Source organism: Rhinopithecus roxellana, chromosome 10 (assembly GCF_007565055.1).
Source record: "Rhinopithecus roxellana isolate Shanxi Qingling chromosome 10, ASM756505v1, whole genome shotgun sequence".
Lineage (NCBI taxonomy): Eukaryota > Metazoa > Chordata > Mammalia > Primates > Cercopithecidae > Rhinopithecus > Rhinopithecus roxellana.
This window is the reverse complement of record NC_044558.1, coordinates 5,946,519-6,185,185: the sequence shown is the minus strand read 5'-3', so window position 1 is coordinate 6,185,185 and position 238,667 is coordinate 5,946,519. Positions and strand designations below refer to the sequence as shown.

Below are 238,667 nucleotides of genomic sequence, written 5' to 3'. Positions count from 1 at the left end.
TTCTTCTTTCTTTCCCTTATCAATATTATTTTTTTGAGACAGGTTGGAGTACAGTGGCATGATCTCAAATCACTGCAAACTCCGCCTCCCTGGCTCAAGTGATCCTCCCACGTCAGCCTCCAGAGTAGTTGGGACTACAGGTATCCGCCACCACACCTGGCTAATTTTTGCATTTTTTTTTTAGAGACAGGTTTTCACCATGTTGCCCAGGCTGGTCTCAAAATCCTGGACTCAAGCAACCCACCCTTCTCAGCCTCCCAAAGTGTTGGGATTACAGGCGTGAGCCACCACACTCTGACTTTTCTTTCTCTTTCTTTCTTTCTTTCTTTCTTTCTTTCTTCTGGCTCTACGGGGCGGGCGGGCGGGGGAGGAGGGAGGAGTCGGGGGCGGGGGACGGAAGGAAGGCCGGCCGTCGGGCCTGCTTCTTGGGTCTCAATTTCCCCTTTCTTTCGCGAGGGCTCTTTTCTTTCTTTCCCCTCGTTCTTTTTCTGTTCTTTCTTTCTTTTTTTCTTTTCTTTCTTTTCTCTTTCCCCTTTCTTTATTTCTTTCTTTCTTTCGGCTTTCTTTTCTTTCTTTCTTTCTTTCTATTTCCTTCCTTCCTTCCTTCCTTCTTCCTTCCTTCCTTCCTTCCTTCCTTCCTTCTTTCTTTTTTTCTCTTTCTTTCCTTTATTTCCCTCCCTCCCTTTCTCTCTCTGTTTCTCCCTTCCCTTCCCTTCCCTTCTCTTCCCTTCCCCTCCGCTCCCCTCCCCTTCCCTTTTTTTGATGGAGTCTTGCTCCGTTGCCCAGGCTGGAAGTGCAATGGCATGATATCAGTGATTTAACATAGAAATGTATTTCTCTCTCATGAAATCTGTCCATCATTGTTATGATACTCCATGGTATCAAGGACCCAAGATCTTTTTTTTTTTTTTTTTTTTTTTTCAGACAGTCTCACTGTTACCCAGGCTGGAGTGCAGTAGCACGATCTCAGCTCACTGCCACCTGCGCCTCTCGAGCTCAAGGGATCCTTCTACCTCAGCTTCCTGAGTAGCTGGGACTCTGGGTGTGTGTCACCATGCCCAGCTAATTTTTTGTATTTTCTGTAGAGACAGGGTTTCACTATGTTGGGGTATTTTTTGACCAGTTCAGGCTGGTCTCAAACTCTTGGACTCAAGCAATCTGCCCCCTTGGGCTCCCAAAGTGCTGTGATTACAGGTGTGAGACACCGGACCTACCCCCAGGATCATTTTACCTTGTTTCCTTACCATGGGTAGTTTCTATTCCTAAGGTCATATCATGGTCCAGAAGAGCTTCAGGAAATCCAAGACCATTACATAACATTCCATTCAAATGAAAAGAAAAAGGAGTGAAGAAGAGCGTGCCCCTCCCTTTCGGGACATTTCTGGAAATTAAATCTCTGCTTACCTCCACTGGCCTCACTGAGCTGCAGAAGCCCCTAGGAAATGTAGTTTTCATTCCAAGTGACCACATGCCATATGGAGGAGTCCTGTTACTCAGGAAGAAGGGGAAACCAGGGGTCTCTACGACAAAGGCATTTATCTGCCCTCATCTTAACTTTCTGTCAGTAGCATTTGGCCACTATCCCTGGAAACTTTTTTTCTTTTTTAGATATGGCCTCACTCTGTTACCCAGGTTAGAGTGCAGTGACCTGATCATGGCTCACTGCAGCCTTGAACTCCTGGACTCAAGTGATCCTCCCACCTCAGCCTTCTGAATAGCTGGGGACACAGGCTTGCACCACCACGCCTGGCTAATTTTAAAATTTTTTATAGAGACAGGGGTCTCACTATGTTACCCAGGCCAGTCTCAAACTCCTGGGCTCAAGCAATCCTCCTGCCCTGACCTCCTAAAGTGCTGGGATTACAGGCATGAGCCACTGTGCCCAGCTGCTGCTGCTGCTTTTTTTTTTTTTTTCCAGAGACAAGATCTTGCTCGGTTGCCCAAGCTGGAGTGCAGTGGTGTGATCATAGCTCACTGCAGCCTAGAATTCCTGGCCTCAAGCAATCCTACTACCTTAGCCGCCTGAGTAGCTGGGACTACAGGTGCATGCCATCACACCCAGCTAATTTATTTTATTTTAGTTTTTAGAGATGGAGGTCTCACTGTGTTGCCCAGGCTGGTCTCGAACTCTTGTACTCAAGTGATCCTTCTGCCTTGTTTTCCCAAAGTGCTGGGATACAGGCATGAACCACTTTGCCCAGCCACCCTGACTACAGCACTTTTCAGATTACAAAGCACTTTCAAATACAATGTCTTGCTTGCTATTTACAGCTACACTGTGATACTGTAGACATCCTCTTCACAGATGCAGACATAGAGGCTCAGAGAAATCACTAACTCACAGTCGCAGATCTTGTGCTATACTTCAACTTGGAAGTCCTGGCTCCTCTGCAGTGCCCATGAAAAGAGGTGGACAGCAGGTGATGAATGTATAGGGTTTGCCTAAGGCCAGGTAGGAGAGTTGGAAGGTGTCCCTGAAGGCCCCAGAGAGCACCAGCATTAAGCAATCCCTTTTTGGTGCAACAATTACCCTCCCTCCCTCCCTCCCTCCTTCCCTTCCTGCCTTCCTGCCTTCCTACCTTTCCTCTCTCTCTTTTTGTCTTTTTTTTTTTTTAAGACAGGATCTCATTCTGTCGCCCAGGCTGGAGTGAAGTGGCCCGATCTTGGCTCACTGCAGCCTCTGCCTCCCAGGCTCAAGCAGTCCTCCCACCTCAAGCTCCAGAGTAGCTGGGACCACAGGCACACGTCACCACAGCCAGCTAATTTTTTGGTATTTTTTTGTAGAAACAGGGTTTTGCCATGTTGCCCAGGCTAGTAAAATAGTTATATTTCTATAGGGGTGATGTGGGGTGCAGGAAATTGTGGAGAATAGAGGGAAGTAAAAATGAGACAACCACCACGAGAGGGAAATGTGCTTGCCAGCTGGTGCCATAGCAATCCCAGCTGAGAAGTAATCAGGGAGTAATCAGATGTTCAGATCAAGAGTCTGCTGAGTGTCTTGTGACTGTATAAATGCTTTCTTGGAATCAAAGGGATCTGCTTCTCTTTGCCGTCTCCCTCCCTCATAGGTCAAGCTGAGAAGTTTTGAAATTTGGCATGATTCTCTTATTCGGCTTTTCCTCGTCAGTAACTACTTGGCTGACTTCTTTCCAATTTCTTTCTCTAAATCCACACCAATCCTGCACAGACCCTTTGCGGCTGGTGTACGGCAATATTATGCTGCAGTTGCCAGGGACAGACAGATTTCTGATTTTAAGCCGTTTAAGGGTTTGCACCATCTTAACAGCAAGCAAAGGTGAGTGACTTTTACGTAACTTGCTCAAGTTTACACAATCGGAGAGTAGAAGTTGCGACTCAAACCCAGCCTGTGACTTCTTAGACCACATGCTGTCTGCCAGCATTAGTTCTGGAAAATGAAGAGCCCCCAGGAAAGACCATCCTGTCCATCACATCCCTGTGCCCCTTTCATCTTGACTGATCCACCCTAGCACTGGCCCTGGAGACACATTAAAGCGCGCCTCGGATGCCTGCTCCTGGGAAGGCCTCGAGCCGCTCCCGGCTTATAATCGGCCCACTTGCTCTGTCTCTTCATCTCGCTGGGTCTTGATTCCTGGCTGGAGTCCCTGCCTTTGATATTTGCTTTTGCTCTCCCTGGTTTGGCATCTCATCACATTCCCCTTGTGGCCTCCATTTTTCGTGAGTCCCCTGCTTTGCTCCCTCCTCTGGGTTTGTGTCCTCCCTGGGGCCTCCAGTAGGAATTCTAGGAATGCCTCGTGTCCCAACAGGCCTCATTCATCCCATAAACATGTACTAAGCACCTAGGGTGTGTTGGGCACTGTTCTGTCTGCTGGGGATGCAGCAGTGAATAAAATCAAAGTCCCTGCCCTTAAGGAGCTTATATTCTAGTGGGGGGAGTCACGCAACAACTTAAGAGTTGTGTCGGGTCTCCTATGCTATTTCTCCCCCTCCCAGCCGTACCCAGACTACTCTTGGATCTGATCTCTGTGATAGAGGCAAGGCCACACACACAGTAGATCAACAGAGGGAGTGTGAGATGCAGAAGTGAGAGGGGGCAAAACCTCCTGAGACAAGGTCACTGCTGTTGTGTGAAACAAAATGCTAGAGAAGGCCGGGTGCAATTGCTGACGTCTGTAATCCCAGAACTTTGGAAGGCTGAGGCAGGAGGATTGCTTGAGTCCAGGGGTTTGAGACCAGCCTGGGCAACATAACAAGACCCCTTTGCTATAACAAAACAACACTACAGAGAAAGAGGGCGGACCTGGCTGAGGGAGCAGCCCCAGCCTGTGTTCACTGGGACCGTGGAAAGAGCCACATGCACAGGCGCTCACTTGTGAACAGCACCTACTTTCTGGTTTCAGCGCGTGGTCCCCGGAAGAGTGGCAGTGTATTCTGGGAGCTCACAGCACGTGCAAACTTCACCCCACGCACTCCAGTCCTTCCCAGTCAAAATCTGCAGGGGGTTCCTGAAGTTTGAGAAGCAACAGAGCTAGACTTTTTGACCAGGTACAGATTGATCACCCCAAGGCCATGGTCAATCTATAATAATTCCTCTCCCATGGAGATGGAGTAGGGATATGAGTTGGATACAGATGCTTCCTTCTGTGGAAAGGTATGTATTTGAGCAGCATATTCATCACTGTTTGTAAAAATTAGTGACTTTTCTCTTTACAAACAAAACACCAATAAAAATGAATGGAAGAAAATTAAATTTGAAAGAGGTGCTTCCTTTTGACTTGTAATATTTTTTAACTGTCAAAATTTCAACAAATAAATCGCTTTCTATACTTTTGTATTAGTTTATAAACTAAGTCACTGTCAGTTGAATTTTTAATGCCTGAGGGAAGCTTTTATGCATGGAGAGGAAAGTTATTCGTGAATTTTACTTGTTTTTCCAGTTTATCGAAGGTGTACATTTTATTGTTGTTTTCATTTTTATTTGTTTTACTTTATGTTGGGGGGACAGAGTCTCGCTCTGTCACCCAAACTGGAGCACGATGGTATAATCATGGCTCATTGCAGCCTTCAACTCCTGGTCCCATGTGATACTCCTGCCTCGGCCTCCCCAAATGGTGGAACCGCAAGCATGAGCCACTGCACCCAAAGTTGTACATTTTCAAGATTAGTTTTGTTAACTTAAGTTCAACTCATACAGTCTATTACTTTGCTCATAAATCTAGTATTTTTATGTTACTTTGCTCATAAATCTAGTATTTCTATCACTTGTTTTTTGATTAATGCCTGATTAGCTTATAAATTCTCTAAACATTAAATATTACTTACAAGCTTGATTAATTAAATTAGCTTAGGCTGTTTAAACTATATTAATATTAATATTCAAACATCTAACAAGGCAGATTTACAAATCTAACAAAATCTTAGACACTAAGCATTTAACACTAATAATTTAAACGCTATTCACAAAACATAGCCTCAATTTATAGACCCAATTAGATTTATTTAAGCATTTAACCACCAAACTTAATCTACCTAAATACTAAACTAATATCACAAGTTTAATGTCACATGCTTTTACGCTTTTTCAACACTTTAAAAAGCAGATTTTAAAATTCTATGCTTTAAAGTTGTTAGTGGTTAATTTTATGTTATGTGAATTTTACCTCAACTAAAAAGCAGATAAAACCTAGATCATCCCAATGTTTGCAGTAGTTACTAACATACTCCCCCTGAAGCTATCACAACAGTATTAATCTATGTTCATGTCCATTGTCTTCTTTATATTTATTTTTAAATATAAAAATTTCCCTCCGGCCGGGTGCAGTGGCTCACGCCTGTAATCCCAGCACTTTGGGAGGCCGAGACGGGAGGATCACGAGGTCAGGAGATTGAGACCATCCTGGCTAACATGGTGAAACCCCGTCTCTACTAAAAACACAAAAAACTAGCCGGGCGTGGTGGTGGGCGCCTGTAGTCCCAGCTACTCGGGAGGCTGAGGCAGGAGAATGGTGTAAACCCGGGAGGCGGAGCTTGCAGTGAGCTGAGATCTGGCCACTGCACTCCAGCCTGGGCGACAGAGCGAGACTCCGTCTCAAAAAAAAAAAAAAAAAAAAAAAAAAAAAATTGCCTCCATCCACAGAAAGAAAGCAGAATTAGCCTCATAGTTGGGCTGAAATGGCTCCGCTGAAGATTTAGGTCTGAAGACAGTTACAGATCAGGGTATGAGTTCCAGATTTGGAGCGGCCATGATGTTCCGGCACGGAGAGTTGCTTGGAGCCTGGGCACTGGGTCTGGGAGTGGGGCCTGGATGTGCCTCCTACAATCATTTCTCCCAGGCTGGCAATGATCAGTGTGGGTGGCTTTCTTTGGTCAAATTTTGCCTGCGGCACTTACAAGAGTCATAGAACTCTCACTGTTTTTGTTTTGTTTTGTTTTTTGTTTTTAAATAACTCAGTGCATCTTTCATCCCTGAGTGTCCTTTAAATCTCATTGCCTGATATAAATACATAAGTACAAGAAATTCATAGCTTAATTATTAACCAAAACTTGGGTATGGTATGCACATGGTTTGAAAAGTGGACACTTCAGAACAATTGGCTTTGGCAAAACAATAACAATAACAACAACAACAACAACAAAACAGTGGACGTTTTCAGGAACTCACATATACTTCTTTTAGTATAACCCGTATCCAATACCATTATGGACTCAGGCTTTTCAGTAGATTTTTGTTTTCTTTTTGATAATCAGATGATCACAGTTTTGCCTTTTTTTTTTCTTTTCTTCTTTCTTTTCTTTTCTCTTTAGAGACAGTGTCGCTGTAGCCTTGGACACCTGGGCTCAAGGGATCCTTCCACTTCGGCCTCCCAGGTAGCTGGGATTACAGGTATGCACCACCACACCCAGCTAATTTTTTCATTTTTTGTAGATATGGGGTCTCGTTATGTTGTCCAGGCTGGCCTTGAATTCCTGGCCTCCAGTGAGTCTCTTGCCTCAGCCTCCCATAGTGTGGGGATCACAGGCGTGAGCCACCGTGCCTGGCTGGCTTTGACTTTTTATGCTGTGTCCTTTTTCCTTTTAACACTACCTCAAACATTTTTGTTTTTTAACTTACATACTTCTAGCAAAGTCTACTTAGGCCGACTATGATTTTTCTTGCACCAAGGTATGGAATCAGCTATTCCCCAAGGAGCCCTGTTTCTCTGAGTGGCAAATGTTGTTAGGTGAATGTTATGTCTGGGTGCTCATGGTGCGAATCACATTATCCACATGAGAACCAAAGGCAGGCGTCTGTTTCTAGTGCGCTCCAGTGGGAGCTGGAAAATGAGTTCGTGCTGATGAGTCCAATTCAACTCCAAGTCTAAGTCCTTTAAAAAAATACATCCTGTTATAAAAGGTTTTCATTTTTTTCTCCCCTTTTAACTTCCAGCTTATTCTTCTTTTATAAAAACAACTATATATATATATATATAGAGAGAGAGATTTTTACCTCCTTCCCCCATATGTGTATTTCAATTAAAACATTAATGAACTTTTTAATGTCATAAATGGATGTATATCTACTTAGATCCCAGACACCCTGGCGGGGGCTTCAAATGTACCATCTTCACTTTTATACTCCTTGTGTGTCTTATCAATCATCATCCTCTGGTCATTTTATTGACAGTCACACAATTTCATTTCACCCAACTCTACTGTATTCACGAGGCTTTGATTTCAATTTCAAAGCATCGGCGTGGGCTCCCTGCTCTCCGGGAGCAATCGCTGCCTTCTGACTTTTCCCTGTGTTTGGTACTGGAGATTGGGGGTGTCATTTTCTCATTGTTTCTCCCTGTTATCTTCAGGGTTCCTCTCAGATGGTCTCTGCGATCTGCTCTTCAGAGAGCTTCTGGAGGAAATATAATTAACATGCATCTAACAAAGTTAACCTTTTTTTTTTTTTTTGAGACGGAGTCTCGCTCTGTCGCCCGGGCTGGAGTGCAGTGGCCAGATCTCAGCTCATTGCAAGCTCCGCCTCCCGGGTTCACGCCATTCTCCTGCCTCAGCCTCCCGAGTAGCTGGGACTACAGGCGCCCGCCACCTCGCCCAGCTAGTTTTTTGTATTTTTTAGTAGAGACGGGGGTTTCACCGTGTTAGCCAGGATGGTCTCGATCTCCCGACCTCGTGATCCGCCCGTCTCTGCCTCCCAAAGTGCTGGGATTACAGGCTTGAGCCACCACGTCCGGCCACACATGTGTTTTCATAAATAAGCAGATTTCTTTTTCACAGTGCATACAATAGAGAAAAGCAGAGAACTCTATCTCCATCAGTTTGTCCCCAAAGCCCAAGCCCCTCTCCTTGTCACCCATCACACCCTCATCTTCAAGTGCTCAGCCTTTCTTGTCCTGACCCAGCTCCCACCTTTGCCACACCCCACCTCCTCCACCATGCTGCCCTGGCGTAACCAGCAAACATCCCATATCCTCACCCCTTCTGAAGAGGACACACCCTAAGAGGCCCCCGTGATCTTGGGCTGCTGGTGCTCACACTTCTGTGTAATGCCCTCTCTTTGAGTACATGTGCACCTGTCACTTGCTTCTAATGAACAGAATATGCAGCGGGGTTGGACGTCACGCTGTGATGGAGTGATATTATATGAGACTGTCTTGTGAACAGGCTTGTTTTGGAGACTTTTTGCTGGCTCAGTGAAACGAGCAGCACGTTGGAAAGGCCCACGTGGCTGAGAACTGAGGTCAGCTTCCAGCAGACAGCCAGCGAGGAATCAGGAAACAAACTCTGCTGCACCCTGAGTGAGCTAGAAGCAGATTCTTCTAGTGGAGCTTCCAGATGGCGATGTGGCCAACCCCCTGATTACAGTCTCCTGCAATCCTGAGCAGACAGCCCAGCTAAACCATGCTGAGACTGACTCACAGACCCTGTGAGATACTAAGTGTGTGTTGTTTTGAGCCTCTAAATCTGTAGTAATTTGTTCTGCAGCCATAGATAAATGCAATCATACCCCAGCACACACTGTGTCTTCCGTAGCCCTCCTACAGTGGTGGCTGTCATGTTCCCGATGCCACAGCTTAAAAGCTGGGCAGTAAGGTCATTGTCTTCCTTGCTTTCCATTTCCCTTAGGCTTTTTCTGAGTCTCAGCCGTACAGCTATGACACCCTCTTCCCCTCCTGAAAGCTTCTGTCATCCACCGACCTGCAGGTCCCTCCTTGTTCAAAGATCTCTGCATCAGTCTCACCATTTCCTCCTCACCTGTGTGCTGCTGTCATCCTAGGTCAATTCAGCCCTGGTTTGGGTGAAATCGTCAACAGTCCAACTGGACTCTCAGCTTCTTGCCTTCCTCCTCCCTAAAGATCACCTCTACTATCACTAAGCCACCCACTTCCACAGTCACAGTTTGGGCTTTGGCACTATTGGAAGTTGAGACTTTCCACTTCCAAATCACTGATTATTCACTCTCCCCTTCTCTGACTGCTGCTCCTTTCCCCACGGCTGGCCTGTGTGGGTACTCCCACTGCACCTGTTCACCATCATCAGCACCTCTGATCTGTGGCTGTCGCTACTTATCCCCGCACCATCAGCTGTCTCCCTCCCTTCCTTCCTCCTTTATCATGCTTAGAGTCCACTCTCTAACAGTCTTGGTCAAGCCCTCATCTTGATCCGTTGTTTTTTTTTTTTTATCCTATCTGGCAAAATCCCAACTGTGTATGGACCCAACTATCTATTACCGTGCCTGCTCTCAGGCAGCCTCTGGGAAAGTCACACGACAGCGCAAATCAGTTCTACATCAATTCATGACTACTATGTCCAGAGGGCCCTCACTACACTGGGAAGCCCTGATAACTGTCTGATGAACTTACTCTCCCACAGCGATTATTTCAAACCCCTGTCGATCTCCCCAAGCCCCTGGCCCTTCTTTCAAACCTCCACTTGCCGATGACCTTGTCTCTTTCTTGTTTACTTTGAGACAAGGTCTTGCTCTGTGGTCTAGGCCGGAGTGCAGTGGTGCAATCTCGGCTCACTGCAACCTCTGCCTCCCAGACTCAAGTGTTCCTTACATCTTGGCCTCCCAGATGCTAGGACCACAGGCATGCACCACCACACTCAACAAAGTTTAAAATTTTGTGTAGAGACAAGGTCTTACTGTATTGCCCAGGCTGGTCTCAAACTCCTGGGCTCAAGCAATCCTCCCTCTTCTGTCTCCCAAAGTGCTGGGATTATGGGTGTGAACCAATGCGCCTGACTTGTCTCTTCCTTTCTCTTTCTTTCGTTTTTACATGGAAATAGAAGCGACCAAATGCAAATTCCCATCTAGAACCTATAAATCCACCTGTATCTGCTCTCATCCTATACTTCTTTTTTTTTTTTTTTTTTTTTTTTGAGACGGAGTCTCGCTCTGTTGCCCGGGCTGGAGTGCAGTGGTCGGATCTCAGCTCACTGCAAGCTCTGCCTCCCGGGTTTACGCCATTCTCCTGCCTCAGCCTCCCGAGTAGCTGGGACTACAGGCGCCCGCCACCTCGCCCGGCTAGTTTTTTGTATTTTTTAGTAGAGACGAGGTTTCACCGTGTTAGCCAGGATGGTCTCGATCTCCTGACCTCGTGATCCACCCGTCTCGGCCTCCCAAAGTGCTGGGATTACAGGCTTGAGCCACCGCGCCCGGCCTCATCCTATACTTCTTTTCCCTCTGAAATAGCCTTTGCCATATTATCACTGTAGAGAAATCTGGGATGGCTGACTCCATCTTGCTGCTGGCCTCACAGGCTGGCTGTCTTTGCTGATTCCTGGGCATGGGCCAAGCTACCTTTGTAGAAAATTTCGTTCATAACTTAAATGATAATAGCCCCAAAACTAAATTGCCCTTGTAACACTAACGAAAGGCCGTTGCATTAGGAGGACGAGAGGGGTTTGAATTCTACTGAGGTGTAAGCAATAGTGAAACGATTCCCAGTCATTATTGCAGACGTCACAAGATGTGGAATTTCCCCAATTACTCCTGTAAACAGCATCACTATTGTAGAATCTGGTTGACCTTTTTTTTTTTTTTTTTTTTTTTTTGAGATGGAGTCTCGCTCTGTCGCCCAGGCTGGAGTGCAGTGGCGCAATCTCGGCTCACTGCAAGCTCCGCCTCCCGGGTTTACGCCATTCTCCTGCCTCAGCCTCCCGAGTAGCTGGGACTACAGGCGCCCGCCATCTCGCCCGGCTAGTTTTTGTATTTTTTAGTAGAGACGGGGTTTCACCGTGTAGGCCAGGCTGGTCTCGATCTCCTGACCTCGTGATCTGCCCGTCTCGGTCTCCCAAAGTGCTGGGATTACAGGCTTGAGCCACCGCGCCCGGCCGAATCTGGTTGACCTTTTGAGATGTTTTTCTGGGTTTTGCATTTCTGATGATCAGTGGCTCTGCCTGGACTCGCCAACCTGTCCTGTCCCCACTGCTCCCCTCAAGGAACCAACTCAGCAGAAGAGAACAACTTTCACTCCCTGTGATTTCATCTCTGACCCAACCAATCGGCACTCCCCACTCCCTGTCCCCCGACCCACCAAACCATCCTTGAGAAACCCTTGTCTCTGAATTTTCAGGGAGGCTGATTGAGGAACAAAACTCTGGTCTTCTGTTAAGACAGCTCTGCATGAATTAAATTCTTTCAAATCCAGGCACAGTACCTCACGCCTGTAATCCTAGCACTTTGGGAGGCTGAGGCAGGTGGATCACCTGAGGTCAGGAGTTCAAGACTAGCCTGGCCAACATGGTGAAACCCCGTCTCTACTAAAAATACAAAAATTAGCCGGGCGTGGTGGTGGGTGCCAGTAATCCCAGCTACTTGGGAGGCTGAGGCAGGAGAATCTCTTGAACCTGGGAGGCAGAGGCTGCAGTGAGCCAAGACTGCACCACTGCACTCCAGCCTAGGTGACAGAGCAAGACTCCATCTAAAAAAAAAAAAAATTCTCTATTGCAATTCCCCTGTCTTGATAAATTGGCTCTATCCAGGCCGTGGGCAAAATAAACCTGTCGCGTGGTTATACCTCCTGTTGCGATGCAAGTGCTGTCATATTTTCTGCCTTAGCCAAATCCCTACCCTTACACTGTGAATTCTATGAACTCATCTGTGGACCTCCCCAAAAGCTTCTAAGTATATTTTTTTGTCTCATTTCTTTTTTTTTCCTCCTTCTGAAATTCCAATTATCCATACATTAGACATTTTCTTTCTTTCTTTTTTTTTTTTCTTGAGACGGAGTCTCGCTCTGTTGCCCAGGCTGGAGTACAGTGGCTGGATCTCAGCTCACTGCAAGCTCCGCCTCCTGGGTTTACGCCATTCTCCTGTCTCAGCCTCCTGAGTAGCTGGGACTATAGGCGCCCACCACCTCGCCCGGCTAGTTTTTTGTATTTTTAGTAGAGACGGGGTTTCACCGTGTTAGCCAGGATGGTCTCGATCTCCTGACCTCATGATCTGCTCGTCTCGGCCTCCCAAAGCACTGGGATTACAGGCTTGAGCCACCGCACCCGGCCACATTAGACGTTTTCATATTGTTCCGCAGGTCTCTGAGGCTCGGTTATCTCTTTTTCTTTCCAATGTTCCATTGATCTCTCTTCAAGTTCATTTGCTCTTTCCACTGAGATGGTGGAATGGTCATTAAGCACATCCAGTTAATTTTTTGTTTTTCTTTGGAGATGGGGTCTTGCTATGTTGCCCAGGCTGGTCTCAAACTTGTAGGCTCATGTGATCCCCCCACCTCAGCTTCCTGATTAACTAGGATTACAGGTGCACTGCACTGAACACAGCCAGTGAATTTTTTATTCTATGTATTTTTGTTCTAAAATTTCCATTTTTAAAAAATATTTTGTAATTTTTGGCTGTGGCTTCCTATCTGTTCATTATGTGTGTGTTTTTCTTTATATTCTTCAGCATAATGATAGTAGTTGCCTTAAAATCCTTGTCTGATAACTCCAACATCCACGTTACCTTGAGATTAGCCTCTGTTGTTTGCTTTAACCTTGAGAAGGGGTCATGTTTTCCTGGTTCTTTGTATGCCTAGTAATTTTGGATCATATCCTGAGTATTTTGAAGGTTATGTTGAGGAGACTCTAGGTTCTGTTTAATTCCTCAGAAAAAGGCTAATCTTTTTCCTTTAGCAGACAATTCACTTGGTTAAATTCAAATTGCAAACTTGGTTTTATCTTCAGTGGGCAGGAGCTTCCGTCTTAGTTTAGTATTTTCTGTTTTGTTTTGTTTTTTAAATGGAGTTTCGCTCTTGTTGCCCAGGCTGGAGTGCAATGATACGATCTTGGCTCACCACAACCTCCACCTCCTGGGTTCAAGCGATTCTTTGATCCTCCTGCCTCAGCCTCCTAAGTAGCTGTGATTACAGGCGTGCGCCACCACGCCCGGCTAATTTTGTGCTTTTCGTAGAGACGGGGTTTCTCCATGTTGGTCAGGCTGATCTTGAACTCCCGACCTCAGGCAATCTGCCCACCTCGGCCTCCCAAAGTGCTGGCATTACAGGTGTGAACCACCGTGACCAGCCTCAGTTTAGTTTTTTTATCTTTAGCTAGGCTGCCTGTAGGTTTCCCTGTTCATGTGAGGTTCAGCAGGAATCAGAGACTTAGGCAGAGTTTATATACAGAATTCTGGGTTTCTCTTCTCTGGCTTTCTCCTTTCCAAGTCTCACCCCTCACTCTTTGATAACTGATTACTCTGGGCTCCACTCTCTGGTTCCTCTCACTGGAAAGCCAGTGGGCTTCTATTGGAATTTTAGCTGTAAACCAAAAATAAAATTCTAAGCCCCCAGTCAACTGAATGCCCCCTGCCACCTCAGCTGAGGGCATTCCAAAGTAAACCTGAAAAACCGGTTTGGGTGGTGATAGGAATAGGTGTTAGGACATGTCTCATTACGCCCTCTTGCCTTTGGAATTCAGGCACAACTGACCAGCATTAATATCAAAACAGAGATCTTAAGACTGACAAAAAGACTCTGTAGCAATAAGATACCAAATTCCAGTCAGACTCTAGTATAGCATCACATGACATAGCAGGCTCTGAAATAAATTATAGCATTTTCCCCCAAAACATATTTCTTTGACATATTTAAAAATGGGTGCAGTGGCTCAAGCCTGTAATCCCAGCACTTTGGGAGGCCGAGACGGGTGGATCACAAGGTCAGGAGATCAAGACCATCCTGGCTAACATGGTGAAACTCCATCTCTACTAAAAAATACAAAAAACTAGCCGGGCGAGGTGGCGGGCGCCTGTAGTCCCAGCTACTCGGGAGGCTGAGGCAGGAGAATGGTGTGAACCCGGGAGGCGGAGCTTGCAATGAGCTGAGATCCGGCCACTGCACTCCAGCCCGGGCGACAGAGTGAGACGCTGTCTCAAAAAAAAAAAAATAAATAAATAAATAAATAAATAAATAAATGGCCCTGCAAAGCTATCTCTTGTGGAGGAAATCTACATTCTGTAGAGAATCCTCCCTTTATTTCCAGGTCTTTTCCTGACCCAGGAGAGAATTAACTACAAGTTTGGTGCCTTTCTGGATCTGATAAGAGACATTTACCATCTATTCTCTGTGATGCAATAAGAACCTTGCCAGCCTGAACAATATGGTAAAACCCCATCTCTACAAAAAACTCCAAAATTAGCAGGGTGTGGTGGCACACGACTGTAGTCCCAGCTACTTGGGAGGCTGAGGTGAGAGGATTGCTTGAGCTCAGGAGTTGCAGTGAGCCAAGGTCATATGACCGCATTCCAGAGTGGGTGACAGAGCAAGATTCTGTCTCAGAAGAAAAAAGCCAGGCACAGTGGCTCACGTCTGTAATCCCAGCACTTAGGGAGGCCAAGGCGAGTGGATTGCTTGAGCCTAGGAGTTTGAGACCAGCTTGGGCAACATGGCGATACCCTGTCTCTACAAAAAAAAACAAAAAATTAGTTGGGTATGGTGGTGCGCATCTGTAGCCCCAGGAGGCTGAGGTGGGAGGATCACCTGAGCCTGGGAGGTTGAGGCTGCAGCGAGCCAGGATTGCACCACTGCACTCCAGCCTGAGTGACAGAGTGAGACCCTGTCTGAAAAAAAAAAAATGAATAAAAGAACCTTTGTCCTTAACAACCCCTTAAGCCAGACACTCCCTTCTATTGATTCCAGTTCTTTAGATAATAACTCAATCAATTGCCAATCAGAAAATCTTTGAATTATTTGAATCCACCTATGACCTGTAAGCTCCCCTCCCCCTCTTCAAGTTGTCCCACCTTTCCAGACCAAACCAATGTGTACCTCACATGTATTGACTGATGTCTTATTGTTATGGGTGGCTGGGCATGAGCGAGGCAGGAGGGGGCTCCCCCACCCACTAGGAATGTCAGATGATGATTTGGCAACGATCACATTGCCTCTCTAAAAGGGATAAATGGCAGCTGGCCCCAGGGAGAGGCCGTTTCCTGATGATCCACACCTGTTGCACTACAGCATTTCCTGATGGTCCACACCTGTTGCACTACAGCGTATCCTGATGGTCCACACCTGTTGCACTACAGCGTTTCCTGATGGTCCACACCTGTTGCACTACGCGTTTCCTGATGGTCCACACCTGTTGCACAACAGCGTTTCCTGATGGTCCACACCTGTTGCACTACAGCGTTAACTGAAGGCAGGCGCCAGGGAGCAGCAGCTTCCTGGGCATGCGCATCAACAGACAAAATGGCGGAGTATGACTTTCCGGGGGCACTCCACTGGAAAAGCAGAGAAAGCCTCAGAGGGGTAAGCATACAACTTTCTAAACACACTGTGTGTGCTCACTTCCCAAGAGTAAGGGGACACCGTGCATATGGGCAGCCCACTCTAAGGGAAGCATCATGGGACAGGGGCCAGCCTATAAAGTCGTAGGATCAAGGTTAAACACTGCACTTGACCTCCGTGCCTGCTTGGGTCTCTTCCAAGTGCACTCTTCTTTCCTTTCTTTCCTGTTCTAAAGCCTTTTATTTTTTTTTATTTTTTCATTTCATTTTATTTTATTTTTTTGAGACGGAGTCTCGCTGTGTCGCCCAGGCTGGAGTGCAGTGGCCGGATCTCAGCTCACTGCAAGCTCCGCCTCCCGGGTTTACGCCATTCTCCTGCCTCAGCCTCCTGGTAGCTGGGACTACAGGCGCCTGCCACCGCGCCCGGCTACTTTTTTGTATTTTTAGTAGAGACGGGGTTTCACCATGTTAGCCAGGATGATCTCGATCTCCTGACCTCGTGATCCGCCCGTCTTGGCCTCCCAAAGTGCTGGGATTACAGGCTTGAGCCACCACGCCCGGCCTAAAGCCTTTTAAATAAACTTCCACTCCTGCTCTGAAGCTTGCCTCAGTCTCTTTTTCTGCCTTATGCCCCTCAGTCGAATTCTTTCTTCTGAGGAGGCAAGAATTGAGATTGTTGCAGACCCGTACAGACTCGCGGCTGGTAACTCGGCTACCTTCCACCGGTAACATCATGCCTCCCTGAAACGTGTAAAACCAAGCTGTAACCCAGCCACCTTGGGCATGTGTTCCTCAGGACATCTTGACATTGTACCTTGGGCCTTAGTCACTCATATTTGGCTCAGAGTAAACCTCTTTAAATATTTTACGGAGTTTGACTCTTTTCGTTGACATAGCCATCCTATGCTGTTGCTGTGACAGTGGCCAACACAGGGAAAATCCACAAAACGTGGACCCAGGTGCTTCTTGCGCATATTGAATCCCCTCCAAAACCTACCTACTTGGGCTTACTCTCCAGAGCCCTTAGGTAGGTAGGTTTTCTGTTTGTTTGTTTGTTTGTTTGTTTATATATTTTGTCCGGAATGTATAGATGTTATCTGCGGAGGATGGGTCAGCTAGGCGCCAATTTCTCCATACCAGAAATAGGACTCTGCCCATGAGTTTTAAATGGGCTCAAGTCTCCCATAAAATTCCCCAACCTGCCCTTGATTTACAGTCTCCTTCAGCAACCTGCCCTATGTGTCTTCCCATCCACAGCCAATTTTCTTGAAAGAATTGTTTTACCATCTTTATTCCATAGTCCCTACTCCCTTCTCAGTGCCTCCAACACAGTCTCTGCCTCATCATAACAAATAAATCGCTTTTGCGAAGTTCCTCAGTGACCTTCAACGTACTAAATCTGATGGACACTTATTAGCTCTAATCTTCCTTGAATTCAGCATCTTTTCCTTTACATCTAGTCCTCTTCCACTGTTTCCTATCTCAGTTAATCATTCCACCAACCATCCTCTCAGACTGGCCAGAACATAATGAGTCTTTTTTTTTTCTTTTTTCTTTTCTTTTCTTTTTTTAACACGGTTTTGCTCTGTTGCAAAGGCTGGAGTGCAGTGGCATGATCACAGCTCACTACAGCCTTGAACTCCTGTGCTCCAGTGATCCTCCCACCTCCATCTCCCAAGTAGCTGGGACCACAGGTGCACACCACGACTGGCTAATTTTTGTATTTTTTGTAGAGATGGGGGTCTCGTTATGTTGCCTAGGCTGGTTGCAAACTCTTGTCCTCAAGCCATCCTCCCATTTTGGGCTCCCAAAGTGCTAGGATTACAGATATGAACCGCTGCATCTGGCCAATGTGTCTTTCTTTACACCTTCTCTTCCCTTATTCCTTATGTTCATTGCTGATGTAAATTTCACCTTTTAACTCTCTCTGAAGTCTATCCATATTACTCCTTTTTCATCACCACCAACCTAGACCAAGCTGACTTCCTCTTGTGCCGAGATCACTGCTAAAGTATCCTTTATCCTTTCTGACTCCTGCCGCTCTCATTTGTTCTCTACCCTATGGCCAGAGTGATAGTCCCAAAATGCAAATCTAATCATGTCAGTCTCTTATTTAAAACACTTCACTGATGACTTACTTATTTTAGGACACATATACATGCTCACATTTTTTACCTGGCCTGCCATCGGCTGAGGCTTATCTAATTCTTTGTTTTTAGCTTGCACTGTGATCCCTATAACTTCGGCTGCAGACATATTAACATTTTCTGTGCGGTGGAAAGTCAATGCTTTTAATAGGTCAGACCTTTTACAGGTGGTTTTGGTCTGTAGGGCAGCATTTAAAGTGATTTTAAACCATGGAATTGCCCTCGATAAACACATAGGAATATTCTAAGATCAGTAAGAAAGTTGATACAAATGTAGCTGATATGGCTATTACTGTTACATTTATTGATTCCAACCAACCATGCAAATTCCTCAGTTGTTGCCGACCTGTTCAGATCGATGGGGTACATGTCCACGTGTGAGCACGTGTGCGCATGCACATGCACACAGGCATTTGTAGATACTTCCCATGTGTTTCTGAACACTGTACATCAGGTGGATGAACGCCAACAGCTTTAGCTATACCTGAAGACCTTTTGCAGGGGCATTCTGCTTTTCCTGGCCTCTGTATTTGCTGTCTGATTTCACAGTGTTGTCTGTGCATTTCTGTCTTTACAGAGTACATGCTGACCACCAGCAATCTCAGACATAGAATCTGCTCTTCTTCAGCCCACGACCTTGTAAAACCTAGGTGGCTCCAGACACCCTCCTACTCCAGAAGTGCATGCTTCCTGTAGGCAGTGACCCATCTCAGGTCACACACACACACACACACACACATGCACACACCCACCCACAGAATTACCGGCACTCATTACGCTCAATGCTTTTGATCAATCTTTCTGTTTTTTACACTTGGGAACTTGGATCCAGCCCACTCTCACCCCCACAAGACATCTGAGGATAGCCAGGAGTCTGAAGGCCCCAATTTGAAAAACACACAGCCTGGTCTGGTCCTATGCCTGTTTTTATAAATAAAGTTTTGGCCGGGCACGGTGGCTCAAGCCTGTAATCCCAGCACTTTGGGAGGCCGAGACGGGTGGATCACGATGTCAGGAGATCGAGATCATCCTGGCTAACACGGTGAAACCCCGTCTCTACTAAAAATACAAAAACTAGCCGGGCGAGGTGGCGGGCGCCTGTAGTCCCAGCTACTCGGGAGGCTGAAGCAGGAGAATGGCGTGAACCTGGGAGGCGGAGCTTGCAGTGAGCTGAGATCTGGCCACTGCACTCCAGTCCGGGCAACAGAGCGAGACTCCGCCTCAAAAAAATAAATAAATAAATAAATAAATAAATAAATAAAGTTTTATTGGAACACCATCATGCTCATTTCTTTTTTTTTTTCTTTTTTTTTTGAGACGGAGTCTGGCTCTGTGGCCCAGGCTGGAGTGCAGTGGCCGGATCTCGGCTCACTGCAAGCTCCACCTCCCGGGTTTACGCCATTCTCCTGCCTCAGCCTCCCGAGTAGCTGGGACTACAGGCGCCCGCCACCTCGCCCGGCTAGTTTTTTGTATTTTTTAGTAGAGATGGGGTTTCACCGTGTTAGCCAGGATGGTCTCGATCTCCTGACCTCGTGATCCTCCCGTCTCGGCCTCCCAAAGTGCTGGGATTACAGGCTTGAGCCACCGCGCCCGGCCTATGCTCATTTCTTTATGTATTTTTTATGACTGCTGTCCTGCTTCAATGGCAGAGCTGAGCAGTTGGGACAGAGACTGTATACCCTACAAAACTGAAAATGTTTACTATCTGGCTCTTTACAGACAAAGTTTGCTGGCCTCTTCTAATCTGTGTTTTCCAATTGTCTGAGCAACAATCAGTAACAAAGTAGAGTTGCCAGATTTAGCAGTTAAAAACACAGAATAGTTCAATTTGAATTTCAGATAAACAACACATACTTTTTTTAAAAAAAGAATAAATATGTCTCAACAATCACATGGCAGCCCTATAGAACAAAGACTTACACAAGACCCCTGTGGTCCTCTCAGTCCTGCCGCCTGCCTCATTTTGAGCCTTGGAGGAGAAACAAGGTGAAGAAAGGAGGGGTCCTTGGAATGATGTGCACCCTTGAGAAGAGGGCATTTGGAATGGAAGCGGAAGAACAGTCTTTGGTCACTTTTCCCTGCCTCACCTTGACAACTGTGGGAGCTCTAGGGTTTGAGATCCTCTTGGTACCTGGTAGGTGTCAGTGACGAGTAACCACCCTACAAATTACACAAGTAAATGTGGTCAAGGAGGTGAGGTAGGGAAGGAACTGTTTAATCACTCTGGCATGTGCTTCTTTAAAATAGCAGCTCCAGTGTGCATTTCACTGATGGTTCATAAGTTTTCTCCTTGTCTAGTTTCTTGCCCTGTTTTTTTTAAAAAAATTATTACTTTTTTTCTCTTTTTCTTAAAAAAAAGTACAAAAAGTGGAAACAAGGGCTCACTATGTTGCCCAGGCTGGGCTTAAACTCCTGAGCTCAAATGATCTCCCGCCTGGGCCTCCCAAAGTGCTGGGATTACAGGTGTGAGCCACTGAGCCCAGGCAATGTCCTGATTTTTTTTTTTTTCTTTAAAAGTAGTTTATTTGATTCTGATTACAAAATACAGGTGAGGAGCACAGACAGCGCCTGTAACCCCTTGGTGGCACATCTTCCCAGTCTATGCTTCTATAAATCCCCTTTGCACAACAGCAAGCTCATGCTGTCCCCAGGTGCTTGCACAGTCTAACAGCTGCAGAGTTATATGACCAGGTGGAAAGTTAAACAGACGCTCCACTCACAAGGCAGGGCCCCTCCAATCAGTCTTCCGGCTCCCTTTTGCTAATAGTAACTGGTTGCTCTTTCTATTGGTCATAGATACATTACGCCTGCACAATTCTCCGAGTGCTTTCAAGTAACCTCAGAAGGCAGTGACTAAGACCCTTTCCTTGCTCCCAGCTTCCTATGTCCCAGGCTGCCTGTGGCACCTGGACTGCTGCTGCCCCTGGGTCCTGCACATTCCAGGATGACGATGGAGTAAGGGCAGGCCAGGCCAAGCATGAGGAATGAACAGTCTTTGTTGGGCTCAGACCGAGAGTCTGTGGGCCTTGAGGACCTCTGCGTATTTGTCAGTTTTCTTCTCTACGTTCTTCTCGGCCTGTTTTCCTCCCCCATGAGCTGTTTCTTCTTCCAGTAGTGGACCTTGGCCTTCTCCTTCCTCTTCTCCTCCAGGGTGGCTGTCACTGCCTGGTACTTCCAGCCAACCTCATGAGCCAGGCACCCCAGATAGGCAAACTTTCTTGTAGGTTTCAGACGTACGACCTTCAGGGCAGCAGGAACCACCATCTGGCTTTTCTTGTCGCAGGGCAGTGGGATGCCATCACACACCTTGAGGCGGTCCAGGGCGGCCTGGCTTCGCTTGGTCTTGTGGAGCAGCATGCCTCTCACCGCCCACCAGAAGATGCCTTGGGGACCCGGAAGGGGTAGGGGCCTTGGGCAAGGTTTGTGTTCTCCGCTTGTGGAGGAAAGCCAGGTGCTTCAACATGCAACATGTTTCTGTAGAAACTGCCAGAAATGTTGATGCCCTCACAGCGTAGGACTACCACCTTCCGGCCCAGCAGTACCTGCTTAGCCACGATGGCCGCCAGGCGGCCCAGGAGATGGCCTCGACCATTGAGCACCAGGACCTGCACCTCCGCCATCTTCCATCTTCCGCAGTCGCCTGGGGAGGCTTTTTTTTTTTTTTTTTTTTTTTTTTTTTTTTTTTTTTTTTTTTTTTTTTTTTGAGACGGAGTCTCGCTCTGTTGCCAGGCTGGAGTGCAGTGGCGCGATCTCTGCTCACTACAACTTTTGCCTCCCAGGTTCAAGTAAGTCTCCTGCCTCAGCCTCTGAGTAGCTGGGATTACAGGTGTTCACCACTACGCCTGGCTAAGTTTTTTGTATTTTTAGTAGAGACAGGGTTTCACCATGTTTGCCAGACCGGTCTCAAACTCTTGACCTCAGGTGATCCGCCCACCTGGGCCTCATAAAAGTGCTGAGATTACAGGTGTGAGCCACTGTGCCCAGGTGATTTTTTTTTTTTTTTTTTTGAGACGGAGTTTCACTCGTTTCCCAGGCTGGAGTGCAGTGGCGTGATCTCAGCTCACTGCAACCTCCGTTTCCCGGGTTCAAGTGATTCTCCTGCCTCAGCCTCCCGAGTAGCTGGGATTACAGGTGCCCGCCACCACGCCTGGTTAATTTTTGTATTTTTAGTAGAGACAGAGTTTCACCACGTTGGCCAGGCTGATCTCGAGCTCCTGACCTCAGATGAACCACCCGCCTCGGCCTCCCAAAGTGCTGGGATTTACAGGCGTGAGCCACCACGCCAGGCCCAGGCAATTTTTATAGATGTGGAAACTACTATTCTGTACTGGTAGACATGAGAGTGGAACTCTTTTTTTTTAGATGAAGTCTCGTCCTGTTGCCCAGGCTGGAGTGCAGTGGCACGATCTTGGCTCACTGCAACCTCCGCCTCCTGGGTTCAAGCGATTCTCCTGTCTCAGCCTCCCTAGTAGCTGGGATTACAGGCCTGACTGAGGCCTGGCTGATTTTTGTATTTTTAGTAGAGACGGGGTTTCGCCAGGCTGGTCTCGAACTCCTGACTTCAGGTGATTCACCCACCTCAGCCTCCCAAAGTGCTGGGATTACAGGCGTGAGCCACTACGCCCGGCCGAGAGTGGAACTTTTCATACATTCTACCTCTCATTGTACCCTCACATCATCTCCATGTCAGAGGGGTGGTGGATGTCTCTTCAGGTGAAGATTCCTCCGAAGTAACTTTGTGCATACAGAGCCAGACACACCTGTCTGAATCCTGAATCCTCCATTCAGACAGGTGTGTCTGGATGGAGCAGTAGTTAACTGTGCAGGCCCTCCAACCAGACAATCTGGGGTTATATCCTAGCTTAGTCATTTACTGGTGAAATGGCCTGGGAGAAATTACCTAACTTGTCTCAGCCTCAGTTTCCTCATCTGTTAAAGTGTCGGGATGATGATGCTACTACCTACCTCATGGTGTTGTGAGGATCAATGTGTTGGAACATGTAAAGTACTTAGAACTGTGCCTGGCACATAAACACTTGGTACATATTGGCTGTTAGCTGTTTTGCAAATCACTGGAAACCTATGGCCGAATGTGAAGTGTTCGCAGAACCCCGCTCCAGCAGCGTGCGCTCTTGCCACTAGGTGTCGCAATTCAGCAGGCACAGTCCCGAAACTTGACTTGGGGTGGTTGGCTGGGACTTTAATTTTAGCCTATTGTCATTTTTGATTTGATTTGGTGATTTCAAGGGGATAAACTGACATGCTATCTTTTGAAGTCCCTGGGGATTCAGAAATTCCAGCAGAGTTGCTGACATTCAGGCCTGGAAGGAGCTGTTTGGAGTCCTGCTTTTGTTCACAGTTCAAGTGGCATATAATTTATCATCCACACCAGGATATTTTGAGAGTGAAAGGGGGACTATTAGAAACTATGCCAGGACAAGAAGAGTAAGTAGAATGTGCCCCCGAAACCTGCATACAATCACCCTACCTATATCTAACCTGATGTATGGTACTCCTCAGCATGTTTTGGGATCTTCTCCAGGAGGGAAACTCGATGGCATTCCCTCAGAAGCCTGGTGACTTCATGCATTTGTAAGTCCCTTCCCCAAGAAGGTGGTGCCTCATTGTCAGGTTTACTTGCGTTTAGTCCTCGTTGGACACGATCAGTGTGTCTGCTTCACAGACCACTAGTCACCTTTGTGTCCTTTATGCTGAATAATCCCATCTCCTCCACAGCTTTTCTTCAGCGCTGCCTTCCAGCTGTCAGCCCCTCAGAGGCACTGAGGCATTCATCTCGGAATGTGGTGAAGGAGAGTGAGCAGGGAAGCCATTTTCTGGGCTATTGCTGAGGGAATTCGTTTAAGATTTCATCCATCTCTAAGACTTCAGAATCCCATTATTTCAGATTTGTTTTAATTACTTAATTAATTTGAGACAGAGTCTCACTCTGTCACCCAGGCTGGAGAGCAGTGGTGTAATCATGGTTCCCTGCAGCCTTGACCTCCTGGGCTCAGCCTCCCGAGTAGCAGCTGGGACTACAGGCATGTGCCACCACGCCCATGCACGCCTGGCTAATTTTTGTATTTTCAGTAGAGATGGGGTTTTGCCATGTTGTCCAGGCTGGTCTTGAACTCCTGGGCTTGAGTGATCCACCTCCTTGGCCTCCTGAAGTACTGGGATGATAGGTGTGAGCCACTGTGCTCCGCCTCTCTTTTTTTAAAGGGCAAGAGGACTTTGGGAGGCCAAGGTGGGAGGATTGCTTGAGGCCAGGAGTTCAAAACTAGCTTGAGCAACATAGTGAGGCCTCTGTCTCTACAAAACAAAACAAAACAAAACAAAAACAAAACAAAACAAACAAAAAACCCAATTAGTTGGATATGGTGGCATGCACCTGTGGTCCCAGCTATTTAGGAGTCTGAGGTAGGAGGGTCCTTGAGTCCAGGAGTTTGAGGCTGCAGTGAGCCATGATGGCACGACTGCCCTCCAGCTTGGATGGCAGAGCAAGTCCCTGTCTCAAAAACAACAAAACAAAACAAAACCCGAAAAGGGCAGGAGGAAGCTAGCATTTATTGAGCAGTCACTACACATCACATGTTGTGCTTTCACTCCATCATCTTGGTCAGCCCATCAACCTTGTGGAACTGGTATTTTTTTTTTTTTTTTCAGACAGTCTTGCACTGTTGGCCAGGCTGTGAGTGCAGTGGCACGATCTTGGCTCATTGCAACCTCCGTCTCCCAGGCTCAAGCAAGTCTCCTGCCTCAGCCCTCCGAGTAGCTGGGATTACAGGCATGTGCCACCATGACTGGCTAATTTTTGTATTTTTAGTAGACACAGGGTTTCACCATATTGACCAGGCTGGTCTCAAACTCCTGACCTCAGGTGATCCACCCGCCTTGGCCTCCCAAAGTACTGGGATTACAGGTGTGAGCCACCATGACCGCCCCTGTAATTGGTATTCTTATGCCCCATTCCACAGGTGAAGGAACAGGCCTGAAGAGGTCCCAGCCCATAAAAGCAGAGCCAGGATTCAGACAGGTGTGTCTAGCTCACAAGTCCTGCGACTGCTTCCTCACCAGGCTGTATCCGATGGTCTACCAGTGAGTTGGCTCGCTGGCAGACAATCCTAGTACATCTCTTTCCCTCTCTGAGACCCAGTTTCCTTTTCTGGAGCCTGGGCAGAGTTGGGTACATGTACTAAGGGGCTGCCACAGTGACTGGAAAGATTGGGGCTGGTGGGGGTTCCTTGGGAAGACTTTATTAGGGGCATTGAAGGCGGCTTTGGATGAAGCCAAATGTGGAAGGAGAATATTTTCCTTGCGGGGAAAGGGAGATCAGGAGATGGGTTATGGGTTTAGTCTAATAGACAAAAACAAGATTGCGTGTGCATGAGGGAAGGGGCCCAGAAGATGAGTGGAAACTTCCAGTCTAATTAGCAGAAAGCAAAGGCAACTCTTGTGATTATAGCCAGGTTTTAAAAATTTGTCCCCTATCAAGCTTAGTGCAATGGTAGGGCATGTGGGAAGTACAGCATACAGTTTCTTTAAAATTTTTAAAATTTTCACTTTTAAAGACGGGGTCTCCCTCTGCTGCCCATGCTGGAGTACAGTGGCATGATCCTAGTTTACTGCAGCCTCCAACTCCTGAGCCTCAGCCGCCGGGGTAGCTGGGACTACAGGGGTGTGCCACCACACCCGGTTAGTTAAAACTTTTTCTTTTTTTTTTTTTTGAGATGGGGTTTCCTTATGTTGCTCAGGCTGTTCTTGAATTCCTGAGTTCCTGAGTGCCTGAGCTCTAGCAATCCTTCCGCCTGGGCCTACCAAGGACCTGGGACTCCCAAAGTCCTGGGATTACAGGCCTGAGCCAGGGCACCTGGCCTAGAAGTTTTTGATGACAGTAATGATGAGAAGAGATGGCGTTTTAGTGCTCTCTGGAAACAAGTTTACGCCTTCTAGCTTTAAGAATCTGGGCCTAGGCCGGGCGCGGTGGCTCAAGCCTGTAATCCCAGCACTTTGGTAGGCCAAGATCGGTGGATCACGAGGTCAGGAGATCGAGACCATCCTGGCTAACAGTGAAACCCTGTCTCTACTAAAAAATACAAAAAACTAGCCGGGCGAGGTGGTGGGCGCCTGTGGTCTCAGCTACTGGGGAGGCTGAGGCAGGAGAATGGCGCGAACCCGGGAGATGGAGCTTGCAGTGAGCTGAGATCGGGTCACTGCACTCCAGCCTGGGCGACTCCGTCTCAAAAAAAAAAAAAAAAAAAAAAAAAAAAAAAATCCAGGCCTATAATCCCAGCACTTCGTGAGGCAGAGGCAGGAGGATGGCTTGAGCCCAGGAGTTTGAGACCAGCTTGGGCCCAGGGAGACCCCCGTCTGCACAAAAAAAAAAAAAACAAACCAAAAACTTAGCCGGACGTGGTGGTGCGCGACCACAGTCCCAAGTACTCTGGAGGCTGAGGCGGGATCACTTGAGCCCAGAAGTCGAGGCTGCAGTGAGCCGTGATCGCACCGCAGCACTCCTGCCTGGGCAACAGAGTGAGACCTTGTCTCAAGAAAAAACAAAACAAAACCAAAAAAACAAAAAACATATAAAATCCAGGCCTGAAAAAGCGCCGGGCCAGACATGCCTACCTGCAGTTTCTCCTGCCTCAGCGCACCCCTCCCGCACACCGTGCCCTGTACCCGCCCTTGGCGGCCGCCAGCTCCTGGGGAGGCACGGCTCTTTCTGCAAGAGGTGTCTCCGGCAGGCGCTGTCAGCATCTCATCCAGCCCGCCCGAAACACCCGGGAAGGGGTTCGTAGGTGTGGGGGTGGGGTGGGGAGGCCAGGCAGCCTGGCGCGAGGGAGAGAGCTGAGGCCTGGGCCAGGACGGCCCTTGGGTGCCGTGTGGGCGCAGAGCCCAGGAGAGCGCACTGCCAGGCCCAGACCTTCCCGCCTCTACCCTGGGAAGAGGCCCGTTCGCCGCAGGGGGAAGGCGTGATCACAGCACCTCGGAGGAGCGGCCGGTCGGGGCGTGCGGGTGGCGGGGCGGGGAGGGAGTCTTCCGGAACCCCCGGAGGGCACCCGCGCCTCCCGGGCCCTGTGCCCCGTCCCCGGGCTCCCCCTCCTTTAACGCAGGGGACCCAGCCTGGGGCGGTGCAGGGCACTGGCGCTGGCGCCCCCCTCAGCCCTGCGCTCCTTCTCCGCCCCGCCCTCCCCGCCCTCCCCGCCCCCGGGCAGCCCCGCCCCGCCCTCCCCGCCCCGCCCCCGGGCGGCCCCGCCCCGCCCCGCAGACTCGCCATTCCCGGGCAGGCCCCGCCCCCCGTTTCCGCTGGCGGCGGCGGCGGGGCCGGAGCGCGAGCCGTGCGGGGACCCTCAAGTCCTGCGGGCGCGGTGAGTGCGGCCCGGGCGGCGGGCGGCGAGGCGGGTCTCGTGAGCCTGCGGAGTTGCGCGGCCTCGAGACGGCGCCGGGCGGGCTGGGCACCCCCGGGCCGGGTCCCGAGAAGGCGGAGCGGCCGGGGGCGCCCACGGGAGGCGGTGTGGGCAGGGCGGCGGTGGGACGAGAGGACGAGGAACAGAGTGGGCGCCGTGCGGGAAGCGGGCGGGGAAGGGGAGGATGGGTGCGGGGCCCGGGCACCGAGCGAAGTGGGGGTCCTCCAGGGGGTGGCTCCAAGGAAGACCGTTTCAGAAAGGGAGCCCCCGGGGCTGGCGAGGGTTTCCGACTGTGCGACCCAGTGCACCGCTTGGAACAGTCCATACAAGGACCCCAGAGAGGGCCAGAGGCCTTCGGGCAGGGCTGGGATATAGCCTGCAGTCCCCCGGCACCCGCGACCACTCCCTGGGCCACTACTGGAAGATCAGCGCTCCGAGTGACAGGACTCTGGCACACCCCGAAGTTGGAGATCTAGCCCATCTGTGCATTCAAGTTTGGGACGTGAAAAAACTTTCTTGTGGTTTTAAAAAAAACATCCAAACAAGAAACTGGCTTGTTGTTGTAAGAGCAATATTTGTACTTGTACATCTTGGACCTGGAGTCTTGGATCTCCTCCCTCTTTGAAAAATATACGGGTCACTTCTTCATCTTCCCCCAAATGCCTGTATTGTCTAGGGAAGCTTGGGGTAGTATGGGATCCCCTGAGCTACCTTTCCCTCGCATCACCAAAACGAGGGTAAGAAGGCAGGGGCTTACCACTCTTGGTTCAGAGACCCAGTCTCTATGCGCGCGTGCCCTTCTGACCTGCAGCTGTCCTTTTCCCTGGGGTAACTCAGGTATTTCTTCCTCCAGGAAGCTTTCCTGGACTAGTGGAGAAAACCGAAGACTCATGCGAGGATCCCTATATATACCTGCCAGCTCCCTTCTCTTTATTGAAAATAGCCACAGAGAATGTTGAATATATGCTTTGCTATAGAGATACACAGCTAGCTTGCCATCATAAGTAATGGGGAGGCGAGGAGAGGGATTATGGATAATTTCAAACAATGGCCTGAATAAAATCATTTATATTTAGCTAAGGAATGCAGCCAGAGAGGCAGACAATTACACCAGCTTCCTACCCTTGGCGCTCGGTCCTGGCATGGCTGATGCAGCTGGGCTGTGGGTTGGAAGGAGAGGATTGGGGTAGATAAAACTTGAAGTGTAATTCAGTTCCACTCTCACTCACTGAAGACCCCCTGTGTGCAAGTTCCTGAACAGGTGAGAGTAGGATTTTTGTTTTTGGTCTGGTTTAATCAGATTTTAATATTGTGGCAGGGTTCTTTGAACCTATGAACAGATATTTAATATTAATAACAACTAGTGTTGATAAAGTAATTTACAGTTGGCCAAGTGTTTCTATGCACATTACATTAGCTGTATATAATTTTATTTAATTCATACATAATCTTGTAAAGTTTGTTACTTTTTTTTGAGACAGAGTCTCACTCTGTTGCCCAGGCTGGAGTGCAGTGGCAGGATCTCAGCTCACTGCAAACTCCGCTGCCCTGGTTCAAGCGATTTTCCTGCCCCAGCCTGCCGAGTAGCTGAGATTCCAGGCGCGTGCCACTACGCCTTCTAATATTTGTATTTTTAGTAGAGACAGGGTTTCGCCATGTTGGCCAGGCTGGTCTCGAATTCCTGACCTCAAGTGATCCACCTGCCTTGGCCTCCCAAAGTGCTGGGGTTATAGGCGTGAGCCACCACACTGGGCGAGGTTTGTAACTTTTAATTGCCGTCTTATAGGTTAGGAATATGATGCTCAGAGAGAATAAATATCTAAGGTCACAAAACTCATTAAGTGAAAGAAGCAAAACTTGAACCCTGGCTTCTGACCTTCCTGCCTTGTGCCTTCTATTCTGCTGTCTGCCTCTGCCCTTCTTCTTTTTTTTTTTTTTGAGACAGGGTTTTGCTTTTGTTGCTCAGGCTGGAGTGCGATGGCACTATCTCGGCTACTGCAACCTCTGCCTCCTGGGTTCAAGCGATTCTCCTGCCTCAGCCTCCCGAGTAGCCGGGATTACAGGCACCCACCACCACACCTGGCTAATTTTTGTATTTTTTGTAGAGAGAGAGTTTCACCATGTTGGCCAGGCTGGTCTCAAACTCGTGACCTCAGGTGATCTGCCTGCCTTGGCCTCCCAAAGTGCTGGGATTACAGGCGTGAGCCACTGCATTCAGCCACTTCTATTTTTTTCACTTTGTTGCCTGGGCTGGAGTGCAGGGATGCAATCAGCTCACTGCAGCCTCCAACTCCTGGACTCAAGTGATCCTCCCGCCTTAGCCTCTCGAGTAGCTGGGACTATAGGTGCAGTCCCCTTGCCCAGATAATTAATTTTTTATTTTTTATGGTAAAGATGGGGTTGTGCCATGTTGCCCAGGCTGGTCTCTAGTCTTGAATTCCTGGCCTCAAGCAGTCCTCCTACCTTGGCCTCCCAAAGTGTTGGGATTACAGGCGTGAGCCACGACGCCCAGCCCCTTTCCTCTATGTTGAGCCTTGTCTTCACCTGGCACCACTTATTTGTGCAACCTTGGACAATTTACCTCCTCTTTCCAACTCTCCGTTTTGGTGGGATATTGGATTAGAAATATTCTAGAGTCTCTTCCAGCATCAGATAATTAACAGTGTAAGATACTAGCAGCCACTCAACCAATTAGGAAGTGAGCTTTATGTAAAAAAATTTAAAATTGTGGTAAAAAACACTGAATGTAAAATCCTTTTTTTTTTTTTTTGAGACGGAGTCTTGCTCTGTTGCTCAGGCTGGAGTGCAGTGGCGTAATCTTGGCTCACTGCAACCTCCGCCTCCTGGGTTCAAGCAGTTCTCTCCCTCAGCCTCCCGAATAGCTGGGATTACAGGCGCCCGCCACCACCCTTGGCTAAATTTTATATATATTTTAGTAGAGATGGGGTTTCACCATGTTGGCCAGGGTGGTCTTGAACTCCTGACCTCGTGATCCACCCGCCTCGGCCTCCCAAAGTGCTGGGATTACAGGCATGAGCCACCGCACCCAGCAAATGTAAAATCTTAAGTGTACATTTTAACCATTTTTAAGTCTACAGTTCAGTAGCATTAAGTATATTTACATTGTTGTGCAACAGAGCTCTAGAAATTAGCTTGTAAAACTGAAGCTTTAATATTCATGAAACAACTGTTTTCCCCTCCTCCCAGCCTCTGGCAGCCACTATTCTGTCTGTTTAGTGTGCTTTATTAAGCTCCTTCTGTGTGCTTCGTAAATGCTGACCTTGAGGAATTAATCTGCAGAGTTGTGGAGAAGCAGCCCAGCTTAGGTGGGAAGCCCTGGGGTGGCTGGAGGGAGTGCCCCTTTGTCACAAGCCTGTAACCCCAGGGCCAGCCAGCACTGTTAAGTGAATGAGTGAGTGGGTTGGGCCTTGGGAGGTGCCCTTACCTCCTTTAGCGTCAGCTCCCTGCTTGCAAAATGAGGATAACAATACCAAGTACTCAGGATGTTGGGAAGGAGCCATGAGCTGATGTATGTGAGGCACATAGCTCAGGGCCTCATACACAGCAGGTGTGCAGTAAACGGTGGCTGTTATTTATAACTTTGTGGAGGAGACTGAACTAATATGCTTGGAACAAGAGAGGACAAGACTTCTTTTCTTCTACTATGAGGGCCCAGCCTGCAGTGGTTGTCATCCTCACTGACTAAGAGGGAGTGGATCTAATCCAGGTGCATTCGCCTGGCATTCAGCATCTTGCCTGTCTAGCCTTATTACCACTCTTCTCCCTCCGGGAACCCTTGGTTCTAGCCAGACTAATCTCCCAGGCATGCTTTGCGCATTCCTTCTTGGCGCCTTAGTTCATCCTCTTCCACCTTTCTGGATAGTTCTTCCATTCTCCTCTTTCAAGACCCTTCTCATGTCTGAGCTCCTTTCAAGACCCTGGCATGCCATCCCAAATGAGCCTGTTTTTCCTGGGAACTCCTATGGCATTTTCTATCTTCATTTTGTTCCTGGCCTTTATAGATTTCCTTGGGTGGTTCTCTGGTGAACTCCACAAACAGTGTATGCGTCACATGTATAAGAGTCTGTGCTGGGCTGGATACTGTGCCTCACATCTGTGATCCCAGTACTTTGGCAAGCTGATGCAGGAAGATCACTTGAGGCCCGGGATTTGAGACCATCCTGGGTAACATAGTGAGGCCTCTGTATCTAAAAAATTATACATATAATGTATATATATATTAGCCAGGTGTGGTGGTACACACTTGTGGACCTATGGACCTATGGTCCCAGCTAGAGGTGGAAGGATCGCTTGAGTTCAGGAGTTCGAGGCTTCAGTGAGCCATGATTGTGTCACTGCACTCCAGGCTGGGTAACAGAGCAAGAATTTTGTCTCTTAAAAAAAAAAAAGTCTGTGCTAAGTTCTGATGCTGCAAAAATAAACAAGATGAACATCCTTATCTTCATGGGGCTTGTTAGCCAGTAAAGAGTTGAGAAATGGGTTCAAAAGATGACAGTTCAAAGGACAAGGTGAATGGCTTCTGAGAGCAGAATGTTATGTGAGCTGAAACAGTTCGGTCACCTTGATTGAGGAGCACCATTTCATGCAGAAGGTGGTGGTGGACATGAACCCGGGAGGGGAGCTTGCATTTCAACAGAAGGAATAAGGATCAGCCTGGGGCTAGGCCCTGAGAAAGTTGGGGTGTGTGAATGGCGCAGGCGGGCCAGGCGTGGGATGTGTGCAGGGAAGCCATGGAGGAGAGGTTGGGCAGGTAGACAACAGCTGTATTGTGGGCGGCCTCAGATCACCAGCCAAGAACTTTATCTGTCCATTCATTCTTCCAAGAGAACTTGAGTGCCCACCATGTGCCAGCATTAAACTGGTGCTGTGGAGACAGCCATCAACCTTGGGAGGCCCTGGGAAGTTTGCAGGTTTTGAGCAAGGGTAACAGAAGCAGGACTGGGCTTAAGGAGGGTGAATCTGGGGTCTGTGAAGAGGGGACGTCATGGTAGGGAGAGTGGCTGGGCACCTGTGAGGAATGGTGAGGAGGCATTGAACTTGAGACATTTTGGAAGTAAGATCAGGATCATTTGTAACTTGATTGGGTGGGGAAGTGAGGAAAGGATGAAGGTGAAGGGGAATTGAAGCTGATTCTGTGCTGGGTGATTGTGAAAATGCAATGCCATTTGCTGTTTCCAGTAGGTATTGTTTCGTCAACTAGATTGCAAGCCCCTTCAGGGCATGGATTCTCACTCCCTCTGATGTTCTCCTTGGCCCTGAATTCACTGCTGTGAGGCACAGAACAGAGTAGGCACGGTGGACCCCTCACATCTCAAGAAATGAATCTTGCACTTTCTACCATCCCAAATTTGTATCCACAGCAATATTTGTTCATGGGCCTGGCTTTCTCCGGAGTCATGTTTCTGCAGAGTCAAATGTTTCCTGCATATATCCTCACACCCCAAGTTAACTGCCCTTTCAGTTTCTGCTGCAGTTTTATTTCTCACTTGGTGGCCATTTTCCACCAAGTTTTTATTGCTCCGTAAGAGTAACTTTGAATGTGGTAGAGATGAAAACAACAAGGTGGCCCGTTCCTTCATATTGACCTCATAGCATATGTGATGCAAACACATCTCAGTAAGTTTACACACTTTTACGTATCTTGAAACTTTGGGTTACTTGTGAGTGGCCAAAATTGTAATGTTAAATCCTTGGATGACAAAGGTCTACCCCAGGGATGCCAAATACATGGTGGGGATTCTGTTACTTCTGTAACTGCCCGTGGCAGACATCACTAATCAATTGCAGCTGTCTTTTCTGCTGGGCCAGGGCTTGGGTTCTGATCGTAATGCCTTGGGTACCCACCAGCAACTGAGTGGCATTAGCATACTGCCTTCCTGTTTGCCATTTCTGGCCTTCTCCATTTGTTGAGTGAGCAGTTTCTTGGTGAGGGATTGCTGCCCCAAAGAGTGGTCCTTGATGGACAGAATTCACCCTACAGTGGCTTCTTACCAAAGTGATGACCTAATTTTTTGCCTTCCTGCAGGAATATCCTGGAACCTTCTTTTATTTGTCAGCAGCCAAGGTGTTTGCAGGAAGTTCAGAGGGAACAGGTCAGTGTTGGTTCGGGTCCATTGTGGGGTAGGGCCTCTGTTATAAACTCCATCTGAAGTCAAGGTCTTTCTTGCTCTTTAACTGTGGGTTGGGGAGGATAGAAGAGGATGCTGACATTTTCTAGTTGTCCTGCCCTGACTCCTGGCTTTGCTTTTCTAAGCTCCTTAAATTGGGCTTTGGGGGCCAGGCAAGAATTATCTCCTCCCCACTGTTTCTGATTGGTGGCTGATGGTACTCTTAGATTCTTTCTTGGCCACCCCATTTGTGTGCAGGAAGCCTAGGGAGAGGCCTGTAACTTCCTGCTTCCTGTCTCCTTCCAGCAGGCTTGGGAGCCAGGGTGGAGGGGCCTCCCACCACAGGCCAGAAGAGAAGCTGCAGGAGTCCTGGCCAATCCTCAGTGCCTCCATTTTGCTATGCCCACCGCCCTCCACCAGGACCCTTACGGGGCCCTCTTCTCTGCTCCTCCAGGCCCCTGAGGGTCTTGCTGATGGTTTATTCATTGTTCTAGCACTTGTGCATCGAGGCTTCCCCTGTGCCAGGCTACAGACCAGGCAGCCAGACAGTGGGGGTAGATGGTGCTGATTCAGGTTCCCTTGGGGTGCTGTTTACTGACCTGGGCCTTTTATATTTATGTGTGTTTGCTCCTGCGGCTTCTCCCTGCTGGTGATACGTAAAATCTTACCTTCCCTGAACCCAATGGTGTAGTCAGTGGAGCAGGGAGAGGGGGCGGAATGGTGCTGGCTGGTGGCTCATCTTGCCAAACATTCTCTTGTCTGTGGGTTCCAGCAGGGGTTATTTGGTGCCCCAAGAGTGGCCAGGAACCTCTTCTCATCCTGCCATGCCTTCACGTTATACTTAGGATGCTGGTACTCACATTTGTCATCATAATCAGACTCAGTTTTAGACCCTTTACAAATATCCACAACCAATTTAACTTAATCAGATGAAGTTATAATTTGAATCTCATTTAACTTTCACAAAGGCCCCGCGGGGTAGCTGTCATGTCCTCTTTTATCAGCGGCAGCAGGTAAGGCCCACACATAGTGTTACCGGGAGCAGGGGCTCCAGCCCAGATTCTATGACTCTGCAGCGCCTGCCTTTTCTAATGCAGACCTGTGACTGTTCTGAGTTCTTCACTGACGCTGGGAATCCGCTCCAGGTCCCTCCCTGAGCCTGCTTGCAGCAGGAATGCCTGAGCTCCCATTTTAAGTCCTCCTCCCGCCTCCCTGGGGCCCGTGTGGGTGTCTGCTTTCATTCTCGCAGCTCTGGGATTTGAGGCACCACCTATCACTGGATGGTGCAGTGCAGCCAGGCACATGGGCTTGGGTGGAGGAAAATTAGAATGGTGAAGGTCAGGTAGCAGCCGTCCAGGTGCAGTGGCCCACGCCTGGAATCCCTGCACTTTGGGAGGCTGAGGCAGGAATTCAAGACCAGACTGGGCAATATAGTGAAACTCTGTCTCTATTAAAAAAGACTGGGCAGCAGAGAAGGAAGGACTTAAGGACAAGGGAATGACCATCTTGCTGTGCAGCATGTGCCCCACATCCTGTGGGGCCTGTTCCTGGTGGGCCCTGCCAGATAGAACTTGGTGAGGGGCTCCCCAGGAGGCCTGTATGGCCTTGGGGAGACACAGATAGCCCCTGACATCAGCAGCTGTGTCTATCCAGATGACTGTCTTTCTTCCGTGCATCTGCGTTGAAACCCAAGTGGGGGAGACGTGAGCAGAGGCCTTGGCAGACAGGACGTTGATCCTCTCAGATGGCTGTGGCCTAGGGAGCTTTGGTTTTGCCATTTCTTCTCATGCTCTGGAGCCATGCTCTGGGATGTTGACCAGTCCTGGGGTGGGAGGTTCTTATTCTGGCCCCTGCTCCTCCCTCTTAACTGCTGTGCGAACTTGGGCAAGTTGATTGCTTTCTTCAGGCCGGTTTCCTCACCCACAAAGTGGCAGGCTGGGTGACCCATTGCCAGGGTTCTTTCTGGCTCTGCTGGAGGTGGTTTCTGAGGTGGTATGAGTTGGGATGCCTGGGTTTTGGCTTCCAGTCCTGGGCCTGCCTTCTGCCTCTGACTAGTGCCTTCTCGGCCTCTGACCTGGAGGTGGATGGAGGAGGAAAGAGTGAAGTTAATGAATAAACTGGAGATCTGACTCCTGATAGGAGCCTGACTGGGGGTGGAGGTTGTTTGTGGAGATGGTCCCCTTCCCTGTGAGTGGCAAGTGGCGGGGTCCTACTGCCTGACTTCTGTCCTGTGCTGAGGGCTCTGCTGTTGCTTTGGTTTTAACTCTCTTTTCCGTGCCCCTGCCTGAGGCAGTGAGGAGTAAGCCTCCAATCCTGGACTCCAGCCCTGCATGTTAATCATTTCAACTTCAATCATAGCCACAGCATAATGAAATGAGAGTATCTGCCTGGAGCAGGTTAGCTTTCAAACCCTCTCCTTGCTCTCAAACCAAGAGCATAACCAGAATTTCAGCCTGAACCAGGAGGGTGCTCTTCAGAATGGAAAGGAGACAGAAGAACCCCTTTGCTGGCATCTGGAGTTGGGAGCATGATCCTCTCTGCATTTCAGCCCAATACTTTGGAGCCAAATGTAGATTTTTTTTGGCCTATTGTTTAGTATTATCTGTGCTTTGATTTAGCACACCCCTTCCGCCCTCTGTTTTCTCTCAGGCTCCCTTACGGTGGATGGCTGGAAATTGATGATACTTTGAATATTCACTCACTTTCTGAGAGTCTTGTGACCATTTCTACTCTCAATGGTCATCATTTTTAGAACATCTGATCTTGTGATAGGAACAGGAAAGAATGGGGTAGAGAGCAGTCCAAGGGGTCTGAAGAGTCAGGAAGCTCAGTAAGTGCCCCCTAAAATCCCCCCACCTGCTGGGGAGGCTTTGCTGTTGTTGCAGGAAGGCTGGAGGGTCTTGTGGCCTTTGGGGTACAGGATCTTGGTGAGGCCTTGGCCTTGGCCTTAGTAGCTTAGGGTTGCTGCTAACTCTTACAGCACGTTTGTGCAAATTTGAAAAATGGCCCTTCTTCAGGTTACAAGCAAAAATTAAAGTGAATACATTATTGTGTAGCCGGAACAAAGTCCAGCTGTGTCTGAGGCAACCACCTTGAGCCCTGGTGGGCAGTGACCCTGGCTGTGTGCACACTTGCGGGCACACCGCCTCCAATCATGGGGTGCACATGTTCCTGGGAACACACACAGTCTGGTCCCTCCCCTTGCAATGTGGGGAATGTGTCAGGTTCAGAGTCAGGGAGAGGGCCTCTGAGGACAGTGAACAGGTGAGGGAAGTGAGCTGGGGTGGGAGGGATTCTCAGAGCCAGACTGAAACACGGTGCAGCCATGCACGTGTGTGTGTGTTAGTGACTGTGTGCACACTTGCCTTACATGTGTGCTGGGTATACTTGCGTGGGTTTATGTGGTAGGGCACTCTGCATTGTTTTGGCAGTTAGTGGAGTGGCCCACGTGTGCACTCTCAACAGATCAGAATAGGCTCACATCTGTAGGCCCAGCACTTTCGGAGGCCAAGGTGGGAGCATTGCTTGAGACCAGCCTGGACAACATAGTGAGATCTCATCTCTAATAAGAATAGAAAAAAAATTAGTCAGGTGTGGTAGTCGGTGTGTGCCTATAGTCCCAGCTACTTGGGAGGCTGAGGCAGAAGGATTGCTTGAGCCCAGAAAGTTGAGGCTGTAAGTCATGATCGCACCACTGCACTCTGGGCTAGGTGACAGAGTGAGACTCTGTCTCAAGAAAAAAAGGGGCTGGGCATGGTGGCTCACACCCGTAATCCCAGCGCTTTGGGAAGCCAAGGCAGGCAAATCATGAGGTCAAGAGTTCGAGATCAGCCTGGCCAACATGGTGAAACTCCATTTCTACTAAAAATACAAAAATTAGCCAGGCTTGGTGGTATGCACCTGTAATAGCAGATACTCGGGAGGCTGAGGCAGGAGAATTGCTTGAACCTGGGAGGCGGAGGTTACAGTGAGCCAAAATCGGCCACTGCACTCCAGCCTGGGCAACACAGCAAGACTCCATCTTGGGGGAAAAAAAATGTCAGTATATACCTGTGATGTGAGTGCCTTCCCGTTAGAAGGCAGGGTAAAATGTGGACACAGTACCTGGAAACCCTGCTGGCAGCCTCTCCTCTGGCCACCTGCCAGTGTGGAGATTGAGGCTTAGGGGCCCGAAGCTCTCTTACAAGCCCTGAGGGCAGTGGTGCCAGGGACAGTAGGAGCAGATCCTGCCTCAGCAAGTCCCCAGCCCCCTCTCAGGGCCAGGCTCTACAGGAGGGCTCAGAGGGGCAGGGGGTCCAGCTGAGTTTGAATGCACTGTGTCTTTCCGGGTGTGTGAACATGCAGAATGACATGTTTTGTTTTAGAAAAAATGAGGTAGAGGTCTGGGCTTGCAATTTTCTACTTGTCTTAATCCTGGGAGATTCTAAACAGCTTTGTTTAAAAACTGGACATACGGATTGCAAAGACCTAAGTGAGGAAGAGCCATTGGGTCCCCCAGGAAAGCAATTAGGTTTGAAGCCAGAGTTTGGATTTGTTTGACCATTTTGAGTGCTGTCTGCAGCATGTGGGACTTGGAGGCGCTTACAGCGTCACCCATAGTGTGAGTCACTCCAAATTAGTAGCCATTTCAAACTGGCTTCCACTGACTTGCTGCTGGGGATGGGTGGGGCTGGGGGGGAAGCTCCAGGCTTGGCTGTCACCCGTCATCCAGGCTGTGGCTGGCAGAGAGGGGAGGGGGCTGGAACAGCCTGTCTTGGCTCTGCCTGCCCCCACTGTTGGCCAGAGAAGCTAGAGCTGGTGGTGACCTGTGTCTGTGAAGGTCTCCTGGATGGAGTACTTCGTGCCCGCAGTGCAGGGAGAACACTGGAAACCATGCAGTTCAGGGCAGGGTTGGTGGAACTTTTTCTTGGCATCGATGGAGAAACTCAGAGGGCATCAGCCTGGGCCTTGAGGGAGGGCTGGGATTTAGGGAGGGAAGGGAAGGGTCTCTGAGGGCTTGTGGTGCTGGCCAGGAGCTTGGTTGGGGTGGGATCAGGTGTGGCCTGCAGGAGAGGGTGAGCTGTTCCCTCTGGGGCACCTGGCATGCTGCTCGGAGCAGCTCAGGCGCAGGAGGCTGGCGGTGAGAGCCAGTGTTGGTCTTTGAACAGTGGAATGACAGGATGAAAAGGGGCATTATAGGCCGGGCGCGGTGGCTCATGCCTGTAATCCCAGCACTTTGGGAAGCTGAGCGGCAGATCACGAGGTCAGGAGATTGAGACCATCCTGGCTAGCACAGTGAAACCCCGTCTGTACTCAAAATACAAAAAATTAGCCAGGTGTGGTGGCGGGTGCCTGTAGTCCCAGCTATTCGGGGCGGCTGAGGCAGGAGAATGGGATGAACCTGGGAGGTGGAGCTTGCAGTGAGCCGAGATCGCGCCACTGCACTCCAGCCTGGGCAACAGAGCGAGACTCCTTCTCAAAAAAAAAAAGAAAAGGGACATTATAGGGAAAATTAGATTGTAGCAGAATTCAAGGTTTTTTTTTTTTTTTTTTTTTTTTTTTTTTTTTTGAGACGGAGTCTTGCTCTGTCACCCAGGCTGCAGTGCAGTGGCGCAATCTCAGCTCACTGCAACCTCTGACTCCCTGGTTCAAGTGATTCTCCTGCCTCAGCCTCCTGAGTAGCTGGGATTACAGGCACGTGCCACCGTGCCCAGCTAATTTTTGTATTTTTTTTTTTTTTTTTGAGACGGAGTCTCGCTCTGTCGCCCAGGCTGGAGTGACGTGGCACAGTCTCGGCTCACTGCAAGCTCTGCCTCCCGGGTTCACGCCATTCTCCTGCCTCAGCCTCCCCAGCAGCTGGGACTACAGGTACCCGCCACCACACCCAGCTAATTTTTTTTGTATTTTTTGTATTTTTAGTAGAGATGGGGTTTTACCATGTTGGCCAGGATGGTCTTGATCTCCTGACCTTGTGATCCACCCGCCTTGGCTTCCCAAAGTGCTGGGATTACAGGTGTGAGCCATTGCGCCTGGTCTCAAGGTGAATTTTTTTTTAAAAAGCATCCTTTTGGCTGGGTGTGGTAGCTCATGCCTGTAATCCCAGCACTCTGGGGGACCGAGGTGGGAGGATCAGTTGAGCTCAGGAGTTTGAGACCAGCTTGGGCAACATAGCAAGACCCTGACTCTATAAAAGATTAAAAAGCGTAGCCAGGCATGCGCACCTGTGGTCCCAGCCACTCGGGAGGCTGAGGTGGGAGGGTTCAGGAGGTTGAGGCTACAGTGAGCTGGGATCACACCCCTGTACTCCAGCCTGGACAACAGAGTGAGATCCTGTCTCAAAATAAATAAACAAATAAATAAAATAAAAAAGCATCCTTTTTTGTTGCCAAATAATAACTCATTATAATATCCAAACATTACATAAATTATAGAAAAGGAAAATCTCCCCTAATCCTACGTGTCTGAGATAATCACTGTTCATACTTTGGTTTGTATTATTTCCAGATATTTCTGTGATAGGCTAGCATCCAGCCCTCTACCTATTTATCTTCTATATTTCCATAAACAGAATTGAATTCAACTTACTGTTTTGCCCCTTGTTTAGGCATCTTTTCACATCGGTGCATTCAGAACAACCTCATTCTTTTCCATAGTTGCACAGATTTGGCGAAGGGATTTTGTTCCATTCATTACTGAGATCTATGCTGCATAGACCACCCCAGAATATAGTGGATTAACACAAACACCGTTTTCTTTGCTTCTAGTTCTATGGGTTAGCCTTTTGGGCTGGCCTCTGCGGTCTTGCCTGGGCTTATTAATGCGGTAGCAGTCAGCTGGTGGCTCTGTAGACCCTGGACAGTCCAGCGGAGCTTCACTCATGTATCTGGTGATTGGTGCTGGCTGTCAGCTGGGCTTCTCCCGTGCTGCGTGGTTTCTCACTGTCAAGGAAACTAGCCTTTCGGGTGAAAACAGTCTACAAGACCTCTTACCGTCTAGGCCCTGAAACCTCACACACACAATGTCTGTTGATTGCTGGTAAAAGCAAGTCATGGGACCAGCAGAACTCCGGGGTGGGCAGACTCTACCTCTTGGTGGGAAGGCTGGCCATGGCACAAGTAAGATATATGTGTTCCAGGCGGGAGGATGTAGACATGCGATCCTTCCCTGTGCCCAGAACCATGAGGAATAGACCCCACAGATCTTTGGAAGATAGTGCAAACCCCTTCTCCTCCCAGCTCACTGTTCATCCCCAGACGGGTCATCCAGAGAAACTGGCAGACACTTGATCTTCATGCTGGGCGTCCTTTGAAGTAGAGTCAGTGTGTTGCGTGTGTGCACACGGCTAGCGCTGGCAGAGGTTTGGGCTTTGTAGTAGACAAACTGTCTCCTGCCCTATGGCTCTGAGAGCTGCAGAAGTCAAACCTTCCTGCCCTCTGCAAGCTGCCAAGAGCTTGTCTTCTTGGTACTCCCTGCTAATTTTCATGGCACCTGTGAGAAATGTGTCGGTGAGCGACAGGCCTTTAACGAAGCTCGTCCGGTCTTCCAGGCGCAGGTCTCTGCTGTGATTTTATTCATTCGTTGGCCCAACAGCCCTGCTCCAGGCTTCCTCCCCATCCCTTCATAACCGCGGATGTGAAATGCGAGGGCCCAGACCTACGTGGTGCACAGACGTCACTTTTCCTTCTCAGGCAACTCACAATGGACTCGACGCTGACTTCCCACAGGTGTTCGTGTTTCTATGTCGTTTTCTCATCACCTGCCTTAGTGGCTGTTCCCTTCCTGTGAAATGTTACCAGTGGCAGGGAGGCAGGAGGAGGCAGGGGAAGAGCCAGCGATGGGTCATTAACGAATCCTCAAACCCCAGCTTAGAGGATGCTGCAGTGGAGCTGCTGGTGGAAAAGTTCTCCCCAGCGCCAATCGTTCATCAAACTTACCTCTCCCCGGAGATCTGAGGCTGGACCTGATGAAATGCACTTTCCCGTGCAGCAGTGTTCTTTTGCCTGTCAACTGCTGGGTGGTTTTTGCATTCATCAAATAAAACAAAGGCAGAGTGGGCTTTCGTGTTTGAAATCCCCTTGGTGTTTTATTGTCTCCCTGCTCCCCCTTGGCAGCTTTTAGTAAAGACATGTTTTGTAGCTGAAAAGGTTCACTGTGAAAGCGTCCTGCACCCCCACAACTCAGCCTCTGGGCTGGCCTCCTCAGCTGTGCTGTGGGAAAGGAGCTGCTGAAGACTGTGTTGGAGGAGGGAGCACGGCCTGGCACCGCGGCACCCTTGGGAGCTCCCCAATGCCTCTGGGTGACTGGGGGGTGCCAGCATGGTGCTCCTGTTGCAGGGTTAATGAACTGATCAGCTCACAGGTTTCATATTAATCAGTGCTCAGTGTTGACAAAAACATGCAATGCTGACTCTGCAAACCTTTGAGAAATCTGGCATCACGGACAAGAAAAGAAACCTCAGCAACTGCTTTTGGCCAAAGAATTGGAAAAAACTGGATAGCGCTCCTCAGCCTGCTCCAACTGAGGGCTTGCTAGCTTGAGGCCTGTAGCAGGTAAATTCCCCAGAAGCAGAGACCTGCGAGGCCCTCACTGACTCCTTACTTCTCTGCTCAGGTCCCCACTCCACCCCTCCGTTACTTGTTCTCCATGGCTGTGAGGATGGATTCAAACTCCCGCATGCTCAAGTCATACTGTCGGTGAACCATTAAGTCGTTATTGGGCGCTTTGATTCCTCAAGGGTCTGAGGTATCTTTTGGCCCAGGTGCTCTGTGTGCTAGAGCTTTAGCCAAGTGTAAAGTTAGGTCAGTCCCCAGCTCTTTCTGCTCATGGCTACGCATGTCTATTTCTGTTTTACCCAGGTCCCTCGTAGTTCCCGAGAGCCCAGTCCTGCAGGACCTATGACACCAGGAGTGGGCTCTGAAGGCAGCAAGCCAAGTAGGAAGGGGTAAGATTGCTACAGATACAGCCAGAGTCCCCTGTGGAGGACCCAGAGGAGATGCCTGCCTTGACTCCGCAGGGAGCTGGCACTGCTGTATGGCCACACCTAATCTGACATAAAAAGTGACGCTACCCACGTTCATCATCCGCCTTACCCACTGGTTATCCAAACGGATCTCAGTTGTTCGGAACCTTGAATGTCCCTGTAAGGATAAGGATGCTCCTTCCCTGAGGATGCTCAGTGGACTCCCTGGGCTCTGAGGATTGTTCTGCAGGAGCACAGTTGCAACATCTTTGGAACAGGTGTGTGGCTTTCCCAGAGAGGCCATAGTCGACTGGCTGAGAGGGAGGTTAGAAATGAGTAGGCAGGGCCGGGCGCGGTGGCTCACACCTGTAATCCCAGCACTTTGGGAGGCTGAGGCGGGTGGATCACGAGGTCAGGAGATCGAGACCATCCTGGCTACACAGGTGAAACCCCGTCTCTACTAAAAATATAAAACATTAGCCAGGCATAGTGGCGGGTGCCTGTAGTCCCAGCTACCCAGGAGGCTGAGGCAGGAGAATGGCATGAACCTGGGAGGCAGAGCTTGCAGTGAGCCGAGACCGCACCACTGCACTCCAGCCTGGGTGACAGAGCAAGACTCCGTCTCAAAAAAAAAAAAAAAAAAAAAAAGAAAGAAATGAGTAGGCAGGCCTCCCTGCCACCATGCCCAGGACTGGGGGAACTGGCGAGTGCTTTGAGCCTGCCCTTGGCCTGGACGCTGCAGGCTGAGCCTCTTGCTGCAAGGAGCTCCCATTGTGATGTTCAGATTGAACCTGGAACGTGGAAGACATTCAGAGTCCTGGAGTTGACCTGAATCGTACACATTATGTTCTCTGGGAATACTTTTGGGGCCGCTGGCCTTTGGGATGCTGACACTAATTGCAGGACACACTTAGGCCAAGAAGGGAAGCCACGGAACTGCCCCCAGTTCTGGGAGATGGGCTGGCAGTCTGGTTTCCTGGGCCCACCTTGCAGCTGGCTTTGGTTGTGCTGTGCCCATCAGCCGAAGTAGATGGACTTGAACCTGTCTTTGGGGGCCAGGTGTTGGGGGCAGTAGGGGTCTTGAGTGTGAGCCCCCATCCTGATTCTGGGGCAAGGGAGAAGGTGAATTTGACCACAGGGAGAAAATTGGAGAGGCAGGGTCTGGTCTCCACCTCACCCATAAAAGCTAGTGAGTCTCTGAGCACCCTCAGGGCAGTGGGGAGGGCATCAGCTGCCGTTCCTGACTCTGCTGCAGAATGTAGATGGGGGCTGGAGGCTGCGTCATGCCACCCCCAACCCAGTCACGAGTTTCTCTTGCAGGGAACAGAGTGATCTAATGGAGCCCTCATTAGAAGAGTGCCTGACACAGAGCAGGCCTTAACAGATATTTATGGATGGGAGACAGGAAGGGGATAGTGAGTTACAGCTATGGAAAGAAAGTCAACTGGGCCAATCACAGTTTGAGGGATTGATGGAAAGACCCCATGCTACCTTAAAATGCCTCTTCACTAGCTTGACCAGCCGGCGGAACCCCTGCCATTAGATATGTGTTCTTTTGGAGGCTCTTTGGTTTTCAAGAGTCTTCTCTTGATTTGCTTTGTTTTGTTGTTAATTTGTATTTATTTATTTATTTTTAGAGACAGGGTCTCGCTCTGTCCTGCACACTGGAGTGCAGTAGCACGATAATAGCTCACTGCAGCCTCCAACTCCTCGGCTCAAGCAATCCTCCTGCCACAGCCCCCTGAGTCGTTGGGACCACAGGTGTGCACCACCATGACTGACTAATTATTATTTATTTGTAGAGATGGGGTCATACTATGTTGCCCAGGCTGGTCTTGAACTTCTGGCCTTAAGGGATTCTTCTGCTTCTGCCTCCCAAAGTGTTGGGATTACAGGCATGAGTGAGCCACCACGCCCAGCCCAGGAGTCTTCTCTTAAAATGCCACAGCCTCTTGGAGAGGCATCCTGTTTCTAGTGGTGGCAGAAGATCAGCGTGGCCTTTTGGAGATGAAATCTAAGAGGTCAGGTCAAGCCACCCCCAGATTCCTGCTTTCTTTCCGTACCTTCCCAACATTGTCTCTAGAGGAGTCACTCCCAAACCTTTTCTTTCTGTGGAAACTGCAGCAGAATAGAAGACTCCAGGGACCTCCCCACACCTCTCCAAGAAAATTATTGCCGAGCAGTCCTCATAGGCATGCATAGGATGATGGCGTGGCTTTAAAGAAACACCTAAGAGAATATCTGTTGTTTTGGGTGGTTGTTTTAAATCAATTATCTTGTTGTTGTTGTTGTTTTGAGATGGAGTTCTACCCTTGCTGCCCAGGCTGGAGTGCGGTGGTGCAATCTCGGCTCACCGCAACCTCCGCTCCTGGGTTCAAGTGATTCTCCTGCCTCAGCCTCCTGAGTAGCTGGGATTACAGGTGGCTGCCCCACACCCAGCTAATTTTGTAGTTTTAGCAGAGACGAGTTTTCTCCATGTTGGTCAGGCTGGTCTCGAGCTCCTGACCTCAGGTGATCCGCCAGCCTCAGCCTCCTAAAGTACTGGGATTACAGGTGTGAGCCACCACACCCGGCAAAAATCAATAATCTTTGATACATTCTTGATTTGAGTCAGGAACTAAATCATGGATACTGCCACATCCTAAACCCAGTGCTGTAGGGACTGGTCTGTGCACCCTGGTATTTCTGAGACCTTGCAGCTGCCTCCACCTCCTGATTCCCCATGACTCTAGGGTCTGCGCTGCCTGCTAGACAACTGACTTACTGGCATGGGACTTCTGCAGCCTCACTGGCATTCTTAGAGACGGGCATTTCTAACGTCTCTCCTAAGTATCTCTTGTACATTGTCTCTTTATTCCTCCTGAAGAGCAGAGGCCTTGGTTTTCCATTCACCTGTGCTTTCCCTGTTTTCTCATTGCCTGGTACCTGGTGGACACACAAATATTTTTTGAATGAATTAATGAATACTGCACTTGTGATCTAAGAGATGTGTCCCTAATCTCGTCCATTTCCCCAGAACACTTAGAACACTTGCTTGCTTTAAAACCACCCATCTTCATATGGCACGGGTTTTAAACATCTCAGAAGAGGCAGTGAGGATCTTTTTTTTTGTTGAGACGGGGTCTTGCTCTGTTGCCCAGGCTGGAGTTCAGTGGCGGGATCTCAGTTCACTGCAAGCTCCGCCTCCCGGGTTCACGCCATTCTCCTGCCTCAGCCTCCCGAGTAGCTGGGACTATAGGCGCCCACCACCACACTGGGCTAATTTTTTGTATTTTTATTAGAGACAGGGTTTCACTGTGTTAGCCAGGATGGTCTCGATCTCCTGACCTTGTGATCTGCCCGCCTTGGCCTCCCAAAGTGCTGGGATTACAGAGGATCTTTCTTAAGTCAGGAGCTCCTTTGTTAAAGTGTCCATGGCTCTGGGAGGGGAGTTATGCTGCCTTTCCCAAAGGAGGTGGCGAGGGAAGAGGAGGCCACTGCTCAGAATTTCACGGCAGAGGATACCGAGGCTGTCTTTCCTTGGGTGTCTGGGCAGTTGAGCAGAGGAGGCTGGAGCCAGGCTTTCTGGGTTGTGACCCAGATTCTGTCGTTTCTCTCCCCCTCCCATGCCTGCTCCCGTCTTCGTCAGCTCGACCCAGGGTCACCTCAGAGCTCCCAGCAGAGTCTGTGGGCAGCTTTGGAGGAAAACATGCACCCAAAATGGCCAAATCCGTGAGGACTTGAGAGAGGCACGTGTGTGGCTATTTTGGGTTTGGTGGGCTGAGCTCAGATCTCTCTGGCATTCCTGGCCACTGGCTTCTGAGAATTGACCAGAATGGAAGGATGATAAAAAGCGAGGCTCCAGGAGCAGCGCAGGAATTTGCTCATTCTTAATCTCTGGGAGGAGGTGCTCACCCCAGAACCCACAAGGAGGATGGGGCTGAGGGAAGGGACTATGGCGGGGAGGGGGCAGGGGAAGAAAGGGAAAGTTCAAGACAATTTCCTCTTCCTCTTCTGTGGCTTCCTGGAGGAGGGGTGGCAAGTACAGTGCTGGCCCAGGGCCAATCTGATAAGGGAGCAGGACTTAGAGCCCAGAGGAATGGCCCCCCACTCCCCCACCCAAATCCATGCCTCTGGGGGAGTTGCCTGGTAACTGCGATGGTGCGTCAGCCTCTCTGCCTCTCTGAATGTCTCTTTCAATTTCTCTGTCCTTCTTCCACATCAGGCTAGGGACAGCTCTGGCCTCAAATGCTTGGGGAGTCCTCATCTCTTTCTCCCTTCCCCAGAGTCAGGCAGAGAAGCCCCTTTCACTCAGTGCACATGAGGGAGATGTGTTAGCACCTCCTCCGTGGAAGTTCAGGAGCTCACTGATGCCAGGATCTGTCTTTGCCCCTGAGGAGCTAGTGTGAACATGTGGAGACCTGCATGTGTACATGTGTACCGATGCAGGACGTCGGCCAAAACGGTGTAGAGTGCCGGAGTGCAGCCGTAAGTGACAGGCAGAGCGGGTCAGTGGGAAGAGCTGCCCACTGGGAGTCAGGGCCCCCAGCCGGCCTGGGGCAAGTCATGTCGTTTCTTGGTGCCTCAGATTTTTTCCATCTGTCAAGTGAAGGTTTTATGATCCCTGAAGTGGCTTAAGAATTACCTGATTCCAGGAGTTGTGGGGAGACGAACCTTAAAGATGGGTAGAATGTTTTCGTTGCCTCTGTCTTTGTTCCAAATGGGGTCCACCCTTGGACCCATCTCAGCTGGGTTGTTCCCATGAAGAGGGGGCAGGCTGAGGGCTCAGGTGTTACACTTGGATCCCAGACCTCGCTTCTGTTCTCTGGACCCTCCTGTTAGGAAAACTGCCAAATTTGCCTTTAGGTTCAGAAAATCAATTGCACCTGTCTAGAACAAGATGTGTCTAGAACAAGGTGGTTCATCCTTGGCGTGCAAGTGAGGGCTGAGTGACTACATGAGACCCACAGAGCCTGCTGGGGACTGACATCTGCTCCCATCCAGCCTTGTTCTCTACTTAGAGTCACTTTGTCCGTATTGTTTCTGTAATGCCAAATTGCTTGTAGCTCTTTCTTCCTTTCCCAATCATGAAGTTTCATTTTTCATTGTTCTCAGGGTGATCTACCTTGCTTGAAATGCTTCCTGGGTATGGCATTGTTTTCTCTCTCTCTCTCACTCTTTTTTTTTTTTTTTTGCGGGGGGAATGGAGTCTCACTCTGTTGCCCAGCCTGGAGTGCAGTGGAGTAATCCCACCTCACTGCAACCTCAGCCTCCTGGGTTCAAGTGATTCTCATACCTCAACCTCCTGAGTAGCTATGTGACTACAGGTGTGCATCACCACGCCCGGCTAATTTTTGTGTTTTTAGTAAAGATGGGGTTTCACCATGTTGGCCAGGCTAGTCTCGAACTCCTGACCTCAGGTGATCCACCTGCCTTGGCCCTCCAAAGTGCTGGGATTACATGATGTCTGGCCTGTTTTATCTCTTAACTGCATTGTTTTAGCAAATTTGAAAATTTGCTCAACTGTTGTTTAAGTATTTTTCTGTCTCCACTTCTCTCGCCTTTCTTTCTGGTACCCCAGTTATATGAATATTTGACTGTTTGATATGGTCCTATAGGTTGCTGATGTTGTGATTTTTTTCAGTATTTTTTCCTTCTGTGCTTCATTTTGAATAGTTTCTATTGCTATGTCTTCAAGTGCACTGATCTTCTGCAGTGGGTAATCTCATGTTAGATAATTCCTGCTAGTGTATTTTTCATTTCTTTTCTTTTTTTTTTTTTTGAGACAGAGTCTCGCTCTGCCACCCAGGCTGGAGTGTAGTGGCCAGATCTCAGCTCACTGCAAGCTCCACCTCCTGGGTTTACGCCATTCTCGTGCCTCAGCCTCCCGAGTAGCTGGGACTACAGGCGCCCGCCACCTCGCCCGGCTAGTTTTTTGTATTTTTAGCAGAGACGGGGTTTCACCGTGTTAGCCAGGATGGTCTCGATCTCCTGACCTCGTGATCCGCCCGTCTCGGCCTCCCAAAGTGCTGGGATTACAGGCTTGAGCCACCGCGCCCGGCCTGTATTTTTCATTTCTGACGTTGTGTTTTCCATCTCTAGACATTCCATTTGAGTGTTTGTTGTATCTCTGTCTCATCATGTTGATGTTTTCCTCTGCATTCTTGAGCTTTGGAGCGTACTTATAATACTTGTTTTTTTCGTCTTTGTCTACCAGTTTCATCATCTCTGTCATTTTTGGGTTTGTTCTATTGATTGATTTTTCTGTTTATGATTTTTCTCCTCCATGTTTTTCTGCTTCTTTGAATGTCTACTAATTTTTAATTGGATGCCACATCCTATAATTGTAATGTTGATGGGTATTAGGTTTTGTTATATTTCCTTGAATAGTGTTGGGCTTTATTCTGGCATTCATTGAAATTACTTGGGCTCAGGTTCATACATTTGGGGTTTGCTGTTAAGCTCTGTTAGGGTAGATGCAGACCAGCCTTTTGTCTAGGGCTCATTTAGCCTCACTGCTGAGGCAACACCCTTCTGAGGATTCTACCGAATATGCTGTGTTTTGAGGTCTGTCCACTCTTGCCGGTGGGAATGTGAACTCTTTCTGGCCCTGTGTGTGCTCCGCAGATTGTTGGGCCTGTTGCTTTCCAGGGGTTCTTTTCTCAGTCTTGTGGATTTCACCCCACTGGGGTGCAGATCAGCCAGAGAGTCCGGGTACTCTTCTGCACGTCTCCCCGCACTCTCTCTGTGCTGTCCTCTCCTCTCTGGTATTCTGCCCTAAGAACTCGAATTCCTATCTCCTCAACTTGGTGAGACCTCTGGACTCCGTTTGGATTCCTGCTGTCTGAACTGCTGCCTGGAAGCTGCCTGCAGGAGATAAGCTGGACGATCAAAGGACTTGCCTGTTTTCTTCCATTCTTCTGTCAGGAATTGCAGTCCTGTGTTGCCTGTTGTCCAATGTCTGAAGTAGTTTCGTGTGTTCTGTCCAATTTTTTGGTTGTTTTAGGTAGGAGGGTAAGTCCAGACCCTGTGGCTTCACCAGGGCTCTCCCAGGGAGTCTTGCATTATTATTATTATTATTATTATTATTATTATTATTTGGAGTCTCGCTCTGTCACCCAGGCTGGAGTGCAGTGGTGCGATCTCGGCTCACTGCAAGCTCCGCCTCCTGGGTTCACGCCATTCTCCTGCCTCAGCCTCCCGAGTAGCTGGGACTACAGGCGCCCGCCATCTCGCCCGGCTAGTTTTTTGTATTTTTTTTTTTTAGTAGAGACGGGGTTTCACCGTGTTAGCCAGGATGGTCTCGATCTCCTGACCTCGTGATCCACCCGTCTCGGCCTCCCAAAGTGCTGGGATTACAGGCTTGAGCCACCGCGCCCGGCCGAGTCCTGCATTATTTTAAGACTCACCCCAGGCATCACCTGCACCTGCATCCTTCTGCACTGGGATGGGTGCCTCTAGGAGACACTCCTACAAGAACCCATAAGCAGCATGTTCTTTTCCCCTTCCTTAATGTATCTTGTTTTGTTGTTGTCTCTCTAAGTTGGCTGTGTCTTTGAGTGCAAAGATGACATGGCGTCTTTCTCATCACCCCTTGTACCTAGCTCAGTTCTAGGTGGCCCATGTTTGTTGATTGAACAAATAAATGAGAATAAATGGAAGACAATATAAGTGAACCATGCTTCATGGTTACTAAGAAGAACATTACCATCCTGGATGTGGAGCTTGGCTCCCTGGAGCTCAGATCACATCTTGTGGCATTGGGTTTACTTCATTCTGCTTGGGGCATTGGCAAGTCTGAAGTCATCTGGAGGAGGGTGACTGGGAGAGTGGAAACTGCACTCCATAGGAATTGGATGAAGGATTTTGGAATGTTCATTTTGTTGGGAAATTGTCTTTTATGGAGTGCTATTGAAGGTGGGCATAATAACAGTTTTCCAACATGTGTGGGAGTGAGTACTAAACCTAGGACCCTTGGTGAAGGATTCTAGGCTATTAGATTTGGGTCTAGGTCCAGGAAGAACTTTCTAAAAATTGAACCATCCAGCAGAGAAATGGGTGCCTTGAAGATAGTGAGCTCCTCATTGCTGGGATTTAAGCCAAACCCATGTCTGTTGCTTAGGGATGCTGTGTTTGGAGTTGTAAAGTTAACCATGATGTTGCATGAGATGATCTCTTAGATGCCACTCTGCACAATTTCGAATCTTGCTCTGAGCCCCATGATTCATCCTCTGGCAGCCTCCCATCCCCAGCCTACATATACATCCAGAAAACACACCTGGAATGTGCTCCTTACTACTGTTTTATGAAACAAGCACCCCCTCTTTCCTGCCTAAAGTGGGTTTCTTCTCGGGCCTCGCGGACTGGCTGCCGCCACCCCTGGGCAGTGTCTGTGCTCATCTCCATCCTTCTGACTTCGGCCTGACTGGCACCCCATTGATCTGGGCCAGCCCCTTCTGTCAGTACCTTGTCTCACTGTCTCCTGTGTCTGGAGACACAGTGCCTTTGAGACAGAGGATGGCTCTGGTTAGCCCATTGTTCTGCCTGCTCCCTGGTGGCTGGGAGGCTCCCAGTGAAGGCTGCAGCCCTTCCAGTGCTCAGGAATATGGCTCTGAATGGATACTGTCACCCTTGGCCTGTTTGTCTGCTCCTTTCTCTGGGTCTCATGTCTCTTCCCCTAGGGTTTTTCTTTTCCTTGGACTGGAAGCTCCTGAGGAGGTATCACCCCACTGGGTTGAGGATGGTTTGCTGCACATTGTAGAGGCTCAGTTAGTAGTGATGCTGGCAGAATTCTTGAGAGAGTCTTTCATGCACCTGCTCTTTACCCCTGCTTTTTTTTTTTTTGAGCTGGGACCTCATTCTGTTGCCCAGGCTGGACTACAGTAGTGTGATCATGACTCACTGCAACTTCTGACTCCTGGGTTCAAGAGATCCTTCTGCCTCAGCCTCCTAAGTAGCTGGGACTGCAAGCCTAGGGTGCCATCATGCCCTGCCAGTATTTTTTTATTTTTTTGTAGAGGTGGAGTCTTGCTATTTTGCCCAGACTGGTCTCGAACTCCTGGCCTGAAGTGATTCTCTTGCCTTGGCTCCCAAAGTGCTGGGGTTACAGGTATAAGCTGCTTAGCCTGGCCAAGGAGGAATTTTTTTTTTTTTGAGACGGAGTCTCGCTCTGTCTCCCAGGCTGGAGTGCAGTGATGCGATCTCGGCTCACTGCAAGCTCCACCTCCCGGGTTCACGCCATTCTCGTGCCTCAGCCTCCCAAGTAGCTGGGACTATAGGCGCCCGCCACCACGCCCGGCTCATTTTGTGTTTTTGTATTTTTAGTAGAGACAGGGTTTCACCGTGTTAGCCAGCATGGTCTCGATCTCCTGACCTCGTGATCTGCCCGCCTTGGCCTCCCACAGTGCTGGGATTACAGGCATGAGCACTGCGCCCGGCCTCCTAAAGTGCTGGGATTACAGGCATGAGCCACCGTGCCCGGCCCCAAGGAGGAATGTTTTTTGAGAGCTGCTGCACAGCATGGTGACTACAGTAACTAATAACATGTTGCATATTCCAAAATTGGATCTGGAACAGAGGTCACTTAACCCATATTCGTGGTCTGAGTGAGTGAGCTCCCGAGGACATCCCAGTGTCCAGGTGGCCAGGACAGTGTTCCCCCCAACCTGCCCATTTTTTGAATGAGGAAGATGAGTTCACGAGGTGAAGCCATGTGCTCCAGGCCACTTGCTGTGAGGTGGGAGAGCCTATCTAGAAACCTACATGTTCTGCGTCCTAGTTTCCAGCTGGTTCCATTGGGGGGTGTCAAGACAGTAATAAAAGCAATGATATAATCACAGTCAGCATTGACCAAGTACGTTCTGTCGTGATGTACAGAGTTTTGTCCTACTTCTTAAAATGCACTCACTGAAAAGAGATTTCCTGAGCCTGTTCTCCATTCCCCTTGGCTGCCGTCACCAGTTCCTGCCTCAGAATACACTTGCCCTCGATGTGACTATGATGAAAATGTATTTACTATTTTTTGTCGGCCTTATCCATGGTAGCTGTTGTCTGCATGCTGTTTTAGGTCAACTAATATTTTACTGAGGATTTTTATGTTGGTTATCTTTCCATCCTCGCGTGCTTATCTGTGTGGGATTTGCTCACTTACGCTTTTGCTGAACACTGATTGAGCACTTATGGTGTGCAGGCAGGCTCTAGGAACCAGAGACTCAGTGGTGAATCGGACTGGATGTGCCCACCTGGGGACCTCAAACCTGACAGCTGGCTTCCCAAGGCAGGAGCTGCGTCTCTGTGACTCTCTCTGTGGTTTCCTCTCCGCACTCAGGGCCCCTAAACTGGGACTGCAAGTTGGCCTGGGGGATGCTGCTGGGAGAAATCGTTTTGGGGGTCTTTGTTTCTGTAGGGCTGCCCACCATGCCATGCATGAACATGTATTCCTAGACACTGCTCCTGTTTTCTGTTGGCCGTGATCTTGAGAAGCAACTGGGATGAGGCAGCCACCAGCCTCAAAGGACTGGCACCTGGAGAGTGGGAAAGTGGGCTGAGGGCTTGTGTTTCTGGTCCCAGCCTCTGCTTGGTTCATGTTAAGTGTCCTAAGCCTCATCCCACAAATATTTGAAGGGCTCCTCTGGCCAAGCACTGCTCCAGGCGCTGGGGCTGCAGGAGCGAGGAAAAATCCCTGCCCTCAAGAGCTCATATGTTGGTGGAGGAGACAGACAATGAAAACTGGTGTATATCAGGAGGTGGCAAATGCCATGGAGGACAGTAAAGTGGGCGGGACGGGAGGATGAGGCGGGGTCAGGACGCCATGAAGGCCTTACCGAGGAGGTGGCATTTAAGGAGAGACTGGAAGACGGGGAGGGAGTGAACCTGTGAACATCTTGTGGGGGTGCCTCCTGGGGCAGCAGGAGCAGGAGGTGGGAGCACTTGAGGCCTGTTCAAGGCTGGTACAGCTGAAGGGGAGTGAGCAAGGGGAAGGTCATGGGATTTGAATTATCTAGGGCCATCTTAGGGGCTTTAGCTCTTATGGCAGGAGAGATGGATGCCATGGAGGGCTTTGAGCAAAGGAGTGGGAGAGCTGGCATATATTTCAAAAGGATTGCTGTGGCTGCTAGGAAGAGAATCAGCTAAGAGACAGTAGCAGTACTAATAACTGTTTGTTTTTTTTTCAATTGTTGTTGTTTTAAGGTAGGGTCTCACTCTGTCACCCAGGCTGGAGTCCAGTGGCATCATCATGGCTCACTGAAGCCTAAACTCTTGGGTTCAAAAGATCCTCCCACCTCAGCCTCCTGAATAGCTGGGACTATAGGCATGTACCACCACGCCTGGTTAATTTTTGTATTTTTTGTAGAAATGGGGGTCTTGCTATGTTGCCCAGGTTGGTTTCGAACTCCTGGGCTCAAGCGTTCCTCCTGCCTCGGCCTCCCAAAGTGCTGGGATTATAGGCGTGAGCCATCGCGTCTGGCCTCTTAAACTGTTAGCTACCAAGTGCTTATCGTGTGCCTGGCTCAGTGCAGACTCTTTTTGTGGACACCTCATTTAATCTTCCCGGCAACTTTGTCTCCAATTTACTTAGCAAGAAGTTCAGAGAAAGTAACCATTTTGTCCAAGGATACAGAGCTAAAAGGTGGTGCAGCCAGCTGTCAGCTTAGGTCAGTCAGGTTCCAAAGGTTGTGCCCTGGACTCTTGTCCATATTTCCAGAGCAAAAGGACCGGTCATTTAGGACAACAGTGGACAGGCGTGTGGGGGTGATGGGCAGGGGGACCCTGTGCCTGTTCTTTGGCTGCTCTCAGGCTTTCAGCTGGTCACCCTGGAAGAGGGATGAGGGGCAGGCCCTCTCCTTTCACTCACTTGTGTGGTGGAAGGAAAAGCAAATTGTTTCCAGATGAGGGGAGGCTGCCTGGGGAGTGGAATTTGCGTCCCGTCTGCGCAAGGCAGCCTCTCAGGGCCTACAGGACCCTGTGTCTTTGTGTTCAGACAAGCCCTGCTGTGTAGAGGCCTGAGCTTTCTGCTGCCGACTGGGGCTCAGCGCCCCGAGGCAGGCAGATGGAGGAGTGCTGCAGATGTGCCGTCTTCTCCCAGGGGAGAGAACCTCCTTCTGTTTCCGAGTGAAGTCTGGGCCAAAATGCCCCGTATTTTACCTATCCCTTTCCTTCCAAGTAGTTCAGATCACTTTCAGAACGTCACTTCCATAATCCTTATATTTATCGCTCCCTGAGGAAGTAAGGTTTTTTTTCCTTGTTTTTTTTTTTTTTTTTTTTTTAAAGCTACAGGCTGGAAAAATTGGGGTCAGAGAGTGAGGCTGGGGTGGAGTAAGGCAGGGAACCCAGGAGCCCAGGCATTTGTGCAGCTTGCCTTGAGAGAGACAGGGAGGGAAGAGGCAAGCTGAGTGGGAAACAGGGGCTTCTGAATTTGGGGTGGTTCCTTTTCTGTTAACCACATGCTTTGGTGTCTGAATCCTGGTGGGGTGAGGGTCCCTGCCCTACCTAGTAGTTGTCTCAAGGAGTGAACATGCCCCTGGGGGCCTAGGACCTGCTTTGCAATTTAATTTTTGTATTTTTTGTAGAAATGGGGGCCCAGGTTGGTTTCGAACTCCTGGGCTCAAGCATTCCTCCTGCCTCAGCCTCCCAAAGTGCTGGGATTACAGGCACACACACACACACGCTTACGGACACGCTCATGTTCTCAGGTGTGCTTGGTCACATCCACACTCATCACCGCCTCCCTTACCCTCCCGTACTCATTCATATGTGCAGTGCACACACTCAGATGCCCGCTCACCCCTCACCCACTCCATCCTTACCCCATGTGCACCTACACATAGCATGCACACTTGCTCTTGCACACACACACACACACATGCCTGCCCATGCTGTGGCTCTCACACACACGTTTGTATGTTTGCTTAGTTCACCTGTGCATATACCCACCTATCCCCACAGGGAGGTGTGTGGGGGACACATGTCAGAGACGGGCACCAACAGCTGGCAGCTGACTTGGCATGGGAGTTTCTGACAGTGGTGGGGTCCCCACAATAATGGCTTTTAGCCTACCACGCCCTGTTCCTCAGTTTACCCCTCTTGTATAATGAAGAAGAGAGAGAGCTTAGAGAGACTGAGGCCATAGGAGACACAGGTGGTTCAGTGTTCTGAGATCTGCAGACTGAGAGGCATTATGCCTGTAAAATGTAAAGTTAACAAAGGCAGAAACTGGTGGTGGGAAGTGGAGGAAGTTCTTAAAAAGAAAGATGGGACTGGGCCTGGCGGCTCACGCCTGTAATCGCAGTGCTTTGGGAGGCTGAGACAGAAGGATCACTTGAGCCCAGAAATTTGAGTTCACCCTCAGCAACATAATGAGACCCCCGTCTCTGCAAAAAATCAAAACATTAACCACACGGGGTGGCACGTACCTGTAGTCCCAGCTGCTTGGGAGGTTGAGGTGGGAGGATTACCTGAGCCCGGGAGTTCGAGTCTGCAGTGAGCCGTGATGGGGCCACTGCACTCCAGCCTGGGCAACAGAGTGAGACCCTGTCTCAAAAAACCAAAATGAAGCAGAACAACAAGAGTAAAAGAGGTTGCCCCTCCCTGGGCGCTCTGGCCATATAGCGCCGGGCTGGAGCTGGCTTCTCAAGCTCAGGCTGACTGTCTTCCCCGACCTTGAATATGTACCATCAGCAAAACCAAGACCTTGGCTGCAGAGCCCTTGGGGCCCTGGGGATGGAGGGTGCATTGTTCAGTAGGGTGGAAAAGGACCATTTTGGGAAGGAAAGGCCCCCTCCTGGCTGCTCAGATCCCAGCGGGTTTCCAGCCACAGAAGCAAAGCAAACAGGCCCCTGACTTTGTTTCTATTTCAGAAGCCCTGCCGCCACCACCACCATTGCTGCCGCTGCAGAGCACGAAATCATCACGGGGCTGTGGAAATCCAATTAGACTTGAGCCGCCGGCGGCCCCCTCCATGGGGAGTGGGGGAGGGAGGCTGTATCTAGAAAGCTGCCTCCATAAATTTGAGTTAGAGTGGTGGAGGGGCCAGATTGTTACTCATCCTTGACGGTTTCTTCTGACCTCGAAATCCAGCGAGTGAAAATCTGCATGAAAACCTGAGGTCTGCCAGGCGGCACTGCAGGGGGTGGGAGTGGCCTGGAGGCTGAGATGAGATCCCCAGCCTGTTTGGCTGCCCGATGGGTTGACTCAGGGCCTTTGTTCCCAGTCTTTGGGCCTGGGATCTTTCTGAGCCTTAAATCTCTGGGTTTACACAGGCTGGGGTGAGGAGAGAGGGACCGAGCACAGCAGATCCCCAGTCCAGCTCCTGTATCCCTGTGCCCGTCATCTGGGGCCCATGCATGCCTCTTGTTAGGTCTGGCCTTCCCTTTCTGTTTGGGGCACCGGCTTCGTGGTGGCCTATTCCCTGTAGGACTGCCAAGCTGCTGTAAGGACCTTTAGGTCACACCCAGAGACAGCGTTTTGCTTCAGTGTCCTCATTCTTCAGGCTCAGATTGGCTGTATTTTATTTATTTATAAATTACCTTGTTCCAGAAAAGGTGATCAAAACAAATCCAGATACCTGGTGATGTCACTAGCGCTACCTGGGCATGAATTCATTTTTTCCTGGCTTGAGTTTCAAATGTCAACTGGGACTCTTGTCTCTGGCCAGGCCCCCAAACCTTTGCACATATTCCTGCTACCTGGACCAACCTCGTGCTGTTTATCCTTTCAACTCTATTACGAAACCCAGTAAGAAACTCCCTAAAACCTCAGTACCTGATCCTCACGCCTCTGGATACTCCTTGTGGACTCAGTTTAGATATCACCTCCCTCCATTAACTAAGTGTTCCCCTCTGGGCTGAGTGCCTTTCTTGTGTAACCCCATAGCACCTGTGCTCACCCCTGTGCTGAACGTATTGAGAGGAGTAAGACACAGTCTCTCCTCAAGAGTCTGTGGCATAGACAGTGAGTCATCGGATGCTACGATGCAGTGTGATAAGTGTGCCACAGGGCAGTGCAATGGATCACATAGTAGGTACTCTGTGAAAATGTGTTGGTCTTGCAAATCTGAAAAAGCTCTTTTCTGCATTCACACTTCGCGGATATTTTGGCTTGGTATAGGATCTCAGCTAGGTTCTAGTCCCCCACCTGCAACTCTGTGCAAAGCATTGCTTAATTTTCTTTTACATTCCAGGGTTACTGTCAAGAAGTCTAATGCCATTCCAATTGTATTCCTTTGAAGGTAGCATGGCTTATCTCTCTGGAGTCTCTGGTGTCCTGTGGAAAAGTCTGTCTCAAGTGTTCTGCTGTGTCACATATGACGTGATTTAGTGTGACTCGACTTTCATCCGCTGTGGATCCTTTCGATCTTGAAACACACACTGTTTAGTTCAGAGAAATTTTCTTGAGTCACTTCACCGATGGTCTCCTTCCTCCGTGTTCTCCTTCCTTTTGGAACTCCTAGAATTTAGATATTAAATCTCCTGGATGGGTCTTACAATTTTATTTTCTTTCCTATCCCCCCCTCCTTTGCTTTCCTGGAGATTTCTTCCACTTTACCTCCCTGCCTTCTGTCGGGATTTTATTTTAGTTAGCAGGTTTTTCATTTCAAGAAATTTTGTTTTCTGAGTATTTTTCTTTTGTAGCACCCTTTTGGTTTTGGTTTCATGGGTACAATGTCATTATCTTATTTCTCTAAGGATATTAATGATAGTTTCATTTTGGAAGGAAGGATTCTTTATTTTTTTCTTATTTTTTTTTGAGACAGAGTCTTGCTCTGTCTCCCAGGCTGGAGTGCAGTGGCGCGATCTCGGCTCACTGCAAGCTCCGCCTCCCGGGTTCACGCCATTCTCCTGCCTCAGCCTCCGGAGTAGCTGGGACTACAGGCGCCCACCACCACGCCTGGCTAATTTTTTGCATTTTTAGTAGAGACGGGGTTTCACCGTGTTAGCCAGGATGTTCTCGATCTCCTGACCTCGTGATCTGCCCGCCTCGGCCTCCCAAAGTGCTGGGATTACAGGCGTGAGCCACCGCGCCCGGCCACGAAACTACAGTTTTAAAGAGACCAGAGGAGTTGATGATAGCAACACAATCTTAGAGACTGTAGGTAAAGGGACACATGTTAACTGGCTTGTGAAAGCTGAATCCTAAAGCATGGGCAGTCCTATGAGCACCCCAGAACCCCCAAAAGACTCAGCAATCTGCAGCACCAGGAGGGGCTGAAAACAGGAGGTCAGGTTAAATGTCTGCTTAAGAATCAGTCCCACTCCTCAGATCTCTGCCCCCGCTTCCCTTAGTGTCGCTCCTCCACCTCAGCACAAGACCAGGGAGTGGGCTTTTTCTGTGGAGAGGGTAAAGCAGGAGGTCCTTAGTCTGTGGACTGAGGAAACCAGGCACAGGGAAGATAGGGTGTTAGGTTTAAGTACAGAGGCCAAGACCTTGTGCTCTTCCTCCATAGGCTCCTGGGCACAGGAATTCCATTTTAGATCTCCCTGGTAGACTAGAAGGTTCTGCTCTAGGAAATATTAACAGCTCAATAAAAAATACCTAGGATACTAATTTACTAATTTTTTTAAAGAGACAGGGTCTCTTGAAGTCACCACGCTGGCCAAAAGTCTTTTTTCTCTTGATTTAGTGGGATATGGGGCACAGTGGATGTAAGTGTACCGGTTCTCTTGGAGATCTTTGAGTAGGACATAGATGGTGCATTTAACTTGCCTTCATCTGTTGTTTTTTTTTTTTTTTGAGACGGAGTCTCGCTCTGTCACCCAGGTTGGACTGCAGTGACCGGATCTCAGCTCACTGCAAGCTCCGCCTCCTGGGTTTATGACATTCTCCTGCCTCAGCCTCCTGAGTAGCCGGGACTACAGGTGCCCGCCACCTCGCCCGGCTAGTTTTTTGTATTTTTTAGTAGAGACGAGGTTTCACCGTGTTAGCCAGGATGGTCTCGATCTCCTGACCACGTGATCCACCAATCTCGGCCTCCCAAAGTTCTGGGATTACAGGCTTGAGCCACTGTGCCCAGTGGATTCATCTGTTGATTTTAACAGTCCAGTGGGTGTTTTTTTTAGTCTTGTGGGAAAGGAGCAAAAGTCCGTTTCATTATGTCTGTTTGTTGCAGGATCCTTTGTGCCTAGAGCTATGCTGGTTACATAGGAGGTCCTCAGTCGTTGCTGGCTGAATGAGTGAACACATGAATGAATTGCAAACAGACTTGGAAACAGAAATGCAAACACAAGCACAGTTCACCCAGGTTCAGACTGTTCTGATGTGCCAGTCATTTACTGTAACTCTGGACATGTTACATATGCAAGTATTTAGCATTGTTTCTGGCTAGTGGTGGGGACACTGTTGACTTTTTCTTTATCCTGGTTTATCTTCTGTGGCTGCAGTGAACATGTGTTGATTCTCCAATTTTTAACCAGGAATTAAACGAACAAAAATAAAAAAGCATCCAGTTTAGAAAGGAAGCGGCAACACGGGCACAATCTACAGCTTTTTAAAAAAAATTTATTTTATTTTATTTTTTTTTGAGACGGAGTCTTGCTCTGTCGCCCGGGCTGGAGTGCAGTGGCCGGATCTCAGCTCACTGCAAGCTCCGCCTCCCGGGTTCACGCCATTCTCCTGCCTCAGCCTCCCATGTAGCTGGGACTACAGCCGCCCGCCACCTGGCCTGGCTAGTTTTTTGTATTTTTTAGTAGAGACGGGGTTTCACCGTGTTAGCCAGGATGGTCACGATTTCCTGACCTCGTGATCCGCCCGTCTCTGCCTCCCAAAGTGCTGGGATTACAGGCTTGAGCCACCGCGCCCGGCCAGTCTACAGCTTTTACAACCTTCTACAGGTCACTCTGTCGCCGTAGACCGTGGTTCTTGTTCTGTACAACAAGTGGTTGGACTGGCTGCATCTAAGGTTTCATCCAGGTGCATGTCCTGGGATTCTGCTGTTGTTCTCTCTCATTTGTGGCACAACAGTGTAAGTCTCCTGTGGAAAAGAACTGCTGTGCCTTCACTTTCCTGGGCCTAGAATATCTTTCTTCTGCTCCTCCTCTGAATTCTTGTACCACTTCAGAACATAGTCCAGATCCTCATAACACTCCTCAGCTGCTCCAGGAGATGTCAGTCCCCTTTCGCCAGCCTCCTTGGGTATTTTTGGTTCATAGTTGGATATAGAGGAAGGAGGATAGAACTTGAGGCCCGATAGTGCCAGGTTTGAATTTTAAGTCTGATACTTGTTCACTGCATGACCTTGGAAAACTTGCCTACTATCTCTGAGCTTCTATCTAAAAGAAATTTATAATAAAACTCACCTGATGAGGTTTATGCGAGGATTAAATGAGATATGTATTTAAAACTTCTCTCCCTTAACGTGTGACACAAAATAGATACTAACACAAAAAAATGATAAGAATGATCAGTGTTTATGTGCATTACCTGTTTTTTTTTTTTTTGAGACAGAGTCTCGCCCTGCCGCCCAGGCTGGAGTACAGTGGCCGGATCTCAGCTCACTGCAAGCTCTGCCTCCCGGGTTTACACCATTCTCCTGCCTCAGCCTCCCGAGTAGCTGGGACTACAGGCGCCCGCCACCTTGCCCGGCTAGTTTTTTGTATTTTTTAGTAGAGACGGGGTTTCACCGTGTTCGCCAGGATGGTCTCCATCTCCTGACCTCGTGATCCTCCCGTCTCGGCCTCCCAAAGTGCTGGGATTACAGGCTTGAGCCACCGTGCCCGGCCTTTTTTTTTTTTTTTTTTTGAGACAGAGACAGTCTCACTCTGCTGCCCAGGCTGGAGTGCAGTGGTGTGATCTCGGCTTACTGCAGCCTCCGCTTCCTGGGTTCAAGTGATTCTTGTGCCTCAGCCTCCTGAGTAGCTGGAATTACAGGTGTAATTTTACACTTGGCTAATTCTTGTATTTTTGATAGTGACGAGGTTTCACCATGTTGACCAGGCTGGTGTCGAACTTCTGACCTCAGGTGATACACCTGCCTTGGCCTCCCAAGGTGCTGGGATTACCGGCTTGAGCCGCTGTGCTTGGCTGCATTACATTTTTACTCACATTGATTATTTTTATCTCACCATGAGGAGACTGAGCTGTAAAGAGGTAACTTGCCCAAGGTTACAAATTGAGGACAAGCCGCCTTTACATTTTCTTTTTTTGTTTTGTTTTGTTTTTGAGACTGTGTCTCTCTCTGTCGCCCAAGCTGGAGTGCAGTGGTGCGAACTCGGCTCACTGCAAGCTCCGCCTCCCGGGTTCACGCCATTCTCCTGCCTCAGCCTCCCGAGTAGCTGGGACTACGGGCACATGCCACCACGACCGGCTATTTTGTTGTATTTTTTAGTAGAGACGGGGTTTCACTGTGTTAGCCAGGATGGTCTTGATCTCCTGGCCTTGTGATCTGCCTGCCTCGGCCTCCCAAAGTGCTGGGATTACAGGCGTGAGCCACCGCTCCTGGCCTACATTTTCTTTAGGTGTTTTGTGTTTGTATTTAGTCCGTGAATATTCATTGTCTAGGAATTTATGCGTTTCTTCTAGGTTTTTCAATTTATTGGCATCTAGTGGCTCTTAGTAATCTCTAAAGAGCCTCTGAATTTCTGTGGTATCAATTGTAATGTTTCATTTTTATCTCTGATTTTATTTATTTGGGTTCTCTTTTTTTTTCTTAGTCTGGCTAAAAGTTTGTCAATTTTGTTCTTTTCTAGAATTATATCTCTTTTTATTTAAAAAGTTTTTGTTTTTATTTTTATGTTCCGCAGAATCAGATTTTATCTTTAAAACAACTGATTTTGTTTCATTGATCTTTTATATATATATATTTTTTGCTCTCAATCTCATTTATTTCTGCTTTTTTTTTTTTGAGACAGGGTCTTACTCTGTCACCCAGGCTGGAGGGCATTGAGTGGTATGACCATAGCTCACCGCAGTCTCGACCTCTTGGACTCAAGTGATCCTCCCATTTCAGACTCCCCAGTAGCTGGGGCTATAGGCACATGCCACTACACCCAGCTAATTTTTAAATTTTTTGTAGAGATAAGGTTTAGCTGTGTTGCCTAGGTTGGTCTTGAACTCCTGGCTCCTACGATCCTCCTGCCGTGGCCTCCTAAAGTGTGGATATTATAGGAATAAGCTATTGTGCCCACCCTGTTTCCAGAAATTCTTAAATTTCCCTGTTAACTTCTATGTCGACCCAATGGTCGTTCAGGAGCTATTCCATGAATATTTATTGAGAGCTAACTCTATGTCAGGTCATAGTGCTGGGAATACGCAGTGAGAAAAATGAAGTTCCCGTCCTCATAAGCTTACATTCTAATGTAAGAGCCCATCAAGGGAGTATGTGTCTGTTGGGTAGCGGGAAGTGTGGTGCAGAAAGGGATGGGGTAAAGGCCTAGGTGAGGCAGGTATGGCACAGGGCATGTGTGGTGGGGAGGGAGAGCGTCTCCAGTCAGTCACATCTGATGGACCCTCCAAGGGACAGAGGGAGCAGTCCTGGTGGATGCTTGGGGAGGCTCATTCCAGGCACTGGGAACACAAGTGCAATTATGTTTGAGTCGTGGGACCCGGCTCTGATCAGGTCCTGAGGCCATGATGAGAAACTGGGCTTGTTTCTTCAACTTGCTATTTCCTGTTGAAGTCAAAAGATGGCCTCTTTTCTTTTCTTTCTTTTCTTTTCTTTTCTTTTTCTTTTTTTCTTTTCTTTTCTTTTCTTCCTTTCCTTTTCTTCCCCTTCCCCTTCCCCTTCCCCTTCCCTTCCCTTTCCTTTCCTTTTTTTTTTTTTTTTTGAGACTGAGTCTCGCTCTGTCGCCCAGGCTGGAGTGCAGTGGCCGGACCTCAGCTCACTGCAAGCTCCGCCTCCCAGGTTCACGCCATTCTCCTGCCTCAGCCTCCCGAGTAGCTGGGACTACAGGCGCCGCCACCTCGCCCGGCTAATTTTTTTTGTATTTTTAGTAGAGACGGGGTTTCACCGTGTTAGCCAGGATGGTCTCGATCTCCTGACCTTGTGATCCGCCCGTCTCGGCCTCCCAAAGTGTTGGGATTACAGGCATGAGCCACCGCGCCCGGCCAAAAGATGGCCTCTTTCTTATTTTGTGTCCTGTACTATATTGGATAAATAAAGTGATGGGCACTTTGTTAGGTGATCAACAGATATTTTTTGGTTGATGAACTCTTCCATCTTCTATCTTCTTAGGTCGCCTGGTGTGGGGTGGTACTAGGTGTATCAGATGGTTCTCAGTCCCCTTCCCACATTCTCCAGTGACACAGACCTGGTCTGTGAACCCCAGGAGACCCTCGGGATGTGCCAGTTTGACAGTGCCAGGTGCAATGCATGCCCTGCCCTTCACTCTGCCCTGCAGCTTCAGTGTCCTTTTACTCCTTTATTGGGCCTTGCGCCCTCCCTCTTTGAGGCTTTGCAAATGTGGCTCCCTCCATGTCCCCAGGTCCAGAGTCAAGTCCTTCTGCAGGGGCTCTGGGCCTGACCCCTGGCCTGGGCGGGTCCCCTTGTCACACGTGCTCACTGGGCAGTAGGTTCTTGCCCTCCCAGCAGCATTTCCCCCCGTTTATAATTGTGTACTCACTTGTGTGATCCTCAGACCCCGACTGTCATCCTCAGTGGGTCATAAACCCCACGAAGGCAGGGGCCCTGACTGTTACTCATCCCTTCTCCTCTCCTGCATCTCTGACATCTAGCTCTGTGATCAGCCAATTTCATCTGTAAAGGACCTGACTGTAAACATGTTAGGCGTTGCAGAGCATATGGTCTCTGTTGCAGCTGCTCAACCCTGCCCTTGCAGCACAGAAGTGGCTGCAGACACTCCATAAATGAGTGCGGCTGTGTTCCAAAAAATGTATTTACGGACATTGACATTTAAATTTCATGTCATTTCCACATCATGGAATATTCTGCTTTTGATTTTTTTTCAACCTTATAAAGTGTAGAAACCATTTCTCGCATGCAGGCCATACAAAGACAGGTGGTGGGCTGTATTCAGCCCACAGACTGTAGTTTGCTGACCCCTCATGTAGGGCGGGGCATGGCATATAGCATGTGTTTAGTGAGTGAGTGTTGAGTGAGTGAATGACACCTTAGACACTGGCAGGAGGTGGTAAGTTTGTGGGGTGCTGTCTTTCTTTCATTAACCCCATAATCGCTCTCCTTCATTAGATTCCCTGCAGTCTGGCCAGGCTTGGTGGCTCACATCCAGCACTTTGGGAGGCTGAGGTGGGTGGATTACCTGAGGCCAGGAGTTCAAGACCAGCCTGGCCAATGTGGTGAAACCCCATCTCTACTAAAAATACAAAAATCAGCCAGGTGTGGTGGCAGGCGCCTATAATCCCAGCTACTCCAGAGGCTAAGGCAGGAGAATCACTTGAACCCAGGAAGTGGAGGTTGCAGTGAATTAAGGTTGCACCGTTGCATTCCAGCCTGGGTGACAGAGTGAGACTCCATGTCAAAAAAAAAAAAAAAAAAAAAAAAGATTCCCTGTAATCTGATAACATTAAGGAAGGCCAACAGGTTTGTTTTATTGAGATGTAACTCACATACCATAGAGTTTGTCCATCTGAAGAGGACAGTTCAGTGGTTTTTACCATATTCTCAGCGTGTGACCATCAGCACTGTCAATTTTAGAACCTTTTCATCACCCCCAAAAGAAACTCCATTAGCAGTCACTCCCATGCCCCGCTTCCCCGCCCCCAGTTTTTCTCCCTGCCTTAGCCAACCATTAATGTACCTTTTGTCTCCATGATTTACCTACCCTGGACATTCATATGAATGGAATTATACAATATGTGGCCTTCTGTGACTGACTTCTTCCACTTAGCCTAGGGTTTTCAGGGTTCAACTATGTTGTAGCATGTGTCAGAATTCCATTCCTTTTTAGGGCTCAGTAATATTCCAGCATACGGACAGACCACATTTTGTTTATCTGTACCCATTCGTTGTTGACTGACATTTGAGTTACTACCACCTTTTCTGGCTTACACCTAATGTGGCTGTGAAGTTCATGTACCACGCTTTTGTATGGTCATGTGTTTTTATTTCTCTTGGGCAAATACCTGCGAGTGGAATTGCAGGTGGTCTTAGCTCAGGCTGCTGTATATAATAAAGTCCCACAGACCAGGTGGTTTAATAAACAATAGGCATTTATTTCTCCCAGTTCTGGAGGCTGGGGGGTCCCAGATCATGGTGCCAGCATGGTCAGGTCCTGGTGAAGCCCTCCTCTGGGTTCTAAACTTATATCCTCGTGCAGTGGAAACAGGGCAAGAGAGGTCTCTGAGGTCCCTTTTATTAGGGCACTAATCCCGTTCCTGAAAGCTCCATCTTCATGACCTAATCACCTCCTGAAGGCCCCACCTGCTAATACCATCGCCTTGGGGCCCAGGATTTCAACATGGGAATATTTTGGGTACACAAATATTCAGTCTGTAGCACCGGGTCATATGGTAACTGTATGTGGAACTGTTTAAAGACTTCCAGACTGTTTTCCAAAGCAGCTGTACCATTTTACATTCCTGCTAGCAGTGTGTGAGGACTCCAGTTTCTCCATATCCTTGCAGACAACTCTATTTTTATTTTTTTAACAAACTTTTTTACTGCCTGTCTTTTTGACTGGCTAACTACTTCTTTTTTTTTGTTGTTGTTGTTTTTGAGATGGGGTTTCGCTCTTGTTGCCCAGGCTAGAGTGCAGTGGCGTGATCTCAGCTCACCGCAACCTCCGCCTCCCAGGTTCAAGCGATTCTCCTGCCTCAGCCTCCTGAGTAGCTGCGATTACAGGCATGCGCCACCACGCCCGGCTAATTTTGTATTTTTAGTAGAGACGGAGTTTCTACACGTTGGTCAGGCTGGTCTCGAACCCCCGACCTCAAGTGATCCGCCCGCCTCGGCCTCCCAAAGTGCTGGGATTATAGGCACGAGCTGCTGCGCCTGGCCATTGGCTAACTGCTCCTTAAGCGGACACATTTCTGATTGCAAGACAGTGGGCTGAACTTGATCATTTAGATAAAAGTTTCGCCCTTTTCTTTTGTAAAAGCAATGTGTGTTTATTGAACATTTTGGGAAAACAATTTGATACCTGCTAGTGATGTCCCGTTGCATTTGATCACAGCCTGCCAACCCTTTAACAGGTCTCTCAGACCAAGGCTGCTGCTGCCCCTATAAGCTGCATAGTGGATCAGGATGCAGGCCCTGGGGCTTCAGACTGGGGTTCACAAACAAGTTCTGCTGCTGCTGCCCGGACACTTGACCTTAGCAAGCTGCGAATCCTCTCTGAGCCACCGTTTTCTCATTGGTAAAAGGGATGTGTTTGGGTTCCTACCATGTGATGACAGGCATCGCACTTGCCTTACTAGGTTCTGATGAGGATGAAACATGGCAATGCTTGTGAAGTGCTGAGCGAAATGCACTTCGTGAGCACTTAGAATAAACGATACTAAAAACCGAGGAAGAACCCTCCGTCCTGAGTCATGCAGCTCGGCAGGGCTTGTGACTGTTGTAAGGTAAAGAGAGGCCCTTGGAGGAGGAAGGGTCCCCGTCGGTCACCCTCACACTGGATTCCCGTCATGTGGCCAGCATTTGCTTGGCTGTTTCTGCTGATGAGAACTACCCCCCGCTGCTGCACAGCTCAGGTTTTCAGCCCTGCCTTCCTGGAGCCGTCCTTTGGCCATGCCTCTGCCGTCAGAGCCCGGGAGTGCGCGCCTGCCCTGTGGTCCACATGACAACCCGGGAGTATTTGACAACAGAACCCCTCTGTCTCTTCTCCAGTTCCATCAGCTGTTTCTCAGATAACTTCGTTTCTAGACCCCAGCACCCCTGTGGCCGCCCTTGGACGCATTCTGGCTTGGTTGCTGTTTGTTGTTTCCTGGACTCAGCCTCAGCCCGAGGTGGCTCTGAGGGGTGGAGGGACATCCCCGTTGGGGACAGACACAAACTGAGTGTCAGAAGAGTTGTAAGCCTTTCAGGGTGACAGATCTTCACCTTTACAAGCAGGATGGCTTTAGGAAAGGAAGTAGGCAAGCAGGATAGATAGCCTCATTCTAAATTATGGAAAACGTAAAATTCCAGCTGAGGTCTGTCTAAAGTTCCCCTCCTGTTTTCCAGGCTGTCTTGGGTGGCTACACAGACGGTTCCTTGTCATCCAGGTTTCCTGATGGGTGTTGCAAGGGCGGCCCGTTCTGCTGGAAGGGCTTGCGATGGGAGGATTTCGAGTTTTCCTGCCGTCATTTCCTATCCTGATAGGGCAGAGTCATTGGTACATTTTTTGGACTCTGTTTTATAAGCTGCAGGAGGGAGATTGTGGCGAGTGGATCATTAATAAAAACACTTCAGCGGACACAGAACAAGGGGAGGGGAGAGGGAACGGTTGGACTATTTGCCTGATTTTCGTATCCTAGGGCCTGTCTCTTCTGTTGGTGGGAGAAATCCAAGTGCATTTAGCAGTCCCTCTGCTGCTGCCCGTGGGGTAAAAACCTTGTCATTTTGTAAAGAGGGGCAGCCTGGAAACCCACAGTGGGCCCAGCTCTGCCCCGGGGCAGGCAGCAGGGAGGGAGCACACACATTCTGGGTATCTCCCACTTCCTCAGGCTGAGTTTTGGAAAGGCCATGCCTAATTTCTTTGTTCCAGGCTGATTTGCATAACTTTATTTTTCTGTGGTTAGTTACTCATTCAGAAATTCCCCTGTCCATCTGTTCTTCTGGGAATCCGAGACAGTGGGAACAGCACATCCCAGGATAATTCTGGCCTGATTTAGGGAGTTGGAGCATTGTCCAATGCCCTGAGCAGATCCAGGTCCTGGACCCCTCCAGCAAGAGGAAGCACCATGGGAGGCAGTGGCTGCTGGTCCTGGGACCTGCAGGACTGTTTGCCTGCCTGGCTGTCGCCCTAGGGCTGGGAGGTGAAGGGAAAGGCCTGAAGGTGGAGGAGGCATGTGTGGTAAGAGGCAGTGCAGGGAGGTGGTTAGCGCCCCATGTCAGGTTCCCATCTGGGCCTGCTGCTCTCCAGTTATGTGACATGGAAGCTATTTAAGACCCTTTTCTCGCCTGTGAAGTGGGGATTATCAAGGATCTAGTTTACAAGGTTATTCAAATGTGCAGTTGATATGTGAAGCATCTAGAACCCCCTGGCATATAGAAAATCCTCATCCTCGTTTCCACCACTAACAGGTACATTATCACATTTACCTGATTCCCAAACCGCCACCTCCCCCCCGCCTTTTTTTTTTTGGAAATGGAGTCTCGCTCCGTTGCCTAGGCTGGAGTGCAGTGGCATGATCACGGCTCATGCAACTTCTGTCTCCTGAGTTCAAATGATTCTCCTGCCTTAGCCTCCCGAGTAGCTGGGATTACAGGCACCCACCATCATGCCCAGCTAATTTTTGTATTTTTGTAGAGATGGAATTTCATGATGTTGGCCAAGCTGGTCTCGAACCCCTGACCTCAGGTGATCCAAGCACCTTGGCCTCCCAAGGTATTGGGATTACAGACATGAGCCACCGGGCCCGGCCAGCCCCCTCCCTGCTCTTTTCTTTAATGGAACAGGGATACTTGTTTTATATTTATTGACAAACATGGGGAAATTTTCCTCTCAGCTACACTGCACCTGTAGCCCTTGGGCTCCTTAGCACTCCTTCCCTGTGGCTGTGCCCAGCGGGTCTCTCCCACTCCCAGCCACGGTGTGAACTGGCCTTGTGCTGACTGCCAGGTAGCAGCAGCCTAATTTCTTTGCCTCAGTTTCATCATCTGTGACCTGTGGAAAACATTTACGCCTCCTTTTCTTCCCTCCGGCCCTTCCAGAGCTGTGATGGGGGTCAGATGACTTGCTAAGCCTGGCACGCAGGTTGCAAAGACAGGCAGGACTTCGGTGGACAGTGTGGAAGAGCTGTGGGTGCAGGACCAGGATCACCATGTCCACAGGGACCCTGGAGTGTGGATGGAGTAGGGTGACAATGGAGCTTAGCACCGCCTTTGGGATACGGTCATAGATGCAGCCCCTTGCTGTACCCCCAACAGCGAAGGTAGGGGGATGTTTAGAAAGCCCGCAAATGGGTATTCTCCAAGCTGGTTCCCTGACCCCACACTGGACAAGGTGCTATACTTTCTGTCCTCAGGATGCTTATAAAGTGGCCAAGGGTGGATAAGGTATCAGGAGGAAAGTCTCAGCAGTGTGAATAACCAGCAGTTCCTGCTTTACCTTTGATGCATCAGGTGTTGTGCTAGACATCTATTTATAGGTGAGAAAAACAAGGCTCAGTGGGGGGTTCACTGACTCCCCAAGGTCCTCCAGTCTGGATGCTGGAGAAGGGATTTAAACTCAAATCTGGGTCATTCCAAAGTCCGTTTTCTTTCCATGGGGGAAATGGGTCTGAGCTTCGCCAGGCCTGCTGGGACTCCCAGATCAGCCCCTGCCTTCCAGGAGCTTTGTTGTGAAACGCTCTCGAGCATGTGATGTTTGTGTGTGCTTTTTTCTGCAGGAAGTCTTGGCCTTCTCTCCCTCCCCATCCTCTCAGCCTGTCCTGCCCCTGCCCGGAGGGCTGTGTGCTTCACTGGAGGGTGTCTCTGCTGTGAATGCACCCCTGCTCCTCTCTGCTGACCGATCCTGTGCCCTCCCCTTCTCCCTTCTTTCAGGTCACCTCCTTTGATTTGGGGAGGAGAGTGAGCCATTGGCAGGCGAGAGAAACCTGTGCTGAAAGGTGTGGGTGACGTTGGGCTTTTGCCTCTGTGGGGAGGTGTTGGCTGTTCCCAGGTGAGAATATGGACTGTGGGACAGTGCAATGCCCTGTCACTCAAAGGGCACGAGCCTGGCTGCCAGCCGCCCCGGAGTCTGGTTTTGCTCCAAGTGGGCTGGCTGTGTGACCATGTGCACGTCACTCCGCGTTCTGGGCCTGGGTGCCTCTCTGTAGCACAAGGGGTTTGTACCAGATGAGCCTTGAGGTCTCTTCAGCCCAACAATTCTACGTTTCAGATACCTGGTTGGGAAATTCATTGCCCACTCGTTCCCTCTGCCTTTCCTCTGTTGCCTCTTTAAAATGAAGGTTTACTTTTCAGCTGGTGTTAATTGGAAAGCTTTAATGTATGCTTTGGAATGAATGGGAGGAATTCCAAGGCCGTAACTCCCGGAGCCCTCAAGCGTGGAAAGTTTTTCAGTAAGAACGAGTTCAAACAGGATCTTGGGGGCCTGGGGACAGGACACAACGTTGGCGTGCTCCTTCACCTCAGGGAACACAGCTCGGCTCTTTGGAACCTGGCTGATTAAACCTGGCAGGACCTGGGTGGCAGAAACCCAGCAGGGCCAGAGTCCCTCTGTCTGGGGACCCTTGTGCCACCAGCAGGCACAGTCTTCTGGAGCCTGCTGTCCCTACTCCTGTGCCAGCCCGTCACTGTCTCTTCCCCAGCTGTGCCAGCCCGCACTCTGGCCCTGCCCCAAGTACACGTCATGTCCCTCTGGCACGCCTTCTTTAGCTCAGCCCTTCTCTGTCCTCTCTTCATCTCTCTACCTATTGATGTCACCCCCTTCCTTTTATGCCCAGCGTTTCCTTTCCACTAACCCAGGTTGGGCTAGGGCAGGAGGTTGACCTTGGCACAGGCCTGGGGCAAGGACCACATACAGTGTAAACTGGACTGCAGGGCTGGGAGAGCTGGGAGAGCATTGCCGCAGATCAGTCAGTTCATGCTTACCAAGCCCCCATCACCTGCCCAAGGTGAGGCTGAGCTCTGCTGGTGAATCAAAAAGATGTACACACAACACTTCCCTTGGGGGAGCTGCCCGTAACGGGGTAGACCAGCCCCCAGGAGGGACCCTTATGGAGTGGTGGGTGATAAACTGCCTCTGTAAGTGAGAGAGGCGGCTTGGGCCTTCAGAACTCAGGTGGGAGTCAGTGGGCCTGGGTCCAGCCTGCCACTGGCCACTGGCTCCTTTGCAGGCTGTGGCTCAGTCGTAGGACCTGAGTTTCATCTTGTGGAACAAGAAGGTTGGGGTGGGTCTTCCTGAAGTTCCTTCCAACTCTGCCTAGTTAATAGTCACCATTTATCAAGTGCTTTCTGTGTGTCAGGCGGTGTGAAATGCTTGACAGACCTAATCCCATCTCATTCTCCCAAAGCGAGGCTCTTTTATTTGCCCCCATTTTGCAGATCCCAGGCTTAGAGCTGAGGTTGCAATCCAGTGGCCTCTAGGTCTGATCCAGGCCACAGATGCATTTTGTTTGGGCCCAACTGACACACTGGAGAGATTTTTCAAAATAAGGATGTTGGCTTGGCTTGGCTTTTCTTTCTGTCTTTCTGTCCTCTTGTCCTTGTTCTTTTCTTTTCTTTTCTCTTTTCTTTCTAGGTTCTTGCTCTGTTGCCCAGGCTACAGTACAGTGGGGTGATCACATCTCATTACAGCCTCGACCTCCCAAACTCAAGTGATCCTCCCACTTCAGCCTCCTGAGTAGCTGGGACCACAGGCACGTGCCACCATATCTGGCTAATTAAAATTTTTTTTTTTTTTTTTTTTGGTAGAGACAAGGCCTCACTATGTTGCCCAGGCTGGTCTCAAACTCCTGAGCTCAAGCGATCCTCCTGCCTTGGCTTCCCAAAGTGCCACTGCACCTAGCCAATGTTGGCTTTTTAAAGTTGGAAGATCTGATTACCCAGAGTCTGTGCTGCCCAGTGGCAGCAGTTGACTGGATCTGACTCTCAGGTACCACCTCCATATGGGGCTGTGCTTTCCTGACCCCTCAGTCTTGGCACAGTGCTGGGACATGCCCTGGTACACAGCTAGCTTCATGAATTTATGTTTTCCACCTCGTAGGTACTTGAGTTTGCAAACCTTGACTAAAGGCTGTGAAGTTATGTATACTGTATCAGTCGCGTAGCTACTGTTAGGGGCAGTATTCCAGCTTGAGTCTGTCTGACTTTAAACTGTGAACCATCTTGCTGTTTTTCTGAGTTCTTCCCTCCCCTCCCCTCCTTTCTTCTCTTAAAAAGAGACAGAGACTTGCTCTGTCACCCAGGCTGGTGTGCAGTAGCACAGTCATAGCTCGCTACAGCCTTGATCTGCCGGGCTAGCAGCAGATCAAGTCCTGAGTAGCTAGGACTTCAGGCACACACCCCCATGCCTGGCAAATTAAAATTGTGTGTGTGTGTGTTGTCCAGGCTGGTCTCAAACTGGTCTCCTCCTGTCTTGGCCTCCTGAAGTGCTGGGATTACAGGCGTGAGACACCGCGTCTGGTCCTGAGTTATTTCTAAATCCTAACAGGGATTTTGGATCTTTTATCTGAGCCTGGGAGACCCAGTTCAAGTCCATAGATAAGGAAGTTGGCAAAAACCCCTCTTAACAGAGAGGTTTGAGTCCCTGGTCTGTCTGAATGTGCTCCTGCAGGGAGGTGACGTCCACTTTTAGATATTGCTCATGTTTTAGTCCAGAGAAAAACTGTCCTCTTGCTACACAGGATGTCCTTTCTGAATTAATTAGATGTCATTGTTTTTTTCTCTACCACTTGTTTTCCTACACCTTGGTTTCTATTTACTGGCAGGTTGAAAGCAGGTGACCCTGCCTCCCTGCCCCTAGGAGGGCTGCCAAAATGCCACATAGAGAGCTTGCGTTTTGCCCCAGACACTGGGAGGCGGAAACAGGGATGTCTGTTTGGACAGTGGATGCTTCAGGGTTGGTCAAGGGTCCCTGGGGGACAGGCAGGCAGGATGCTAGGCCTCCCGAACAGGGAGGGGCCCCAGAGGGAGCCCTGGTGAGGCTTGAGGCTTCCTGCATTTCGTGTTGGTCTGTCCAGCTGTTTCCTCCCGATAGAGTGGCTGGACAATGCCGCAGTGACTCAACTCCAGCCTCGTTGACGAACAACAGGAGGTTTGTCCAGGGTCAGCTCAGGAGCGTCGTCTGCGTCCCTCACCTGCATGCAGGCTGCCAGTCGGGAGGAACCTGTTGCCCCTCGAACCGCTCCCCTGCTTGCTGCTGGTGCCCTGTGTCCCAGTTGGATGGGTTCAGGCTGTTTCTTTTTGGTTTCCCCATAGCCCGTCCTTAACCCTTCTTTGTGCGCAGCTGACCTAGAGCTTCTGTGGCTCTGTGCTGACCAGCTGCCCGCCCGCCGCCCCAAGCCTGGCATTGCCAGACCTCCCTAGCCCTTGGCCTGAGGCTCAGTGGGTTTGGCACAGTCCCCAAAGGTTCTGAGTCTCTCTCCAGGCATTCAGGGCCTGGGCAAGCTTCAGATGAGAGAGACAGCTGTATGATTCATTAATCTTCTCCCGTGTGTAGAGGATTAAACAATTTTTTGGTGGGTTTGTTATTATGTATTTTTTTTTTTTTGGAAAAAACTGTTATTTGTTGAGTATTTTCTAAGGCTCCCGTTATGGTTACTAAGAGCTTTGCGTGCATTATCTACCTTAATCCTTGTAGGCAGTCTCTGGGAGAGGGATGATTACCTTCATTTTACAGATAAGTCTGAAGGCCGAGAGGCTAGGGAGCTTGCCCACGGCCTCAGATCCTTCCCACTTCGCATCCTGTGACACATGACTTAGGGAGGGATGAGGATGTGCAGAAGAGTTTAAAAAAATAGTTTGAGAACTGTTGATGGAAGATGAGAGGTTTAAAAGGAGCTGCGCAGGGAGGAGGCAGTGGTGAGCTGGGCTTGGTCCTTTCGCTCCTGGAGTGCCGGAAGCAGGCAGGCCACCAGCTACCTCTGATGTAAGACACAGTGTGGTTGGTGCTAGCAGTGGAGCTGCCAGGGTAGTTTGGAAGCACATTTTCAGCTGGTATATGAGCAACTAATAGAAGACACTTCAAAACAGAAGTGGGAAATCCCTGGCCCACAGGACAGATTTATCTGTCAGCATGACTTAAACTGTCCATGTGGAAAATACTGATATGTAGTGCCATTTATGTCGAGAGTTGCAAAAATGAAACATTGCTTAGAATTATTTTTAGTACAATTATTTGGAAGTTGATATCAAGGGCCTTAGAAACACTCATCCATAATTCTGTTCTTTGGAGTTTATACTAAAGAAGTTATATGTATATTTTTTCATTGCAGCACTATTTATAGTAGCTAAAAACTGGAAACATACTCAATGTCTAACAATAGAAAATTAGTTACATAAATTTTGATACATTCTTTTTTTTTTTTTTTGGACAGAGTTTCACTCTTGTTGCCCAGGCTGGAGTGCAATGGCGCGGTCCCCTGGGTTCAAGCAATTCTCCTGCCTCAGCCTCCCCAGTAGCTGGGATTACAGGCATGCACCACCAACACACCTGGCTAATTTTGGATTTTTAGTAGAGACAGGGTTTCTCTATGTTGGTCAGGCTTGTGTTGAACTCCCAGCCTCAGGTGATCCGCCTGCCTTGGTCTCCCAAAGTGCTGGGATTACAGGTGTGAGCCACTGCGACCAGCCTTATGGGCCACTGTATGGGCTTTTAAAAATTATGTCTTCAAAAATTATGTATAATGACTCAAAATAGGCCAAGTGTGGTGGCTCACATCTGTAAATCCCAGCATTTTGGGAGGCTGAGGCAGGAGGATCGCTTGAACCTAGGAGTTCGAGATCAGCCTGGGCAAGATAGTGAGACCCCTGTCTCTACAAAAAAATTTTTAGTAAATTAGTCAGGTATAGGGGTGTGCCTCTGTGGTTCCAGCTATTTGGGAGGTTGAGGTAGGAGGATTACTTAAGCCTGGGAGGTGGAGGCTGCAGTGAGCTATGATCGTGCCATTGCATGTTAGCCTGGGTGACAGAGTGAGACCCTGTCTCTGAAAAAACACAACAAAATAATGTTAATGAAAAAATGTCAAGCAAATATTGTAAGATATGAAACTACAAATCCTAATTTTTTTGAAAAAGAAGAAAGATTAGAGGAAATACACTAAAAATGCTAATGGTAGTTAGTGATTATAAGTGATTTTTTTTTATGTTGTGTGCTTGCTAACATTTCTCCAGTGAACTACAACAACAAAAACATCAGAAGTGCTTTGGTGTCTCAGAGGGTTGCAGGGTATTTTGCTGTGTGCTCAGCACAGCACCTTTCACTGGAAAACAGTCTCCAGCACTTTCCAGAACAGGGCTTTAAATGTGCTTGGGAGATGGTGCCTCTGCATTGGAGTTCCTTCTTCCTCTCCTCTAACACATTCTTACCCCTGCAGTTTTCTCCCTTAATTGGATGTAAATTTACAACTAAAGAATGATTTTAAAAAATATGTATTGTTTTTACTGGCTGTTTTTCTGAATACTGTGGCGAGAGAGACATTTCATATTTTTCGCTCTATAAGAAGACCCTAATTTAAGTTTCTTTCTTCTCATGCATTTTCATTGATTTTTTTTCTCTGTGGTTCAGATGATCTTTGTCAGATGGAAGAATTTGCTACTCCTGCCTTAAATGGCCTTTGAAAGCCCAATTTAAAATAATACCTTGTTCTTGTGGCCTGCTGGGTGACACCAGGGCAGCCTGGTTTCACCACAGAGGAATGGGAAGGAGGAAAGCTCGCTGTTTTAACACAGTTCTGTGGCTGTCAATACATTTGAAACTGCCCCTCAAGCGAGCCCAGAGAACACTTGTGATCACAACCCAAGAACAACCTGTTTGTCTGTGTTTCATGGACTATGAACCAGGACTCAGCACATCGGCAGGCATTTAAGGGCTCAAAACCTGTTGTTTGGATGGATACTGGCCTTTGTGGCAATATTTCTTCCCAACAGTAGAGGTTTCTGTTGCGTTGGTTGTATTCAAGTGTCTAGCGAAAATGCTCTCCTATGGTGGTTGAGAAAATAAGTTTTGGATGAGAGATCCAGATCCTGGCTGACTAGGGTGGTGACTGCGAACACTTCTCTTGACCTTTTGCAGCTTCGCTTTCCTCCTCTGTCAAATGCATCTAATCGCCAAGACCTCACAGGGATGTTGTGAGGATTAAAGGAGAGTACTTATAAAATGCTTAACATTAAAGTGAAGTTATTTGAAAGAAAGAAAACCTCATCATTTCTAAGGTTTTATTACTATGCCTTTTCCTTTCTTTTTACACATCCTTCTGTCCCTTAGGGTAAAATTTTCAGCATTAAATAAAACATTAAAAAAAAAAAAAGAGGCCGGGCGCGGTGGCTCAAGCCTGTAATCCCAGCACTTTGGGAGGCCGAGACGGGCGGATCACGAGGTCAGGAGTTTGAGACCATCCTGGCTAACACGGTGAAACCCCATCTCTACTGAAAAATACAAAAAACTAGCCGGGCGAGGTGGCTGGCGCCTGTAGTCCCAGCTACTGGGGAGGCTGAGGCAGGAGAATGGCGTAAACCCGGGAGGCGCAGCTTGCAGTGAGCTGAGATCCGGCCACTGCACTCCAGCCCGGGCGACAGAGCAAGACTCCGTCTCAAAAAAAAAAAAAAAAAAAAAAAAAAAGAAATTCCTGAGACTGGGTAATTTGTAAGGAAAGAGATTTGGGCCAGGCATGGTGGCTCACACCTGTAATCTCAACACTTTAGGAGGCGGAGGCAGGAGGATCCCTTGAGCCCAGGAATTTGAGACTAGCCTGGGCAACATAGTGAGTCCCTGTTTCTACAAAAATTAGCTGGGCCTGGTGGGAGGCTGAAGTGTGAGGATTGCTTGAGCATAGGAGGTTGAGGCTGCAGTGAGCTGTGATTGCACCACTGCGCTCTGGCTTGGGCAACTGAGACCCTATCTGAAGCAAACAAGCAAAAACAACAACAAAAACGATTTAATTGACTCATGGTTCTGCAGGGGATACAGGAAGCGTAAAAAATTCATGGGATCTCGCTGTGTTGCCCAGGCTGGACTCGAATTCCTGGATCAAGTGATCCTTCTACCTTTGCCTCCCATGTAACTGGGACTACAGATTTGGTAGCATGTCCAGCTTGTGCTAGACTATACTAAATTTATAAATTTATATAAATATTTTTCTGGCCAGGTGCGGAGGCTCACGACTATAATTCCAGCACTTAGGGAGGCTGAGGTGGGAGGATCACTTGAACCCAGGAGTTGGAGACCAGCCTGAACAACATAGTGAGACCTCTGCATCTTGTCCCGCTGGAAGGTCTTCAGGGCCAGGAACACACGGAGCTGTCTCCTGTGACAACAATGCCTCTGGATACCTTGTAAAGGACCTGCCTGAGGCTGTTTTACTTAACTTTAAAGAAAATTGATTAAAGGAGTATACTCCAAAATAATGGTAAAAGTATAGCATAGTAAATACATAAACCAGTAACATAGTTGTTTATTATTCTTAAGTATTATGTACTGTCCATAATTGTATGTGCTGTGCTAGACATATTTTTAAAAAATTCATGGGGTCTTGCTATGTTGCCCAAGTTAGACTCGAACTCCTGGGCTCAAGTGATCCTTCCACCTCCGCCTTCCTATTAGCTGGGACTACAGGCTTGGTGTCATGCTCACCTTGTGGTAGACTTTATTACATGACTGGCAGTGCAGTGGGCTTGTTTATATCAGTATCACCACAAACACATGAGGAATGTGTGCTGCTGGATTATGACACCTATAATGTCACTAGGCCATAGGAATTTTTCAGCTCCATTGTAATCCTAGGGGACCATTGTCATATGTGTGGTCCGTCATTGGCTGGAACATTGTTATGTGGTGCATGACGGTACTACTGGTATTACAATATTGTTATTTTTGGCAGACAGGGCTTTCCCATTCTTGTCTCTGTTCTCGAGTTGTTTGGGGTGGCAGACTGAGCCAGGAATGTGGTTCAGTGTCCATTATCTCATAGATCCAGGCCCTGACCGCTTTTTCTCCAGTTCCACCTGTAGGATCCCCTCCTTTTGGGCCTGCAAACACAAAATGGCTAATCTCACCTACTTTCTTGGATATTCAAACTCAGTGGGAAAGGAACTTTCAAAACATGGAAGACCTGATTTCAGAGTGTCTTCAAGAGGGCCTTAAACACAAGAGGAGGCTGGGCGTGGTGGTGCAGCTGTAGTCCCAGCTACCCAGGAGGCCAAGGCAGAAGGATTGCTTGAGCCCAGAAGTTCAAGACCAGCCTGGGCAACATAGTGAGAGCCTGTCTCAACCTCTGCCACCACAAAAAACCCACAAAAGGCTGAATTACCTATAGCCTCCCAAGAAATGCCTTCCCGCCTTTATGATGAGTCAGGCATCCCTATACTCTGCACAAGGCTACCTGGGTAACCACTCTGTTCCTCACTAAAAGCAAAGACTGAACACTTTGAGATTCAGCACATGATCACATCACCATCACTATATTTTGGAATTTTTTATTGTGAAATATACACAACATAAAATTTACCATTTCAACCATTTTTAGCTGACATCAACTACATGTACATTATTGTGCAATCATCACACTAACCATTTTCGGAACTTTTTCATCATCCCACACTGAAACTCTGTACTCATTAAACAATAACTTCCCATTCTCCCTTACTTCCAGCCCCTGGTTACCACCATTCATTTTCTGGCTATGAATTTGATTATTCCAGGTACTTCATATACGTGGAATCAGGCAATATCTAACCTTTTATGACTGACTGACTTCACTTAGCATCATGTCCTCAAGATTCATCCATGCTGTAGCCTATGTCAGAATTTCCTCCCTTATTATGGCTGGGTAATATTCCATTGTGTGTATATACCACATTTTGTGTGCCCTTTTACCCAGTTGTGGACATTTGGGTTGTTTCCCGCTTTTGGCTATTGTGCAGCATCATATTTTAAAATAAAGTGCCCATTCTCCTCCTCTGCAGTCACTCCAGTGGCTCCCCAGTGCCTGCACACCCACCCACAGGACTTGGCATAATCCACATGGACGCACATGTTTAGTGATGTGGCTTGTGTTTTCCGAGGTAGTCTTTCTTTGCATTGGATCCATCTATCCATCCCCTTTATGAAGCTGTAAATGCTCAGAGGCTAGGAACTAAGATTAATAATTCCTTCTGCTACCTCCTGAGAGTCTGTTTCAGGAAGTGGTAAAGGATGTTGGTTAGGAGTGTGGGTTGTGAGGTCAGACCACATGGGTTTCCATCCTCATTCCACCACACACAAGCTCGTCATCACATGTGTCCCTTAACTCTTTGGCACTCAGTTCATCCACTTATGAAATAGTGATGGTGGTCGTAACTACCTTGTAGGGCTGTTAAGAAAATTAAATGAGATAATCCATGTATAGGACTTGGCCTAGTGTCTGATACATTGTAAGCCCTTCATTGTTAGCTTAAGCCAAAAAAATTAAGATCTCAGCTTCCTTTCAGCATTTGCCTTTTTAATCTTCCTAATTCCCTTGCTGGGCAGCTGAAGGGTAGGATGAATGGTTCTTGTCCTGCGGAGTGGCATCCCTAGGGCCAGCTCTCCCTCGGGGAAGCAGTGACGGGAACCTGGCAGAGGTAGCGCCCTGTTTATTGTTCATCCGTGACCACCCCCTCCACACCCTCTGCCCATTCGGATGTCGGGTGTACTTGGAGGTGCCCAGGCCCCTGGGTCGTCTGTAATCCCTCCCTGCAGTCTCTCTTGCGTGGATCTCCGATCTGTGGGACGGACTTGGCAACTTGGGAAGGTCTCTGGGCGGTTGTACCGCCTCTTTGGCCCTCACCAGGATAGTGCTGTTGGGCTGGCCAGGGGGTCGCTTCCCTGCTGCTTCCGCTTCCCCCGGTGGCAAGCCCTGCCCCACCACCCTGGGAAACCTGAGCCCTCTTGCCATCAGAGGCAGTGCACTGGCAGGATCTGGCTGGGTGTTTGGCAGCTGCTTGAAGCAGCCTGTGGTTTTGCCCTAAAGCTGATCGAGCTGGTGAAGACAGAAGTTCACCATTTTTTCCCCCTCTATTTAACAACACTTTCCCAAATATTTACTTGATCCTCTCATGTTTCCTTCTTTGCATCAGCTTCTAGCTTCCGCTTGCTGGCCACAGCAAGGCAGGAAGAGGTTTGCTGCTGCTTGGGGCTGATTTTCTGCTCTGGAAAGGCGTCTCCAGGTGTGATGGACAGCAGAGGGCGGGAGCTGGGCAGGTGGCGTCTGGAGGCAGCACCCCAAAGTCAGGTGACTGCATCCAGGTGATAGGGCTTTTCGGGACTGGCCCCGGGGGAGGGTGGCAGAGTGGGCCCTTCCAAGCTCTGTGACCTTGGGCAAGCTCCTGAACCTCTTTCGGCTTCTGCTTCCTCACCAGTGAGATGGGGATAATAATAGTGCCGGCCCACAGAGATGTGCAGAGTCAGGGAGATAACCTGCACAGAGCACTTAGCAGAGTGTCTGGCACACATAAGCATGCTCTAAAAATGTGAGTTACTTCTATTTTTACAGGCAAACTTTATTTTTGCTGTTCCCAGCCTTCTGTTTCTTTGCACATTTTCTTTTTTTGTGGCAACCTTGATTCCTGTAGGATCCCAGTGCCCTTGGATCACACTCCCTTCTTGCCTAGCAGAGCCCACTGTCGGGAAGGGGTCTTACGCTGTAGCCTGCGTCGGGTTTCAAGGGCAGAACCTTCAAGGTCGTCGGGGCCGGTGCTCATGTGGTATTTGTTTTTGCTGAGTGTCTCTTTGCTGTGCCGCGCCTCCTCGCCTCCTTTGACGGGGTGCACACACTCTACCTGCTGAGATAGTCTCCTCCATCTTTGTCATTTTCTCTACTTTTGGGAAAAAGAAATGAAACTGGATGTTTATGGAGCCCTTTACGTGCCAGGAGCTGCTGGGCACAGTCATCTCATTTCATTGTCCCAGCAGTCCTTTGAGGTTGGTGGTATAATTGCAGTTTTCACAGAGGCTGAAACTGAGGCACCGCATGGCTGAGTAAATAGCCAGAGGTCACATGCAAGCGAGCGACAGTGGGACTTGGTTGAGCCTGGACATTCTGAAGCTGCAGCCCACGTTCTCTGCACCAATGGTGGCGTATGGCAGCAGCCAGTTGCACAGGTGCTCACATTGGGATCTCAGCCCCTGCACTTACTGGATGCCTGTGGGCCAGTTACCTACCTTCTCCCAGCCTCATTTTCTTCACCCAAAACTGGGGATAACAGTCACATCTACCTCCTAGGGCTGTTGTGGGTATGAAGTGAGAAAATCCTCTAATGATGAAAGCTTCTGGCCTGACCGTGGCAGGTGTGCGGGGAATGCTGGCTGCGATGTGTGCTGCTAGAGCTTGGCTTCCGGGAGCTTCCATACTCTGGGAACTTGCAAGACAGGTCCTGTCCTCAGACCCCTGTTGGATAGGCCCTCAGGTATTTGTTGTCAGCTACTGTATCCTTCCCAAGGTCCTCTCAATTTTTTAAAAGCATTTTTTTTCTTGTGGTAAATAAATACATACAAAATGTATCATAACCATTTTAAAGTGTGTAATTCAGTGGCATTTAGTACATTCACCGCGTTTGTAAAACCATCACCACTACTTGCTTCCATGGCTTCTTCATCACCCTAAATATGAATCCTGCACCTCTTACCTATGACCCCCCAAACCTCTCACCACTGGCAACCACTGATCTGCTTTCTATCTGTGGGTTTGCCTCTCCTGGACATTCCGTATAAATAGAATCATACAGTATGTGGCCTTCTGTGTCTGGCTTCCTGCACTTAGCACGTTTTCAAGGCTCACGCATGCTGCAGTGTGCATCAGTGCTTCATTCTTTGTAAGGCTGAATACTACTCCGTTATACATATATGCAATGTTTTGTTTTTCTTTTCTTCCGCTGATGGACATTTGGGTTGTTTCCATCTTTGGGCTGTTGTAAATAGAGCTCCTGTGAACATTCATGCACAAGTTTTTGTTTGGACACCTGTTTGCAGTTCTTTTGGGTATACACCTAGGAGTGGAATTGCTGGATCATATGGTAATTCTGTTGTAACATTTTGAGGAGCAGCCAAACTGTTTTCCACAGCGGCTGTACCATTTTACATCCCTGCCGGCAACGCACGAGGGTTCCAATTTCTCCACATCCTTGCCAACACTTGTTATTTTCCGTTATGAAAAAATTGTGGCCATCCTAGGTGTGAAGCGGTGCCGCACTGTGGCTTGATTTGCATTCCCTGATGGACCATGACATGGAGCATTCTCCTTCAGTTCCCGCATTCCTGCTTTCTCCTGATCCGGTTCGAGTCTCTCTCACTGTTCTGTTCACGCTTCTCAACATGTGGCTCCATTTGTCTAGATTCTGTTTAAAACACCAGGCCCCAGGCGGGCCTCCAGCTAGGTTGGGCGCAGCCTGGCGTGGGCGACTCCCACTTTCCTGGTTCCAGATATTCGACTTTTTCTTATTCGGTCTTCTCTGAAAGACACCACCCCTCCCCAGCCCATGAAGCTCCCCAGGCTCAGATTCTTTCATCCCTGGTGGCCCTGGGGCTCTCAGCCTTATCGTCCCCAGCTGCCGCCAGCAACCTGTCAGGTAGGACAGGGTGAGGACAGGCACCACCCTGAGGCTGCCGCAGAACTCCTCCTCATCACCTTTGGGGCCGTCAGGAAGCCGTCAGGCGTCAGGTCCTGCCTTCTCCAGATTGTCCTGAGAGGTGTTGTAAGAGCCTCACTCCGTTGTAAGAACCTCACTCCGCACCAACCTTGCTCCCTTGGAGTATGACTCGAAGGCACCATTTTATGTCTTTTGGGTGGGTTTATGGTTTCAGGCCTATTTCTGACTGGAATCAAAGACTGCCCCTCGGTGAAGGAATTTCAGGCATGAATGAGCAGATGTGTGAGGTATTTTGGGGGCAGAGAGTTTATCCCTATGCTTCAGAAACCCCTCCACCATCTGCCTCCGTGCACAAGGCCCCGCCCATCCTGGAGAAAGAGGGGTCCTCGCCTCCCACTTCAGGGCTCTGTCCCGGGAGGCCTGGTCTGTCTCACCAGGCACTTCCTACAAGTACACAGTTTGGTCATCTGCCAGCAATCTATCTGCCTAAAGTGTTTATTTACTTTAAAATGAGACTCAATTATTATATAATTTTTTTTGGCTGTAAAAAATAAAATAATATAAAAGTATCAGTGAAATGTCTGTGCCCCATTCCTATGCCTCTCTGCCAGCCCCAGGGACCCTCCCAGGGGAAATCACAGGTGGGCCTTGGAATGGATTCAGAATCCTTCCAGGCCTTTCATTCCAATGCAGTCATTTCTTCCCCCACCCTTATCTAAGAGCAGCTCCAAAACAGATAACACCAGCAGGCTGAGAGTATCAAAGAAAACGAGGTCAGATGTGCCCTAAAATGATGCTGCTTGAAGTTGGAGGAGCCGGTGGCTTTTTCTTCCCAGGTAGCTCTGCTCAACTCTGGTGTGCAAACTTGAAAAAAGGGTGACTGGGGAAGGAAACTCGAGTGCAGAGGGTGGAGGTTTCCAAAGAACCAGGTCCTATGAAAATGGATGGATGAGGGGGAGGAGAGGAAATTGGCATTAGCATCACCTCTTGATCACCCACCATGGCACAGGATAAGAGTCAGACAACCACCCGGGCTCAGTTTCTAGCTTGACACTTACTGGCTTTGCATCTTTCGGCAAGGGTGTTATCGAACCTCCCTGGGTCTCAGTTTCTTTGATTATAAACAGGGTCAGTGCTTAGGGCTGTCGTGAGGGACTGGTTCTTGGAACAGCCCCTTAGAAGGTGTGTAATGTAAGGGTTGCCGTCCTGATCTTGCGGGGTGTCAGGCTCCAGGCTGGTGCTCTACTTCCTGTGTCAGCTCAGCACGGTCCCTTGGCCTTCCTCGACAGCCGCTGTGGGCTGTGGCTAGAGCAGAGCTCAGTAGGTCGCATTGCTGAAACTAGGCACCCTACTCCCAGGATGTGGGTGTTTAGTGTGTTTTTACTGTGTGAATGAATAGGTGATGGGTTGAGACTTTCTCCTCTCCCAAGATGAGACTATTATGGGAAAAGTTACACAGTTAAAGGTCATTGGCACTTTAGCAGGAATTAGTGTAATAGATATTTTGACCTGAAAGGAACCCGAGATGATCCTTCATTGTATAAATGGGGAACTTTTGAGGTTCAAGGAAGGAAGAAACTTGCCAGGCATGTCATACAGCCAGTTAGGGGATGGTCAAGGCTGGAACCCAGTTCCCCTGATTCTGTCTGTCCTGCCTCGTATCCACAAGGGTCTGCTTGCCTCTGCTTGAGGCTGCTGCTTTGGGGTGGAAGGTCGCTTGGGTCAGAGGGCCCACAGGCAGATGGGCCTTCTGGAAGGATGGAGGGAAGTTTGAGGACGGTGTCATGGCTGATGGCTGTTTGGGGCCCCCAACTTCCAAGACAGGAGGCGGGAAGCATTTGGGGCCCTGGGATCCAGTTTGGTCAGGCTTGGAGATCCAGCTGCTCTGCTTGTGGATGTGACAGCGAGCTGAGAGCAGGGGCTAGCTCTGCTGGTGGTGGTGGACGTATAGATAGGTGATCACAGTCCAGGGTGGATGAGGGTGATGGCATGCAGTGTGGAAAGGGCAGTGATGTTTGCACGGGCATATCATCCAGGTGTAGAAGGGAGGAAGAAGAAGAATGTGGGGAAAAGCATGGCAAACGCAGGGGCTGGCTAGCTGTGGGGTGGGGGACGGAGGAGTAGAGGAGAGACCACTCAGGGAGGTGCCTGCAGTCAGGGCTGGCGTCTTCTCAGTGCCTAGGCACTGCATTGCTTTAGAGTTGGGGCAGCATTATTAATTGATCGAAAGGGTTTTGCTCTGTCACCCAGGCTAGAGTGCTGTGTCACTATCGGAGCTCACTGCAGCCTCGAACCTCCTGTGCTCAAGCAATCCTCCCACTTTGGCCTCCTGAGTATCTGGTACCACTGATGTACTCCAATTTGATTTGTAAAGATGGGGTCTCACTATGTTGCTCAGGCTGGTCTGGAACTCCTGGCATCAAGTGATCCTCCTGTCTTGGCCTCCCAAAGTGCTGGGATTACAGGAGCGAGCCACTGTGCCTGGCCACCACGTTTTTATTTGTTACAGGGATGAGTGAGGCATACTCCTCCTTCCTTAATCCCTGGGAAGATAGCCAGCAGGCTTTTGGTGTTCTGTGGGCTTTCGACACGTTTTATCCTTCTTACACCCTCTGTTTCCTGCTAGGTTCTGCCTCAACCAGCTCATCATTCAGCCCTGGTCCAGGCCTGCAGGGGTGAGGGGCTGTGGCCCTGAGGCTTGCTTGGTGGCCTTCTGGCTTGTTGCTGTTCTTACTGATGTCGACCACTAGATGGCAGCAGGAAACCTATCAATTTCTCTCCCAGGTTCATCATATTCAAGTCAAGCCCTTCGGTCTGGGTGGATCAGCCATCGCCCCTTGATGGCATGGGGACTCAAATTCCACCTCTGATTCCAGGATGGGTCTGAGGAAAGGCTGGGATGAAGCCGAGGCAGCCCTCTCGGATGTACCGTGTGTTCTACTCTCCTGTGACATTCTTGAGAAGTGGCTGTCTCAGCTCGAGCAGTCCCGGGGTTGGGAGATACCCTTTTAGTAGAGTTCCCTGCCAGTAGGAAAATCTTTGCCGCATGTTGCTGGCTGGGTTTTCAGTATCTTAAAGGGTCCAGAAGTCGAGACGCAGCGTCCCTGAGGAAAGTCCTGTTGCTCCCTGAGGAGTCCCTGGCTTGGTAACCTGTGCAGGGATTGAGAGCACTGTGGTGGTGGGATGCAGTGCTCCTGGCCTGGGAGGGACAACAGCGTGAGAGCAAGGGTGTGCTGCACATCTGCAGTGGCATGCAGTAACAGCAAACATGTAGGAAGCTCTTCGTGAGCCAGGGATGCTCCGATTCCTTTGCTTACATTTATTGGTTTCCTCCTCTTGGAGGGGCAGCACCGAATCCCTCCTAATCAGGTGCAGCTGAGCGGGGGCTTGAATCCAGGCAGGCTGGCTCTGGAGTCCCGGGATAAGTCACGCACCACTCATCATGGGCATTCTTAAGCCTTTGCGGGGGGCTGGACAGTTTGTGTTACAGGTCACGTGGCTCTTCCTCAAATGCCTTGGCTCGTTGGTCTTCCTGACAGCCCCCGTGTCAGGTACTGGGGTATCCTGCTTTCTGCAGATGAGGAAATTGAGGCTCAGAGAAGTGAAGGATGCCTCCAGCATTGCAAAGACGGGACACCAAACCCTGTCATTAGATGCCGAGTCGGGGTGGCTCTCCTTTTGTAGTGAAGTGGGTTTGCATGAGTGGGGTTGGTAGGAGGGAGAGGATCACTCAGATGCCTGAGGTCAGGGCAGCTGTCAGAAAATCTGTTCTGTAAGAGGAACGCATGTGCAGGTGCCTGTGGGGAGCTGAAACGCCTGCCCAGCCAGTAAGTAAACAGGAGCTGGAGGGAGAGAGTGTGCAAGCATGAGGAGGTGGTGACCGCAGCCGTCCCCTCCCACGGAGAGAGTGTGCAAGCACGAGGAGGTGGTGACCGCAGCCGTCCCCTCCCACGGAGAGAGTGTGCAAGCATGAGGAGGTGGCAACCGCAGCCGGCCCCTCCCACAGAGAGAGTGTGCAAGCATGAGGAGGTGGTGACCGCAGCCGGCCCCTCCCACCATAGTGTACCCTCAGCTGGAGGCAGGGCTGGGGGCACATTGGCTGGGGACCCACCCTAAGGCAGGGCTGGAGAAACAGCCCCCACTGTGCCCTGCGGAGCCGCCAGGTGGTCTCAGCTGCCAGAATCCCTGCCCCGTCCCATCCTGCTGTGAAGGCTTTGGGTCTGGAAGGGTGGTGTGTGCTTGTGGTGGGGTCTGAATCCCAGTTGGCCTGTGGAGCTACCACTGCTACTCTGGGATCAACTGAGGCAGGTGACTGCGGCTGGGACCCTCTTTCCAATTGGACCTTCTCAGGGGCAGAACCTTCCAAACTAAGGGGCAGCAGTGGAGGGTTCCTGGGCTCCTTGTCTTCTCTCTGGGATGGGTGTTCTTGAGGCCTTGGGCTTCTGCCCCCATCCCACCCTCTCTGGGGTGTGGACACAGGGCCCATTTGGGCATGTCAGCTTCCCCGGAGCTCCAGCAGACGGGTGGCAGGAGTCCACGGGAAGCTGGGTGCCGGCCCTGCCCACGTTTCCCTGGGCCATGCTCTCCTGGCCCCCCCAGGCCTCAGCACTCTCTCGCTGGAACGCCTAAGTGTCTGTCCCCGGAGCCCAGGCCACTGTCCTGACTCCTCGCGCTTCCCAGAGCCCCGCCTCCTGCTGCCTGCCTCCCATGTGGCTTCACATCCTGCGGGTTTTGCCAGCTGACGCAGTCCCTGTAGATACATACTCTGCTCTGGGCACCCCATGTCCATGCCAGGCCCAGATTTGGGCCCCAAGGGAGTGCTACCCCCTGGGATGCAGTTCAAAGGCTTCAGCTTTCCAGCCAGATGGAGGAGGGCTCTATCCCAGGCTCCAACATCCTGCTTGGCTGGTCTCCCCCACCCCCTGCTCCAGCTGCGTCCTCCCTGTTGTGCTCCTGGCAGTAGGTTTGCTGAGAGGGAAGGGGGGGATTCCTTTCCTCTTGGCCTCTCCTCTCTCTATTACATCAGCCTACAGCCGAATACCCCTGGGGTCTGGTAAGGGAGGGCTTTTTATTAATTTTTTTCCAGGGGAAATAATTCCACCTCTTGTCACATGGATTTCTGCATGCAGCTCTTCAGGGGGCTTGACTTCCTTCCCTCGTCCTATCCCAGGCCCCTTGAAACTCAAGAGAGGGCAGCTTTGTTTCCTTAAATGGGCTCTGACCTCCGAGGAAGGTCATGTGAGGAGCTGGGTGCCTGGGTCCCGCGGTCCCCCTCATGGACTGTGTGACCCCAGGCCCACCCTTTCCTTCCCTGGGCCTCAGGGAACTCCATTCAGCAGCCTAGGACTGCATTTGTCTTCCATGGGTGGTGAGGGGCAATGCCCAGCGGTGCCTGCTCTGGAATGGCGGGCTCTGCCCTTGGGTTTGGTAGCATGATTTTTCCACCCCTGGGCTGGCGCCTCTGCCTGGGGCGGGTGTGGCCGGAGGCCGGTGGCTGGCACACCTGTTAGGGATGAGGCATCTCCTTAGTGCCGAGGAGACAGAGAGCCCTGAGGCGGGCTGGGAAGTGCAGGACCCAGCTGAGAAGGAGAGTGAGCTCAGTCTCCCCGCTGCGGGTCATTCACCGCCTCCCAGAGTCAGTTAGAGGAGGGGCTACTCCAGGGGTGAACTGGTGGGATGGGAAGAGGCCCCGGTGCCCAGCTCGACCCAGTCCTGTCTCCTCGCTGGGCTTTCTCCTCCCGATGCTTTTGTTCTTTTTTTGAGACAGGGCCTCATGCTGTCACCCAGGCAGGAGTGCAGTGGGGCAATCATGTGCAGCCTTCACCTCCTGGGCTCAAGTGATCCTCCTTCCTCAGCCTCCCAAGTATTTGGTGTCTGGGACTATAGGCACGTGCCACCATACCCGCCATACAAAAAAAAAAGGGCTTTTTATTTTATTTTTTGTATTTTGTAGAGATGGGGTTTCGTCATGTTGGCCAGGCTTCTCTCAAAGTCTTGGGCTCAAGTGATCCACCCACTTCGGCCTCCCAAAGTGAGCCACCGCATCCAGGCTCCTTGTCTTGCCCCATCTACCTCCTTCCCTTTGCTTGGCTTTCTTTCCATGCCCTTGTCTGACTGCTGGCCGTAGATTCCAAGCCCTGCAGGCAGGGTGGGTCCTGGACCCTGTTCTCCGCCCCTCAGTCCCTGCTGTGTTCTTCTCGGGGCAGGCGGAAAGCTGTACCCCGCTTTCCAGCTCAGAGCCCAGGGCCACAGGCTGTGGATGCCCTGAGGAGGGTTTCTCTGAGCCTGCTCCCCCACCCTCCCTGCACGCCGTGCCCCAGCCCCTCCCCAGGGCCCACATCTGGCCCAAGTGCTCAGTTTTCTGGGCTGTAAATTGCCTCCCGCTGCCCCTTGGCATCCTCTCAGGTTTCAGCTTCATGGCTCTTTTGCTTTTGGTGGGGGGCGGTGTCCAGGGAAGTCTCAGCTTGTTCTCTCTCTTCCTCTGTCTGAGGCCGTGGAGAGAAATCCTTGGCAGTGTTGTTCTCGATCCTTCCGTCCAAGTGTTGGTGAGCTGTGGTTTTTAGCAGGTGGCTGAGTAGGAACCAGTTCTAATTAGATTTCCCCCTTTTCTGTTCACACCTCCCCCTCCCCCTCGCCCCCTCACCCTGCCAGAGGCCAGCCTACCCCAAGTGACCCCTGCCGTGCAGTGGAGGGGCTTGCAGTCGGCCAGCCTGGGGATGGTGGGATTGGCTGCAGCCTGCACTGCCTTCTGCTCCTCCTTGACCTAGCCGTTGGCCTGGTGCTCAGCCTCAACGGTCCCCTCAACTCCCTGCATCCCCTCAGAGAGCTTTGCTTTGCTTTTCTCTTTCCTCTTTTCTCTTTTCTCTTTTTCTTTTCCTCTTTTTTTGAGACAAGGTCTTGCTCTGTCACCCAGGCTGGGGTGCAGTGGCGTGACTCCCAGGCTCAAGCCATCCTCCCTCCTCAGCCTCCCGAGTAGCTGAGACCACAGGTGTGAGCCACTGTGCCTGACTAATTTTTTTTTTTTGTATTTTTGGTAGAGATGGGGTTTCACCATGCTGTCCAGGCTGGTCTCCAACCCCTGAGCTCCGGTGATCCACCTCTCTCGGCCTCCCATAGTGTTGGGGTTACAGGCAGGAGCCACCGTGCCTGGCCTCAGATAGCTTTTCTGTTTCTTCACAGCGGGTGACTCTCTAGCCCCTGCGGCTGGCCATCAGGGGCTCAGGCCCTTGCCCCCCGAGAAGCATGGCAACCGTCAGCTCCAGCTGGTCCCCGGGCAGATCCACCCTCCCCGCTGCAGAATTTGCTTTGCACCACCGCCTTAACTCGTCCACGCACCTGGGGAAACCTGCTTGCTTAGGCCTAGGAAGGGTGTCTCAGGGCAGCCACCAGGACAGTCGGGTGCAAGTAATCACCAGGTCCTACTCAGAGTGTGGCCCGCGGACATGGGCTGATCTGGAAGGAGCTTAGGTCCTGGAGTGGCAAGTGTGCATTGAGTAACGCTGCAGCAGTTGACCTGGCCCTGACATTTCAGGTGGTTTGGTGTTTCTCAGGGGTAGCTCCAGGGGACCCTTGGAATTGGGTGGTTGGTACCAAGGAAACTTGTAGGGATTTTTAGTCAACACTGAAGGACTTCTCTCATCGAACAAGGTACAGGCCGGTTTGGGTGTTGTTGAAATCTGGAGGAGAGTCATGTGTGGTGTGAAACAGGTCACAGCAGGATCATGCACTGGCCCGGGATGGACAGGAAATAAAAAGCCTGGCGTCGGCCACGGATCAGCTGAGAAGTACTGCCCTCAGTATCCCAAGCCTGCAGAGAAGTCCCTGCAGGGAAGGTCAGAGGGTTTCTTAGGAGCAGCTGAAGGGATTTTTGGATTTGATATGGGATATCGAGGAGGAGTTTGGGGTTCGATGATGAATCCCCAAAGAAAGTTCAGGATTTCTTGGGGGAATTGGAATGAGGAAGATTCGTAGTTTGGTGTGGGAAGTCAAAGGGTAGCTTGGAGTTTGTGGTAGGAGGACTCAGGGATGTTTGGGGTGTGGGGGCCCAGAGGGAAGGCTCTAGGGAGGGCACAGAATACTCTGAGGTTCCTGGAGAAGCCCGAGGGAAGAGTGGGTTCAGGCGTGTAGACCAGGGGAGGTCTGGAGGTGACAGTGGGAGGCTGAGGAGAGATTTGGGGTTTTACTGGCCATGTGGAAGGGCCTTTGGACATGTCTGGGTTAAGGACCAAGGGTGTTTTGGGTTATTGGAGAAGGCTGAAGGGAAGCACGGGGACTGGGTGGGGAAGGGCCGTGGGAAGTGTTGGGATTCATGACAGGGCAGGGAGGGGGAATTTTGGGTTCCGTGCATGGGACCAGAGGGGAGCCATGAGATTCAGTTGATGAGGACCACGGGGCTTTGGGGTTCTCACTTAAGGAGAGGTTTGGGTTTTGCCTTACCCACGGTTAGCTTCCACAGTCCCTGTCGGCTCTCAAATATCCCGTGTCAGGAGGAAGTCTAAAGGAATCTTAACCTGTCCCCTTCAGACCTGCTCCTTGATGCCAGAACCTTTTCCCTCCCTCAGCTTCCCCAACTCTCTCCACACAAAGGCAGCTGTGGCGTGCTGTGGGAGCACACGGGGATCTGAACTCAGGGTGACGCCCACTGGCTTTTCCAGCCCATTCCCCTCGGTCTCCCAGCATGGTGGTGACGGCTCTCTCGCTGGCCTCTGCCAGCTCACCTTCCTCTTGCCCCAGGCCCTGCTCCTCTGAGGCCCACACATCTTTCTAGGGCCAGCAGGAGGCCTGTGTCTTTGAGGAGGCTGTGCATGACCCCGTCACCCAGTGGCCTGTCCCTCATTCCGTGCCCTCATTTGCCCTTGGCTGTGTCTCGGGTGCAGCTGCGCTTGTGTTTTGCCCTGACTTCTCGGTGTGCATGTGTCTCTCCAAGTCCTAGATGGTGGCACCTCAGACGCTGGGCTGCATGGTCTCTGTGTTGTATCTTAGTTGCTGGGGAAATGCAAGGCCACTGGTCTAAAGGCTTTTCTCTGAGTTGGGGCCACCCATCCTTAGTCCCCACCCACCAAGCCTGGCCCAGACCTGTCCTGTGGGCTGCTCTTGCTTTTCCCCTTTGCAGGAACAGCTCCACTTCAGAACAAGTCACCTCCTCCCAATGGCAGCCACCTAAGGCTTGGATGCAAGGACCCCTCCCAAGGTGTCCCTATAGGGTTAGGGTTAATTCTCCTGTGCCAGAAGCTGACTTCCTCTGTCTGGCGCTTTCCCACGTGGCCAGCAGGTGCATAGCAAGGCTTGGTGTCAGGTATATAAGTGCTTTACCATGGCCAGGTGCTCACAGGAACCCTGTGTGACAGGTGCCTTCTACGGAGGAGGAGCCCAAGGCACAGAGAGGTTAAGGAAGATGCCCAGTGTCACACAGACTGAGATTGTCGCCACTCTGCCCGACTGCAGCGGGGGTGACACTGTTGGGTCCAGATGCCCTCCAGAGAGCCCGCTGCCTGCTGTCCTCCCTCACTGCAGCCTTTATTTTATCATGGAGTGTCGCCACCCAGCCACACCACCGGGCTCCCCACTTGGCAACTGAGTTTCCCCTTTTTCTCTGGCTGGGGGCCCCTCCTCTTTTCCTTGGAAACTGAATGGGGCTCACGTTGGCCCCTCTGTGTGGGCCCCCTCCCCTCCTCTCCCCTCCTCCCTTCCCTGAGAAGGGCTGAAACCATTCCCAGGCTGGCCCTAGATGCAGGATGAGGGCTGTGGGATGAAAGGTGATATATAAATGTAAGGCGATGATTATTTATTTGACAGGGACAGCTGCCTGTGGTAAAAAATGTAATCTAGTAATCCTTTTGTGAAAATCGGATCCGAGGCTCAGCAAGCCGCCTGAAACAGCAAAAGGCCGAGTTCCTCCCTCCTCACCCCTGCGCCCTGCTCTTACTCACTCCTGGTGGCCCGCATCCCTGCCCCCAGGTGCCTGCGGCGTGTATCTCCCTGTGTGCGTGCTGCACCTGTGCATACGTGCTCTTGCTTTTGCTTTTTTGGGTTGTTGTTAACATCCTGCATAATCGTAGTACAACTGTCAGAAACCAAGAAGTTAACATTGGAATAGCGTTATTAACGATAGACTTTATTTAGATTTCACTGTTCCCTTGAGCACCTTTTTTCTGCTCCAGGAGCCTCCATTGCATTTAGTTGTCCTGTCTCCTTAGACTCCTCCATCCTGCTACAGTTCCTTAGTTTCTCCGAATCTTTCATGACCCTGACGGTGGTGAGGAGTGCTGCTCAGTCACTCTACAGGACGATTTTCACTCTGGCTTTGTCTAGTGTTTTCTCATGGTTAGACTGAGGTTCTTTGTCTTTGGAGAGACCACCGTGGCCTGGTGCCATGTCCTTCTAGGTGCGTGGCGTCAAGGGGAATGTGATGTCTATGTGTCTTATTACTGGTAATGATGCCCTGTTCACTTGGAGAAGGTGATGTCTGCCAGGTATCTCCAGTATAAAGTGGCCCTTTTTTTCTTTATAATTAATAATATTTATAATTATATTAATTATAATTAATAAACCATTAATGTCTTGAGGGCAGGCACTTTGAAACTGTCCTGGTTTTTTCTCAAACTTTTGCTCACTAATTTTAGCATCTGTCAGTGGTTTTTGCTTGCAACTCTTCTAATTGTGGTGTTTGCCTAATGGTAATTTTCTGTTTCCCTCATTTCTTCTGCATTTATTAATTGGAATTCTCCAAGAAGGAAGAGCTATTTCTTCTGTCCCACTTATTTATTCAATTAGTTATTTTTATCATGACAGACTCATGGATATTCATTTACTTCATTAATAAAAAATATATATAAATGTATGGATGTAGGATATATAATAAATATCAAGATATATATTTTATCCTATAGGTTAGAGTTACCGTAACAGTACAAGAGATATTTATTTTGTTGCTCAATTTGCTCTAGCCTTGGCTGTTGGGAGCTCTAGGGAGCACATTCAGATTGGCTTCTGTGCCCTTTGATGTGTTCCTATCTTTTTTTTTTTTTTTTGAGACGGAGTCTTGCTCTGTCGCCCAGGCTGGAGTGCAGTGGCTGGATCTCAGCTCACTGCAAGCTCCGCCTCCCGGGTTTAGGCCATTCTCCTGCCTCAGCCTCCTGAGTAGCTGGGACTACAGATGCCCGCCCCCTCGCCCGGCTAGTTTTTTGTGGTTTTTTTAGTAGAGACCGGGTTTCACCGTGTTAGCCAGGATGGTCTCGATTTCCTGACCTTGTGATCCGCCCGTCTCGGCCTCCCAAAGTGCTGGGATTACAGGCTTGAGCCACGGTGCCCGGCAATGTGTTCCTGTCTTTTCTTGAGCTCTTCCTTACTTTCCGGAACAAGATACTCCACGTCATGTTATGTTTCTCCTGCCCCAGCCCTGGAATCAATCACTTCTCTAAGGAGCCCTGCTTCTTTTTGCTGGAGCATGGTGTTTAGAAACCAAGATCGAGGTGCTAGGTGTGTTCATTGCTACTGGGGTGTCATTGCTTCTGGGTCCTCTCAGACAACAGAACTAAGAAATACATGCCAACCCAGGCATGGACACATATCTGTATCTCTGTTGTTCTGTTTATTTGTGTTTATATTTACAAAATCATGAGTTTGTGCTGATTTATTTTTGTTTTTTATTTATTTATTTATTTTTGAGACAGAGTCTTGCTCTGTCACCCAGGCTGGAGTGCAGTGGTGTGATCTTGGCTCAGTGCAACCTCTGTCTCCCAGGTTCAGGTGATTCTCCTGCCTCAGCCTCCCTAGTAGCTGGGATTACAGGCACCTGCCACCATGCCTGGCTAATTTTTGTATTTTTAGTAGTGACAAGGTTTCACCATGTTGGCCAGGCTGGTCTCGAGCTCTTGACCTCAAGTGATCTGTCTGCCTTGGCCTCCCAGAGTGCTGCGATTACAGGCGTGAGTCACTGTGGCTGGCCTTGTGCTGATTTTTATTAGTTTTTAATGTGGTAGTTTTGGAACTGAGAGGAACCTGATAAATCAAGTCCATATTCCCCCCTCACAGAGGACAGAGCCACCAAGCAGGTTGAGGATCTGGCTGAGATGGCATTGCCAGTACAGGTGGGTTTGGAGATAGGACTCAGAGCTCTGGATACCCAGTGTAGTGTCTCCTCACTGCAATGGTACCTCTAATTCCAAGGGTGTGTTTTGACAGTAGGCAGATTTACTGGGTTGAGTAGTGTTCCCCTAAAGTTCATGTCTTCCCAGAACCTGTATATGTGATCTTATTTGGAAATAAGGTCTTTGCAGATGAAATCAAGTTAAGGTGGGGGTAACACTGGATTAGGGTGGCCCCTAATCTGATGAGTGGTATCCTTATTTATTTATGTATTTATTTATGAGACGGAGTCTCGCTCTGTTACCCAGGCTGGAGTGCAGTGGTGCGATCGTGGCTCACTGCAACCTCTGCCTCCTGGGTTCAAGTGATTCTCCTTCCTCAGCCTCCCGAGTAGCTGAGATTACAGGCATGCCCCACCGTGCCTGGCTAATTTTTGTATTTTTAGTAAAGATGAGGTTTCACCATGTTGAACAGGCTGGTCTTGAACTCCTTGACCTCCAGTGATTTGCCTGTCTTGGCCCCCCAAAGTGCTGGGATTATAGGTGTGAGCCACTGTGTCTGGCCGATGAATGGCATCGTTATAAGAGGGACACAGAAACACACAGGGAAAGCACCATGTGATGACAGAGACGGAGGCACAGGTTGGAGCGATGTACCTGCCAAGGATTCCCAGCAACGATCAGAAGCTAGAAAGAGTCCAGGAAGGATCCTCCCTGAGAGGCTGCAGAGGGAGCCTCTGCCAGTGCCTCGATTCTGCACTTCTAGCCCCCAGAACCGCAAGACCGTAAATCCCTACTGCTGAAGCCTTCCAGCTTGGGGTACTTCGCGGCAGTGGCTCCAGGAATCACATGGGGTGGTTTCTAGTGGGGGTTGCAGGCGCGGGCAGCTTCTCTCAGGCTCCTGCCTGAAATCATCGTCTCTCACATCTGGGTAGCCCTGGGCTGTGCCCTGAGAAGTGAACACAGAGGCATTGCTAGCATGTCAGCCATGGCCAGGTGCCCCTTCAGCGAGGCTTGTGTTTGGGCAAAATTAGAACCCCAAAAGCTTGTATTTAAATCGTAGCTGCTGCTGATATTTGTCCCTTTTCCCTATTCTCCCAGACCTTTATGTTATGAGGATAATCTGATCGTCTAATTGTGTTTCTTAGCATTTAATTGGACTTCAAATCAGTTGCATTGCTTTGTTTCCTTGTGTAGAGAGCTCAAGGGCACCTCCCAGGAAATGTCCCTCCTTGATTTCACACATCAAGGTCATTCCTAGGGCTCCTTTTTCTTCCCCCCACTCCCCTGTGAGCACTTGGTGCGTGCAGCAGCCCTCGGCGTCCTCTGGTGGATGACACGTTTGTCAACCACTTGGACCATAAGGCCCTCTGGTCAGGACTGCGGCTGCCCTTGCATTCACCTCTAGACTCTTGAGCACATCCACAGCTCTCAGTGCCAGCTCAAGCCTCTCTCCCATTGTGTCCTCCCTGGCTGCCAGTCCACGGTGCTCTTGCTCTTCCTTGGCAGTGTTCTTGTTTGGGAAATGACCTTTCTGGGTGAACTTGGTTTGATGTGCCAGCTTGATGAGGGAGCTCCTCCAGGGGAGGGGTCCTCCCGTCCCTAGCAAGGTTCAACTAGAGTTTGCTGTGGATTTCCTCCTTTTTGATACCTGTGGGCAGAGGAGCACCCACCTCAGTACATCTTGCTGAGTTTGGGGCAGAAGACTCTCAACTGCATGTGGGGAAACTGAGTCCCAGGTGAAGAGAAACCAGCTCGTTGCCCTGCCTTCTGATAGCACATACACGATGAGGGCAGGAGAGCAGGGACCAGGTGTCCAAAGCTTCCCGGCAGTCCTCTCTGCCAGGATCATCCTGTCCTGCTCATTCCTCATTTTTCTGTCCAGATGGCTGGGGGAAGGCATGGCTGGCATCAGCCAAGGTGATGCATGACCACATGGGGCTCAGAGCAGAGAGGGCTCAGACCGTTAGGGGTGTCAGGCTGAGAAATCGGAAATTAAAGGCCTGGCGTGGTGACCAGCAAAACCTCCCTCAGGGCAGGGTTCCGAAGTCACCTGTGGTGGGTTTCATTAGCACGGGCACAGGGGAGGGAAGGCCTCTTGGCAGGCAGAAGAGACAGATGGGCTGCAAGCACTGGCTTGGCCTTGTGAGCGAGCCACGGGGCACTCAGGGCTTGGCGGTGGGCTTCCGCCATTAGGCTCCTGCAGGCACAGGCATGAGGACCCTTTCCCCACTTTGAGGCTATGAACTCCCCCGGCAAGCCCACTCCCCTCCTGGACCTCAGTCTTGTCACCTGTAAAATGAGAAGATTGGGCCAGGGGATCTTTGAGGTCTCTCTGGCCTTGACAGCCTAGATTTATGACCTGTGGCCGTCGGGAGAATGGTGTCTAGGTTTGTGGCCAATGGCAAAGGGGCAGGAGGGCACTGGGATGCAGGGTCGGGGGATGGAGCCCATTGGAGGAGGACAGCTTCCCCTGAGTGTCTCTTGGGGAGCTTAGGGTGGGGAGACTGTGTGCAGATGGTGGTCTCTGAAAAGAGGACTTTTCTTTCTCCATCGTCCCCTGACAGTTTGGTTTTCATTCTGCCCACCCATCTGTCTACCCTCCATCTCTCCTACAAGTATCTGTGGAGCATCTCCTGTGCAGGGAACACAGCAGTGCACGAGACAGACAGGGTCACTGCTTTCATGGAACCGAAGGTCCAATTGATGAAGACAGGCATTAGACAAACAGTTCACACATAATTAATTACTCTTGGAATAAGTTTAAATATCTCTGTGCGCACTGCTCTTCCTCCTTGATCTTACTTTTCTGCTCCCTTCACTCTTCCTCTTTCCTCCCTCCTTATCTTTCTCCACCTGCTTTGTCTCTATGGCCTTTCTCCACCCCTCCAATGCTGAGATTCTGTGCTCTCTAGGCCAGAAATGCAAAAAGCTATAGATCTTGACCTTTCTGCTTGTATGTCTGGGTATTCTCTGGGAGGAGAGTGGCGGTGGATCCCATGGCCTCCTGAAGGGGATGTGGATAGATTGTAAGCTTTGGGGCCATGCTTTTCTGGGTGTGCATTCAGATTGTGACACTTACAAGCTTGCACAAGTCCCTTATCTTCTCTGAGCCTTAGTTTCCTCATCTGGAAAATGGGTTTAACCACACTCACCTTGCAGTATTATTTTGAACATCAAATGGGTAGATGTAAGTGAAAGCTCATCGTTGGTGCCTTGACTATAAGGTGTTTGATTAAAACTAGCGTTCTCTCCTTTTTTCTCCTTTCTTCCTTTCTGCAGGGTATGTAGTGAGATATTTTTGAGTTTAGGGTGGAGAGTGGAAGCAGGTGAGCCCTGGGCCTCTACAGGTCATGCTCCAGCCTGGAACCCAGGTGAGTTATGGAGGAGCTGCTGGGCAGCAGGAGGAGGGCCACGGTCCCTACCCTGGGATGAGGTGTAGACCTCAATCTGGGGAAGGCCAGGGTCCTGCCAGGGGTTGGAGAGAATGACAGGCGTCCCATGCATCCCAAAAATGCAGTGTGGTGTGACAGCTGCCTGCTGCATCCTGCTGAGTGTAGGGGCCAGGGAGACCCTCGCTGAGGAGCATGGTTGGTGGGCATGCTGCAGCCTGAATCCTGGTGGCGTCTCCACCGATGCAATGGGAAGTGGCCTCTCCCTCCTTCCGGATGGCCCCCACCTTCCCTGCCCACTTCCACGTTCAGTTTGAGCCACATAGGGCCTGTTCTGCCCTCAAAGAGAGAGAACCAGTCAGCCCAGTGCTGCGACGATGGAAGTATTCTGTTCTGTACCACCCGATACAGTAGTCACCGGCTACACGTGGCTGTTGAGCATTGAAATGGGACTGAAAATGCCCCCAAGGAGCTGGATTTTAAATTTCATTCAGTTTTAACTTAAAATTGAAATGTAGGTGGCCACATGTTGCTAGTGGCTGCCGCGTCGGACGGCACTGTTCTAGACCAGCAGTTTTCAGCTGCAGTGTTGCTTCCCACCGGTGGGTGCCCTTTGGTGGGAGGTGTGTTGTGAGTGCCTTGTTCTTAGGAAGAGATTGCTAAGCTGTGTGAGTGGTGTACACATATGTGGAGTGGGGTGAATCGGGGGGCACACTTGGCAGATAAATGGTGGGCTCCTGTGAGTCTAATCTGGGTACATTTGGAGACTGAGTGGAGGGTCTGGATAGGGGAGAAGGAGGAGAGATGTCTTAAGCACTTCATTCATCCTGGAGACAAAGCACAAAACTAGGGAAGGAATTTTGAGCAGTGATTCCTTTGAAAGAAAGGGATGAAGGGCATACATTCCAGGGCCATTGGCTAAAGCACTGTACGGATTCCATAGGGGCTGGAGGGGACCTGAGGCACCATCTAGTGTGTAGCCTGCTCATTTTACAGATAAGGAAGCTGAGGCCTATCATACATTGGACCAGCATCTGATCCCTCTACTTCTAAGAACTACCCTGTAAAGTAAATTATCAGCCTCATTTTGCAGCAAAAACTAGAAACTGGAAATCAAAGCCATGAAGTGTTTTAGTGGAACCAAGTTTTGGTCCCAAGTCAGTCCAGAGTCACAAGCTGAGTTTCTCAGACTCTCAGGCCAACACCCACACTGCCAGCTCATTGCATCCTTTCCAGCAACTTGAGCTGGGTTCAGGATGCTGGGGTTCCTCCTTCAGCACCTGCGGCCTGTGAGATGGCCAGCGGTGGGGCCGTGGCTGGCAGGGTATGGAACGTGGGCAGGGAGTGTGGCCATGGCTGTATGGGGCTGTCTGCTTCAGGGCCCAGGACCACACTGCCAAGTGGCCCTGCTGTTTGTGGAATCCAGAGATGGCTGCCTGAAAGGGACCAGGAGGGACAAGGGAGCAAGGTCAGAGTGGAGCCGAATGCTCACATTCCACTCCTTACAGAGCAGCACTCAGAGGAGACCTGCGTCTCTGCATCCTCTCCAGCTTGGCTGGGAAGCTGCCCGGGCTGGGGGAGGGACTGCCCCATCCAGCTGTTGTCCACCTCCCAGCCTCCCCACGGCTGCAGCTGTCCCAGCTCCATCAGTCACGTCCAAGGCTGGGTGGGAGGAGGGGATGAGGAGAAGAGGGGGCCTCTCGGGCGTGCCTGGCTGAGGTAACTTTGGCTCCTGCCTCTAAGGAGGTCTCCAGTTGCTGAGGGAAGAGGGGAGGGTGGTGGCTGCCTCCTGGATCTGGGTAAATTGTGGGGTTTGGGTAGCTCAGCTTTCAGCCCCCCATCATTTGTTTCTCTGGGAGGGCCAGTGTTTTATTGAAAAGAATAGAAATGGTTGAATTCTTCCTTCATCTACATCTAACAAGTTCTTTTGGCACTTCTTAGCGTTGCTGTACTTTTGGTGAATGAATAAATGAAGGCTCCTCACCTGCCTCCAGGGTAGGGAGATGGAGTCTTTGTTTCTTCCGGCTTACTGGTTTGATGATGGCCAGGCCCTCTGTGTAGGGGCTACACTTAGGGAGGGAGTGTGAGCTGTAAGGATGGGTGGATTTTGTCCTCCAGGTGTGGCAGGAAGTAGGGAGATGCCCATCCTGACGTTACCATTTTCTGCAGCCAGATGCAGCCTTGCCTTGTCTTCTCTTTTTTTCCTGAAATTCGGCAGAGTCCTTGAAGTCTCCAGCGACCTCGCATTCTTCAGAAGCTAAAGAGAGAGACGCAAAGAGAGAAGTGGTCCTCTTTCTTGGCCAGACCTCACTTTGCCAGCCTGAAGAATGGAGAAGCATTGCCACCTGTTTCAATCCAACAGACAACAGCATCATGGTGTAAAAAGTTGATTTGAGTCCTTTGGAAAAAAAGCCCTAGGGGAGAGGCACTTACTTTGTTTTTATTCTGAGCTTTATCTGATCTCAACGCAGGACGGGATGGGTGTTAGCCAAGTAATAGCCATCAGTGATTCCAGACCTGGCTTGGAGTTAGAGATATCTGGGGAGCTTTTCAATAATTCAGGCTCCTGGGCCCCCATCCCAGATCTTTGGAGTCTGAAGCTCTGGGAACGGAGGCAGAAAGCTGTATTTTGAAAAGCTTCCCACGTGATTTCGATGCAAAGGTAGGTTTGCCCCTTTGAGGAGAAATCCCTTGCTGAACAGATAATCGTAAGTGCTTTTCTCTGAAATATGCCTGACATTGGGAGCATTTGTTAATTGATTCATTCAGTCAGCCAGCAGACATGTAGTGAACGCCCGTGGCGTGCCAGACGCAGCTCTGGGCAGAGGGGTGTGGGCAGGATTAGGGGACGTGTTCTTCCTCCAGGGAGGACACAGTCCAGTTTGGGAGACAGACAGCACCAGCGATGACAATGTAGCATGAAAGGTGAGGTGTGGGAGATGCCCGCTGGGCCCGTTACATTTGGCTGGGCTTCAGAGAATATGTCTTGGCCTCCCTGGGTCTGTTTCCGCCCCTCTGCCAGTGATAGGCTTAATACCCTTTTTATGTGTGTTTGAACAGAATGGAGCACATAGCTTGACTTGATGCTGATGCCCAGAGAGATTAGGCGGCTTGACTAAGGCCACCCAGTAAGTTAGTATTTTGTTGATGGGGGGCAGGAATGGGGAGGGTTTCCTTTGAAAAATCTGTGTCATGAAACCCCCACATGGATTGTAGTATATCTGGGCTCTGCAGGTGGCAGACAGACATGGGGTCAGTCTTGGTTTCAGCCTGTGGCCCAGCGTGAGTCTTAGGTTTCTTGTCTACACTCTGAGGCTGATACAGACCCACATTGCTGCTGGTGCTTAGAATTAGAGATATGGTATGGTTGGCCCATGCTAGGTGCTCAATGAATGCCAGTTCTTCTTCTCTACCTTTGTATTCGGTGTCTGCAGTGAGGAGAGTGTGCTTTCTGGGGCCTCAGACTCTCTGAGCTCTCCTTCTAGCTGGAGATTGCCTTAGCTCATTCCCACTTACGAGCTGATTTCAGGGTGCTGAGTTCCAGGCCTTGCAGGAGATCGAATGCTGCCCCTTCTTCACCCCACGCCTGGCCTGGCCTTGGGGAGCCCTCCCCTGTCCTGTGCCTTTTAATTCAATACTCCCTGACAGCTCCATGCAAATTGCTAGAGCGCTCAGAACGCCTCATTTCTCAGTAAGGCCCCTTCATCCAAGCCTTTGTCCTTCCGCTCAACATTAAACTCTGTCAACATTTTTTCCCAATGAAGTTCTTCCTCCCTTTGCACCGTCCCCAGTCTCCAGCCAGCTTCGCTAGCCAGGGACAAAATTGGATTGCAATTTCTAGCACTTCCTGGAGATCAGGTCCCTGAAGAGCTATTAAAATCCAGCGGTGTTTCTGGCCACCTTTCCGTGTGGTTTGTAGTACACTGTCACACACGCCTGCAGAGCATGTGTGGGTTTATGTTTGCAGTCGCATGCTTGCACACGTGTGTGCATGTGTGTGAGTGGGTGCGTGCATGCATGTGTATTTGGCTTTAAGGGAGGCTCTCCTATTGCCTTACCTATGTTGCTAGTTTCTGGCTGCCAGTTTGCATTTCTTAAGCGAATTTTCTGATTCCAGGCTCGGGAGGGCTCCCCTGCACTGTACGTAATTGGGCATGAAGCCCGTGGTGGGGTGGATTTGGGTAATGGCTGGGCTGCATTCCTCCCATTCTTTTCTCACAGGAAAAAGTGCCTGGATGTAACCCTGGGGTGGGGATTGCTTACAGAAGGGGCCGGCTGCCTGCCACCAGCCTTCACATTTGGCCCCTGTTGGCCCGCTCCAGCCTTGTCCTCCCACCTCCCCTCAAGGCAGATGCCACCAGCTGGGTGGGCACTGGGGCTGCGCATGCCCCTCAGTGATTAATGGCCTGCAAGACTAGGCTGCCCTCTTCCCACCCATGCTTGGTGGGACATGGCACCCATTTCCAGGGTCTTCTTCCTTAAACTCAGATATGAAACAGAACAGGGCAGCCTCCAACATGAAATGTCTCTTACTCCCTCCCTTCCTTCCTCCCTCCAGCCCTTTTCCTTTCTTAAAAACAAAAAACAAAAAAACATGGTGTGCCCTGTAATCCCAGCTACTTGGGAGGCTGAGGCAGGAGAATCGCTTGAACCTGTGAGGCAGAGGTTGCAGTGAGCTGAGATCGTGCCATTGCACTCCAGCCTGGGTGACACATTGACTCCACCTCAAAAAAAACAAAAAACCAAAAAAACAAATAACAAAAAACACACAGCCAATCTTTGGAATTGAAAAGTAAAAGCCCAACAATCAGGCGTAAGTGAATTTCCTGCAAATGGGATGCCCTGCTGGATGGGGGCTGTGATTCGCTGCTTGGCGCAGACAACTCTCGGAGGAATTTTTCTTCTCCAGCTCTCATTCCTTTGGGAAATTCATGGCGGGGAATCTCTCCCTGGGGAGTCTGACGAGCTTGGAAGGAGATAAGGTAAGGAGGGCTCTCTTGCTGTTTTCCAAGGCACCCCGCTCTGTCCTAGCTTACAGGGAGGCAGCTGCCACTTCCCAGCCCTCCTTGCCTGGCCACCAGGGAGGCCGCTGTGGGGTCAGCTCTCCTGGTTGTCAGCAGGATCCTGGCAACCAGCTCCTCCCTCACCTGCCACAGGGTTTGGCCTGATGCCAGGGTGGGCTGGGATTTGGCATCCCATCGGCCCCTCCTTTTGGAAGGTCCTGTGGCAGTCCTTCCGTCCTTCTGACACACCTGCCCCCCCTTGGCAAGCAGCCTTCCTCCTTGAGACGGAGTCTCACCCTGTTGCCCAGGCTGGTGTGCAGTGGCGCGATCTTGGGTCACTGCAACCTCCGCCTCCCAGGGTTCGAGCAATTCTCCCTGCCTCAGCCTCTCGAGTAACTGGGACTACAGATGCCTGCCACTATGCCCGGCTAATTTTTATATTTTTTAGTAGAGACGGGGTTTCGCCGTGTTGGCCAGGCTCGTCTTAAACTCCTGACCTCAGGTGATCCACCCGCCTCGGCCTCCCAAAGTGCTGAGATTATAGGTGTGAGCCATCATGCCCAGCCGAGCCCCCTTCTTTTCTTATGCTGCATCAGAAGACGGGGACTCTGAAACCACAGCAGAAATGACAGAGCAGCAGAGGCACACACACACCTGACAGGTGGGGGCCCCAGGATGGCATCTGTGCTCAGTGCGAACACTGAGCTTCCTTTTATGGTGTGTGCTCGACTGCGCGTGTGTGGGGTGTGGTGGTGGTGCTGGTGGTGCAGGGCGGGCCTTCCTTGAAGCCCTCTAAGTCTTCAGACTGATTTGTGACATCTTTACCTTGTGCCTCCCCACTGTGGGACTCCTGGAAGGACCTGAACAAAGCAGACATTTCCTGCCTAACCCTCATCATCTTGTGCTACTTTATTTCAGGGTCAGGAGCTACTGGGCATTTAAAACAAAATGCTTATCATATAAATAATGCTGTGTAATAAGAACACAAATCAAAGAAATAGGGGTAAAAAATGCCTCACAAACCTGCCATTGTGACAAATCAGTTTTCCATTTTCCGTGATGCCTTCGGTCTGTATTTGCTTGCAAACATAATTTTTTTTTGCATGGTTATAGTCAATAATGTAGAATTTTGTGTTCTATTTGCTTTCTTTAACATTTTAAGAATTTTGCATTCTATTTGCTTTCTTTAACGTTTTACCATAAGCTACATAATCATCACAATTACGATCATCGTAATCATCCCCCTTTTAAATGGCTACATAGGAATTGTTTCCTATTTCTCCATTTTCCTACTGTTGAATGTTTAGCTAACAATTTTAACTTACCAAATAGTAGAAACTGCATTATTACATTCACGTGTTAATATTATATGTGTGTGTGCATGTGTGTGTGTGTGTGTGTCTGTGGATATATCTCTGTGTCTCTGTCTAGCTGTCTATTCCCCCTTTTGTATTATTTCCTTAGGACAATTCAAGAAGCCAAGCTTTCTTTCCTAGAGCAACGAGGGATGCCATTCTGGGTTATTAAATACCAGCCGGAAGTCAGGTGCCTGAGAGCAGCCACAGGGTTTAGCTCAGATCTTGGCCTGAGTCTGTTTTCACACACTGCCCTTGGGAAGGCAGTCAGGTGCAGAGGCCCTGCTTTAAAGGCTGTGAACTCTGCATTTTTATCCTGTCTCCGGCTTCGAAGCCCCCTGGCCTGGGTACATAGATTTTGAGTATGTTGCTTCACTCATTCAATAATTCCTAAGTGCACTCCCCATCTGACCCCATTCAAAGCAAGAGAAATAGGCCTAGCTTCCACCCTTAGGGAACTTGCAGTCTGAAATGACCATGGGCTCACGCACTCGATTATATTCAATCAACTTTATGCAAGCCTGCAAACTCAGATGAGTGATAATAGCCCAGGGTGGTAGGCCCATCAGCGCATTCCTCCCTTCCTCTCTCTCCTCCTTCCCTCCCTTTTCCTCAGTGTCCTGCTTTCATTGTTTTGCAGCAGAATGACCAGCATAGAACATGATGCACATGCTCGGCGGTGCAAAAGAGGAGCTAGTGCTTAAGTACAAATGGGAGACAGGATTCTTTTGTTTTAAATAGATACTTAAACATGACTTCGGTCCTGTGAGCATCTGCACTCCAGGCCTGAGCAGCTGAGCTGCCTCTCACATGGACCTGCAATGATTCCATGATTGCCTGCACGCCCAGTAATCATTACCTGGCATTGGGGTGCCAGTGGTTGAACGTGATCACACCGAGCCCCTTTTCTAGCGACTTCTCCAGCCCCCTGGACGTGATCAGGCTAGGACAGAGACAGTTGGAGTGCTCAAAGGGCAGTGGTCTATAACAGTTAAGTATCCTACATGGTTCTCTTCGCTCTCTAGATCTTCCATTTTTCAAGGAAAATTTGAACTTCTGATTTTTGGGTAACATCTCCTAATTTTCGACTACTAGCAGCTAATTAAAAAAATTTTAAAACGTGATGCAGACCACATAACCCCTACGCGTGGTGGGGCTGGATTTGGTCTGAGGGTACCAACTTGTGACCCTTGCTTTATGTGTTAAAGGTAGGGTGTTATGCTGGGCACTTTGGGGAATATAAAGAGCATAAAGTGATGAAGTTAATAAAAATCACGGGGTGTGGGAGAAGCAGCTCACACACAGAGTTACAATACAAAGCATAACACGGTTGGCTACGCAAGTGAAACCGAAGGCGGGCTGTTCTGGGAGTGCCGGGCAGGGACTGTTGATCGTGTTCTCAGCTTTTAGGAAATTGGCACAAGGAGGCTGCTCCTGAAAAACTGTTAGAAGAGACCACATCTTCCAGGCCCAGCATGGTGTTGCACATCTGTAATGCCAGCATTTTGAGAGGCTGAGGAGGGAGGATCCCTTGAACCCAAATGTTTAAGGCTGCAGTGAACCATGATTATACCACTGGGGCCCTGATGACACAGCAAGACCCTGTCCCTTAAAGAAAAAAATAAAAGAGGGAGCGAGAGCAAGACCACGTCTTCCTTTTCTAGTCCCTTTGGGAAGAGTTAGGCCTTGAGTGAGAGAGGCTTGAAGCATGGAGTTGGAACTGGGAAGATTGGATTAGGTGGATGCCGAGTAAATTTCCTTTTCCCCATTTTTCCCATCTGCACAGTGAGGAAAATTGTCCCCCTTGGGCAGTTAGCAAGTATTTATTGTAGGCATACTGGAGGCGGAGTTGCCAGGGCCCCCTCTCCCTCCCCTCCGAGATCTCTAGGGGGAGATAAAGGGGAGTCTGTCTGAAGTGCTTTGAACTCTTCAGGATGGCGAAAGGACTTGAAGACGTTGCTCAATGGTTTTCCCGGCTGACAGCCATGACGTATGAACCTAGCGATACTTAAGAAATATGACTTGCTAGGGAAGTAAACACCCAGTGTTATTTATTAGTTATTTAAAAAACAAAGCTTTTCTTAGCTGGGAGGTTTCAGATCAGTGACAATGTCAGCTCCAATTTTCCTCTGTTAATAACAGGCCAGCGTCCTCCCTAGCCTGTGTCAGCAGCATTGAGAAGTGTGTCTGGGCGCACCTTTGGCATTTGATGACTCCCTGGGAGGAAGGGAAAATGGTACTGAAGAACCGGAAGGTTGTGCAGGGCCAGGACAGATCTCGTTGTGAATAATAAAGCAAGCAGCCTTCCAGTGCTGGGCCTTTTGCTTTTATCTGTGTCCTCCCTTCTGGTATCCCCCTCCAGGCCTGGGAGAGGGAGGGGCAGCAGGTGGGGAGTTGGGGGGCTAGGAGACAAGGTGCTGATAGAGGCATCTCCTGTCTTCTTGATAGGGGAGGTGTTGGAGTTTGGGATCTGGGCAAGACTTCGACTTTGCTTCTTAGAGTTGTTTTTTTGTTTTTTGTTTTTTTTGAGATGGAGTCTCACTCTGTCACCCAGGCTGGAATGCAATGGCATGATCTCGGCTCACTGCAGCCTCCCCCTCCCAGATTCAAACCTACCAGATCTTCCTGCCTCAACCTCCCGAGCAGCTGGGATTACAGGTGTGCACCACCACGCCTGGCTAATTTTTGTATTTTTAGTAGAGACGGGGTTTCACCATGTTGGCCAGGCTGTTCACGAGCTCCTGACCTCAAGTGATCTGCCCTCCTCGGCCTCCCAAAGTGCTGGCATTACAGGCATGAACCACCACGCCCAGCCTGCTTCTTAGAGTTAAGTGGAATCCGGAGATGGGTGGGAGGGTTGGCTGGCTAGCTGGGAAGGCTGTGGAGCAGGAGAAGGACCTGGGGCAAGGGTCAAGGGCTGAGGGCCAAGGTTGAGGTGAGGTCTGATGAACTTGAGGGCCACTGCATTTTGACCTTGAGTAGCTATAGTATTGATAAGGACAGTACCTTTGCAGTATTGAGTACAAATTCTCCCTCACTGAGCCTCATAGAAACAGGTGAGAGAGGGCAGAGCAGGTTTTATTATTTCCACTTAATTCAGGCTGAATGTGGTGTATTTTAAGAATGTGGGTTTTTGAAGCTAGACAGATATGGGTTAAGCTTAGCCTTCTGACCTTGACGAATCTCATTAGCCTCTGGACCTCGGTTTCTCCATCTGTAAAACGGGAGACCAATGCTTGCCTCGCCGGGTATTTTGTAAGGGATGAAAACCTAAAATAGTCTTTGGCACACAGTAGACATTGAATCGTGAATAGCGGCTGCTACTGCTGTCAGTGTAAACTAAGAAACAGAGCTAGAGAGGTCATCTGTCCTGCCGAAGGTTACAAGGGAAGCAGCCAGGACTGGAACCATGGTCCCAGACCTTGTAGGCCACGTTCTCCCATTCCTGGGGCACTTCCTTCCACTTCTCTGATCAGGTGGGTGCTGGGCAGATGCCAGCAGGCAGGCACCACCGCCGTCCAGGATGTATTTATGCCTGAATTGTAAGTTGTGGGCTGTGCCTGGCCTCAGACATGATTATAGGGTACTGACAAAAGCAGCACCCCCTGATGAAGACGATGAGCGAAAACATACCAGGGCTTTTGTTCACCGAGCAACTCCATTGTGTCTTTCTCCCCTTCTCCACCCCTCCCTTTATCTACTAAAAAAAAAAGAAATGGAAAAGATGAAGGACTGTCAGCACCAGATCACAACACGGGCTCCAGGAGTTGGCGGCTTTTCAGTGCCTGCGGAGTTTCCTCTTCTTGCTTTCCTCGACCAAGTCTAATTGAGATAAATCTGAGGGCTCCCCTTGGAGCACAGGGCTTCCTGCTTCCCTGTGTCCTGGACGAGTGTCCCCTGGGGATCGCTTGGTCAGCACTCTCCCCTGTCCCATGGATGCCTCCTACAAGATCTGTGGAAGTGGCTGCTCAGTCTGTCTGCTGCCTGTGAGTGGAGCCACCTTTCCCAGCACCCCATGGGTCATGTCACACTCCCCGCTCCTATCTCAAATCTGTGTATAGCTGTGCAAGGCTCTGCAGAATTGACCTCAGCTTGTCTTTGCGTGGCTGTCCTCCACCGTTCCTTGCAAAAAGCATAGGCTTCCGTGGCTCACGTCTGTAATCCCAGCACTTTGGGAGGCTGAGGCAGGTGGATCACGAGGTAAGGAGTTCAAGACCAGCCTGGCCAGCATGGTGAAACCCTGTCTTTACTAAAAACACAAAGATTAGCTGGGCATGGTGGTGTGTGCCTGTAGTCCCAGCTACTCGGGAGGCTGAAGCAGGAGAATCGCTTGAATCCAGGAGGCGGAGGTTGCAGTGAGCCGAGATCGTACCACTGCACTCCAGCCTGGGTGACAGAGCAAGACTCTGTCTCAAAAAAAAAAAAAAAAAAAAGCATAGGCTTCCACTGTGTCGGCCAACTTACTACTTCCTGAACAGGTCTGGGAGCCACCTGCCTTTGTGCTTTTGATTGCTCAGCCTCTTTTGCTTGGACAGCCCTCACCCCAGTGGAATTAGGCCCAATCTTCGCGGATTAGCTGGAGCGCCAGCTTCTCTGTAAAGCACATCTTGCTTGGGAGCATACTCCTCCTTTGCCTGGCACTTCACAGATATGAAATTAATGTTGGCTTTGCTTAGGGCCCTCTGCTGTGACTGTGCAGGTCTCTTCCAGGGCCTCCTCAGAGCTTGATTGTCTGCACTCCCCACCCCCTGCCAGGGAGCCTATTTACACTTTCATTGTACATGATCTAAGTTCTTAGGCATTTTTCTTTCTAAGTTTAAAGTTCTCTTACTTTTCCCATTATTGTCTGTTGTTTCTGAGCCTCGGAGGCTATGGTGACAGGAGGGTGTAGTAGAAAGCACACAAGATTGAGAGCAGGGGACGTGCCTTCTCCTCTCAGCTCTGCCTCTCAGCAACTGTGATTTGGGGCGAGTAGCTAACCTTATCTGGGTCGGTCTCAGTTCCCCATCTGTAAAACAAGGGTGGGCTCTCTAGTTTCTAGGATTTGTGGATGGGGTTTTAAAGAACAGATTTCTTGAGATATGCTTCATATACCATCACACTCTCCCATTGTTACGGGCTCAGTTGTGCCCCCCCGCAAATCCTAACCCCATACCTCAGAATGTGACTGTATTTGGAGGGGGAGAAGATCTTCAAAGAGGTGACTGAGGTTAAATGAAGTTACCAGGGCAGGCCCTAATCCACTGTGACTGGTGCCGTTATAAGAGGATATTAGGGACCTGGCACCATGGCTCATACCTAGAATCCTAGCACTTTGGGATGCCGAGGCAGGAAGACCCCTTGAACCCAGGAGTTTAAGACCAGCCTGGGCATCATGGCAAGACCCCTCATCTCAGTTAAAAAACTATATATATAGAGAGGATATTAAGACAGAAGCAAATACAGAGGAAAGACCACGTGAAGACAAAGGGAGAAGATGGCCATCTACAAGCCAAGAAGAGAGAGAAAATGGATGAAACCAGTCCAGCTGACACCTTGATCTTGGACTCAGCCTCCAGAATCATGAGAAAATAAACTTCTGTTGTTTAAGCCACCCAGCCTGTGGTACTTTGGTTATGGCAGTCCTAGCAAACTGATAACACCTATTTCTATATTTAATATACAACTCAATGGTTTAATCTGTTCAAGTTGTATAACCACTGCCACAATTTATATTTTGAACATTTTATCACCTCAGAAAGAAACCCCATACCCACTGGAAGCCATTCTCTATATCCTCCCAACCCTCATTCCTCCCCCAGCCCTGGGCAACCACTAATCTGTGTTCTGTCTGTGGTGTTGCTTGTATTGTGGATACTTACTTTAAATGGAATCATGTAATAGGGGTTTTAATTTTTTTGTGATTGGCTTCTTAGCATACTTAGCATAATGTTTTCAAGGTTCATCCATGGTGTAGCATATGCCAGTACTTTGTTCCTTTTTTTTTTTTTTTTTTTTGAGACGCAGTCTCGCTCTGGATCGCCCGGGCTGGAGTGCAGTGGCCAGATCTCAGCTCACTGCAAGCTCCACCTCCCGGGTTCACGCTATTCTCCTGCCTCAGCCTCCCGAGTAGCTGGGACTACAGGCACCCGCCACCTCGCCCGGCTAGTTTTTTGTATTTTTTAGTAGAGACGGGGTTTCACCATGTTAGCCAGGATGGTCTCCATCTCCTGACCTCGTGATCTGCCCGTCTCGGCCTCCCAAAGTGCTGGGATTACAGGCTTGAGCCACCGCGCCCGGCCCCTCGTTCCTTTTTATTATGGAATAATGTTTCATTGCATGGGTATGCCACATTTTGTTTATCCATTTATCACTTGATGGATATTTGGGTTGTTTCAGTTTTTTGGCTATTTTGACTAATGCTGCAGTGAACACTTGTATATAGATTTTTGTGTGGACTTTTAAAAATTTATTTTATTTTATTTTTATTATTTATTTCAGGTATCTAGGAGTGAAATTGTTGGATCATATGGTAACTCTCTGTTTAACTTTTTGAGGAACCACCAAACTGGTTTCCAAAGTGGCTGTACCATTTTACATTCCCACCAGCAATGTATTCCGATTGGGAATTAGACTCTTTTCCAATTTCTCCACATCCTTGTCCATGCTTGTTAATTTCTGTCTTTTTGGAGCCATCCTAGTGAGTGTGAAATGGTATCTCATTGTGGTTTTCATTTGCATTTCCCTAGTGATGAATGATGTTGAGCATCTGTTCTTACACTTATTTGCCACTTGTGTATCTTCTATTCATATACTTTTCTTATTTTAAAATTGGATATTTGTCTTTTTATTATTCAGTTGTAAGAATTCTTTACATATTCTGGTTATAAGCCCCTTAATCGATATATGATTTGCAAATATTTTCTCATATTCTGTAGATTTCACTTTTTTTGATGGTGTTATTTGCAACATAAGAGTTTTTAATTTTGCGGCTGGGCCACAGTGGCTCATGCCTATAATCCCAGCACTTTGGAAGGCTGAGGCGGGTGGATCATCTGAGGTCGGGAGTTCTAGATCAGCCTGACCAACATGGAGAAACCCTGTCTCTACTAAAAATACAAAATTAGCCTGGCATGGTGGTGCATGCCTGTAATCCCAGCTACTCAGGAAGGCTGAGGCAGGAGAATTGCTTGAACTCAGGAGGCAGAGGTTGTGGTGAGTTGAGATCACGCCATTGCACTCCAGCCTGGGCAACAAGAGTGAAACTCAGTCTCAAAAGAAAAAAAAAAAAGAGAGCTTTTGTTTTACTGAAGTCCAATTTATCTAATTTTTCTTTTATTATGTTTATGGTGTCATATCCAAGGCATAATTGCCAAATCCAAGGTCACAAAGAGTTATACCTATCTTGTCTTCTAAGAGGTTTATAGTTTTAACTTTTACATTTAGGTCCATGATTCATTTTGAGTTCCTTTTTGTGTATGGTGTGAGGTAGGGGGCCAACTACATTTTTCGCCTGTGGGTATGCAGCTGTCCCAGCACCATTTGTTGACATAAATAGGATCTTAAAGGACTCCTGGAGCCCTTTAAAACCCACCATCTGGGGAGCAGGAGGTAGGTGGAACACCTAGCGTGGGGCCTGGCCTGGGGAAAGTGCTCTTGGAAAATGCCCTTTCCTGCTGGAAGAGCACTAGTGAGCAGCTCCCCAGCCCCTCTCAGCCTTTTGTGTTGAGATTGTACAATTCTGTGTGTGTGTAACTTGCTGTTCACTAGACCCAGAATGGTGCTAGGTATGGTTTGAATATTTGTCCTCTCCAAACCTTGGGTTGATCTCTATCTATCTATCTATCTATCTATCTATCTATCTATCTATCTATCTATTGTTTTAGAGATAGAGTCTCACTCTATCACCCAGGCTGGAGTGCAGTGGGTGCACTCTAGCTCACTGCAGCCTTGAATGCTGGGGCTCAAGTCATCTTCCTGCTTCAGCCTTCCAAAGTGTTGGGATTACAGGCATGAGCCATGGTGCCTGCCTGGCCTCCTCAGGTTGAAATTTGATCCCATTGTTGGGGGTGGGGCCTAATGGGAGGTGTTTGGGTCATGAGGGCAGATCCCTCATGAATAGAGTCATGTCCTCTCTGGTGAGTGAGTACATCCTCACTGTAGCAGTTCCCCTGAGAGCTGGTTGTTAAAGAGCCTGGCACCTGGCACCTCCCCCCACTGTCTTGCTTCCTCTCTCACCGTGTGATATCTTCATATGCTGGCTCACTTCTGCCTTCCACCATGAGAAGAAGCAGCCTGAGTCCTCACCAGGTGCTCAGACATCAGAATCGTGAGCCAAATAAACCTTTTCCCTGATAAATCATCCAGCTTCAGGTATTTGTTTATAACAACACAAAACAGACTAAGACAGTGCTATATGCAGCTGCATGCTAAATAATTGATTCAGGTGATGGTGAAGGTCAGAACAGGAGGATGTGGGCTTCCATCATAGCAGGGGAGTGTCCCTGGCTGAGAGACCTGCTGGAACCAACAGCAGAGAGGTTATCAACTCTTGTTCTACCTGGAGAGGTATTTGAGGGCCCCTGGGTCCAGCTGATGGGGCTCTTGGAAGCCGTTGATCAGGCCAGGGAAAAGATGATAGTGACAGCCAAGACCAGAGGTAATGAATGTTTAGTAAAAAAAGAAGTAATTTTCAGCTTTTTGGCTCCTTTAATCTCACCCTGCTTTTGGGCCAGAAGAAGACCATTTTCTTTCCCCTCAGCTCTTTCTCAGCAGAGCTAATAGGTCCCCCGGGTAGATTTAAGGGAAGTTAATGAGACAAGTTATGGTTATACCAGGCTCTAGGCTACATGTCTCCCTTCTCTCCCAGGCCTCCAGGGCTGAGGCTCAAGTCACCATCTCCCCTGCCTTGAGAGCTATGGTAGCCCTGGAGGCCCCAGACATCCTACTGGAGAGAGTGTCAGGGTGGGGGCAGCAAAACGTCAGAGGGACACATCCTCTCCTTCATCCCACAGTGGACAGCATGGGAAGGGAGAGTCTTGCCAGTCATTGGCGAATCTCCCCAGTAGGGCCCCAGCTGTCTTCTCCAAGCATATTCCCACCCCCTTCTGTGGTCCCTGGCTGCAGTCCACATGGAGCACTCCCATGCTTGTTTGTGCAGCTCTCTCTGGAGTCCCCAGCATCTAGACACTGCCTGGCATGATCAATAGTGGATGAATGAATGCTTTTCTACCTTGAGCTCAAGCCGTTCCTTTCACCTCATTCCCCATTGCCCTCTGGCTGTTTTCAGAAACCTACCAACTGTTCAAAGGCCAGTTTAAATGTCTTGTCTGTAAGCCCCATATTGAATATGACAATCCCATCTTTGGCTCCTCTCACTCTTTTGTTTCTACCTCTGTTTGGCACTTTCCACACTCTACCCCATGGTAAGATATTTGTGCGTCTGTTTTAACGCCAGCATTGAAACACCCTGTATAGGGCAGGGACCATGACTTTCTGTTTGTATTTTATGTCATTTCTCCTCCCTTCCACCCCACTACACCTAGGATGGTGTTTCATAGACCTTTGCCACTCAATGAAGTCTGCTTAACTATAGCACCTGGGTCACACGTTGTTGATGTTGGGTCTTTTTCCCGGCTTCCTGTTCTGCCTACAACTTTTTGCCACTCAGAGGATTTTCCTGGGTTTCACATCCTGGAGTAGGAGGTATCTACGAGAGACAGATGTCAGCGTGTGGTGTTCCCAATCCATTGCGTATAATTTACATATCTCTGTGCAGCTAGCATCAGCGAGACCTCATTACTAAGGTATTATGCTTGACTCCTGGCAGGAAGAATTGGAGCAGATAACACATCAGTGGTAATCCCTTGCTCTGCCCTGGAGGATACAGAAAATCTCTGGTGTGAGTTTCTGCCTGTGGATATTAGAGACTCACCTGCTGTCATTAATGTAGAGGCTGGATTTCCATCTCCAATTGATTAGGCAGCTCTCTCTGTTTTCTCCTCTTTGCAAGGAGGAGGCCTCCTCCCTGCCTCCTTCACCCCAGTTCCTGATCTGGAGGGTGGGTCTGAGAGGGGCAGGAGGGCCAGCAGAAGGGGGCCCACTTAGAATGCCAAGCTATAGAGGTCCTTTGGGATAGACCAGTGGTACTGAGGCTGGACCGTTCATTAGGTAGCAGAGTCCCTGATGAGAGGAAAGGGAAGGAAGGAAATGGTGGCCTGCTCTGTATTTAGATAGGGCTTTCTTTTTCCTAAGATGCTTTCATATGCGTTATTGCTTTTGATTTTCAAAACAGTCCTGGGAGGTGGTTTATCTCTGTTTTCAGACACAGGGTCTGCAGAGCAGAAAAGAAGGTGATGTGTAGCACAAATGAGAGAGAAGTTTACTTTACACTCCATGGTACGTAGCACTGGTGAGGGAGCTGCAGAAACGAGAGAGAAGTTTGCTTTACGTTCTGTGGTACGTAGCACTGGTCAGGGAGCTCCACCATGGCTGGCATGCAGTGGGCATTTGATACGTGTTTGTCCAATAAATGAATAACAGGCACTCAACAAATCATCCTTGATTTGAAATAAAAGTTTTTCTGGATTTTGCTCCCAACTCACTCTGGTCTTCTTTACTCTCTGGCTGTTTCTTCTCTTCCCTGTTGGGTTAGCTCCTCTCGCTGGCCCTTGCACTTGTCCCAGGCCTGCGAGGGGAGAATGACACTCAGAGATTGCTGGATCGTGGTGGTGCAGGGGCATCTTGCGGTGACTCCTGGGAGCCAGCAGTGTCATGGTAGGTTGGCAAGTGCCTACTGCACAACCCTCCTCCTTTGCTGCAGGTGGATATTGCTACTTGATCACAACACTGTTCACTCTGTACCCAGACTGAGCCTGCTGAGCTTTCTCAGTACAACACTCCAGGTTGCCACCACCAATGGGCCGCAGTGGCATTTTGGATGGCAAGGAGGCCGTGTCTTGGGTAGAGTAAAGAGCATTAGGCTGAGGGTCAGAGGACCTAGCTCTGAATCCTGGCCTCTCCATTTCTGCTTCGTGACCTTGGGATAATCCTTGGACATTTCAGAGCCTTGAACGTGCTGGCTTCTCAGATCCCTTCGAGCCCTGAAATTCTAGGATTCTGTGGTTCCCTTGGTTGGGAGGAAAGAGGCTCTTGTCTGGTGGCCTGGCCATAGAGGGGTAGGATTAACCTCCAGGATCAGCGATCTTGCAGAGCTCAGGAAATGCCTCTCTCTGAACTGTATTTGGTCCAGAGACAGGTGGTGGAGCTAGAGGAGGGGAAGTTCACTCACAGCCCTAGGCTGGGGGAAGGGAGGTCTAACTCAGCTGCTGTTTTTCCTGATGGAATGAAGGTTTTTAGACCTGAGTCCTCAGTGCATCTAGATCTTAGCAAAGAAGCAGGGAAGTACTGGCCACGAATCCCACTGCTCATCCTCTCTGTTGGTGGGGAAAATAGAGGGAATTCTTATCCCTTATTAATGGGGGTTTGCCAGGAATTGGGTTCATTTGCTCATTTTTCAGTAAACTTTGTGAAGTGTCAGTTCCTTGGGCAGGTTCTGCTCTTTGGACTTGCAGATGACCTCCAGGAAATCACTTTCTTTGAGACATACCCCATGCTTTCTTGTTTCATGGGGGAGTCCAGAAGTATTTAAAGTGTTAGTGAGTTAGTTCTGTTGTCGCTGCTGTACTGCAAGGCGAGGGTCATGAAGCATTTCTCCCCATTGTACAGAAGGAGATACTGAGGCCCAGAGAGAGCTGCTCGCAAAGCTGTGGGTCTGCTGGCAGCCGGGAGGGAGGTGCCTCTGCTTGTAAGCTCTCAAGACCGCGAGTGAGCTGTAGGCAGTCTGTCTGTGTCTTTGTGAGGCGCCCGTGAGATTAGCCACCGAGCAGAGGTTTAATTTATGATGGCGCCTGGTATTCTCGTCCTGCTGCCTGCTAGAATCTGCTGCATCATTGGAGTCGCTGAGCTCCCAGGGGCGTCTTAAGTCTCATAAGTAATCTGTGTCTCAGCCGTGTTCGAGGCAGCCTCATGCAGGGGACTGGCTTCAAGGAGTGGCTCCGCACCGAGACTCAGGCCAGGCTCAGATTTACCTAGGTGTGGATGGAACGTGTCGGTCTAACAGGGCCATGGAGGGAAGTGGTCAAGGTGTGGGAATTACAGGCATCTGAGTCAATGTTACTCTCAAAACGCGCTCATGTGGCCGCTAATGATACAGTAGATATACTAGTTTGGCATTCATGACTCCTCTGGATGAAAATGGTTGAAAAGAGGACCTAACATGGGAGAGACACAGAATTCTAACAATATTCAAGCAGTATTAAGTAGTGTAAGCCTAATGTATATTGTATTATTTTTCATTAACTTCAATTTAATAGACATTTATATTTTATTTTGTAATGTGCGTAGTTCTTTCAAGCAGTAATGCTGCCTTTCTTTCAACAAACGTTCCGTATTTTGCACTTTTCACTAATTTAGAAAGGATTGGTTATTACTGATTAATGAGGTTTTACTAAGAATAGGATCAAAGCATCATACTTTCTAAAGCTGGAAGGTTCCTTAGAGATTATCTCATATTCTTCATTTTAGAGATGAAAAAAGACTAGTATTATACATATAGATGATCAGTGATTTATTTTACATGAACAGCTCTGTCCTTGTATATGAAAGGGGCTGTGGGGATGAATAAATGGGCAGAAATGGAAAATGTTCTAACCTTCTGTTGAAGTATAACATACGTATGCAAAAACGCAGCATTTGATGAATTTTTATATAGACATGAACACCTCTGTGGGACCAGCATCCAGATTGAGAAACAGGACATTCCTAACACCTTGGACGTCACCCCCATTCCCCTTTCGAGACATTGCTCCTGCTCAAGGGTAGCCACCAACCTGATCTCTGACAGCCTGTATTAGTGTTAGTTGTTTTTTTTTTTTTTTTTGAGATGGAGTCTCACTCTGTTGTCCAGGCTGGAGTGTCATGGCACGATCTCGGCTCACTGCAACCTCCACCTCCTGGGTTCCAATGATTCTCCTGCCTCAGCCTCCTGAGTAGCTGGGATTACAGGCTCCCGCCACCAAGCCTGGCTAATTTTTGTATTTTCAGTAGCGACGGGGTTTCACCTTGTTGGCCAGGCCGGTCTGGAACTCCTGACCTCAGGTGATCTGCCCACCTCGGCCTCCCAAAGTGCTGGGATTACGGGTGTGAGCCACCATGCCCGGCCCGTAGATTAGGTTTTGAACTTTCCATAAATGGGATCATACAGCTTGTGTTCTTTTGTGTGGCTTCTGTTTCTCAACATTAAAAATGAGATGCGGCCGGGCGCGGTGGCTCAAGCCTGTAATCCCAGCACTTTGGGAGGCCGAGACGGGTGGATCACGAGGTCAGGAGATCGAGACCATCCTGGTTAATACGGTGAAACCCCGTCTCTACTAAAAAATACAAAAAACTAGCCGGGCGACGAGGCGGGCGCCTGTAGTCCCAGCTACTCGGGAGGCTGAGACAGGAGAATGGCGTGAACCCGGGAGGCGGAGCTTGCAGTGAGGTGAGAGCCGGCCACTGCACTCCAGCCTGGGCGGCAGAGCAAGACTCCGTCTCAAAAAAAAAAAAAAAAAAAAAAAAAAAATGAGATGCATCCACGTAGCTGCAAGTGGCTGTAGTTCATTGATGATCTCTCACTAATGAGATATCTCACTGTGACTGTTGATTTCACCGATGACCAGTGAAGATGAGCAGTAGGAATGGGATTTTGCACATAGATGGAGGTTTTTAGCTCTTCCGTTAAGTTAGCTACTCGGTGCCAGCGAATGAGGACACATTTTAGGGATGATAGATAAACATATAACTTGAGTGCAGTATTGATGAGCTTAGAATAGAAAAAAACTGTAAGCCCTGGAGATTGGGCTTATCTCTTGTGTACTTTTGCACATCTTTCCCCTTAATGGTTAGGATGGTGCTTGGTGTGTAGGTGCTCATGAAACTAGTGGGAGGTCAGCCCAAGGTTCAGCCAGGAAGGGATGATGGTGATGGGCTGGGATGGATGTGGAGTTATTAGCCCATGATGAGCTGGATTTGGGGTATGCACAGCCCTCACAAATGTGGCTCCAAGTCCAGGCAACTGCTGCCTAAGTGCTGTGAGCATGGCCTCCCACTTGAGATCGGGATGGCAGGGACTAGGAGCTACTGGGGGCCAGATGTGGCTGCTGACCTAGTATGCAGCGGCCAGGGCTGACTGACTTTCCTCCAGGGACTTTGGCTGGCATCACTCTGGCCGGGAATGGGGGGGCCTTACTCCATACCTGCAGAGTTCCCATCTGGGGCAATGTGCCTGTTTGCATGGACCACCCTTCTGGGCCCATCCACTGGCTCCTTTGGGAGCTCTGGGTCTTATTCTGCAGGGTCAGGTCATGGGCCTGCCCTCCTGGGAGGATTGGGGTCAGTCTGGGTTGCAGGCCTTTGTGGATGAAAGCGTGTCCTGGGGTCCAGCGGATGAGCAGCAGCAGGAGGTACACCCCCATGTCACTTATTCCATGCCACAGAAGCCCAGGCTGGGGGAGACCACACCACCGTTTAGCTCAGTGCCCTGCAAGGCAGGAGTAGCACCAGTCATCCTTGACAGAGAATCGTTCGCTCTTTTCTCTATCATGGGAAAAATCTTCATCCCTTTACGCTGTGCCAGCTCTTTCCAGATGCTTCAAACCTTTTTAGTTGCTAAGGTCTTCATAAAATCTCCCCTCTAGGCCTCGTCTTTTTGCCTCCTTCCATTCAAGACTGAGAGTGGAGCCAAAATCTGTGCGTTCCCAGTATGTTACGGGTGCTGCAGGGGTGCTGGGTGAACAAGACCTGGGCCTGTCTGCAGCTGCTCAGCGTCAAGCACACAGGACAGAATGAATTCAGGACAGGGTCTAAGAAGAGGCTACAAGGGGTAAGAAGAGAGTGTCACAAGCTGGGAGGTGCCAGAGCTGGGGGGCAGTGGGGAGCCGACTTACTTTCTCTTTGCCGCCATCTCTACCCATTCCCTCCATTTCTATCTGCAAATCACTGTCTCTTGCTTGTGAAGTGCTGCATCCAATCTCTTTACCAATGGATGTTTCAAGAGCAGTTATAGGCATTGGGAAAGAATTGAGCTCTGGATGGAGAGGATTTGATAAATCTTAATTTTCTTCCCAGACCAGGCCCTGTCTCTCTGGAAAGCCGAGGCCACTCTCCGCCCCCTTCCTTTTCTGTGTCTCCACCATAAAGTACTCGTTGAGTAAATGAATGAATCAGATGCACTGCCTCGAGGGCCCCGCCTCCCTCCCGGCCAGTGTGGGCGTGCAGATGGATGAGCTCAGGTTTGGACGTGACTCAGGAGGAAGGTAGTGGGGAAATACAAGGTGGTGATCTCATGTGGCATTAAACGGAGCTGGGAACATGAAGTGTGTGTATGCTTATCTTTTCATCATTTCTCTCCTCATTCCAGACCCCCCGGCAACAGTCTGCCAGGATGACACTATGGAGCAGCCAGAGGAGAGAAAACTGGCTCCATTTTCACCTGCCCATGAGTTCTCAGAGACCATTCCAGCTTCTGCGCATGGAGCGTGGGAGAGGGGCAGAGGCCCTCACTGCACGGTCCACCTTCCATGCTCTGTCTTCCTCCTTAGTCTGCAGAAGGCACCTCTGTTTTGGGTGGATGTGGGCAGGTTGACCTTAGGGCTGGGGGGAGGTCTGATTGGCTTTGGCATTCTCTGAGAGAGGAGTGGAAGAAGTCCCTGCTCTAGAAGTCAGGGCAGAGAGGGAGTTCATGTGATCTGGTGAAAGACCTTTGACTTAGAAAGAAGCTCTGATTTCTAGTTCTGGTTTGGGTATTAGTTTGGTGTCCTGGGAAAAGTCCTTTATCCCCCAAATCTGAGCTTCTCCACCTGCCAAATGGGTGACATGTGTACCTGCCCTCCCTACTGCCCAGAGTGGCCATAAGGACCATGTGAGTTAACGGTATGACAACCTGGGAAAAGTGAAAAATGCTGATAAAAGTAATGTGATCCATTATTAATAACAAACCCTGTGAACCCTCAGCACCATAGGCATCAGTCCAGATGTGGGAATCGCAGCTAGAAAAGGCCTAGATCCCAGTGTCGAGGGTCCGGCCCGGGCATCTGGGAAGGGCTTCCATGCCTGTGAGCTTGTTGGAGGAGTGGGAACCATGCAAGTGAGTTTGGAAGACTTATCAAGGAGGCAGTTTTGAATGACATTTGAAGGCAGGAAGAAGATCGTATCAGGTGTCAGGGTGGGCAGGGTGGCTTCCTGGAGCAGGGGGGAGGTGGAGGGTGCAGAGAAGCTTAGAGGTGTGTACAGCTCCCTGAGTGGGACTCAAGCCATCTGCTTGAACCCAAGCATGGGGCCCCTTCTCTCTTCGTTTTTGCCAGGTAGCATGAGGTCGGAAAGAGCCCTGATTGAGGAGGAGTCAGAATGTCTTGGGGTAGGGATGGGGGCATCCTGAATCTCATCTTTGCTACTTTCTGGCTGCTTTGACCTTGAACAAGTCCCTTTACCTCTCTCTGTTCCACGTCCTTCATCTGGGAGTAATAATACCTGTCTCACTGGGTTGCTGTGAGGATTGAGTGAGGCAAACAGCCTGGAAATAGAGGGTGCTCAATAAATGTCACTTACATCTGAATTTCTCTCCCATCCATCTCGTTTATGGTGTTTGCAGGGAATATTCTGCACTGATCCCTGCGAGGGCTCAGTATTTTCCTTCCTTTTCCATGGAGATAGACTTTGCAGTTACTCCAGTTTTATACCTACAACCCAAACTCCTGCGTTGGACACACCAATCTACGGCCAGCTTGCTCCAGATAGCATGTAGCATAGGATTCCGCATGTAATATACATCTTTGGGAAGAAACTCAGACTCCAAAGGCAAATCTTACAATTACAACACTTTTAGAAGCAGAGATTTTGTTTTTCTCTTCCTCCTTGTCATTAAAATTACACTGTTGGAAACAAAATCTGATCTGGTGGATGTGCGTGGTGTAGAGAAGAGATCACTGAGTCAGTTCTGTGTGTGGAGGTCGTGATGGGGGAGCAGATAGCCATGGTCATGCGTGTGGCTTCTCCTGGCCACAGAGCACCTTATCTGTAGAATGAGATGGCTGCAGAGATCAGGCCTACCCAGCTGAACCACACCGCAGGAGTGTTGGGGAGGATGGCTGGATGTAGAGCAGAAGGACATGCACAGCTGTGGCACCTGTGGGGCTGCTGGCCGAGGCTTCGAGGTCCACCATCACCTCATTGTCTGCTGGGTAAGGACTCCTGGGTTGATGCTGTCTAAAGCTCCTTCTGTTTCTAAAGTTCTTTGACTCATAAAAGCATAGCATCTGCATCTCCACTTGGATAACTAATAGACGTCCTAAGGTACTGAAAAGCACACTCCTGGTCTCCCCCCTCCTGTGTTCCTCTGTAGGTCAACCAGGAATTTTCCTCCTCTTGCCGCTTCTGTGGCTATAGCCCTGATCCAGCCACCATTTGTGACCTCGTGCTTGGATTGTGGGAACAGTTTCCCAGCACATCTCCCTGTTGCTGCCCTGTCCTGATGTGTGCCGAGACCTCCTGACCTTTCTGTTCAAAGCAGCGACCCCCGCCCAGTCCTATCTTCCTTATCCCTCTTTATTTTTCTACATAGCATATATATCTATATCTATCTATCTATATATATTCTTTATTGTCACCCCCATGTCCTCAAATCGGAATGCAAGCCATAGGAGGGCCTGTTTGTTTTTCCTCCTGGTTTTGTGCACTGCCATAAACCCAGTAACTAGATCACATAACTAATCCATAATCCACAGAAACTGTTTGCTATCAGTCTGCAAATTACTGCCCACTCTCTTCTCATGTTTTCCATAATGCCAGCCCCAACCTTGAGGGTCCCTTGACCCTGGATGTCCTGATAGCCCCTGCTGTCCCCTCTCTCACCCATCAGACCCACCTATCCTTCCTGTATTGTTAGTTACCCATCCCTGTGTGTTCCTGTAAATAGATCTGATAGATCAGATAATTGCCAGCGGGGCTCCCGAGGCCCTCTCCTGGCCAAGAGCCACTCCTTATTCTTCTAACCCCCTTTTCCCAGCACAGACCTACTACATAATAGAAAATGCCCAGTAAATTCAGCATTCATTCATTTACTGCCAAATTTCTTAATGAACTGCTGTTGACAGATGATTAAAATTCAATCCCAGAAATGTTCTGGGCCTTTGAAAGGTGTGTCCTACGGGCTGTGACCAGATGGTGGTTCTGCACTTGTAGGTAGGGTGTGGTCCTTGTTTGCAGTGAATCTCTGGGAGTGTGGCAGTTTCTCCTGTGTGTCACGTTCTCCCTGTGTCTGCATCCAGAGTGGCCGTGGTCCCCAGAGGATGAAGGGTGCACCCATTTCTTTACATTTCCATGGAGGGTCGAAACTGCTCCTTGAGATTTTAAAATATGCTTCACGGTCCCCATGGTGTCAGGTAGCTGGTTTATGGGTCCCGTCCTGGTTGTGATAACTCAGGCTAAGCTGGATAATAAACGAAAGTGGGACAGAGCCGCAGGATAAATATTGCTACAGGGCATCTCCAGTGGCACAAATCACAGGGAAAATATCTCTCAGGCTTTTCATTTCTCCTCTTCCTCCCTGGCCCTCTGGTAGCAGCCAGCAAAGCAGGATCCATCCATCACCCTGCCCCCACCCCACCGCCACCCCAGCCTCAGCTCTCGGAGCATTGCTGGGAAGTGAGGGATGCAGGTTGGTCCTGGTGCAGTCGGCCCTCTGCCTCCCCGCCCAGCTCTGGAGGCAACCCTGGGGGCCCAGGATGGCCAGGGTCATGCTGTTTTCCGTTGTGGATGAGTGCTTAGCTTTGCAGACCTGATTCTTTATCTCTAAAATGAGAGGGATTAATAACTAGTGATTCTTAGTCTGGTGTGAGCGAGTGCTTGCGTCACTCACTGGGGGAACTTAAAAGCTGCTTGCTGAGTCCCACCCTAACGCATAGAATCACGGCCGCGGGGGTCTGGTCTGGGGTGTCTTCACCGACGTTCTGTGGCCTCTGCCAGCAGGGTTCCTGAGGCCCTCTCCTGGCCAAGAGCCACTCCTGGTACAAGTGAGGCCTGAGATGGGCGATGGGGCGGGCGGTGCGATGGGCCACTTCGTTGACCCGCTGTTGTACCAGATCCATCAGCACTGTCACTTAGCAAGGCTTTCTTCAGCTTTGGAGGCATGCTGGCTTTGTAATCAGCATCAACCTGTAGGTGTTGATTGAGCCTGCAGAGAATAGCAAGCTTCTCCAACACGTAGGTACGGAAAGGTAACTAACCGCACGCGGCAGGCGAGTCTATTAAACAGAGAGGCTGGTCCCAGCACAGGGTGTTACCACTGCTGGGCCCTCCCACCCTGAGCTTGAAGCACTCTCAGCGATTTCTCTCACCCCACGCCCGGGTTCTGCTGACTGTGCCTCCAGAGCGCTGTCTCTGGATGCCACTTTCCCAGTTCAGGTGCTCAAGGCGTCTTACCTGAACATGACCATAGCTTCCTGACAAGTCTCCTCCAAGCCGTCCTTTGCTGTCCTGCAAAGTGGCTGTGCCCACTGACCTGTTCGGCTGTGCCTGGTTGACTGTGCCTGGTTGACTGTGCCTGGTGTGTGGAAGGTGCTTGCTGTGCCCGGGTGGGTGAGTTCAGTGGTTCCCTGTCTTCCCGAGGAAAGCTCGGAGTCTATGTGGCTGCAGCCCTGCCCGTGGCCCTCACGAGCTGTATGACCACCCACTAGACTCTTCTTGTGCTTTCTTGGTTCTGCTACATCCCTGCCGTCTGCTGGGTCTCGCCCATGCTATTTGCTCTCCCTGCAACGCCCTTTCTCTTCCCTCTGCCAGGCAGACTGTACTCACCCGTCGGGTGCAGCGCAGGTACTCCCACGGGACACCTCCTCATCTATGTCCGTACTGGCTCTCGCTCTTTAATCAACTGCTCTTGACAGATGATGAAAATTCAATCCCAGAAATGTTCTGGGCCTTTGAAAGGTGTGTCCTACAGGCCGGAAGAAGGGGCTGTGACCAGATGGTGGTTCCGCCCTCGTAGGGAGGGTGTGGAAAGATGTGGACTGTCCTCGTTTGCGATGAATCTCTGGGAGTGTGGCAATTTCCTCACTCCTCATCTGTGAGGCAGATACCTCCTCATCTATGCCCATACTGGCGTTCTAGCACTTACCACATGCTTGTGCTGTTGAAAAAGTTTGTGTTTGTTTATTTTTTATGTTTAGAGATGAGGGCCAGGCTGGAGTGCCGTTGCATGATCTTGGCTCACTGTAGCCTTGACTTCTAGGGCTCGAGGGATCCTCCCACCTCAGCCTCCAAGTTACCTAGAACTACAGGTGGATACTACCATGCCTGGCTAATTTTTAAGTTTTTGTAGAGATGGGGGTCTTGCTATATTGCCCCTGGCCTTGACCTCCTGGTCTCAAGTGATCCTCCTCCCTCGGCCTCCCAAGTTGCTGGGGGATGACAGGTGTGAGCCACTGTGCCTGGCTCTGTCATTTGTTTAAAGATCTCTCTCCCTCCTTTCTGTCTTCCTCCCTCCCTCCCTCCCTCCTCCTTAAATTATAAGCTGCTTGGAAACAGAAACCAGTTGTGTCTCAAGTTGAGCCCATATACCAAGTGAAGTGCCCAGGAGATCTCTGCCTGATACATGTTTGTTGAATGACTACAGCGTGGTGGAAAGGATGTGGACCAGGAAGGCAAGAAGTTGGGATGTTTGTTTTTGTTGTGTTCTGACCTTGCTAGATGACCCTGAATAAATTCACTTATTCCCCAAAACTTCGTTCTCCCTCATTTGTTTGTTTGTTTTTGAGACAGGATCTTACTCTGTTGCCCAAGCTGGAGTGCAGTGGCACGATCACTTCTGCCTGGAACTGCTGAGCTCAAGCGATCCTCCTGCCTCAGCCTCCTGGGTACCTGGGGCTACAGGTACATGCCACCATACCTGGCTAGTTTTAAATTTTTTGTACAGACAGAGTCTCACTGTGTTGCCCAGGCTGGTCTCAAACTCCTGGCCTCAAGGGATCCTCCCACCTCAGCCTTCCAAAGTACTGGGGTTACAGGCATGAATCACTGCATCTGGCCATTTCCCTCATTTGTAAGGAGTGTTTACACCTGATGATTTCTAGATATCCTTCCAATTATTCTAACAGTCTGTGATTCTGTCTGTTAGAAAATGAAGAGAGGTTTGTGTGTTCATTTCCAGGAGCCCATGTGTTCTGCTGTGCTCGCGGCCAGGGGCTTCTCGTAACAGGCTCAGCACACCTGGCCTTCAGCTGTGGTTTTAATCGACATGACCAAGACCTGAGGAGCTCCTGATGTGGTAGTGTGAGGCGGCCGCCTGGACCTTAAGCCCCATGCCCTGCCTGTCTTCTTTCCTTCCTCATTTTCTGAGGAGGTGGCCAGGAGAACTGGTGAGGCTTTTGTCCCAGCTCTGCGCCTCGTGTGATAGGAAGTGTTGCGGGCACACCTCTGAGCGCTGTGAACACGACCTCTGCTGGGTGAGGCTGGGGGTGTCATTTGGGACGGATGTGCTGTCCTGCAGGACCTGGGAGCAGGGGCAGCATCTCACCTGGGGTGAGACCTGGCAAGCAGGAGTGCAGTAAGCCTGAAACCAGAACTGGGAGGGGGAAGTGGCACGAGAGCGGTCCGTCTCCCTCTCGGGGACCTTGAGCCTTGACCTTGAGGACGTCGGGGTGTCTGGGCTCCTGGAGGTGGGTGTGAGACGGAGAGGCAGAGAAGGAGCTGGAGGTCAGGGCCCAGTGGGGCCTGCCAAGCTGTGACAGCCCCTGGGAGCTGCAGTGGCCTGGGCTGCCTTGCAGGAGGTGAGCGATAGAGAGCTGCAGACAACGGGAAGGCCAGCAGCACGGCCAGGGAAAGCCAGGCGCCTCATGCTTCCCATCTCTCTAGGTTCATTTCCTTTGGTACCTTGTAGAATGACTTTGAAAGACCAGCCTCTCTCGCTGTGCTCACGGGAGCCCAGAGCAAGAGTCGCACTTCCCCGCTGGTCTGGAGGCCTCTAAGGGAGCAGGCCCCAGGGTCACAGAGAGCGTGCATCTAGCCAGATTTCTCTCGCTGTGGCAGTAACTACCTGGCCTTTCTGGTGTCTTGTTTCCAGGCCTCAGTTTCTCCTCCTGTGCTACCCTGCCCCACCTCCGTGGCTGGGTGTGGGACCGGCACTGCACCACTGCAGTCAAGTTGCGTTATAAATAGAAAGATACTTAACACCGACCCTGGAATCAAACAGGGAGGTGGCTCTGGGCAGCAGAGTTTTAAAAATGAGCATTGATTTCTGGGAATCTGCACGCCGCATATTAAATAGACCCACGTTGGCTCCCAGGGCACTGCTCAGCCCTGCCTGTATGCCTTTCTCCTTCCCAGAACAAGCACTGCCCATCCCAGCTCTCAGAGGGCCTGAGGAGCCACGGGTGTGAGATTCGTCCCAGCCCTCACCTCTGTGGGTGCTCCCTACCTGAAGTGGCTCTCACGTGCTTCTGTTCCCTGGCTGGTTCATCCATTTGTCCCCTGCTGTGAGCCAGGGACGGTGCTAGGTTCTGGGATTGAAAGATGAACAATCGCCCCAGTGCCCCTTCTCCCCTTGTCTCAGCGTCGAGCCTACGGAGCAGTGTGCAGAGTGAGAGTCTGAAATGGGGGGAGCCCAGCGATTGGAGAAGAGAAGGTCCAATTCTGCCTGAGCTGGGGAAGGAAGAGGCTTCATGGAGAAAGCTGAGTGTCCAAGAGAAGGACATGCATTCTGCACAGGGAACAGAATTCTACACAGGGAACAGAATGTGCAAAGGCATGAGGAACCACGCGGCTGTGTGCAAGCAGCTGGCATATACCAGGTAGCTCATGGCCGCTAGCTAAGTGTGGGCTGGGGATTGTCACGTCCGTGTGCTCCCTGCTGCCTTCTGTTAGCCTCCTGTGGTAACGAAGGACGTTCATCTGTTGATTGATTAAGATATTTTTGTCTCTTGGTCCAATCACAATTTAAAAGTTAGCTGAAAGAAGACTAAATAGTTTAAGAACTTTGCTGCTGCTAAGACTTCCTTACTTTTCCTTTGGTGGCTTGGACTCTATTCTGGGCCCTTGTGACGGCGAAGAAGGTCCGACATTAGGGAAAATCCCAAGAAGACCTGAAAGCAGCTCTCCCATCTTTACATCATCTCCCTCCATACTCGGCTGAGACTTGTGCGCCTTTCAGGTCCTCCTGAGTTGCCCAGTCTTTTCTTTATCACCCACCAGAGCCCCTCTTTAAATATTCCATGAAAATTGGGGCCATTGAAGTGTGTCAGCTGCGAGTGAAATGCACAGAGCCGAGTGTTAGGAAGTCGCCCGGCATTTGCGGGACGAGTACCATGGACAGCAGGGCAAGATGAGGCGTGGCTGGGAGGCCAGTTAGGGGTCCGTGAGCAAGAGGTAGCCAGGGGAGTGGGGAGGTGGTGGGACCCCCAGGAGATGTGCCACACTCTTGCCAGCATTGAGTAGCCTTGTTTAAATTAAAAAAAAAAAAAAAAAATTTAAGCTGTTAGGTATTTTGTCACTTAAAAATCTTTTTTGAGACAGAGTCTCACTCTGTTGCCCAGGCTGGGGTGCGGTGGTGCTATCTCAGCTCACTGCAAGCTCCACCTCCCGGGTTCACACCATTCTCCTGCCTCAGCCTCCCAAGTAGCTGGGACAACAGGCTCCTGCCACCACACCCGGCTAATATTTTGTATTTTTAGTAGAGACGGGGTTTCACTGTGTTAGCCAGGATGGTCTCGATCTCCTGACCTCATGATCTGCCTGCCTCGGCCTCCCAAAGTGCTGGGATTACAGGCTTGAGCCACCACACTCGGCCAAAAAAATTTTTTTTCAGATGGAGTCTCACTGTGTTGCCCAGGCTGGAGCACAGTGGCCCAATCTTGGCTCACTGCAGTCTCCGCCTCCCAGTTTCAAGGGATTCTCCTACCTCAGCCTCCCGAGTAGCTGGGATTACAGGCGCCTGCCACCATGCCCAGCTAGTTTTTGTATTTTTAGTAGAGATGCGGTTTTGCCATGTCGGCCAAGCTGTCCTTGAACGTCAGACCTCAAGTGATCTGCCTGCCTCTGCCTTCCAAAGTACTGGGATTACAGGAGTAAGCCACTGCCCCCAGCCTTAACCTGATAGGTAAACAGTGATGGCTTGGTTGTTTTAATTTGGATTTCCATGATTTGTAATGTTCCCAAGTTTACAACTAGGAAACAAAGAAGTGACATTCCTAATCACAGAATGATTCAGCCAGAGCCCACTTTACTCAAGAAGGACAGGCGGGTGACGGCCAGTGTCCTTGTCTGCCACGGGTGTGAGGTCCTGTCGGCTGTGTCTGGGCCGTGTCTTGCCTGCCGATGGGTCTCTGGGCAGATGGTTAGCCCCTGGCCCTCAGTCGTGCAGGTTTCTGTTCTGCAGGCAGCATGGTGCCATGGGCACACAGGGCAGTGGTGTTATCGTGTAGTGGTGTTGATCAGGGATGGGCAGTGCTGGCCTGTTCCCCCGTATGCTTCTGTATCTCTGCCGTTCTTATCTTTTTTTGTGACCTTTTCTCACCGTCTTCCCTACCCGTGTATCCACTCTCCGTACAGTGCTTAGCATAACAGTTGTGCTTTTTTCCTGTATTTGCATTTCTGTCTTCAGCTGTGACTGGTGACCCACAGAGATGAAGGGGTTTCTTTTTCCTTTTTTTTTTTTTTTTGAGAAAGAGTTGTTTCACTCCGACTGCCCAGGCTGGAGTGCAGTGGTGCGATCTCAGCTCACTGCAACTTCTGCCTCCTGGTTTCAAGCGATTCTCCTGCCTCAGCCTCCCAAGTAGCTGGGATTACAGGCATGTGCCACCACACCTGGCTAACTTTTGTATTTTTAGTAGAGACGGTGTTTCACCATGTTGGCCAGGCTGGTCTTGAACTCCTGACCTAAGGTGATCTGCCCGCCTTGGCCTCCCAAAGTGTTGGAATTATAGGCGTGAGCCACTGCGCCTGGCCAGATGAAGGGGTTTCTGATGCTTATGCTTAACCCGGCGCGTGATGCTTAGTAGGCTCTCCATAACATCTCTTCTTCCCTTTCCTGAGAGTTTAGTTGCGGTTTTCACAAAATGTCAACGAGATAGGTGGTATAGAAACATTAACACTTAGAATGTGGTGTGTCTGGGTGGGGGTACAGGTGGGCCTCTGGTCGCGCCCACTTGCCCGTGGCTGTGTGGTTTGAGGGTGGGCTTAGCTGTGGGTCAGGCAGGCGAGCTTTCTGGGCATTCTTTGCATCTGCTGTGGGGGATGTGATGGACAATGGTGGAGACACCCTGTGGCTCCCGTCCATCCCCCTTGGTCCCCATCACACGTGGGGATCTGGTTGCTCATTCTCTGATGTGGTTTCTCCTGGGAGGGTGGAAGAATGAGAGTTATTCTGTAGCTTTCTCTGAAGAGGAATGTGTGATTTGAACAATGCTGGGCCCAGGATGCCCTGGATTCCTCTGTCGATGTTGGCATTAGACAGGAACTATCAGGAGCTGGAAATAGGCTGCGGGGCCCGGCTGAGAGGGCCCATTGTTTGTGGCAACCCCACATGCATCATCCTGCCTCATCCTGGAACCATGGATGCTGCAGACAGGAAGGCACCTCCCAAAGTCATCTAGGAAGGAAGGGACCGTGCTGGGTGCATTACACACCCTGACACTCAGCCCGCTCTGACTCCAGGTGGGGTGGGGTTCAACCGGCCCAGGATGGCAGCTAGCACCTGCTTCAGTCACCTGTTCCCGTCTTTAACAGCTCTGTCTTCTGCAGGCTTCCTGTTGCATTTTAAGCCCATTCCTCTCATTCTGCCCTAAGTGAAACAAGAGATGAAGCCATTGTCCCCCTCCCTGCACAGAGCTTTCAGATGCGTGAGGGCGTGATGTTTTCCTTCTGTTTTGGAGAACCAGCAGGAGGTGGTGTCTCCTGGAGACACATGAGGCAGACAGCTGAGGAGAATTTGTAACGGGTAAAATATGGGCTTGCTTTAGAATTGGTTTTCTCTAATTTAATAGGTTAGGAAGGTGTGGTTCTGTTCTGAGCTAGCTTCATGCATTTTTTTAAACCAATGTTGATTTGTTTCAGCAATCAAGTGATGAATCCATGAATAAAGAGTCCATGTTACATATTGTCCATTCCAGATTTGGGGGCACTATTCTCCCCGTTTTGCAGGTGAGCATCTGAAATCCAGAGTTCTATCTGACAGATAATGGTCAGATTGACCGACTCAGGGACACATTTCCACTGACAGGAAATACACTGCGCTGCCTCTTCTCACAGTACACGTAACTTTTTGGCACATCTCCATCTTGAGAGTGAATCCCAGTGTATTTCCTGCAGCTGGTAAAGCTTCCTGGCCAGGTGCAGATCCTTGCAGAAAGTAAGCAGCTCTGAGTTTCATGCCTAGAAAGTGTGTATTCTCATGAGCAGTCAACCCGTGTTCCGAGACTTGTGGTTCATTCGTGTCACCATTCAAGACCCAGGGCATTGTTTCTCCAAACATTGTAATTCAGGGCACACACAGCTACACCTGAGAAAGTGTTTCATGAAATAATTCTTATCTTTACCATGTGAGATACATTCTGGTGTTTTCTGTTTTATTTTTTAAAAATACTCTTCTGTGCTCGGCACGGTGGCTCGCGCTTGTAAGCCCAGCACTTTGTGAGGCTGAGGTGGGAAGGTTACTTGAGTAACATAGTGAGACCCCGTCTCTACAAAAAAATAAAATTAGCTAAGCTGGTGGCCCATACCTGTATTTCTAGCTACTCGGGAGGATCACTTGAACCTGGGGGTTCAAGGATGTAGTCAGCTATGATTGTACCACTGCACTGCAGCCCAGGCAGCAGAGCGAGATGCTGTCTCTAAAAGAAAAAAAAAAAAAAAGTCTTCTGACCCACTCAGCCGATTTTATAACCCAATAATGGGTCACAAGCTGCAGTTTGAAAAGCAAGGGGTTGCTACAGATGAAAGCAAATGGAAACAATTAACAGGTTAATTTATGTGGGTCACAGTTGAATATCTGTTATAACTCAGATGCTTTATTTCTTGAAATTGGATTTTCACCTTCTTTGTTTTCGTCGATGTGTCCAGAGTAAGTGCCTCTCACCCAGGAAGCTCAGATGAGCCCTTTTTAACAAGGTCTGCATCACCTTAACATCAGCTTTCTAAAATAAATTTGATCCTGAGACAGAGGTCTTAGGATCTTAGGTTAACAGGATTATTTTTCATACTAAAATGATAAACAGAGTCCTGACTTATGAATCCACTAAGTTATTCTATTTTTCTGTGCACCTGCTGTGTGCCAGGCGCTTAGGTGGGGCTAGAGGTACTGTATGGCTCAGATGTAGGAGTTCAGGGCCCTGCATTTTAGGGAGGGCACTGGTAGACCAGGAGAGGCAAGGAGGAGACTGGGCAGGGGGCTTTGGCATGAGTCACAGTGGAAAGATGGGTGGGGGGGATGTTTGCTTGGGGAAGAGAAGACTCGGGGCACGTGGCACCATCTTATGTTCGAGAGGCTGGCACCTGGGAGAGGAATTAGGCCTCTGCTTTACTACTCCAGAGGGGAAGACTAATTCCATTAGCCAGAATCATGATGGCCATGATAATTAAAAGAGATATTATCTACTGTGTATGAAGTGTGGTGTGTGCCAGGCACGGAATTGGGCCCTGGACATAGATCGTCAACTGTGTGTGTGGTTGAACATTTATTGTATCCATAATTCAGACGAGGAAGCTGAGATGCAGAGAAGGAACGTGCCTTGTCATGGGGCAGAGCTGGGATTTCAATAAGATAGGTCTGATTTGACCCATGTCCCCCTACACCTCATCCACATCTCTAAGGCAGAAAGTGGAGGTGAGCAGGTGGGGCCCAGAATCCTGAGGCAGTGCCCATGGTAGTGAGAGCTGAGAAATGACAGCCAAGCTGCCTGGTAACCTCTGGCCTGAGCAGAGGGGAGGAGACTGGACATCAGTAACACCTAGTGAGCTCATTTCATCCTAGGACAGCCCAGAAGGGAGGTAGGGTTTAATGCCCATTTTGTAGATGGGGAAACTGAAGCTTATGGGTTAAGTGACGTGCCTAAAGTCACATTGTCCCTAGGAGACAGAACTGGGACTCACACCTGGGCCTTCTGACCCCAGCCCTTGTGCCCTTCCCTCTGCCCTGCACTGCCTCTTACTTTCTGTGATTCGCTTCAGTCTTTTCTCCAGATTCATTTTACCTGCTTCTCCCTGCTCCTTTGCTGTATCTGACAGGCCGCCTGCAGTGTTCCATGGGTGCCTGAGCTCAAAACTGGAACCGCAGCCAGAATCCAAGCTGACTGAGAGGTGTTCCTGTAGTCAGTGTGTGGACATGCATGTGCACATGTGTTGTGCGCTTGTGTTTGTGTGTTGGAGGCCTGTGTGCCTTGCAGGGGGCTCTGAGGTCTTTGGAGGCCTGTGTGTGATGTAGGGTAGACAGGAATTTTTGGCAACTTGGGGCTGGTGGAGAAGGCTGTAGCCCTCCGAACCCCCGGCCCCCAGTCAGCCCTCCTGTGGGGCATTGCCATCCCTTTCTGAAAGGTGGGCTGGGAGGGAGCAGATCAGGGAAGTTAATTACTCAATTAATTCATCCAGATCAGACTGGCTTTCTGCTTAGGGGGTGTTCTGCTTGGCGGAATGAAGAAACTGCTAATTTGCTAAGTCCAGTTACTGATGGAGGGTGGGGGCTTCAGGGTTTGGAAGGTAGGAAGGCTGTTGCTGTGCCCACCCAAGGCTGCCTGGGGCCCACGGCCTCCTCTGAGCTAATGGCCTTGTTCTTGGCCTTATGTGAGTGAGCTCTTTTCTGTTTCCCTTCCTATGACTTTCTTCCCTCTTCCTACCCTTTTTTTTTCTTTTTTTGCACTAAATACCACCAGAAAAGTTGGCCGGGCTGCAGTTCCTCATTCATTCGTCTGCCCATTCATTCATTCAGCAGTGCTGTTGAGCAACTGGCATGTGACTAGGGTGTGGGAGATGCTAAAGGGGACTCAGCAGGAATACAACTGGCACCCCATTCTCTTGCAGCTGACAGGTCTGTCTGCAAAGAGAGACTTGCCCCTCAGGCTGTCAGTGAGGCCGTGTGGTCGAGAGGCAGTGAGTGGGAGAAAGTGGGAGGAAGTTGTGTGTTGGGACCACCAGGTAGGGATCTGTAACTGGGCCATCAGCCTGAGGAGCCTCCATGCCAAGGGAGGGGAGGCTAATTGGAGCCTAGAATTGGGGCAGGCAGGCAGAGAGCCGAGCCAGGCCACGCAGCCCTCCCTGAGGCTGCAACAGCCAGTCAGGAGCTGAGCACAACATGGAGTGGTGGAGACAGGGTCAGGGCTGCATGGTGGGAGACAGATGCCTGAGGCAGGTTGAGAGCTGTCTCTGGGACTGAGGCTCGGAATACTGGGGATCTGCTCTGTTGGCTTTGCTGGGGTTAGGGGGTACCTGAAAGTGAACAGTCAAAGGCAGAGCTAGCGCCACTGCTGATGACACATACAAGTGGGAGCACCCTCGGTGGCCAAGTGGTTCAGAGAAAGCTTCTGGAGGGGTGGGGGCCCCAGGGTGCCATAAAGAAAGGCAACTCTGGAGTGATTTCATGGTGCTTCTTCCTTTCCTTTCTCTCCCACTGCATCCCTCTGTGCTAGGCACATCTGGAATATGGGCTTGGGCTGAACAGAGGGATTTAGGCAGATCTTAGATCCGTCCCTTCTCAAGGTGAGGAGAGGAGAATTTGGCCAGGATTGTCTCCCCAGCTGGCGTGACTTCCAGGTCCTGACAGAAATGTGTAAGTGTCACCTTGGCGATTAGGTGCACATGTATCTTCAGGGAGACAAACCCAAGGACAGCAATGGAGGTTTTGTACCCACAGAGGCTCTAGTTTGGGGAGAGTTGCTAGTGGTGGTTGGAGATTAGCTGCTGCTTGGTTAGTGAAAGGACGAGTCAGTTAGATCCAGGCAATAGAAAAAGCAGGGGCCGTCAGGGTTTAACACAGTTTAGAATCCCCCGCAGAGCATTCACAGGGCAGGTTATCAACATTCTGCCTCCAGATACTTTTAGGCCAGAGTGAGCCCCAGAATTTGCATTCATCACCAAATACCCAAGGATTCTGGAGCAACTGGCCTGGGACCCACGCTTAGAGAAAAAGTTTTAGAGGGAGCTCGGCATTTGGGAAAGAACAGTGGACTAGTTGTGTGAAGACCCGGGTTCCAGTCTACTCGGCGACTGGCCTCGGTGTTTGCCACTTCACCTTTGGAATCTTTTTGTAGTCTGCTGCAGTGACTTCCTAGGGCTTTTGTGATGGTCACGTATGTGGAATCCCTTTGAACAGCGTCCATTTTTCTGTAAATGCAGGCTGTTGTCATTGCTTCTACAATTGTAATAGAAATGTCCAGAACGGTCTGGATTGACTGAAGCCAGGGAAGGGAGTGGGAGGGAGAAGTAGGCCAAATGATCTCTGAAGGCCCATAGCTTCTGGGATCTTCCTTCAATAAGAAAATCCAGCCAGGCACGGTACACACCTGTAATCCCAGCACTTTGGGGGGCCGAGGTGGGCAGATCGCTTGAGTTCAGGAGTTTGAGACCAGTCTGGGCAACATGGCGAAATCCTGTCTCTAGAAAAAATATAAAAATTAGCTGGGCGTGGTGGTGCACACTTGTAGTCCCAGCTTCTTGGGAGGCTGAAGTGGGAGGCTCAGTTGAACCCAGGAAGTAGAGGCTGCAGTGAGCTGAGATTGTGCCACTGCATTCCAGCCTGGGTCACAGAGTGAGACCCTATTTAAAAAAAAGAAAGAGAGAGAGAAAGAGAGAAAGAAAGAAAGAGTCCAGGGAATTTCCCTCTTCCCCCCAGTCCAGGTAATGAATCTGTTTCTTTAAGGTCTAGGTGGCTGGTTTAGTCTTGAGAGAGACAGGCAGCAAGGGGAAAGGTAGCAGAGCTCCCTGATGATAGTACCGTCTGGATTTCCTTCCTCTTTCCCTGGGGCCAATGTTGCTTCAGCTGAGCGATTAGAGCCGCGGGATGCTGCCAGTAGCCCCGGGCACATGTGGCCCATCCTGCCCTGCATGGTTTTACTGATGCTCTGCAGCATGAGGTTGGGGATGGGAATAGCTTGCACCCGGAATTCCTGTTCTGTGCGTTCCTTCTCAAGCCAGCTCTCAGAGGCTTGGATGTCCATGGCAGAGCGGGGATTAGAACAGGGTCTCTGTGTTGCACAACTTCAGGGGCACAGTTCACAGGGAATGCAGTGTAACTGTCCCACTGGAGTGGTGCAGTGGCAGACTTCCTCCCTGGCCAGCAGGGAGGCATCCTTGCTTTATTACTAAACTCCATTGGTTCCTTGGTTCTGTAGTCTTTATTCTGTTTCAGTGTCCAATGAGGTCAGCAGAAACGCAGATAATCACGAGGCTCATGATAAGAGTAGTGAAGACTGCGTTATCCCTAGACCACTTCCATCATGTTTGGTTTTAGCATGCATTTAGAAGCAGTCATTTAATCAGCAAGTATTTACTGAGTGTGGCTGTGTGCCTGGCACTGTGCACAGTCACTGAGGGGAGACGGGGAGGGAGAAGGAAGTCGGGGGACTCGGTGAATAAGCCATCTCAGACAGTAGCAGGTTAACTCCTTTCTTTGGCCTGTGCTTTTGGTATCTGTCCATGTTAGTACCTGGAATATGGGTGCTGTGCTTGCTATAGCTTTGCTGGAATGTCTAGGGGTTGGCAGGGTGGGGCTAGGAGTCATTTTGCTGTGGAAACTCAGGGGGTCACTTTCAGAAATGGAATGTGGGCGTGCCCAGTGCAGCTCCTGACTCCCTTTCCCCATGGCTGGTGGATTTGAGGGTGGGCCTGGGAGTTTCCAGTCTGTGTAGAGAAGGGGTGGTGGTAAGGGGATGACCAGTTTCCCCTTTCTGAGCGCCTCAGGTCAGCACTCCTTGGTGAGTTTACTTCCCTACCTCCACCCCGGCTGCCAGCCTGCTGTGGCTACGTGCTGCAGCTGGGCCCGCAGAGCTTAAAATAGCAGCGTGAGCTGGCCGCTGGGCGTGTGGGGAGCCCGCCTGAGGCCTGGTGGGGCAGCCGCCTGGGCTTGGGGCTCTGCTGGCTTTAACCACTGGGGTAGAGAATGTTTTGGGGGGTTTCTTCTAGGCCCAGAGCTGGAGAATGGGGAATGGATGTAGCTGGAGTTGGGGTGTGGCTGGTGCAGAGGGGAAGCAAAGGGCTCGTCTTTCCTAGACCTTTTAAGAGAATGCCTTGAACCTGACCTTGGAGCCTCTCACTGCAGAGCTCAGGGGCCTTCAGACTTGGTGTCCTGTTTGGCCTTAGCCCCGGCCCTTGGTACTGCCCAGCGTTAGTCATGTAGGTTCCCATTAGAGCCTAAATAAAGAGAGAAAATGAAGTGCGAAGTTGGGATGGAGGGTGCAGCTGTGCCAGGTCACAGATGTGAAGGCCGAGGCAAGAACGCAGTATGCTGAGTCTCAGCTGGGCAGGCGCTAACTACAGGGCGCCCTCACTCCCCAGCTGCCTGCTCTTGGGAAGCCAAGATGGCACGTAGGGGTTTGGGAAAGACTTTTCACAGGCATTCATTCATTCTTTCAAAAATACTTATACCTGCCTTGTGTGAAGCTCCGTTCGTAGCTTTGGGAATACAGCAGTAAGTGAAGCAGAGCAGGAGAAGAGCTATGGAGTGTGCTGGGGGAGGCAGAGTTTTCAATGGGGTGGTCAGGGAAGGCCTCATGGAGAAGATGCCTTTTGAGTGGAGGTTTACAGGAGCTGAGAGAAGTGGCAATGCTGAGATCTAAGAGAAGAATATTCCAGGCAGAGGAGACAGCCAATGTAAAGGCGCTAATGTAGGAAATAGCACAGAAGACAATGTAGCTGGAGTGGAGTGAGTGGGCCAGGAGTTTGTGTGTGTGTATATGTGTGTGTATGTGTGTGTATACATGCAACTTTTTCTAAGAACTTTTTATTTGAGAGACATGAGAAGGCATTAGCGGGTTTTGCACAGAGCAGTGGCATGGTCTCACTTAAGAGACAGAATCCCTGTAGTCTAAGAGCTAATTTCAGTTGTGTTTTTCTTGGGGAGGCCCCCGGAGACCAGAGAGAGGGCTGCCCCATCCTTTCCCTGTGGCTCGTCCAGCCTCTGTTTCTATTCCCCAAGCTCTGACCTGAGACTTTTACTCCTGGGGAGGAGGGGGCAGGATGATGCTGGGTTTCTTTTCTCTGCTGGAGTTTCCTTTGGAGGGAGGGAGATGGGTTTGTTACAGTGGTTTGCTGGAGCCTACTTGTGCTGGTTCTTGAGAGCCTATTAGAAAGTAATTAGAACATTTGCCTGCGGGTAGCTTGAAATTGGCCGTGGTGGGAGTATTTACACCACAGCATTGGCAAGCACTATGAATCGGGGCTTTTCCCCCAGAGAGCTGGTTGTTGAACATCTACCAGCCCACCACAGGCTTGTTACTTCTACTCTACCTGTGCTGTGCTTTTGAAGGGGAGGGCTTCTGTTTTCTTTCACTTGGCAGATCACCTGTGTTCACGCCGTGTGGTCAGAAAGAGCACAGAGGACACTGGATGAGGGTGATGAAGGTTGGGGTTGGTGGGGCAGTGGTGTGTTTTCCAGGATTGACAGGGCTTGTCCTTTGGTGTTGCGATGTGGGGCGTCTCTGCTTTTCCTAGCTGGGTAATCCTAAATGCATGAGCGTCCTCTCAGCCTGCTTCCTTTCTTCCTCTGCCTCCCTTTGTGCATGTGGCATGGGTATCCGTATGTCCAGGAGTGGCCAGCTTCGTCCATAAAAGCAGGGCCCCGCACTGGACCCAGGCAAGGCCGCTTAGTGCAAGGAAAGCTCACTGTTTTGGAAGTCAGGAGACACAGGTTCTGGTCCCAGCTCTCCTAACTTGCTTAGACGAGTGCTCTCCTCTTTTTGGCCTTTTGTTCCCTCATTTACAAACTGGGACAACTTCCCTGCCTATCTTGCAGGGGTGTGGTGAGGATCAGATGTGATCATTAGTATGAAAGTCCTTCGAAAAAGCTGCAAGAGTCACAATGAACAGGCCTTTGCCTGTGGTATTCAGGCACGCAGGCCTCCCTCTCCTCTGTCCTCACTCTGTTTGGATGCCATGCAAGCCCAGCACGTACCCCTTCTCTAAGAAGCCCTTCCTGATGGGCCAGACTCTCCCTGGGCAGGTCCTTGGAGCACTCCGAGGCTGAGCCCCCAGTTCCCACAAGTACTCAGGGGTCCTTCTGTTCCACCTTTTCATTTTATTGCTCTTCGCCCAGATGCAGATGGAGCGTTTGCTCCATAAAGGCTAATTCTCCTAGGGAACATCTGTCGTGGCAAACCCAGGGTGGTGTACCTATGGGCGCTGGAGAACTCTGCAGGGATTGCTTCATGAGCATAGGTGTCTCGCTTTTATCAAGCTCCTGTGAAGTGTGATGGCTGGCTGTGGTGTGTGGGGGTGAAAGGTTCCGAAGACAACTGCCCCCCCTTGATAAAGTAGTTTCCCAGACACCGCCTCATCTGTCCCTCACGGTCACACTTAACGCCGTTATACTGATGAGGAAACAAGCATGCTCACATTCATTCATTCATTCATTCAACACATGTGTCCTGCACTCAGGGAGCTGTCGGTGTCTCCCTGGATTCCACAGCGCTGGGGTGGCCTGCTCTGTGCCCTGCCAGGCTCCTGCAGCACCACTGTGCTTGCTGTGTGCTCGTCTTTGCAGGAAGCAGACAGAGTGGCAGGGGGAATGTACATGCATGGAGGGGTGGGGGCCGCACCAGGGTGCTAGTCAGGCCCAGGCCTGGGTGGCAGAGGAAGGGAGGGGGCAGCATCAGTGCCTAGGGCGTGTCCCTGCTGTGTCCAGCTGGCCGTGGCTTCGGGCTGGCATTTCCTCTGGCAGCAGTATGGGGGAGGGGAAGAGCAGGTGTGCCCCGGCGCCTGGCCTGGCTGGGATGTGGAAGCGGCTCTTGGGGGCCGGAGCTTGGAGGATGAGTGACTTGCAGCCACCCGGACACACTGGGCCTCACAGAGCCCAGCCACATTCTCAGAGCTCCAGGCTGGACATCTGAGCCCCCCAGTGGTTTCTGTAGATGGCTGGATGTGGTGGGTGACTCCAGAGAGGGCCTCCAGAGAGGACACATGATTGTGATCTATCAAGGTGAATACCTCCCAGATGGGCTGAGGGCAGTGTTAGAGGGTGTCCGATATGTGCGCTGAGGTAGTAAGTATGTGTGGTGAAGGTGGAGGCTCGGCTCGGGGGCTCTGTGCATTGTGGGAGGGACTCAGTTGCCCTTTAGTTTCCTAAGTGTGCACCATGTATGCAGCTGGGCTGGTTGCTGCAAGAGGAGCACGGGTAAGCTCTGCCCCTTGGAGCTTTTAGTCTTGTACAAATAAAAAGCATTTATGCAAGTAACTGTGATGCAATGCAGAGTAAAATCAGTGTCCAAAAGAGACGACTAGAACAAGAAGAGTTTCTCTTCATTTTGGGGGATCTTCATGGAGGATGTGGCATTTGAGATGAACCTTGAAACATCTCCTCAAGGCCAAGCAGGATGGGGGAGTCTTTGGAGGTGGAGGGCAGTGCATGCAGGCACAGGGGTGGGCTGCACCTCGAGGGGCTGGTGTTGCTGGAAGCAGAGGGCACAGGTCTGGGATTCGTGGGGAAGAAGGCTGACAGAGTACCATGTAGAAGGGCCCCAGTGACAAGCTTGAGCATTTGTGTTTAAATCCCTGGGGAAGTTTTTGAGCTGATGGCATGTGCCAAGCTCTGCCTTGGGCCAGTACTAGTGGCAGCATGTGGCAGGGTGGCTAAGGAGGGAGCGGGTGCAGGGAGCCCGGTCAGGAGACTGGCAGACAGGAGGCAGCCCAGTCATGTGTGACTGGGTTACAACAGGAACAGACCTGGGCTGGAGCAACCTAAGAGCCTTTGAAAGCACCTTTTGGGATTGTAAGAGGTTTGGTAGCCTGGATGGCTGATTTGAGGGTGCGAGTTGTGACCATTTTCACCTCAAGTACCTTGAGATGAGAAAAGATGTCTCCAGGTTTTGGATGGGCTGGATGCCTTTAGGAGGCCCCCTTCAGTGGGAGGCACCTGGAAGGACAGCTCCATAGCTGTGGGCCAGCCTGACGGGGAGGAGGGAAGAGAGACAGAGTGAGATGACAGCCAGTGCTCCTGCCTTACTTTACAGAGCGGCCGATGGAGGTTCAGAGGCCACAAGTGACTTCATGCATTTCGGGCCTTCGAGCCATAAGACGGCCATTGGGGTGCCCAAGTCTGCCCCTGTCACCCATCCAGACACCTCTCACTCTATCAGTGAGAGTGGAACATGCACAGGCTCCCTCCCCTGAGGGCTGCAGTGTGGAATCTGGGGCACTGGTTCTTCTCCATCTTCTTCACTTTAGAGCATCCCCAAGTCCTGCTCTCACACTGCCTTTCTCTGCATTGGCTCCAGTACCAGCCCCGTAGAGGGAGAGCGGGCCGAGGGAGGCAGCAGGCAGCAGCTCCTGAAATCAGCAGAAGGGTCCCGGCTGCACAGTCAGGCTGGATGCGAGGTCACAGAGCGCCGTCCCAGCTGGCAAGTCAGCACCCTCCATGGAGTGGTTTAGGAATATTGGATTTGCTGGGTCAGTACATTTCCACTGGTGCATGGCAATAAGTCGTAGGCTTCATCACACTTCCCTGTGCCCGGCGGTCTGCCTTATCTCATCCTCCCCGCAGCCACCTGCCTTCCTTGATAAGTACTCGTAACAAATGCTTTCTTTCTCCCGTTTTCCAGGAGCAGTGGGCTCAGTGTGTGCACATGTGTATGTCAGGTACATCTGTCTGTCCAGCATAGTGCCTCGTACTCCAGGCCCTTTTGAGGGTCTGACAGGGATGCTGATTGGCCTTAGGATGAAAGAGGGGCTGCTTTGGAACTTTCCTGGAAAACAGGGCCTGAGACCCCAGGTGGGTGGCTCTTTGTCCAGGCAGTCTGTCAGCCCCGTTATTCTAGGGCCCAGTCTCTGCCGCCCCCTCTTACCTGGTAAACCTTCTCTAAGAGGAGATGACTGTCCTGCAGGAGTGGCCGTTCTTACTCTTTTTGCAAAGCTTCCCCTGCTCCAAGCAAAGGCTGATTTTTCTAAAGAGCTGCTTTCACCTTAAGGTGTACACAAAGGTTGTTCCTGTTGCTACTCATGCATTCAGCAGTGACTTCAGAGCACCGGTGTGCTAGACAAATGCCAAATGCTTGGAAGACAAAGAGGAGGGACACAGTCCTTGCATTCAAGGAACTCACAATTTGGGGGTGGGGAAAGGTCAGGGAACAGGTGGCATCATGGCAGGATTAACTCTGTGTTACTGGTATAGCAAGGAGGCTTCCTGGAGGAGGTGACAGCACCCTGATGCCAACTGGATTGTGGATGTTAGCCATTCGGGGTGTGGGGGAAAGGGGCTTTCAGGAGGAGGGAAGCATCCAGTGCAAAGGCCAGGGGATGAGGGGGAATTTGATGTGGGTTCATTTTGGTGGGAGTGTAGGCCAAGAAAGGTATAGGAGATGGACTTGCTGAGAGGAGCGGTATGGGGACACGCCTGTGCAGATTTTAAACTAGCATCCAGGGTCATCTGTGCTCTGGCCCACCCTCCTTTCAGGCTCCCTTTCTGCAAAGCTTCATTCCAGTGGAGCGTGTGGGTGCCTCCCAAATGTCCTGGGCCTTCTGCTGTGCCCTGGCTCTGCCCAGCTGCCCCCCTGCCAAGGTGCTCTTCCCCTTCCCCCGTGCCTGTCCAGTCCCATTTCATAGGGTGCGAAATTCAGGGCTCCAAGGAACCTTAGAGAAACAACTAGTCCAGCCTGCTTGTTTTGTAGTTGAGGAACCAGAGGTTGAGCAACTAGAGGCCACACAGGTCATCAGTGTCCTCAGGCTTTGTTCCTTAGGTGGCACGAGGCGATCAGACACCTGGAAAGCCCCGGAAGCCCTCCCTGCTGGCCCTGCCTGCCCTGTGCATGCCCTCCCTTGAGCTCCTCTGCATGCGTTCATCAGGTATCGATTGGGCCCCTACTGTCGGTCAGGAATAGTACTGGGTACTGGGTGTAAAGCAGTGAGAAAGACAGATGCAGTCTCTGCCTCTCTGGGGTTCATGGTCTAGTAGAAGAATCAGACAGTAAAATTGTCACCCTAACAAACGTGGACTTTCCAATGACGGTGACTGCTATGAGAAAAAAAAAGGGCAAATGGCTCTGTGAGGAGATGTATTGAAAGAAAGGAGGCTTTAATTTTGACAGTGGGAGGCAGCCAGAAAACCAGAATAGACCTTCTTTAATGATTCACAAGAGCTCAGGGGTGAGTACAGTGAAGCCAGGCAGTGGGCCCAGGAAGAGCGTCCAGGTAGAGGGAACAGCTTGGGCGGAGGCTCTGAGGAGGGCAGAGCACCGAGAGTTCACGGCTGTGGCAATAACAGGTGAGCAGAGAATGTTGGACGGGGGCTGGAGAGAAAGGCAGGGATCAGTCGTGCCCGCCCTGGAGGGTTGCTCTAAGGATTGGAACTGTACTAGAAAAGGAGACTAGGAAACTCACACGCACACACACAATTGTAATCCAAGTACGATGGGAAGCCACTGATGAGGTTACAGTGGAGAGGCACGTGAGTGGGAAGATCGCATTGGCTGCTCTTGGTGAATGGATGGTCGCAGGAGGGAATGGAGGGCTGTGGGGGCTGCCACAGGACCCCGGGCGAGCCATGAAGCAGGGCTGGACAAGGGCGGGGCCGGGGGGGATGCCAGGTGCAGGGAGGCTCCGTGGCTTGGACTTGTGTTTGCTTCAAGGTGGGAGCAAGTGACAGCCGGGAGCCAAAGATGATTCTGGGGCTTCTGGCATAAGCAGTGGGGTAAGAACTTAAGCCATTTGTTGAGAAGGGGTGGATAGTGCCAGGGAGCACGTTTGGGGCAAGTCCCTCCTGGAGCTGTCTGTGAGACAGCCAGGGGGATGACAAGCAGGAATTGGGGATCTGTACTCGGGGCTCAGGAGACAAGTCAAGTCCAGGTGTGCATTTAGGGGTCACCAGCATGCAGATGGCCCTGGAACAGAGGAGATGGTCAAATACAGGAAAGCTGGGCAGAAGAGACAAGGGCTCAGAGCTGAGGGCCTCCCTGAGGAGGAGGAGGAGGGCAACCAGCACTTCCCTTAGAATGTCAGCCACACAACATTAGGTATTGATGTTTCTTTGTTCAGCTACACTGTAGCTAGACAGGAGCTGGGCCTGTGTTGACTATAAGAAGTATTGTTGGGAATGATAATAGTGCCTCCATCCATTGAACACCTTCTGTGTTCCCTTGTAACCTTTATTCCTTATTTTTTGACGTAGTGCTGGGGAAGGTGCATATTATTTCTATTTTCTAGCTGAAGAAACAGATATGGAGCAGTTAAGTGGTCATTCTAGGCCATCCAGCAGTGGGGTGACTCACTCTAGATGGGATTTGGACACAGATTCATCTAGTCCCAAAGCCCAGCGTGTTCCCCCTTTGTTATTTTACTAGAGTTTTGTTCTCTGTGGTTGAATTGGATAGTGGTATGGACAGGGGTCATTGAAGGCATCTGAGCCCAGATGACCCACAGTCACCAGGGCATGTGGTGTGAGCCAGTTTCAGGGACAGTGGGCGTGAGGTTGGCTTTGTGACAATCCACACCACCTGCCTGACTCCTCATGGTGTGGAAGCCACATTTTCAGTACTTCCGGCTGGGGCAGGATTCCTGTAGCTGGTCTATAGCTGTGCCCCTGTTTCCTCGGAGCTAAGCTGATGGACCTGTCCAAAGGCCCCAGTACATGCTCTGAGCAGTGTGCCCACCTGTCATGGGTAGAGCGCACATACAGCCAAGGGTCTGTGCCTGGCCATGTTTTCTGGTAGCCAGGAGTGGCCTCTGACAAGGGCTGACCATAGCCGGGGGGCAGCTTTGCTCTTGGGCTTTGAGAGGTGACACGTAACACTAGGGAACGTGTAAGAGAGTCCACCAGAGAGTCGGAGCTGGGGCAGCAGTGCTCCTGGCTGTGCTCCGTGGAGCCCCTCCAAGAGGCCCAGCCCACTCCAGTTGGGCAGAGGTCGAGGGGCTGCCCTGTTCCCTGACTTGCTCCTGTCTCAGTCTTCTCTTTTTTCTACCTCAGATCTTTCCCACCTCTTCCTCCATACGTTTGTTTATCTGTCCTTCTGTCTGTCTGTCCATCCATGCATCCATCCATCCATCCATCCATCCATCCATCCATCCATCCATCCATCCGTCCATCCATCCATCCCAGGCTGTGCCGCGTGCTGGGGATATGGTTGTGTGTGAAATAAGTTGACCGCGTGGCATCTGCACTCTTATCTGTAGCTGGGTGTTTCAGCTCCTCAGATTCAGACGCCCTTGGCTAGCCTGCTTTCCAGGAACAATTCCATAGATTTCTGGCTTGGGTCCCATCCTTTAGTTAATGAACTCGGGGCTGTCAGGCTATCCTTGAGGAGAGCTCAAGATGTAGGCACGCTGGTCTTCCTTTCCCCTCTGTCCTCCAGCACTTCCTGAGTACCTGCTGTGGGGTGGTCACTGATGGGCACTGGGGGTGGGCTAAAATGACCCAGACACAGCCTCTGCCTTCTTTTAGAAGCTCAGTGACCAGAGCAGAGGCAGGTGGGCAAACTGTAGTTTCAGTCGAAGGAGGGAGGAGCAGACCTTTCTCCAGACAGGGAGGTACCCTGGCTACTCTTTGTGTCCTGCTGTCTGTGAACTTTCCCACCAAAGCCAAACCCTGCTTATTTTTTTCTTTTCTTTAATTTTCTTTTTTGAGATAGGGTCTCACTCTGTCACCCAAGCAAAGTGCGGTCGCACAGTCATGGCTCACTGCAGCGTTGACCTCCCGGGCTCAAGTGATCTTCCCGCCTCAGCCTCCTGAGTTGCTGGGACTACAGGTGCGTGCCGCCACACCCAGCTAAGTTTTGTATTTTTTGTAGAGATAGGGTTTCACTATGTTCCCTAGGTTTGTCTCGAACTCCTGGGCTCAAGCAATTCACCTGCTTTGGCCTCCCGAAGTGTTGGGATTACAGGTGTGAGCCACCACGCCTGGCCTTTGTTTCCTTTACTGGTCTCAGAAACTTAAAAAAACAAACAGATTAAAAACAAATAACAATACCATTCCTTCTTTTCTACCCTAACCCTTTCACCAGCATTGTTACCGTCCTTCCTGAATCATGGCCAAGTATGGCAACACGCAATCTCCTAGCTGTTTAATTTCTGAGGCAGAGGAAAGCACCTGCCCTATAGCCTCCCCACCACTATGTGGGCCCCCTGCTAGGGACCTCTCCATCGTTCTCTTTTGGCACGGTTGCTAAATGGTTTGCTTAGCAATGAAAGCATTTTCTGTATAGCTGAAGAAGATCCCATATTTGGAGTTTAAATATCGGGGGGAGGTAAGTAGCTCTCCCATCTGAAATGGCGCCCGTCTCACGTGCTCTTTTGGGTGGCAGGCGCCACTTTGTGTCTAACCTGAACCCTGGCTTTGTTGGGGGGCTGCCTTGTTTGAGGCTTAAAGGCACAGGGTGCCTCACAAGCTGCACCTTGTGTCAAATGTGGGAACATTCAGCATGGGTCAGAAAGGGGCTGTGGGCTGGCCCGTTGACTCTGATTGTGTGTGGGTGAGGGAGAGACCAAAGACTGAACTCTGTCTCATGCTGCCAGCCTGAGGAATTCACAGAGAGGCAGAGAGAGCTTGGCATTTACTCCAAAGCCCACATCTCCCCAGTTGCCAGCCAGCAGAGATGTGGCATGTTGATTTCATGTATTCGCTTTTCTTCTTCCCCTCTGAGAATGCTGTACTTGCTTCACTTTTTTTGTTAAAAAAAAAAAAAAAAAAAGGAAAGTGAAGTCAGGCTGCCTTGTTCACATGCTCAGAGAACCCCTGAAGGGCAGCCTGCACCTGCCAGCTCGCCTGGGTGGCAAGCTGAGAAGGATCGGGAGCTGCCAGAGGGATGGTGTCTCGCAGCACCATTTCTATCTGATTGTTCCGTCTGTACCCGCAGTCTAAGGAACCGAGGTAGCCACGGCCATCGATCTTTCACCTCTCTCCTCTGCTCCACCCCGATGCCAGTGCCAGGCCCAGCTTCCTAGGGCACCGGTTAATCATGGGCCCCACTGCTTGGGACACTGCAGGATGCAGCCTAGACTTTTCATGTGCCATGCAAGGCTCCACAGGGTAGCTCACTTTGACCTCTAAGCACCTTCTCTTGCTTCAGTCAGGCCTGTCTCCTCCCTGCCTCCTGAAGTTACCACACTCACGCCTTTCTAGGCTGGCCACCCACTTCATAGAACCGTTCTGCAAGGGGAGGCCAAGGGACAGCTCGGTGCCCATCCTGCCACGGTCTGTGCTCTGTGCATCACTCTGCTATGGGCTTCTCTAGCTGCAGTCGTGAGTGGGGGAAGAAGGTGGGTCGCTTCAGCTAGATCCTGAGCTCCTTGAGGCCCACGCCTTGTCTTACTCAGCTTTGTGTCTTCCGTGGGTCCTTGTTCCACGTCCTCCTATCTTGAACAAGCCAGCACCAATGGATGGTGTGCTAATGGTGAGAGAGGGAGGAGGAGGGACGTGTTCCTAGAGCTGCCTGCCTGAGGCTGCTCTACCACCTTCATCCTAAGATAGGACTAGATTACGCTGCATCTCCCCACACCAGCTTCCTTCTTCCAGCCTGTGTCAGGTCACTCAAGGTCATCTGGGTGATGACTCGCCTTTCTCATTAGCAGTCCAGGAGCACTGCCCCTGATACTCAGGGTCCTTTTATCTAATGACCTCACATCAGGACATGGTATTTCAGGTTCCCCGTTGTGCTTTAAGAGTCTGTTAGCCTGGCGGGGCACGGTGGCTCACGCCTGTAATCCCAGCACTTTGGGAGGCTGAGGCGGGCGGATCACAAGGTCAGGAGATCGAGACCATCCTGGCTAACACAGTGAAACCCCGTCTCTACTAAAAAGACAAAAAATTAGCCGGGCGTGGCAGCGTACGCCTGTAGTCCCAGCTACTTGGGAGGCTGAGGCAGGAGGACGGCGTGAACTTGGGAGGTGGAACTTGCAGTGAGCCAAGATCACACCACTGCACTCCAGCCTGGGCGACAGAGCGAGACTCTGTCTCAAAATAAAAATAAAAATAAAGAGTCTGTTAGCCTGGAAGATTCTCAAGGGCAGAAACTGTTTAGAGTCCAAGAGAGTGTGGAGCATGGGCTGTGAAATCAGTTTTCTTTTCTGTAAAATGGGGATAATAGGGTATACCTATCTTGTAAGGTTGTGGGAAGCTTGGTTCCTGGGGGTATATAAAGACTTACACGTCAAAGTTGGTCTCATGATTCTGATGAATCATAAGATTCATAAGCTGGGTGCCCTGATGGGACTTCACTGTAGCTTTGCTCAGGGACGGACAGGTATGACTTCAGTGCCCTTTGACAAGTGTGACCAGAGGAGGCAGAACTGTTGCACTGCAGCCTCCACTTCCTCTTACTTGCCTGTTGTTTCCCCCTACCTGCTGGGGACCCCCTGAACCCCAAGGTCCTGAGACTTCTGAGGAAGTGGCTAGTGGCACAAATTAATTTATAATCAGAAATGAAGGTGGAAAGATCCAGGGACAATGAGGAAACCATTCTGCCTGGGCAAGGTGTAAGCTGGGGAGAAGAGACGAAAAATAGGAAGTAGAGGGGGCCACCCTTAAGGGCCCTCCGTGACACCAGCTCCCCACCTGAGACTGGTAGGATCAGCCCCCCCAATTTGTTCAGTCTCATGTCCTCAGACTCTCCTCACATCCACCAGCTCTTTTAATCCGCATGTTAAAGAAGAGGAAACAGGAGCTCAGAAAGGCACACTGCCTTGCCCTTGATCACACAGCTAAAAAGAGCTCAAAGTGAAAAACAGGTCTTGTGACTCTTGGTCCAGCTGGTAAATGATCTATCCCTGAATCAAAGAAGGAATGTTGTGAGAATGAAGTGGCAGCCATGGGCCCCTCAGGAGCGGCCAGGTGAGGCTGCAGAGGACAAAAGGCATTAGCCATGCCAGTCAGGCAGCCCTGGTGCTACATCGGGAGGCGACTAGACATCTGCCCCTTCATCTGCAGACAGCATCGGTGGGGCTGCTGCGCCGAAGCCAGAGAGAGTAGCTGCTGGTGGCTGTAATACACACTAGCTTTTATTGTTGGGCTCCCCATCTGAGTTGGGAAAGGGTTCAGGATGGTAAAACCACTGCAGGTTCCTTTAAAGTAGGGGAGCTGCACTCAGAACGGGAGAGCTCTCACGTCTGGGAGGCGGGCCTGCCAGAGAGCCAGTGAGGCTGCAGGCTCACCAGCACAGGTCACCACCAGCACAGGTCACCACGACAGCTCTGTGATGAGGGTCTGGAAGTCCCTCTGGCTGGAATTCATGTCCCCCTCCCACGATGGCCATGTCTGTTGTGGTAGCTCTGTGTCTGCCCGTCTGTGCTGCTGTGGTGATTAATACCCTCCTGTCTTCCTAACTGGATTGTGGCTGCCTGAAGGGCAGGGAGCCCCACTTCTCATATCTGTTTCTTCAAGGGCCTGACCCAGGGTTTAGCACACAGTTCTAGGTGTGACATGATACCTGCTGGGATCCAGGAAGGACTTTCCACACCCACAGCCCCAGGTAGGACATGAATTCTTCCATCCAGCCATCCCCAGTGAGCGCCTCCCAGAGGCCAAGCCCTGTGGTAGGGGGTGGGGTTACAGAACCTGGTAAAATGTGGCTCCTACCCTCCGGTGCCTTCAGTACTCTCTTCCTGAGCGACTGGAAGGGTAGCGGAAAAGAGAGGTGGGTTCCCCACCCGCAAGTCTTCTAATCCTCATCATTTGCAAAATGTGGTATCCCGGTCGGCAATGCAGACTTCTGCACCAGCCCAAGGGAGGCTGCCCAGTTGCAGTGTTTTACGGTAGGATGTTCCCAAGCCCCGAGCAGAAGCATTCCTCCTGCTGTTTCTCTGACCTCACGGGAGAGCACCCAGACAGTGGCCAAGAGCACCCCTACATCACTCTTGGCACAGACAGGGTGAGGAAAGGCAAGGTAGGACCCGGCTTCGTCCACCTGCCCCTGTCAGCCTGCCTGGGGTTCCAGCAGCCGCAGCGTCCCAACCGAGAACGCGGGGGCAGGGGTTCGCGCAGCTGCAGGAGCCTGGCGGAGCCGCGTGTGTGCGCGCCCGTGCGTGCGCGCCGAGGGGGCGGGGAGGGCGGCGCGCACCCCGTGGAGGCCCCCAGCGCTTTCCGATACCTCGCCCCTCCCTGCGGTCCCTTCTCCCTGTGCGCCCTAGCCAGACCCACGTGTGCAAAGGCATGGGGGACGTGTGTGAGAGAGTGTGTGTAGGTCTAACCGGGAGACCGCGTGCCCTGGCCGGACAGGCCCCCACGTGCATAGGGGGCGGCGGCCAGCTCTACAGCGGCCGCGCTTCTGTCCCCATCCAGTCCTTCTCCCCAGACCTTTCCTCTGGCTTGCTTGGGCCGTGGGTACCTCCAGCCATCCCCCTCCTCTCGCCGCTCCCTTCCTCGGGTAAAAGACACCAGCGCTTTCCGTTGAAGGTTCTGGTTCACCCCTCAGCTGCAGAGCCCTTGACATTTAGCGAGGGTTCGCGGCGCACTTGTTTAGGCACACAGCGGAACGCTAATCCCATTAAAGATAGTGTGTCATTGGGGAGGGGGTGGCTCCCCAGCGGGGCCGGGAAGGCCTCGCGCCCATTGGTCGAATGCAAAGCAGGGGGCGGGGCCGAGGGCCCGGGGAGGGGGCTCCAGGCGATTTCAGAGTCGCGAGTCGGGGCCGGGATTTCGCAGGGAAAGCCCAGCGGTTGCAGCTGCGGCGGATCCCTCGGCACTGTCCGCCGCGCACCGGGGCAGCCCAGGGCCGGCGGCAGCTCCGCAAAGTCGCGGAACGAGAGGAGGCGGAGCGCCGGCCAAGTGGTGGGGCTCAGCGCTGGGGCTGGGCTGGGCTGGGAGAGGTGTGCCCAGGGAGCCTGGATCCCGGTGCCCTTCTGCCTCGCGTGGAGCGGCCAGTGCGGCCGGAGGCGAGCTGACGCCCTGGAAAGAGAAATCAAATTGCAGCCTCCCCAAAGACTCTGAGTTACGCGGGCAAGCTGGTTGCCGGGAATCGTTCGCGAGCGCGCAGACAGCCGCGCCGCGCCGCAGAGCCCTCCCGGGCCCGCCGGCCAGGAGCGGGGAGCGGTCCGAGAGGCAGCAGCCCCTGGGCGCGGGGTTCGGCCGCCAGTGCGCCCCGGTGCAGAGAGGGGGCGTGCAAGGCTCCGCCGGCCCGCCCGCAGCCCGCGCCCGACTTGGGCGCCCCCTTCGTCCCATTCTGGGAGCGATGCCCCCCGCCCCTCGCGCCCCCCGGGAACGCCGTGAGCATGGAGAAGTCGAGTAGCGAGGATTCTTCGATCCACCGGAGTCCATCTTTGGACAGCAAGGACTCGGACTTTGCCAAGCCGTCCACCTCCGGCCGCCCGTTCGGCCGCGGCTTCACGGCCGGCGCCTTCTACGGCACCGCGGGCTCCCGGGGCCAGAGCCGCGCCGAGGCCGGCGTTAAGACCGACAAGTACAATGCACCCAAAGGCAGCAAGTACGTGGTGTTTTACCTGGACCTGTCCTTTGTGTTCCTCCTAGAATTTAAGAAGTGCAACATGGCCAGGGGCTGCCTCTGCTGCTTGAAGTACATGATGTTCCTCTTCAATTTGATATTCTGGGTAAGTCCTTACGTTTCTCTCTCCCTTTGCCCTGTTCTCCTCTTGGCTTACCATAGCGTGAATACCCTCTCCCTCCTCGGCGCTGCACAGTGGTAAGTGTGCTTTTAAAAAAATTGCCCCCGTCCCCCTTTCATGCACCTTTGTCTTTCATTTCTCCCTCTCTTTGGTGGCGGAATGGGAGCTCCAGCTTGCCTGTCTTCAGGAGAGACTTGCTCTATTCCTAAGAGGCTGGCAAAGTTTGGCACCACCTCCTTCCCCTATAAGAAAACCTAAGCTGGAAGTTCCTCCGACTGGGCAGCCTGCAGTAATGGCTGTGGGGTCAGAATTTTTAACAGCTGTGAGCTTGAGTTGGAGATAGGCACAAATGAGGATGTATTTCTGAGTTTCTTCTTATATTCCTCCTGAATGCACAAGAATACAATCTGCAGCATTTTATGGGAGTGGGTTGGAGGGGGGCGGGGTGTAGAGGCCATATCTTCCCACTTCTTTCAGTGAATCCTAGGAAAAAGAGGAGGAGCCCCTGTCCCAAGCCAATGGACCTGCTTGCTAGTCCTCAGATATGCTCCCGGGTTGGGGCCTGGATGGGAAAGGAGGGGTGTGGGGGCATGCTGCCATCGGGTGGCTGGCTGCTGCTTTTGAGGGATTGCAGTGGACCAGGCAGGGAGCTGGCTGGCCACGTGCTTCCAGGTTCTGGGAGCCCCAGTGGCTGGAAGGGACAAAGGGAGACAAGCAGAGTGCCCATGTCCTTGGTGAGAGGCCCTTTTCTAGAGAAGTTATGAATGGGTAGGGCAGCTGGGAATTGCTTTCTGTCCTCTGTGTGACTCTGGAGGCTGTGCGCACATATGTGCACGTGCATAAGAAATACTGGTGAGGAAAATTTGAAAACTTCTTAAATTCATCTCGAATCGTTCCTTCATCCCAACTGCCGTCTCTGCCTTTCTTCACCCAAGCCTCGACTTAGCGCAGATGTTTGGCTGTGTCCCAGAGTCTGTCCTGCCTGCTGGAGGCTGTCAGCTGCCCACTGCCGGTGGTCCAGGAGGAGCACTGAGGGCAGGAGAAAGTCATTCAGAGTGCAGTCAGGAAGAAGCGGTTGTGCTGAAGAGGCATTCAGCTTTTGTGTGGAGTCATCCACATTAGCTGAAAAACTTTTTAGGGTGGGGGTGTGTGTGGAGGGGGTGACTTTTCCCGTAGAATTGCAAGCACAGGAAGAAGACTGGGCTCCAGTCTTGGTTCTGCATTAGCTTCTTGTGTGACCTTGGGCAAATCACTTGGTCCGTGAAGGACTGGGCTTCCTTTCCAGTCCAACAGGGGCTGCCGTGATGGTCTCCCTCCTTGTCCTCACCTCACTGGTTACATGCCACCTGGGGTGGGGGCAGGCATCCTCGTCTTCTCTCTTGGGGAGAGAAGCCCCCTTCCCTGCCTGGGGCGTGGGCTGCTTTTCCAGAGACTGGTCTGAGATGACTTGAGTTGGAGTCCCCTAGTTGTCACCATGCGTTAGACCCTCCAGCCACCGTATTAGGATGTTACCTGTCATGTGCCTAGAGTTTTTTGGAAGCTGGGGCAGATAGTCTCATTCTTTTTCTGGTGGCGAGCACCACTGGAATGTCTCTGGCTGCCTCGTGGGCCAGTGCCTCCTGGTCCTGTGACCCATCTGCCAGCATCTGTCAGCCGAGCACTGGTGTGTGCTTCCCTGGTGCCTTTGGACTCACACGAATGCTGCCCTTTTCATTGCTCACAGCTTCTTTCTCCATCCTTTTTCGTAGTCTCAACTTACACTTTTGCTTCACCCCACCCTGCCTATATTAAGCCTTATTAGGAAGACCCTGGGGCCTGTAACCCCACTCAGCTGCGCTCGCTCCTCCCCACCCCCACCCTGCCACCTGCTGGCCGGAGTTGGTATAACTGCCTGCTGTGCCTTTCTTCTCCAGGATGGGCCCAAGCTGGTTTGGGGACCTCCTCACTGGCTAGTACAGTGATTTGTACCCTGCACATAGTAGGCCCTCATTATATGTTTGTGAGTGAATGCATGGAGGGCCAGAGCTGTAAATCCACAACATGTTGTTATGTGGTAGTGGCTCCTGAGTTCCACTTGATGGGGAAGAGAAGTTAGATCTCACGCTTGCCTCTCTGATAAAGGCTCTCCTAGCTCCTTAGCTATGGGATGACAAGCGATTCTTCCCATCTTCCCTTAAAAGCTTGGCAGAGGTTAATGAGCTAGTTGGTGAAATATTTTGTCTTTACGGTTGATAGCGAGAGAACTTGCTGTCTCTTCCTAATCAGAAGGTACCGATTACACTCTCTTACCAGGCTAGGAGTTGTTCTCTCCTAGGTTCTGACTTTTCTGATTACTTAATATTTTCAGGATTCCCATGACATACTATAAGCAGGGAAAAATTGAATCTCCAAGACCCACTTCTTGTATGCTAGTAGCAAATGAGATGATGAAATAAGACATAGACCTTAGGTAAGATGGGGAATTTAGCAGAAGAGAAGTTCATGCTTGTGTGTAAGAGTGTTTGCCACTGTGTTTTTTGGGAGGTGGAGGAGCAGGTGCAGCAGGGTGTTGGCCAGGATTTGGGGGTGGTGGGTCACTGTGCTCCACTCAAATGAAGACTTCCTGCAAGCTGGTGCTTGGCCTGATCCTGGGGAAGGAGCAGAGGAGGGAGCAGAATGGGAAGGGAAAACCTCAAAGGCAGGTGGGGTGTTGATGAGTCAGGGTTCCTGGGGGGCCTCTGCTGCTGTTTTGTGCAGGGGGGAAGGGGAAGCATGCAGGCTGGGTCAAGCCCAGCCCTCTGGGACAGGTACAATTGTTGGGAATTTTGTAGCCTTAACTTGTAGTCTTGTGGCTCAGATCCAGAAAGGAGGCTTTTCTGAAGCATTAGAATTGAACCTGAGGCCTGCAATCAATAGATAGAGCTCTTCCCATAGATCCCGGAGCCTGTCTGGTATTTCTCCAAACTCACTGCTGCTGCCATCCGCCGCCCCTGCCCCCCCTGTGCCTCTGAGCGCCTGGGAGGATTCCCATGTGGAGGACAGGTGCAGCTGTCGTACACTGCAACCCTTCACAGGCGTGCATGGGTTCCTTACCACTGGGTGGAGCTTCTAGGGTACTAGTATTGGTGAGGGCTGGGTGACGTCACTGGGGGTAGGCTGGGAGGTGGAGCCACACAGCCCGTGGTCCTCCTCCTTACTAAGAAAAGGGCAGATGCCTTATAGGCTGCTGGGTGCCTGCCTGCTTGTAGGGGTCCAAGTCTGCTCCTGACACTGCAACTTCAACCAGACAGTGCTAGCCATGTTGGCAACCCAGTGCACTATGGGAATCTGGGGCCTCCAGGAGGGCAGCAAGGTGAGGGTAGAGGAGAGGGAGTCAGTGGTCACTCCTGACTGAGTCCCATCTCCTCTTTGTCTTCTGCATCCCCTGTCCCGACTCTCAGGACTAAAGACAATGCTGGCTTCTAGGTGGATAGGGAATAGGAGGCTTGAATTGGGACAAAAGTTTCCCCATACTGAGGATCCTGTTCCCCAGTAAGCACACTCACCCTAAGGGATTCCTCCCAGCAGTGAAAACCATCTGGGCATTTTCCTCAGTCAGCCCCATCTCTGGGTCCTCCCAGGGCCATCTAGTAGAATACTGGTAGTAGAGATTAAATGATTCTAAGCCCCTCCCAGAGGGCAAAGGAGGCTCAGAGCTTCAAACTGTGAGTAGAGAAGAGAGCACAGGGCTGGGCTGGAAAAGGGACCTCTGAATGCTGGGGTCATGTGTACCCTTCCTGGGGCAGCAAGTCCTGATCCCGCCCAGCTCTTCCCGACCCAAATCGAGTTCCTGTCTGATGTGGGGGGCGGGGGCGGGGCTGGGGCTGCTGGCATAATTGCTACTTAGGATAATGGTCACTTTTCATGCTTGCCAGCAGAGCTGTCCCATCACTTTAAATTATGGCTGGCAGAGCAGTGACATTCTGGCCCATTGGAAAGCCTGTTCCTTGTGGATCGCTCCTGTAATGAAGGCTAATTAGCTGAGGAGGCTGTGTTCAGCCAGCCTGCTGGAACAGGGAAAGGTTGGTGCAGGGTGGCCCCGGGCAGAGTGCTGATGGGGCCCTGATTAAACTCCCTTAAGTGAAGTCAGGGCCCTCACAGACGCTAGCTGCCTTGGGGTGCAGGCAGCGTGGTCGGGCTGTGCAGCTGCATTGGTGGCACATGCTCAGTACTGGCTCGGCCGTGTCACGAGTGCCTCTGTAGGCTCGGGCTGAGGTGTGTGCACGGTAAGTGTTGGGTGGCCTGGAGTGTCATGAGGAGTCTGTGGGGGGCCTTCTGTCTGAAAACAGCAGTAGCGAGTGGGCTTAAGGGTCCCAGCAGGGAGCTTGGGTTCAGACCTGGCCTCACCTGGCCTCTCCAGGCAGAGGAGACACAGGGTAACCTGGGCAGCAGGAGGCACTTAGGGCCTCCCCAGAGTGCTCAGGTGTGAGGGTTCAGGCTGTCTTCCTAGAGGGCTGCGACAAGTAGATCTTAAGGGTGGGTCAGGCCTGCCTCTGCTGGGGGAAGGGGGACAGGTGCGGGGCCTGGCAGATACCCCGAGACTCCTGGAATGTGGCCGTGAGGGAATGCCAGGTCTGTGTTCACTTCCTCTCCACAGCATTAAAAATTAAACTTCCTTGTCTTAATACCTATTTTTAAATCTTGTCAGAGCAAGTATTGGTGTCAATCAGGAGGGGGTGGGGAGCAGGCGGGTAGAGAAGAGAAAGTCCCAGTTGAAACAGGGTAAGCAGCCCTCTCTAGCCTGAGGAAAGGCCGCTGGGCCCTCCACCCTGGCCCATGAAGAGCGCAGAAAACACCCTCCAGCCTCTTCCCCAGACGGAGAGGCCTCGTCCTCCCCCGTTCCTACCTCCGTGCGCCTGGCTGCCCTTGGCTGAACTTGGTGGCAGACTCTGTGGCCAGAGGCCTTCTGTGGCTCATCAGGGTGCTGGGGTCCCAATTGGGTCCATTCACTCATGCCACAACTATTTACTGAATGCCCGCTCGGTGCACAGGATCCTCCAGTTGGTGAGAATGGGCTGACTGGGCTCACACAGGGCAGATCAGTTTTCTCGTGCCAGGAAGTCGTGGAATCGAGAGGTCATCTGGCTCGTCCTGCGCTGAACATTTGAACACAGGGCTGCCAAGGGAGAGGTGAGAGCATTCTAGGGTGGAGCAGCAGCAGGCCTGTACCCAGAGCCCTGGTGGCCTGCCTGTCCTTTCCTCCCCTCCACGCCCACATAGCTCCTTTCTGACTCTCCTGCTCTAAAACGTTTATTCCCATCAGAAAGAGAGGTGAGAAAAAGAGCCTTCCTTTTTTTTTTCCCCTTAGTTTGAAAAAAAGAATTAGCGAATCCTGTGGCCTTTCTGTTTCTTCCACTGAAAGGGCTGGCAGATGCTCTGTGGCTAGTCGAGCACCTGCTGTAAGCCGGGCCCTTGAGCTGCTCAAAGTTGTGTGGAGAAGTCAGACACATAAGCAGATAATTACAGGTCTGAGCAGTAGCTGCTTAATAGAGCTCCTTAACGGAGTAATGAATACTGCTTAATAGAGACAAGATATAGAGATAAGAGAGTAGAGCAAGTGACACCTGGGGTTTGAAGGATGAATAGGAGTTTGCTGATTAGATGAGACTAGGGGCTCCAGGGCAGGGAGAAGAAGGGTAGGAAGAGAGAACATGTTAATCCAGATCGTATGCCAGGGGAGAGCTAGCAGCCCAAGGGGGAGATGGCACCAGCAATGGGCTGAACCCAGAGAAACAAAGGGTCGTGCCAGTCTGGTGGCACCCTTCAGGAGTGGCTTCCGGGGCTGGAGAGTTTAGAGTGGGTTCTGAAGTTGAGGGGCTCTGGCCTGTGGGAAGGTATGCAGCAGTGCCTGGGGATGCTTGTCAGTGGCTTTCCAGGGCTCCCAGGACAGGGTTGTTTTGTTTTTCTGGCAGAGACCACCGTGACAGGTCTTGCTGTGTCACTCGGGCTCAAGCTGTCGTTGTAGGTAATCCAGCTTTAGAGAGATGCCCCTGTTTTCTCCCTGCTTTCCAGCTTCTCCCTTCCAGCTGTGATATGCCCGTTTATTTGGTTCCAGTTAGGAAGCTTTGAAACCGAGCTAAACCCATGGGGCAGAGTTAAGTCTTCTGAGCCAGCTTTGTCCCTGCTCACATTTGAAAGCTAATCTGCCAGCAGAAGTGGTGGGGGGTTGGGGTCCGATCCTGGCAGGGATGTTAAAAATGGCACACGGTCAGGCAGGGGAGCAGCACAAGGTCGAGATGTGGCTTCTAACTTGACTCTTTATCTAACCAGCCGTGGGACTTCAGGGGAGGCCTGAAACCTCTTCTCACTTAGTGAGCCCCTGGTTTGATGCAGATGGGGTCTGCCTCCTCTCCTGTGCACCCCAGCAAACTTGGAAGGCTCCCAGGAGAACTGGAGAAGCCCTTGGGCAGGGGGGGCTGCAGGGATTCAAATCTCCCTCGCAGTGTCTAGCTTACCCCGTCAGGAGCACGCAGAGGGGCCCGGTTTTAGTGGCCGGTGGGCTGTGGGAGACCGGCCAAGGAGAAGGGGGACAGGGCCCCGCTTTCAGGGAGCTTTCTTTCCAATGCAGGGGTTCTTCACTAGGGTGGATGTTCACATCAGCCGGGCAGCCTTTACATGAAGAAAGCCCCTCTTGAGTGGGAGCCTCCAGAAGTGAGGGCTGTGTCTTGAAGGCATTCCTTAACCTCTTGGTGTCTGGGTTTCCTCACTTTGGACAGCACCACCTCTCCTACAGGGCCGTGCTGAGGCCCGCAGGAGGTGCTCTGTGCATGATGGGGGTCTACTGCTTAGCAGGCTGCCTGGCACCTCGGACTTCGTGCACAGGAGCTGTGGTTGTTGGTATTACTATGGTTCCTGCAGTGAGAGTGTATGAACAGGAAGTTAGGTGCCTGTGGGTTGGAGTATGGACCGCTCGGATAACAATGCCAGGAGGGTGTTGGAGCCCTGGGAGGGGCCCCAGGTGTCCCTTGGGCTGGGGATTGTTCTGAATGCCTTCAGGCCTTTGGAGTATATGGGAGAATGGGGGCAACTGGGAGGGCCAGGGAGGTTTCTTGGAATGAGAGGTGTAGGTAGGGAGAAGGCAGTGGAGGAGGATGTGGTCTCTGACCCCAAGGCCTGCAGCTGCACCTGTCACATTCTACACATAGCTCTGGGCCTCCCAGAAGGGGCAGCCCCACATGCTTCTTCTGCCTCCCTTTGTCTTAGGCGTGATGAGTGGGGCCTGGACCCAGCCAGCTGGGCTGGTGGTCACAATGCGGGGCCTGCACAGGCCCTTTGGTGGATGTTGGACTCCACTGGACAGCTGGCTTGTGACTTGGGCTGACCAGGACACAGCACACAGAGCTCCAGGTCCAGGTCACTTTTCCAACCAGAAACACCGTCACCTAAAATAAGCGACAGTTGTAAAATACATCATATGTAAATTCATGTACTTAAAAAAATTATAAAACAAACCTCTACCCACTTAGAAGCCTAGTTTATGAAATAGAGGACTTTCTATACCCATGAGCCTCTGTGACCCCCAGCTTCTCCCTGAGAGAGCACCGTTCTCCTTGAATCTTGTGTGACGTGCACTCCATATATATATCGGCATTCTTAAACACTGCATCATTTAGTTTCACTGATTTTTAAACTTTTGATAAACAGAATAATTCTGAATGTACTTTTAAAAATTCAGCGTTGGGCCAGGCGCAGTGGCTCACGCCTGTAATCACAGCACTTTGGGAGGCCAAGATGGGCAGATCACGAGGTCAGGAGTTCGAGACCAGCCTGGGCAACATAATGAAACCCCGTCACTACTAAAAATACAAAAATTAGCCAGGTGTGGTGGCACATGCCTGTAGTCCCAGCTGCTCGGGAGGCTGAGGCAGGAGAATTGCTTGAACCCGGGAGGCGGAGGTTGTAGCGAGCCGGGACCACACCATTGCACTCCAGCCTGGGTGACAGAGACTTCATCTCAAAGAAAAAATAATAAAAGAATAAAAATTCAGCGTTGTGTTTCTGGATTCACTCACGTTGGTAGTTGTGGCCAGAGTGCACATCTTTTCACGGCTCTGTAGTATTTCATCACCTGAATGTGCTGCAGTATATTCTTCTGGTGATGAACATTTGGGTTATTTCCTCTTCTCTCTAAACAACACTTCTGTAAACATTCTTGTCTAAGTCTTCTGGTGTACATGTGGAAGTGTTTCTTTAGGACAGTGTTTCTGGAAGTATCTGTGGTGGAGGACCGTCTTTTAAGTTTTTAGTTCTCAGAGGTGGTCCTGCTGCACGTGACTAGTACATGGTTCAGAGCACACGTGACTCACTTGACGAGCTCAGCTGTACCTGAGTGAGTCAGCTGATGGTGCTCTGGGCTGTTCTGGCCATGTCAGATTGCTATAAAAGTTTCTAAGCATGAAGCAGTTCTGTGGACCATACCTTGAGGTGCATTGCTCTAGGTATATAGGAGGAGTGTAATGGCCCTGTGGAGCTTCAGGATATGTACCTGCCACCTTTCCTAGATAATGCCAGATTGTTTTCCAGTGAGGATGTGTCAGTGGACGTTTCCACCAGTGGAAAGTCAACGGGAAATGGTTTTTGGCATTCTCCAGTACAATGGATGTAAAATGCTATATTATAATGGTTTTAATTTGCATTTCTTTGATCACTCGTGGACGTTTTCATATGCTCCTTAGCTATTCTTTCATCTTCTGTGAATACCTGTTTGTCTTTTGTTCATTTTCCTGTTGAGTTGCATTTTTCCTAACAGTTTTTAGGAGTTTCATTTATGTTTTGAATACTAATTTGTTGTTAACTGAATGTATTGCAAACACAGTATGTAGCTTCCCGTTTCTAGTTTGTCTTTCCACTTTCTGCATGGGGTCTTGGTAAACAGAAATTCTTTGTTGTAACAAATATAGTCAAATTTTCAGCCTCTTCTTTGTTAGATTGTACTTTTTATGTATGTAGGAAATACATGCTATCTCATGGATGTCTTATTTTTTTTTTTTTTCTTTTGAGGCAGGGTCTCACTCCTGTCAGCCAGACTGGAGTGCAGTGGCACAATCATGACTCACTGCAGCCTTGACTTCCCTAGGCTCAAGCGATCCTTCCACACCAGCCTCCTGAGTAGCTCAAACTATAGGCACGTGCTACCAAGCCCGGCTAATTTTTGTATTTTTTGTAGAGTCAGGGTTTCGCTGTGTTGCCCAGGCTGGTCTCAACCTCCTGGGCTCCAGCAGTCCTTCTGCCTCGGCCTTCCAAAGTGCTGGGATTTCAGATGTGCGCCGTGGTGCCCTGCTTCATTTTTACAGCCTGGTGGTAGGACAGTGCTTGTCGCCACAGAATCAGTGCCCGTGAATTGTCAAATGAACAGGTAAATGACTGAAGATGAGTTCCTGGGCTGATTTCTGGAAGCTTTTCTTTTTCTATTTAGGTCCTTAATATATTTGGAATTTGTATTTGTATATAAGATGGGGCTCTGGTTTTTCCTCCATAGCTCCATTGATTAACTAGTCCGCCTTTCCCTGTAAACCTGTACCTCCAGCTGTTTCCATGTATGCCTGGGTCTTGTCCACTGGACTGTTTGTCTGTCCTGGTGCCACACTGTCTTCATTACTACAACTTTATAGTAAGTCTCAATATCTGGTAGGGCAAATCCTTTCATCTGATGCTTTTTCAAGAGTATTTTGGCTGTTCTTGGCCCTTTGTTCTTTTGCATACATTTTAGAATTAGTTTGTCTTGTTTCACCAAAAATCAGTCAGCCAGCCTCTTCCCGCAAACCCTTTTCATATTTTGGTTGCCTTTCATTGAATTCGTTCATCATCTCAGGGAAAATCGCTATCTTTGTATTTCTTTCTTTTGTTTTTTGAGATATAATCTTTCTCCATCACCCAGGCTGGAGTGCAGTGGCGTGATCTCAGCTCGTTGGAACCTCTGCCTCCCAGGTTCAAGCGATTCTCATGCCTCAGCATCCCAAGTAGCTGGGATTACAGGCGTGTGGCACCATGCCTGGCTAATTTTTGTGTTTTTGATAGAGATAGGGCTTCGCTATGTTGCCCAGGCTGGTCTCGAACTCCTGACCTCATGATCTGCCCGCCGTGGCCTCCCATAGCGCTGGGATTACAGGCATGAGCCACCGTGACCGGCTTATCTTTATATTTCTATTCATGAATATGACTAGTATTCTACTTATCTATTTCTGTTCGTGAACATGGTATATTTCACCATACATTAGGTCTTCTTTAATGTCTTTCTGTAAAGTTTCATGAAGGTTTTATCCATCTTATGTTATATAGAGACTTCTTTTTATATATTTTTAAAATTTTTAAATTTTTTGTAGAAACAGGGTCTCCCTATGTTGTCCAGGCTGGTCTTGAACTCCTGGCCGTAAGCAGTCCTCCTGCCTTGGCCTCCACAGTGCTGGGCTTACAGGTGTGAGCCACTGCACGAAGCCTAGAGACTTCTGATCTTCCATGCTTTGCCACCCTCCCCCCAGGTTCAGCTGAGCTCTTGTGCACACACACTGCAGACCTGATGAGGGAATGGGGCACCCAGAGATGAGGGGGTGGAGGAGCCAGCTAACCAGCTAGTCTTCTAGTGGGTGCAGGTCAGGGGTGGTCACCAGGTATGGTGCTCAGTGCTCTTGCCTAGCAAGCGGGGCCGAGTGTCTGTGTTCATGTCCCACACCTGCCATCTGTCTTCTGATCAGAATAGGCTTTGTAGAGGAGGCAGGCTCTCCAGGGACTATGAGAAGGGTGAAAAGGAGAGGGCTCGAGGATCTGGAGGGTGGACGATGGACAACATGGGCGGAGGCCTATCCGGTGAAGAGATTGTGGACAAGCAGAGGGAGTGGGGAGGGTGGAGAAGGAGAAGGCAGGAAAAACATGGTGATATTGGAAGCCAGAGAAAGGGACTAATGCAAAGGGTGTTGAACAGATCTGTGGAGTGCAAGGAATTGCTTGGGTACAGCGATGTGCTGGTTGCAGAAGACCCCTTTAGCAGTGGCACTTTGGATCAGGTGGGGAAGGGTATTAAAAAACGCCAGGAGGACATGAGACTGTGGCTGGGCGGGCGACCTGGGGAGTCTGTCTGCAGGGGTCTCTAAGCAAACAGCAGTTGCTGGCGGTGAGGATCCTGTGCCTTCTGTTCTCCGTACAGTGAGGGCGGGTGTGTTCTGAAGCCTCACTGTGCCCCCTGCCCTCTCAAGGGGGGCTTACCCCGCTTGTTGGCAAGAGCTCATTGGACCCAAATCAGAGCGACAGCTTGTCAGGCCGATAAGCCTGGGCTCTGGGCAGGAGCTCTGTGATGTCTGAGCCATTTAGGACACTCTTCGTGACTGGTCCCTGGGGCTCAGAGGCCTGATTGGGGGGGAGGTTTGGGGACCCTCAAGAGAGAGCAAGGGTGGAGGGAGGAACACTGATGCAGTCAGAAGAGGAGCTGAGTGCACGAGGTGCTCAATTTGTTCCCATTTATGGCAGCTAAAGAGAGCTGCAACGAAGCCCCCCTCCTCCCCCTTCCAGCCCCCCTTCACCTGCCCCTTTCTCAGCCTGCCTGCTGGGAGGAGGGGAGTCTGAAAAGTGCATATTTCACAAAAGCCACTCCATAGAGAGCTGTGGGTCTTACTTAGGAGCCGTGGGAGGAATATTGACAAGATTCTCAGCATTGCTGATTAGCTTTCTGTCTTCCCACCTAAATGGAGACTTCTCACAACTTGGGGCAGAGAGGGGCTGGACTGGATGGCCAGCCAAACAGCCTGCGGGATCTTGGGGTGCCTGGCCATGCATCCTGCATTTCTTCCCCACTCCTAGAGGTGCAGCCGTGCAGCTGTTCTTAGAAGATGCATGCCAGTTAACTCTCACTTGTATCTGGGATCAAAGTGGCAGAGTGGAAGAGAGCAGGGAATTGGTCCCCGAGACCTGGGTTCTAGTCCCCGGCATGCTTGCTAACTAGCTGTGTAACCCTGGGCAAGCTACTTCCGTCTCTGGACCTCAGTTTCCACATCTGGAAAATGATAGACTTGGACCAACTCATCTCTGAGGTCTCTTCAGGCCCTGACATTCTGTGGTCGTACATGTTTCTTTTGTTCCCTTTGTGCTTTTAAGGAGCTGATGATTATTGAGATATTTTATCTTCCTTATCCTCATAGTAGCGTTGGTAGAGTGATGGACCAGGGATGAGATTCTTCTGTCTCATAGGTGGGGACACTGAGGCCGGGTGAGGGGACTGCCTGACCTGGACTGCGTGCTGTGCTCCGTGTGCTGGAACTCACTGCTGGGACAGCGCTGCCCTAGATGTCGCCAAGCCTGGAGCTCACAGGCCTGGAGTGAGCGGCTGCCCACTGCAGGGCTGGGTTGGGGCAGGAGCTCTGGGTTCCAGGCTGGATGGACCCCTGTGGGATTTGCCTCTTCGGACCTCCACCTCCTTGCTTAGTGGTGGGGGGAGAATCTTCCGTTAACCCATTTCCCACCTCAGGGTAGGAAGAAATGGAAGTGGTTTCTGGGCCTGGGCAGGAGATGGGGCCACAGCCATAGCAGTCAGTTGATTTGAAGGCGCCCTCCCCCCTGCAGGGGAGGGCCTTCACGCCCGCTAAGCAGGTAATGAGGGGGCGGGCTGCTGTATTAAGCACCCTCTCTACGCTGGGGAGAAGCTCTGTACCTTGTTTGACATGCAGAACTGTCGCGGCTCCCTTCCTATTGTTAGAAGCCTTAATTACAATTGTTCCAATTCCTCCCTCCAGCAGTCGTCATTAGGAAGAGGGTTCTTGTTTCTTCCACCTTCCCCCATCCCCTCTGAACATGTCTTCGGGGCTGTTCCCTACACTGCCTCTCACCCGGCTCTCCCCTCCTCACCACGCCCTTCTACCCAGGGCAGCCCCTGATGGCCCACCTCCCTCATCCCCTGGCCCTGGCCTGCTCTCCCACCTGCTCCCCCTTTAGAAAACAAACACCTACCTTCGCACCCCCTTCCTCAAGTCTCCCCGTTAAACTCATGGCTCAAAGCCAGGGATGCTTTACCTTGTGTGTGGATTCAAGAACCTGTCCTACCCTTTCCTCTGGTGGTTGTGAGAATCCAGACCTACAGAAGGGTGTGTGCCTTAAACTGCTAAGTACTGCACACATTTAGGGGGCGTCCGTGCACCACCACCCCAGGCCATAGCTGGCTGTGAGAAGGCTTGGGCTCCCCTGCTGCTCTGCCATTGCCTCTCTGGGAGGATCTTTGACCTCAGCTTCTCCTCAGTAAGGTGGGAATCAAATCTTAATCAAACTTGCCTGTCCAACCTGGGAGACTTGTCAGTGGGCTGCAATGGGATGGTGATCCTGAAAGTACTCTGAGGCCTAGGAAGGGTTCTGCTGATTGGAATCAGGATCGCTACCTTATTTTTCTTTTCGTGACTTCCTGTTGTTCTCCGTGTCTGTTTCCGTCCCACCTCTCTACCTTCCTAGAGAGCGCTAAAGCTGTGCAGTGGTTTGTTCCCTGGGGAATTTCTCCACCAGGCAGCCCCAAGTCGTGTTGCTGACTACTGCAGTTGCCTGCCGAGGCCCCCAGCGCCTGACACCTGGAGAACCCCACTTGTGGACTGTCTGGGAAGTGTGGGGGTGGGAGGGGCCCCATCTTTCCCTCCAGCCGCCATTTACTGTTCTCCCCAGGCTCCGTGGTGGGCCGGGCACAGCCTGTATCAGAGTGGAGAATGTAGATTGGTCCAGAGCACATTCCACTGGGACCTCTCCGTCTGGCTTGCTCAGGCGGTTTTCTTCTGTCTGGGGACTTACAGGGATGAGCACGAAAACCTGTGTGTCCTGGAATCGCAGGGATGCGGCTCCATGTTCCCAGAGGTTGATCCATGATCCCTGGTCGCCCTGTTTCCTTCTCAGTCCCTCTGGCCTCTGCTCCCTCCCAGAGTCCTGAGCTGGGAAGTAACCTCAATCTGTGCTCAGAACCTCCCAATCTCCCCCCCACCCCGACCCCAGCCCCAGGGCCCTCTGGGAGCTGGGGAGTCTGTGCTGTGATTGGCAGGAGTTGGACAGATTTGCTTGCTGGGGCTATCTGCCTGTGGAACTCTCAGCCGGATCATCCTGTGACTACTGAGGAAGCAGCCAGAGGGCTGCTGCTGGGACCATCCAGATGTGGGAGTAGGTTTTGGAGGTGCTCACACGTGCCCATGTGGCCCCGGGTCCACATCTCTTTTGCCCCCCTGAGATGTCGAAGCTCATACTGGGCACCCGCTGGTCAGAGCGGTTGGGGTTCTGGAGGCGGGGCTTGGGAGGATATGGGGAGCTTCTCCAGCGTCAAGCCTCACTCTTACCAGGATTTTCCTACCATCTCAGAGCACCCACAGATCTTCTCAAACACATCTCCTCAGTGGGGAGGCTTATACAGAGAGGGAGACGGTGTGCCTGGTGTCCAGGTCCCACTGGGCACAGGGTCTGCAGGGCTGAGGTAGAACCCACTGGAACCCAGAATGGCCCTAGTGGGCCTGGAAGCCCATTTGTCACAGGTGTGGTCAGGGGGTGGTTCTGGCTTCCAGATTCAGACATGTGGATCCGTAAGGGGTCACCTGCTGCCTTTCTCTGCTTCCCAAAAAAGTCCATGTGGGCTTTTTTCTCTGCAGGCACCCTGGAGAGGGGGAACCTCTTTGGCCAAAACCCTCATCTCTAGCCTTCAGACACAGATCCCCAAGGCCCTTGCTTTGGAGGGCTCTGAGGATTCTTCTGCTGGGCCCGTCACAGGCTCCCTGGGTCCTGGTGAAGGTCCAGGCCAGGCCACCACCCCAAGGGCCCACTGTCCTGGGGGAAGCTGAGCCTCTTGAGTCGGCCCCTGAACTGCAGTTGGAGGAAGGGCTGGAGAGGAGATGAGAAGCTGCAGACTGGCTGGGAGACTGCTCTGAGGGCAGTCTGTTGCCCGGCTGTTTAATTTACTGGAGTTATTTTTCCTCATCGTTCCCTTTCGTTGGTGTTCCCAGGCTGCTATTCATGGCTCTTTCCCTGCTGAGCTCTCTTCACGTCACTGTATTTAGGAGATAACTGAGGAGCTGAGCCTTCTACCTGCCCCTGGGGCTCATGCCCAGACTTTTGGATGCAAGGGGCTGAGGCATAGTATCCTAGGGTCCCTGATGGCAATGTCCCTTGAGTTGGCTGGGGTTGGGCTTAGATCTTGCACTCTAGGTGACCGGCAAGGGAGGTGGTCAGAGACACCCTCAGCTTTCTCTGACATCTGTCTAGCTATGGAAAGATCCTGCTCAGTGTTACTGGGAATGAGCCACTCCTTCTCTTCTGTCATGCTGGGTCTGTGCTGTCCAGAGGCCCTGTGTCATTGAGGCAGTGGTGAGGGCCCTGTTTGGGCTCATTCTTGGAGAGGAGGGAGTTGAGTCACCCCAGACCATATTACCCCCTTTCACTTTCCCCAGGAAATTCAGAGACTTTTCCCTTTGGGAAGGGGAGAAGATGACCAGAACCCACACGGACTAAACTCCCCTGGCTTCAGCTGTCTGCTGCCTGCATCCCTTCACTCCTTCACCCCAGCATCTGATCATCTCTCCCTTCCCTGCTTCCAGGCCTTCTCTAGCCTGGTCTAGAAAGTGAGACGTCATGTGGGGGAGAGAGCACGTGCCCTAGGGACGGGTGAGCTCGCTTCTCGGTGTTACCACTTCCTGTGTGTACAGTGCAGAGCAAGGTGCTTAACTTTTAGAACCTTGACCTTCTCGTCTGTAAAATGGGTTGATGATAAGACTACTTTCTAGATGAGTTCAAGGAGCAACTGAAACACTGTATGGGGAGGTTTCTGGTCACTGTGTGGTGTGTGGTGGGTGTGTTGGGGCCAGCTGAGTTTTGCGTGGGGTAATGATACCCACTGGGGTGGCACAGCCATGCTCCTTGGCAGGACAATAAGGGATGTGCACAGATTTTGGGTTTGGCTGCCTGCGTCCTGTGCTCAGCCCCCATTTTCCCGTGGGCCCTGGTTTTCTCTAGGCTTTGTTTTGGCTTTCTTTTCAGCAGAATGAGGTGTTCTGAGTCTCCCACCATCCCCAGCTTCCTCAGGGCAGGGAGCAAAGGACAGATGAGTGAGCTCATGATGCTGAGTGCTTTGAGATCGCAGCTGAGATCGGGGAGGAAGGAGAAGGAGGGGTGTTCTGTGTTTTTAGGGTGCTGCCTTGAGGCTGCATGTTCAGACTAGATTTGAAACCTCTTACTGAGCTCTCAAAAGGACCGCCAGGAGGAGACCTCTGGGGCCTGCACTGGCCAGACTAGCTGGGGATCTGGTTGGCACTGTCATGGCCGGGACTTCTCACCTGGCCTTCTCAGGCATTCCTGGGTGGGCCGGGGGTGATGGTGGCAGGAGCGGGGCTGGCTGCCTTCCTCAGGGCCTTGGCAGAGATGGAGTAAAAGATAAAAGCAGGACCTGGGAATGGGGAGGAGGAGAGGAAAAAGGCAAAGGGGAAAGGAAGGAGAAGGCACTGGGAAGGCTAGCACTGTAGCATTGGGGGCTGAGCCCGCTTGGCCGGGTGCCTCAGGCCCCCTCCCTTCCTCTCCGCAGTGATTAAGACATCACCAGCTGCCTGTGTTCTTAGCCCCGCTGGCTCTCCGCTGCCAATAACAAATGCATCTGGCTGGAATCTGGGTCATTAAAAAAAAACAACCTGATATTTCTCTTCTTTCTTTACCCCCCGGGCAATCCATCCTCTGGAATATAGCTGGAGCCCCCCAAAGAGAGGTCAGGAGTTGCAGAAAACCATGGTGGACATGTCAGCTGTCAGGGCCACTTAGGCAGCCAGCCAGCCACTCTTGCTGGATGTCTGTTTTCTGTTGTGTCTGAGTTGTTGTGAAGTGAAGGCCCCAAATGCAGAGCGATGTGCCAGAGACGAGGGCTTACAGGTGGCCCTTCCCGCCCGTGGGCGGCCGGGGGAGGCCAGACGGTGTAGTGGCTGTGATGGGGGCTGTGTGTGTAAGCTCCAAGTTGGACAGCCTTGGGAGTCGGTCATCCTTGCCTGTATGATCTAGCAAGAATGCGCGACCTCTCTAGGCTCAGTGTTGTTTCTTTTTGTGAACAGTGACAGTGACATGCAACCTGCCTCATGCGGTTGTTGAGTGGGATGCACAGGGACTGTCCTAGCACAGCACTCGAGGAAGGGTGGCCATTGCCTTAGTTTGTCACCATCGTTATCCTGTCTCTGTTGAGTGGCACCTCCTGAGGGAGCTGTGTTTGCTCAGCCGCAGTACCGGCCCCCATCTCCCCGTGTGTGTCGGGCACCTGCCCGAGGCGGACCTTCTGTGAGGATGGAGGGAGGGTGCCTATACTTCCTGCCTCAGCAGCCAAGAGTCAGCCAGACAGGCAGCTCTCTCAAATGGAGATCCTCTGAAGACTATAAAGATCTGTTTGTACATCTTTCTCTGGGATTTGAGAATCTAGATAAGTAGAGAAAAATGGAGGGAAGGTGGAAGGGATGACTTAAAAAGGGAATGATAGGGAGGGGAACATCGCACACTGGGGCCTGTCGCGGGGTGAGGGGCTAGGGGAGGGATAGCATTAGGAGAAATACCTAATGTAGATGACGGGTTGATGCGTGCAGCCAACTACCATGGCAGGTGTATACATATGTAACAAACCTGCACATTCTGCACATGTATCCCAGAACTTAAAGTATTAAGAAAAAAAAAAAAAGGGAATGAGGCCGAGTGCTGTGGCTCACGCCTGTAATCCCAGCACTTTGGGAGGCCGAGGCGGGCAGATCACCTGAGGTCAGGAGTTCGAGACTAGCCTGGCCAACGTGGTGAAACCCCGTCTCTACTAAAAATACAAAAATTAGCCAGGTGTGGTAGCGCACACTTGTAGTCCCAAGTTGCTCAGAAGACTGAGGCAGGAGAATTGCTTGAACCTGGGAGGTGGTAGTTGCAGTGAGCCGAGATTGCACCATTGCACTCCAGCCTGGGTGACAAGAGTGAAACTCCGTCTCAAAAAAAAAAAAAAAAAAAAAAAAAGGAATGAATCTAGGAAGTTTCTTTAAGGAGGTCTTACTAGTAGTTACCTGTAACAGCTACCATTTCTGAGAGCTGACACTATGCTGCAACGTGGCCCAGGCTCTGAAGCTGTGCTACCTTGTGTCTGACTGATTCCAAAGCCTTCCGTACCCTTAACCACTATTTTGCCCTTTACTGTCCCAGGCTGGTAACAGACCAAGAAGTCTCACTGGGAGTAGAGTGCCCTCAGGGTTAGTAGGGCCCTAGGCAGATGCCTGAAGTGGGTCTAGGGTGCAGGAGTGGGCACCCCAGAGGCTGAGCCTCCCCTTCCTGACCCTCCAGCGGTACATGCATAGTCTGCGGCACAGCGTAACTCACACGTTTCGGCTAAGATGCTTCTTTGGAGCAGGCAGAGGTGAAGCTTTGTCAGTTCTGCTGTACCCGGGCCATTGGCTGGGAGGTGGAGGCATAGGAGAGGTCTGCGGAAGAATCTGATGTTGATGTGTTTTCCTGGGACCCGCTGGAGGACCCAACCCCGAGGGCTTAGTCCTGCTGCCCTGGCCTGTGGGGGATGTTACTGGTGTGCTGGGCCAGGGCTGTCTCAAAATAATACGAGACCTGTGTCCTGTGCTGCCGGGGAAGAGCGCACCACACCGCCCAGCGCAGAGGGCTCTCGGTGGGAAGGCAGGCCCAAGAAGGGCTGTCATTTCTGGGTTCTTCCCTTCAGAGGACAGGGCCCTCCTATCTTAGATCTTGGATGAGGAACACATCGGCCTTTCCCTCTGAGGTGGTTCCTGACTCTTGGGCCATCCTTCATCTGTTGCTCTTTTCCAAAGATGCAGAGAGAGATTTCAGGTCTCCTTTTATGGCTCTGTGACTGGAGAACCCTGGAGTCTCAGCATCAGGCTGATCTTCTGCCTGCTGGCTCTTGGTACGGGGAGGAGGGGAGAGAAGCCACGGGGACTGGAAGACTGGGTGGCCACCTTCAGTAGGTGGCCAAGACTTTCCAGGCTGTCCTGACTACAGGCGTGGTTAGGGCAGCCCTCTTGTTGGGACCACTCTCTCGATTTTGCACCCCATCCTTTACTGGTTCCTTCCCTTATTCATTTATTCATTCAAATACCTACTCACACTGGGACAGACAGAAGCAAGGATGAAACAGTCTTTGCCTTGTCATGGCTAGACTGTGCAACATGTTACAGCAGTTTATTTTGCATTGAAGGTAAATTATTTTTTATTTAAATTTTTTTTCTTTTTCTTTTTTCTTTTTTTTTTTTTTGAGACGAAGTCTTATTCTTGTTGCCCAGGCTAGAGTGCAATGGCATGAATTTGGCTTATTGCAATCTCTGCCTCCCAGGTTCAAGTGATTCTCCTGCCTCAGCCTCTCAGGCAGCTGGGATTACAGGCGCTCGTCACCATGCCCATCTAATTTTTGTATTTTTAGTGGAGGCAGGGTTTCACCATGTTGGCCAGGCTGGTCTTGAACTCCTGACCTCAGGCGATCTGCCTGCCTTGGCCTCCCAAAGTGCTGGGATTACAGGTGTGAGCCACCGTGCTCGGCCTAAAAAATGTTTTTTGAAATTGGGTCTCACTCTGTCACCCAGGCTGGAATCCAGTGGCATAATCACAGCTCAATGCAACCTTGAACTCCTGGGCTCAAGTGATACTCTTACCTCAGTCTCCTAAGTAGCTCAGACTATAGGCACGTACCATCACACCTGGCGAGTTTTTAAATTTTTTGTAGAGATAGGGTCTCCCTGTGTTGCTTAGGCTGGTCTCAAGTAGTCCTCCTGCCTTGGCCTTCCAATGTGCTAGGATGACAGGTATAAGCCACCGTGCCCAGCCTAAAGAGAAGTTTTAAAGATACTTGAGCACCCAATTACAGCTTTCCTTTCGATGTAAAACATGTTGTTTAAGGAATACGGGACGAGAGTGTATTGGAAAGAAAGCGGGCAGCTGCCTTGGTGCTCTGTTAGACCCACACAGGGTTCTCTACTGTCTTTTCCTAAAAATTCTTCCATTAAACATTTATTGAACTTCTACTATGCTCAAGGCACAGGACTTGGTCCTGCTGGCATGCAGAAGGGAGGGACATGGCCACAGCTGCCCTGAGAAGAGTGGGGCACGTGGAGGGGACCCCCACTTCCTGTACATAGGGCCCTGGCTCCATCACAGATGAGGCCTGGTTGGTCTTGGGTTCATAACTTGTACTTCCAGAGTCCGGAGTAGCAGATGCTGGGAGGCTCAGAAACCTGGTCCAGGCTAGACTGTGGTGGTAGCAGAGGGATGGGCAACACGTGCTTCCTGGGCATTTATCAGCACACGTCTCCAGGCCTAAGGCTGTCTGCCTGCCAGGCTAGTGGGCCACCCCTGGTACTCCGTGGCACTGCATCTGGGTGGATTTACAGGGGTCTTGGCTCTCAGCCTCATCTCTGTTCTGAAACCTGGCTGCCTCTCTGGATGCTGCCCGGAGGTGACGCTGATCAGATGGTGTGGGGAAGCCTGTGTGACGGATGGCTCATTTCGTGTCCTGGGTCCGAAGCCCACGTTCCTCCCAAGAGCATACCTGATGCAGGGCCCTTTCTCCAGTGGTCCTCAAGAAATATTAGCTGGTAATGAGGACCAGAAACCGAGGTTCACCCGTGCTGGCTTCTTCGAGTCCTTGTTCTACCGTGATTTAGAGCCCTCTCTTTAAACCACCCCCCAGGTCCCACCCTGGGATGAAAGACCAGCTGACCTCAGTCCTCACTGCAGGTTTGTCCTACGACGGAGATCCAGAGAGGACCCTAAGTCACAACTTTGGCCATCCAGACCTGGGAGCCATCACTGGAAAGTGCCTGTCAGGCTAAGGCAGAGGGGCGGGGTGTGGGCGGGCTGTGCCGGCCCACCGGGCAGGTGAGGGCCCTACAGGAGCCGAGTGCCTGAGCTCTCCTCCCCTGTCTATTAACTCCCCATTAGCATGCATCAGTACCGTTGCCTCTATCAGTTTGATTTATGCCACCGCGGTTTTGCTTACAAATTAGAAGCCGCTATTGTGCTAAGTCGGCTTTAAAATCGATGCAGAGTAATTGCAGTACATGGGTAGTTGGATGACATTAACATGAGAAATGTGCTGTAGTCGTCATCCTTGGAACAAACACGTCCAATTACAGTGAAATTCTGTGCCCTTTACCCGGCTAATTTGAACACAGCTCACCGCCAAGGCCTCCTCCAGCATGGCCAGCCCTGGGCAGAGATCATCACGAATGGATTTGACAGGAATGGGGCTGGGGACTGTTATGTTGAAGTCCTGTGGAGATGTGGGCCAGGGACCTCATTTGTTCCAGAGCCTGTTCCAACCCTCCCTGGCTTTTGTGGCATGTTTTCTATGCAGTTTGCTGCAAGGATGCGTTGGGCATGGAGTAACAGCCCTGAGACCATCCTGCAGTACTGCATGTGTGCGTGTCTGTGCTTTGGTTTGTCTGTGTGTCTACCTTGTTTTAGAGTGAAAAAGTGAATCTGAGGCCCGATCGTCAGTCTGCACCTGCCTCCCCAGCAGTCCCTGCGTTTCCTCACCTATAAAATGGGAATTGGAACACTCCTTATGGCGCTGGTTCAAGTATTGAGCGAGAGGCTGGGACTACAAGTGTTTTCTAACACGGGAACATGAATTCAGCCGTGGTGGCGGCAGCTTGTTAGGAGAGCGATCAGCCTGGGGGCTGACGGGGTGGCCAGGCGTCGGGACGGCACCCAGTCTTCTCTGTCTGCGTGCTGGAGTCACGTGAGAGATTTACAACAGAATAGAGATGCTGGGTTCCGTCTCCTGAAATTCCGTGTTGTTGGTCTGAGGAGTGTCCTGGGCGTCTGGATGTGGGAAAGCTCTCCAGCAGGGTCTCCTGTGCAGCCAGGGTTGAAGCTGCTTCCTAGTCCATTTCTTGCTCTTCAGATGGATTTGTGCTTCTTTAGGTAGGACTCATCCTAGTAAAAACAATTTTTTTTCTGAATTGATAGGCAGGAAGTTCCTCCTTCCATCAAGTCAGAATCCTTACCCCCTCAGACGTAGCCTACTCCTTCTTTTGTTAGCTGAGACGTGGGTAGATGGCCCTTCCATCTCTCTGTGTAGTAGGTGTCAGGCAGCATCTGGTTTCCCTTGGGACCCTTGTGCATTACAGATGAGACCAGGAGGCTGTGGGTGACCGAGGGTGGTACTGCTCTGCTGGACTGCTGTGCTAGGCAACCTCATGGGCTGGTGAAGTGGAGTAACAGCCCTTGGAGATCTGTGGAGCGTCAGAGAGGGGGAAGCAGAATGCAGCGAGTCCGGCCCTCCCTTTTTCACACACGAGGAAGCTAGGAAGAACCTACAGAAGGAAAGGGACTTGGCTGAGAAATGCCAGTGAACTGGGGGCAGAGGTGGAATCAGAACCCAGGCCTGGCTCCCGTTCAGGCTTGTTTTCCATGCTGGGGGCAGCCGAACTGGGAGAAGCAACCCCTGAACTGCGTATCTGGGGAGGCTGTGCCCAGAGGGGCAGGATCCGTGTGGTTGACGCCGAGCAGCCTGGGATCTCCGATGCGGCGTAGCGTCTGCTCATACCCAGATGCACGTACTGCGCCAGGGTGGCTGCGTGATGGGCTGGGGTAATGACAGCTGTCGGGTCTGGTTTGACGTAAGCACAGGCCCCTGACAGATTTCCCAGTTCTGTCAGCTTCGCTTTAGCAGCGCTCTTCCTGTCTGGTAAAAGCAGATTTGTGTGAGATCGGCCCTCTTGAGGGGGTTGTGGGGGGCTGCTGCAGGGAACAGAGCTGTGGTCAGGGTTACAGGGTGGCCATGCTCCCATGGCTCATCCCCATGGGGAAGCCAGAGCTTCAGAATTCATTCAGAGGTTCATCCAGCCACTCCACTACGTGTGCAGCTGGTGGTGTGCACCTTTGAGGGGGCGCAGGATCCCATAGCCGCTGCGTTCAAAGAGCTGCCATTCTCTGACAGTGGAACAGAGACAAAGAATCATCCTCACACCATGTGGTCAGAGCTGGGTTGGAGGTAAACACAGGGAGCCATAAGGGCACCCAGGAGGGGCACCCAGCCTCAAGTCGGGGGACCGTGGGAATGCTTTCATCTGACCCACAGTGCACAGAGGTGAATGACTTCAGGCGAGGCCTGGCTTTTTCTTCTGGTGTCTGTATCCTTAGCACCCGCCACTCCCCAGCCTGCCCAGGGGGCCTAGAGGACTGTCTCTCACATGTGCATGCACAGGACAGCCTGTCCTGTGCGGTGGCGGTCACAGCATTTTCTCCACCTTTCTGGAAAGTGAGGCCTGCAGAGACTGAAGGCGCTTGGAGGGAAGGTTGTCACACTCACGGTGGGGAGTGACAGCTTCTGGGCAGAACAGGAGTCATGCACGTGCAGAAGCGCTGGTCTGGGGGCAGTTTTCAGGCAGCTGCCAACCAAGCCTGATGCCTGTGGGATGGTGGGCAGTTGCTGCATCCTCATGGGAAGATGAGCAATGTACCCCTGCACAGTGCCTGACTCATGCTTGGTTCCGGAGCTTAAGAAAGTGGGCAGATAGCCCCCCGTGCTCCACAATAACAGGAAGCCAGGGGCCCAGTAATTGCCGTAAGCCTGGGGAAGCAGAAGGGATTTTTTTTTTCAAGTAGGTTTTGCGTACCAGAGGGTCTTGTGACTACAGCCCGTCTTTACCCGTGGGCCACCAGGCTGAGTGAGGTGGACAGGCTCATTCTCAGCTGGAAGAACAAAGCCATGCCAGAAGGACCCAGAGGGACAGTCCCTGTGCACTCATTCTACCTGCTAGGCCAAGCTGGGAGCCAGCTGGGGACCATTTTTTTCTTTCCTTCTGAAGCCACAGTAAACCACACAGGGCCTGTTGATACCCTGGGCCTGACTCAGGGAGAGGGGTCAGAGTTGTGGTTCCGCTGTCCCTCCCGCTGAAGTCTGTAGGGAGGGGCAACATTAGAGGGGAGACTGGGGGAAAGGAGCGGGCAGGGTTGCTCTGGCTGAGTGTAGGAGGAGGAGATGGGATGTGATGGGGTGAGGGGAGGACGGTCGTGGCGGACTGGTAGAGTTAAGAAGGCAGACATTTTTTATCCTCAAGTTGCACATAGCGAGAGAAACTCCTTTAAAGACCAGAGAAGATAACCTGCCATTCTTGGTCTTTGTGCTTTGAAAGGAGGAGTATTCTCCATTTGTTCACAGGTTCGAGGGGACCAGCCTGGGTATTTCTTGGGGAATGATCTGCCAGGTCAGATTGAAAGGTCAGATTCACATCCAAGCAGCCGTAGGGCTTACTCCTGAATCCTTTGGCCGTGAGCATTCTTAAGGGGCCATGTCATCTCTTTTCCCTCCTTCTGGGTAAAATGCTGACTGCTCATTTCTTAGGGATGGAGGTCCTAAGCCTCTATAGGTGTGCTTGGATTTTAGGGCTCCCTCATATATGCATATGAGACCTCAAGGGTAGCCTGGGCAACATAACAAGGCCCCATCTCTTAAAAAAATTGTATATATATATTTTCTCTTCAAACTCCTGGGCTCAAGCAGTCCTCCTGCCTTAGCCTCCCAAGTAGCTGGAACAACAGGCAGACACCACCGTGCCTGGTTCCTCCTAATATGTGGTCTGAATCCTTCCCAAGAAGCCCAGAGGGTTTCCAGCAGTAGCCTTGATGGTAGAGAGAGGCCAGGTTATCCTCCCATTGGTTAGTGAGATACTGAGCACAGAGAGGGAGACCTAGCACTTACCTGCCTGTCTGGGCGGCTGAGGCTGGAACCGAATCCTCGTCCCTGGGCCTCTGCCTGTACCCACACCATACTCTGTACTGCGTTGTATCTGGCCCTCTGTGTGCTGGCAGTAAACACCACAGTGGGCAAATCCAAATGATGGTTTAGTGGTAAAAAATTAAATGCAAGAACTGAAGCCAACAGCAGTTTCAACGAACACAGGGAGACTGAGAGTCCCAGAGCAGCATTAGAAGTCATCTGCCATACGTGTGTCCTGGGCTGAATGTGTCCCCCAGGGCTGTGCAGCCTGGGTTTTGCACTGCTGGGGGCCGACTTTGGAGAGCTGCTTTAACCCTTTGACAAGGGCTGGCTTCTGACAGCTCTAGGGCAGCCCATCATGGCCTGTGCTTCCTGGCCCCTCTGAGACACTGAGGTCAGACGCCTGAAGGGATAAAACTGTTTTTAGTGGGGAGACTTCCCGTGGAGGGCGAACTTTGCATTGAGTGCTTGGAGAGCGGCAAATTAATGCTTCCTGGCAGCACCAGGAAGCCGCAGGTACCTGTGGACAGGAAAATGGGATGTGAGGGAGTGTTTGTGTGGCAGGCAGGCTTGAGTGGCAGGCAGGCTTGTGTGCCAGGCCCGGCCCCAGCCTCCCCTTCTCACACGGGCTCACACTCCATCTCCACTGGCCCCTGGCTCTTCCGGTCGGGCCACGTCCTCTCCATGTGAGGCAAGCTCACTTGCAGCTGGGGCTTCTTGCCCTTGGGAGGCTTGAAGACAGGAGGAAGCCAGTTGGCAGTTCCCAGGGAGGACTGGTCCTGCTCGTGTGGGCTGGGGTGGTACAGGCTTGACTTCTGCCGAGGTTATAATAACAATCTAACAATGACTGGTGTTTATGTAGTACTTTCTGGCTCAGAAAACGCCTTCATATACATCTCTCATTTGGTCTTTGTGCTCCTTTTCAAGGAAATAAGAAAGGCCGCTAAAATTCATTGAGCAATTCCTATGTACCAGGCACTATGCTAAATGCTTTCCATGTATTAAAAAAATACCTGGCTGGATGTGGTGGCTCACATCTGTAATCCCATCACTTTGGAAGGCCGAGACAGGAGGACTGCTTGAGGCTAGGAGTTTGAGACCAGCCTGGGCAACATCACAAGACCTCATATCTACAAAAAATATACAAAAATTAGCCAGATGTGGTGGCATGCACTTGTGGCATGCACCTGTAATCTCAGCTACCTGGGAGGCTGAGGCTGGAGGATCACTTAGGCCCAGGAGATCGAGGCTGCAGTGAACTGTGATGGCACCACTGCACTCCAGCCTGGACAACAGAGCCAGACTCTGTCTGTTAAAAAATAAATAAATAAACTCTCCTCACACCCTGCTTTTGAGTCCCCATTTCACACATGAGGATACTAAATCTTAGAGGTGTTGGGGGACCAGTCACAGAAGCACTAGGGGGAAGATCCAGGACTCCCCCAGGCGGTGGTTTATGAGGCTTTGTTCATGCCCTCTCCACCCCATGGGGTGGATGAAAAAGGCTCCGCTATTGGCAGGCAGGCCTAGAAGTGAGTGCTCCTAGCTCTGGTGCTGAGCCGTGTGCTACCTGGCTGCAGAGCAGCGCCCCGCTCTCCTTTCAGTCCCAGCATGAGTTGATGCTGGTACAGCAAGTTGCTAGGAGGAAACTTGGCACAGCTCCCTTCCGGGGTGTGTTGGTTTTCTGGGACTGCTGTAGCAAATTACCATAAACTTGGTGGCTGAAAACAACAGAAATCTATTCTGTCACCATTCTGGAGGCCAGATGTCTGAAATTGAAGTGTTGCAGGGCCATGTCCCCTTCGAAGGCTCTAGGGAAGAATCCTTCCTTGCCTCTCCCAGCTTCTGGAGGCAGCCAGCATTCCTTGGCTTGTGGCTGCATCACTCCAATCCCTCATCTCCTCCTCCTCTGTATACCTCCCTTTACCTCTCTCTCATAAGGACATTCCTGTTGGCATTTAGCCCACCGAGGTCATCCAGGATGATCTCCTCATTTCAAGACCCTTCACATCATCACATCTGCAAAGACCCTCTTGCAAATAAGGGCACATTCACAGGTTCCAGGGATTAGGACATGAAGTTATCTTTGGAGCCACATTCAACTCATGGCATAGAGCATCCCCGGCTACTGTGGGCACAGGGGACAGGAGTTGGTCCCATTTCATGCCCAGAGGGTTGTGGGGTCCACAAATCTGTACCAGCCTCCTCGCAAGGGGCAGCAAATAGAATGAGGAAGATGAACCCCTGCCTTGGGTCTCAGCCTCAGTGGTCTCAGGGCCTGGCCTTTGAGGTGCCTTTGACTCTGAACCTGCATGGGGCGTGTGGCCCTCGCTCTGCCTTCTTTCCTTCCGTCCGTCCTCATTTCGCTCTTGTTTGGCTTCCTAAGTATCTTGCTCCCAGCAAATCCCATGTATTCGCTCTCCCTTGTCCTCCCGGGGTCAGATGCTTTCCCCTTCCCTCTGGCTGGACCGCCTTCTGCAGCATCCCTGTCTGGTGCTTGCTGGCGAGTAGCTTTCACCAGGACCTATCTGTGTATTTGAGGGTGTGGCCAAACTGAAGGCCCTAGGTTCAGGGCTGGCTGGGGGTAGAGGATGCCTCAAAGGTAGGGCTGTGTGCTGTCTTCCTGCTAGGTTTTGCTGGACTCAGGGTGAGAGGAAGCAGGCCTGCAGTGGTTCCTCACACCTGCCAGGCACAGCTGGGGCTGAATGCAAATGAAGTCCCTTCGAGCCATCTCTTTGCCCAGCAGCCTTCTCTCTGGCAGGCAGGCATGGTTGCCCCAGCTTCTATTGCATAGACATCTCAGGGACCCTGCTGCTGTGTGGGAAGCCAGAGTCTGACCTGGCTCCCCTGGGCTGGATACATTTGCCTCTGAAGCCCTGGGTTGGAGAGGATCCAGGGCTTGGTCCCCAATGAGAGACAAGAACGCAACGGAGCAGTGTGTAGATATTTTTCTTTCTCTTTGTTTATTCGCCCTTCCTTCCCTCTCCTCCCATCATCTGTCTGGGACTTCTCTCCACGGAGCAGAAAACCTACTAGCTGGTTGGGCCCTGCATCACTTTATGGAGGCGTCCCTGTCACTGGTCTCTCCCCAGGATTGCCCCAGAGCCTGTGTGGGCTCTGGGTGGAGATACTTGGAAGGCTGGGTGCAGGTTGTAGACATCACACATTGTCCAGGAGGATGAATGTTTTTGAAGGTCAGCAGGACCCAAGTTTAGTTTCCAGGCCTTCCTGGCATTCAGCTGGAAGAGTGGATGAGAAGACAGGTCTTCCTGAGGCAGAGTCCCACAGCCAGGCTTCCCTCTCCCTTGTCAGCCTGACTCCCGTGCCTGCATCTCACTGTCTCTTCTTTCCCCTCCTGCCTTCACCCCACCACCACCAAGGTAGTCCTTTCTATCGTAGGACAGCGCCCCTAGGGACTTTTCTTTCATGTCCTGGAACGGAACGTCCCTAGAAAACAGTCATTTGCTTCTGCCAGCGTAGGTGCCCACGGAGCACTCGTTAACACTTTGGGGCGTGGTCTTCTAGAGTGGAGGTGGCAAGATTTCCTCAGCCCCTGGAGACCCTGCCTCATACCTGAGGGGTTTCCCCACGCAGCTCTGGGAACTGAGGGGTCCATGCTGGCCTGTCCCACCAGCTCCCCTCAGTTATCTCCTTCCATCTGCAGTACACCCCCATTCTCATCCATATGCAGCCCCTGCTCCCGATCCTCAGTTTTCCGAGGAAATATCAAGTTGTTGGAAGGCTCACCTGTCCTTGGCCCCCGTGGAGACCCCTGCAGGGCTCCCTGGAGCCTCCTTGATCCCTATCTGGAGGCCCCTATTCAGTAGGATCTCAGTGCGTACCTTCCCGCCTGAAGGTGTGGAGATAGGGTTGGGAGCTGAGGGCGGGGGTGTATGCTATAAAGGGCCCAGCGTGACCTACATAAACCTTCTGCCTGGGAAGTGAAGGATGCCTTTAATTGGGAACGGTGCTTAGTCAAGAGAGTGCTTGCCTGGGTGTGTAAGGATTGTGGTTTTTTAAAAATAATTTTAATTTCTCGCCAGAGAATGCCATACATTCTTTCTTTCTACCCTGTGGAGTTTCTTATCGCCGCAGAAGGCAACAGAACAGCAGGTGCAGAAATGAGAGAGGCAGGGGAGAATGAAGGGAAGCGGGGCAGTCCCAAGTTCCCTAGCTCTGTGACCTTGGGCCAGACACTGCCCCTTTTTCGGCCTCAGAATTCCTATCAGTTCACTTGAGCCCTAGGATACCTCTAGGCAGAAAATTCTGGTCCTGCTGCCACCACTGCAGACATCAAGCATGCTCTGAGATGGGGAGTCAGCGAAGACAGCACTCCAGGCTGGACCTGGCCCTGGCCCGGACAGTCCTGGCATTAGCCCCACGTCACTACAGAGAGATGCCGTGGGCAAAGGCTGAGAGGGAGCTAGTCAGATCCAGGCAATCCCAGCCTGACCATCCCATGCCCCACGCCAGCCCACCCTAAAGAGGTTAACCTCAAGGGGCAGAGGACTGAGCCAGCAGGGGCGGGGTGGGTGGAAATTCACATGGAATTGGCCAGCCCCCATGCCAGGGCAACAGATGTTCGCTTTGGAGCCTGGATGGGGTTCGCTCCAGGCTGTGGGCGGGCGGTGCCTTCAGATGATCTCCCGGCTCAGGTTACTTGTTGGCTCTGGGCAGGACCTTTCACTCTGGGGGCTGTCTGGCCTCCAGGATTCCTCCCACCTCTGCCTTTTCACCCGCTGTCGCGTGCATGCCCAGCCAGCAGAGCTGGCCACCTTGCTCCTGATGCTCTGAGCTCCCTGTGCCTGGGCTTGGCTCTCGGTGGGGATGTCTGTGGCCAGGGCAGCATCTCCCCTCTCCCTAGAAACACCTTGCTTATCCTGATTGCAGCAGTACGGTTATTTGTGCCCTTGGAGGGATTAAGAGTCTGTAGGGCCTTCGCCATGGGCCTCTTCCAGAGGTCCCTTCTGTCTGGTTAGGAACTGCAGTCCTGGATTTTTCCTTTTGGTACGATTCTTATGGGCCTGAGGATGGCTAACTTTGGAAGTTAAGTGGGCATAGAATTTCCAGCTACCAAGGCGCCCTTATGACCAAGTACCCATTCCTCCTACCCATGTGGTAAATCCTGAGAAATGTGTGCAGTTTTCTCTTAAAAATACCTTCTCTCCTGATCTCTGGCTTCTGTTATGTTTTTTTTTTTTTTCTCTCCACGGTAAGATATGTGTATTTTTAAGAATGCTTCCAATAACCAGAGGATATGAAACCAGTTTAATTTTTTTCCCCACTAAGAGATAAGAAAGAGGAGTCGGAGGGAGTGATATGGATACAGCAAGAAGGATTTGGGTGGGATCATCAGGGTGACTGAGGACCAAAAGCCCATCCCCTGCTCTGATGTGTTCCCTCTCCTGCCTTCTGCTCCCTGCATTTGGCCCATGGAATCTTGAACTAAAAGAAAACTTGGAGGACATTAAATCGGGTGTTTTCGAGGCTAGCTTTGCGTCTGAATCACCTGGGAAGGTTGCAGAACTCTAGACTTGCAATTACCACCCCTAGCGACTGAGTGTGTTGGTCAGGAGTGGAGACTGGAATGTTTGTTTAACAAGGTCCCCCAGTGATGCTGGCGCATCCAGCCCTCCCTGTCCTTGGAGTGGGATTTGGCGCATGTGTCGAGTGCAGCTCTGGCTCTCCCCTTCCTCAGACACAGGAAGCTGAGCTCCAGCCACTCTCAGTGGGCACCTGCGGGTGTACGTTCCCTGCCTCCGGAGGCTGCTCACTCCATTTGGGGACGTTTTAGCCATCGGAAGTTTTCCTGCTGGGCCTGGATCTGTTCTTCAGAGCCACACAGAAAGATTGTCCTTTCCCTGCTGGGGGTCTGGCTGTGCCACCTGTCCAGTCTTGTTGCCTCTGTCTACACTCCCTATTCCTTCTCAGGCTTTTCAGGTGCCTTTCCTGGTCACAGGCGTGGGGAGGAAAGCCACCCAGAAATGGGGACAGAGAACTTGAGACTCTGCTGGCTAGGCCAGGTCGATTTTCTCTCTCTGGGGCCACCCATCCTGTCTTTCCTTTCTGTCTCTATCCTTTCTGTCTTCAAGCTTCAGCTTGAAGCTACCAAAGCTTGAATTCTCAAGCTTCCAGGATTATGTAAATTAGTAAGGTTACAAGCACGTAAAAGTATTAAGTAGGATTTGATAAATACAAAAGAATACATGTAAGTTGCAAAGTTGTAAAAAACACTGTGGAATCCACCACCTAGCTGAATGTGGATTGTCACAAACATCACCTCTAGCCCTGCTGCCTCCCTGTCCCATCCCCTGGCACAGGGCACCCTTCCCCTGAGGGCATTTTGTTTTTGAGACAGAGTCTTGCTCTGTCGTCCAGGCTGGAGTGTGTGGGGAAAAGAAAGAGAGAACAGCCTGTTAGGGGTGGCCTGCCCCTCCAGAGTGCAGTGGCACAATCTCGCCTCTTGGGTTCATGCCATTCTCCTGCCTCAGCCTCCCGAGTAGCTGGGACTACAGGCGCTCACCACTACGCCTGGCTAATTTTTTGTATTCTTTAGTAGAGACGGGGTTTCACTGTATTAGCCAGGATGGTCTCAATCTCCTGACCTCGTGATCCACCCACCTCGGCCTCCCAAAGTGCTGGGATTACAGGCATGAGCCACCGCGCCTGGCCCTCCTGAGGGCATTTTTTAATCAGGCTTTTGCCTTTTTATGTAATGTTGCTCCTCATGTGTTTCCCTAAACAACGCGTTCTATAGTTTCATGTGCTTTTGAGCTGTGTAAAATGGTATTGTGCTACATGTAGCTTTCTGTAGCTTGCATTTTTTCTACTAAATATTGTGTTTCTAAGATTCATCCATGTAATGTTTGTACTTGTAGTTCATTCATTTTCCCTGCTTTTTAATATTTCATTGTTATCAGTTTTTTGCTGTCATGAGCAGAGCTGCTTGTGAGCATCCTTGACCGTGTACGTTTCTTTCATGCACATGAATAATAGTTCCTCTACAGCATGCACTGGTGAAATTGCTGGATCACGGGGCAAGGAGTTTTCCTCTTTTGAGAAATGCATCAGATCTCAAAGAAAAAAGCTATCCTGTTGGCGGGGTTGTGGGCTACAGAAGCGTGTCTGTCCTAGCCTGAGGAGCAGTCAGGTCTCTGCAGGGGAAATTTCCAAAGCCGAGTAGCAAGAGCGAAGTTCCTTCCCGCACCCCCATCTCTGAGCCCCCACAGGCTGCAGAGAATCGCAGAGTTACTTTACACGGAGCAGAGATGAATGGAGCTTGTGTAAACGTGGGTGTGTAGGGCTGAGACGTCCTCGAAGATCTAATTTACTGCCCTGCTTTCCCATCCTGGAACCTCTGCCAAGTGCCTATAAAAAAGATGAAATATTTAGCCAAGATCGGGGAAGCAAGAATCAAGGTAGACTTTCACATTGGCCATGGTGCTGAGGAGGTAGTTTGGGCAGTTTTCTTCTGTACCATTCCAGATTTAAATCCTGGCCATCCTTTGATTGTCTAGTTGAAATTCCATGGTCTGAATGAAATCTTTTTGTCCCCACTTGCAGGCATCTTAGCTTCCTCTGAATTTCTCAGGTGCACTTAACAGCTATGTTGTAGTCGAGACTATGGCCTTGAGGGCAGGGCCTTTGTTTCTTACTCTTTTGTGACCCCCTCCCTCTGCAGCATTGAGCGAGTAGTAGGTACTCATTAAATGCAAGCATTGATTGACTGAAGGACCCCTCCCACCTCATGCACCTGCCTGCAAACTGGGTTACAGGCTACTTTATCGTCTTTCCCATTCCTTACCTCCGAAAATAACATCCCGAGAGCTGTATTTCTGGGACGCTGAGACACCTGTTTTGAAAAAGGCTTTTAAGTGCATTGTGCCGTGAGGGGCACATTCTGGGCCAGGCCTGCAGTCAGAGCAGAAGCGCGGAGTGGTCTGTGCTGCTCTCAGCACTCATTCTGGGATCAGCTGCTGATGGCAGGGCTTGGAGAAGGGCTGAATCCTAGCAACTCTACAGGAAGGAAGAAAAATACCATCTCAATATCCCAGGTTTTCTCAGGCAGCAGGAGAAGGCAGTAGCAAACAACCCAGAGGGTCCTGAGCTGTCGCCGTTTAGGAAAAAAATATAGGTGTGTAAATGAAGGAATGACTGGAGTGAAGTGGCAGTGAGTGAACGAGAGCACAGACCAATAGCGGGCTGTAGTGGCAAGAAGCCTGGCCGGGAGCCTGGAGCCATGGGGTTTGCACGCTAGCAATTTCCTCACTTTTTGGGTAAGGCATTGGAAAAACTGCCCCATGTCTTCTCAGCTTCCTTATCTGTAAAATGGGTAAAAGTACATATGCCCCAGGGTGGCTGAGAAGATCAGAGATCATGTTTGTGAAAGCTCCCACATCCCTTGCGTCCTTGTCTGATGTAACCAGGGGCTCCGTGGATCCACAAGACTGTGTGTGATGAGTGCACGTGTGATTCCCTCACTGAGCAGGTTTGAATTTGGAAGGTGTGCACTGCATCCTGTCTCCCACCCTCTGATGATGGCTGGTTATTTCAGATGGCGAAGGCGGTGCCTCTGAGGACTGGGCTTGTGCTGCAGCCAGAGTTTTGTGCTTCCCCTGTGGGCTGGACTGTGTGAGGGCTGATGGCTGGCTCCGGCCAGTGGCGCCTTCCCAGTTTGCCTGTGGGGGGACAGCAGGTGCCAATATGATTAACTCTGGGGGCTTTGGCCTAGCTTGCCTGCAACAGCACTTCATTTGGGGAGTCCAGCCAGTCTTCTCAAATGAGGACTTGCTGAAGCCATTCTCCGTGTTCCAGGATTCCCTGGGACCTGCTGCAGGGGCGGCATGAGGGTTCCTGCCTCAGGGTTCCACAGCTCTGTCCCTGTGACTTGAGGCTGCAAACTTCCCCAGGGCTAGGGGCAGGCTCTGCTGCTGTCTCTGTTCTTGTAGCATCCTCTGCAAGCCTGTGGTGTTTGGAGAAGAGCACTGCACCTGAAGTCAGAAGGCCTTGGTTTGAACCCCCAGCTCTGCCTCCTGAGCAGCAGCTCTGTGACTCTGAGCCAGTTGCTTAATGTCTCTGAGCTTCATTTTCCTCATTGGTGGAGAGAAGAAAATAGTATCTACCTTGACGGATTGATGCAATAATTTAATGTTAATTACCATGTATCTAGGTACTTTCTGAGAGTGACAAACACTTGGTAAACACTTTACAGGCATGATTTCCACAGCAAACCTGAGAGGAAGGTGTTACGCCCTTTTGCAGATGAGACAGCTGGAGCTCAGAGAGGTTAGTTAGCTTGCCCTGGGCTGCACAGCTGGTAGGTTGCAGAGCCCATTGACTTCAGCTGCCTGCCTCTGAGGTCCGTGCCCTTCGCTGCCACCAGGATGCTGCCTCCAGTAGATAAGATGATATGTAAAGAACGCCCGGCATGCTGTTGGCTGGATCTGAGTCTCACCCAGTCTGTGGAATTTGCTGAGAGATTGGGACTTTCTGGGGACTGGAAAAAATGGAGGCGGGGGTAGAGAAGAGACTAGTAAGCCTGTGTCTGTGCTCCCCAGCCTTTGTAGAGGAATCATCGAGAGTCCAGGCTGTGGGGTATTTTTGGTAGCAGGCTCATGACTCTTCTCCAGGTTCAGCAGGAGGGAGAGGGCGGGTGGTGTCGTACAGGGACATAGCTCATTCTGCAAGTTTGTGAAAAGCTCTGCAGGCTCAGATCCTGTCATCATTAGGCACCCTCTGGGTTCCTCGTACTGTGGGGCACATTTGAGCAATGTCATACAGATGCGGCCCTGCCCTGAGGGAGCACCTGGTTGTCAGGTAGAAACGGGCACACATGTGAAATGCTTGCAAGCAGCAGCCAAGGCAATGAGCAGTGCAGTGTGAGGGTTTGTGGGAGGGGCCATTGCTTTGAATGACTCATCAGAGAGGGCCTCCTGGAGTAGGTGGGGCTGCAGGTGAAGCATGGGTAGAAAGTGGCCGGGAGAGAGGAGGGGCTGTGAGATACATCAAAAGAGAAGACTCATCCCAAATTTGGGACCACAGAGTCATTGTATTATCCTGATCAATGTGGTCCCCTTTGTCACAATTTTAAAGTCTCCTGTGTCAGCCGCTCTATAGGAAGCCCATCACACAGATATTCCTGGGCTTGCCTCCTGATGGCTTACGATCAAAGACAGGCAGGTGCCCACCTACGTGAAATGTGACCTGTGAAGCATTCTGTGAGGCCGTTCTGGTCCCTGTATTTCCCACCCATCCTCCTTATACCACGGCTGCCTGTTGGCCACAGAACAGAGGGTCCCTCTGGCTGGAAGAGACCTCAAGTTGGCTTTGCCAAATTCCTTCCCTCCAACCTCACCAAGAACACTCCCAGTGGACAGCCAGAGCCACTGCAGCCCTGTCCCACCCGAGGCAGGCTGCCGTGGAAGGGGCAGTGCTCTTAGCCCCACTCTTCTTTCTCTGAGCCTGGCCTGCCCTCCTGGTTGGGCTGGAATTGAAAACCTGATTGATCTCTCTGGAACAAAGGGCAGTTTTATGATGTAGGGTTTCAGCTTTCTGCAAGTCTCCCCCATCCCCAGGCACAGAGAGGGCAGGGTCAGCTTGGCCCCTTCCCTTCCAAAGCCGGAGGTGGGCATTAGCTCCCTGCAGCGGTCCCTGAGCCCACAGCCAGCTGCTGCCTGCTGTGAAAGGGCATTGCCGCCACCATCTGCAGCTCATTTCCCTGGTATGAATTTTGCAAACAACCTTTTTAATCATATTTATGAACTCAGCGTACATTTGCTGCAGGTTCAGTTTCCTGTGATGATGAAAAGCTTGGCTATAAAGCCAGCAGGTTGGGTTTCAAAATCCAGCCTCATTGTGGATCCTCCTCTACCTTCCTCTCCTCTTCCTTTCCTCCTCTTCCCTCCCCAGTCATCCTCAAGAGAAGGACTAGAATATTCCCTCATTTTCCCATGCTATTTACAAAGCAGTTTTATCTCTCTCGTAGAGAAGTTGCATTATCCCCATTCTACAGGTAACAGTACTGAGGGTCAGAGAGACCATGTGATGTGCCCAAGGCTCATGGTTAACAGCCACTGAGCTGAGCCTTGAACCCTGGTTCTGCCTCTGTGTCCTCCACTGTTCCCACTCTGCTGAGCGACTTTGACCTGGCTGGCATGACAGACGCCCTCTCTGTGTATCTCTCAAAGTCTTCTCCTGCCCCACCCCGAGGACATGTGGCCCGAGCACAGTCCCAGCTGCCAGGGGCCAGCCTGCTTTGTGCTGAATTGTGGTTTGTGGCTTTTGTTTATTCCCATGGTGCCCTTTGTAAATGTCATTGAGTTTATTAGGTCCTGCTCCTTCTCCTTTGCTAGCTAGGAAGACCAAACCCTAAGTGGTGCTGTTACCCAGAAAACACTGCTGACTCCTCCATGTCTCACGGGAACGGTCCTGGCTGAGAGTTGGGGCTTGTGGGTTTAGAGTCCAAAGCCAGCTATCCTTTATTCCCTGTTTGAGGAGAAAGTCTCATGCACTCAAAAAGCCTCATTTCTGCACTCAAAAAATAGGGTAAAGATTCTCTCTTTAAACCCCAGTCCCTATTGGGGCAGTAGGAATGTGCCCTGGGAAAGTCAGCAGAGGCCATCTGACAGCAGCAGCAGGTGCGCTGTTTAGTGCTTGGTGTCTGTTGAACTGGGGCCACCAAAGGCCTTTTGCCCAAGGGCGTGCAGCAAATGCAGGGGGATGGTGGGGCCGCCCTTTGTGTGTGTAACACCTTCATTCCCAAGCTGTTTCCTTGCTTCATGTTCTCTCTGGTTTCCCTGAGAACATGCAGGCCCTCCCCAAAGGAGGGTTGGGTGGCCACCATCTCAGGCGAGAGAGGTGTAGGTGGGTTCCCACTGGCACCCAGCATGGCGTTAGACCTGAGGGTGCCCTGATTCATCCCCTGATCATGCCTTCTGTTTTCCAGGCCTGACTTCATCATCCCGGGAGGGAAGAGAGCGAGCGCACATTCCTCCCTTGTGAAAAAGAGGGAGAGAGGCAAGGCGTAGAGGGGTGCCTGGTGGGTCGTGCGTGGTGGGGCTCTGTTGTCACGTCCTTGCTGGGAACGCTGGGCAGGAGCCTGCTTGGCTGGGACTTGGCCCCTCTCTGAGCCAGGCCTGCCCATGAATGCTGCCTCCCTGACTCAAGCCTGTCATCTGAAAAGCACACGCTGGCACACCCACGTAGAGGGCAGCACCTTCTTTCCCCTCTTGGTCTTAACTTTTACCCTCATTAACATGATCATGATGGTGCCTGTATTCCCATTTCCGCAAGCCCTCTGTGGGCGAGTAGTGTCTGCCAGGCAGGCGCCACCTTTCCCGCTCCACTGCCCGAGTTGGATGCCAGCAAATGGGGTCAGAGAGAGAGGAGCTCATTTTTTGCCTTTTGGAAGTAGAAGGTCTCTTTGCCGGGTCTGCTGAGCTTTCCTTTGGTCTGAACTGGGTAGAGGTTAGTTGCACAGGTCAGCGCAGACAGTGGCATTGCTGGGGCGGAAACCCGGGAGTCCTGGTTCCCGTCTGCCCTCCTGAGCTTATCCTTCTTGGAGGGTCATCAGAGCTTCCGACAGGGTCGTGATGGGGAGGGGTGGAGAAGGGATTCCTTGATGGGAAGTAAGGAAGGAGCTGAGTGCAGGGGAGGAAAACAGCTGGGGATGTGGAAAGTTTGAAAGGGAATAAAGCCAAAAAAACACTGACCAAATCGGGGCGATGAGGGAGGGCATTGCCATGACCAGAGGTATGGAGGAGAGGCTTGACAAAGAAGGACTAGGTATAATGAATTACCTTATTTAGTCCTCCTGTCCCTATTACTCCCTTTTCTTTCCTTGTAGCTTTTTATTGTGGAAAATTTGAAACATTCACAAAAATGGAGCACATAATGTAGAGAACCCTTGCGTAGCCCCCACCCGGCCTCTACAACCTACCATTCCTTTATTTCATGTGCTTTCACCCCCTTTTGTCCTCCTGGAGTATTTTTTTTTTTTTTTTTTTTTTGAGACGGAGTCTTGCTCTGTCGCCCAGGCTGGAGTGCAGTGGCCGGATCTCAGCTCACTGCAAGCTCCGCCTCCCGGGTTCACGCCATTCTCCTGCCTCAGCCTCCCGAGTAGCTGGGACTACAGGCATCTGCCAGGTCGCTGGGCTAGTTTTTTGTATTTTTAGTAGAGACGGGGTTTCACCATGTTAGCCAGGATGGTCTTGATCTCCTGACCTCGTGATCCGCCCGTCTCGGCCTCCCAAAGTGCTGGGATTACAGGCTTGAGCCACCGCGCCCGGCCCTCCTGGAGTATTTTAAAGTAGATCCCAGACAGTCTGTCATTTTACCCACAGCTACTCTTCCAGCTCTTTGAGGGGTGCGTTTGGAGTCCAAAGGCCCCGCTGCAGGCTGCGGGGAGAGTGAGTTGTGTGGAGGAGGTGGGAGAGAGTGGGGCCAGGTCGGGGAGCAGCCTGGGAGCACGGTGAATGGTCTTTGAGGCTGCTCAGACAAGGAGGCCAGCAGTCACTTTTGCTGATTGAGTGCTTGCTACAGGCGGGACATTGCCCTGGGCACTTCACGCACTTCACGCACTCGTTCCTCAGCACAGTTAAGCATGGTGGGCTCAGAAAGGTCCGGCAACGTGCTCGAGTTCACACAGCTGGGCAGTGAGGAAGCCAGGATTTGAATCCAGGTCTCAGGACGCCGAAGCCCTGGTCTTGTCTGTTGCTACACCACCGCTGGGGGTGTTAAGACACAGCTGGAACTTGAGGGAGGAGGTGTTTAAACCCAGGGCTGTCTGGCTTCAAATCTGTGATCCTTACACTACGCCAGCCTGTCTCTACTGCACTGTGGTATTAAATATGAGCGTAATATTAACTCCTGTGATTTAACATAGATTTTATATATTACAACAATCGCACCGAGATGGCATGGACGTTGGAGAGTTGTGGCTTGCTGGCTGTTGCTGTAATTAGGTCTGTATAAAGAGAAATATTAGCAATCAGCGAACATGACAGAATGAGGACTATCACTAGTAATCAAAGAAATCCAAATTATGCCAACAATAGTATGCTATTTTCTTGCCTTACAAATGTGCATGGATTTTTAAACTGATAATTGCTAATATGATGCAGCTTTCTACTGCAGCACTGGTAGGGTGTAATGTGTTAAAACCTTTGAGGAAAATCACTTTGCAGAGGGTTCCAAGAACCTTGAAAACAGGCTCATCCTCTGAGCCATGACTGCACCTCTTAGACTCCATTCTAAGAAAATAATCAGAAATGCTATCAAAGATTTTATGTGTTAGGGTGCTCATTAAGGAGGAATTTATAATAAAGGACAATTAAAAGCAATTTAGGTGTCCTACATTAGGGAGACGGCTAAATAAAGTATGATATGTGTGTGAATAAATGAGTTTGGGGAACGATTAAATGATATGGGGAAAGTGGTCACGCTGCGTTGTGGTGTTTACATACTATGTATTATAGATGTGTAATTATGTATTATAAACATACGTACTGTAAAGTTTGCTCTTTCTGGTGTACAGTTGAGTTTTGAAAAACACAGTCATCTATGTGTCAATGTAATATTAAGTGAGGAAAAATGGTATATGGTATGTTCCTAAGTTTTAAAAACATATGTGTCTACAAATACAACTTCCTATGAGCAGAAGGACATCGCTAAAGAGTGACCAAGCTAAGTGGCCCTGGAGAAGCAGCCGCATAATTTTAAACAAGCACTTTCCTTCTGGGCCCATTTCTCCCCCGATATGCTGTGAGTGCCCTTATCCCAGTCATGGTCAGCGCGGTGGGGGTGGGCTCTGAGCTGTGACAGGCGCTGACCTTGGGTGGAGGTCCCGGCCTTACCAGTGTGCCCAGCGGGGCTGGGGAGGCGGCTGGGCATGGCCAGCCTGGGCTCCGGTGTGTGTCACTCAGCTCAGTATAGAATGGAATGCTGCTCGCCGGGGCCGTGTCCTGGCCGAAGATCAGTGGAGGGCAAAGTCCTCTCCCCTGCCCCCTCCTCACCGTCTCTGCCAGGCAGCTGCTTCGGAGTTGGGGCTCCAGCACGCAGGGGGCCACTGGCCGTAGAGGAGAATTCCGCCAGTTCCCCCAAAGACCTAGAAGTCCTCCTTTTCTTCTGAGTGGGGTCAGCGAATCAGGGGAGGGAACATTCTTGCTCCCCCACTCCCTGCCGCCTCTGATGTTCCTGAGGCCAGCATCAGGGGTCTCCCTGTTAGGGCTTCCTCGGACCCCTGGGGGTGACGTTATTCTTAACTTTGTTCCCAGTGGGGAGAAGCCTGTGTGTGTAGTTCGTCCAAGCATCTAGAAGCTGCTCTTTCAAAGTCATGAGCTGGGTTGGAATGGAGTTGAGCTGCTTCCGGGCAAGGAGGCCCTTGCCAGCAGCCTGGGAGTGGCTCTGCCACCTGCCCTGCTTTAGGCTGGTGTGGGTGTGGCCCAGGCCCTGGACATGCCTTCTGCCTGATGCCTGGAGCCCTGGGATGCCACCCAGCCAGCCCCACCTTCCACCTCTAGCCAACAGCAAGCACAGCTCCCATTCTGTAGATGAAGAGCAACAGCCTGGACATGTGACACGGCCAGTCCCAGCTCTTTCGGTGAGTTCTGAACAGAGCCCAGAGTAGAAACTGAGTCCCCTGGTGGCCAGGTTTTTCTTTCCCCTTTGTCTGCCAGCTCCCCGAGGATGGGGACTGTCCCTGCCCTCCTCTGCGGGGCCCAGCTGACAGCCCAGGGCTGCGTGTGGAGGACATAATGGACGAGCAGAGGGCTCCAGCAGTCACTGGACTTGACCCAGGCCTCAGCTGGAGGGGCAGCTGCCACAGTGGGGAGCCCCAGCTCTGCCCTGAATGTATTGTGGAGGCTTGGGCGCACTGCCCCTCTCAGGGCCTGGGCACTCGCTGATCTCCAAGGACCCGTGTCCATTCTGGTTTCTCTCCTCCCAGGATTTTGAGCCATGCTGACTGCCAGGCATCGTGTTTCCCTCTGGTGGCTGCGCCGCACCTCACACGTGTTCCCTACTGTGCAGAAGTGACGTGTGGGCCTGTCATAGAGGGGCCCTGTGGCAGGGCATCCAGACAGGAGCTCTGTGGGAGAACTGGGTCTCCAGGTCTCCTAACCAGTCTCTGAATCAGCCTGAGAAAGTTGGGGTGTGGATGGTACGTTGGAGGGATGAAGGAGCGGGGAAGATGTCGTCAATGGACCTTAAAATCCAATGTAGAAAACATAACCCAGTAGAGTCATCCCTGCAAGCATTATAGGATGCCTTGGTTTCCTGCGAGCTTTTCTACCTCCTTCCCTGTACCCAAGTTACCGTCCGTGGTTGAGTTCCCTATCTCGTTGTCTGCTGGACTCACCCATCATCTTTCCACCACCACCATCACAGCCGCTGCGTATGGACTGTCTCTGATGGGCTGGGCACACAGCTGGGTGCTTTACCACCTCACTGAATTCCTGCTGCAGCCCCAGGACACAGGGGCTCCTGTTGTACCTTACGTTTTGCACATAAGGCGGCTCAGAGAAGTTAAATAATTTGCTCTGGTTTCATAGCAGTTTGTGATGCACCAGCTGTGTCTGACTCAAGCCCCTTACTCGTCCCATAGGGCTGCACTCATCCCCTCATCCCCACAGGGCTGAACCCTGAGCCCAGGAGATAGGGCTATTGGCTAAGCAGCTTAGTGCACAGCCAGATCACGGCACAGGAAGCTTCAGTCCTGGGGACCGGCGAGGGGGAGAAGCAGCCAGGCATCGGCCCCTCTGCTGTCACCCTCCCTGGCTTCCTCTGCAGGGAGGGTGACAGCGTAGGGGTTGACACCCATGGTCTGGTCTTGCCCAGGTTTGGCTGAGGAGGGCCGTGAAGGCTCCTCTGTCTCCTCTGATATGCGCTGTCAGGCAGGTGGAGAGCCCAGCCCAGATGCTCTAAGCTGCAGGGGAGCGAGAGGTAACTGACCTCAAGGCCACCACCTCTGAGAAGCCTTCTCTTGCTGTACTACCCCCTGCAGTCGTCCTGGGGTTCCGCTGCCCCCACATGTCCTTTAGTTCTGCATTCCTGGGAACTAAGGCTTACCCGCAGGGTCTTGGCAGTCAGTCATAAGCTCTCTGGTGCCTGGCACCTGGGCCAAGACTGCCCTTTCACCTTGCCCATTGGGACTGCTGGGTGTAAGCTTTAGCAACAGGGCCTGTCTGGGAGCACTGTGTCCCCCACAGTGAACTCCAGGGTGATGGGTGCTTAAGCGATGCTGTTTTTGACCCCAACAGTCTTCTCGGAGGCAGGGAGATGTCTATGTCTGTGACGCAGCCTTCTTGACCCAGACGCTTGTCTCCTCCCCAGGAGACTGCCAGCCACATGGGCCCTGGTCCCGGTAGGTAAGCGGGTCTCGGCTGGCCTTATCCTCCCCCTGCACTTCCCCTTCTTTTTCTGAACCTCCAAATCCCCTCAGCTGTTTCCTCAAGGCCTGTGGACATCTCAGGAGGTGAGGTGTGTGGAAGCCCCAACCACTCCCGCTCTACCCCAGCTGGAAGGAGGCCATGTCCTTCTTCTCTGCCAGCCGCAGCCCTGGAGCCGGGTCCCAGCCCTCTGCAGATGGCGTGAAGTGCACAGATGGGGGCAGAGGCAACTGGTGGCGTGGGCTGGGGCCTCTGAGGAACAGTCTGGCAAGGTCTGCTTTAGGAGAACGCGCTCTCGAGCCATCGCATGCCCCACCGGACCACACGCTGCAGGCAGACAGTGAGCGCCGGTAGCAGTAGGTCCCACCAGATGGCCATCCCCCAGCCACCCCGCTAAAGGGGACCATGTGGTTGATGGTCTCTTTAGTCACGGTGTGAGACCTGGGTAATGGGGAGAGGGTTTGTGGGGGCCAGATTCTACTGGAGCTCTGCAGTAGAGAAGGGAGGGTGTGTGGTTCACTAGGCTTGCCTGCCCCAGCCAGGCTCAGTGGAGTCGGGGGCCTTGAGGGTTTTCCCTGCTGAGGCTCTTCCTCCCCTGCTCCTCCTGGGGCAGTGGACGCAGTCTCATCTCTCAGCATCCAGTGTTGTGCTGTTGTAGTTTCAGGAGCCTCTTCTGCCAAGCCTCTCTCTCTCTCTATGTGTTAGCCTCTTGACTCTGTGGACATCCCAGTCTTTGCAGGGACTCTGCAGCAGCCCAGCTCAGCTAGATGCTAGGTGCTCCTGGGAAGAAGAGTGGAAGACAGACCACCCCATCCCCAGGTACCGCCACTACTCCCCTCCAGCCCAGGCAGGTGCATTCCCTCTGCTTCTCTATGGCAGTGCCTGGTTCTGGAACTCAGCACTGCTCTGACCAGACCATCCAAGCAAGTGAGCAGGTGCCTGGACCAAAGCACGTTTCTTGCACCTGCCAGCCGGTGGAGCAGCCCTGGAAGGTGCCAAGCCCATTTCTGGCTCTCGGGCCTTGGCCAGGGGTGGTGCCCAGGGGGTGCAGGACGGATGACCCTGGAACCACTCCTGGGCCTCCACCCTGACCATGGACAGGGAAAGCTGACTCTTGCTGAGGGAGATAAATGGTTTTCAGTGTTCTTTTTCTCAGCCCCCTTTTGTGTGCTACAAAGGAGGAAAGCAAGTTGAGTTGGCAGCCCAGGGGAAGGGAGTGAGATGGGGACAGAGTTTCCCCTTGATTTGCCATATGACCTCGGAACATCTCCTTGGGCCTGGGCCACCTGTAAACTGAGGAGGGAGAAGGCTGCCTGCTCCCTGTCCTCTCTGCCTGGCCTCCTTGCAGTATGTTGGAAGAATCAGAGCCACCCAAACAGTCAGAAGAGAGGGTGGTGGAGGCATTTGGCTGCATCTCCCAACCCCCAACACCCTTTGCTCACAGCACCTGGGGGTGTGGTGGGCAGACCGGCCCATGGCAATCTTATTTGTGCATTTTTGGTAACTGGTGGAGGTCTCCAATTCCTTGCACTGAAGAGTCTTTGCTGGGCAGATTTGGGCGTTCTCCTGCCCAGCCCACCTTGCCTTCTGACTGTGGGGCAGAGAACAAGGTGGGGTGGGCAAGAGCATGCCCAAATCTGCCCAGCAAAGATTCTTCAGTATCTCCCTCTGTATTAGGCTATTCTTGCATTGCTATAAAGAAATAACCTGAGACTGGGTGATTTATAAAGAAAAGAGGTTTAATTGGCTCATGGTTCTGTAGGCTGCGCAGGAAGCATGGTGCTGGCATCTGCTCGGATTCTGCTGAGGCCTCAGAGAGCTTTCAGTCATGGTGGAAGATGAAGGGGGATCAGGCACTTCACGTGACAAAAGCAGGAGCAGGCGAGAGTAGGGGGTGGTGCGACACACTTTCAAACAACCCAGTCTCGTGAGAACTCACGATTTTGAGGACAGCATCAAGGGGATGGTGCTAAACCATTCATGAGAAATTCATCCCCATGATCCAGTCACCTCCCCACTTCCAGCATTGCGGGTTACAATTCAATATGAATTGGTGAGGACCAGTATCCAAACTGTATCACCTTCTTCCCCACCTTTTCCCAGCTCCAGCTCCCCACCCCACTCTTTGAGAGCTCAGCAGCCTCCGCTGAGGTCTGGAGAACTTTGGCTGCCTTGGCAGAAGGCCTTGAACACTGTTTCCTTACTGAGGATGTGCCCTGTGCTGGGCAGGGAAAGAGGCAGATGGACATCTGGCAAAATTTCCCACTTGAGAAGTTTGGGATTCCGAGCCCATTCCCCTCTCAGTGCCAAGGAACAGTAGCCCAATTGTTCCAAACCCGTGTTCTCTGGGTCAGTGTGCCTACATCCCTCCTGACCATGACACTCCCATTCCTGGGCCTAGTAATAGCCCCATTTGGGGTAGGGCAGAGAAAAAATTGAGTTTGTGGCTATTCAGATCCATCTGGTATCTTCCCCAGCTCCCGTCTCTGAATACTGCCCCACCATCTCGCCAGTCTGCCATCCAGGTGGCTCACAGGAACTGCCCTAGGACCAGCGGGGAAGACATCTCTGCTTTGTACCCTCACTTGCTTCCTGGGGCAGAGGGAACAAGGCCAGGACTGTCCAGGGGGCACTGGCATCCTGGGTGAAGTGCGGGTAGGTTCCAGGATAGATTTTCTGCAGTGTGCCTTTGGCCGCTGGGAGGATGGGTGGTCTGAAAAGAGCACAGCTTGGGAGAATGGGTGGAAGGGAGGGTGCGTGTTTTTCAGGGCAGAGAAGAGAAGCAATGTACTGTGCACACGTGGAAGGCACCCGGGAAGTGTTCACTGTGTCGAGCATCATTGGGTTTATTAAGAAGGCGTCTCGGGAAGGACTGTGAGCATGTCCTAGGCCTGGCCCCTGAGCAGTTAAAGTTACAGCAGAAAGGACTCGACAAAGGCCTGTGAAACTTACTAAAGGCAGAAATCAGAGAGAGGAGCTGCGGTGACAGCTGCTTGTGGCTGATAAGCGTTACTGGCTGGCCCCCCCACCCCCGCCCCCAAGCAGAATGAGTGCCAGTCGCCAGATGGTTGGAGGGTAAGCCAGCTTGGGGCAGGAGATGGGACCTGAAGACATCGGGTGTCCTTTCTGCTTTTGACTGTAAGTCTTCAGGGCAGGAGAAACCACAGAAGTGCCAAGAGAGCGTCAGGCCAGAAAGACTTGCAGGGTCTCAGATCCTCTTTGGGGACAGACATGGGTGAGGGAAGAGACCTTCAGAGAAATGGAGTTTTCCAATCTACAAAGCACCCACGGAGGGTATCCACTGAGTAGATGTGACTTTGCCTGTGAGCCAGTCTAACTTCATCTCCATTGTCATCTCCTTTTGATGTCAGCCATCTGGTTTTGAGAACAGATTGGGCGGTTCAAATCTCAGTGAGCCTCCTCCATGCTGGTGTCTAGCCCAGCCTCCTCTCCGTGGATCTGTTGGTGCCAGTTCGCTGCACAGGCTGTGCTTGTGGCTTCCCTGTCAACATCCCCCTGGACTATTTGTTTCCCACTGCTGGGCTCCCAGACGCACTGTTGAGAGGAGAAGCTCTCCCACCATCCCGCAGAAATTCTGACCCCTTGCCTGTGGCTTCTGTTGCTAGAACAGGGCAGCATGTACCTTCTGTGTGTGCATGCCAGTGGGGAAGTGCAGCGGGGCATGGAGGATGATGGATTAGAAGACTGTATCTTAATCAAATGACAGACTGCCTGTCTGCTTGCCCCTTTCCCAGAGATGTGCTCACCCTCTCCAGATTAGAGCAACAGCCACTTCATTTTAATCAGGGAGCTAATGGCTCCCTGAATGCCTCTTTCCTGGCGATGTCTGTGCCCTGGGGATTTTGATGCGATTGCCCTCACATGACACTCATACTCCCTAGGTACTTTCCAGACTTCCTTCAAGGTGCTGTGGCCCCCCCTAGGCACACTCTCTACTTATTTAGCTTTCAAATTGTCCTGCCTTTTCCGAACAGATTGGGGATGTCATTCCTCGTGGGACAGACATGGGATAGAGTTTGTGAGGGCTGCAGAGGATGACTGGGGTGTAGCCCTTTCTTTGGACTCCTGCTGTTTCTTTATAAAAATGTACGCTCTCCTAGTTTCCTTCTGCCTTCTTGCCCTGGACTTAATGTTCCTGAACACGATGCTTCTGATTTCCTGCCCTCTCTTGTTCTTCTCTCTCTCCTGGACAAACCTGCCTAACCTCTTGGTTTCAGCTACGGACTCTGATAATAACTTCTTACATTTATAAAGTGGCTTTGTAGTTTACAGAGCATTTTTACATCCATTATACCATTATACTCATTCCTTACAGTGAGCCCGGGAGGTGGAATGGATCTTTTTTTTAGGATAAAATTGAGGCACAGAATGATTAAAGCCACAATTTGGTTATGTCCCCTGCCCCCCAAAAGAATTTGACTTTGAGGTCACACAGTGTGTGGCTGAGCCCGGAACGGACCCTTTCTCACCACGTTTCCAGCTACATTTGGTGTCTCCATAAACATCTTCCTCTGGTCTTTCAAACTTGTTTCAACTTCTTGCTTCAAAAGTCCTCCTTGGTCCTCTGGTTCAGTAATGGATCCCACCACCTGCCCAGCTCCCAGGCTGGAAACTTCTGTCTGCCCCCTCTGCACCCATGCTGCTTCCCTGAGGCCCCTCCCATCCGTCCCACCTGTTCCTGTGCATTTTTACTGCCATGCCCCTAGGTCAGGCCTCACTTTGCCCAGTCACTCAGTTATTCCCTGATCTCCCTGTCCCTCGTTCCTCTTAGTTCATTTGATACAGGCCTGCCAGAGTCTGCTTCCCAGGGCCTTAGCCATGTTAACAGCCCTCTCTCTGCTTCTGCACAAGGCCCCACCACAGAAGCCAGTGGAATTCATTCTCCTCCATCTTGTCACCTGGACCCTCCAGCCGTGACTGTTTCTCCATGACTCCAGGCACCCTGCGGGCGGTCAGACCTCACTGCTCTCTGTTCCAACCAGTCACGCATGGAGCCTCCCAGGAAGTGCTCCAGTGTCACTTCCTGTCCCACTTGCTGCCCACACTTCCTGCCTGCATGGCTCCTGCTTTCCTTCCTGCCCACCATTCTCTCCAGATCAATTACCCGTGCTCATTACCAGCCCACCTCCTTTTCCTTAAAGTTTCCATCTCAAACGTTGCTTCTTCCATGAAAACTTTGCTCTCTCCTCAAGGCAGAACCTCTGAATTCCTCTTGGCTTTGCCTCCCTCCTACAATCCTTCATGCTTTTCACTTGTACCTTGGTCGTCTGTGCCCATGCCCGATGTTCTTGAGGGCCGAGCCCATGTCTGACTTGTCCACAAGGTTGGAATGGACTGTGGTTAGGGCTGCTTGCCAAGCACCTCCACATGGCAGGTGCTGTCCTAGGGCTTCACATATGTTGTTTGGTTTCATCCCCAGATCATCCCTCCAGGGCAGACATCGTTACCTTTGTTTTATGAATGAGGAAACAGGCCCACAGAGATTATGTAATTTATTCAAAGCCTCTGTGTGAGTGATGGAGCTAGGATTTGAACTCTGGATGTCAGACTCCAAATCCTGCATGTTTTCCTCCTGCAGTGCTACATCTTGTTGATGAATGGGGTTAATTGCCCCTTGTCCTCTCACCATGCACAAGGGCAGGACTGGCTTAAAGGATTTCATTTTAAATCCCTTAAAATTAAAGGATTTTATTTCAAAGAAATTAAACTTTCCTCAATTTCTTTGAAAAAATTAGGACTACCTATACTGGGTCAGCAGCCCACCCATCGGGCAGGGATGATGGGTGGGGTGGGTGATTCCTCCAGGGCTGTCTGTGAAGGTCAGAAGCGTCCAGTGCCCCTGTTTCCTGTCATGGCCCTTGTGGCTCTCTCTCTGGCGAGTTTATCAAAGTTCTCTTGATCTTAGCCATGTTTTTATCCTGTGCCACCCTGCATGGTAATGAGCCCCTTGCCTTTGCCCATTGTGTAAAGCCCAGACGCCCTTTATCTGTCCTCAGATAATGCTTTCGAGCTTCAAGGGTTGCCTGGGGTTCTATTTCAGGATCTGTTAGGCAGGTCTGTGCTGGCCCTCTTCACTGTCCTTCATGATTTTGCAGACTCTGATCCAACCCTATCAGCCCTGTTTTTCCAGAATGGAGTTCATGGCTTTTTAGGGTTCACCCATCATGTCTCACTTTTTCACATGCCTCTTGGGTGTCTGGGGTATTTCATGTGTGAGAATGAGTCTCCCCAGAAGAGTGGGATGCCCTGAGGGCAGGGCCATTATTCTCTGTCCTCTAGACCTGTCCACAGCTACACACACAGGAAGACCTTCTCATTGCACAGGTAGCCCAAGACGCCCTGCCTCTCTCCCACTCCCAGGCCCGGCCAGCCCATGCTGAGGCCAGCTTCTCAGCAGCCACAGATATCACCCGTCCCAGGTTGGCTGGCTCAGGGTGCAGTGTCCATGACGCCAGAACCCTTTCCTGGTCCTGTGACGGAGCGCCAGAGGTATGCAGGGCTCGGCTTTCGGGTGACTGTTGGCTGCCAGGCCCGGGGAGCAGCCAGGTGAATGGCCATGATGGGCACAGCAGCCTGCCCTGAAGAAGAGCCTTGGGCCCTGAGAGGGACTGAGGTTGGACCGGGGTGACAGGGTGGCATGTGGGGATGGCACCGGGCTCTGTTCCATGCACTCTCTCTTCTCCTTTCTGCCTCCTCTCGCTTCTCCCTTTCTTTTTCATCTTTCTCTTCTTCCTCCTCCCCCCACCCCCATCCCTGTGTTTGGGGAGTTATCTCAGTCAGAGGCATGATCTAGTACTACCCTCTCCCCAGGTTAGTGTCTGAAGGATTTCAGTTGGTGACTTGGTGGCACTGTGGGCTACTTAGAGGTTGTGGACATTTTCAAGATCAAAGGCTGTCTTTGGAGATGGCTGGGGAGACTTGGTGAGCCCCAGCAGAGACCTCCTCCATGACTAAGCATTCAGCGTGCACTCGCTGTGTGCTGCAGGCTGTCCATAGGCCCCAGCAGTGAGCTGCCCGGTGATGAAATTCCCTCGCATTGGTGGCGTCCTCCCTGGTGGAAGCGTGCTGGGGGTGTGGGGAGGAGGGGGCAGGGTGAGGGGCTCTGAGTGGCAGATCTCAACTAATGATGGGCATATCTGAGAGGGGAGTAGGCAGTTCTTTTTTCAAAAGTTTATTTCTGATTATAAAACTAGTATAGTCACTGGAGAGTACTGGAAATAATTGAGAGATATGAAAATAGCATAAATTAAAATCATTCGCAATGCCATCATCCAGAGATAACCACTGTTCTGCTTTTGGTGAATTTCTAGGGCTGTGTGTGTGGGAAGAAGTTCTTTTGTTGCATAGGACACCTTTAGTTTTAAGGGACAGAGGGACACACAGGCCGATGGGTTCCAGCACCTCTGGCTGCCTGGGCCTCCTGCCTCTGACCATTGGTACCAGCTGTCAACCCCTGGAGGAATGGGCAGCCTGTCGGCACTGGCTTGAGCTCAGAGCTGGGATAGGAGCGTTAAGCTGGAAAGGGGACCCTGCTCCCAGGGAACCCCTAGTGGAGAAATACAGAGCGAGAGGGGGCTGGGACCAACAGCTCACTTGACAGCCCCTGCCTGAAGCAGATCCTAGCAGGGGGCCGCTGGGCTTCCACCCAGACTTCTCATGGTATGGACCTCACGGTTAAGCCACCACATCGGCCAGCTTTGGGTCCCTGGGTGAGTGAGGGTGAGGGGTCTTTTTTTACCTTGTAGCTTCTAGCATGTGTCCCCTGTTCTGTCACCCTAGGCTCTCATGGGGCAGACCCCATGAACCATGGCGTCCCCGCCTCGCACTTAAAACTCTGCGTACCTCCATGTTCAGAGTTGCCATGTCCCTTAAGTTCTCTAAGACCAGACACCTCTAGTTCCCACCCAGTTCCTGTGGGGAATACGATTTCCACACTCCCTGGTGCTGGTGTGGCCAGGCAGAGGTGGAGCCTCTGGCCAGGCTTCGCGGAGCAGGTGAGACTGGAATGGCGTTTCGAGGGTATGGTGATGGCAGCGACATGGGGAAGCCCTTTCCGGGCCAGGGAATGGCATGCAGGAATGTTCATCCGTGGCAGGTGTGTGCACAGGCCTGTGTGAGCGGGTGCTCTCTCCGGGGCCAGGGAGAAATCCCAACCCCTGGGCTCCCCCCAGCCCCATGCCCTTATATAGCCGTCCCTGCACTCCCAGAGCTCCAGGGGTGGGGACAGAGCCCCCTCCTACTGTACACATGCGGGGAGCCTGCTGCTAGCTGGGCCTGGGCCGACTCTTGCAGGATCCTCTTGTCATCACAGCCGGAGTCAGCTGTTGGTTTGGGAAGCCTTCCCTGGTCCAGTGTTTCACGGTGCGCAGCCAGAAATATAACCCTCCTGTTTGCCAAGAGCATGGGATCTTGGCAGGCATCCGTGTGGCCTATTTTAAACTGAAGGGAGCAGAAAGCGGTGCCTCTCAGGCTGAGCTGAGGACCCTTCCTTTGCGGGGCTGAGTGAGCGGTCTGCTGGGGGCGTGTCAGTTTCTCCCTTGAGGGCCAGTGGACACCTGTTACGGGGAGGGTGCAGAAGGTGGGAAATGGGGCTATTTCAGGGCAGCCTGGAAGAACGTTTTCACGATTACACAGCAGGCCCTAAACTCGCATTTGGAGACCTGGTTGCCATGCCCTCCCACTGAATTGCTGAGTGGCGTGTCCAAGTGAGTCACTGCCCCGCCGTGTTTACTCTCTCCCACCTGGAAAGCAGGGGCTCCTGTGGATCTGACCCACCGCTCAGAAGTGCTCCTGTGTCCTGGGGGTTGGTGATCAACATGTTCTGGGACGTCTACAGAGCCTGTCATACTGCTTCATGTATTACAGTCTGTCTCTCCCGCCAGCCCAAGCCTGCCCTAAGCAGGCCCGAGTTCCTAAGAAAACCAAATAAAAAGACGATAGGAAAAATGCAGTAAAGATCATTGAATTGCTTAGGAGGCTGCCTGCTGGCTCAGTGAACAAAGTAATAACAATCACTCATGAAGGATGCAGTGGAGCCTGGTGCTTAAGATTTTGGATTCTGGCTTTGACGTGCCTAGCTCTCACCCTGGTAAGTTCCTTGACCTCTCTGGGCCTCGTTTCTCATCTGTGAATGGAGGTGACAGCGGCACCCACCTCATCATAGGTCGTGGCGAGGATGCAATGAGATAGTTGGTGGAAAGGAAGGGTGTCTGCCGCAGGAAGTGTTTGCCGAGCTAGGCCAGTGCCGTGGGGTTTGCAGAACATCCTTGCAGACAGACAGACACTGATGATGTGAAGCCCGGAAAGCACAGGCCAGCGACCAGCCCAGATCCACTTAGGTAGAAATGGCAACCTTCGTTCAAGGTCCACAGGGTGACAAGTGGGAATTGGGACCTGGCGACTGTCCCTGGACCACTTTTATTGAGGGTGGGAGGCTGGTGGTTGTGGTGACAGGGTGTTCATTCTGGAGAGGATGGGGAGGGGTGGTGTGTCCCTGGGAATGTTTCTGTTTGCTGTGCGTGGGCCTGGTGGTGTGCCCTCCTGGCCTGGCATCAGCAGCAGCTGTGGGTGTTTGGAAGCCCCAAAACCCCAGGTTCGTGGCTGCAGCCCTGCAGACTCTGGTGCAACAGGAGGTCCAGGGTGGAGCCTGGACATCCACAGTGTGAAAATGCTCAGACGATTCTGACGCCCAGCAGGGGAGTGGAGGGATAAGGACGATAGCGCCAAGTGGGGCTGCGAATAATTCCTGGCCCTCCTGCTGAGTCTTGGTTATCAACACCCATCTCCTGTGACTAGTGTGACGTTAAATGGAACAATGCATCAGGAGCACCCAGCCCCGAGCCTGGAGCACAGGCTGGTTCTGTAAATGGTGCTGACAGTAGTCACTTCTTCTGCAGCACAGGCCGGGCGAGGGCCCATGCCTCTGTGAGACCCTTCTTTGTTTTATTGGGGTCAGGTGCTTACTACCTTCAGGACTCCAGTTTCTTTTCTGACCATTTCAATGCTCAGGCGCTCTCTTCCTTGCCCTCACCGCTGCCCCCTGCCCCACCTCCTCAATGCTGAGGGAGTCTCTTCATTCTAGACGTGAGAAGCGAGGGAGAACTGCCCGCAAATCAACTGAGAATGGACGTGAGTGCCCAGCCTTGCCCCTTTCCCTGGGTCAGGCCTGTGGGCGCCTTCTACACCAACCTTCTGCCTGAGTTCCAGGTTTCCAGCTACATGCTCGACATTTCTTCACCAAAGTGACAGCTAAAATGGATGACTCCTGGGTTCTGTCTTGTCCATTCTGATGATGACGATGACAACAGTATCCAGCCCTGTAGAACGTTCACTTGGCACCAGGCACTGTTTCAAGTGGTTTTTGTGTATTATTTTTGCTTTGTGGTGACCTTGAAGGGGATACTCTTAGTAAACCCGCTTAACATATATAGAAAATGATTTGCAGATGAACTGTGAGTTGCCAAGGGCTCTGTTGATGAGTGTGCCTTCCCCAATCCCGTCCTTATAATATTGATTCCAAGTCAGTTTCCATTAATGATCCATGAATGATGCCCACCCAGCATGCACCGCGTATTTTCATGTGGACGTTTCTGTCTACAGTGTGTGACCACTGCATGGGGTGGATGCATCATGCACACATGTGTGTTGACTGTTGAGTGACTTGTATTTGTCGGTTTCCAGGGGACAGGGGAGAGGCTGGAAGGAGGGCAGCAGCTGCCCTGTCGCCAAGAGAGTGGCTTTGACGCCAACCTCCCCACCCTGTGAGCTTCCTGCTGCAGTCTTCAGCTCCCCTTTGTCCCCCAGAGCCCAAAATAGCAGTGCACAATCAGGAGAGACAATGAGAAGCAAAGCGCGCAGCTGGGCAGGAGGGCTGATGGGTGCAGGGACAGTCAACCTTGGGCCTTCCGGCCTGACTCTGTCTGTCCCGCCAGCTCCGGGCTTTTTATAGAGAGGCTGTGTTAGGCGAGCCCGAGTGAGCTGTGCGTAGACCTCATCTGACTGTGGCATGTGGACCCTTCGCAGAGGTGGCCTAAGGAGACATGGTCCCCGGGCTGACCTGGGTTTGAATCTCCCCAGCAGCTGACTGGCTCTGCCCACGGCCACATCACGTAATGGGAGCAGCGATCAGGGCAACTGAAAAAGGAAACGGGCCGAGCCCAACCCAGCTCTATTATTAAACTTTTCTCCAGCACTTTCTCCCCACTCAGCCCTTTGCCACCATACTCCTGAGATTGTCCCTGTGCCACCCCAAAGGCACATGGCCTTTGTGAACTGGTGTAGGGAGGACAGCATGGGGGCCTGTGTCAGTTCCATGGAAGCACCAATGGGATTTCTTTCTTGTTTGGTGTCACAGGGTAATTGGTTTTTAGAAAGAACTGGGGTGTCTAGCTCAGTAACCCAGAAGCCGTAGAACCTTTTTCTTTTAGTTATCCTTAGAATGCGGTGAGTATCTTTCAAACAGACATGCTCTCGGCAAAGCCTTTGTGCAGACAAATAAATGAACTCATGAGGCTTTGACTTTGTTGGAAATTGTTAGGATTCTCATCCATACGGAGATGAGAGCATGATTTGGTAGAGATGTAGATCGTGTGGCAACAAACTGGACACCCCTTTGTACCTCTGGTGTGGGAGGTCCCAGTAATCAGGGCATATGCTTGTGAGTTTCCTTGAGTTGAAAGCAACCCTTCTCTTGCCTGCTATGTCCTTCAGGCAGGGCTCTCAGCTGGTCACCTGCCTCTTGCAGTAGGCGGAGGTACCTCCTGCACCCAGATCTAGGCCGGTCCCCCATTGCCATAAATACCCGCCTCCCACCCTTTGCTGCTTTGGCCTTTCTTCAGATCTGCTGGGTTGTCAGGAGCCAGAGAGGTGGTCAAAGGATGAGAAAGAGGGAGGAGAGCTGTGGGGGCGGGGTCCTGAGGCCCAGTGGTGAGCTGGTGAGGGAGGCTGCAGGAGCCAAACCACATCCGATAGCAGTCCTGGGGGCCTTGTAAGGAGCTGCCCTGGAAAGGCCGGGCCCCGCTGAGCGCAGCACTCAACTCATCCGAGATGACAGGACAGAGCCACTTAGGACCAGGGAAGGCACTGCCCGCAGGGGTCCGGCAGTCGCGGCCAGCACGATGGAGGCCCTGAGGCCAAGGCCACAGGCCTGGCGCCGGGCACTGCATGGGGATGGGAGGTGTCTGGTTCCCCCTAGAAGGCGAGTGGTTTATAAATAGCGGATGACGGGCTGCAGCGAGAGCTGCCTCTAGCGTAATCGTCGATTTTGGGAGTGGCCCGGCTAGGGCTGGGAGGGCTGGATGAGGTTAAATTCGGCCTCGTTGGCTGATTGGCATCTCTTGAGCTGGGTGCTAATCTCTTCAGGAGGCCAGATAAGCTCCCCAGCGGCGCCCCTGATCTTGACTTTGGTAGCCGGGTTAACTCTTTCGGGGGACCACAGAAAAACCCCCAATCGTGACTATTCTGCGTTGCCTACAAGACAGCAGAAGTCATCATGGAGCTGGACTTCAAGAGGGTCCATCCAAGAGCGGGTTGGCTCCTGAAATACACGGCAACTCTTCCACATGGCCATCTCTCTGACGAGTCCATTCCCTGGGGAGGACCGTCCTGGGATAATCCTGTAGTAAATGAAGAAATCAGCTTCTTCGCCCAGGGGAGTAGCTCAGACCCAGGGACAACCTGGTTTTGTTGAATGTTGAGGGTGAGTTGGGTGGCAGGTACCAGGCAGGTGACATTGAAGTTTGGGATTTTCTTCTCTTCCTGTCTGTCACCCTTCTCACAGTCTGATGAGTTAGGAGACTGCTCCCCACCAAGTTTCCGGTGACTCTTGTGCTGTTCTCCAGCCTTATAGGCAAGAGCAGAAAGCTCTGCTCTGTGGTCTTGGGCTTTTGTACCTGAGTCTGCTGGTGGCATGACATCTCACCAGTTTTGCAGGGAGTAAGGGTAGGTTTCTAGTCCTGCTTTCTCCTAGGGGTCTCGGAGGAAGCATGTGGGCAGTTCTCTGCTCATTTTCCTTCAAGCATCCTGGGGTTTCAACCTGATTTTCTCTTCCAGGTCCTACCCCATTTCCTCCCAAGTGGAGGATCCTGCTCTACTTCCTGCTGGGATTTATAGACCATGCTGTGGGTTTTTTGGAACCTCTTCTTTCCAGGACTGTGAAATCTGGTTCCCATGGAGTGTCCCGGCCCCCGATGGGCCATCCTCTGCTTGATGACTGCTGTCTCTGCAGCATCCAAGAACAACAGTGGCTGCTTGTTCCATTATAAACTCAACTGACTGAAACCTGCTGAGATACTGTGGGAATAAATTATCCCCAACAAGCTCTCTTGTGAAAAGCCAGACCCGTCTCCTGCACCTCCCGCCCCCTCCTCGCTGGCATCTCAGCAGGGTTCCCAGAGGCAGCCTGCTGCCTGTCCTGTTCTCACACTCTTTTTACCTACTGTGTGGTTTCTTTCTAATCACAGGTGTGATGGGTCAGGAGATTTGGGGCAGGGGCTTGTGCAGCAGATGCCCGTAGGTCGTGAGGGTCTGATTCATGCCTTGTGTTTCTTTTTGTGTTCACCAGAGAGAGAGACCTCAGAGGAGGATCTTAGGTGGTTCTGCAGGACAAGCAGGCCCTTCCCCCCAGGCAGAGGTGTGGCCTGAGCAAGGGCATATGTGTGGGAATGACAGAATTCCCCTCCCTGTTTTGTGGAATAAGATGGTTCACAGTGGGACTCCCTGGGAGATAAACCTGGGGTCAGCTCATGGAAGACCTTGAGTGCAGGGCAGAGGGTTTGGGCTCCGCTCATGGGCAGTGGGTGCCAGTGAAGCTCCTGAGCATGGGCATGGTGTGGTGAAAAGCAGTTGCAGAAAGAATGATGAAGGGAGTGGCAGGGGAGAGAGGTGTGGGGATGGCATTGGCAGTGTGGGGGTCTCAAGGGCTGGTTCGTCTGCAGGTGCAGCTTGCTCAGTCTCAGGCTGAGTCCACAGGCTCTGGGGGTTCAAGAAGGGAGAGCCTTGGCGAGATTCATTTTGTGTGAGTTCTGTGGGTCTAATATATCCCACCCAGGGATATATTCTGGGGCCCAGAATCACCCTGGTGTCCTCTCCTCTGAGATGGGGAAAGAGAGGGCAGGCCCTAGATTACTGTGGGGAGAGAGACAGAGACCTCAGTCAGTGTCTCTGGCCTGGGTGGTGTAGCTTGCTGTCTTCTGGCAGCAATGAAGAGTGATGTGGGAACCTTGACTAACCCTGTTTTTAGCTGCTGCTTGGCATTTGAGACCACAGTGGCAGGCAATCCTGTGGACACCATTTCTTATCTTCCCTCCTCCTCCTGCCACCGAAGCTGCAGGGAGCTTGGGGTAACTCTGGAACCCAAGCAGCACTGAATAACACCATTCCTTGACCCACTGCCCTACCCTCAAGTGTCTGCTCCCAAGATCTTCTCCCAAGCCATGAGGATGGTGGGTTGACCTGGGGCCAGACTTCCCTTGGTTACTTCCAGCAGAGATTTATTGAAATCTCAATGCACAGTGCAAATGTATTCATGGTCTCGGTGGACCAAGAGTACCCAGAGGGCAGCCACACTACGTTGCCCACCACTGTCTCTTGTCCTTAAGGTGGGATCCTGAGATGAGATGGCTGATACCCCATTGATGGTGCCTCTAGGCAGCCCAACACTTGTGGAGCTAGAGGATGGGCTGATTTAATTAGAAATAGAGTGTGAGTCTGAGCTCCCAGCCAGCATGCAGAAAGAAGGAATTTTACATGAACGTCCACTCTGTACTGAGCACGGTGCTTATTTAGCCTATGAGTTTGCTGCTATCATTTGCATTTTGTATATGAGGAATGAAGACATAGAGAAGTTAAGTCACTTTCCTGAGTTTGCAGAGCCAGGAGAGGTATTTTGCCTCACTGGAGTCCACTGACTTCATAGCCCAAGTTCCTTCTTGCCCTCCTTTGAAAGAGCTTTTCACAGCCTGTAGCATTTTCTCTTTGCTGTAAGTCAGTACCCTGCTACCACTCCCAGGATCCTGGTGATGCTGTGGAAGTTTAGTCATCATATACTAAATGGTACTTTAGAGGAAAGTTCTCAAGGACAGATTTCCAAGCCCTGGTCTCCTCCCTCCCTCCGTCCCTGCTTCTACAGGTATTGCCTGAGCCCTTACCATGTGCCCGGCACAGTACATCACCGTAGGGGTGCACGGGGAGCAAATCAGGATCTCTCCTGTCACAGAGCTCACATTTAGCAGGGAAGACAGACAAGGATAAATTAACACTTAAAGTAGTCACAGACTGTCACAAGAAACGGAAAGGAAGCAAGGAAAACTTGAAGGATAAGCATGAGCCAGCCATGAATGACCTAAGGAAGATCATTCTAGAAAAAGGGAACCCAAAGGCAAAACAGAGCGATAGGCCTTGGACCCAGCAGAGGCCCGTGAGTGGGAACCCAGCACGGGGGTGGCAAGGAAGGCAGAGACCAGGTCTTGTAGGCCGTGGAAAGGAATTTGTTCCACATGTGAGCAAAAAGCATTGGAGAAATTTGAACAAGGACCATCCTGGCTGCTCTGTGGAGAATGGGTTTGGAAGAGCAAGACAGGCTGCTAGGAAAACAGAAAATGATAGCAGTGTAGCAGTTGAGGTGGGGAGAGATGGATGAACTGGAGATGGGAGTTGGAGGCGGAGCTAGCAGGCCTCGCTGATGGATGAAAGAGTCACTTGGTTCTCTGTAGCTTGAGCAGGAAGATTTCTGCTGAGAACCTAGTACATGTGAGATGCCTGTGAGGCATCCAGGCAGAGATAACAAGGGGGCACGTGGGTGCAGGAGTCTGGAGCTCACAGGCAGGGCCTGCCCACCCCGCCCGATAGTAGTCAGATGGGATGGCCCCTCAGGGCACTTTAACATCCTGTGCGGTGCTGGACATAGTTTTTGGCATAGTTTGTGCTTAATAAGTGACTTTGGAAAGAAAGCAAGATGATGGCGTGAATGAGTTACCCAGACAAAGCACAGTGGCAGTCCCTGTTGTCACATGCCTTGGGGTGGGGATGCACATTTGTTCCCAGTGGGTGCGACACCATTTCTGTGCCGGTGAAGAATTTGGGTGTACTTGGTATTTGTAGGGATGGGACTTGACCTTTATGGTTCTTGACAGCGTAAGTGGAGCCTTTTCCCCAGGATACCAGCTGGGGCTGCACAGAACAGAGTGAACCATCATCGTCCCGTGCTGCTGGGAGTTGGCCTTCTGTGAAAACGTAGTTCAACTTGGAAAATATCTCTTGGGAGCCTACTCTACGCAAGACACCATAGGAGATGCACAATGAGCAAGACTCAGGCCTGCTTTCAAAGAGTTGGCTGGGGGCAAGTCCAATAGGAGTGAATGTCTACAGGGCAAAATATGTTAGGTGAGGGAAGTCAGGTGCTCCTGGAATATAGAGGTGGAGGGTCAGGGAGGGCGGAGGCCATGGGCCCTTCGTGGAAGTGATAGGCACTGCTGAGTGGTGGAGGGTGGAGGGAAAGGCGTGGCTGGTGGAGGACTCCCAGAGGAGAGGCATCAGCCCTGAAGACATGGGCTGTGTTCTCAGAGGGATGAGGACCCTAGACTGCAGGTATAGTTGCCAAAGAATATGGAAAAGATGAGCCTCTAGAGGTCTTGAAGGAACTCCATGATCGAGCCACATCCCTTGGGCTGTAGGAGCCCTCTAGGGCCTGGAAGACATGATGTGCTCTGCGCAGTGATGGGGTTGTGGTGACAGAGAGGAGGTGGGGCGACCGACCCGAATGCCTACCCCGTGTCCCAGCCAAATGGATGAGACTGGGAACCAGGTCGGGAGAGTGGAAAGGAAGAGGTGGCTGCAGGAGATTTGCGGGGATGTGGCCTGAGGATTTCCAGGTGGATGAAATGGGGAGGGTGACAGTGGTGATGGTGTTAGTTAACTTGTATGAAGACTGACTCCATGTTAGGCTGCGCTCTTGTTCTAAGAGCTTTAGAAGTTTTGTCATATTTAATATTCACAACAGCCTAATATGGTCAGTACCATATGTATTTTTGGAGGAGAGAGCATTATTATCCCCATTTTACAGACAAAGATTTGGAGTCACTGAGGTCAGCTCACCCAGAGTTACATCTGGCAAGGGGTAGAGCTGGAGTTCAGAACCTGGGCGTTGGCTCCAGATCCTGTGCTCTAACCACAGGCCCCGGGTCCAAGCTGTGACTCCCGGATGGAAGAATAGATGGAGAATTGCATCTCCAAAGTAGGGGACACAGGCAGAGAAGCACGTTCAAAAGACTAGGACAGACACTCTGCCTCAGAAGATGTGACTCAGGGCACGCATGACACACAGGAAGTGGGGCTACTGCCTTTCAGTGCAAGCAGGGAGTTTCGGGCTTTTGTGATTTGAGAAGCAACGTGGGCACCCTGTTCAGGAAACCTTGATTTTCACCCTCACGATGAACTGGGAAAAGAAGCCCTGAGGGTACCTGAACCTGGTGCAAGAGCAAGACCCTGACCCACGTCCTGTGTGTCCAGTGTCCACAATGTCGTGTCCACAGACTGAGGACACTGGACGTTGTGTGACTGTGAGGGCGCCAGACACAGTCTTGCCCTTTCCCCAGGGGTGGGTTGGTTCCGCTCTGGCCTGGGTGGCACTGGCTGAGTATCCCCATTTCAGGGCCTTGGTGACCCGCTTTTTGCAGGAGGGGCAGAATCTGCAGGATTACATCGTTGGAGGTTTGCTTTTGCAACAGAGGTCAGAGTTTCCTGAACTGAAGCCAGACTGTAGCTCCCCTGAGCAGCTGGTGCCAGGAACCTTAAGGTTCTATCTCCACGTAAAATCTGGTTCTTTTTCTCTTGAATAATTTCTACTTCCAGAGGTGCAAAGCTGCCAACTGGACGGCAGTGACACCACTCCCTGCTTGTTTGAAGGTATGAGATGCAAAGCTGCCAACTGGACAGCAGTGGCACCACTCCGTGCTTGTTTGAGGGTATCTATTTTGTGGGTACCTGGAGGCAGCACCCTAAATCCCTCCACCTGTAGTATTATTTCTTTTGGCTCCCATGCCAGCCTGTATCTCAAAACACACTCTTTTGAGAGCTGAAGGGAACGCAGAGCCACAAAGTGCAAGCGTCTGCATTCTGCCATGCCCTCCTCGGCTCTCTCTGGCTGCTGCTCTTTTTTTTTTTTTTTTTTTTTCTGTTGAATAAGCAAAAGCCAGAGCAAATGTATTCCTCGGTTCTCAAATGAAAATGTATAGTAATTGTTTCTTTTGCTATTTTCAATATATTTCTGTTCTGTTCATTGAACTTGGTTCTCGGTGCCTCTTGCCAACTCACTGTTTATCACAGAGGTCATCCCCCCACCCTGCTGTTTGCCCTTTGTGAAATGGCGTCTTTTCCCTTCCAGGTTATGGTGGTGGAAATGCTTATCCTCACCATGTGGGGGTGGGAGGGGCGGAGGGAGGGCCTGCTGGGTTCTGCCTTAACAGCTGCCATGGCCTGAGCCTCCCCCAGCCTATACTTGGTCAGAGGCCGCACACAACTCCGCTCATTCGAGGTGAGTAAAGCGCCTGGACTCAGACGTAATTGATTCTGACTGAGATCCAGGTTGGGGTGTAATTAGCAGTCTTGATTTAATGGCATTGTGGCCTGAGACTGCCATCTTCTCCCTTGTATTTAAATGGTCATTTCCCTTGGCAGACAGTGAATTGGCATCAGACCTTGACGGTGGACCCTGAGCAAGTCGCGTCTCTGAGCCTCGGTTTCCTTAACCAGGGCGTTTGATCATGATGTCATCTCACAAGGGGGCGAGCGGTAAATGGCAGCACTTCTCAGGCCCAGCTCACGTGGCACTTGGACATCATTTCCTGCCACTCTTAGGAAGGCAGATGTGCTGGGTTCCAGCCTCCTGGCTCTGTGGGCAAGCCACTTAGCTTCAGAGGCCCCCACCTGCTCACCTGTAAAATGGACTCATAGCCGTTGCCTTAGCGTCTCATACAGCCAGGGAGAGGACTAAGTAGAAGCACAATCATAGGCTCTTCGAGCTGGAAAGGACTTTGGATATTATTAGTTTCAACCTTTTGTTTAATAGGTGGGGAAACCAAGGCTCAGAGGAGTGAGGGACACCCAGGATAACCTGGCCCGCTAGCAGCACATAGTCAGTGTGCTGTGTTGTTTAGGCTTCATGACATTGCTTCGTCTAAAGGCTTACCTGTCTGTTAACTCATAAACATATGCGGAGAGGCGCACCTCTCCATGTGTGGCGGTGGACGGACAGATGGCCCTTCTCCTGCCGTATGCTCTGGCCTGTGCAAGCGTGAGGGACCGAAGGAGGTGGTGCAGCAACGCGCCGGGCTGGGGAGTCGCCCCTGTTGCTGAGCTGAAAACTTCCTTTGCTTCAGTGTTCCCACTTCCCTTCTTCACTCGGGCTTCCACAATCCATATTTGGCTGTCTATGAACCAGGGCCTCTGTGCCCAGCGTTGTGCTTGATGCTAGGGAATTGTGCAGAGAGGTCTGAAGGGAGGCTCCTGCCCTCATGCAGCCATTTGTAGGCAGGACAGGCACCCGGCAAAGGTCAGTACTAACAAGGCAGGAGAACGTCCTGGGGCCAATAACGGACGGCCAGTCGAGCCACTGCAGCGTGTTGGTGGGTGAGGGAGGATTGTGAGCCTGGAGGAGGAGGTGGGGCTTCAGCTGGGCCTCGATGGCTCTGAATTGGACCGAGAACAGTGCAAAGGGAAGAAGACGGCTTTTTAGATGGAAGGACGTGCCGTGAGCAGGGCCTGGAGGTAGAGGCGTGGAAGGTGCATTTTGTGAACTGGATTTACACTGAAGAGCAAGGAAACTCTGTGAGAGGAGCATTTTTCTTTGCAGAGTTTTTATCAGGTAGTGATTGGGCAGGCAAGTGTCTGAGTGATTTAGCTCACCCAGCACAGCACTTGGGACCATTACTTTGGCTCAGAGCATTGCTGAGAGCCTGACTGTACCTGTCGCTGTGACACTTGGCTCACCCGCCTCGAGGATGTAATGGGGCTGGAGGGAGGCAGGTGACCTCCCAGTCTTCCCCGTCTGAGAGGCCTGGGTCGAATGGGGCACAGGGGACCCGGGGAGTGGGGCGGGGATCCAGTCTTGCTTTGGATTTGCCTCGGCCCCTTCTGGGTCACAGAACAGCTTCCCGCCCGCCAGCCTGCCTCAGCCCGCCTCCTCTGGAGCTGGCTTTCCGCTTATCTTAATTTATTGATGAAAACTTGTTCTACGGTCCAGAGCACAGACGGCAGCAGCTCCCTGCCAAAAGAAAGCACGCCTGCAAATCGGGAAAGCAAGCCGCCTCCCGGAGATGGATGGCTGGGGACCGGCAGGGCGGCAGAGGGAGTAGAGCCCATCTGGGCAGACGCTGCTGCAGGCCTGGGTGGACAGGGCTCGGGGAGGCCCAGGAGCAGCCCCCGTGTGCCGGCTGGGGCCAGGGCAGCGGGGGCAGTGGAGGACCTCCCTGCCTGTCTCCACCGCAGGCTCCTGACTCACGGCTGGCCTCTATAACCTGGGGAATGACGGCTGCAGGCCGTAAATACTAATAATGGCTTTCATTTATAGTTGTGTACAAGGCGCCATGCTAGGAAGTTTATTTTCACGAACCTCATTTAATCCTGATGACAACTCTATGTGGTAGGTACCATTAATTCCCATTTAGAACACAAGCACCAGAGAAAAAGTCGTTCTCTGCAGTTGCTGGCTGGTGAACGAGGGAACCTGGAACTTTAACCAGGTCTACCTGGACCCGAGGCCAGAGTCAGCCACGGCCATCTCTGACCCACACACTCCAACCCTGGCCAGTGTCTTGTCTCACACTGCGGCCACCTCTCCAGCCTGGTGGTGGTGGTCCAGCTGCCCCAGGTATTCCCAGGGTAGGACCCTGTCTCATGATCTTGTGTGCGGTAGAAGCCAGCGCAGTGCTGGGCTCAGGGCAGATGTGTGCAAGGCACCTGCTGAGTAACTAACTGGCTGGAGGCTTCCACGAGCAGGTTACTCTTTTCCAAAAAGCAGAAATCTTTTCAGTGGCTTCTGTGTTTTCCTCTGAAACTCCGCGTCCTTGTGGGTCAAATAAGAAAACTCTCAACATCCCTGCTCACTACATCGGTCAGTTACAGGTACCGCGTGGAAAAGGGCCCAACTCCAAGGGCTCCAGTGTTTTCATCTGTAAAATGGGCCCCACTCAAGATCATCATCACCATTTGCAGAGACGCGGTACATGGAAGCGCCCTCTGGAAAACAAACGGCAAAGCGTTGTTATTTCCATGAGCTCCTGTTTTGTGGCGATACGGGTGCAAAAAGGTCCACTGAGCTGCAGCTGTGTTTATTTTGTTCCTCCTTGCTTCCTCTTGGAGAATGGTGTAGCCAACAGTGTTCACAGCTCTGGGAGAATCAGCAAAGCAGGTAGACGTCCTCAGCTGGACCACCACCTCCACGCTGAGCATCTGTCCGCTACTCCTGCCTGCTGTGACCGTGTACCCGCTCCTTTCCCCACCCCACCACCCGGGCTGTGTGCCTGGCTGTCTCCACTTCTTAGCATGCCTGTGTCACCTCCCCCAACTCAGGTTGGGCTATAAATTTGTCGAACATGTTTAATACAATGAAATCTTAGATTTTTCTCAGGTCCGTAGGAGGCAGGTGGAGGTTGGAATCACAAGAGTCATAGCAAATTGTGTTAAAATCCCAGCTCTGTCAACTCCATGTGTGAGCTTAGACAGGATACTCAATCTCCTTGATCCTTTGTAAAGTCCAGAGAAACTAATAGTAACTGCCCTGTATGGCATTTGTGGAAAAGATGGGACACAGTTCCTGGCGTGTGATATGGGCTCAGTGAATGCCAGCTCTCTCCTCGGCTTGGCTGCCTCCGTCCCCACCAGAGTCATCACCAACACTGCTTTTTCATCCTGTCCTCCTTGGCTAGAAGGAGTGCTCCAGGCCCAGAGGCTTGCGTCTGCACACTCTATCACAGCTAGCCTTCCTTTCTCAGAGCAGGCACGTGTCTGGGTGACACTCTTTCTGGCTTTCATGGGAAAGAGCCAGGCAGATGGCCCAGATCCCAGCAGCGGGAGGTGGTGGGTAAGAATGTGGTTTTTGGAGTCAGATGTCCTGGGTCTCTTCTTTCCTGAACCTCACTATACTTGTGTTTTCTCATCTGTAAAATGGGGAGGACAAAGATGCCACTGGGTTGAAAGGATTAAATGAGGCAATAGAGGCAAAGCACTCAGACTAGTACTAGTGCACGATCAGCACTCGTCCGCAGCCACAGAGCATGAGGAGGAAGGGCAAGGAAGGCGGCCGGGGGCACTGGGAGCAGGTGCAGCTGTCCCACCAAGAGCTCCGTGACCTGGGACACGTTTGTCTGGGGAGACTGTGGACAGGCAGGCAGCTTTCAACGGAGTAACCTGAATTGCCGTGCACATGTTGCAGACAGGATGGGTCACAGCCTCCTGTGTGACCAGGAGAGCCCTGAAGTGGGCACAGCCTGGCGCTGGGCAGGGAGGGATCTCATGTTGTCACTTAAGTTGGTGCTGAGACCATCTCTGGCAGAGAGATCTGCACTGAACCATCCCGTGTCCCCCGTGAAGCATGTCAGAAATGCCAAAATGCTGGCGTGGGTGGTCATAGCTCCCGGCTGGCAGTATAAATAATCAGGCTGTGGGCACAGGACCCCCAGGGAGAAGGTGCTCCACGTGTGGGCCCTGTCAAAGGACTATAGCTCGAGAGTGTGTGGGTGGCTGTGTTGGGGCCAGAGATGGACCTGGTTGTCAGGCAGTCTTGCCTGATACCTATTTGTGTAATTATGGTGTTACTTGCTGAGCTAGAGCCGTGGAAGATCACCCTCATTACATTATTGAAAGGGCCTCCGACCTGCCATGGGTGGAGCCGAGGCAGCTGTGCTGAATGAGAGGCACCCAGTCTTAAAGTCTTCACTGTGTGACTTTTCTTCATCTCTGGGGGCACCTCCTGTCCCAAAACAGGGAGAATGGTCCCCACCCCCTTCGCCATCCTGAAGAATGAGTTACAGTCTCCTAGATATTTGGAGCTCTTTGCCAGAAAGATGTAATGGGAACTGAAGGCATCCTTGTCCTGTTCTCCCTGCATTTTCCAAGGAGTTTGAGTAATAACACCTTGTACAGCGTTTATATTCCGAGGAACACAACGTGCTCGGCAGGCAGAGCCCTGTTCATCCCCACAGCATCCCTGAGTGCTGGGGAGGTGCTCTTCTCTCTCTCTGGTTTATCAGAGAAACATCTCAGAAAGGTTAAGTGGCTTGCCAGAGCTGCACTGCACCTGCTGCTCCCCTGGGCTCCAGGTCCTGAGGTCTGGGCTGCCAATGGTTCCACCTTCTGTGGGAAGCCCAGGTGGCCGCCAGTTATACGCCATCCTTGAAGGTTGGTTTCTTAAGCCCATCCTGCCTCCCACAGCAGCCCTGGCTTCACAGTTACGGCGTGCTTTGATGCTGTCAGAAATGCCTTTCTCCCCACATGAACAAAATAAAACAAATTCAGCAAGGAAAAAATATGCTGGTGATTGGAAAATCCCTTCTCAGACCCCTCTGACAAGTTATTCTGAGTTCCCGGTGCCTTCCCTCCCACTTTACAGTGACCTTGGGAATTGAGACCGTGCCGTGTGCCGGGGCCCCAGGCTGCCTCCTCGTGGTTCCTCCCTGGGCAGCCCTGGGTCTGGGCATGCAGATAATGAGAGGCACCTGACTGTCCCCCACTCCTGCCCAGTGTAGAGTGCCCACCCTGCACATCATGCAGTGTTACTGGGTGCTGGTGGCCTGAGGCTCCACGCTGCCTTCTGTCCAGTGCTGACAAGTTCCAGAGTTTCGGGAAAAGGCATGTCCCAGGGTCCTCCTCACCCCTACTCTCCCAGCAAAGGGCAGTCCTCCCACCAGCTCAGAGAACCGAAACGTCCAGTGGAGGCCATGACTGGTTTTTCAGCCTCCTTCTTGGGAGCTTCTTCCCCATTCCTGTTCCGTAGGTGCTGCAGCCTGCCCTCCTTGTGTTCCTGCAGCCTGCCCTCCGTGTGTTCCTGCAGCCTGCCCTCCGTGTGTTCCTGCAGCCTGCCCTCCGTGTGTTCCTGCAGCCTGCCCTCCTTGTGTTCCTGCAGCCTGCCCTCCTTGTGTTCCTGCAGCCTGCCCTCCGTATGTTCCTGCAGCCTGCCCTCCGTATGTTCCTGCAGCCTGCCCTCCGTGTGTTCCTGCAGCCTGCCCTCCGTGTGTTCCTGCAGCCTGCCCTCTGTATGTTCCTGCATAGGGATGGGAAACAGCTGTGCCCTCTTGCTCACTTGATCTGCCCAGGGTCTGCAGCAGAGGCTTGCAGTCTAGGGGCCATATCCTCCCATGCCCAAAGTGAGCAGGAGCTGCATGGACTGGTAGGAGCTTGGGATTGCTGAGTAACAAGTGCTCCCTGTGTGGTCCTTCTTCCCCGCACCCACCCGCACCCCCTCTTGTGATTGCACTGTGCATCCTCAGTCTGGGAAGAGCCCCTGACCCCACTGCTCAGGCCCGGGATGGGCTTGATTGGGAAGCAGATGTGGTTCTGCCCTGTGTGTGCAGCCTGTCCTGGTAGGGCTGTGGCGGCAGCGGGAATTGATGTTTATGGACTGGTGAATGATCATTCCTCCTTTACAAGGCTGGCAGGTGCTCTGTATTATCTGCTGCTCTTTAGCATCCTGGCCACATGTCATTTTGTGGTCCTTCTAAGGGCCGTTCCTCAGGCTTTGTTCCTTCTGACAGCTTTGGCCCTACACCGGGCCGCTTGGGGCTTCTGGACGTGTCTCCACCTCCTCTTCCAGTTCCCCATGGAGGAAGAAGGCCTGTGGGCCAATTTGAGAAGGTAGAAGATGCTGGTGCCTGAGAAAGTGGACCTGGGGTCTGCTGTCAGGTGGCCTGGGGATGGGGTACAGGTGGAGATGCGGGAGGTGACCTGTGTTGCCCTGTAGCCTTTCTCCCAAAAAGAGGCATGGCTTATAACGGGGTGTGTTGGGATGGCGCATAGTAGATGCCCCCATCCCTCCCTGTCTCGGTCCTTCCTATCTAGGCATTGCTGTGTTGGGGACTGGGCCATCTCTCACCCAAACCTTCGTCTTTGAAGCCCAGAACAGACTCAGGTTCTCCCTGCCCCCAGGGCTATACCAACCTAGAGTCTCACAGATGCCTTGGTTGGAGCGAGCCCCCAGGCAGGGCAGGTGCCCCCCCGCCCCCCATACTGAGGCTAGGCCAGGAAGACCAAACAGATGGGTAGCACTTCAACAGGGCCAACTCTGCCCCCAGCCAGGGGCCAGAGGACACCAAGCCCTTTGCGCAACAGGGGGCCAGGACTGCTGGTGACTGGGCATTTATCCCCCCACTCTGGGCCCTGACGCCCCTGGAGGGTGGCAGGGGGCTGTCCCCAAAGTCTCAGGTAGAATCTCCTTCATCATGGACTCTTCCATCCCAATATACACTTCGGGGTTTTAGATTGCAAGAGGTGTAGGTGTTGTAACAGGACTCACTCTCAAATGCTAGGGGTTTTGGTCAGTTGGGGAAGGGTTACAAAGTTGGCTGAAGACGATTGGCCCTCTTGAAACGTAATTCACGAGCTTTATAACCGCAGAGGCTTGCAGCTCCCAAACACGATGCCCCTTAAGTTTGGTCATGGGTAGACATTCTCTATTAGAACTATCTCACATGGAGAATAACCCCATTCTGGTATAATCAAAATGTAACTGGGTTGTAGATATGCAAATGCTTTATGTAATGTTTATTTGGAGGAAAATTAGGCACAAAAATATGGGTGTGATCTCCCTGACACCTATGTAAGTTGGTGAGATTAGGGGCTGCAAAGTGAAGGTGTGAAGGTGAACTGGAGGCTTTGAGAGAAAGTGTGGGGTCCAACAGTAATGACCAAGGAATCATGCCATCTGACTTGAAGTTATGCACAAGCTCAGTGAGACTGAACTGTGCTATGGCTGCCGCTCAAGCCAATGGGGCCTTAGGCTGAATTACTAGAAGTATAGAGCTCTGAACATAGGAGGGGAAGAGCTGGTCCTACTGTAGCTGGAGCCTAACTTTCAGTTTGAGACAGGCCTGTTCTTAGTGGGCTTCTTGGGCAAAACTAGGATTTGATGCATGTTAGCCACCGGGAAGTAGATTCTTGCATTAATAAGAAAGAATTCTTGACTGATTAGAGTTATGCAAAAAAAAAAAGAATGGAGTGCATTGTGGGATGGCGAGCGTTTGGACCCTGGGAGGCCCTGTGTGGCTGCATCCCACGCCATGGTCGCACTGAGCTGTGGTCCTCCTGCCCGCTGGGTGACTTTGGCAAAGACGTGTCTGTGACTTTGTCCCTTCATGTCTCTCCGTGCAGAATTGGGGGTATCGTCTGCTGTCTCTCGTCCCCCGCCCCTCCTGCCTCTCCCTTTATGGCTGTGAGAGTGAATGAGCTGCGGGGGCCCTTAGAGGCAAGGGGTGTCTGAAATACAAAGCAGCAGCCGCGCTCCTGGCACTGATGTATTGTCTCTGCTCCCCACGATGAAGTTCTTGGCAGGTCGGCTTCTTCCAGAGCCAGGCAGGTTCATTACTAGCCGGCATGTCAGGCTGTGAAATTAAAGCTGTTTTGGTTTTTTTTCTTTTTTAAAAATTCTCCACATCCACTAATTTATGAAATATCATTAAATGCTGGGCCTGGCCTTGGCTCATAGAAACATTAGGGAGCACCGAGTCCTAGCATTTGAAAATCTCCTGCAAGCAAAAAATGGATGAGGGTGTCAGGGGGGCCAGGGGCCAGGTTGGGGCCACCAGTGACATCCGACGTGAGGATCCCAAGTGCCTTGTAGGGCTCTGCAGACACATGAGGCAGTGGGGATTAAAATAGGGCAGCAGAGATGGGAGCAACACGAGGGCACTGGGGGTTCCAGGAGTGGGGAAGATGGGGTGCACAGGAGGCTGCTTTTTCAGGAGGGTTTGCATGTCTGGGTCTGGTCCTTTTCCCCAGCTATGGCCTGCTCAGGCCCCTCCGTCCATCCCCATCATTCATTCATTCATTCATTCCTCCAGCAAATATTTATCTAGTAATCCAGGCGTGTTCTGGGTCCTACAATGGAAGAAAAATGGATAAGACACGAACCTGGATCCTGGAAGTGCATGCGTTTTTTTGTTTGTTTGTTTGTTGTTTTTTCCAAAGTGCTGAGATTACAGGCGTGAACCATTGGGCCCAGCCGTGCATGTGTTTTTAGTGAGGGTAGGCAGCAAGTCTACACAGAGGCCTGCGAGGTCCCAGATGTGCTGCTGTGGGCCTGGTGCTGGCAGAGGAGTCATGCTTGGGGAGGGGCTGCTCCCACCAGTAGGGGACCGATGGCACCCATGAGGCCATGAGATATGGGCAGTGGCTACCCCTGGGTTCTGAGCAGCATGGAAGCAGGTGGAGAAGCTAAGGAAGGGGAAAGCTTGAAGGGGGAATTGTGTCCCTCACCCCCAGAGAAATAGGATGCCTGCTTGAAATACACATAATGACATGTAGCAGAAGCCTGTATTGAAACCACAGTCAACATGGTCCAAACTGAAGACAAGGAAGACACTGTGGGGATATTAGCTAATTACAAGACTTAACAAATGAGGTGAGGCCGGAGTGTGGGCTCACTGTCTGGCCATAGCCTGACTGGGCCTAAGTTTACCTGCTGTGTGTGTTTTGAATGGGCCCCTGGTGACAGAGAAGATTCTGATACAGCCTGATGACTTGGGGCTTTTCTCTGTGACAGGGGCCTGCACCCTCTTCCTCCTCCAGAGTCAGGGCAGGCCCCAGACCGGATCGCCCTGTGGGACTTGAAGGCGTTGCCAGGAGTGAGGCCCTGCTCTAGGCTCTGTGGATTTAACCACAGAAATGACAGACCCAAATCCTGGCCCTCAAGGAGGCCATTGGCAAATGTAAGGATGGGATTCATCTTCCCAAATTTGGATGTGGATTTGTTCGTAGCCCTGATTTGAAGTTATTTTGAAATGCCTTCTGTTGGGGAAGGGGCAGGGGAGGCTTGGTACTCAGGCTAGCCCGTGGGTCTGCTCCTGCTCTGGGGAGGGCATCAGTTAGGCCTGAACCACACCATGAGTGGCTGGTGACCTCCTGCAGGTTGGTGCTAGCATTGCCTGGGGCCTGATCCCCTGAGTCACCCTGCCTCACCCCAGATTGTCCCATTGTGGGCTAGATTATAGCTCAGTCATCTCAGCTGAGACAACCCTCTGGTTTTGGAAGGGAATTTTCCCGAATGCCACCAGCTAAGCTCTCTGGCCCTGAGCTTTGGCTGTGCCACCACGGATGGGCCTTGCCTCCTTCCTGTGCTGTGTGCTGGGCTCCCTCCACAGGGGCGGCTCCCCTGCCCTGCGCCTCCCTCTCCCGCTCCTGCCGCACCCTCTCCCTGCCCACTGCACTGGCTTCAGAGGTCAGCTTCCTGTCTTCCCGCCCTCCTGCCTGTGCGGGGCAGGCCTGGCTCGCCAAGACTTCATGGCCAACTGTCTCTGCTGTCACCTCCTCCCTCCTGCCCTTGTTCCCTTCCCCATCTCAGCCCTGGCTCTCCCCAGCTCCGGCTCACCAGCTGGAATCGCCCCAGCACTTTGGGCACATCACTGTCATTGGCTCTCCCTTCCCCACCGCTGGAGGGAACACATCAGGTTCTTTCTCCGATGGCTGTTCTCAAGGCGTTGACAGCCCAAGGGTGGGTGCCTGGTGGGGGGATAGGGTGTGAGGCAGGGTTTCTCAAACTCTATGACAATTGGGGCAGACAGTTCTTGACTATGTGGCTGTCCTGTGCGCTGCAGGGTGTTCAGCAGCATCCCTGGCCTCTACTCACCAGAGGCCAGCAACCAGAAATGTCCCCAGACATGCCACATGTTCCCTGTGGAGCAGAATTGCTCCTGACTGGGAACCACTGGGCTGAGGGCTGAGAGCACCATGTCTCAGGCTCAGCTAAGACTGCACCAGAGGGACCTGAGAAATGATCTCATCCAAATCCCATGTTTTAAAGGAAATTGGGCCTCCGAGAGCTAAAGAATCTTAAGGTCACACCGGGGAACAGCATGATGAGAGATGCATTTTAGGAAAAGGAATCAGGCAGCTCTGTGCAGGCTGGGCTGGAAACCAGAGGCCAGGGGCAGGGAGGGCAGTGGGGGCCGTGATCTGGACATGGGACCCATGGCGAAGGTCTGGTCTTGGTGCCTGTGCCCTGTCAGTCGGAGGTCCCCTGGGAGCAGGTGGTAGTAAAGCCTTCTGCACCAAATGCCAGAAACCAAGGTTTTGTCCCAGTCCAGCATTGTGACTGGGGACTTCCATGTCCCCGCCTTAGCTTCCTGGAAAATCAAGGCGTGACCTTTGTGTTTTCTTCTTGCTGGGAGGCTCTGTTAGTGTTGGGCCATCGGAAGTTGGGAGCAGAGGGCTGAACTCGGCTGGAGCCCCTTGAGGATGGGAGTGTGGCAGTGGGGATGTGTGTGGCACCCGCTGTACTGCGCTGGCCTCCTCAATGGGCAGACGTGCACCGTGTGTGGAGTTGTGCCAGGCGGGGGCTGTGATGGAGGCGGGAACAGGTTTGAGGGCTTGGAGAGGAAGGCTTCAGGTCTGACTGTGCCCCCGTAGGGTAGGCCACAGATCTTTCCTGAGGGCCTGGAGGACTTTGGACAGGAAATGGGAAAGGATGCAGATTTGGGGACAGGGCACCAGCTATGTTCCCTGAGAGGACGAAGGCTCCCGGCCGGGTCTGGCAAGGCCAAATCAAAGGATGTGGAGTGTGAAGTCAGAGGACCAATTTGAAGAGAGGTGACCAGGTCCTGGAGTTTCTGACCTAAGAGATTTTCCTAAGTGGAGGCTCCTGAGCATCCCAGCACTTCCCCCAGGAGGGAAGTGGAGAGAGGGGCTTGGAAGGGGCCCCCCTCCCTGCAGGTACACCCACAGTGGGAAACCGCTTCAGGAGAAAGCTGTACTTTGAGAACTTTTCCAGGCCCGAGGAGGATCCAGGCTCTGAGCTCTGGGGTCCTGCGTGTCTCCAGCTGCAGTGGGTGGGGGCACCCTGCGACTTCCCCTGCAGTGAGTACCTGCGGCAGCAGGGTTTCCGCTTACTCATTCCAGGGTCTGGCTTTTAGAGCCATACATCTTCAGCATGAAGATCATAAATTCTCCATGGTATGATTAATGAAAGAAAAATTGAGACGGCAGCATAGAAACTGACCCGATTGAAGAAAAGTCAGAGTGACTATTTGGATGAAAGTTTCAGCCATCACTGGTGAACCCAGAGCTTCTGAACCAGCCTGGAGCGCCACCTAGTGGCCTCAGTGGGGGCTAGCCCCCATTCCCCGGCGAAGCTTTGTGATGGCCCAGTTGGGCGATGCTGTGGGGCTGAGTGTGCCCATTCCTTGGGAGCCCTGACCTGGTTCCATGTGGGGCTGCCCCCGGGGACAGGGGGTGCAGGCCCACTCTCCACAGTGTGAAGGACCCAGGCAGCTGCGGGACGTACCTCATTCGGACCCCCGTCCAGCTCCTTGCACTGTCTCTGGGTTAGTAATATGTGGAGGTGTCTGTTCCCACCTTTTTCTTCATGCACTGTGTGGACCACCTTTCTGGTTCCCCATTTATCAAAATGCTGCTCATTCTTCAAAGCCCAGCAAGGCCTGTCAATGCCACCTTCAGAACATCTCAAATCGGCCCATTTCTCACCGCTACTCCATAGCCTCCTGGTATGAGTTGTCCCCAGCTCCCACCTCCCAGTAGCCTCCCAGTTGCTCACCTGGCCTCCCTCGGGCCGTCCCGGTGTCGCTTCTCCAAACAGCAGCCAGAGTGATCTGTGGAAAACCTCAGTGAGATCTTGTCAGTCTCCAGCTCCGGGGCCTTCCCGTCACACTGAGGACACCTGCACGTTTCGTTTACCTGCGAGGTCCCGGCTGGCCTGGCCCCCGGCCACCCCGCCTGCCTTGTCTCCTACCATGTGTCACCTCACTCAGTGTTGCAGCACATGGCCGGCATGCTCCTCCTTGGCTGGCCAGGCTCCTTTCCACTCCAGGGCTTTTACACCCGCTGTTCCCTCTGGAACGTTCTTCCCCCAGATAGTTATGTTGTTCCCTCCCCCTGTTTATTTGGGTTTTTGCTTGAACACCACCTCTTCCAAGACACCTTCCCTGCCCACACCCTCCCCAGTTATTTTCTGGCTCTTTACATAGCCTTATTTTTCTTCGTGGCACATGTCAGCAGCTGAAGTTGTGTCATTTGTTGCTTACCTAAGGTCAGTGTCTCCTAGAAGAATCTACTCTTCCTGAAGGCAGGGTCTTTGCCAGTGAGGTGTACCACTGTCTCCCCAGCTCAGAGAACAGAGCCTGGCACTGAACACGCAGGTGTTGGGTTTGTGGAGGAATAAGCGAAGGAGATGCCCTCCCTCTGGGAAGCATCTGTCCCCTCCCCTTGCCTTCCCTTGGGCATCACTACCCTGCCTAATTGGGGGTTGCCTTGTCTCAGCCCCGAGCCTGTTTCCTCCCAGGAGCCAGAGCAGCTTGAGAGCAGGGGCTGGGCTGATTCCTGGATTCAGCATGGTCAGCACAGGCCCTGGCACAGAACAACTGCCAGGGAAGTGCCTTTCCAGCAAGCAGTGCCCGGAGCTGGCCACCCACTTCACGTAGCTTATTCCATTCTAATTCTTACAATAGTCCAAAAGGAAGGGGATGATATTCTCACTCTGCATACGAGAGGTTTTCAAGCTCACACCACCAGGATAAGCTAGAACCGGGAGTCCTATTCGGGTCTGTGACTCCTAAGCCCTTACCCCCTGCATGTTCACCTGGCATGGAATGTTCTCAGCCTTCATCTGCCCAAGTCCACCCACCCTTTAGGGACTGCCTCCTTCACCTGGCTTCCGTGACTGTGACAGTGATCGCCTCCTCTGAACGCCTGTAGCGTTGACTGGGCACTAGTCCATCCCACCTGGGAGTGTAAATGTTGCACTTTTATAGTTCCCATCCAGCCAGAACAGAGACCCCTGGAAAACAGGTCTCTAAAGTGGTTGTAGCTGTTCTGGCTTGGCACACTGCATGCTGTAGGCACTCAATAAATACTATTTGACTGATTGATTGGTTCCTTAGACTCAGCAAACTTCCCCTGAGCTGGCAGAGGGAGTGGGGGAGTGCCAGCTATATCGAGCATAAAATAAGGCAGATGTGGAGATTTGCGGCCAGTGAAATGGAAGCTTCCCCAGGTGGAGCTGGTGGCGCCGGCAGCCCCAGGGGTGCTGTTGGGGAGAGTTACTTTTTGGTTTTGGGGCCGATCATGCCAGAGGCCAGCCTTTTAGATGGATGCTGAAGGCAGCCGTGGACTCCCATGTCCCACACACTGGCCAGGCCCGCAGCCAGCTGGTGACTGCCTCCTTTCTCCATCTGTGGGAAATTGTTCTTCAGACTCCAGTGGACAAATGGCCCTTCAGGTCAGAGTAACAGGACCCAGTCGCTGGAAGTTCTGGCTCCAAGAAACCCGACTCTGAGGGTCCCTTCCCACCTCCAGAGATGAAGTCTTTTTGCTTTCCCTGACCGCAGTTCTCCCCTCTCGCCAGGCCTCCATCTTGGGCACTGGGGCCTCTTCTCTGTCACGCAGAGTAACCTAACCCCTCACATGTGCCCAGTACCTTCCATGTATTTGTTATGCACTTCTGCCTCTGTGTGGTTTAATCCATCCTCAGAGTGACCTGGGAGGCTCGTGAAGCTGGCACAGTCTCCGTTGTCATATGGGGAGACTGAGGCACAGAGAGGCTAGGGGACCGTCTGGATCACACAGCCGACATGCTTTGGGTCTGCGGCCATGCCTGATGGTAGTCCCGTTCTCACCTTGTCGGTTCTTACTTTGTCTGTGTCTCAGAGCATGGGGTGGGGACCTGCAGGGTTCCCAGGTCCATGGACGAGTGTGAGAGCAGCGCCAGGCTAATGGGCTTTCCTTCCTCTCCAGCTCTGTGGCTGTGGGCTGCTTGGAGTGGGCATCTGGCTCTCCGTGTCCCAAGGCAACTTTGCCACCTTCTCCCCCAGCTTCCCTTCGTTGTCTGCAGCCAACCTGGTCATCGCCATAGGCACCATTGTTATGGTGACGGGCTTCCTCGGCTGCCTGGGGGCCATCAAGGAAAACAAGTGCCTCCTGCTCAGCGTAAGTTATGTCCGAATCCCCAGCCCCTCCAACTCCTGATCTCCTTGCACTTGCACCCCTGGGACAGGCAAGACCTGGAACACTAGCCACCTGGGTGTCCAACCTGAGCCCAGGGAAACTGCTTCTAGAATGTTCTAGGCTTGATCACACTCCTCCTCCTCATGATTGGTTATGCATACCCCTTGTTGTCCCTCCCACTCCCTGATGAGTCAGCTCCTTTATGCCCCTGTCCTAGCTATCTGGGTTTCCTCAGGAGGAGCTGGCCTCTCCCAGACCTGGGAAGCCCCACCTAGGTGCCACCTGTCCCTGCCTTCCACGCCTTCCTTGTCCTCAACCCTGCCCATTGCCACCTACCCATGCCTGGCCCTTTCCTTTCCAGTTTTTCATCGTCCTGTTGGTCATCCTCCTAGCAGAGCTGATCTTACTCATCCTCTTCTTTGTCTACATGGACAAGGTAAGCCTTGCCAGATGGGAGGGGGCATATGGAATGTCACTACCCTTAGGGTTGGGCCAAGCAGACCAGGGGCCCTTCCCTGGCCAGAGGAGGAGTTCTGGCAAGCAGCATCTGTGCAGAAAGGAAGATGGACCCATGGGTTGGGAAAGCTACCGAGGAAAGGCCAGATGGAAGGTTTTGATGGGGGGAGCATGGGGTGGGCAAATTTGGAGGATGGGGGAGTTGTATAGTCCCAGGAAGGGAAAGCTTCTGCATGACCAGAGATGGCAGTGGGCTGCCTCTGGCGCTAGTGAGCTCCCTGTCACTGGAAGGAATCAAGCTGCCTGGAGAAGGGATTCACACCTCCTCAGGTGGCTGGGCTGGGTGATTTGAGAGAAACAAGGAGGAACTCCCTGGACGAAGCTGGCTGAGCAGGACTGACAGCACAGAGAGGCCCTGTTTCCTGTACTAGAGCCCTTAAGGACGGGCGCTGCTCCTGGGTTCGGGAGGATGGTGGGTGGCCCCCTATAACCTCGCCAGGCTGGGCAGTTTGCAGTCACGAGCGAAGTTGGCCAGGATTTCAGTCTGTTGGGGCGTGGCAGGCCCTTTGGTACCATGCGCTCCAGAACTGTGTAAGGAGCAGTTCTTGAAGTAGCTGCCTGAGCCACACTGAAAGTCAGAGACATCGTTAGGATGAGAAAGAATACTTTTTTAGTTTTGCACTTGTGAAAGGGAAGAAAGAACTTCGGCGAGAGATTTCTCTGTTCTTGGCCCTTTCATGAGAATTGTTTCCCTTAGTTCTTACAACAGCACCGTGAGTAGATACGGCTGTTCAATATCAGGTAGAACAGCGGTGAGGGAGGCGCGAGGTCACATGACCTGTCTTCCTCCCTCTAGTTCCCAGGGTGTGTTTTGAGGGGGGCAATCTGTGGGGAAGCTGCGTAGTGAGGGGCGAGGGTGGCAGAGTGGCCTGTGTGTGTGGCTGGTCCTGGGATGGGACAGTGGAGGCACGTGGTGTATTTTTGCCTCTTTGTGTTACAGCCCTGGCCCTGAGTTTAGCTCTGCCGGGAGGCGCTGGGTGCACCAAGGCTTGCTGTATTCTGAAGCTGGGAGTGTGTGCCTACCCCTGCACACACTCTGTTGGGCCAGCAGAGCTCCCCCACCCCGGTGGGCAGGGCCTTCCAGACCAGCTGCCTCCCCTGCCTTCCTCAGCCCTCATCTGTCACCCACCATCCTGGGTGACCTGAGGTGGGCTGGAGAGACAAGCTGCGTCCTGATCCTAACCGTCTCGCTATGTCCCTCCACCTGGCAGGTGAATGAGAACGCCAAGAAGGACCTGAAGGAAGGCCTGCTGCTGTACCACACAGAGAACAACGTGGGGCTGAAGAACGCCTGGAACATCATCCAGGCTGAGGTACGGGCTGGGCCACACTGGCGGGCGTCCAGGGGCCCGCCAGGCAAGGAGGAGGGGTAGCAGCCAGCACTTCTAGCTGCCTTCCCAGGTGACCTGACCCGGCACCTGTGCTTTCTGGATTTTAGCCGGGAGTGGGGTGGTACCCACCGGGGCATTTGCCTGAACTGCCGAGTCAGACGTGGTACAGCAGGGTGCAGCCAGGGAGGGATGAGGACACAGGTAGGGGCAGGCCTAAGAGAGCTGTGGCTGAGCTTTGGGATGAATGACTGAATTTATTTTGGCAATGATTTGCCTCTGTGATGGGGCTTGGCTTAGGTGAGGAGGCCCTGGCTGTAAGAGGAAAACAAGTCCATACTCCCAGATGCACCCATTTTAATCCCTGGCGAGGGGCCGGCAGGGGCTTGAGTGGCAGTCAGCTTGGGACGGTTTGCAGAAAGAGCAGAGTGCGGGTGGGCGAGGTGCCCAACCCGACGGGTGGGCTGCATTGCCCTCTCCCACTCTGGTCTCCAGGAGGGAGCACTCACTCGCTTCCCCATTGGGCCCGGCTGAAACCCAAAGAAGGAACGAGAAGCAAGCCCTTTGTCTCCTCCCTTAACTCCAGGGTGGCCACTTTTTGGGGGGCTGGAGTTGGCCTGGGCGAGGGAAGGCCCTGGGGAGGAAGGGGCAGGCCATGGCATGTCTGACCGCCCCTTCCATTCCCGCCGGCCAGATGCGATGCTGTGGCGTCACTGACTACACAGACTGGTACCCGGTGCTGGGAGAGAACACGGTTCCCGACCGCTGCTGCATGGAGAACTCCCAGGGCTGCGGGCGCAATGCCACCACGCCTTTGTGGAGAACGGTGAGGCTGGGGGTGGGCCGCTTGGGTCCGAGAGCCCATGGGTGGATGTCCTGGCACGAGGAGACCTATAGCGGGGGCTGGGCCCAGGACACTAAGAGGTTGGCTGAATGTGGGGTGGGGTAGGGCCTCACAAAATAAAGCCAAAAGGCAGATGGAAAATAGGGGCTGGGGCTGGACCCACACAGTTGGGAGAGTCAGAGGGGGAGGGGTTGAATGGGGTCTGAGGCTGTGCAGCTGGTCTTGCAGGTGGGGCGGAGGCTACACCAAGGGAGGGGGACGGGGCTGAGGCCAGGGAGGGCTGGGAGGTAAGAGCAAGGACGGGGTGGAAGGAGAGAGTGAGGTGGGGGCTGGGCTGCAGGGAGCACATGGTTGGGCTGGGACCCTAACCTCGTGGGCCTCGCTCCCCAGGGCTGCTATGAGAAGGTGAAGATGTGGTTCGATGACAATAAGCACGTGCTGGGCACGGTGGGGATGTGCATCCTCATCATGCAGGTAAGAGGGGCGTCCCTAGCAGCCTCGCCCACCCTGCTGGCCTCAGCCGCAGAGGGAAGGAAGCACAGAGAAGTGAAAGCAGTGTTGGTTCATGGCGGAGGGTCTGGAATTCATCACAGCTCTTCAAGCTTGGCAGCTGTGCCTGCCGCCGTTTTCTCTGAGCTCTGACCTGAGAGCACCTCAGCACTGAGAGTGGTGCTCAGGGCTGCCTGTGGCCAGGCCTAGACTGGGATATTGAAGCTGGAGTCACCCTCCGTGGGTTCCCCCAGTTCTGCCCAAACCTTGAGCCCAGAGAGCCATGCAAGGCACACACGGTGTCCCCTGGTCACCGTCTTTACAGCCTGTGCATACGGCACACTATCTGTGGTGACCGCGAGACCACAGCAGGCTTCCTTCTGCCTCCTGCACTCGTCTGGGTCCCCAGCTCCTTTGAGATTCAGGAGGGGAGGGACACAAACAAGTAGTGACATCGTCGCGAGCACACATCGTTGGTAAGACAGCCTTGTTGCTGCCAAGACATTGCACCGTGTATTCTACAAGCAGACAGGAGAGGCTTGGCAGGAGTCCTTTTTTTTTCCTTTTTTAAGTGACAGGGTCTCACTTTGTTGCTCAGGTTGGAGTGCAGTGGCGCCCTTAGAGCTCGCTGCAGCCACAAACTCCTGGGCTCCAGCAGTCGTCCCACTTCAGCCTCTCAAGCATCTGGGACTACAGGCATATACACCACCATACCTGAATGATTGAAAACTTTTTTTAAAAAATAGAGATGGGGCCTCCCTCTATTGCCCAGGCTGATCTCAAGCCATCCTCCCACCTTGGCCTCCTAAAGTGCCACTGTGCCCGGCTGGCCTGAGTCCTGAGTGATCCCCGCCACCTCCCACTCCCCACCTTGGCTCCTGTGAGCCCTCACTTAGGGCCAGGTCCTCCGTGCATCCCGTGCCCGCAGCACCCCTCTGAGTGGGCATGCGTGTGCATCCTGCAGAGGTTTGATGGCTTCTGGTCTAACAGCCCCACGAGGCTGAGCCAGCGTTCACCTGTGTATGACCTCTGTTCGCGGTTTTCTTCATTTCTTCATTCCACAAGCATTTTCCTGGCATACCAGTGGCCATCCCTGCTTGCTCTAGGTGCCCTGTGACATCCCAAGCCTCTCGGGGCTGAGGTCAGGTCCAGGCTGCTGCAGCTCCTGCCTCAGGCCCCTCCCCGTGTCTTTCAGATCCTGGGCATGGCCTTCTCCATGACCCTTTTCCAGCACATCCACCGGACTGGTAAGAAGTACGACGCATGAGCGGGCTGGCCGGGAGTGCCCGCCCCGCCCTGCTGCCCTGTGGAGGGAAGAGGATTGAGCTTTGTGTCGCCTGCCTGCACTCTCCAGATGTGACCCCTGCACCCACCCACCCCAGCCTGCCCTACCCCACCTACCCTGCCTCAGCCTCGGACTTCTCAGTGGGTGGAGTGCCAGGGAGGAGGAGGCACACGGAGACCTGGGGCTTGGGGCACCTGGATTCCTGCATCTGCATATGCGTATTTGCCAAAGACGACAGGGTGGGCTGGGGTGCACTCAGGAGGAACCCCCAGCACTGATGGGCTTCTGCCCCTGCCCTTCCTCACACTGACACTTTGTCCCCACATGGGGTGGGGAGCAGAGTGCCTGCCCCGTGGAGATACCGCCCCAGCAGGGGCTGCTACGTCCATGGCCACCATGGGGCACTTGGCGGGGCGGGGGTCTGCCAGCCTCTGGGCAAGGCCCCTGGAGCATCTCGCCCAGGCTTTTTATACCTTACAATGTAACTTTTTTTATTTTATTTTACTCTACGATTATTCAGGAATATTATCTCTCAGATAAGTTTAGGGTTAGATTTCTGATTTGTAACTTTTTACTGTGTTGATTTCTTTAATGGTTTGAATTTTTTTCCCTGAGGGTGAGGGATAGGTGGGAAGAGAGGACATCTGTCCAGTCTCAATCAGGACAGACCACCGTGCGACACCCGGGAGGCTCTCGGATGAGGTGTGCCTGTGCCCTCAGAACGTGTGGGAAGGAGGGGCCGTGGACTGGATGCAGGACCTTGCCAGGCCTGGTGTCCAAGGATGGGAGCCTGGGAGAGGTGGGTGGAGCATGAAGCAGGCTGGAGGCACCCCTGCACAGGAGGTGGCGTTTGCTAACTAATCGAGCTGGAAAGGCCAGGGCAGGGGGTCCCCACGGTGCTGGAGAAACGCTTTGCCAGGAATGTGGCAGAGCTAGAGGGGTCCTTAGACTTTTCGCTGAGGAGCAGTTACTGGTATTTTCTTTCTTCCTTCCTCCCGCTCTCTGCTGGCACAGGAGGCTTCCCCTTCCACCCCATGTGGGTACTCCCACAGCAGGTTCTGCACACCCCAGTTATTTCACAGACATTCCTGCTAGAAACTGTCAGACAAATACCTCTCTAGTTCAGATGCTGCTCACTTTCTCCCTTGCTTCTGGAAGGGGAAGCAGTCCTTAGGTTTTGCTGTGCTGGGACAGTGGCAGGGGATCCACGGGGGCGGGGACCCACGGTCATCCCCGCCAGCCTTGCTCAGCTGTTTGCCCTGCTGGGAAGGAGGGAATCACGTCCGCCTGGGTCCCAAGATCTTCGCCTCCTTCCCTGGGGCCATAGACAGCAGTGGGTTGGGTGGCGATCATATCGCTTATGATCCCAAGGAGAAGAAATAAAGAAAACCCCAAGGAGGTCAGACTGGCTCTTGTTACCAGAGCCACAGGAAGAAAGCAGCCGGAGTCATGCATGTGCAGAGCTGGGCCTGGGAGAGAAACAGGCTGGGGAGTGAGGCGGGGAGTGGAATTCAGCTGCAGCAGGGCGCCCCTCCAAACTGCAGCTGATCTGGCTTACTGTTTTGCAGTCCAAAAGGTGGCGCATCCATGGGACTGAGCATGGAGACCTTACCCACTAGCCAGCATCTAGTGCAGTTGATCAGGTGGGGCCTTGGTGGGCGGCTGCCTTTCCTATACAGTTTATCTTGTCACCCTGGTTTCCCACTGGGGCCAGGTCTCTTCTCCAGCCTCCACCTGTCTGTCTGCTCCAAGAGCTGAGACACAGCCACCCAGCTCCAGTCACTCCTCTGTTCACCTTAAGTAACACACACATCGGGACCAGGAGGATAGAACTGTTGGCATTATCAGGACTCGTGTTTTGCGGGGGTGGGAGTTGAGAGTAGGGTGGTCTTGTGAGTTGGGCAGGGTAAAGACCGCTTCCCTGAGACAGGGACAGTGGTGCTGATGGAACCCGGGGAGGCCCACATTTGAGCAAAGCTGCCCTTCCCTTGTCCCCTGGCCTGGCTTCCTGGTAAGGAGTTTCAGCCACCTCCCCAGGAACCCCCAAAGTGCAGATTCTGGAGCAGACACACCCTGGCGGAGAGACACTCGGCACACAAATGCTCCAGTTGCACGGTGGGACCTGGGGCCTCGTGCGTTTCTCGCTGTGGGTGGGGTGGGGGTGTTTGTTTATGCCTATCAATGCAATTTTAAATTTTTGTTAATATCAACAGCAAAAGCCGAGTGCATTGGGAGATGTGCAACCTCCCTGAAAATCTTTTCTGTTTCTGGAGTGCTTCAGGGGTGGCCTCTGGCCCCAGAGCCTTTGCCACAGTGTCCCCACCAGCCCCCGCCTCATCCGTCTGTTTGCAGAGCCTCATCTACAGGTCCCCACGCTGCCTTCTTTACTCACTCTGCGCTTGGCTGTTTTGTTATTTGGCTGAGTCTACATTGGGCAGAAATCTCTGTGCACGGAATGGGTGTTCCTCCAAGCCCCTTCCACTCGGAGGGCCACACCCGGCGATGCCAGTGAAGGTGGCACAGCCTCTCTTCAGTTTCTCTTGACTGTGATCTCACTGGGGCAGAACTCCCCGAGAGAATTCCCTCACTCACGGCTCCCTCTGCCACAGTTAGTTCAGTCAGGTCTGATGTGAGCAGTTTACACACTTGTCTCAGAAAGTCCCTCAGGCTTTGTAGAGGACTCAGGGGGCATCCGCTGCAGACTCAGCCTTTCTCTGCAGCCATCTTGCAGCAGGGGTGAGTGGGCACAGGTTGCGAACTGCCCTTGGGTGGTGGTAGCAGGGGTCAAGGTGCAAGTCTCCCCCTGCACCCCTCCCCCAGCTTGCGCCTTGTCACCCCCTCTCCCTCCAGCATGGGTCTGCATCTCAGGCTCTCTGGAAGGGCAGCCCTGCCCCAGACCCTCTTGCAGATGTCCTGGTTTGACTTGGAACTAGGTGGCCATCTTTCCAGGCTTTGGTGGCCAAAGAGCAGTCCAGGTGGATGGAAGCGGCTGTCCCCTCCTCTCCAGCCCCTGCCCACCCACCGGTGGAGGTGCTAACTAGCAGGGACGTGGCATAGGATGGGAGCTGGGTGCGAGCTGTTTGGGGTCCATTCTTTGTCCCTCAGCTTCTCAGAGTCCGGCCAGCCCTTGTGTTCCCGTGCCCCCCCACTTTCCTCCTCCCCACTGCAGTGAGGCAATAGTCCGGGGTGGGGCCTGGCCTCCCTGCCCTGATTGGGCATTCAGGAGGTGAGGCCTGGGGGGCTTCCTGCCCACTCCTTGCCCACCTGCCTGCCCCCGGGCAGCACGGGAGGGAGAGCAGGGCGAGCACGCTTGTTGGTTTCAGATGCACTTTCTGCTTGCAATGCCGTATCTGTGCGTTCCTTCATCCTGGTCCTGGCTTTATGGAACACCATGTTTTTAGCATGTTTTTAAATAAAAACCAATAAAGTGTCAAAAGCACAGCAGGCTGTCTCTCAGTGGTGTGTTTTGTTCACTCGGCCAAAACTGTGACCTATGTCGTGGTTGGTGTGAGGGACCCAGATGGATCAGATACCACTCCTGCTGTTCACCCAAGACACACCCCCACGGGGACCTCCTCTCTCTTTTGGGGCCCAGGTTATAGATCTGCTGGCGCGGGGAGGGTCTCTGTCCTCTCTGGGTGCCTGAGGAATCCTCACATCACCCCTTGAAACAGGCTGGATCGGGGTCAGTCCCAGTGCCCGAGCCCTCTGCGTTGAGCGGCCGTAGTCCTGTCTCCGTACACCCATCACACACGGCCAGTCCTGTGGCCGGGCCCCTTAGTGGATGGTGGGAGGGGTATGGAATAAGTCATTAGCAGCTTCCAGGAGGGAAGGGGCTTCCTGTGGGGGCGGGGTCTGTCAGTTTCAGAAGCAGTCTTCTTCCCAGTCCCTGTGTGTGCCCGGGGTTCATTTGACCTTGATGTCTCCTAGGACTGAGGGGACCTCACAGTGTGACTTGGCCCTTTCAGGTGACTCTGGGACAGCCTCAAAGAAAGAACACAGTCAGGATGAGGATGGTCAGCAGGGAAGGCCATTAAAACCACGAGCGGGAAGAGCTGCTGACTGGGCCGCTGACCTTGCCGCCTTCCTGCCGTCGAAGTCTCCTGCGTCCTTGGTTGGGGTCCTGGTGTGTGGGGTTTCCTTGGCTGTCAGTCAGGGTGACAAGTTGCAGATGAGAAGCTCGGAACTCCCCTTCCTGGTCCTCACTGTGCTCATGTCACCGGAGTGGAGGCAGGCGTGAGGATGTGTATGGGGGTGTGACAGCAGTTGCAGGTTTGGAGGTGGGCATCTTGAAACCCCTCTGCCCGTGGAGCTCCGTCTCCCTCCCTCTCCAGGGAGCGGCCAGGTCCACACAGAATTATCCCAAAGCATCAACCTCCGGGCAGCCGCCATGTCCCAGAGTCTCTAGAGACGGTGCCCTGAGTCTGAGCCACCCTCTGTCTAAGGTCCAGCTGGAGTGGTGTCCCTGAGAGCCTCCCCAGGATATTTACCAAGAGAGACTTTGTGGCTGTAGGGTCAGGATTGATCATGATCATGGCGGAGGAGCAGATGATCCCCCATCATCTGCGGAGGACAAAGCAACTCATAGGAATTTGGGCGGACGCCACCCTGTCTCTGCCCATTCTTACCCTCGCTCCTGCCCCCAGGCCTGTGGACACAGATGTTGAGATGCCCACTGGGTCACTGTGCTGTGTTTTGGGGCTTCCAGCAATGGAACACACTGGCTGTTCTCTTAACCCTCGGCTCTGGCTGCCCTGTCTGTGCGGGAGAGGAGCATCTTCTTTTTCTGGGGACTTTTAGTGACGAGGCTGGCGCCTCTGGGCTGGGTCTGGGCTCCTTAGTCTAGGGAGTGACTGAGATAACTCTGGGGGTCCCTCCTTTGCCCCCCCCTTCTTGTGTGTTGTGGTGGAACTGCCTCTCCATTGGTGCTCAGCAAAGGGCAGGTGAGAAAGGGTGGCTTCCCAGCAGTGGCAGAGCCCTGCCAGCTTTCCGTGGGGCCAGCGCTGGCGCTTGCACTTGCACAGACAAATGTCTGTTTGCTCAAAGACTTACTGAATACTCACTTGTGCCAGGCACCTATAACACAGTCGTGGACGACACAGACCCAGTCCCTGCGCTTATAGAGCCGACCATTTAGTGGGGACCCCAGCAGAGTGCATGTGATTGCAAGTAAGTAGTGGCAGCAGTGTTTACAAGGCTCTGGGAAGCCCTGTGGGACAGTCACTGGCTGAACCCGGACAAGAGAGGTCTCCAGAGCAGGTGATGTCGAAGCTAAGAGCTGAAGGTGGAGGCGTTCACCTGGCAAAGAGGCAGGAGATGTATCCTGTGGATGCTTGTGGTCCACAGAGCTGGAGCACAAGAGGGTGAAGGTGAAGGTCTGGAGACAGCAGTGACCACCAGATCACAACCTGGAGAACCAGGCCAAGGAGCTTGCAGTTCAGGCTGAGAACAATGGGCGCTGTGGAAAGCCTTTAAGCCTAGGTGTGAAGGGCTCAGATGTAGCCTTTAGAAAGCTGGCTGTGGCTGCAGTGTGGTGAGTTGTCAGGGACAGGGGAGGCCACCGGGGGACCAGGCACAGGTGCTGCAGTGATTTAGGTGAGAGACGATGGAACCTCAGGGAAGGGAGATTAGAGAGATGCATAGGAGAATCCGTGAGCCTTGGTGGTTAATTAGATTTATGCAAAGAAAAGGAGCATTCTTGCCACCCGCCCAGCATGACACCCTCAACCCAGACGTGTAGATGACTAATTGTTTGCATCAAATGGATGGATGAATGTATTTTCTGGGCTCAGTGCTTCTGTGCAGGAGGTGGCAGGGATCAGCATGGTGCAATTAAATCTCTCTCTTTGTTTGTATTGAGCTGCACAGCTTGCAAAATGCTTCCATAAACGTGATCTAGGTTCCTCCCGACCAAAACCATCTTATTGGCTGTCACTGTGCTTAAACTTTCACCATCAGAGATGCACCAACGTGTGCCTGGAAAGAGCACTGATGTGGGTGCCAGAGGACCCGGGTTCAATTCCCAGTTTGCATTTGGTGTCTCTGTAAGCCTCGGAACTCGTCTTGGTTTTGTCCTTTGCAAATGAGGATAATGCCTATTTCATAGATTTGTTGTGGGGATTAAATAGAGACATGTATGTAGAGGCATCCAGCTTGATCCTGGACCAGGATAGGTGCTTGGCAAGACAGTGGCTGAACCTGGGTCGCCACATGAAAGGCGGGACCCCAAGGAAGAGCAGCTTTCATCCCGAGGACACAGGAGAGCGGTCTGCAGAGGGACGTTGGTGTATGAAGGGAGGGTGAGCTGCCCGCAGGAGCTCAGGGAACAAGTTTCCCCGTGCCTCTGTTTTGCTCTGGGCTGGCTCAGCAGCAACACTCAATATTCCACAGAAGCAAGAAGGAAGCCAGATTAAATAAATGTCGTTTTGGACACAAAAATATTGACATTGCAACGGTCCCTTCTTAAAGCCGTCAGCAAAGCTTGGTAGGCTATTGATTTAGCCATCTCATTTTTGCTGAGTTTAATGACAGCAGTGAGATAGACTGTTGTCTCCTAAAGCTAACAAAAAGAGTAACAGCACTCCACAGGGCACGCTGGAGCCAAGCCCTCCTGATTGAGGCTGATGTCCTGGAACCTCTCCTTTGCAGCCCAGAGACTACCAGGTAGCTGAGAGCCAGCTGGGGCAGAGCTGGGCACTGCCCCGTTTTCCTTGGCCCTATGTGCAGAGGAGAGAGGTGAACTAGGACAGGAAGGCTGCACAGTGGCCTGTGGCCGGGTCTCGTGGCTAGCACCTGTTGCCCAGAGATTTTTCTTCTGGTTGCTGAGTTCTGGAACAGCCTGCAGCAGTGTCCAGAGCAAGGCCAGGCTAGCCTTGGTGGTCAAGGTGAACTGCAGCCCACATGCTCTGATTTAAGGACCTCAGGAAGCTCATTGTCCTTTGCCTCCCTAATCCCACCTCAACTCCTCCCCTCAATTTCTGGAATCAGAATCCAGATGGTCCCTAATTTATAATGGTTCAGTTTATGATTTTTTGACTTTATGATGGCGTGAAAGCGATAGGGATTCAGTAAAAATGCTCATGGCTTTCCTTTGAGTATCCACACAACCATTCTGTTTTTCGTTTTCAGTACAGCATTCAATAAACGACATGAGATACCCAACGCTCCGCTGTAAAGTGGGCTTTGTGTTAGGTGGTTTTCCCACTGTGGGCTAATGCAAGTGTTCAGAGCACATTTAAGTTAGGCAGGGTTAAGCTGTGGTGTTCGGTAGGTAGGGGTATTTTTTTTTTTTGAGACGGAGTCTCACTCTGTCTCCCAGGCTGGAGTGCAGGGGCGCGATCTCGGCTCACTGCAAGCTCCGCCTCCCGGGTTCATGCCATTCTCCTGCCTCAGCCTCCCAAGTAGCTGGGACTACAGGTGCCGCCACCTCGCCCGGCTAAGTTTTTGTGTTTTTAGTAGAGACGGGGTTTCACCGTGTTAGCCAGGATGATCTCGATCTCCTGACCTCGTGATCCGCCCGCCTTGGCCTCCCAAAGTGCTGGGATTACTGGCGTGAGCCACCACGCCCGGCCGTTAGGAGTATTAAATGCAATTTTGAGCTATGGTATTTTCAACTTATGTTGAGTTTATTGGGACGTGACCCCTTCGTAAGTCAGGGAGTGTCTACATATTCTGAGTATGTTTGTTTTCTCTGGCAAGAGACCCCAGTTCCTGAAAGGACTCAGCCTTCTTATTTACCGGTTGGCCCCTCCAAGAGAGTGTGTTGG

At 51.5% G+C, this 238,667-nt stretch overlaps 1 protein-coding gene and 2 pseudogenes across 6 annotated transcripts; 2 read left to right on the top strand and 1 right to left on the bottom strand.

Moving 5' to 3' along the window:
• Positions 1-20,842: 20,842 nt before the first annotated feature.
• Positions 20,843-21,458, bottom strand: LOC104659019 (annotated as a pseudogene).
• Positions 21,459-27,119: 5,661 nt separating this feature from the next.
• On the top strand, positions 27,120-234,340 carry TSPAN9 (tetraspanin 9). 5 transcript variants are annotated; one of them, XM_030939366.1, is made up of 9 exons: positions 27,120-27,206; positions 33,292-33,358; positions 151,087-151,166; positions 226,230-226,421; positions 226,801-226,875; positions 228,167-228,268; positions 228,978-229,109; positions 229,518-229,601; positions 230,812-234,340. In XM_030939366.1, the coding sequence occupies exons 3-9, from the start codon at positions 151,104-151,106 to the stop codon at positions 230,881-230,883; spliced, it is 720 nt and encodes a 239-aa protein (XP_030795226.1). In that variant the 5' UTR covers positions 27,120-27,206; positions 33,292-33,358; positions 151,087-151,103; the 3' UTR covers positions 230,884-234,340. The 5 variants fall into 5 exon arrangements, 4 of the variants coding, with proteins under 4 accessions (XP_030795226.1, XP_030795228.1, XP_030795229.1 ...); XM_030939368.1 differs by lacking the exon at positions 33,292-33,358; XM_030939369.1 differs by lacking the exons at positions 27,120-27,206; positions 33,292-33,358 and adding an exon at positions 125,716-125,869.
• On the top strand, positions 232,847-234,340 carry LOC104659009 (annotated as a pseudogene). The gene has a single exon (XR_747523.2). The product of XR_747523.2 is annotated as an uncharacterized LOC104659009 (transcript).
• Positions 234,341-238,667: the final 4,327 nt, after the last annotated feature.

What these genes read in the sequence shown, in the direction of transcription:
- TSPAN9 (XM_030939365.1), top strand. Translation starts at nt 150,831, where the DNA reads ATGGAGAAGTCGAGTAGCGAGGATTCTTCGATCCACCGGAGTCCATCT. An exon ending in TCTTTGTCTACATGGACAAG is followed by an intron (nt 226,876 to 228,166) that starts GTAAGCCTTGCC and finishes TCCACCTGGCAG; the next exon opens with GTGAATGAGAACGCCAAGAA. An exon ending in TGTGCATCCTCATCATGCAG is followed by an intron (nt 229,602 to 230,811) that starts GTAAGAGGGGCG and finishes CGTGTCTTTCAG; the next exon opens with ATCCTGGGCATGGCCTTCTC.